The sequence below is a fragment of the Lethenteron reissneri genome, chromosome 26 (assembly GCF_015708825.2).
Source record: "Lethenteron reissneri isolate LAM-NWPU_2019-01 chromosome 26, ASM1570882v1, whole genome shotgun sequence".
NCBI lineage: Eukaryota > Metazoa > Chordata > Hyperoartia > Petromyzontiformes > Petromyzontidae > Lethenteron > Lethenteron reissneri.
In genome coordinates this window covers 4,620,952-4,900,490 of record NC_083804.1, presented here as the reverse complement: position 1 = coordinate 4,900,490, position 279,539 = coordinate 4,620,952, and the positions used below count along the sequence as shown (strand labels likewise).

Here is a 279,539-nt window from a genome sequence, read left to right as displayed (position 1 = left end):
AGACCTCGGAGGTCTGATGGGCTGAAGTCCGTGAGTTTCCCTGCCTTGGATTCCATCGTCTCCCGTCGTATTTAACCCAGGACTAACCACGCAAGGGATTGTTGTATAACGCAGTCGCCTTCCACACAGGCCGTCGATTCCTTGCTCAACTGCGCGTTGTGAAAGTGCTGACAGTCTGCTGCGGGTGTGTTAATTTGCATACACAATAAAAGTACACGCTATAGGACGTAGCGAGTTTTTGCAGCGCGGTGTGTGTACGTGTACGTGAGTGCGAGTGTGCAACCACGTGTTCGTGTGTGTGAGAGAGTGAGTGTGCGTGGTTTGAGATATCACTGGTTACGGATGTGAGCCGTGGGAACAGAACTTGCCCCAAAAGTATGTTATGGCAATACGGAGGACTTTTGTCTTTGTGCGAGAGTGTGCACCCACCTGAATGTGTGTGATTCTTGGAGTGGAGTGTGTGTACCCCCACACACGTGTGCGTGTGTGTGGGGAGAGGTAGTGTAGTGGTTAGCGTGCTGCGCTACGAACCCGGCGACCCCGGTTCGAAGTCCGCTCACGGCCAACGTCAGTGACGATTAATCTGAACCGGTCCTGGGCCTCCCGTAGGTCGACTCAACCTCAAATAACTACCTGGTGCGGTGCGTAAAAACATCGCCACTAGGGAGACAAAGGCGGTCGGGCGTGGTGCTGGTCACCCACCCCCTCGTGTGCCGTACCGGCCTTCATAGGCGCTACTCGCTAACAGCACTTGCCCCAACAGTCTGTTGATGCGATACGGGGATGTTTGTCTGTTTTGTGTCCGCGTGTGCGCGCCCACGTGCTTGCGCGCGTAAGTGCGCGTGCGTGTGAGTGTGTGTGAGTGGGTGCGTGAGTGTGCGTGAGTGTGTGCGTGAGTGTGCGTGAGTGCGTGCGAGTGTGCGTGCTCATCCACAGCTTGCGCACGTGTCTGTGTTCGAGTTTGCACCCAAGTGTGTGTGCTCCCACCAATGTGTATACGTGTGGAGAGCGGTATGGTAGTGGTTAAGAGAGCTGCGCTACGAACCTGGCGATCCGAGTTCGATTCCCGCTCACGGCCAACACCGGTGACGATTATCTCAACCGGTCCTGGGCTTCCCCTAGGTCGACTCAACCTCAAATGAGTACCTGGTGTGCTGTGTAAATCGTCACTGGGCGAGACAAAAGCGGCCGGGCGTGGTGCTGGCCACCCACCCCCTCGTGTGTCACAGTGCCGGCCTTCATAGGTGCTGCTCGCTAAAAGTACTTGCCCAAACAGTCTGTTAAGGCGACGCGGGGATTTTCGTCTTTTTTTGTGTGCGTGAGGGCGCACCCACGTGTCTGCGCGCGTGAGTGCGCGTGCGTGAGTGAGGGTGTGTGAGTGTGCGTGAGTGTGTGTGAGTGAGTGAGTGTGTGTGAGTGTGTGTGAGTGTGTGTGTGCGAGTGTGTGTGCGCGTGCGAGTGTGCGTGTGTGTGAGTGTGTGTGCGTGAGTGTGTGTGAGTGTGCGTGAGTGCGCGTGAGTGTGTGTGTGCGTGAGTGTGTGTGAGTGTGTGCGAGTGTGCGTGAGTGTGTGTGAGTGTGTGCGAGTGTGTGTGAGTGAGTGTGTGCGAGTGTGTGCGAGTGTGTGTGAGTGAGTGTGTGCGAGTGTGTGTGAGTGTGTGTGAGTGAGTGTTTGCGAGTGTGTGCGAGTGTGTGTGAGTGTGTGTGAGTGTGTGTGTGAGAGTGTGTGTGTGTGCGTGAGTGTGTGCGAGTGTGTGTGAGTGAGTGTGTGCGTGAGTGTGTGTGAGTGTGTGTGTGTGTGCGTGAGTGTGTGCGAGTGTGTGTGAGTGAGTGTGTGTGCGTGAGTGTGTGTGAGTGTGTGTGTGAGAGTGTGTGCGTGAGTGTGCGCGAGTGTGTGTGAGTGAGTGTGTGTGCGTGAGTGTGTGTGAGTGTGTGTGAGTGTGTGAGTGTGTGTGTGTGCGCGTGCGAGTGTGCGTGTGTGTGAGTGAGTGTGTGCGCGTGAGTGTGTGTGAGTGTGCGTGAGTGTGCGTGTGCGAGTGTGTGTGCGTGAGTGTGTGTGAGTGTGCGTGTGTGTGTGTGAGTGTGCGTGAGTGCGCGTGCTCATCTGCGGCTTGCTCATGTGTGTCTGTGTGTCTGTGTGCGCATGTGCGCGAGTTTGCACCCAAGTGTGTGTGTGTGCGTGAGTATGCGTGCGTGTGCACCCACCCAGGTGTGTGTGTGCGTGAGTTCGTTGAAACGAAAATGCAACACTTTAGCTTATAACCGTAGTAACAGGTGAAGGGAGAGTGAGAGAGTTTAAGCATTTACCCCGACGCCCATAATTAAGACTATTGCTCGCGATGATAGCGGGCCAATTCATAAGGTCGTAAAAGATAAGCAGACTGATAAAGCGCACTGCAATAAACAAATATATAACTTCCAACACGCTTTCAGGAAATTGTAGTTTGAACCTCGCCTGGAGTACGCCCATTCATAGTTTCGCCTAACTTGAAACGACCTTGCGCGAAACATAAAGTTGGCGTTGGAAAATATTTGGTGGGAGTGAATGGGCGTGCGAGTGATCGGGCGAATGAGGGAGTTGGTGGGTGGGTGATTTAGTGAGTGCGCGGGCCATTGTGCGGGCGTGTGGGTGGTGTGAGTGATTGCATGGGGTGATAGAGTGAGTGAGTATAGGCGGGTAAGGGATTTTGACGGTGGAGATACCGAGCGTACGTGCGAGTAAGCGAATGGTGAAGTTAGGGTTCGATCACGCGCGTGCGTGGATGAGTGCGGCGGTGTTCGGGTGAGCGAACGTGATGGTGGCTGTGGGGAATGACCGGGTGAGTCGGTGAGCGAGGGTTTGCGCGTGTGCACGTGGGCGAGCTGAATTCATGTTTCGGTGAGCGTGTGTGAGTGACTGAACGAATAAGGGAGCCGCTGGGTGGGAGAGTGATTTAGTGAAAGTACAAAAGTGCGCGTGAGGGTGAGAGAAAGTCGGGGTGCGTCACACTGCAAGGGGAAGAGGGGTGGCGCAGTGGTTAACACGCTGCACTGTGCACCAGGCGACTCGTGTTCGATTCCCACCCACGGCTAACATCAGTAATATCTGAACCGCTTCAGCCCCCCCCCCCACGCCCCACGCACCTCCTTTATCAACCCGCAATGACCGATGCACAGCAGAGGATTGGAAAAATAAATGCTCTTTTATATATATAAAAAAAAATCCCCCATATAGCAAGTGCTGTTAGCGGTACAAGAGGGGGTGGGTGGCCAGCACCACGCCCGATCGCCTTTGTCTCCCTAGTGGCGATGTTTATACACCGCACCAGGTACTCATTTAAGGCTGAGTCGAGCTAGGGGAGACCCAGGACCGGTTCAGATAATCGTCACTGGTGTTGGCCGTGAGCGGGAATCGAACCCGTGTCGCCGGGATCATAGCGCAGCGCGCTAACCGCTACAGGGTGTTTCAAGAAAATGTTAACAATAACATGGGACTATCGTTTTTAATAGAAAAAGAATGGATACTACACTGTAACATGATAACAAATGTAATGTTAATAGCTTCAAAAAGTGAAAGTCTCCACTTGTTTGCAATCATCGTCAACAACATGTCTGGAATCTTCTCCAGGTGGTCTCCAGAGCAAGGAGGCACATTTATTGCGGTATTGTTGCAAATTCACAGAAGTCATAAACATTTTTTTTAAAGCACCCTGCATTGAAAATAATGAACGAGCAACGATTTTTGTGGGGGGAAATCAACAGTGGTTTGCCACGGATGGACCGTGTAATCTACACCACTAACTCGGGGCCGCAAAGGCAGATGAGCATTGCTGCACGCTTGCAGCTTTCCCTGTTTGACCTTGAGATCGTTTGACAGCGGCGTATGCATGCCAGTGTACGTATGCATGCATCTATGCAAGGTGCTCGCTAACAGCACTTGCTCCAGCAGTTTGTTTAGGCTATACGGGCGGGGGGGAGGAGGTTGTCTTTCCAAGGCGCTCGCTAACAACGCTTGCCCCTTCAGTCTGTTAAGACTATACGGGGGATCTTTGCCTTTCTGTGCATGTGTCGGGAGCGGCGGTGTCGTGGTTAGCACGTTTCGCTGAAAATCCGGCGACCTGAGTTCGATTCGCTCACGGCCAACACAAGTGCCGATTTTCTGAACTGATCCTCGGCCTCCTTTAGGTAGACTCAGCCTCTACCTCGTGGACGCCACGTGTCTCCCTAGTGGGCGATGTTTGCTAGGGAGACACGTGCGGCTGGGTGTGGTTGTTGGTCACTCACCTCCGTGTACACCTTGCCGGCCTTCATTGGTCCTCGTTAAATAGCACTTGTCCCAACAATCTGCTAATGCTATCGGGAGGATGTTTGTGCTTCGTATGAGTGATGACGTTGAATTCGTTATCTTACTGCTGAATGGAACCCAGAGCCTTGCCTTGAATAATCAGGTGTAACGTATGTCCTGTACTTGAGTGGGATCATAAAAATAAAATCATCAGCCATGATCGATCCACTGCTGGATGAAAACCTTCCCAAGCTGTACCATCTCCCACGGGGCCGGTGGAACAATTCACCTGCACAGGAATACAGTTTAACATGTCTCATCAAGTTACTTCGCAAAATGCATTTTACCCTAACCCTCGCACGAGTAAAACATCGGAATTTTTTTAAATTGGACCCTCGGTGATTGAGTGAAAAAGTGAGTGAGTGAAAAAGGAAGTGAGCAAGTGAAATCGTGATTGAGTGAATTAAATCGTGACTTAGTGAGTGACAGGTTGAGTAAGCGAGTGAAAGACTGAAAGAGTGAGTGAAAGGGCGAGTGAGTGCAAAGAGTGAACCGAAAGATTGGGCGATTGAAAGAGTGAGTGCGTGCGTAAAAACAAGGGCGAGTGGATGAGCGAGCGAGTAAGAGAGAGTCAGTGGGCGAGTGAGTGAAAGTGCAAATGAGTGAGCGAGAAGAGCAACTGCTGCCCCGTGAGTTCGTCGATAATCGGTCATGGGAAAGGCAGTTTGACCGTAAAAAAAGGAGAGATAAACGAGCCATAACTGTAAACAGGAACAAAAATGCAAGCACAACAAAAGTTCGCTGTCAGAGTCAAACGGATAGGTCGCGAATAACCGGGAAGGCAGGTAACACGCACGCACGCACGCATACTCTCGGATACAGCCCGCCTATTCCTTTACGCAAACAATAGCAAAGTCTAACGGAGAGCTGGTATGAGGAAGTTCACCCTGGGAGGACTTTCACTGATAAATGGAGGAAATGCGACCGACCGGGTTGTTGTTGTAAACGCAGGCGGTGGAAATTCCACGTTCCCACGACGAGTGCCCTCGCATACGTTGCCCCCCCACCTCCTCCCCGTCTTCATAGAGCCAACGGCTGCCCCCCCCCCCCGGATCGTGATTTCCGGATGCAATTGCACCGCGTGCACACTCGATAGCGACACCATTGGATAATGATAATTTATATATGTGTGTGTTAAGGCAGGGGGAGCCTCACTAAGTTTATAGACTTAAACAAAAGAGCTATGAGGTTTAATCTTCGAATGTTTTTGCAAAACAGTTTCATATTCATGTGTTGTTGTTATTATTTGCTATTTCCCTAATCGTACAATAATTGTGACATTGGCAACATGCCATCATCGGGAGTCGAAGCTGAAATCGCAATTGGAAATCAGCAGAGTGTCACGCAACGAACATTTTTCCACGGAACAAGCCAGCTTTATATCAAAACTATAATTTGCACATGGTGCACAAGAAGGTGAACTTGCTGCTTGTGAAAGTTCGGGATGGGAATTTCTACGTCTCGTGACAATTGGAAGAGCTTTGCAGAAAATGGGGGAGAAAAAAATGTGTCGAAGAAATCTAACACAAAAAAATCCGGGATGATGAATCTAATAATCTGATTGATGTGTACATTCGCTATTAACTGGACAGCTGATCCGATAATAGTGACATGCTGGGTTCGAATGCAAGCATTTGCCTGTGATTAAACTGGATTATCAAATGCAGTGAGTGAGCTGACGGTCTTAAGCGACCCTCTCGTGACCGCAGAAATAAAACCATACTTTCGTTTTTATTCTGCCCTTAATATGAGTAAAATGTCACGGCCGAGAATGGAAAAGAAATCGGGTTAACTGTGCCACTTGTGAGGTGCCCAGAGGCAGCTCCGTAATTTCAGCCGTCCAGTCATCTCAGAAATCTCAAACGCAGTTCTGTGATATCCCCTTCCGCGAGGCCATTCTCCGGCATGAACAGCCGCATTGCTCTGCCATGACGCTGATAAAGGATGCGCAATTGGGATAAACATGGAGGAAATAGATTAAAAAAAAGATAACTCCACGGCTCCCATCAGAAGATGATTCCCCTGTCTTGACACGGGCTCCTCCCTGCTCGCTTTGTTGTCCGAGGTGGCAGCTCGCGTCAATCACACACCCACACACGGCACGGCGGTTGCACAAGAACGCGCCTTGATAACGGAGTTCAAGAGCGACAATTTACAGCTCCCTTCCCCCCGCAGCCACCACTCCTCCCCCCGTAGCCCCCACCCCATTGCCCCTACCGAAGAAACACATTATGCTAATGATGCCTCACCTCAACTCCACACTCACACTGCGCAAACAGCATGCATGGGGCCACACCTGGCACGTGTCACCTGCTCAAGTGGCACGCTGTGTCTTGCTTAGCTCACAAGTGACGACGTCACATTAATGCCATCTATTTAAGACCAAAACAGGATGATTTATCCACAACTCTGGATGTACGTCAAATGAGGCCTGTTGTAATTTCCGGCGAAACCTCGTACTCGATTGTAATTGTTGTGGATTTACTCTCCAACACACCAGTTTTGTGAACTTGACGAACCTTACTAACTGTTTGTGTTGGGTGGTGGCGGGTTTAACGACACATTTTAAATGTACGCGATCTAACCCAAAACAATTGAAGGCTCAATTATAGATTTTTTTTTATTTTTCATCCTGTTTTATTTTTTAACAGAAAAAATATATGCATTTAAAAAAATTCACATGCAGCCCTCCAAGTGTTGTATTTTAATCAATAATTTCCATGTATGTGCTAATCAAAACCTAATGTTTAATTGACTTGGGGATTATAAAATAATGTTCAGCTTTTGTGGGAATCCCACAGTCTGTGTGGCTATGGAGAAAATAAAATAAGCAATAAGGAGCTAACCTGCAAATAAGTGCAAATCAAATAATAACAAGCATGGCGAGGTTGTCTGCATTTGTTTCATACAGAGGCTGGACTGCATCATCATTAAGAATGTGGAGTTTCCACCAGTGTCTCAGGGTTGTTGGATGAGCACCACCCAACTTGCGTTTGACAGGAAGACACATCTATATTTATCTTCAACCAAGAGTCTTCAAAATACTCAGATGCTATTGTTGTCAGGAACGTGTTTCCTGTGGAAGGATGCTGTTGTTTTACGGTATTAAATACCACGTAGATTGGAAACTTTCGTGACTGCAGGAATTACTCTTTGGTTCTTTCGGTAAAGTCCCGTAGAAAGAAATTAACTGAAATAATGATAGAATATGACGTTTCGATTGCAACACAAGCAACCATCATCAGGTACAAATGAATGAGAAAACAAATATAGCAAACTTGGAAATATAATGAAATACAACACAGTCGGCCAACAAAACAGTCAACACCCCACCTGGTTGAATACGTTCTTCCAAAAATTGCTTAATTTGAGAGACAAAACATAGACACGGAGACATACAGACAGACACAAACAGAGAGAGACACACACATAGACAAACAGAGAGAGACACACAGAAAAACAACGTCTCTGTGTCGAGGCCTTAAATAGAGAGAGAGGGGGGTGGGGGGCAGAGGGGGAGTTGTGTGGAATTCCTGCCCAAAGCGGCCGGAGGAGAGAATAGACTTATAAACAAGCACGGTAGAAAGCAAATTTAGTCAAATTAGGAAGTGTAATATGTTTTTTTTGGAAGAACGTAATCAACCAGTTGGGGTGTTGACTGTTGTGTTGGCCGACTCTCTGTGTTGTGTTGCATTATATTTCCTAGTTTACTATGTTTTTTTCTCTCATTCATTTGTACCTGATAAAGGTTGCTTGTGTTGCAATCGAAACGTCGTGTTCTATTATTATTTAGTTTTATTTCTTTCTACGTGACTTAACCGAAAGAACCAAAGAGTAAAAACCACGTGTTTGATATTCTCACTTCATGTGCCTTTGACAAAAATCACCCTAAATGCACCCACACTATTTATCACCAGGACTTGCCAGGTGTGGTAGGCGTGGGGCTGAGGTGGTCAAATGCAAAGTGTCACCCCCCCTCGTATACCTCGTGGGGTTTCTCCTGGTTTACCGATGTTCTCCTGGGCAGATGTTTCAGATTCCTGCACAGTCCATTTGCACAACACTGGCTCTCACGAGTCTGGTGGATGTCCCCCAGGCTGTGTGCAAGAGTGGTGATGTCATTTTGACGTGCAAAGCATGCTGTGATTTCTGTAATGGTTTGCTGTCGAGAGGGATGATAAAGCGTCCGGCCATGCCTGGTTTCATCCCTGCTCTGTGTCTTACTCTGCACAAGATGGAAGCACCATCAAAATGTTGCTGTCGGCAACTCGAGTCGAGTTGACATGGAATGATGCGAAGGTGCGGTGTGTGAAAACTACGAGACATATGTGAACAAAGAGGATTCCTCCAGTCTAAATAAAGATTCTGATGAAGATTTTGATGTGCGGTTCGCCAAATTATTTCAAAATCCATACTTGGTTCTCAGTAAAGCATCCCACCCGAAAGGCGACATTCTCTCCCATGACCCAACCTACCCCGCGAAGGAGGCCATTCGTACTTCATAATAATAATAATAATTTAAATTTGTAATGGCCATTTCATCCAAGAAACCCAATGCGCCACATATGGAAAGCAGGAAATAAGACAGAGCCAGCGTAAACAACCAAAACTATGGGGAAAAGGCCACTTTAAAGCGGTGAGTTTTCAGGGCAGATTTAAATCGCTCTAAAGATGCCGATTGTCTTATTGTCAGGGGCAATGCGTTCCATAGTCTTGGAGCTGCACTGGCAAAAGCTCGATCACCCCAGGAATGGAGCCTTGACCTCGGAATACTACGAAGAAAGCGATCATAATATCTCAAGGACCTCATTGGTGCAAGTGGGAGAGAAGGATGATAGGAGGTGGAGGTTGGGGGTTGGGATGGGTGAGAGTATGCGAGGGTTTGGACAGGAGGCAGGGTCTTGTTGAAAAGAGGGAGCAAAGGTGGTCGAGGATGGAGCAGGATTGGGGGAAGGGGAGGGACCAACGTAGAGTTTCAGAGCAGGGTGTGTGGTGCGTGTGTCTCTATGGTGCGGTGTGTGGACATCTGTGAAAAAGAGCTCTATAGTTTATCGGATTCCTCCAGTATAAATATTCTGATTATTCTATATGGGGTGTATGTGGTGTGTGTATCGTGCTGTTTGCCAGTGGTGTGTTTGTGGTATGCGTGTGGTGTGTCTGTGATGTGTGTCAGTAGTGTGTATGTGGTATGTGTGCAGGGCTGGATTAAGGTTCTTGTAGGAACTTCTTTTCGTCGGCCTTCAGTGATAACTTTCTACATTTGGTAGTGCTGCCCCATGTTACTACCACCGCTGTCACTTGCTTATTTCACGCGTACTTCGTCCAGCCGCTGGGCAGATGTCGTTACTGATACGTTCATTATTTAGTCTGTGCCCTAATTCGATGGGGACGCGCTGTGTGCCGCAGATAAGCAGATTTAATATGAAATTATTGAGAGAAAAAAAGATAAACCTAACAATATCATCAACGAAAATGTCTTCAACAATTTTTTTACCATGATTATCATATCGGAAGACAGCTTTAAAATGATGCCGTTCATTTGCATCGGTAACATTCAGTGTTCTGACAGGACGATCGCATGGCGAGCACAATATTGCTTTACCTTCGTTCAGGTTTAAAGATTTGTTTGACAATTATTTTAGGTGCCATATGCCTCACGAGTCAACGACATTGTTACCACTGCAAAGAAATTGCAAAGAGCAGCCAACAAATTAATTGACAAAAATAATGGAAAAAAATGTGAATCCGTTTTTTTTCTAAAATACAAAAATGTCAAAATGACTGCATAGAAAAACAAGTCATATTCCCCCAGTTTACATTATATATTACAATTTCTGAAGTGGAAGGGACTAGGGCGACTTGGCTGCTATTTTAGGCTAAATTAGCAAAAACATGAGTGCCTTAGACCTTGGGTCTATACTTATTAGAAATCTAGTATCATTGCATTTTCCTTTCTTAGTGGTCTCTCTTTTATTCCTGTTTGGTCTAGCTGTTCAGAGATTGTTATTGGCTTCTTGCTTTGTGTATTTCTTATTTCAAATCATTTACTCATATGTAATATATTTATTCAAGAAGATATCTTGGTTACATTTTTGTTAATCATACAAACAAAATCGTAACATTTCGCAGGCCCTTTAGTTTTCATAGGCCACTGCGTATAATGTGCCTATTGGATAATAATAATGTGTAAGTGGTGCCATGTACTGTATGTGTGTTTTAAGAAAGTTAACAATCGTAATTGAATTCACAAATAGAAGTTTGCATAACGTTCAAAGCTCTGCTATGCAGAAAACTTAGCATAAAGGCAACACCCAAAGCTCCACACCATTGGATCCAATTATAATTTGTATGCACTTCCATCTCCTAGCCTCCTCAAAGCTTAGTGCCAGGTCGTTAAAAATCAATGCCATTGTGGGTGTCGTTTCCTATGTAACATCGTCCAAAAATGCGAATATTTAGACACTGCGCTCAACGTTAAGAACCACGCTCTCTGATTGGTAACGTGGTGGCCATAATAATGCAAAATAAATCAGTGGAATAACAACGAAATTTGGCGATCTAAAAAAAAGTCAATGTATCCTAATGAATGTAACGCACTCGAATTAGTTAGTTCACCGTGTACTTTCTCATTTGCACCTCAATTACATGTCTAAAGTTTGTGATTATTTTTTGAATGTATGGGCCGAAATGGCGCCTTTCTTCGCCTAGATTCCCTTGCTGGTTTCCCCGGGTAGGGCCGTCCAGGCAAAGGGGGAGAGCGGGGGTCGGGCCCCGCAGCCGCTGCTCGGTGAATGATTAAAGGACCTTTAGGGGGGGGGGGGGGTCATTGCATAAAAGAGCATAAGTACAACTTAGGTCCCATTTAAATCAGTGTCAATTAAGGGACATTTTCCACTAACGTGTTCCTTTTCATGCAACCGACCGGTCACTGGGCAGACGTGATTGACGACAGGCTCGGCAGTGTGCAAACTTTGGTTGCAAAACGAAGAGGCAGACCAAGTTGCTTTGTTTCCGATGGAAAAAAACCCATCGCAAATAATTTACCCAGGCGAGCCTCAACGATTCCTCAAGACCTTTAACTCGGGAGATTTCGCATCGGAGCGTTATGGCTTCGTGTTGGTGGGGGTTGGGGGGTACCGCGCATCCACGGATCTGCAAAAGCCCCAAATGGTGGCCCAACTCATCTGGCAGATTGCCCGATGATGCTGGATGTAATTACCAGCGAAACGTCGTACTAACAAAAATTGTACATGTTGTGAATTCACTCTTCAACACACCGGTGGGCTAAAGTAGTGAACTATTTGTCTTTTGTCAACGTGACACTTTTTTAATTAATTTGCCGTGTCGGGTGGTGGAGGGTTACGACACATTTTTTAATAACGCGATCTAACCCAAAAACTTTATTATCAACTCATCCGAGTTACTCGTCAAGCTCAACTCTGCCTCGCGTCGAATATTTTCGCCGCTTTTACGATCCTCCAACATCGGCAACCCGCGTCAACCAGCGCGTGTTGAACTCTGTGTGGGGTCATATGACCCTCACGACCCGCAGATTGGTGTGAGGGAGGGAGGGGGGAGGCTGCTATCCAGCAGTGGATTGACAAAAGGGCTGTTGCCATATACATGCCCTTTATCAGTGCCCTACTTTATTACAGTCCAACTCAGACTTTATTGGTCACCCCGTGCCCCTTATACATCTCAACGTTCATCCTACAAAGTCCCATCGTCACAAGGGAGAAACGCAAATAAACAAAAAAAATTTTGGCCGGATTGAAACGGCTGTACGTCGTATGGACCTGAAAACTCTATTTTCCTGTATAAGAATACGAGGTAACAAGTATGGGTTGACAGCTACGCATATATATATAAGCAGTGGAAGCGATCAACGGAATAGTTTTCTCCATTTCAGATACAAGAATACCAGGACACATGACGGGAAGAAGAAGAATATATTAAACACCAAATGGGGAATGCACTACGTGTGAATGCATTGCCTAGAGTGGTGCATGAGTACGCAACTGGCAAAACCGGGATTTTAAATGTCCTTGGAATACGGATTCCCCGGGACAGTAGCTATCTCAAATATAGGAAAAATCCTGGGGGAAAAAACTTGGACATGTGGCAACCCTGGTGAACTGGGGGAGTAGCCAACGAGGGAGGGAATTGTGTCGACGGGGAAGATGTATCCCGATCCTAGGAGCGGCTGCCCTCTCAGTAAATCATATGTATGCAGGAAGCTACTGCAGATGCACTTACATGGGTACGGGGTGGGGGGGCTCACACCCGCCGGCCCGCCCGCCCTGCCTGCATCACGGCACCCCCCGTGGAGGAGGAGGCCTCTCAGTCTCAATGACTTCATTCATAAACAACAGAGTGCTGAGATGGAGGACCGGGGGAAAGAGACAGTTTTCTAAGAACAGTTTGCAGGCTTCTTCGAAGAACCCTTCCAGAACCTCACCCCCCCCCCCTTTGTGAAACAAAAAATAATGCACCAAGATGCAAGGCGAAGAGGCGATTTCTTGAACGCCTCCCCTGTGGGCTGCTCTGAAGGCTTTTGTGCCCAATGGAATAATACCGAATTTAAAGCTAAAATAAAACAAGCCGGTACCAGAGTCCATCGAGTGAGCCTCGATATTATCAGGGGGTTCCAATCGTTTTAGGGCAACGTTTTCCGCAAAGAAGCACACGCGCGCACGTGTGCACGGCTTAACTGCCAATTTCGGCCAAAAATGGTGCAGATCTGGGTACTGGTGGTGAGTGGGGTGTGCGGTGAGTTTATACAAAACGGGGTTCGGGTTTTTTTTTTATAATTTTGTGAAAACACGTGTTGCCTTAGGACGAACAAATGGACAGACGTAAATTTTCCCAACTTGCCTATGATAATAATCGTATGAGTTCTAATCTCAAACTAGACCGATCTTCCATGAAGCTCATGATCGACCCTAAACCGCATCCGCACAAAGCATGGCAGATGCGCATAGTGCCTGATGCACAAGTGGAAACTTAACAACTCAACAGCAGTGTGCGACTGTGGTCATCCAGTACAGACCGTACGACATATAACCATGCAATGCCCGATCCATAAATACGAAGGAGAAATCACAGCGACACACCGTGCTACTCCTGACGCGGCTGTTGCCTGGCTTGACCAGCTGAATGTGAAATGGGAGTTGTTGCTCTTTATCTACATCAGCGGTCGGGAACCTATGGCTCGCGAGCCATATATGGCTCTTCCAGTGACGGCATGTGGCTCCCAGACAATTTTGAGTTGAAACAATAATTTAAAAAAATAAAAAATAAAAAATCAGTTTGGAACTAATTTTAAAATACTTGTGATATTACTTAATAATACTGTGTCATTTTAAAGTAAACAGAAATTAGTTTTGAAGATAAATTTCACGGGTCTCGCCTGCATGAAGCTCAACCTCACCACGTATGAACCAGACTACAAGGCCATCAGCAAAACCATGCAGCACCAGAAGTCGCATTAAAAGTAAGACATATTTAATTTATTATACGTTAAAAATACTATATGGCTCTCAATGAAATATATTTAGAAATATTTGGCTTTTATGGCTCTCCCAGTCAAAAAGGTTCCCGACCCCTGATCTACATCAACCGTACGAAAGAAGAATAAGACGAGACTGAGTTCTACTCCCATACTTAATCTGAGTTCCAATTCCATTTCGGTGTGAGTTCTAAATCCCATAATAATCGCAGTTCTAAAGTAATATTTGTAAGGTCAGATTATCAAAACAAATCGGAGCTCGACAACTGTGTCATAACCGTTTACGGATGTCAGATGTTTTTTTTGTCCTCTCAATCTTATATTCACCATTTGTCCCCATCTACTCAAAACTCACCATCACCCCCACCCCATCCCACCCCATTGACCCCCCCGCTCCACACGGCTTCCACCCACATTCCAGCGCCATTTTCACTCAAGCCTCATGAGTGGGGGGAAAAAACGCCGAAAAGTGCGCAAAGAAGCACGGATTGGATGCATGCTTGGAATTACGCCGCGACAGAGGGAGAGACACGCGACGATTAGAGACCATTCGTAAGTTAAAGACGTCCGTTCGCACTTAAGGAAATAAAAAGTTGACGTGGTCAAGGTAAACGTCGTCGCTAGAAGGGACGGTGACCGGTGATCGGGAGCTAACCACGATGTTGCAGCCGAGAAAAAGGAAAACATGCATGGGAGGACGCCCATCGCGCGGAGATGGAGCAACGAATGAGCTCGTGTGCTGCAGGGTGGCTAGGTCGATTGTCGGATCACGAGAGCGTGAGATGGCGACGACTTTATGGAGGGCCTTCGTCCAGCAGTGGAATGATCATGGCTGATGATGATGATGACGACTCACTGGCGCGCGATGCATAAACGCGCAACCTCCCCGAGCCCCTCCGCTATTCAGCTGCCGTCGCTGCCTCCCTCCCTTCCCTTCCTCCCCCGGCACCCACCACCCCCTCCCCCTCTGCCCCTCCCCCAACCCTGCACCGTGACCCCGACCGAGTTTTTGGAATCCCAGGGTTAGAATGAGGATGTTTATTTTGGCTCCGCCGACTCTTCCAGCGCCAATCAGCAAACCTCGCGACACTTCAAAGGGCGGAGGAGCGAACCGAGGCACCCCCCCCCTCCATCACCCCCCCCACTCCCCATCGCCTCCCCCCACCAACACCCACCACTAACCACCCCTTCTCTTTCCTGACTCAACCCCTCTCTCCACAAACCCTCCCTTATAGCTCCACCACTACCCCCCCCCCCATTACCCAGCCAACGTCTCCTTCTCCTCCTCCTCCATCAACGTCCCCCGCTCCTCTCGCTTGAGTTGCTCAGTGACATGTGTGACACATGCAAACACACACACGTTAAAGGCAACGGTGCAGTTCTGCAATTGCTTACATGTTCGCTCCACTGCTGCAATAAGGGCCTCAGCTACCCAAGTTTGTTTGCTGTAGTACAGAGTTAGATTGATACATTTAATCTAAATTGTCTTATGGTTGTTATTGTTTGACTTGCATCCCACTGGGATATTTGCACACAGCGTTGATATGCGGTACTTTTTCTGGAAGACTTTGCTGTTTTTTTCCTGGTTTTTCTGTTTGCGCGTAGTCACTTTAAGGTGTTTCTTGTTCATGTTTTGCTTGATGCGGTTGCACCCGATTCAAGAGCCGAATGGCTCACAGGGTTATACCAAATAAATGAAACTGAATAGCTCTAAAAAGCCCCTTTGGAGGGTATTTTGGCCTACAGTCGTACGATGGCCACAAGTCTTACACGTGTTAGAAACAAACATATACTGTACAGTAAATAAATATAAAATATAGCCCTTCTGGATGAAGGCTGTTTGACCATATTTCATCATTTTTGTGAGTGCAGGTTGGGAAATATGTGGATTTGCCACTGATTTAAGCCATCGCTGGGAATTGAACTTAGGTTGTCTGGTTGATCGCGCAGTGCACGCACCGCTGCGACACCGTTCCCTGGTCACGTGCACACGTGTGCATCAATTGTCAGCGATTATTTAAGCTCACAGGCATGTGCATTTATGCTTTTCGATTCGTGTGCGTTGTACGTAATGGGTCACCCTGGTCCTTGCAGCCATTAGAGCCCGCTATATTCACCAAAATTTTTAAAATATATATTTGTTTTCTTGGTTCTTTCGGTAAAGTCACGTAGAAGGGAAATAATAAAATAATATTAATATGAAACAATAACAATTGTCACGACGTTTCGACTGCAACACAAGCAATCATCATCAGGTGTGAAATCCACAGCAAGAAAATTAGAAAAATTAGAAAAAAATTCTTGCTGTGGATTTCACATCTGATGATATTGCTTGTGTTGCAGTCGAAACGTCGTGAGAATTTACGATGCGGTCGAACCGTCGACCGCATCGTGAATCCTCCGCCACTGCCGCTGCTGGTGTCTTCACTCCTCTAACGGAGGAACGGACGAGATTCACTCTGCGTCTGAACAGACAATTGAGGGCATGACAAATCTAAAATTGCATCTTTAATCTTCTGCTATTAATCCATACGAAAGAAAAAGACCCAGTCTACACAGCAACAACCATTAGCTGCCCCGCCAATGCCACTGACACTTGCGCTCCGCTCATTTTAAACCTTTATTAACAATTTGCCTTTAGAGGCTAACCCCCTTTTCCTGATGACGACCGCTCGTGTTACGATCGAAACGTCGTAGTTTTTTGTTGTTATTTTCTTTGAACCTATCTACGTGACTTTACCGAAAGACCCAAACAAATATGATTTCCTGCAGTCACGAAAGCTTTAAGTCAACATTTAACGCTGTGGTTGCTCTCCCTTACCCGGCTATGATTGGTTAACGACAACGGGAGCGGGGCACGGTACCCCACGTCCACCTTCACCCATTCCGCCGGGCGGCAGGGCGCCTAGCGACGCTCATGAATGGCGAACACGAGCCCCGTCGGGCACTTTTCTGGCAGCGAGTTGGGAAATGCGCCAGGTGCCATGAATCGTGGGGCCACATCCGACACCTCGGACAATCTTAATTCTAGCAGCGCTGTCTTGCCCAAAATTCTGGGCATTCACAGGCGTGTTGCAAGCACGGGAGAATGTTTATCTCCTAGCAACCTCGCTGGCTGGCATCGATGACCCTTCTGACAAAGTCACATTTGCACTGCACTGGCAAAGTTGTCAAGGTTGAAGAGATCCAGGATGCTACGCTAGTGGGTCTCTTCCTCAGTGCTATTTTCTCTCCCATGGACTCCGGAAATAGCTCGAGATGATTTGACGCCGTCATCCCAAACACCAATTGTCTACGTATGATAAGCGAGGAGTGAAGTATAACGCGTGCGTGCGTGCGTGACCTTGGTATATGTTGTGAAATTTAAAGGTGGAAAAAGCAAATCGAGTCTCCATCCCAGTGCCATTGTGTGGTTGGTTGACGTGGGTCCTGGTGCAAGCAATGCAATAGGATCCCCCCCTCCCCGTCCGTCCTTGTCCAATTCCCCTCTTCCTATACCCACGCCTCGAGAATCAGAATATTATTTTTTTACTTGACGAATCCGATGAGCAATGAAGCTCTATCAGCACCCCCCCCCCCCCCACACACACACTCGACGGCCGAACTGCTACACATTCACATGCTGCACTCGACTTTGGGATCCTAGGATACATTTGAATGATTGTCATAGTGCAGGGAGGGGACACAGCGTCGACATCGTATTCACTACAGTATTCAGTCATCTAAACTGCGAGCACTGCCCGCCCTGGATACACGGCTGATGTGGATCATGGGTGCGGGGGGGGGGGTTGTACGGGGGGGGGGGGGGGGGGATGCGTCACGTAAGCATGCACGCACACGGCCCAAGGCTGTGCGATGCGGCTGACGTCAGCACGCACATGTGCGCGGTGACGTCACCAACAAGCAATTGCCCGCCTGCGCGCCAGCCAGCAAAACTTAGGGGGGTTTCCCCCCCTCCCCTCCCAATACAGCATAGTACGTACATGTAATTCCAACACAATTTTAATTTGTATATAAAGTATGCGCCTTAGTGTGACTATTCATTTGCATACCTACATTACATTATTCCGGTAACTTGTGACATGAATGTATTTTGCCCATATCCGCTGTGGCCCCGTAGCTATGCCTGAACGTCACACAGCTTGGCCTGATCCCACGTGACTGATGCTACTGCCACTGAGACCAGACACACCACACAGTGATCATTAAGCGAACTATCATTGGTGGATTGATCATGGCTGATAATGATGATAACAATGATCTCGCCTGTCCATCCCTCACTTCGTGTCATCGGTTCTCGCTCAGTGTCTGTGCCATTCCGTGTGTGAATGGTTCACTCCGGGTTCTTGTTAATAAACACTTTGTAACAGCTCTGTCACACTGTGTTCTTCTTTCTCTCCTCTCTCTCTCTGCCCCATCTCCCCCCACCCCACCCAGCCACCCCACCCTCCACTCACTCACTCTCTCGCTGCTTCAACATTCCCAGCACTGCGGAATCCCATCACACGCGGCCATGGGAAAACCCGAACAAAGGCCAGAACCTTGGCAGATGTTTTTGGGCCGAAGCTCCGTGGGGGCCAGGGCTTGGCGCTTGGGGCCATTGGTGGGGAGAGATGCGATGGTGCCGTGTGCGTCTGTCTGTCTCGGTGTGTGTGTGTACGGTGGGGAGCGGTGGCGCAGCGGTTAGCGCGCTGCTCTACGAACCCGGCGACACGAGTTCGATCCCCGCTCACGGACAACACCGGTGACGATTATCTGAACCGGTCCTGGGCCTCTCCTAGGTTGACTCAGCCTCAAATGAGTACCTGGTGTGGTGTGTAAATATCACCATCTCGGGAGATAAAGGCGGTCGCGCGTGGTGCTGGCCACCCATCCCCTCGGTGTGCCGTTCCGGCCCTCATATGGTGCTCGCTAACAGCACTTCCCCCAGCAGTCCGTTTAGGTTATACGGGGGATATGTATCTTATGTGTGTCAATGTGTGCACAGAACTCCAGTAATCCGCGGTCCTAATACCCGCGATTCCTTTAATCCGCTGGCTGCTGCAGGGTCCTGGAAAGGGATCATCTGCGATTCTTTACCCCGCTGATATGAGGGGTAAAATCGCCGATAACCCCGCAATATTGCACCCCCCCCCCACATGTCACCACGGATAAGAGAAGTTCTGTCGTTATTGGCGATGCAGTGGTTCACGTGCTGCGCGGTCTGGTTCGATTCCAGGCCAGGCACAACATCATTGGCGAGTGATATCTGAACCTTTGTCCTGGGCCTCCGCTAGATTGACTCGGCCATAAATCTGCTTCCTGGGTGCCACGTGTGACAATAAGGAGCAGTGAAGAGAAAACGATGGCCGGCTGTTGCCCTGGCCACGCCACTCCCTCGCGCACAGTGCAGGCCCTAATAGGTGCTTGCTAACAGTACATTCCCACTTTGGATCTAGGACTTAACAGAGGATCATTGTCTTGTGTGTGCGAGGCTCATCCACGCAGGGCTAACTCAGCGTCGGTCATTAATCTTCAATTTCGTCAAAGGAAAAACGCACGAAAGCCTGCTGCTGATGGTGGTGGTGGTTCTACTGATGGTGGTGGTGATCATGGTGGTTGTAGCTGATCGTGATTAATAGCAAATTGTTCCACCGGGTGCGGTGATCGTAGTACTGGTATTGGTGATGATGATGGTGTTTCTGTTGGTGATGGTGTCTGATAATAGTGGACATGGCGCTCGTGATGGTGGCGGTGGTGGTTACGGCGGTGGTAGTGGCAATTGTGTTGGTGATGTTGGCGGTGATTGTCCTGATTTTAAAGAAGATAGATCTGGCACAAGTGGTTATAGTTGCGATTGTGGCGGCAGCAGCGGCGGTGGTGGCGGTGGTGATGGTGGTGTGAGTGAGAACTTAAGCGAGGTATTTGAGAGATGAACTCACGATGCTTTTTTCCTTCTCTCCAAGTGAGCAGGGGGAGGAGGAGAGATATTGGTGGGTGGAGGAGGAGGCACACATTTAAAATATATATATATCTTTTCTCTCTTGAAATCCGAAAGCCAGGAAGTTAGCCTGCCCCTCCGGGTTGTAAATCAGCTGCACTTATGGGGAGACGCGGAGCCAGAGCGAGAGAGCGAGAGGGGTGGAGAACGTGAGAATCAACGGGAGAGAAGCCTCGCCCGTATTGTTGTTGTTGTTGATTGATGAGCAACCGAAACGAGCGTGTAGCTACATTTAAAAAAAATACCGGTCACGTGGCTCAGCGGTGAGACGTGGGGCTCGCAGTTGGAAGGTTTCCGCGAGTTCTAATTCTGCTTGTGGGTTGACTTGGGGACGTCGAAAATCTATGTCGACTACCTCGCCGAGTATACAGGAGGTTGTGGTTTCGATCCCGACCCTGACGCCTGCATATTTGGAGTTTGCGTGCTCTCCACGTGGTCGCATGGACTTTTACTCCGGGTCCTCCGGTTGTTCCCCTACACCTTTAGAATCAACATGCGTTTGAGAGTATTTGGCCGCTATAATTTTCCACGTGATAAGCCATTTAGATGAGCTATCACCTGTGGTCACGTCGCTTTTGCAAAAGAGATATATAGGTCAGTGGGCCTTACCTGGTAAACAAAAATAATACATGGGATAGTTTTACTCACTGGTCACCACTGACGTGTCTTGCGGCCACGAATCGAACTCGGCTCGCCGGGTTCATAGCACAGCGTGCACCACAGCACCGCAGCTCCCCACACACTCAATCACACACACACACCAACACAACGCACAATGCAAATCCTATTCACAGGTTTAGCCCCGTGGTCTACATGTGCATCATCATTAGTACGCGAACCCCCCCCCCCCTGCCAGGAACGACAGCTTTATTGACGGAACGTATAAATGCCGGCCCAGTGACTCTCCGTGAATTATTAAAACAAAACTGCCACCTTCCACACCCGTCATCCACCTCCCACCGTTTGGTTTAGGAAGTTCCACAGACCGCACTTCTCCACTTATGTACATTTCGCCTACAGATGCTCTCAATTGAGGACCGGCATAAGGGGGCGGGAAGATGAGGGGGGGGGGGGGCATACAAAAAACTCAGGCGATGTTAAATAAACTTGAAACAAACATTTAAACGATGAACAGAATGAGTAACTATACGAAACTAAACTACTCTATTTATTTTTGTTTAACCGGGTAAAGCCCACTGAGCTATATAGCTATTTTTCAGAAGCGACCTGGCCACAAATGATAGCCCAACGAAGCGGCTTATCACGTGGACATGTACAGCAGGCAAATAACTCTAAACGCGCGATGTTGATTCTGAGTCGCGGTGTGAAAAACCCGGAGGACCCGGAGAGAAAAAGTCCACGCGACCGCGCGGAGAGAGAACATGCCAACTCCAAATATCCGTGCGTCAAAGGGTCGGGATCGAACCCACGTCTTCCTGCCAACCAGGCGAGGAAGTTCACCTCTGGCCGCCGTGACGCCTCGTGCGTGCCGCGTGACACTGTCGCTCGCCAAAGCGTCGAGTAGGAGAGGCTGCGATGCTCGCTGTTAGAACTTGACCCATTTTTATTTTCACCCGGTTCAGCCGGCACCAACTGTTGCATGCAACAGTTTGTTTTACTTGACTACCATCAAGGTCGACCTACCACCTCGCGGCTACCACCTATCACCATGGGCCACATAACACCATGCTCGACCTCCTCCTACCATCAAGGTCTACCTACCAACCACTACCACGTTCCACCTACCCACCAAGGCCGACTACCTACCACGTACCACCATGGTCCACCTACTTACCAAGACTGACCTGCCACCACGGTTTACCCATCACCACGATCTACCTACCACTGACCACTTATCCACAAACCACCATGAACATTCAACATGTGGGGGAGGGGGGCTCAGTCCCCCCCTTCCCCCCCACTAGGAGCCTGGCACAGAGCCCTGGCCAGCCGTGACTCTGGAAGTGCCTGCGAGCAGTTTTCTGAATGGAAATTGATGAAAGGGGCGCATCACGCATCCCAATTCCAAAACTGCTTCTCCCCCTCCTCCACCACCCCCCCCCCCCCACGTCTTTTCATCCGGCTACCACCACCAGTGCAGAGAAACGCGTGTTTTGTGTTTGGGTTATTACGGAAATGTGACCCAGTCCCCTGCGCTCTACTGCCGCGCTCAATGAGGGCATCATCAGCATCATCATCATCAGCAGCAGCAGCTGGCCGCTGCGGTTTAGTCACACGAAGCCCTCTGGTGTGGTCACGCACGGCGGGGTGCACGCGCTCGGACCGTGGCGGAGGACACGTGACCCACGGTGGCGCGCGGTCTGGCGGAGAATTCTGGCGATGTGGTAGATAGCCTCGCCATGGTGGTAGGCAGAGAGCACGGTGGGTAAAGCAACGCGGTAGGTGGCGGCTGGGTGTGCGGGTACGATCGGGGAGGATAGGATGGGGTGCGGGGCTGGTGGTCGCCAAATCCGCCTTATCGCCACAAGGCTGGATCAGCTCTCGCCGTATCCACCCCAACCTCGCCCCCTCCCCCGCACGACCACCCCCAACCCCCGTCTCTCTCTCCCGTGGCGGAATGCGGGGAATGTTTCCCACGGCCGGCCCGCGCCACATTAAAATCACATTAAGCGACACTCGCGGCTCGAGCGAGACCCTGCGTCCAGGGAGACCCAGCAGCCTCACATCAAACACGCGGCCGTCACCACCGCCACCACCACCGTCACCGAAGCCACCGCCACCACCACCACCGTCACCGCAGCCACAACCGTCGCCACCGCCACCACCACCAACGTCACCGCAGCCACAACCGCCACCACCACCACCGTCACTGCAGCCACAACCGCCACCACCACCACCGCCACCACCACCGTCACCGCAGCCACCACCGTCGCCACCGCCACCGTGAGCACCACGGCTCTGCCACTGTGACCCCGCGTCTCATTTCGTGAATTGCGTCACATGTTGATTTCGTGTAACCAGGTGAGACCTGTAGTCTTCTCATTTGCGAGGGTGACCTCGGTCCTGATGACAACCCGCCAAGCTACTGGAGAGCGCCACAATCACCACCACTCCCCACAGCGAATCTCAAAGCAAGGCTCGTCAACGCGTCGCGGAGCGCACGGCCCCCACTACGCGTCGTGCGAAACAACGGGCAGCACTTGCCGAAGCGGTGCATTGTGGTCCGCTTTGCTCTCGCGCCACCCTCGCGACGCGGCGTGAGCGAGTGATGGACACCTGTGGATGGACACGCTGGTGTCGTCCCAACTAGGACTGGAATGTATCAATATGTTCATCTTCAGGGCATGGCTATGGGGGGGGGGGGGTAAATACAGTAATGCACAATGACCGTATGCTTGCTACGCGATGTTCGTTTTGCACTTAGCAGTAGCAAGGATTTCGCAACCAATATCCATAATAGAGGCTTTTTGGGGTTAGATCGCGTGAAATATATATGTGTCGTTAATCCCGCCACCACCCGACACAGACAATTAGTAAGGCGTGTCACGTTAACGAAACATGCCAATGCGTTACTAGTTCAGCACAACACAAATGTGTGATGGAGAGTCAACGCACAACATTTACAATTCGAGTATGACGTTTTGCCAGTCATTACAAAAATGTTTTTTTACAACAATGTGTTTTGTTGTTGTTGTCTCGAGCCCACACTATTCTGCTATTATGATGTTTTCTCGTCGATTACAAATTCGATTCGGCACAATGTTTAAACCAAAGTAAACAGCTTTGCAGGCCTGGATTCGGCGTGTCACGCAGAAAGAGCGTACTTCCTCTAAAGAATGTTGCCGAGGCGCGTTCTTAAATACGTCGCTAAAGTCAGTGGCGCAACATCGCCCTTTGCATCGTGACTCGCTGAGCAAGGCACCACGAGAAAAGCAAACAGCCCTTCTCATCCCGTCGCTACAGTCGAACGTCGCATATCCGACCGCCGCATATCGGCTCTGACCAATTCAGATGCCCGCACGCAGTGCGGTGTGTCTGCTTGCGATTAACTGTCATTTTGTGTATAGATATTCACAAATAAATAACGCGATCTAACCCATAAACATTTCTTATGAATAATACTGGTCGTGAAAGCCTACGTGTTAAACAGATATTCACAAATCCGACCTTTTCACTTATCCACCAATATCTCTCCAACGAGTCAGATATGCGAAGTTCTTCTGTTCCTACTTTACGAATATTGTCGTCATCATCATCATCATACACAAGCATAGAATAGTGGATGGATCATGGTTGTTGATCATGACAACGATGGCTCGATATTACTGGACAAATCAACCCATGCATATACATTCCTCCCCAACTATCCGGCCACACAAAAGCCGCTTGACCGCGTGGTGGCTGGGCATGCGGCGGTTGGGCGTGCGGTTTCTTGGCATATGGTGGCTGTTGAGTGACTGAATGCGGTGGTTGGGCATGCGGTTGTTGGGCATGCGGTCGTTGTGTAGTGACTCTGAATGCGGAGGTTGGGCATGCGGTCGCTGGGAATGTGGTGGCTCTGTGGTGACTCTGAATGCGGTGGCTGGACACGCGGTGGCCGGGCATGCGGCGGTCGGACATGCGGTGGCTGGGCTGTCACACGCACAGACACACACACAATGAGGCAGCAGCGGCGCATGGAGCAGAGCCTTGAAGGTGCCGCGGGCGATTAGTGAGTGAATGGAGCGGCTCCGACGAGGCTGCTAACCGGGGCAGCCGCGCAGCGCACAAAAGCCACATTTCCATGCCAATGGGCGAGCGGGGAGATGGCTCTATTGTGGGCACGCCTCGTGCACTCCATCTCTCTCTCTCTCTCACACACACACACCCATACATAGATATGCATTCAAAGACAGAGATCACCCCTATAGCCTTGACAGACTGTTGGGGACAAGTGCCTGTTAGGAAACTCCTATGAATGCCAATACGGCACGCGAAGAGGGTGTTGTGGATAGCACTCCGCCTGGCCGCCTTTGTCTCCCCAGTGGCTATGTTAAAACTGAGTAGACTTGGGGTAGGGAGGCTCAGCACCGATTCAGATATTTGCCACTGATATTGGCCGTGTGCGGGAATTGAACTCGGGATGCCGGGTTCGGAGCGCAATACGCTAGCCACTGCGACACCACTCTCTCCACACCCCCCCCCCCCCCTCCACTATGAGACGAGTCCAGATACACTTGTAGGAACGACCTGGAGGCGCCTCGGCTGTTGTTCTGCGAACTGCCATCCACTCGACGATCTACTCAGTGGCAGAGTCAATGCGTCCCAGGCCTGGTCTGGTTTGGGGAGCTCTTACGCAAAACTGCTCGACTCGCAGTTAAGTGACGCAATTTCGCGTCATAACCAGAACACTGCAACCCCTCCCCCCCACCTCTTGGATTCCCTGTTCTAGCGAACATCCTGCCACCAAATATCCGCAGAGAAGTGCTAACTGCAATGGAATTGTCACGTTCCTCTCGCCAACGACAACCACCTACAACCATCAGCGAAGACCTCGACAATGTAACGGCCGATTCAAGTCCCGATCTCCGTTCTGGGGGTGGTCGCGCTGCTGTCACCACCATAGAACCTCGTGCAGATCCAGAAGAATGCTGGCGAACGGAGAGGAACAATGCGGACCGTCCAGAATAAACTCCTCCTCATTCGTCACCCGAACGTCACGATCCCCTGACTTTGGCATCCCGCTGGGATTTTTGCACACAGTGTTGGTGTACGGTGCTTTTTCTGCAATATTTTGCTGTCTTTTCTTGGATTTTCTGTTTGCACAAAGTCACTTTAAGATGTTTTCTTGTTCATGTTTTTGTTTTTTTGTTTGTTGCGGTTGTACCCGATTCAAGAGCCGAATGGCTCACAGGGCTATACCTAATAAATGAAACTTGAAACTTAACTTTGGCATCTCTCGAGGACATCGGCGGTGTCACCCAAAAACCGCATCAGAACATCAGCAGGCCGATGCGCACACCTCCTTCATGAATGAAAAACGAACGACACAAGCCGCAGCAGTGCGACTGTGGCCACGCAGCCCACGCTTTGGATCATCCAGTAAAGTAAACCGCTGTGGTCTGAGATCGTTCAATGGAGGAAGAGCAAATCAACACAAAGTCTCTCTCCCGAAGCACTCCGTGGTTAGCAGACCTCGACATTGGCATTTAGCTCATATGAACACATTGCCACAGGCAAGATTAGAATACCGTAGTCCATTACATCGGGTGTTATATAATCTCCATGGCTGCTGCTGCTGATGAAAGAAAGCATATGTGTTCATTTGAATAGCTCGATCCTTAAAGTAATCAAACGCAGTCCAGTAATTAGATTACGTTGCTGCGAAAAAGCCAAAATGGGAGGACGTCAGTTCACTTCACACGCCTCTTACTCCGCAATGAAAGGCCGAGCAATTTTTAAAGGTTACCCTCCCGACGCTACGTAACGGAGGGTACTTGCACATAAACATCTGGCAATTGACCAGCATTGGTTGAAGCGAGCCTGACTCTGCTGATAAGACGCTGAATGTCGCAACCGGTCCAGCCTGTGCTTGTGTTAGACTCATGTTGCTGAAATGATGCACTCCCAAAAAGCCGCGCAGCCGATGGGATGCGTTAAAAACACGTGTATGTCGTATGTCGAGGCGCAGCTATGTGAAGGAGGCGTATAGTTACTCATTGTCTAATTGGCCTTCCAAACGCTCAGTACTCTGTTTTGCATCTCGACGACTTTGTTCTGCTGGCACTTGCAGCATGGAAACGCGCCTCGCCCCGCAAATACAGAGACGCCCTTGCGTCCCAGTGTTCCGAATCCTATCCTCCATTCCCAGCGCCCACCCACCCCGACCTCCCCCCCCCCGCCCAGACACAGACCTCCCATGCCCTGCCCATTGCAGCAAGCAGGGCCAGGGGCCTCCTGCCCCGATCCACTGGCCCCTGATCTGACCTCGCTGCCCGGGTCACACTCTGACCCTTTGATGTTCCAGGGGAGGGAAGTAAGGCAGGGTTGTGCCCCCCCTCCCCTCCTTCCCCCGAGACTCTCTCTCTCCCTCCCTCCCTCCATCTACCCCCCACCCACCCACCCACCACCACCACCCACCATCTCGCTAAAGTCGGTTTCCTAGGCTGCTGAGAGAATTGTGCTCATTAATCTGAGCTCGCTTGTTAGGGCATCACGTGCTCTTCACCAGCGCGGCGACGAGCTCCCGGAACGTGACCCAACTTAGTAAACGCGTCTGCGCGGCCGTCATCACGCGGCCACCTCGACGACTCCGTACGCTGCCTCAACACGTGCTCGTTAACGCGAGCGAGCTCGTTGAACACGTGATAACGTTTCGGGCAATGACCCTTTTTTATATATAGCTCATTGATAAAGAAGGACCAATTATTATTATATATTTTGTTTCAAATTCAGGTCATGTGTTGAGTTTAGTTTTACGTGTTGAGTTTATTATTTATCGGTAAAGTCACGTAGAAGGGAAATAATAAAATAATACAAATAAAACAATAATATTATCATGACGTTTCGATTGCAACACATGAAATCATCATCAGGTGTGAAAACCACAGCAAAAGAAAATTTGAAAAAAGTGGCGGTTTTTCAAAATTTCTTGCTGTGGTTTTCACACCTGATGATGATTGCTTGTGTTGCAATCGAAACGTCGTGAGCATTTTATTGTTTTATTGTTATTATTTTATTATTTCACTTCTACGTGACTTTACCGAAATAACCAAGACTATGAATCCTTGCAGTCACGAAAGCTTTAAATCTGAAATGTATTATTATCATGAAAACTGTTCTGTTGATGGGGAACGTGGGTGACCACGCGGAGAGGCGGGAGCCAATGGGTAGCGAGGATTGGAGGAGCCTCGTTAGCGAAGCGCTCCTTGTCGCAATTCGCAATGTCCACGTGATGAGTTAAGTCGACACGTGAAAACACCCAACGACTAATGACTACTCCTACTAACTACCAAGACAACCAAGGCGCAATAACCAGCAGGGTCTGTTCGGGTCGGTGGTCCGGAAAATGTATCCACGCCCGGCATATCACATCCATCATATCAGAATATTCATTTATACAGGGGGAATCCGGTGAACTCTAAAGCTCTGTTTCACAGATGTCCAGTAGGAGCGGGTTCAGAACTTCACAACAACAAGCAATACAAAAATCACAACAGGAGTGTTTTTGTTTACTTCTCGTAATGGCTGTGGCCACGAGTCACTCGCCTGCCGGAGCCTACAAGCCAACCGGAACATATCACAGCAATTAAAATCATGACTGGGTGCTGTTGCATTGTACGTAATGGGATATCAGCAATTCCTGCAGCCACAATATGCCGCTGCATTCGCCATGATGCGCGCGCGGGCGCGCGTGTGTGTGTAAAAACGAAAGAAAATAAACGATATTTGAATTGAATCCGGAACCGGGATCGTGACAATTCCTCAATTCGCTGGGGGTGGTGGTGGTGGGGGTAGCGGGTGGGGAGATTCGTTACATCCCTGTAATGGATATCCCTCCCGGTAGCCCACCCGCGCGTAGCTGGCTGGCATCTAAATCATCGGAAGAGATCTTTAAGTATCTCCTTTAAAAAGGACCACTGAGAGGAGAGAACGCATTCCCCCGATTGTCACGACGGAAGGGATGCTGTAAAACGAGACGAGACCGGGGTTGTTTCGGGCTTGGGTCGGGTGGGGGGGGTGGGGAGTTGAGGGGGGAAGCAGGCGATGGTTAGGGGAGGTGATGGTGGCGGTGGTGGGGCGATTGCTCTGAGTGCTTATGTCTGTCTAGAGGGGACTATTGGGACTTCTGGTGGCTGAAAGAAGTGCAGGGGGATGAGACAAGGGCAGTAGGAGGTGGAGGAGCAGGGAGACACGGGGCAGAGGAGATGGACAATTGGTGAAGGAGGTGGACCTGGGGAGGAGGGGGACACGGGAAGTGAGGAAGACACATGGAGAACGAGGATGGCACGGGGAATACGAGGGAGACACGGTGAGGAGGAGATAGACACGAGGAGGGAGGCATGGGGAAGAGGGAGACATGGGGCGGGAGGGGAACACTGGGAGGAGGAGGAGGAAAGCCCAGACCGGCCTCATCCAATCCCAGAGCGTGTAGGGCGCGTGCAGAGACGTGGCGAGATGTACCGGGGCTGTGAGTGGAGCTGCAAGGCCCCTTTGACCCAAGAAACCCCCGCCCCCCCCGCCCCCCCAGGCACCGACCGCGTCTTAGCCACAACTCGTGACGCTATCCCCTAATTACCGGAGACCTTTCCACTGAACGAGTCATTAGGCGGCTGTGAAGTGGAGGCGTTTTGCGGTCAACGGAGGCCGGTCAGCGGCAAGTCGAAAGTTCGATAGCTGCTACGGAAGTGCTACACGAAGCTCTCGCGGGGTCGTTTGTGGGTAATGCTCTTGACGTTGATGTCACGGTCTCAAAAATGGTGCCACCTGCCGCCAATCGTGGCCTTGTACCAAACACGAAGACCTCGTCTTACCCCACGTGGCTGCAATTCCTCCACGTGCATCCCTCTCTCCCCTCCAATTATCCACGCCATCCAATTCCCTCCCTCGCCCTGCTTCCTCCAATCCCTGTCCCATCCCTTGTCTCCCCCCTCTCTCCACCACTCGTCCGGCTTCTTCCTTCGTCACCTCCTCCCCTCGATCCGCACCTCTCCTCCCTCTTGCCATTCCCTCCTATCAATTAAAACTATAAAAAAAATGTTGTTACATTTTTGCCAGGTAAGGCTCACTGAGCTATTTAGCTCTTTTTCAGAAGCGACCTGGTCACAAACAATTGATAGCTCAACGAAGTGGCTTACCATGTGGAAATTCATAGCGGCCAAATGCTCTAAACGCACGTTGATTATTAATGTGGGGGGGGGGGGGGAAACCGGGGGACCAGAAGAAAAATCCACGCGACCACGGGGAGAACCTGCAAGCTCCAAATATACAGCGGGCGTCAGGGTCGGGATCGAACCCACGACTTCCTACATACCAGGCGACGGAGTTCACTTCTCGCCACCGTGGCGCCCTTAACCCAACCCCCGCCCCCGCATCAGAGACCCCGAAACCTTCAGGGCCGTGAGACGCTGAGTGCGCGAGGCCTTCCATGCTTCGTCGTCTGACCACTGCACGTGGATCGCTCCGTCTCTCCACCGACCTCCTCTCACTTCACACCCAGACGGGTGGCGCTGTGATTCCGCGCGAGATCATCTCGGTTGTTGGTCGACAACGCCTGTCAGGGCACCACGGTGGTGAGATGTTAACTACCTCGCCCGGTATGCAGGAGGTCTTGGGTTCCATTCCGACCCTGACACTTGTGTTTTTGGAGTTTGCATGTTCTCCCCGTGGTCGCGTGGATTTTTGTCTAGGTCCTCTGGGTTTTCCCTCGACATTTAGAATCAACGTTTAGAGTATTTGGCTGCTATAAATGTCCACATGAATACAAGCCACTTTGTTGAGCTATCATGTGTGGCCAGATCGCTTCTAAAAAGAGATATACAGCTCGAGTGGGCCTTACCTGGTCAAATACATAATTGTTGAGCTTAGCTTGGCGCTCTCTTCAGTGGCCATGTCCACACATTTTGGTTGACGTGGGCTTATTCATTTTATTTTACACGGATTCATTCCTTCTCTAATGGTGGCTACTTAACTACCGTGATTCATGGCGCCACCCTAACCCAGTCCACTTGGATGATGAGCTGCTGAATGGGATTCATCAAGAAGATTGAAATGAGACCTTCCGCCAATTGCGAACGGTGGTGCCACTGGGATAATCTTCCGCCAACTAAAAAATGAGCGACCAACATTCCACCCAGAAACGAGACGGAATGACGCCATCCCACGCGCATTTACTCGGGGTCACGAGTTCGGGTAACAGTGTTTTATTTATAAAGGGAAATTTCCATTCATCCCGTGGTTTTGCTGATACGAGCGTGGAAGAGTAGGCCAAAACTCCCCCCCCTCCCCAAATGACAGTTCTCAAGATCCCTTACATCGGAGGTCCTCCCATCATTATTTGGCGCGAGCAAAAGTACTCCCAGCGCTGCACCTTTACCAATATCTCCGCAACGAGGTTGTCTCAAACGCGCGCAACTCACTCGCGCCGCAGTCGAGCCACCATTTCCTCTGCAATGCGTGGGATTTCACGGCCATTCCTGTAAAAACAGGGCCCCCCTCCGCGTGTCTCCCCCAGCCCCGCCACCACCCCCACCACCCCCACCACCCCGTGCGCGCTCTCTCTCTGAACTCTGGAATTCGCATTGAAATCCCACGGTGGCCCCCAACTCAGTCGAGACATGGGGGGGCTTCAAGGGGTGCAACAATGCAGTTTGGGGTTTACGTGGCGTCTAGGGTAAAAAAAGAAAAAACCGCCGTGGCCAAATATCACCCGGACTTAATGTTGTTGTTGTGATTTCGTTTGAATCCGACCAGGAATGACTTTCGCTCATGATGCTTTTTCAGAAGGGTCCTGGCAAGTTTTTTTTTTTGTAGTAGCGGGTGATGATTGTTATATATATGTATTCGAATTGCGTAATTTGTGATATTTTTTTCTTTCAAATTTGGAAAGTTTTAAACATGATGCCGCCGGACACACCGTGACCTACTCCTGCGAAAGACGTCACTGGATCTTTAACGTAACTGTGAAGCAGACGGCGCGTATTGTTATGGTTACTGCACCCGCAGTTATAAGCAGGGCCGCCTCTGGAATTCGAACCGTGACCATCTCCAACAAGCGGCCAATGTATGAACGCCAGGCCAGGTCACCGCTCCTGTGTCCGATCCCATCAGATCTCAGAAGCTAAGCAGATTTAAGTCTGGATAGTGCTCGGATGGGCGCTCCCCTCCCACTCACCCATGCAGGACATGTTGTTATAGTCTGCGGGTCCTCGTGGTGGACAGATGAGAACAACGGAGCAACCCCCATCGGTGCACTGTACTGAACTTCTATGCTCCCACGTCGTCTTCGCTCCCCCACATTTACCAACCAGCACCGGTCAGCGTCGCGGTGAAGTATGCTCAAGTAAACCTCGCAACCCGCACGACGTGGGGAGACCCTCATCGAGCAGTGGATGGAGCATGGCTATGGTGACGTGTCGGGGCCGCTGTGATCTGTATGCACTGGGCGTGTACGCACTAAGCGCTGTTGCCATGGACAGGGTAATCGAATGCTGGGTCCCTCCACCCCCCCTCCTGTTCCCTCGTGCCCCCACCCCTTCTGCCCCCCCCCCTCATGCTCCCACTCGCTCCGCTTGGTTTCCGGCAAAAAAGGGCGACCTGGAGAGAGGCATGCAGTGGTGTGTGATGGCCGTGCCATATTCCCCGTAATGGGTGTGTCTGTGTGTGTGTGCATTGTATCGGTGTCTGAGTGTTTGGTTCCATGGGTGTGTGAGTTGGTGTGCGTATAACTTTGTGTGTGAGTTCATGTGGGGAGCGGTGGTGTAGCGGTTAGCGCTACGCCGCGCTCCAAACCCGGCGGCACGAGTTCGATTCCCGCTCACGGCCAACATCAGTGACGATCATCTGAACCGGTCCTGGGCCTTCCCTAGGTCTACTCAGCCTGAAATGAGTACTTGGTGCGGTGCGTAAAAACATCGCCGCTGGGGAGACAAAGTCGGCCGGTCGTGGTGTTGGCCACCCACTACCTTGTTTGCCATGCCGGCCTTCATAAATGTGTGCTTACTCATTAACAAGCACTTGCCCCTAACAGTTTGTTCAGGCTATACGGGGGATCTTTTGAGTATGTGAGCGGGGTTGAGTAACTACAAATAAGAGCGACCCCACTGCGTTGGCAGTGGTGAATCCGAACACACTGAAAATACCCGATCACTCTCGTCACTGCTATTCAGCCTTAAAACAACACAGAAGAATAGGATGTGTTCTTCCGTCGCGAAAGGAGTAAATAGCCCAGTGACATTTCTCGTGAAAAAAGAAAATCCAAGTAATATTTGCATTTTGAATAGGTCACGGGGAGTTCATTTGTTTAACGAGGTGAGAGACAGGGAGAGTCTCGTTTGCAAGAATGACCAGGGATCGCCTAAATCAGCGGTTCCCAACCCCTGGTCCGTGGATCGGTACCGGTCCGTGGCCTGTTAGGAACCGGGCCGCACAGCAGCAGGAGGTGAGAGCGGTGAGTCCGCGCGTGGAACCCGCCCCCATTGTTTTATTATTTACCACTTCCGTCCGCGCCTCTTTCCCGCACTGCGCACTTGTCTCAGTCACAGTGTTGGTTCGCCCACAAGCTCTAACCCCTAGCCAACATGAGTTAAAAAACAAACGTCGCTGGAGAGCTTCTTTGAAAAGGGGGAAAGACCCAATGATGACCGCCCCCCCCTCCCCCCGGTCCGTGAAAAAATTGTCTTCCACGAAATCGGTCCCTGGTGCCAAAAAGTTTGGGGGCCGCTGGCCGAAGTGACAAAACTGAGTTGCGTTCAACTGTTTACACAGGGACACAACGACACCTCAACACATACACCATTAACACACTGTGTGATGCCTTAAAATAAAAACATTTGATAGGCGACGTTTCGGTCAACGGCTCTTCTGCATTGCAGGGCCATTGCCTGAAACGTCGCCTTTAATTTGTTTGAAGCCACAGTGCTATTGACGAATGTGTTGAAGTTTGAGCCAATGATGAGTATGGCTCGGACATCGGGGGGCGACAGGAGTGGGAGGGGGGGGAGGTTGTGGCGGTGGTTGAGTTGAAGCGGCATGGAAATTACACGATGGACAACTCTCCAACCTCATCCTGCCCTGAGCGGAGTGGCCAGGTGAGAGTCTGCAGCAGCCGGGCTAACACCACAAGCACACGCTGCCTGCCGATAGAGCAATCTATGTAGTGCTGTTCCGATGCATGTACTGAAGGGTGAGCACCTTTCATGGGACATTGAATCTCACCATCGCTGACGATACACAGACAAGCCAAGCTAGCAAAGCTAAGATATGTATTTTATTTAACCAGGTAACGTCCCTCTGAGTTTTTCGCTCTATACTCTTTGGTTCTTTCGGTAAAGTCACGTAGGTATAAATAAAATGTTATTTATTTTATTTTCTACCTACGTGACTTTACCGAAAAAAACAAAACGTATGGATTCCTGCAGTCACGAAAGCTTCAAATCTATTTTGCTCTGTTTAAGAAGCGACCTGGCGACAAATGATCGCTCAACCAAGTTGCTTATCACATGAAAATTGACAGCATGCCGTAAACAACGGAGGACCCTGGGGCAAGATCCACGCGACCACGGCGAGAGAGAAACGCAAACTCCAAATACACAGCAGGCGTGAGAGGGTCAGGATCGAACCCACGACCTTCCTGCATACCGGTTGTAACATATCGCCACCGTGGCATCCCCAATCGAGCTGGCACGGCTCGGCTCTTGATTCTGATCTCCGTGGAAACGTCGCGTCGGCGCGCCTTCTCACAGAGAGAGCGAGCGAGCGAGGGGTGGATGGATGCGTGTGTGGCGTGGCACGGCTCACCGAGCCGCAGACATTCCGGGAGCAGTGCACCCCCCTCTCCCCGCCCCCCTCCCCCAAACCTCCACGCGTTGTGGCCTCCCTGATTGCTGCCATTGTGGCCTCTTAATCTTGAGTTTCCGTTCAAAGAAGAAGTAAAAAAAAGTCTCTCTTGCTAGCCCCCCCTCTCTCTCTCTGTGTCCTACATCACTACCCCCACAATGCCCCCCCCAATTGCCCTCTCCCAAATACTACCCCCCTCCCATGCCACCCTCCTCTCGCCCCGCCACCCAACACTCACCATCCGACTCTTCATACCCAAAACTTCCAGCTGAACCGGCGTGCACCTTAAGTGCACGAAGAGAAAGATCCACCCTCCACCCACCCACCCACCCACCTTTATCTCCCAGATGGCGATGTTGAACCCACAACGCGCCAGGTACTCACTTGAGGCTGAGTCGACCCTAGGGGAGACCGGAGACCGAGGGGCTGGTTCAGATCATCATCAAATGGGTGGCCGGCAAAAACCACGCCCGACCGCCTTTGTCTCCCCAGGTACTCAAGTAAGGCCTAGTCGATCGAATCAATCTCGTATTGGCCCCGGGACCGGTTTTATTAGGTTTCTGTTATTGATCGTGAGCGGGAATTTAACTCTGGGTCGCCGCGTTCGTAGCGCGGTGTGCTAACCAGTGCGCCACCGCTCCCCTCATCGCGGGACTCTCACGAGCAAACTTTGGTGTGACCACCCCCATATCGAGTCAGTGGAGTCAGTGGAGGGGAGAGCGGTGCTAGAGGTGGTACGGGTGGTTAGGGGAAGGGAGGGGGGGGCTCACATATTTTCCACTTTGCTTTTTCAGCCGCGTGATTGATGGAAAACGAAACTCAGCGCCGCTGTTTGCGGTGACTTGTCGGATGTGCGAGTGTGCGCGTGAGAGAGAGAGAGAGACACGGGGTGTGTGTGTGTATACTAGGGTGTGTTTATGTAGTGGGGAGCGGTGGCGCCGTGGTTAGCGCTTTGTGCTAGGAACGCGGTGAGCCGAGTTCGATTTGCCGCTCGCGGCCAAAAAGCAGTGACGACTCTTTTTCCTGAACCGATCCTGAGCCTCCTCTCGGTCGAATCAGCCTCAATTGAGTACCTGGTGCGGTGTGTAAACATCGCCACTGGGGAGACAAAGGCGGCCGGGCGTGGTTTTTGGCCGCAACAATCCCCTCGTTGTACCGTGCATTGACCAAGGGTCTGGAGATGCACACAGCACGTGGTGGAACGTTTCGCCAAGACGTGATTGGCTGCTGAGAAGAATCATCCTTACAAAGACAAACATCCCCCGTATAGCCTGAGTAGGCTGTTGGGGCAAGAGCTGTGAGCGAGCACCCATGGAGGTCGGGACGGTACACGAAGGGGTTGGTGGGTGGCCAGCACCACGCCCGACCGCCTTTGTCTCCCTAAGTGGCGATGTGAACACACCGCTACCAGGTACTCGTTTAAGGCTGAGTCGACCTAGGGGAGAGGCCCAGGACGGGTTCAGATAATCGTCACTGGTGTTGGCCGTGAGCGGGAATCGAACCCGGATGACCAGGTTCATAGCGCAGCGCGCTGACCACTACACCACCGCTCCCCACACACACCCAGACACACACGGAGACTCACACACACACAGAGACTCACACACATACAGACACACACACAGAGACTCACACACACACATACAGACACACACACACACACGGGTTACGTGGCCCTGTCCAGCGTGCGCGTGGATTCGGGAATCGTTTGAGTCGTCAGTGCGGGAGTCTCGACGACGGCAAGACGGAATCGGAATTATTTATTTCCATTGGAGGAACCCGATGAGCTACAAAGCGCTTTGTTTTTTGTGTTACACACGACCTTATTCATAATTTAAAAGATTTTAGCCCTTTGGTATTACTTATACTTTGTAACGTTAGTATAGTTAGAGTGTATACCTTTTATATAAGTTAAGATTCCTACTTGTTCAATGTATGCACCGTCCCGCCATAGTGAATTCCTTGTTTGTGCAAACTTACATGGCGATTAAAACCGTTTCTGATTCTGATTTCTGATTCTGATTCTGACCCGACCGACTCGCAGACTCGACTACTGCGAGCTCTGTTTGCACACAGAGCCGCTGTCCCGTCGGCTCCGGTTCGCGTCGTAAGGTTTTTGGGGAGAGAGAGAGAGAAAAAAAAATCTTTGATCTATTTAGCCGCTTTCCAATCGGGTAAGTCCCTTTAACAGCAACACACCTTAATACTCAGCTTTTGTTCGGGCTGCATCAGCTTTACAATAGTTATAGTGACCCAGCCCTCCCCCGCCGTTACAGACAGATGGGCAGAGCTAATGTATAATCGCTTTCAACATTCGTTGGAAAGCGTTAAAATAACCTTAACACACAAAGGGGTCATGAGCTTCAATGCCTCTACCATGTGACCTGACAATGCCAGATCGGATTGCCCAGGGGCTTCCAGGGACTTTCCGAGCACCCAGCACCGCCACCCCCGCGGTCCCTCCACCTGTCTGTAGACACTTGGACCGCTCGCTTCTCCTCCACTCGTGCCGCTGCGGGCTCACATCACACTGCAGCGCGTGGAGGCTGCATTTGCATCCGGCAGAGTGTTTCAGCTGTTGAGGGGGAGGGAGGCGGAATCAAAGTTATTCCTTTGCTCAAACGAGTCATCGAGGTGCTGCTGCTCGTCTTCTGTTTATAGCTCGCTTAGCCGACGGTGGAATTTCAACATTCCTCTTGTTGGAGCGAGCCTATCCCTTGGACAACGGCCACGGCTGACTTCCCCGAGAAAGTGGCTGAACACATTATTTGGCGATATCGCGTTGGTAGCGATGCACAAGCACGAAAAAGCAAAACGTGTTTTTTTTTGTCAATAGCACTACTTTAAAAAAGTGAAACTTTAAGCAATGTCCCTTCTTCATAGAACATCGATGTGCTGTAAAGAATGACCATCACCCAAATAGTCGCCAGAAAGTGGTTACCCATTTTATCACCCCTTGATGGGAGACGAGCCGAGCAAAGCACTGATCAGGATTTGAATTCGCAGCCTTCCCATTGCGAGCCAAACGCTCTACCGCCGAGGCACCAGGCTGCTTTTTGGAATCGTCGGCATAGATGCAGTGGAGACGCAGATGCTGAGATACAGCCGACCCCCCAGTAGAAGGGTGGCATCACACGGCAGCGTCCGCGAGCGATGCCAGTCGGTCATCTTCTTCTTCTTCACCTGGGGGGCACGCACTCTCCGTGGGGGGGTGCGAGACTAGGCCAGATTTTTTTTTAGAAAGTAAATGATCGAAACACACATTAAGGAGGGGCACGTCAGCACAACTTACTTTGTTTCATCAAACCCTCTGTATTTATTAACGCTATACATTTGTTGACGATTGAGAATCAAAGGTTAGCAAGGCTGTAGTAAAGGTTACGAACCACTGCGCTCGATGTACAACATAGAAGGCATAGCTGGCTCTGCGCGTCGCACACACACACACACGGTACACATATCAGACCAGAAATGGAGCTGTACACGCAGGAGGTAAGGCGACAGGCTGTAGACGCACACACACACACACAGCAGACCGTACAGTCCACAGACTCTTCAAGGACACATTGTTTTTCTTACTATACACGAATTGATTCCACGTCACATGCCAATCGCATGCCATAGAGCAGCGCCGACTGTGTGAACACCAGCGGAGTTGTCGCTAGATCGGAGGGAATTCATGGAGGTTCGATGGCCGAGTTGCTTTCCTACTTTCGGTGTCAAACGTTTTACCTCCCCCCGCCCCGGACGGGTCGCTATGAAATGCGTCAACACGACTCACGTGTCCGCACACACTCGCCCCGTGGTCCCCCCCCCCCACCACGCGCATTCCTTCCTGGAGAATAATCCTCCTGTAATAGCAGAGGTGTGCCAAGTCGGTCACCCTCCCATCACACCTTGCTCTCTCTCTTTTATTTTTTTTTATTTTTTTTACTCTCTCTCCCCACACGCACCACCCAGCACGGCATGCCTCCTTACTCGATACCATACCGCTCACCAATACATTACCCGCCATTCGACGGTGATGTCGCCGCGGCGCCCGTGCCAGGCTAGGTGCACTTTGAGGTCGCGTGAAGTGTCGAAGGTTCGCTGCCTGCAGGAGGTCACGGGACAGACCCAGGTGCCATGGGTTGACTGACTGAGATGACTGGCAGATGCACCAGCTGTGCTCCCTACTGTGCCAACTTACTACAATTTTATCCGCCCGGCGCCCTGTTCGTGGTTGTGAGCGTTGCTCCTCTGTCCTTTCGTTGTTGTTGGAGGGCGACTGCCTCTAATTGTAGCCAGTAGACTCCTTAACGAGCCTCATTCATACCACTCACCATCCATCGTGCCAACCACGCTGCTCGCGCTACTCAGTTGGTGGCTCACACGCGCATCGTCACCTACACGAGACACCCGAACCGAGGAGTATGCTGCAGTACAGCAAGTAGGATTTTTGGACACAACCCGCGAGCACATGTTTGCGCGGTCATCCCATCGCGTGCACGTGGTTCTCTACAGCGTGCACGCTTCTCTCGCGCCCAACAAAACCGCTCGATGATGATGATGATGATGATGAACCGGAGCCAGAATTAAACAACAAGAAAAATACAAGCAAGAGCCTCCTAGAATTAGTCTTGAGACTCGGAGAGACTTTCCCGTGGCAGTAAATCATGGGTGGCGCGCATTTGATCCCGCCGTCAGTCAGGTGTTTTTTCACAGTGGAGAGGGGACACGGGAACTGGCGTGGGCCATGTTTCGCAGGTACATGGCCCACGCCTTGTTTCGGGTGGTAATGGCTCGTTGTGACGTTGTGTCCAATGGATAAATGCTTAGCGGCTGGCATGTCGGGGGGCCATCCAAGACCTGGGGGGCTCTTAGAGCGTGCGTCGGGATATCAAATGTGACGTGGGCGTCCGCTATGATCGCGAGATAATTGCACTTCGCCCGGGGACATTCCTCCCGCAATGTTCAGTTGCAGGATCTTTGTCTCCTGGGCCTCACTGGCGCGTCGTCGTTTTGCCCTGAACAAGGGCCCCTGAGCGTGGCTTCGTGTTGTCGTCGTCTCTCTGGAGACCGGCGGATCGACGATCGGATGTTCGGTCGCCGCATTGACGGCGTTCCTCGTGATTTCTCACAACGGAGTGGGGGCCGCGTGCCATCGTGCAACCGAGTCAACGCCGCCGCGTTGTGTGTGCAGTGTTTACACTGCGTCTTAACGCGGGCAAGGCGGCCTTACCTTTGAAATGTAACTCCGTGGCCTATATCGAAGTGCGCTCGGATGGGTCGCCCATATCCCTCTGTAGATCTTACGCCAGCTTCATTCAACCCTGGTCCCAACAAAGGGCGCGTTTCAGGTCTGCCAACCTGGTAGTGTCCCAACGAAGCGTAAACCTTCAGTTCTTTTGATATATATATGTTTTACTAGCTCTTTGCCAATGCACTGTTGTTGATTGAAGGCATCCTCTTATTCCCTCCCCACGCGCCGTGTCGGACATGGTGGTGGCGCGGGCGAGGTTGACCATACTTCACCCGGCGCTGTTAAGTGTGGGAGGGATTGATGAAGGTTCGGCGTAGGCATCAGGGCTGGTTCGCGACGCGCTCTCGCCGCCGATGTTGGGCCATGGGCAGGAATTGAATTCGGGCCGTCGGATTCACGTGCCGCACATTGGAGTCTCTCAATGTGTCTGTTGGTCTTCGAGGCGCCAATTTTAAACACGATGTCGCCCTAATGGGCCTCAGCAGCAGCGTTCGTCGTGGTGGCGACGAACGCTGCTGGTGTGCAAGAGGTCGTGGGTTCGATCCCGACCCTGACAATGTTTGTATATTTGTAGTTTGCGTGTTCTCCCTGTGGTCGAGATTATTTTTCTTCGGGTCCTCTGGAATTTCCCTCCACATTTATAAACATGCGTGTAGAGTATTTGGCTGCTATACATTTCCACGCGATAAGCCACGTCGTTGAACTATCATTTGTGACCAGGTCACTTCTGAAAAAAAGCTACGTAGCTCAGTGGGAATTACCTGGTAAAGTAAAAAAAAGTTTTATATTTTAATAGATTAGTAAAATAAATAATGTTGATATACCAACTCCAGCAATTTGGTGGCAGCTACCTGGAGTTGAGGAAATGATTAACTGACGCTAATGTGTTTTTATTTCTCTCTCACCTGTATGACCAGGTGACATCCTCACCTTTCCCCGGGCCTCGCCACTCCGTAAATGGTTTGTTGACACTGAATTGGCAGGGGTGCACAGCTGACACAACACAAAACAAGGCGCTCAACGCAGGCGATCATTTGCGCGCGTTGTGAAGAAGGCCCACTGCGTGAAACTGCGCCCATGATGTCTCGTTCCGTTCAAGGCAGTGTTCTTCACTCATCTTCAGAGAGAGAGAGGGGGGGCCGGCCCACTTTCGCCGATAAGACATCGTCGGTGTGAGGGCCCATCACACATTTGACACCGTTGGGGGGGGGGAGGTTTGGCAGCACGCTGGGGGTGAGTGTTGTCACGTGGCGTGTATTTGTTGGGGGGGAGGCGCACTAAAGGCCACCGAGGGGCCGCAAGGAGCACCCGCGGGGCCTTGCAGTGGAGCACTCCGGTTTTAAGGCCACACGCTGTTACTGAGGAGCGTGCCGAGTTTTTGAAAACCCCCACCGTATCCGCTCGGTATTTTCGGGGTGAGTGAGGGTCACCCTGTCGCGCAGATCCGCAGTGCAAACACGCGGGGGTGCCCCCCACCACCCCGCCCCCCACACTCCCTCCCCACACACTCCCCCCGCTCGCAAACAAAACCTCAAACGGCCGCCGCCGCCGAGGAAGCGACAGACAGCGCCCGGTGCATTTCGAGTGCGCAGGCGGTGCAACTGCACCGAGTCCCACCCGTGGGCGCACAGGTGGGTCGAGACGCCTCGTACGTGTGCACGGCCCCTTCCGTGCTCTATCCACTGCTGGATGAGGACCTAGAAAATCCCAGCCCCCGCACGCCCGCCCGTCTCCACCCACGCCGCGTGTGGGTTACTGGGTCACAGGTCGCCACGACGCTTGCGAGTGCGTGGTTAGTTGATCCGGGGGACATGGAAGTTATAATCACAACAGCCCGTGTCGCTGCAGTGCTGTCTGCTGCTCCGTAGCAGCCTGCACCACCGGCGGTGGTCGCACCCAAGGCAGTCGCTATCCAGGCTTCAAGCCTGCTTGGCTTGCGAGTCTCGGACGGGACCCGGCGCATTCCGGGTGATGCTTTTTTGTTGTTGCTGCTACTGCTGCTGATCTCGGCTCGTCACTCACACGGCAGTGACGGAGGGGGAATCGTCGCGTTCACACGGCTGCCTAATACAAGCGATGACAATAGCATTCCTCCCCGCAGCGACGGAACGTGATTCGAAAGGGCGGCTCACAATGGAGCGGTGCAGAAAAGGGAAGCATTAAAGGATGGGAGTAATATCGCATACGACTGCACTTGAGGAATCAAGGTACTGCATACAAACCGAAGCGGAGAGAGAATGGCACGCGCTGGTAAATGTCGTGTGCGGTGTACGTAGCAGCCCATGGACATCATCATCATCGGCCATAATCAATCCACTCAGTTTAACACGTTGTAGGCTTTCGCGACCAATAATATCCATAATAAAGTTTTTTTGGATTAGATCGCGTGAATATCAATGTGTCGTTAAACCCGCCACCACCCGACACAGCCAATTAGTAAGGTCATCCCCCCCCCCCCCTCTGACCTCCTTCCTGTCTTGCAGCAAGCCCTTGTCACTGCAAGTGGCATCAAATCGCACCGAGCCTGGCACAAGCGCCTTGGCTGTTGTGCGTAAGGCAGTGGCGTTGAGCATTTGAAGCCACGTGGCGAATTTGTGCGTACACGTGGTCGGGGGACTTCCCCTAAGTCAACTCAGCATTAAACAAGTGCCCTGATGCGCTGTGCAAGCGTCAACAACGGTGCTCAGGCGTGGGTGGTGCTGGCCACAGCCGTGCGTTATTTCGACCTTAATAGGTGCTCGCTAACCGCACCACGTGGGACTGTTCAGCGCGTGTATGTGCGTTGCGTATTTCAGAGTGGCGGCGCAGTCGTTCAGCGTGATTTCACCAGCGAAAGCGGGTTCGATTCCTCGCCATGCATGGGTAACACCAGTGCTCAGTGCTACATGAACCTGTCCTGGGCTTCGGCTAGGTCGACTCAGCCTTAAATGAGTGCCTAAAGCAATGTGTGAGCATCAGTGGTAATGGGCAGGCACAGAGGGCCAGGTCAGGCCTGAGTGACGCAGGCCACACCACCCGTGCTTGTTCCGTGGCAGTTTTAATAGGTGCTCGCTAATTCCATTTGCCCCGACAGCCTGCCTGTGTATGTGGTGGGGGGGGGAGGGGGGGTCAATGTGGGGGGGCTCCGTCATTGAACGTTACCAGAATCATTACCGTGCAATCAAAGACAAAGATCCCCCATGTAGCCCTACAAGACTGTTGAGGCAAGTGCTGTTAGCGAGCACCTATTAAGGCCGACACGGCACACGAGGGGTTGGGTGGCCAGCACCACGCACGAACGCCTTTGTCTCCCAAGTGGCGAGGTTTACTCACCGCACCAGGTACTCATTTGAGACTGAGTCGACCTAGGGGAGGCCCAGGACCGGTCTAGATAATCGTCACTGGTGTCGGCCGCGAGCAAGAATCGAACTCGGGTCGCCAGGTACCGTAGCGCAGCGTAGCGCTAACCGCTACACCACCGCTCCCCACCACTACCGTGCAATGCACACACCTTGCCACGTGTCAACTCCACCCCGAGATCTCCACCTCCCCGCTCCCTCCCTCCTCCCCCTCGTCCACCTCCTCCTCATCACCCCCCCCACCAACTCTGCCCAACCCCCGCCCCCGTCATCCCCACCCCTCCTTCCACCCCCCCCCCCCCCGGCGCCAGCTTAGCCAATCCCGCTCACCGCCTGTTGCTATCCAGAGTGACGGACCGAGCTGCATTGTCATCTCACATCGCCGCGAAATGACCCCGACATCAGCCGCATCAACAATGGCACGCGGGGTGTTTGTCGTTGGCTACGCACGGACAGCCGCCCGCCTTTGTATCCCCCGGCGGTGCTGATGGTCATTTTTCTGTTGCGCGCAGTCACTTTAAGATGTTCCTTGTTCAGGTTTTTGTTTGTTGCGGTTGCACCCCGATTCAAGAGCCGCACGGCTCACAGGGCTACACCTAATCAATGAAACTGAAAACTGAAAAATGCACCGCCACGCCCGGTGCTCTGTTTGGGCTGAGTCGACCTAGTGGAGGATGAGGAGGAGGCGCACGCCAGGTTTCCTCTACTTTATTTCTCTTATTGTTCTCACCTGCAATGAGCAAATGTTTTGAACAGGCGATGGACGAGTGTCCTCCGTTCAGCCTGCCCTCTGTTAGCACATTCACCTGGGAGGCACTTGTGAGCGTCAAGCGTTGAATCAGTGAGCAATTGTTCAAAGCCGCCACGCCAGCGGTGAGTGCTGCCGAGGGTGCAGGCGGTGCAACTGCACACGGGCCACGGGGACCGGGGGATGCCCACGAGCCGTGGCTACGAAGCGAGAAGAGAATTGGACGGAGCGAGCCCACCCCGTTTCATTCCTGGCACCAGGGCACGTGCCAGCCTTGCCACGCCACTTATTGGGGTGGTACGACCAGAACCACACACACACAGGTAGCCAAAGTCTGCCCAGTGTCGATGTTCGTAGGATGTAGCAAGCACTCGATTTCAATTTGCATCGATGTGAAGAAGGTCCTCCGTTGATGTCGCATCATGGCCAGGAGTCGAACCCGGGTCGCCAGGTTCGTGGGGGCAGTGCGGGAACCACTGCACCACTGCTCCACGCACGACAAAAAGCCACTCAGTGCTGGGTGACGTCAACGTGGTGCTTGTGCCAGGCTAGGTACGAGACGGACTCCAGTGCTATGGAATAATAATAGTGTTTTCCCCCTTTTTTCTGGCAACAAAACTGAAACCTTTTTACAAGGATTCATGTCTGCATTAACCACAATACTTGCAGATAAATGTAAACACACTATGATACTATATGCATTGTCCTTGAAACTGATTGGTCCACAACAAGAGACGGCTTTCTTTTGAGCCTCGACTCAATTGTTGCTCGACCAGAGGACGCCAAAAGGCTGTGGGATCCAGTGCTGTGGGTTTACTGCCTCAGATGACGGCACTCCCCATTGTGTCTGCACCTTGCTGTTTTTTAGCCGCCTGAAGCTCAGGTCATTGTCAGAGACTCCCCTCCGTACCTCCGTTGTTGATGGAGGGCAGCAGCTGCTGCCAGGCACCCAAATAGTATTCTTCAACATTCGCCTCCCCAGAGGTTCTCTCTTGTTCACGCTTACAGGTACCGAGTCTTTGGCAAGTCAGCGCATCTCCAGGTCTCCTTGTGCCGCATCATCATCCCAGGCCTTCTCAAAGGGCCTTGCGGGCAAGAGACGAGCTCCCTCTCCGTGGCCGCAGCGGCGACAACAAAACACGAATCTGGCGAGAGCCAAAGACAACACGCGAGTTGGCGGACACGGTCGCGCAATCGGAGACTCGTGCCGGCCACCGTGGTTGCAATGCCCACAGAGCCGGAACATCGATGGTCACTCCGACCGCCACCAGGGTTGTCTAATTCCACGACCCGGGGGGGGGGGGGGGGGTGGGGTGCGGGGAGGGGTCAGAGTTGCGAAAGTTGTCGGATTGTGCGGCGGTCTTCTCCGGCTTACTGGCCGGGTGCCTATCGAGATCGTGATTTGGTGAGCACGACTTTTTCTTTTTTTGAAAAGTCAGCAGTGATTGCGCTCCGGATGAACTGGCCCCTGTCGTCGAAGTGTGGAAGATCCCACGGGTGGCCCATAGGACCGCTGGCGGTGATGGCCAAGCACGTTGCGAGTGGAGTGACATCCTTGCCTCGGGTTCATTCATAACCCACAGACCGGGATTCTTCAACGGCATTTGCTGGCGGCCCACAAAATGCGATCGGCGTGTGCTGCCGAGCCATGTGATGCCTCAAATAAGTACCCGGTGTGTAGTAAACATCGCCACGAGGGGGACAAAGGCGGACGGGCGTTGTGCTGGCCACCCACCCCCTCGTGTGCCGTTCCGGCATTCATAGGTGCTATTCGCTAACAGAACTTTCCCCAACAGCCTGTTCAGGCTATACGGGTGATCCTTTGTATTTGTGTTGTGATGCTACGTATATGTCACGTGTACATGCGTTATGGCACAGCGTGATGTTGCGATGCAGGCAGCGACTGTTTATGACTCATATAGCTGCGGTATTAACCAGGGCGACCGCTGGGTGCGAACCGCGAACCTCTGCAACAAGCAGCAAATGCCCTACCGCTCAGCCGAGTCTGACACCTCTCATCTTTCCAGGTCACTCGTATCTCCCTTGCGTATCTCTCTTCACACGCTACAGTAATTTTACTGGAGCAGTTACACCTGATGACGGAGGCTTGTGTTGCTTCCGAAACGTCGTGATTTAATTTAGTTATTTTCATTCATTATTATATATTTTTTTTACCTACGTGACTTTACCGAAAAAAACTAAGAGTATGAATCTTTGCAGTCACGAAAGCTTCAAATCTAGAAGTATATCTCTTTATTCTCGCCCGCAGCTCTCCCATCTTCATCTCTTGGTCTACCTCTCGTTGTTCATCTCACCTCGTTATGTCGCGGTGACCCATGCTAAACTAAACTAATTTTACTTTTCCAGGTAAGGCCCACTGAGCTATGTATCTCTTTTTAGAAGCGACCTGGCCACAAATGATAGCTCAACGAAGTGGCTGATCGTCATGTGGACATTTATAGCAGCCAAACACTCTAAACGCACGTTTCGAAACGTGGAGGGAAACACCGGAATATCCCGAGACAAATCCACGCGACCACAGGAAGAAAATGCAAACTCAAAATATACAAGAGTCAGGGTCGCGATCGAACCCCCGCCCTCCTGTATACCGGGCGAGGTAGTTAACATCTCGCCATAGCGACACCCCGTCTACTGGTGGGCAATGGCACGGCCCGGCCACTCGAAACGAAGCCCTCGCGTTGCCAGATGCGGAACATGCGCCCTTCTCGGTCAATCATTGAAGCGGACTCCTCGTTTGCAGTGCAAAGTGGCAGAGAGATTGAGGTTCGAGCCAACACAGCCTCGCCGCCTCGCGGAGCGTGGGAACACTCATCCCGGGGGCCTTTGGTGATAATCCTGGGCCACGACCTACTGCGACTAGGGCCAATCCTGGACACTGCCAACCAAAATCGTCGATTGGCTTCGTGTGCTGCCTCTCGTGAACGAACTGAGCTCTCTGCAGTGACGGACCGGAACATAAAAATGGCCCCAGCCGTTTGTAAACACTCCGGCCCAAATTGGGGATATGACCAATTAATTTGTGTATGGGTTGTGCGCCAAACTGCGTACTTATCTGATGTAGATTTGCGATGCGATGTATCGGCGTCATTTTGCCGTGCGATCTAAATTAGTCCATTTGGGGCTGAGTCCAAAAAAACACAAATTGGCCGGTGAGAGGGAATCTTTGGGGCTGCCGAATATGGAGACTTCATGCCAACTGAGAGCGTGAATAAGCAATGAAGCGTACACGTTAAAGGTAATGCAATATTTTAACTATACGTTATATTTTTTACAGTCTGATCACTTTTGCAAGTTCCCATACACAGAACCGCCCACCGGGCCGTGGAATGGACCGGCCCACCGAGCATTTCCCCGATGGTGCATGGGAGATGCCCGGACTGCCCTATGGCCAGTCCAGGCCCTGGCTCTCTGTCTCCCTGTCTCCCTCGCTCTTCACGTCCCAAGTAATCCCCGGTGTAAAGGAGGAGGCTCACTCCCCTCTCCCTGCCAGGCCATTCCCTACCAGGAAACAGTTTCGCTTTATGACGCCAAGGAGGAGGAGGAGAAGTCGACCCCCACGACGCTTTGAAGACTGCTGCATTCCGCGTGGGAGTGGGGGGGGGTGCCACTGTTTGACTTCCCCACGTGGCCCTATCGTAGAGGGGATTGCTGTGGTCAGGATGTGAGAAATGTGTGTACGTATTGTGCCAGTGGGGAGGGAGAGTGGCGGCATCGCGGTTAGCGCGTTGCGCTACGAACCTGGCGACCCGGCGCTCGATTCCCGTTCACAGCCAAAACCAGTGACGATTATCTGAACCGGTCCTGGGCCTCCCCTAGGTCGACTCAACCTCAAATGATTACCTGGTGTGATGTGTAAATATCGCCAGGCGTTCAGGCGTTGTGCTGGCCACCCATCCCCTCGTGTATCGTGTTGGCCTTCATAGGTGCTCGCAAAGAGCACTGTATAATTCCTGGGGTCTGTGCTGTGACATCCGGCCTGTAAGCATTCGACCATTCACGGTGGCCTCAGAGTGCACCTAACTTGGCACCTTCTGATTTGCGGCTCCCAAATCGGAAGCTTGTGAGCTCAAATCCTGGCTTGGTTCTGACTCAGCCCATCATCCCTCTAGCTGAGGAAGTCATCATCGGTTGACGTATGGGGAGAGTTGCCTCCCGCCTTAGGAATGTGGAATTTCCCCCACCGACTCAGGGCTGTACAGAGGTGATGAGCATCGCCTCAATTCTCATTTTGAGCAGAACATCACTTTGACTTTGTTTGAGGTCGAGAAGTAAATATAATCTATCGCGATTACACGTAGCACTTATCGCCCCCTACTGGCAGATTAAAGCCCCCAGGTCACTCTTGCAAGTGAGACTCATTGTGGTCAAGTAAACTTGAGCCTGAACTTTACACAGGGAACAGGGAGTCGACAGGACGGTGGGCTGGGGGACGGGGTTTGCCAACGGCACTCGCCTCTCTCGTCTCTGCGGCTTGCGGGGAAATGTTATGTTGCAAGTGAATTCTCTATCCCCGTCGTCATCTTGCCATCAGGTTGGTCGTCGATAGAATGAGTATCACTTTGTGGGAGGCCCATGTTGGTTGTCCTGTCGAGCAATGCATCCTCAGGGGCAGTGCTTACGAACGCCTGCCCCCCCCCACCACTACTCACTCTTCTGAAAGTGAGACAGGTGAAGTCACGTAGGTAAAAAAAAGAATAAAATTAAATTTAAAGTAGAAATAACTAAATAATTTTTGTAAATTTTTATTTTAAATGTTATTTAAATTGTATTCTTATTTTTATTTATTTAATTGTTTTCTTTTATTATTTTTTCACCTACGTGACTTTACCGAAATCTTCAAATCTAGAATGAGACACGTGATTTCTGGCACCGGATCAGGACCTGCCAACAGAGATGTATGAATGTTAGACTTCTTTTTTAGCACCGCACGTAGGCAACCGTGCTAATCGGAGGTTGCGGGGGAAGGACAACAAACTAAACACAAAACGTAGTTCTAAAGAAATACGTTTTCAGTCCAGATTTAAAAGTGCACAGCTCCAGTGGCTTCCTAATATCGGAAGGAAGAGTGATCCGAAGCGCATCTGGAAGCACGTGACTGTCTTTGTCCGATGGTTAGCCAAGAGCCACCGCTGCGAGGATGACCGGAGGTACGCGCGATGGTTTACGCTCCTTGCTGAGATGATCAAGACCGAGAAGTCATCTTGGCCAAAGCCATTTGATGCCACCACCACCACCAAAGCCACAACCGAGATGCTGCCCTTGGCAGCTACGGGATCTGTCCACTGTCCAGCAGCTACGGGATCTGGTGTTGGTTGTGGCTGTGGTGGTGGTAGTGGTGGTCGTGGCAGCAATGACTTTGGCCAAGTTGGCTTCTCGGTCTTGATCATCTCAGCAATTCTCGCAGCGGCGGCTTTTGGCTGACCGTAGGTGAGATGCTACTCCCATGCACCATCTGCACCTGAAGGTCTTCCCCTCTGGGAGCGCCGGACACGCGGAGACGGCTCCGACCGACCGACTGGATGAAGGCGAGACGCTTTTTTCCCATGGCTCGTGTCAGCAGCACGAGGAGAGCGGCGCGCCAGCAACGAAAAAAAAAACTTTTCTCCAGCGCGGAGAGGGAAAGTAAAACACAACGGTGTTTCCAGCACTTTTAAATCATCTGCTTCAAACGAGACCTGCCTATATAGCAACAGCTGCCGGTGAAACTTAAAAAAGAAAAATTTTTTTTGCTGCAGCTGGGCTGTAAATGCCAGTGCCGCGGGGGGTCCGATGTTTGAAGAAATGTTTCTAGTCTCTGTGTGTGGGGGTGTTTTTTTTTCCTTCAACGGGGCTAAATGCGTACGTTCGGTTATGGATGGGAGCACCGCAACGCCGTCGTCGTAACTGCCTCACAACGGGCGAATGTTGAGGGTGATCGCAGTGCTGGGGAAGTGGGCGGGCAGAGAGGTGGTGCAGCCGTTCGCACACCGCGCTATCAAACCGGCGATGTGGGGTGCCGCGGTGGCGAGATGTTCGCTACCTCGCCTGATATACAGGAGGTCATGGATTCGATCCCAAACCCGAACGCCTATTGATATTTACAGTTTGCTCATCTCTCTCTTCCCGTGGTGACCTGTTTTCCCCTCCACATTGAGAATGAACATGCGTTTAGAGCGTGTGGCGGATGTCCACGTGATACGCTGCTTAATTGGGCTATCGTTTGTGGCCAGGTCGCTTCTGAACAAAGAGCTTCATGGCTCCATTGGCTTTACCTCGTAAAAACTAAAAAAAAACTAATCTGAGTTAAATTCCTGACCGCAGCTCGCATTAGCGGCGAGCGATATCATAACTGGTCCAGGGCCACGCACCCCCCCCCCCCCCCGTTCTCACCAACTCACCATAAACCAGCATCAGCGTGGTGTGAAGTATGGTCAAATAGCCACGCTTGTCAATCTATCGGCCGGTGAAGGGATCCTCTGCTGGTAGTTCAGTGATATCCACTTCCGCGGGCGAAGGCTTCGGCCGCTGGGCCCGGCAGACCTTGACTAGATTCTTGGTTCGTCGCGTGCCACGAAGCCGACAGAGAAAAAAATGCGATGAGACTGGGGCGGAGGTGCAAACCTTATTTTTCTTATTTAAACGCTTAGAGTCCTGAGTTTAATCTTCGGTCCGATGATGTGTTTGCCGCAGAACCATTTACGAGACAGCTGTGCGGGTTTACAGGTTTATACAAGCCTGGGAAGGAACAAATATTTGCCCCAAGGTAGAATATCGTCGGGCGAAAAATGTTTGAAATTTCAAAGCAGGCAGGTGCGTGATAGCGCAGATGCGATTTAAAAGACCTGAGTCTCTCCCCCTCTATTGTTTGGCGCGTTCCAGCGGTGGAAATTCCACAGTCATACATCGGGGACAAGTATATCCGTAATTATCACGACAAAAAAATACGTCCACTGTGAACTTCCTTAAGTTGTGGACTGGTGCAACGTCACAAATGTGGCACTAATCTTCCTGCCCCTGGCCAGAGTTAGGATGGTGTTGGTGGTGGTGGAAAAGGGGAGTGGTAGTGTAGCGGTGATGTATGTAATGTGTTCTTGACGTGGCCCCTTCAACCACTGGAGGCCGCTACATTCTCTGAAGTTTATACTTTTTTTGACAATACACTCGGATATAATCCGTTGCTCTGCAACTGGCAATAAGAGACGGCTGTCATTTGTATGCTCTTCAGACCACGCTATTGTACTCGGAACACTAGAAGTCATCTGCCTTTCTACGTAATAATAAGATTAAAATAATATCCTGGCCAAATAATTATACGAATAGGAGCACGCATTGAAAAGTTAGAGCCGTTCTAAATGAACTGTCCTCAGTCTTCCGTATTCGTTACGACCACCTCTTCCGTGTCGCTACCTACTAGCATTGTTGTTTAAATAAATTACGTCTTCCAAACTTCGTCCGCCGTTTTAAATCAACTCATTGTGCATTTGGTCCACGGACAAATACAAAATATCCCGCTTAGCCAGCTACCCGGTTAGTTCCGGTGGAAAGGACCCGCGGTCACAAACTAAACAACAGAGTTATACTGGTAGGAACCTCCTGGTTACACCAGCCCACAGGGGATTATTGTGTCCGTCCGTCCGTCTGTCGTGCATCCAACAATGGGAGGGGTGGGGCTGGGTGGAGAGGGGAGGGTGGGGCTGGGTGGGGGGTAGGAGGGGTGGGCTGGTGGGGAGTGGCTGGTCACCCCGTGGTGCCCTTATAAAACTAAACGTTTAACCTACTCACGCCGGCTTGTGGCCGCCCATATTTGCGGAATACACCACGCCGCCGTTGACCGTGGCCACTGACCGAGCAACCCAACGTTCCTACCAGCTCCTTCTGCAGGAATGTGTTTGTTGGGGTGGAAAGGAGCCCAGTCAGCACGCCAGTCAAGATCGATTATTTGTTAATTGTAGTATTCACTAATCGAATCGTCCCCCCCCCCACTATTCACACCCACCGCTTCGATCATCCAACCACCCCTCCGCCCACACCCACTGCACTCCCCCCCCAACACTCCACGCATTCCCAGACCTCACTTTATTACGCCGCTGTTACTCTCAACAAGAATCTCAAACATCTCCCCCATCCCCTCTCATCCCCCGCCCTACCCCCAACCTCGAGACCTCCCCCCCCCACCTCCTCAATAAAAGTCTTTAAGGAAGGCTAATAAAATTCACCGCGGTGTTTGTATCGTCAACAGGCGCAACTTTAACGTGTCATAACGGGACATAACGCCGACGTGCCGAGCAAGGAGCGAGAGAGAGACGTGTTTACCAGAATCAGCATCTTTATTTATATTGGAGGAGAGGAATCCGATAAGCAACAAAGCTCTTTGTTTCCCACAGACATCCAGCAAGAGGCGGGTCAGAGCGTTGCAAGAAACACTACGACAACACGATTTGAGTGCAAAGTACGGGACATAACAAAAACAAATTGGGTTAAAACTAAAACCCTTTTATTTTACCAGGTAAAGCCCCCGAAGCTATTAGCTTATTTTTACAGAAGCGACCTGGCCGCCACAAATGAAAGCTCAACGAAGCGGCTTCTCATGTGGAAATGTATAGCAGCCAAATCATCTAAATCATCTAAACGGCGTGATGTTTCTAAATGTGGAGCAAAAAAACCGGAGGAAAAAAATCCACGCCACCACCGGGGAAAGAGACACAGCAAACTCCAAATAGTAGAGTCGGCGTCAGGGTCGAGGATCGAACCCACGACCTCCTGCATACCAGGCGAGGTTGTTAACATCTCGCCACGGGGGGCGTACACAATTATTTTAAGAACCACCGGTCTAGCATTGTTAATGTGCTTTGCTATCTCCTGGTTTACAAACAAGCCTGGGCAGTCTGCACAACAACGACAACAGAAGCACCACCACGTGCCATCATCGGGTGTCCTGCAGCTACGTGGCACACGCCCTGGCGCTAGAGGGCGCTATGCCAGCCTTCAACAACGAGAACCTCGTGCGCCCGAGGCCCCATTGTCCCGATTGCCAGCCGTGTTCTACCCCCTGCTAGATTGCCGTGCTAAAGTAACGAGGACCTCCTTAAATTTCGATTTAAAGCTTTCGTGACTGCAGGGATTCATCTTCTTTGTTCTTTCGGTAAAGTCACGTAGAAGGGAAATAATAAAAGAATAAAATAAAAATAATAAAATAATTCTCACGACGTTTCGGCCACAACGCAAGCAGCTGTCTCCCCGACAGACGTGGTCTTCACCTGAGGACGGCTGCTCGCGTTGTGGCCGAAACGTCGTGAGAATTGTATTTTATGATGTTTTATTTTTATTATTTTATTATTTCCCTTCTACGTGACTTTACCGAAAGAACCAAGATGAAGGAGGACCTCCTTCTCAATCGTTAAAGGTGCTTTGCGAAGGGATGCCGGTGCGTACAGGACAAAAAATAAAACCCTGTTAAAACATATTTATATGGATACCGCTGTGGGGCCGTCCATAAATGACGTCACGTACCTGGGGGGGGGGGGGATCAGACATTTGTGACTATGTATGACGAGGGGGGGGGGGGTGTTGAGAAATGTGACGTCACATCAAAATGCCCAACTTTAAATAAATATAGAATTGTTATAACACTCCTACAACATCAGAGTGCAGCGCCACATTAAATACGCACTACAATGACAATCGTTTAAAGCGATTTGAAGCATGTTTTATTTTTAAAATAGAAATATGGTTTTGGGGGGGGGGCAAAGCTTTGTGACGTCATATTTGAGGGGGGGTCTGACTTTTTGTGACGCCGTGTGACGAGGGGGGGGGGGGGGTCAAAAATCGTCCAAAATCGCGTGACGTCATTTATGGACGGCCCCTAACTTCTAGAGCCCTCTCTTGGCGAGGCCCTCCCGACAGCAGCGGCGTGAGCGAGCAATTGCAGGGCTGCGCTTTTACCTCCTGTTAGCGAGCACTTATTAAGTCCGGAGCAGCACACGGGTGGCGAGCATCACGGCACCCACATAAGGCTGAGTCGACCTAGGGGAGGCACAGGACCGGTTCAGACGTACGCCGCTGAAATCGAACTCGTATCGTCGTATTCACCCTGCGAGCCACTCACTACGCCACCGCTCCACACACACACACATTGTTTTCAATGCGCACCTACACACCCACACAACCGACCCCACACCTCACGTTATACCCGCTCTCTCACGCCTTTCAAACTCACAAAGATAAAGCCAACAGTCATCATAGGAATGGACGCTATCTCCCTCCAAAACAATGCACACACACACACGAGAAGAGACATGTACACACACGCGCACATACACGTACAGAGACAAAGACAAACATTCCCCCGTATAACCTTAGCACACTTTAGGAGTAAATCAGAATCAGAATATGTGTTTATACTGTAGGAATCCGATGAGCTGTAAAGCTCTTATCGACAGATATCCAGCACTGCTGTTAGCGAGCACTCGTGAAGACAGCCACGGCCCCCGAGCGGGTGGGTGACCAGAATCCACGCCGGGGACCATTTGCCACCCGAGCGGCGATATTTGCACATCGCAAGAGGCACTCATTTTAGTCTAAACCGACCTAGGGGAACCCCCCCCCCCCCCACTACACACACACACACACGAAGCGCGTGGTGTGTGTTAGTCCACCGCGTGCAACGTTGCGGCAGGCGAGGCCCCTGCAAACCCGGACAGCAGTCGGTGGGAACCATCTCCCGTCACACTCCCATTGAGCGGTTCGGGTTAGGCGGCCCGGCCGAGCCTCTTGGAACGTGTCCACGTTGCTTGGTTGGTCTCAAACGAACCGCCTCGCGCTGCTTTTCATCGTCTGTTTACCTAGTGGGGTGGGGGGCATAGAGTCTCCCCTCCCTCCTCTGTGAGCCACGTCACGCCGCTTCACCTGCATGGCCCTCTCAAGACATGGCCGTTTGGCAACCCTTCCTATTCGGTCGTCTTGATCCCCTTGTCTCAGTGGCGTGACACGTGGGTGGCCATGGGCCCATTGGGTGCAACAAATGAAACGGGGACCCTCCCCCCCTCCGCCCCCCGCATGTCCAATCTCCCCCTCCCCTCCGTAGACCGACAACCTGGGCTCTGTCCTGCCCGTGTGCCCTGGCGCAGTTTCACCGCCTGCGCAATTCCATAACTGCGCCACCGCTCTTCGATTTGAAGCTTTCGTGACTGCAGGGATTCAGACAGAGTCTTATCGACTGACCTTTTCTTCACCTGAGGACGGCTGCTTGCGTTGTGGCCGAAACGTCGTGAGAATTATTTTATATTGTTTTAATTTTATTATTTTATTATTTCCATTCTACGTGACTTTACCGAAATAACCAAGAAGATTCACCACCGCTCTCTGCAGAAGGCACGCGCACTGGGCCATCCGCTGTGCCCGCTCGCTCCGCAGGTGGGACAAGGCGGTTAGCGCGGCCGTCTCCCGGCGGGCTGAGTGCGGTTTCGATCTCGGGACAAGGGGGTTGGGTGCTGACGTGAAGCGCGGTTGTCTTCGCACGGTGTGCGCAAGAAGTGCAATGCACATGCACACGTTCGAGGACTGGGTCTATGGCGGGGTGGGTCTACTGGCGCGCGGCACGCAGGGTGCCGATTGTGGCATCGCGGGGACATCGCGTCGGATGGTAACGGCATTGGGGGCATCCTCCAGCAGTGGATAGACCATGGCTGCTGCTGATGGCGATCTCACAAGCGCCCATAACTTCGCCAGAAGTTGGGGTGTAAGACGTGAGTGTGTTAGAAGTTGGGGTTAAGACGTGAGTGTGTTAGAAGTTAGAGTGTAAGAGGTGAGTGTGTAAGAGGTGAGTGTGTAAGGGGTGAGGGTGTAAGAGGTGAGTGTGTAAGGGGTGAGGTTGTAAGAGGTGAGTGTGTAAGGGGTGAGTGTGTAAGTGACTGCGAGCGTGCATAACGCGAAACACCCGAGTCGAGTCGCGTGATCCGACTCGGGTTGCTTCGAGCCCCAACACCGCCCCCCCCTTCAATAACCCCCCACCACCACCCACCCCTCCCCCTCCAATAACCCCCCACCACCACCCACCCCTCCAATAACCCCCCCACCACCACCCACCCCTCCCCCTCCAATAACCCCCCCACCACCCACCCCTCCCCCTCCAATAACCCCCCACCACCACCCACCCCTCCAATAACCCCCCCCACCACCACCCACCCCTCCCCCTCCAATAACCCCCCCACCACCACCACCCCTCCATAACCCCCCCACCACCACCCACCCCTCCCCCTCCAATAACCCCCCCACCACTCACCCCCCCCCCTCCAATACCCCCCCACCACCACCACCCCCCCCTTCAATAACCCCCCACCACCACCCACCCCTCCAATAACCACCCACCACCACCCACCCCCCCCTCCAATAACCCCCCCACCACCACCCACCCCTCCCCCTCCAATAACCCCCCACCACCACCCACCCCCCTCTTCAATAACCCCCCACCACCACCCACCCCTCCAATAACCCCCCCACCACCCACCCCCCCCCTCCAATAACCCCCCCACCACCACCCACCCCCCCCTTCAATAACCCCCCACCACCACCCACCCCTCCCCCTCCAATAACCCCCCCCACCACCACCCACCCCCCCCTTCAATAACCCCCCACCACCACCCACCCCTCCCCTCCAATAACCCCCCACCACCACCCACCCCTCCAATAACCCCCCCACCACCACCCACCCCTCCCCTCCAATAACCCCCCCACCACCCACCCCTCCCCCTCCAATAACCCCCCACCACCACCCACCCCTCCAATAACCCCCCCACCACCACCCACCCCTCCCCCTCCAATAACCCCCCCACCACCACCCACCCCTCCAATAACCCCCCCACCACCACCCACCCCTCCCCCTCCAATAACCCCCCCACCACCCACCCCCCCCCTCCAATAACCCCCCCACCACCACCCACCCCCCCCTTCAATAACCCCCCACCACCACCCACCCCTCCAATAACCCCCCCACCACCACCCACCCCCCCCTCCAATAACCCCCCCACCACCACCCACCCCTCCCCCTCCAATAACCCCCCCACCACCACCCACCCCCCCCTTCAATAACCCCCCACCACCACCCACCCCTCCAATAACCCCCCCACCACCCACCCCCCCCTCCAATAACCCCCCCACCACCACCCACCCCCCCCCTTCAATAACCCCCACCACCACCCACCCCTCCAATAACCCCCCCACCACCACCCACCCCCCCCTCCAATAACCCCCCCACCACCACCCACCCCCCCCTTCAATAACCCCCCCACCACCACCCACCCCTCCCCCTCCAATAACCCCCCCACCACCCACCCCCCCTCCAATAACCCCCCCACCACCACCCACCCCTCCCCCTCCAATAACCCCCCCCACCACCACCACCCACCCCTCCCCCAATAACTCCCCCACCACCACCCACCCCCCCCCTTCAATAACCCCCCACCACCACCCACCCCTCCAATAACCCCCCCACCACCACCCACCCCCCCCTCCAATAACCCCCCACCACCACCCACCCCTCCCTCCAATGCCCCCCCCCACCCTTCCTCCCATCGGCAGTCCCATAGCGTTAAGATAAAGCGACACGGAACATACGAGAGAGAGAGAGAGCCTTTTAAGTAAGGAGATACGGCAATTACCGAGCGCTCACGTTCACGCTTGTGAGTGCGTCTGTGTGAGAGCACGCGCGTGCATGCAGGGAGCGGTGGGGCAGTGGTTAGCGCCGCACCGCATGACGAAAGGCAGGCGAGCGCGAGTTCGATGGCCTCGCATCACGACGGCCAACATCGATGACGAATATCTAACTCGGTCCTGGGCCTCCCCTAGGTCGGCTCAGCCTAAAAATGAGTATCTGGTGCCGGTGTATGATTAACATCAACACTGGGAAAACAAAGACGGCCGGGCGTGGTGATGGCCGCCAACCACCTCGTTGTGCAGTGTCTGCCTTAATAGGTGTTCGCTAACAGCACTTGCCCCAACAGTATGTTAAGGCTATGGGGTCGGGGGGGAGGGTGGAGGCGTCTTTGTCTTTGTGTGTTCGATTCCCAGCCACGAGCCATCGCCATTGAGCGCGTGGCGTCGGCGCTTGTCCCGCCGGCTTATTCCCTGACGCCATGATATGATCAGACCTCGCGACGAGATTCACGACCGAAACTTCGCCACCACGACGCAAGCCGACCAAACCCAACACCCCTCTGAATGGCTTTGTGAAAAGATATCAATTTGCATTGTGTGCGGCCGACACATAATGCGACGACTGCGAGTGAGAGGGCGTTCAGTACGCGGAGCCTCGCTGGCGTATCGGAGGCGAGGCTCCCTTAACGAACCGGACTGTCGGCTTGTATTGTGTCCAGCGATCGGCGCTCCTGATCCAACCCATAGGGATGAGGGGTCGGCTTTGGGGAGGGAGATGATGGAGACGGGGGTCGTGGTGGGGGTTCGTGGGGGTCGTGGTTAGGGTTAGTGGTGGGTGATGGGGCGAAGGGGTTGGTTGGTTCACGCGCGTGTTCATTCAGTGGAGCGGTGGCACAATGGTGAGCACACTCGCGCTACGAACTCGTGGTGGTGGTGGTGGTGGTTGGTTCGTGAGTGGGTTCATTGGGTGGAGCGCTACGACCCGGGCGACCCTAGTTCGATTCCCGCTCACGGGAACACACCAGTGACGATGATCTGAACCGATCCTGTGCCTCCCCTAGGTCGACTCAGCCTTACAACGTTACTGCCTGCCGCTAAGTGTAAACATTGGGGATACAAAGGCAACCGGGCGTGCTGCTGCTGCTGCACCCCACCAGCCCCTCGTGCCGCCCTAAATTAATAGGAGTTCGCTAACAGCACTGGTCCCAACGCAGCCAGTCTGTTAAAAGCTATAGGGGCGATCTTGGGGTTGGGTGCTTTGTGAGTGAGCGGAATGTTGAGAGGGGGGATTTGGGGCCGGGTCACATCACCCCCCCCCCAACCTCGCCCCCCCCCTCCTCCTCTTCCCCCAGAGAAACCCGAGACGAGACCCATTCTGTCGCAAAAGCTTCCTTCCGGATTTCAAGCCCCCTCTGAGCCCTTCAAGAGAGTGGTGGTGGTGGGGGGGTGGGAGCTGGGAAGAGGGTTCAGCAAGGGGGGTGTGGGGGGGTCAAGATAGACCAGTGCTTTGTCAGTTTAAACAAAAAATTCGTAAAGATGATGAAGGCGCAGCCCCGGAAATTGCCTGCTCATGCCACGACTGGCGCACGGGGGCCTTCGACGAGAGGGAGCTCTCGAGATCCGCCGGGGAGGATACTCGGCCTACTCTTCCATGCTGGTCGTAAAGCCGCGTTGGAAGAGGTGCGACTGCCCACACTTTGACCTGCGCGGAGGTCAACAGAATCGCCACGGTGGAACCCGTTTGCGGGTGGACCGCTGGGCGGGACCTTTTAAGGAATTCGCCGCTTCCGAATTGCAACTCCGCTGTCAGAACTATCAAAGCCCACTGTGGAGGGCATGCGTGTGCGCTTCTCTACGTTGAACTTCTTTCGCGCCCTACCTTGCTTGGCCAACAGCGCAAATCGGTGGTTGCATTCCCTCCCTCGGTGAGGTGTGGGACGCACGCGCTCGATTCGCGGATTTGCGGAAGCTCACGCCGGCGGCGTCAGGCCTGGCGAGCGCTTTGCGTTTGTCCCGGGGCGTTGTGGGCCGCGTGGCCCGGAGGTGACGGCGCTGGGGGTCACCGCGTGGTGGATTCTGTGTGGACTCTCCGGTTCCTATGCCCAAGTGGAACTGGCCAAAACATTCCCAACGCAGCAGGGCAAACCCCATCGCTATCTCCCCCTACTCCTGACAACGTGTATTGAGATCGTGCGAGGCTTCTTCTGGATAGAAACATTTGCATCGTTTCGTTTTGTTTTAATATACAGGATGTTTCAAAACAATGTTAATACTAATATGGGACTATCGTTTTTAATGGCAAAAGAACGGATACAAATTATAATAGACTGTCACGTGGTAACAAAGGAATGTTAATAGTTTCAAAAAGTCAGTCGCCGCTTGTTTGCCATCATTGCCAACACGTGGCCTGGAATCTTCTCCAGGTGGTCTCCAGAACCCGGAGGGACATTTCTCGTGGTATTGTTGCAAATTACCCGAAGCACCTTGTGTGTGTGTATATAACAGTCGATCGATGCAATCGATTAGAGGCACGCAGACCTATGTTATTTTGCAATTTCAGAATCAAATAAGCGTATTTATTATATTGGGAGGAATCCGATGAGTTATAAAGAGCTCTTTTTCACAGATGCCCAGTAGGACAAATCACGTACTGCGCCGTATTCTGGAAGGTGACCTGGCCCAGCGGGAGCGAGTTCGACGCTATCGTTGCAGAGGCTCACGGTTCGAATTCCGCCGGCCACCCTGGTTAATACTGCGGGGTTCATGAACCACAGCGGACGTTACATGTTTCGTGGCTTCGTCGTACCGCACTGCGGAAACTTGGCATGACCATTCTGAAAAAAAAATTATCAAGAGACTCATTGAGGCTTTCACGGGTAAAACGAGCGTAATTATTATAATAATAAAACAATTATCAAGCACTGTAATCCTGGTGTTTTGAAGCGAAAGTGGAGAGCGCGTATTATAATGCGGTAGGTGTGTCTGCGTGTCTTTGACCAGATTTTAGTAACTTTATTGACGAGTTTGAGGGTGCGTCTTACTTTCCGGAGCGTTTTTTTTTTATATAATCCGGAGAACACAGACAGACAGACGGACGCACACACACACACAATCGGAAGAGAGAGAGAGACGGAGAGCCCTACTACACCCGTACATGTCAGCGGCAGGTGCTGTCGATCACGGGCCAAGATAATTACCGCGACGTCATGAAACTAAACACTCACACACAGCTACGCACACAAAGACAAAGATCCCCCATATAGCTTTAACAGACTGTTGGGGCAAGTACCACACAGCAACACAGCCACGGACACACGCACGCACACAGTCACACACACACACGCTGGAACGCATGTAGACTTACACCACGCCGCGCAGACGCACGCGCACGGGTGGCGATGTTATCTGCACGGATGTGCGCTCAGAGCCTCACCGCCATCCTGCCCAGACACCGGTGCCCTCATCGCCTCGCCCCCCTCCCTCCTCCCATAGTCACCCTCCCCTAGCCCCCCATCCCCTATCTCTCACCAAGTCACCCTCCCCTAGCCCCCCATTCCCTATCTCTCACCAAGTCACCCTCCCCTAGTCCCCCATTCCTATCTCTCACCAAGTCACCCTCCCCTAGCCCCTCAATCCCTATCTCTCACCTAGTCACTCTCACCTAGTAACCCTCACCTAGCCCTGACCTCTAACCTCCCGTCCCTTACTCACCATCCCAGCGTCACCCTCCCCTAGCCAACCCACCCTCTAGCCCCTCATTCCCTTAATCACCCTCTTCCAGTCACCCACCCAAAGCCTCCATCCCATAGTCACTCACCCCTAGCCCCCCTCATCTCGTCACCCTCCGCTAGCCCCTCCTAGGAAGAGTGAATGTGAGTCCACGTGCTTTTCACGAGGGCCTACCACGGAGCTGGCCTAGCTTCTGACCATTTGGCTTTGTTAATTTAGAGACATGCGCTCACGGCCGGGGGTTGGCGTTCATCGCGGATCCCATCCAAACCCACAGTAGTTAGGTCCCAACTGTTGAAAATTGCACGCAATAATTGAGTCATCATTCGCCACTCGCAGCTGGAGCTGGCATATTTATTACCCCCCGTCATGAATTTGCCAATTTTCGAATATAAACCCGCAAACGACTCAATTGGGACAATACACGCATGATGTATCGACATCCCCCCTCTCTACTGGCGGACTATTGTCCCACCCAGATCACTCTCGCAAACGGGACTCTTGATCATCATCTTTTGATTTCTCATTTGGCTGAACAAAATCAACGAAGGCGCATGCACGGGGCACTGGGTGATGGTTGAGGAATGTGGCTCACGCAGCTGATGCGTGCCTGCGATGGGTAGCCAAGTCCCCACTTCGCCAGATACCTCGGCCGACGAAGTAAGGTGTTCAGGGCAATTTCGCAACATCCGATGATGAGGGGAGGCTTAACGCAACCTTCATTTGTTAGTTCGGAACGCCCTTCGATGCCGCACGAGGGAGTTGATGCGGCGGCCTGTGGCCTCTCCAGCAGTCCGCGATCACAAATCACTGCCTTGAATCCACCACGAAAGTCACTCGTACTGCCACCCCAGCCACTCAAACGGTTGTTTGTGACCGCACGTGCTATCTGAACCCGTCTTGGCCTCCTTCAAAATGCAACACATCATTTGCTGACGCTGCAACAACAGCGAACACGGGACACATTCGTCAATAACGTTATGGTCTTAAACGCAGACAATACCATAGGTGACGTTTCAGGCAATGGCTCTTCTTCATGGCACTTGCAAAATATATATCCTGCTCTTCCTTCCAGGGCGGCTTCGCCTTCAACGAGTTGAAGAAGAATGGTAATCCCTTGAGAGAGAGAGGAAGAAAGACTTGACTTTTAAACAACTTTTATTGCCACCAGCAGCAAAAGCACTGGAAGCGATTTCGATATGAAATACACAAAGTCACCAGCAAACAAATGAAAATAAACGCTACAAATCCACCCGCTGTGGTGCTAAAAGCACCGCGCACAACACGAAAGAAAAGTCACGTGGTGGTGGTGGTCATCGCGCACGCCACGGTGACGAGCGAGCGCTTAGAAGGTGAACACGAGGGTGCCGTCCACGCTGGTACTAGAGGGCTTTTCCGGCTCCCCAGCGTTCGAAGAAGAAAGAAGAAAGAGAACGATGATGGAACGACAACAGTAGATTAATTAATTACAGGAGACACGTTGGGTGCTGTACGAGCAAAGGGGTCGGCAATCTTCGCCTCCGGAGGAGCTGCGGGCGGCTCTTTAACGGACTGGATCGGTGACGTCATGTACGCTCTGTGTATGTTGAAACGCAATGCAATGCGGCTCTTGAAAATACTATTGAGTGTTGTACCGAATTCGAACAAAAAAAATGACTCTTCTTCGAGCCGGTAGCTCTCGTCCGGATTCTGTCGAGGGTTTTTTTTTGTTGAAATATGAAGGGGACGGGGGGGAGGGACGAGGGGTGGGGGGAGGGTGCAGAAGACAAGTGAGGTTGGGGGGGGGGAAGCTGATGCTGGCAATTTACCTTAAACAATGCCAGCAGAAGGGGCGCGCACCTGAGCCCTACGCAACGTAAACAACGATCGGCGTGCGGCGGCTCGGAGGTGACGCTGCGCGCAGTGGCTCGGGGCAGGGGGCTGGGTGAGCCGCGGGTCGTGTGTAATCGCTGGCAGGTGGAGGCGACTCGGGGAGGACGAGGCGAAGGTGCTCACTGCAGTGGACAGGACAAACAAAAGCAAAAATCAACAAAAAGGTGACCCACGCACGCGGGTTCAAATCCCTGACTTCGACGCGCTAAATTCAAATTGAAACAATGGAAGTGAAATCGAGCCGAATAAAACTTTGCCCGGAGAATGCAAGTGACGAATCGTTTCTCAAAACACATCGCTTCACAATTGAACACATTTTAAAGGATCTGGTGGCGATGCGTCTGCCTGCTGCGTTGGCAGTGGTGCACAACGCACGAATGACAGAACGATAACTAACACGCGTTCGTCAAAAACATCGACGTATATAATAGGCGACGTTTCGGGCAATGGCCCTCCTTCACAGCACACATAGCGACCAGAGTCACTTGACCGCTACCGGTCTTAATAGGTGCTCGCTAACAGCTCTTGCCAACGACAGGGGAGTTTGGCCGTGAAGAGATGTCCATTAAATTTCGATTTGAAACTTTCGTGACTGCAGTGATTCATATTTTTGGTTTTTCGGTAAAGTCACGGAGAAGGGAAATAATAAAATAATACAAATTAAAGAAAAAAATTTATCACGAAGTTTCGGCCACAACGCAAGCAGCATTAGGACGCTGTCTTTCCGACATCTCTGTTCTTCACCTGAGGACGGCTGCTTGCGTTGTGGCCGAAACGTCGTGAGAATTTGTATTATGTTTTATTTTTATTATTTTATTATTTCCCTTCTACGTGACTTTACCGATAGAACCAAAAATAAGATGTCCATTGTTGAGGGCAAACGTTCGTTCGTTGTGGCATTTGAGATGATTAACGGATTGAAAAAAAAACGTCGTCGCGAATGCTAAGTTATTACGCACATCACTGACAATCTCGCCTGCCAGACACTGACCCCGGCATGGACCACACAGTGGTAGGCCACTGTGAACCCTGCGAGTGCCTCTGTGGGACCATCCGCGTGAGTCCATGAGCCTTCGATGCATGTGTGCGTCCGTTGAACTTCTTTCGCGCCGTACGTGGCCAGCCGTCCTAATCGGTGGCGCGTGCGTGGTGTGGTGTTAAGAGCACAGTGGGGAGACAAAGACGGTTCGGCATGGCCGTGTTGCCCCCCTCCCTCCTCCACTCCCCCACATCGCGTGCTTTGCTGGCTGTAATAGGTGCTCGTTAACAGCACTCGCCCTAATCGTGTGTCAAAGGCCACAGAACGGACCATTGTCTTGCATTTGTATTTATTTCTCCGTGTGCGCGTGTGTTGTGCGCGGTGTTTATTTGTGTTTGCGTGATAGGTGTCATTTATCTCGTGCCCCGAGGCCTTATTGTGTACGGCTTTGTGCTTCAGGTAGGGAGAGCGGTGGGTGGCACGGGTGGCTTTGTGTGGCTTGCCGGGAGTCGTAGTCGTAGCCCAGGCAGGGGGCAAATAAATATTTTACTTTAGCCCTGAGAGCAGTAATGTAGCAAGATTAAGTAAAACAAAAACGAATTTAATATGATAGCTTGGTGTGTACCTGTGTGTGTGTGTGCAGTCATGAGTGACATCTGAGAACCTGGTTTGATCGCTGGTGGGAACACGCTCAAGAGTTGAACCCAGCCTTCCAGCTCAGTGTCTGTGACCTCACTGAGTCTCAAGACACTTTGTGTGTGTATGCTGAACTTCTTTCGTACCGTACGTAACCACCCGTGCTAATCAGAGGTGAGTCTATGAGTGTCCATCGTGAGTCTATGGGTCTCCGTATAAAGCCACATAGTCGAGCACCACCGTGAACTCTGTCCGTGAGTTTGTGGGTCTCCGTGCGAGTCTACGGGTCTCCATATGAAGCCACACAGTAGTGCTAAGAGGTGTCAAGAGAATCCTGCTGAAATACATTTTTTTTGGCCACGTGGAAGGAAACTGGAGAAATCGAGAAAGGCCAACCACGCATATGATGGAGAACAAAGACCACGCTGAAAACTCCGCACGGATTCATTCAGGAAATATATCGCTGTGCCGCCAACTTCTGACCGCCTCACGCAGCACGAGCCGACAACGCCTGGCTACTCCCAGGCAGTCTCCCACTCGGGTACGAACCGGGCTCAACAACTGCTCAGCTTGCGAAATCTGACGAGATCGGTCATGGATGACTTGGCTATAGGCCGTTTTAGTTCTAATATTCTGTGCTGTATAAATATCTCACTACCAGATCCCATTCCGTACCCAGTTCGACTTGCTCTGCGCCTCCCACGGTGGTGTGGGTCACTCCAGTTGGACTGACTGAGCAAGCCACGGCGTTCACATTCAACACGGACGTACGGAACGTTCAGTAGAAATGCACAGAGTGAGTGAGACACGCGGGGTAGAGGGAGGGGTCCGGACAACGGGGGGGGGGGAGGGGGGGGGTCGTGGGCCGTGGGGTCGGGGTTCAGGTCCCGCGCTCGGGGCCACCGGGGGCCCGGGGTTTCCGCTGTGCATCTGGCGTCTCCAGCCGACAGCCGCCCCATCACCCCCATCACCCCACGCGCCAACTCGACCATTATCAATCCCCTATAAACACATTCCCCCCCCATCACCCCTATCACCCCACGCCCTAACTCACCCACCAATCACCACCATCACCCCCCCCCAATCACCCCACGCCCCAACTCACCCCCCCCATCACCACCATCACCAACCCCCCATCACCCCACGCCCCAACTCACCCCCCTCATCACCACCATCACCAACCCCCCATCACCCCACGCCCCAACTCACCCCCCCCATCACCACCATCACCAACCCCCCATCACCCCACGCCCCAACTCACCCCCCCCATCACCACCATCACCAACCCCTCATCACCCCACGCCCCAACTCACCCCCCCCCCATCACCACCATCACAAACCCCCCATCACCCCAAGCCCCAACTCACCCCCCCCATCACTACCATTACTAACTCCCCATCACCCCACGCCCCAACTCACCCCCCCCCCCATCACCACCATCACCAACCCCCATCACCCCACGCCCCAACTCACCCCCCCATCATCACCATCACAAACCCCCCATCACCCCACGCTCCAACTCACCCCCCCATCACCACCATCACCAACCCCCGCATCACCCCACGCCCCAACTCACCCCCCCCATCACCACCATCACCCCACGCTCCCCCCCCCCATCACCACCATCACCCCGCCCATCACCCCACGCCCCAACTCACACCCCCCCATCACCACCATCACCCCCCATCACCCCACGCTCCCCCCCATCACCACCATCACACACCCTCATTCATTCACCCAAATCTCACCCAGCAACAACCCGCATCACAGGGTGGCCCAGTGGCAACCCACGTAGTTCACAGCAAGAAGTTGCAAGGTTCGATCCCCGACTCGGGCGCCTTGCTGCGTGGTGTCTGCATGTGTGTTGGTACCTTGTACGCATGTCTTGGTTATGTTGGTAGGTTGTATGTAAAATGTGTGTGTGTGTGTGTAACTCTATTGGCAAGTTATACGCACGTATGCACACACGTGTGTGTGTGTGCGCGCGCTCTTTACACTATCTCACTCGATATGAATAATTGAGTGGAGATGTTTAAATCTCCTTACCGCTGCTCCACAGCTGTCCAAGTGATGCGGAGGGCAGTAAAGCGGTTCCAGAAGCAACACACGCGCCACGACACACCAGGTGCGTCTCAGCTGGCGCGTCACAACACACTTGTTACGTCACACCTAGGGCTTCACATCACATCCACAACACACCAGGGGCGTCACACCCATTACATCACGACGATACCTGGCACTTCGCACCCTTTACATCACCAAACACCTGGGGCGTCACACCCGGCAGCTCGAAACAAACTTGATATGTCGCACCTGGGGCATTCCACCCGTGATGTCACAACACACGTGGTGCGTCACACCTTGGCGCGACCCACAAGGACAATGACTTCCTCTCGCCCACCCAGCGGCTCTCTCGCCTCGCCAAATACGCAGGCGGTCTGGTGACGCTGCTGCTGCTGCTGCTGTGTTGGCAGTGGTGCAATAGTACAAACAACAACAAGAACAAAATCACGTTCGTCAATAACGCTGCCACTCTACGCGTTGCGAAGGGCCATCGCCTGAAACGTCGCCTATTATACACTTTTTTCTTCCTTTTTGACGGCCACAGTTATATTGACGAACGTGCTGTGTTGTTTTCCTTCTTTGTAAATATGCCAGGCCCATGAGGCTGTCGGGGTCAGCCGTAAATAGACGTTTTTGTTTTCCTCCTGCTAAATACAAACGCGCCCTCGGGTGGCAGCGTAGGGGTGCACGCGAACAAAGACAAAGATCCCCCGTATAGCCTTTACAGACTGTTGGGGCAAGTGCTGTTAGCGAGTAGCACCTATGAAGGCCGGCACGGCACACGAGGGGGTGGGTGGCCAACACCACGCCCGCCTGCCTTTGTCCCCCCAGTGACGATGTTTACACACCGCACTAGGTACTCATTTGAGGCTGAGTCGACCTAGGGGAGGCCCAGGACCGGTTCAGATAACCGTCACCGGTGTTGGCCGCGAGCGCGAATCGAGCCCGGGTCTTCAGGTTCGTAGCCCAGCGTATCGCTCACCGCTACAATACCGCACGCGAACGCGCGCGCGCACACACGTACATGCACGCGCGCCTCAGCCAGCCCGGCCCGGCCCGTTTGTCAGTCACTCCACTGCTGGATGAGGCCCCCCCCCCCCCACGCTGCACGTACGAATTTTTGGAGGAGGTTCAAAGGGGTCGTAGATTTGCATTCACGTGACCGTTCGGGAAAGTCCCCAGAAAACCGCCTCCGAACCTCTCCATGTTGCCAGCCTCAGTGCCTCCGTGTGCCTGCCTCTGCATATCTGCGTGTCTCTTGTCGTCTTCCTCTGCGTCTCTCAGCCAGCGCCTGGTGTAGTCTGTCTCTCTCTCTGCACGTTCGCTTTCAATGCCCATAAGCAGGCTGACACCCGGTCACTATTGACGTGGTTCTCTTCGCTTCTTGGACCGCTCCTCGTTGTAACCCTCTGACCCGGCCCTACTTGGACGTCTGTGAAATAAAGAGCTTCATAGCTCGTCGGATTCCTCAAGTCAGACAACACAAAGACTCCGCTTGCTCTGGTTGACAGCTCCCTCCGAGGCGGGCTAGGGCAAGAACGCACGCTGCCTGGCCGTCATCCGCTTGCGAGTGCTGCCCCCTGCATGCCGCCGCTCTGCGCAATAAACCTCCCCCACCCCCCAGCCCTCACTGGCACGGCGCTCGGCGTCCCAACAATCTCGCCTGCCAGACACCGAACTGACCCCGGCACCGACCACACAGTGGTGGGCCACGGTGAACCCTGTGCGTGACTCTGTGGGTCATCCGTGTGAGCCGCCTCTGTGTGTGTACGCAGTCATCGGTGACATCTGAGAACCTGGTTTGACGACTAGTGGAAAAACGCTCAAGTGTTGAACCCAGCCTTCCAGCTCAGTGTCTGTGACCTCACTGAGTCTCAAGACACTTTGTATGTATGCGTGTTGCAATTATTTCGCACCGTACGTACCCAACCGTGCTAATTGGAGGTGAGTCTATGAGTGTCCACCGTGAGTCTATGGGTCTCCGTATAAAGCCCCATAGTCGAGCACCACTGTGAACTCTGTCCGTGAGTTTGTGGGTCTCCGTGTGAGTCTACGAGTCTCGATGCGAGTCTATGGGGCTCCATACGAAGCCACACATTAGTGCCTTACTGTGAACCCTGTGCGCGTTTGTGGGTCTCCCATGTGCGTCGATGGGTCTCTGCGTGAGTTTGTGGGTCTCCGTGAGAGTGTCTGGGTGAGTTATGCGAAGCGACACAGTAGTGCCTTACTGTGAGTCACCGTGCGTGCGTTTGTGGGTCTCTGTGCGAGGCCACGCAGCGGTGACTCACGGCGACTGACGGCGAACTCCGTAAACTCAGCGGAGGCACTGAAACAATCCACCGCGCATCAACCTTCATGGCCAAACAATCTGGTGAGCGCGCGGGTGGGGGGGGGTAATCGTGAGAGAGGGTGGGGGGGGTGATCGGGGAGAGGGGTAATCAAGCTGTTGTGCCACACCGCCTTACGAGAATGAACCGAAGAGGTGGGAGTCAAATGGAATATTCCGCGGCGGTGCAGAGACCATCCCAGCGACACCCCTTTTGGCACCGGCTTCCGTTACCGCTCGCGCAAGCCCCACGCGCCAACAAAACGCTCATTCCGAAATGGGCAAGCAGCCCTCGAGCTTGTTTTCGTGGCTGGCAAGCGATTTCATTCATTGATTCAGTGGGGATGTGAACGGGTTCATTGGTTACGTTTCCTAGGCGACGGGTGTTGTTGCTAATTAAATACTTCCGAGGATAAACTCGCGTCGGAAAGCGGCACGGAATCATCTGTTCAATGACTTTCACCGCTCGTTTTTGATTGGCCAGCGTTTGTGTTGAACCACCTCAATCCTTCTGTCTTGTTCGGACAGGATGATTATTTTTTAAACTCCGTTAATAAAAATGTAACGTTGAGTATTACACACGCACACACATACAGAATGACGCACACCTTAAACACAGTTTAACACGAAGGCTTTCGCGACCGATCTCATCCATAATACAGGTTTTTTTGGGGTTAGATCGCGTAAAAATATAAATGTGTCTTGATAAAGCCGCCACCATCCAACACAGCCAATTAGTAAGGGTTGTCACGTAAACAGAACGTGCCAATCCGTTGCTAGTACAGCACACCGGTGTGTTGGAGAGTAAATCCACAACATTTACACTCCGAGTACGACGTTTTGCCAGTAATTACAACTAGCATCATCAGGTGACACATTTATATTTACTCGATCTAACCCAAAAATACCGGTATTACCTTAAACACACAGAAGACTACACACATACCACACACACACCACAGTGAGAGACTTACACATACCAACAACAACCGCCGTTCGTCACTAAGTGGCGGTGATGTCACGGCGGCGCTTGTGCCAGGCTAGGTTCACCTACAGGCCAGGTGAAGTGTCAAAGGAGATCACAGGAACAGTTCCAGGTGCCATGGGTTGACTGAAAGAGATGACAGGCAGATGCACCGACTGTGCTCCCCCCACCGCGCCATCTCGCTGCTGTTTTATCCACCCGTCTCTCCTCTCGCTGTTGTGAGCGTCGCTCCTCTGCCTTCCGTTGTTGCTGGAGGGCGACTGCCTCCAACTGCCCAGTAGTAGCAGCGTCCTTCACGAGTCCTCCTCCACTGAGGCCGATCTTGACACCGCTCGTACCGGTCATCGGCAAGTCCACTCAGCTCCACATCCTCCTGTACCACATCAGCTTCGTCTCTTCTCTGCGTCAGACTTACACGCGCCGAACACGCACGCACTCGCACCTTGCGTCGCGTGGAAGTGAGATGGATACACAATGAATTCTACCTTTCACAACATGCGTCATACGAATAAAATAGACACACCAAAGGGCTTTATTAAACAATGGCAGGACCATGCCATACCCTTCTCGTGGCAAGCTCTGTTAGCGAGCACCTATTTCGGTCACTCTGATTAACTGACATTCCCCCCCCCCCCAAAACACGACGATGCTCATTCATAAGATTATGACAAATTATTCCTGTATTCAGTTATGGAATATGTATATATATAATCGCCGTTACGATTATTTAACGAGTTATCTGACGAATGTTATGACTTTTGATTTAAAGCTTTCGTGACTGCAGGGATTTATATTCTTGGTTCTTTCGGTAAAGTCACGTAGAAGGGAAGTAATAAAATAATATAAACATAAAACAATAACAATTCTCACGACGTTTCGATTGCAACACAAGCAATCATCATAAAATTTTCTTGCTGTGGATGTCACACCTGATGATGATTGCTTGTGTTGCAGTCGAAACGTCGTGAGAATTTTTATTGTTTTATACTTATATTATTTTATTATTCCCCTTCTACGTGACTTTACCGAAAGAACCAATAATATGAATGTTCTGACCTGTCTTATTATGTTACTCAAGCGATAATCTGAGACAGGTTGAAGTCGACCCAGTGGCGAGACCCGGGACAGAACACCAACCGGACGTTTACATAGAGGTGGTTAATGAGCCAGATGATTGCGGAGTCAGGAGTAGCCGAGTGGTGCATCGTGGTGATGCTGCCTCCTCCTTAAGACGCGGTGGTGAGACGTTATCTCCGTCGCCTGGCATGCAGGAGGGCCTGGGTTCAATCCCGACCCTGACGGTGTCTGCTAAACATTTCGAGTTTTCGTGCTCTCCCCGTGGATTTTTCTCTGGGTCCTCTAGTTTTCATATTCTTAGGTTTTTTCAGTAAAGTCACGTAGGTAAAAAAAATAAATTACTTGATGCAGCAATCGTGCTGTGACGGTTCCACCTGAAGATGGAAGCTTGTGTTGCCTCCGAAACGTCTTGATTTTTATTTTATTTTTATTTTACTTTTATTCATTTTAATTAAAAAATTTTACCTACGTGACTTTACCGAAAAGACCTAAGAATATGAATCCTTGCAGTCACGAAAGCTTCAAATCTCGAATCCTCTAGTTTTGTTCCCTCCACATTTAGAATCAACATGCGTTCATAGTATTTGACCGCTGTAAATTTCCACGCGATAGACCACCTCGTTGAGCTCATCATTTGTGATAGCCAGGTCGCTTCTGAAAAAAAGAGCCACATAGCTCAGTGCGCCTTGCCGGGTGAACTAATTTTCATTTTATCTTCATGTAGATATGTTTGTGAATGGGCCATTGGCTCTGTATACGACCCGTGGCTCCATGGCTTTGCTCTGACCACAGTTACCGCACACTATAGAAGAATTTAACATTTTCAACCAGTGAATCATCATCATCAAGTATCCGCATCAGAGAAAGAGAGAGCTTTGGGGGTGTGTAGTGGGGGAGAGTGTAGGGAGAGAGTGGGGAGAGAGAGAGCTTGGGGGGGGGGGCGTGGAGTGGGGGAGGGTGTGGAGAGCCGGGGGGGGGGGGGAGAGACGACGCGAAATCCACGTTAGCGATCAGTCATCGCTCGCGGTGCCTTCAGCAAAATATAAAATCGACTCTCACCACGACCGCTGTCAATAGCCGCTTCCTTAATCAATTATTCAACAATAACGAGGCACGCGCGCATTACGTATTCATGCACTTCCGTTTGACTTTCAGCGCCCAGGTGTTAAGGGTAGGAGCGGTGGCGCAGTGGTTAGCGGGCCACCACTGTGAACGCGGATACACGAGGCTTCTGTTGGCAAGTGAGATTTGAGCCAAATGTTGGGCTCTCTTCACTCCCTCACCACAACCCTCGCTGGCCAGTGTGGTGAAGTATGGTCAAACAGGCCCCATGACCCATAGACATCAACACCACAAGTCTGTCAGCGATTACTTTGTAACACTGGATACTGGATTAATATTGCATTCGATCATAATATACGTATTGTTTCTATTGAAATTTAAAATATATCATACTCTTTGGTTCTTTCGGTAAAGTCACGTAGGTATAAAATAAAATAAATCACGACCTTTCGGGCGCAACACAAGCGTCCATCAACCAAAGAGTATGGATTCCTGCAGTCACGAAAGCTTCAAATCAAGATTCAAATATATCAATTACAGAACCCTGTTTCAATACACTGCAGGCTGAATAAAGGTCTATCCCCATGTCGCATCAGTCACGGTGATGGAATAACCATACTTCACCACGTCCATCAGCGCCGGTTGGTGTAGTGGTGGGGGGCGGGCGGACAGAGTTCAGATGGTACTCACTATTGGTGTGAGCCGTGGCTGGGAATCGAACTCAGCCACTGCCGCGTAACTTCGATGCCGACATCACCGATTTGAACTGATGGATCAATAATGGCACCGTTACACTGTCGCTGCTGTACCGTAGCGGCTGTAACCTCTTCTCTGTCAGCGTCGTCTGCATCATTATAAATCTTAATGACAATAATAATAATCCAAGGGTCCATATCGTGTCCCAGGATATCGGCTCAGTGTTTCCGAGAGCAACATTGGTTCCCCCGGGTCACCCCCCCGCCTCTCACCCCCCCCCCCCCGCCTCTCACCCCCGAAGGCTATCAATGATTCACGTTGCTTTTGCGATAGCGAGCGGGTGTTTCATGCAAGTTAATGAGCGGGGACTCCAATGCTACAGCTGCTTCCTATAAACACAGCCCCCTCCCCCCCACCCCCAGGTGCGCTGGACAGATTATGGCTCATGGCACCTGGGCGCACACTTTATTTATTATTATTATTATTACCACCACGCTTGTTTAATCCCACCGAGTTGCGTTATCATGCGGAGGGGGTGAACAGTGGGTGAATGATTTCCTGCTTGCGATTCCCCAATGGGTGAGTAAGCAGCGGAAGAATTGTTCACATTGGGACGCTGGCACACGATGGCTAACACCTTGCGGACGAGGTCACGGACTCCTTAACGTCCACCGTCAAGCAGACGGTGAGTAATATTTGTTTTGTCCACGGTTAACACCCGCGCAGCATTAATCAGGGCAGCCGCTGGAATTCTAACCGCGGACCTCTGAAACAAGCGGCTCGCGCGCTCCCGTGAGGCCGAGTCACCGCCCAAACTCTTGCAAGACGTACACCTGGCAAGGGCTGGCTGGGTGTCTCCAGAGGTCAGAGGTCGTGGGTTCTAATCCCGGTTTAATCGCAGCTGCCTGTGGCTCACAGCTGCCTCTGATTAAACTGGCTCCTCAGGTGGAGGGAGGTGACGGTCTCAGCCCGGTCACCAATGGCTGCAGAAACAACAACAAAAATCATCACATTTAATTGGTTCTCCACTAAATTTGACCGGATGCCAGCTCTGAGAATAATAATAATGTCAGGTTGAATGTCACGCTATAAAACATCACTCGCATATGCAGAGAGGCTGGAGAAGTGCTGCCCCCTACTATGTGAACCCAGAGGTCACGTGAAGAGATCTCCGCGGAAGCTCTGCAGTATCCACTTCCGTGCAAACTCTTCAACACGAAGGGTGGCGCGAGCCCTAAGAGGAGATGCGAATGGGCACTGTCTGACGTTTACACCGCACCAAGTTCTCATTTAAGGCTGAGTTGATCTAGGCGAGGCCCATGACCAATTTAGATATTCGCCACCGATGTTGGCCGTGAGCAGAAATCTAACCAGTTTTTTTCTCCAGCTTCGTAGTTTTGCCGGTGCGCTAATCACTATGCCACAGCTCCCCACAGGCGCTAACACACACACACACACACGTACACACGCACAGGTGTGTATACCTAGGACACCTGTATGTAAATGAGCACCTGCCAGTGTAATCTCTCTCTCCTAAACGTGTCTGTCTTTAGCTCACCCCAATCACTCTGCCCACAGATGAAGGCAAAGTTTCATAATGCCAGCGATCTCGAACCCCCCCTCCCCCCAAGGCACGACGTTCCGCGATTACCAACTATCAGGTGCGTACAGTGTGCAGTGGCTGTAATTTGCATGAATATAAAATATTGGTAACCGCGAAAAATGTGTAGTATGCAGGATAGGCCTTCGAGTTAAGTTTTAATTTTAGCAGGTAAGGCCCACTGACCTGCTATGTAACTCCTTTTCAGAAACGACCTGGCCACAAATGAAAGCTCAACGAATTGGCTTATCATGCGGAAATATATAGCAGCCAAATCATGTAAATAATCTAAAGGCACGTCTCTAAATGTAGAGGGGGAAAAAAACCGGAGGACCCGGAGGAAAAAAAATCCACTCGACCACGGGGAGAGAGGAGACACGCAAACTCCAAATATACAGCAGGCGTCAGGGTCGGTATCGAACCCACGACATCTCTGTGTACCAGGCGAGGTAGCTAACATCTCCTAGTCACCGTGGCGCACTGGGACCACAGGACAGGTTTCTGCTAACACCGTACTCATGCCTCGGTTGGATACCCCCCCCCCCAACCGTCATAAGGGGGTGGTGGGCACGGTGGCGAGATGTTAACTACCTCGCCTGGTATGCAGTAGGTCGTGGGCTCGATCCAGACCCTGACGCCTGCTGTATATTTGGAGTTTGCGTGTCTCTCCCTCTCTCTCCCCATGGTCGCGTGGATTTTTCTCCGGGTCCTCTGAATTTCCCGCAACATTTCGAATCAAAATTAAAAAAATGTCCACGTGAAAAGCCACTTCGTTGAGCTATCGTGTGTGGCCAGGTCGCTTCTGAAAAATGACTAAACAGCAACTCAGTGGGCCTTACCTGTTGAAATAAAAATGTGTTTAGTTGACTTTAACTTCCACATACTCTGGGTTATACTGGTAGGAAGCTCCTGGTTACACCAGCCCACAGGGGATTATTGTGCCCGTCCGTCCGTCGTGCAGGGAGGGGCTGGGTGTGGAGGGAGGGGCTGGGTGGGGAGGGGAGGGTGGGGAGGAGCTGGGTGGGGAGGGTGGGGCTGGGTGGGGAGGGTGGGGAGGGTGGGGAGGGGCTGGGTGGGGAGGGTGGGGCTGGGTGGGGGGTGGGAGGGGTGTGGCTGGGTGGGGAGGGGCTGGTCACCCCGTGGTGCCCTTATGAAACTCAACGTTTAACCTACTCACGCCGGCTTGTGCTCGCCTTCACAGTCGGACATATTTGCGGAATACACCACGCCGCCGTGGACCCTGGCCACTGATCGAGCAACCCAACGTTACTACCAGCAGGTCCCTCCGCAGGAATGTGTTCTTCATGAGCAGTGTGTATGTTTTTTTAGCAGCCGCTCGTACACAGCAAACAAAGAAAGCAAAGCTCCCCGTATAGCCTCTCGCAGATTGTGGGGAGGGGGGGGGGGCAAGTGCTGTTCGCGAGCACCTATTAAGGCTTGCACGGCACACGAGGGGGTGGGTGGCCAACACCACGCCCGGCCGCCTTTGTCTCCCCAGTGCTCATGTTTATACACCACCCCCCCCCTCCCCTCCGGTACTCATTTGAAGCCGAGTCAACCTAAGGGAGGCACCAACACACAAGTACAAGGATCAGGTGATACTCGGAGGCGTTTTGAAACGTGATTATGGCCCAGGTGTGAAGAGCAGGTGATAGCGTAATCTTGCGTCAGAGAGTGAGTGTGTGTGTGTTGCAACCTTGCCACGTGTGTTTGTGCACGGGGTGGTGTTAGATTATGGCGGTTGTGCTTCCAGTGCGGTACGCGCGCGCGTGTGTGTGTGCGTGTTTACTTACAGTGGGGAGTGAATGGTGGGTAACGGTGGTGTAGCGGTTAGCGCGCTGCGCTACGAACCCAGCCACCCGAGTTCGATTCCCGTCTCACGGCCAATATCGGTGACGATGGTGGTGCTGGCCACCCACCCCCTCGCGTGCCGTGTCGGCCTTCATAGGTGCTCGCTAACAGCACTTGCCCCAACAGTCTGTGCAGGCTATACGGGTGATCTTTGTTTTTGTCTTCGACTTACCGTGGGAAGTGAATGCGCAGTGGTTCGTGCACTGAGCCGTTAACCATAGCACCCGAGTTCGATTCCCAGCCACGGCTAACATCAGTGGCGAACATCTGAAACTCGCATGGTGGTGGTGGTGGCGGCTGTCTTCAATGTCCCAATGTGCTTCAACTAACGAGGTGCAAAAAAATGTACCGTTGTTTTGTTGTTGTTCTTGTTAGCTTGTACACATTCTTACCCTGCAAGTGTCCTCTAACTCCCGCCACTGCCGACGGTATTTGGGCCGCGGCCTTCCTTTTAGCAGAGCTGGTCGAGTTCAATTTGGGCCTCGTGAACCAGCCCTGGGCCAACCTCTGCGGGGGCAGTGGTTCTTAACCTGGGGTGCACGCATCCCCTAGGGGTGCGAGATGCCCTTTCTGGGGGGAGTTTGGGAGGGGGAGTTGGGGGGGGGGTGCGAGACGTGGGCAGATTTTTTTTAGAAGTTAAATCATCGAAACGCAAATTAAGCACGAGCAAGTAACTACAACTTACTTTGTTTCATCAAACCCTCTGTAATTTGTTAACATCATACATTGTTTTTTTCTACGATTGAGAACCAAAGGGGGTGCAAGTCTGCAGTAAAAGTGAAGAACCACCGCTCTATTTCGGCTACGCGTCAGACGAGTAGCCCACGCCGCACGTGAACCATCGACACCGATGAAACAGAGGCAAGGGGTGACGCCGCTTGCCGAACAGCACTTTGTCTCGCACGGTTAACGTAGTGAAGGTAAAGGCGCAGCCCTGCAACGGCTTGCACACGCCACTGCTGGCGGAAGGGCCGCTAATGGGGAGAAATGTAGAGAACAAGAGGCTCCAGACCAGGGGTTCCGCAACCAAACACAACGAGAAGATGACAATTATTTTTGGTCGAATTCGGTAAGGCAAAAAAATAAAGCACTCAACAAATTTCAAAGAGCCGCAATGCGCGCGCATACGAGACGGTGATGGGTCCTTAATAAACGACTGTCACGAAGCAGTCGTTAAGAGAGCCGCACGCGGCTCAGGAGCCTCGGGTTGCCGACCCCCGCTCCAGACTCGAGAGAAGCCCATCTCGAGAGGGCGTGTGGGAGCGCCCTTGTTTTGCACCAGCACACGCGATTTCACGAACGGATTGACCGTGTTGTTCCTCCATTGGAACCTCATTTGCCAGTAAAAAATATGATACTTGGTTTTTACCCTTCTATCTGGCAACAAAACTGACACCTTTTTTACAAGGAGTCTTGTTTTCATAGACCACAATACCTGCAGCCGTAATGCAAACAAAATACATAACTCTGATAATATATGCACTGTCCTTGAAGTTGATTGGTCCACACCCGAGACAGCTTTCCTTAGAGCCTAGTCTCACATGGGTTGGACCAGATGGCGCCAAAACTCAAAGACAATGCACCATCAGAGTATGAGAGCTCGGGGTAAGCATTTACACCATTGGAACCTCATTCCTATTTACGCCGCTGGCTGGGCCGAGGCAGCGGGCGGATTGGAGCAATTTGCCACGCGGGGAGAGATCGAACCTGCGTGGCAATGTCCATGACCGTGGCACCCCCTCGAACAGAACGGAGGGACCGCACCGCCGCTGCGGCTTATTGTGTCGCCTCGTCGCCGACTCACGCGGAGCTCTGCGACAGCGTCCGCCTCGGGGAATCTGCCACACGAGCCCGAGATGCGAGGGGATCGGTGTGCGCACACCTGCGTGGACGCGTTGTTCGACACGGCTGGTGGATGGGGAGGCTGTGCACGCGGCTTGCTCGGGCGCTGCCCCAAGGCACGGCTACGTGGTTGACTGTAGACCCACACTTGCAGTGCGTGTGTCATAAACAAGAAAAGACGATGACGACGACGATGATGATGACGATGACGTCATCTTAATGTGCAGGTCCCCTGTCTATGGATGGGACGCCTTCCCACGCCGTTTTGGTCACGGGGGTTGTTTTGAACCATACTTCACCACGCCGTTCTCTGCGGGTTGGTGACGATGACAGGGGTGGCGTGGGGGGGGGGCAAGACCAGTTCAGGCATCACTCGACACTGATGTTGATTGTGGCGGGTGGCGAGATGTTAACTACATCGCCCGGTATACAGGAGGTAATGGGTTCAATCCTGACCCTGACGCCTGCTGTATATTTGGAGTTTGCGTGTCTCTCTCCCAGTGGTCACGTGGATTTTTCTCCGCGTATTCGGGGTTTCCCCTCCACATTTATCAAACAACATGCATTTAGAGTATGTTGCTGCTATAACTGTCCACGTGATAAGCCACTGAGCTACCATTGTGTGACCAGGTCGCTTCTGAAAAAGAGAGATACACGACCTCCTGTAAACCGGGCGAGGTGGTTAACATCTCGCGACCGGCTATGCTGCATAGATTTTTTAAAATCGATTTTAAATCGATGCAGCACCTCAGTGGCTGGTAGACAATCGCAACTGTGTCCACAGAGGGCAGCGCACGATGGGGGTTTGGGGCACGAACCTCGGCACTTGCTCCGTCTCGCTGCGGCACCTCACGTTTATTGGCCATAAAAGACCCGGGGAGAGAGTTTCACATCCACTAATAGATTTTAAAAAACAAGCAAAAGACACAAGGGGCTTCTATAGAATTCAAATCTCAACCTTGTTTAAGATCATTGATTCACTGCCAGCCGCAGATAGCCGAGAGGGTGTGCACATTATAGATATGAGATACTTCTTCTTACACACGCATATATATGATGACTGGAGATTGTTAAAGTTTTAAGATTTTTTTGTTTTCCCAGGTGACAATTCAAGGGACCCATGCAAGGTGAGTCTCGTGTGCAAGAGTAATTTGAGTCACCAACAAAGCAAAACAAAAATACAAATCGGCACAAAAACAACAACAACTTTAACTATATCGCGTGTTCGTTCACTTCTAGCCTCCTTGGCAGGCCGCGAGATGGACTCTCGTGCCACGCCACAGTCCTCTGCGTCTTCGGCACTTCGAGTGAGTGGTCCCCACACCGAGCCCTGTGCAAGCATCGACACGCGGACACATCGCAGAGGCGAGGTTGTGCATCGCATGACGAGGATTTGAAAATGTTGCAAACACACCATTCCTCCGCAGCGCGGTGCGGCTCGGGCAGTTGACCTCCGGATGAGAATGACAGCACAAGTTACAGCACAAAGCATTAAACAGACACGGGGCGACTAATGTGCTGAGATATGTAAACGGTCAATTTGGGCATGCGAGTCGAACGCGGTGACAAGCGAGCGTTGTCATCGAGAGAATCGACAGCTTGGCATTGAACTGTGATCTCGATGGGAGAGTAACCCGAGGGGCATTTGTGAAGCGATGGGTTTCCAGGTGTTTTTGGGGGCCATTCGCAGAGAGATTGAGTGGCGAACGGGCGAGTTGTACTCGTCTAAGAGTGTGAGGATGTTGGTCCTGCATAAACACCTTGGACACATAGGTAAGGGGCAAGGTTTATAGGTGTGTGTGTGGGTGAGCGGCAGTGTAGTGGTTAGGCATTAAGGCAACAGCTATCAACCCACTGCTGGATTAAGGCCTCTCTCTCTCTCCACGCCGTGAGGTTTGCCGGCTGTTAATTGGCCATACTTGACCGCGTTGGCGAGTGGGGGGTTTGGTTAAGGTGGGGTACATAGAAGTGCAGTACCACAGTAAATTTAGCTGCACCGCGTAGCACCTTCCCACACCCCACAGCAGAAGCAACCTTTCTCGTGCGTGTGTGCACACTGAAAAAACAGGGAGTGAGTTCCCACTCGCTTCTCGGTTGGCATGACGCCACAGATATCCTGTGATTTGACATCTTGATTTGACAGTGATTTGACATCGTGATTTGACATCTTGATTTGACATCGTGATTTGACAGTGATTTGACATCGTGATTTGACAATGATTTGACATCGTGATTTGACATCTTGATTTGGCATCGTGATTTGACAGTGATTTGACATCGTGATTTGACAGTGATTTGACATCGTGATTTGACATCTTGATTTGGCATCGTGATTTGACAGTGATTTGACATCGTGATTTGACATCTTGATTTGACATCGTGATTTGACATCTTGATTTGACATAATGATTTGACATCGTGATTTGCCATCGTGATTTGACATCGTGATTGACATCGTGATTTGCCATCGCAGGATATATGCGCCGTGTCCTTGTTCATCGCGGTTTATCTTGAGGACGAGACATTTATATTTGAGTGTGGCCCTCAAGGACATCTGGTAACCTTGACCACGATTCACGTACGTTTGATGACGTCCAACTACAAACGCCACCGTACACAAGACAAATATCCACCGTCTAGCCTGAACAAACTATTGGGGCAAGTTTTATTAGCGAGTAACACTGGGTGGTCAGCACCACGCCCGGCCGCCTTTGTCTCCCCAGTGGCGATGTTTACTACACACCGCACCAGGCATTCATTTGAGGCTGAGTCGACCTAGGTGAGGCCCAGGACCGGTTCAGATAATCGTCACCGGTGTTGGCCGTGAACGGGAATCAAACTCGGGTCGCTAGATTCGTCGCACCGCGTGCTACCTGCTACGCTCTCGATCCCTACTGCGCACACACCGCCGCATTCCACTGGTGGTCACCCATCCAAGCGTGAGGACTGCACTGTATATGTGTGTATATATAAACAGTGTATATCCTGGCTAAACCTGACATTTGACGCATTTAAGGTGACATTGTCATAATAGGCGACTTCCCACAAAGCGGAACTGATTGTATCCACCTATGGTGGATGATTGGCTCGTGCACCCACCCCTAATCAGGTTCCAAACTCGTAACCGTACACCTGTACCACGTGTGTCGACACCGCGTGTGTGACACCCGGGAGCCTGAGAGTGTAGCCAAGAGGTCTTGCTTGATACGTTACTTTACAGCCGCTACGCAGGTGTTGCCATGTTTGCGTATGGTACACTTGGCATCGTTGACTTTACGATGTTTTGTTTGAATCATGAAATTATGATTTAGCGGCAGTGAAATAATTCGGAAAATATGATTTCACGGAAAATTGTTTGGCAGATGTCCCCAGGTCCCCGACCCCACCGCCCCTCCCTCGCCATCCGCCCCTAGTCCCACTTGAGCAGCCCTTCATCGATCCACTGCTGGATAAAGGCCTCCCCATGCCGCGTCAACAATGGCGAGGGGTGCTGTTTGACCATACTTCAGTGCGCGGGTTGGTGAAGGCGTCAGAAAACCAGGACACGATTTCTGGACATCGCTCCGCCACTGATGATCGCCGTGACCGGAAGTCCAGTTCTATGCCGCCGGGTTTAGAGCGCAGTGAGTGTGATAAGCACTCCACTTCGCCCAACTCGCACTGACCGGTGTGGTGAAGTATGGTCAAACAGCTCCTACAACTGGGACGACCTTCGTCCAGCGCATGGATTGACACACATTTCGCATTGGTGGTATTTGTGCTCTGTGTGTACTCTATTGCATTTCATTGGTTCATGAAGTTTCGATTTAAAGCTTTCGTGACTGCAGGGATTCATCTTCTTGGTTCTTTCGGTAAAGTCACGTAGAAGTAATAAAATAATAAAAATAAAACATAATAAAATAAGTAATAAAATATTTATTATGTTTTATTTTTATTATTTTATTACTTCCTTTCTACTTGACTTTACCGAAAGAACCAAGAAGATGGTTCATGAAGATCACATGTCCACTGCGTTATTCTACATGGTGCTCGATCATTAGAAGGTCGCACTCATTACGCACAAAGTGCTCGCTACAAATCAACCACAATCACCTCGCTGATCTCGTCAACGGAGTATAAACCATCACGAGAACTCCGGTAGTCACCCTCGAAGCGGCGGCTTTTGGCTGCTGAGCCATCGAGCAAAGGCGGCGGTCACCGGCATCGCTCGGCGCTTTCAGACGCGCTTCTGCGGCCGTCTGGAACGCTCTTCCTTCCGATATGAGGAGCCACTGGAGCTATGTGCTTTTAAATCTACATTGAAAACTAATTTATTAAGAACTACGTTTTGTGTTTAGTTTGTTTCCTTCCTCCGCACCTCCGATTAGCACGGTTGGGCCAACTACGTACGGTGCGAAAGAAGTTCAAGATACGGTACATACATGTTCCGTGACGAGCGTGGTGGTTTTGTGGGGTAACAGGGGTCATGTTGATTGCTTCCAATCCTATTGCACCGCAGCCTCACTCGAAGAGCCGTTTCTGCTCTATCCAGAAATGCTCCAAGGCCTCACTAACCCGAGGCGTCCACTTACAAGGACGTGACGCGCGCTACGAAAGATAAGATACAGGGACAATGGAGCTTGCATCTCTGACGTCCGCGGTTATAAGAGGCGATAGCCTCGCCACTTGCATCCTGGCACAAGGAATTCCGTATATGGCAGCGGTTATCACACTGCGCTATCAAAGCCGGTTACCAGAGTTCAAATTCACGCTCGCCCCTCACCACGAAGCCGCGCTGACCAGCGTACTGAATTTACACCATTCGAACCTCATTTGCCAGTAACAAAATATGATAATTGGGTTTTTACCCTTTTCTCTGGCACCAATTATCATATTTTGTTACTGGCAAATGAGGCTTCCAATGGTGTAAATGCTTACCCCGAGTTCTCATACTATGATGGTTCATTGTCCTTGAGTTGTGCGCCTTTTGGCGTCATCTGGTCCAACACCATGTAAGACTAGGCTCTAAAGAAAGCTGTCTCGGGTGTGGACCAATCAATTTAAAGGACAGTGCATGCATTATCAGAGTTATGTTTTTTGTTTGCATTCCAACCGCAGGTATTGTGGTCAATGCAAACATGACTCCTTGTAAAAAAAGGTGTCAGTTTTGTTGCCAGATAAAAGGGTAATAAAACTATTATCAGCGTACTGAAGTCTGGTCAAACAACCCCCGTGATTAGCGCGGGTAGGCCTTCGTCCAGCAGTGGATTGATGGGCTGCACACGATTCACTTTCCCTTCAACGACAACAACAACAACGGCTGCCCTTCGCCATTCAGCGGCGGTGGCATCACCACGGCGCTTGTGCCAGCCCAGGTGCACTTTGAGGCTTATCACGTGAAGTGTCGAAAGGTCGTTTGTTGACAAGAGGTCACGGGACAGACCCAGCAGGTGCCATGGGTTTTACTGGCCGAGATGACTGGCAGACGCACCAGCTGTGCCCCCCCCTACTCTGCCAACTTAGTGTACTTTAGCTACCCGACGTTGCGCTCGTTGTTGTGAGCGTCGCTCCTCTGCCCTCCGATGTTGTTGTTGGAAGGCGACTGCCTCCAACTGCCCAGGAGCGTCCTTCACGAGCCTCCTCCATAGAGGCCGGTCCTGACTTTCCCTTCCCATCCACCACCAGCGATTCAACGGATTGCCGTGGACTTGGCATCGACATTCCATTCAATCATCTATTCCAGAATTGTCGATGCTGTTGGTGCCCATTTCTATCCGTCTCGTTTGTATTTTTTAAATAAAATTTGTTCATACCTCGTCTAGTTTGTGCCCCTTCGTTCGCTCCATTTGCCTGAATGTAACGCATGCATGTATGTGTGTATGTTGAACTTTTTTCGCACCGTACGCAGCCAGCCACCCGTGCTATTCGGAGGTGCGGGGGAAGGACAACGAACTAACATAAAAAAAGCAATTCTAAAGAAATTCGTTTTCAATCTAGGTGTATTTCAAAGCCACATCGATCCAGTGGCTTCCTAATATCGGAAGGAAGAGCGTTCCAGACGGCCGCAGACGCGCAGCTGAAAGCGTGCGATGCGGTGACCGCCTTTGTTCGACCCTCTTTGTGACACGAGAATGTCATGTGCATATCAGTTGCATGAACACCGTTTAATTGGAATTGAATTGTCGAGGGTGGTAGGCAGGGCCGTCCATAGGGGGGTGGGGGGAGCGGGGCCCTGGACAAATCCCACAGTGTGGGAAGTCTGCCTCACAAACACACATGCTTGAGTCATATTTGGATCATGTCCCCCCACCCCCCTTAGTGGCAATGTTTACCGATCGCACCAGCTACTAATTTAAGGCTGAGTCGACCCAGGAGAGGCCCAGGACCCCTTCGATGAATCGTCACCGGTTGTTGGCCCGTGAGCGAGTGTCGAATTAGGGGCCGCCGTCGGGGTCGGGTTCGTAGCGCAGCAGTGGGCTTAACTAACCACCACGTGTTGTCTTGAAGAACAACAACAACAAAAACCCCGACTCACAGCTCATGAGTGGTTTCAAATAAACCCGGAGCTGGAGTTGTCTGCGCGCTCCCCGAGTTCTCACAAGGCAACGTGCCCGCAACGTGAGCGGTGTCTTGTTGTATTGGCAGCGTGTCTCGGCGTGTTACATTGCCGCATAACTACTTTGGTGGAAACCAACAAATACTTTGAAATGTGTGATTTTTTTCACTCTCTCTCTCTTTCTCTCTCTCGCTTTCTTCACGATGTCAATCGCTGCGAATCGTGAGTCAAAAAGAGCCGAAGTTGTTAGAGATACAAACATGTCCCCTGCATTTGCCATCAATATGCTTAATTCCGGTGTTGATATGTAAACTTCTTTGTCAAGGCGCTCTCCTCCCCCCGACCCAGCTTAAATATGCGCTGCCAAGCTTGGCGATGTTCATTGGGACGCTGTCTTTCCGACAGCTCTGTTTCTTCACCTAAGGACGGCTGCTTGTGTTGTGGCCGAAACGTCGTGAGAATTTTTATTTTATTATGCTTTATTTTTATTCTTTATAATTTCCCTTCTACGTGACTTTACCGAAAGAACCAAGAAGATGCCCCCGATAATTATCTGCCCACGGGCGCTCGACTTTGGCATTTTTTATCCCGAAGTTATTGCTGCCACTGCACGCAAGCAGACAGCAACAGCAACATGTTCTCCAATCCATCTAAATTAAAACACCGAGCTAAAACGAGCAAAATCATCGTGTCAGCAAAACGACGCGAGCGTGTTCTTTGGTTGGCAGTGTTACAGACAGCGTGAGCTCGTTCCGCCGATGGTGCGGAAGAGTGGGTCAACTATAACGAGGGACTCACTGCGAAATCACGATGTTTTTCTTTTAATATATCGAGCAGGATCTTCATTCGGACTGGAGGAATCCCGACGAGCCATTGACACGTTTGCACAGATGTCCAAGTCCCGTGTCAATGGCGAGATGTCAACCGTCACCCGCCAGGGGGCGGTGTCCGACCGGCAATTTTCACGTCGGCAGGCAATACGGTGACGCTTCCCCATCGTTCCATTCATTACGCGTGCCGCCACGATGATGAGTCGAGGGATCGATTTCCCGATTAATGTATCCAATTCACACATCGTGTCAACTCGTGCCCGAGCAATTCGGCGACACATTCAATGCGATTGACGTACGCGCTGTTGCTCTTTGGCTCTGCTTTTGTTTTCAGAGACAACTTTCGTTGCCGACATGCGCCCCGCAAGTCCCGAACCTCGACACAAAACATTGGCAATGTAACTTGGGCACCTAAACCCCTTGGTCTAACTTTGCTTTTACCAAAAACTCTACCCAAATTAAATGCTTACGAAGACAAACGCACGCTGCCAAGCTTTATACAGCGCATGCGTACACATAATTGCTCTACCGTATCCGTAGCAGTCAGACTTAACCTCAATGCATCATCATTCTTGAGAAAGTGTAGAGCTAATGGGCCGCACGGTGGCGCAGTGGTCACACAAGTCTCTGAAAGTAAGAAGAGTTTTGGATTGATCCCCCGATTTGGGCGCCTTTCTGCGTGGACTCAACGTTCTCAGATCTTTCTACTTCGGGATTTCTCCAGATCCTCCCTCCTGTTTCCTCCTCCCATAGCTAATTAAAATAAAAACCATCCAATGTTATTGAAATTGGCCAAAACATCCCAATGCTGAAACTATTCAAATTTCCTGCGAAATACTCAATTGGGATTGCACGCAGCACCAGCAGCTGCAGCACCACCCCCCCCCCCCAGCACGGCGAAAACCAGGCAGGACCCTCTTTAAAAAGAGTCAGCAAATCTAGATTATACGGGAGTCAGTCGTTTATGTTCGCAAATTAATGTCGGTACGGCGCTACAATGACCTCGCCACCTCGACCTCGTACAGCGTCACGCGCACGTGGCGCCATGCGCGCGCGACGGTGCTCGCGTGATCCACTAACCACCGCCTACCGGGGCCGTTCCATTAAAGAGCGGAACCTCATTTTGCTTGTCTCTGATGTGTCATTTTCATATCGGGCGATTTGTCGTGATGTTCTTCCTGTCACGGCGCCCTGAGTCAGCCCTCGACTCGCACAGCCAGCCCCCCGCCCCGCTCCGCCCCTCCGTTCGCGACCCCCCCCCCCCATCCAACAGAGCTACAATTTATACTGCACATCTGTGGAAAAAAGCTTTATAGCTCATCGGATTCCTCCGGTATAAATACGCATTCTGATAATTTGTGACGAGCTGCATCACCCGTGAAGACACACACGTGGTCCCGTAATTAGAGGAATGACACAGAATAAATAATAAAAGCGAGTCGGGTCATAGTTTTGTAATATGTATAGAACAGTCAATCCACTGCTGGATGAAGGTCTCCCCCATCACCACGCTGATCAGTGCGGGTTGGTGGAGGAAGGAGTCCAGATGGGGACCCCAGGGACCACTGATGTTAGCCGTGGTTGGGAGTCGAACTCATGCTGTGGCCGAGTTTCTCTCGAGAGCGGTGACCACAACAATGTACGCACTCACACTCTCTCTCAAAAGGCAGTCGGGGCAAGTGCTGTTGAGCGAGTAGCACCTATGAAGGCCGGCACGGCCCCATAACGGGTCACCCGCCTTTGTCTCCCAATAGACGATGCCTAACCACTGCACCAGGGACTCATTTAAGGCTGAGTCGACCTATAGGAGGCCTAGCACCGGTTTACATACTCGTCGCTTGTGTTGGTCGTGATCGGGAATCGAACTCGGGTCGCCGGCTGCGTCGCGCATACCGATAGCCGCTACACTACCGCTCCCCACACTCGCACGTACACACGCATACACAGTCGTACACACGTGCACAAAGGCAAATATCCCCTGCATAGCCTTAACAGATTGTTGGGGCAAGAGCCCCTTTGAAAGACCGGCACGGCAGACGAGGTGGTGGGTGGCCAGCACTACGCCCGGCCGCCTTTGTCTCCTCAGTGCTGATGTGTACCCATCGCACCAGGTACACACATACCCACACACATACACAGTGGTACAAAGACAAAGACCCCCCATATAGCCTTAACAGACTGTAGGGGCAAGTGCTGTTAGCGAGCACGCACACACGCACTCGCACACATTCCTGTGAAGGCGCGCAAACCGCCACGCCGTGGGGCCGCGGGACGCTGCGAGTCCAAACAGCGCCACCGCTTCCCAGCTGTGCCCTGCGCCGCTCATCGTCACCATCAGCCGTGCTCAATCCACCGCTGGAGGAAGGCCTCCGCCGCAAAGCCGCTGCCACGTTGCAATAATCCACGTGCGTCTGGGCCAACGTCGTGCCTCCACTCGCCCCCCGTTGGATGTTTTCTCGGACGCGTTCCACTCTTAACCGATGCGGAGGGAGCGATTATAATGGTGGGGGTACTTTTTAGTAGTAGGTTTTTACCCTTTAAACTGGTACAAAACTGACACCTTTATACAAGGCATCATGTTTGCAATAACCGCAACACAAGCAGTCAAAATGCAAACAAAAAGAAACAACTCTGATGATGATAATGATATGCACTGTCCTTGAAGTTGATTGGTCCACACCCGAGACAGCTTTCCTTAGAGCCCTTTATAATAGCCAAAAGGCGTCATCTGGTCCAACAGCAATGGAGACTAGGCTCTAAGGAAAGCTGTCTCGGGTGTGGACCAATCAACTTCAAGGACAGTGCATATCATTATAATCATCAGAGTTGTTTCTTTTTGTTTGCATTTTGACTGCTTGTGTTGCGGTTATTGCAAACATGATGCCTTGTATAAAGGTGTCAGTTTTGTACCAGTTTAAAGGGTAAAAACCGACTACTATATTTTGCCACTGGTACAGGAGATGTCTCATAGTGAAAAGGGGTACTTTTTGTTCATGTTTTAGTTTTTTGTTTGTTGCGGTTGCACCCGATTCAAGAGCCGAATGGCTCACAGGGCTATACCTAATAAATGAACTTGAACTTTCCGGGGCTCAGTCTCGGACAGCTCCTGATCAAATTAAACGACGCATATACGGCAACAACGTACTTCTAAAAGCATCGATCCATCCGCACTCGATTATCCCGATCTTCATTATTTTTGTGTCGTTTTTATCGGCTCCTCCGTCCTGTTTCTCGTTCTTTCCGTCTTGTTTGTAGAGTTTTGCCGAGCCCCGTTAGCCCAATTGTACAATTAGCAACTAATTTGCATATAGAGCGGTTGACATGTGGCCTTGCGGTGACGCGTTAGCCGCGTGTTACAGAGATTCGCCGTTCACGAAGACGAACGAACTCCTGGTAGGGCCTACAACGGGGATGTTGTGGAAAGTTCTGTTAGCGAGCGCCTATTATAAAGGGCCGACGCGTGGCGCACGAGGGGGTCGTGTGGCCAGGACCACGCCCGGCCGCCTTTGTCTTCCCAGTGTTGTTTGTTTATTTAATAAGCAAGGTTGGCAGAAACAACAAAAGACAAGATCCCCCGTACAGTCATTCACAGACTGTTGGGGGTATGCAGCTGTTAGCGAACACCTATTAAGGTGGGAACTGCACACGAGTGGGGCGGGTGGCAGGCACCACCCCCGGCCGCCTTTGTCTCTCCAGTGTTGATGTTCACGCGCTGCGCACCAGGTACTCATTTGAGGCTGAGTCGACCTAGTGGAGGTCCAGGACACACAAGACACGTTTTCTCCCCCCACCCCCCCGCCTTTAGATCGCCTACCGAACCCCTCGGCTCGCCTCCCGCACTCGGCTCGCAATGTTCCACTTGGCCCAGGGGCCAATTCGGGGCCAATTCCTACCCGGGCCTATTTGCTCGTTCTCTTCCACCCCCCCCCCCCCCCCGTCGCTACCGCCCCCTGCGCCCTCCCCCTCCCCCTGACCCCCGAGATCTCCGAGCAGTCGAGGAGCCGTCGCCAGTCTCTCGGCTGCTCGAAGCTGGACCAGGCGAGCGAGCGAGAGAGGCCCGCAAAGCTAAACGGTTTCAGTGCGCGGTCGTTTAAGTCTGCAAGTGGGGTTCGCAACCTTGTTGTTGTTCTTTTTAGATTTAAAGCTTTCGTGACTGCAGGGATTCATCTTCTTGGTTCTTTCGGTAAAGTCACGTAGAAGGGAAGTAATAAAATATTTTATTATGTTTTATTTTTATTATTTTATTACTTCCCTTCTACGTGACTTTACCGAAAGAACCAAGAAGTTGTTGTTGTTCGTTTAGTTGAACACGTAGGCTTTCGCCACCACTATTATCCATCATACAGGGGGGGGGGGGCGGTTAGATCGCTTAAATATTAATGTGTCGTTAATCCCGCCACCACCCGACACAGCCAAATAGTAAGGTTTGGCACGTAAACAAAACACGCCAATTCGTCACTAGTACAGCACATCGGTGTGTTGGAGAGCAAATCCACGAAATGTTGTTGTTGCATACTTACCACCCCCCCCCCCTTTAGTTGAACACGTGTGGGGCTTTCGCGACCAATGCTCTCCGTAATAGAGGTATTTTTTGTTGCTAGATCGCTCACAAGTGACAACGTGACATTTATCCCTTTCAAAAAAGACCGAAGCAGGAGGATGTCTCCACAAATCTGGCTGTGTCGCCTGACGATGCTCGTCACGGTACTCGAATTGTAAATGTTGTGGCGGGTTTACTCTCCAACACACAAGCGGCGTGTGTCTGAACTAGTAACGAGTTGGTGTGTTTTTGTTTACGTGATAAATCTTACTCATTCGTTGTGTCGGGTGGCGGCGGGTTTAACGACACATTTGTATTTAGGCGAGCTAACCCAAACACCTCTTACGGATAGAAATGTGTCGTGAAACCCGCCACCACCCGACACATTCCAATCGAGCCAAAGATATCCCACGACTAGCTGAGCACTCTCCAAAGAACACCGATTTCTCGCGGAAAGATTACTTCTATAAACAAAAGGAGCAGCAATGGGCTCTTCTTTATGCCCTGAGATTGCGAATTTGTACATGCTCACCTTTGAAGTTAAATGAAATCGCTTTAAGCACACTAAAACCCCTCTGTTTGGTTTAGATATGTGGAATGTACCCCCTTGCTGAATTTAGTTTCAACCGAGTACCCAAACCTAGCCTCACCCAACATGGCTGTGAGAAATAAATGTATGAATAGTGGACATCAATATTTTTTACCATTTTGTAAGGTTTCCCAACTAGCTGGTAACTGCAAATTCATAAAGAAACAAAGCAACGGACGCTTTGCATGCAGGACGCAATTTGTTCGTGCTCGCTGGCAATTTCTGGAATTCAGATTGTTTACAATCAATGAGTTTAGAAATATATTTTATAACGTTATATGTTACTACATTTAATGTTGGAAGATTGATACGTGATACATGACTATTCACAAATGACTCTCATGTATGATATAATTTCACACGTTTATGAATCACTTCACGTACCACCCTAGGACATTACCACGTGGTTACCCCCAGGGGCCCGCGTAACCCTCGGTTGAGAACCGCTCGTGTAAGGAACACGGGCCTCTCTCTCTCTATCTCACCCACCTTCTCGTACCCACCCCCCTCGTCTCCCCTCATCTATTCTCCCCTCCACTCTCCATCTCACCTCCTCTATTCCTCTCTCTCACGTTTTCATGACACATCCCCCGTCTCATTTCGCCCACCCCCCCTTCAATCTCCTCTTCACCCCCCTCCTCATCTCCTCCTACCTTCATCTTCCATCATTCTTCCCTCCACTCACTCTCCCTTTCGCCTCTCTCCTGCTCCGTCCCCCTTCCTCTCCCTCCTCCTCATCCTCCTCATCCTCTTCTTCATCACGCCTCCCCCCCCGCTATTCTCAACTACCCCCCCCCACCCATCCCCCTCCCTCCCACCCCCCCCCCGTCGTCTCGCACCTGTCGACTGTCAAAGCGGTCACCGCTCACAAGTTTTGTTTAGAAGAGCGGCGCGCACGAGCGAGGCGTGGCGCGCCCTTTGCACAGGTGGCGAGTGGAGGGAGGCGAGCGGGGTGGGTGGTTGGGGGTGAGACGGGGAGGAAGGCAGGGGGAGCGAGGGAGCGAGGAGCAGAGGAGTCGGTAGAAGTGAGCCCGGCTCCACTCACTCAACTCGGCCAGCTCGGAGCTCCACTGGCCTTAATAGGTGCTCGCCAACAACAAAAATAAACTCTTCTAATTTCACCGGGCAATGCTCACTTATGCTATGCAGCTCTTTTCCAGGTGGCGACCTAGCCACAGATGATAGCTCAACCAAGTTGCTCATCTTCGTGTAAATGTATAGCGTCCAAACAACACACGCCTCTCTCAGCTAAATATTTGGAAATCACAGCATATCAGGTTATCGCATGTCACTCTCTCTATAATTGACGTTGCATAACCGTCATATAATTAATAGTGATTACGAAGTATGATAATTACATGTGATGTCGCCTTGTAATAATAACAACACTAACGGCTCCTTTGTCAATTGCAGTGTTACGGAGTGGTGGGTGAATACCTCCCCAAACCGTGATTAAGCCATACTTCACCACGCTGGCCATTGCGGGTTGACGACATGGGGGGTGGGGGGATGTTCAGACGTTGGATGTGGGTGGGAATTCGGACTCGGGGCGCTAACCACTGCGCCACCGCTCCTCCCTTACGGCTACGGAGGTATTTTTTTAAATAATGACAGCGTGTTAAACATAGCTATTAGTTGAACAGAATGCAGATATAACAGGGTTGTGGGTGCCTTGTAGTGAAACGTTACGCCTGTATTGATGCACGTGATGCGTTGTGGGGAGTGGTGAGCGCAGTGGTTAGCGCTACGCTGCGCTACAAACCCGGCGGCCCGAGTTCCAGTCCCGCTCACGGCCAACACCGGTGGTGATTATCTGAACCGGTCATGGGCCTCCTCCCCTAGGTAGACTCAGCCTCAAATGAGTACATGATGCCGTGTGTAAACATCGCAACTTGGGACGACAAAGATGGTCGGGCGTGATGTTGGCCACCCACCCACTCGTGTGCCGTGCCAGCCTTCATAGGTGCTCGCGAACAGCACTTGCCCCAAAAGTCTGCTATAGGATATAGGGGGATCTTTGTCTTTGTTTGGTGGTCTGTATGTAGGTTGGACTTCCTTCGCACCGTACGTAGCCACCCGTGCTAATCGGAGGTGTGTGGGACGGACAACAAACCGTTCCACATCAACAACACAAACAGAAACACCAGCGTCAACGGCGAGCCCTGAATAAACACGTGCACGCTTGTGCTTGGTCGACGCGACGCAGTCGTGTTCGCCTCTCATTTCTCCTCGCTTCATTGCCCTACTACATTTTACTTTGGAGTGTTTTTTTCTTTCTTTCTCCCTCTTTCCTACCTTTTCTCAGTTTTTGGCGCCCAAGGTTCAGTCGCCCTCTTACAAACGAGGCTTTGCCAATGCGCGTCGCCTGAAAGCTCTCACGCGGTTCAACGCAATTAAACTCTGTGGTTTTGTTGTTGTTGTTGCCCACATTCAACACCGCGGCGCAATTCTCGGCAAGCCTTGAGCGGACGGACGCCTCTCGCAGTGCCGCATGAAGCGAGCGCGGGGCCTGCAGCATATTATGTTATAAAGTGGCCCTAAATAAAAAAACATGTAAATATTAAAACACAACATTTTTTTACTTGCATAGTAATGTAATTGTATTTTTTTATTTGCTATACGGACAGATAATACGACAAATCGCTAATCTTAAACACCCAGTCGTTCGTAAAAGTTGAAGGGCAGTATAGTGCTATAGTAATAGAGCAAGTGCAGAATCACTGAACCGGAATTGATAGCTTGAAAGCATTTAACGCGTGGCCCTTGAATGTGCGGGGCCCGTAGCTACTACACACGCGTGTAGTAGCTAGCTATTACACACATGTGTAGTAGCTACATGTGCAGTAGCTACATGTGTAGCGACGCGGATCCGCACGCATTGCGCTCTCTCGTTTGAGGCCGTGATCGGAACGCGTGTTTTGTACGAGCAAAAAACACCCGGCCACCTAAGTTCGATCCCCGGTCAAATGGTATCTTAACTGGTGCTGCTCCACCGCCGCTCCGGTCACCTTCCCGAAGCTTTACCGACCAGCGCGGTGAAGGGTGGTCAGAAATTACCCCCCCCCCTCCCCCATATAAGTGACCACGTGGTGTTAGAGGTCTTCAACCAAGAGTGGACTGAGAAGGACTGTGCGTGTACAACGACAAATTCAGTCTGAAAAAGACTGTTGAGGCAAGTGCTGTTAGCGAGCACCTATGAAGGCCGGTATATCACACGGGGGTGGGGGGGGGGGGTGGCCAGCCCCACGCCTGGCTGCCTTTGTCTCCCCAAGTGGCGATGTGTACACATTTGAGGCTGAGTCGACCTACGTACGTGTACACACGCACGCATTGTAGCGGTGTGGAGGGAGGAGGGGGGGGGGTAGCGGTGACATCTGGCAGCCAAAAGATTTCTTTAGCTCACTTTTTAGAAATAATTTCAAAGAAAATTAGCGGATAATCATAAATCGGTGGGGTATTTGTAAATTGATCACGTTATTTTATTCGTAATATTTAACCAAAAAAAAATAATCCCGTGTGTGTTTTTATTTATTTCATCTCACATGTTCAAAAGTGTTTTCATACATAGCATATTTATATTATAAAGCCCCTCGCAAAATGTGTGAAAATTTCGCTTGTGATGTGGCTACCGGAGAACACGCGGTGGATTTTCGAGAAAACTCAAATGGGGAAAAGTCAACAGAGACGCTGCCACAATCATGCGACGCGGCGGCGGGGTGCAGACACTCCCCCAGCTCTCCCCGAATGGAAGTTATACAAACAAAGACAATGATCTCCCATATAGCCTTCAACAGACCGTGAGGGCAAGTGCCATTAGTGAGTAGCACCTATAAAGGCCGGCACAGCACACGAGATGGGTGGCCAGCACCACGCCCGACCGCCTTTGTCTTCCTAGTGGCGATGTTTACACACCACACGAGCCGCTCATTTAAGGCTGAGTCGACCTTGGGTAGGCCCAAGACCGGTTCAGATAATCGTCACCGGTGTTGGCCGTGAGCTGGGCCCGAACTCGGTTGGCCGGGTTCGTAGCGCGATGCGCCAACCGCTTATTTACACACACTGCACCGGGTACGTGCATTTAAGGATTTGTCGACATAGGGGAAGCCCAGGTTCGGTTTGGATATGACGCACCAATGATGTTAGCCAAAGGGGGAATCAAACTCAGGTGGCCAGGTTGATTCATTGAGGACGTAGTGCGCTAACCCCTTGCACCTGTCGTACGGAGACAAAGATCCCCCGTACAGCGCTGTTAGCGAGCACCTATAAACAAGCCCGTCATACATACGGACAAACTAACAAATCTGACAGGGAAGCGTATGGTCCCCTTGATCCCCTTAGAATTGTTACTCACCACCCCACGCACACACATGGCCCCCATCCCCCCCTTCTAAAAAAATCAAAGGAATCAAACCTCCGCCCATCATTGAACCGCGGCTTTGTAACAACACTCACACATATGCACACAACTAATAAATAAATAACGATGCCGCACTTTAATAAATAATTACTAGCATTACAACGGCTCGCACACACGCCACACAAAGAAGAACAAAGGGGGAGGGGGGGCAAAGCGACACTACACACGAAATAATTAAAATAAATCCGGGCGCATAACAGCCAACACTCAATAATCCACCCCCCTTTTGATGTCGAATATTGAATGGCTCAAAGCGGGCGCGATTTGGGATCATTCCAAGGAGAGTGAGTGGGTAACAGAGCGCGACGACGGTGATGTCGGTGCTGGTGATGATGATGTGCGGACATCACGTCTGAGGCGGGTGCCACTCCCCCACCATACCCAGTATGAAAGTTGTTGTTGATGTTTTAAAGAAAGACCTTGCCTTGAAGCATTGGTCAGTTTGCCAAGCAAACCGATTTAAAGCAAGATTGATTTTGCTGATGAGCATTGAACCCAATGCTCCTGAAAGGATCCACTCCCATATCCTTTGGATGTGACCGCCCGTCTGTCCTTCTCTCCCTCCCTACAACCAGCCAGCAAACCTTGTTTAATAACGGAGTACTGTATGTATAATATAAAAGCACCGGTCAAACGACGGTCCTCCCCCACCCTCAACGTCCCCCATTTTCCTGGGTGCCCTCTTCCTACGGGGTCAGCCAATACACCGTCTCACGCATTGTAATTGAGGTTTCCCAAGTACTCAATTGGGCGTCCCAGCTACAATAGAAGAGTGGAGGGCGGTTGGGAGAATTTTTTTCAAACAAAATCTTGAATTTCCCACAGTGCTTGGAGCTTTGGATCGGAAGCGCATCGTCATTGGGCCCCTACCCAATACAAGTCAGTGATTTTGCTGGCACTTGTGGATGCCGAATTAAAATAAAAAGTCCGTATATCGACATTGCCACAAATGGCAGTGTAATTGATAGGTGAGCGTGGAGGACTAATTGTAGGCGAAATCACTGCTCTTTCCAAGGCTGAATATTCCATGTGCAAACCATCTACCTGGACGGGAAGCTAACCTTTCGCACGTGATTGTTTAAAATGAAAATGTATTCTTTCTTTCGTATGGCTGATGAAGATGCAGGGCAACACCTAGAGTAGGTGGTCAAGCCAGATAACTGCGTGAGAAGCAGGGGAGTGTATCATCGCTGTGATGTTGTGTGGTCTGTTCTGGATGATCACAGTCGCACACTGGAGAGTCTTTAATTTTCCATTTGTGCATCAGGTATCCGCTTCTGCCACGGCTTGCACGGATGCGATTTAGGGTGGGCCGTGAGCTAAATCGCATCTGCACAAAACATGCCAGATGCGGATACCTGATGCACAATGGAAATGATGAGATAATGACGATGACGACGCACCGAGATGGTCACAAGGTAGGTGCGTGCAAACAGTTTACATGTATAGGGTTAGTGGGGGTCAAGCACAAGTCCCAAATGAATGACTCACTGAGCAATTTGCTTATGAGAGAGCGGCTACACTGGGAGATCTCCTCTCAAGTGTAGCCATTACCCAATGAATTCCACCGCACAACAGTGGCACAGGGTACGGATTAGCGTGTGAGAAGACTTTGACATATGCGCTACAGTAGGGACTTAATGACATAATTAAAGGGCGCTGTACTCGGAGAGGCGTGACCTACCCACGCACATTTCCCCCTCACCTCACTTCCTGCATACGTGTGTAGTGATACACTCGGAGACACTAGGAATAGGAGGCATTCTTTTTATTATAGCCTTCACAGGGTATAAGGGGTAACTACACTTATACTGACAACGCCGAGAAGGTGAAGACGGTGATGAAGACTCCAGCAGCCCGACGGCATTCCACTCCTAACAACAGCCCCGAACCTTCGCTCGGGGTCCCCATTGAGCCTCCTGGCGTGGCCTCGCTCCGCCCCCGGCCACGCCCCCCTTCTGGAACCTACGAGTGAGTTCCCGGGCTGACCTCGCGTGCCCCCTTCTATCACCTTTGCCCTACATCCCCCTCTCTGCTTATCACGTGACCTGCTGACAGACAGGGCTGCTGCAACCGCAGATCCCTTTCCCTGCCAGCAACCCGCGCTATGCTCCATAGTGACACATTCCATGTCACTACACGTGGATGTGGCTTGGATGAGCCCTATGTCGACTCAGCCTGAAATTGATACCAGAGGTGCGGTGGTGGTGGTGGTGCTTATTTTCAGACAGGACAATCCAGAACATTTGCTGTTCCCTGGAATTATTTGGCACGCCACATCCATCTCAAATATGTGTTTTGTTTAAATAAAACGTTTCATATGGTAATTGGGATATCATATTGAATTATGGATAGATGTAACATGTCATTTATTCGTAGTGCATCACACCGATAATCCCTACTCCAAACCAGCCTAGTTAGAAATCAAGCCCTGATCATGAAACGTCCCAGAAAACATGGAACGTTGGCACAACTTTCCATATTTACTGGGATCATGGGGCTGACCCCACCATGCTCCAGTCACGTGGCGTGTTGACCTTCACAGATTCTCCATAATAACACAACAGCTTGTATGAGCGGTCTGTACGGAAAAAATAACTGCCTTTTATGGATTCCTTCTGCATGTATGTAGCCTATTATGTAATGCAGAATAAAATCCACAACATTTACACAATTCCACATTATAAACCACTTCGTTGACCTAACATGTGGCCCATGCCGCTTTTGAACAAACTAAAAGTGCCTTTTTTAGCAGCTCATTGTGGGCTTTGCTTGGCAAAAAAACTAAACATAGCTTTGGTATATGAGAATAGTTTTTACTCTGAGTTCGCAATGTCCTTATAGAGCATTGTTTTTGTGCTGTTCGCCTTTTGGCCTAACACTGTTTGAGACTAGGCTCCAAAGAAAGCTGTCTCTGGTGTGGACCAATCAGTTTCAAAGACAAATACATCACATACTACCAGACCACGTGTTTTTTGTTTGCATGTTCACCACAAGCACATGTGGCTAATGCGGGGCATGATTCCTTGAAAAAAGCTTTCAGTTTTTGTGCTTTAACGTTTTAACACCTCCTGTTTGATTGTCGAAATCGTTGGTAAATTTAATTGAGGCGTGTGTAATCGATGAAAATCGATTGGATGCCATGGGCAGAATCTCAGGTGTATTGGCTCCAAGTTGAATTGAGGCGTGTGTAATCGATCAAAATCGAATGGATGCCATGGGCGGAATTTCAGCCGTATTGGCTCCAAGTTGAATTGAGGCGTGTGTAATCGATCAAAATCGAATGGATGCCATGGGCGGAATTTCAGGCGTATAGGCTCCCAGTTGAATTGAGGCGTGTGTAATCGATCAAAATCGATTGGTTCCCAGGTGCGGAATCTCAGCCGTATTGGCTCCAAGTTGAATTGAGGCGTGTGTAATCGATAAAAATCGATTGGTTCCCAGGTGCGGAATCTCAGGCGTATTGGCTCCAAGTTGAATTGAGGCGTGTGTAATCGATCAAAATCGATTGGATGCCATGGGCGGAATCTCAGCCGTATTGGCTCCAAGTTAAATTGAGGCGTGTGTAATCGATAAAAATCGAATGGATGCCATGGACGGAATCTCAGCCGTATTGGCTCCAAGTTGAATTTAGGCGTGTGTAATCGATAAAAATCAATTGGATGCCATGGGCGGAATCTCAGCCGTATTGGCTCCAAGTTGAATTGAGGCGTGTGTAATCGATCAAAATCAATTGGATGCCATGGGCGGAATCTCAGCCGTATTGGCTCCAAGTTGAATTGAGGCGTGTGTAATCGATAAAAATCAATTGGATGCCATGGGCGGAATCTCAGCCGTATTGGCTCCAAGTTGAATTGAGGCGTGTGTAATCGATCAAAATCGATTGGATGCCATGGGCGGAATCTCAGCCGTATTGGCTCCAAGTTGAATTGAGGCGTGTGTAATCGATAAAAATCAATTGGATGCGATGGGCGGAATCTCAGCCGTATTGGCTCCAAGTTGAATTGAGGCGTGTGTAATCGATCAAAATCGATTGGTTCCCAGGTGCGGAATCTCAGGCGTATAGGCTCCAAGTTGAATTGAGGCGTGTGTAATCGATCAAAATCGAATGGATGCCATGGGCGGAATTTCAGGCGTATAGGCTCCCAGTTGAATTGAGGCGTGTGTAATCGATCAAAATCGATTGGTTCCCAGGTGCGGAATCTCAGCCGTATTGGCTCCAAGTTGAATTGAGGCGTGTGTAATCGATAAAAATCGATTGGTTCCCAGGTGCGGAATCTCAGGCGTATTGGCTCCAAGTTGAATTGAGGCGTGTGTAATCGATCAAAATCGATTGGATGCCATGGGCGGAATCTCAGGCGTATTGGCTCCATGCACGTTCCGGGGCCCTCCCTCCTCACGTCCGCCGCGTGCCCAGACCTGCCCGGGCAAGATCCTCCAGCTCGGTAAGTCAAGCGGCGTTCAAGCATCTTTCGCTCACCAACAACACCTAAACAAAAATAAACTCGCAACATTTGCTATTGCGTATAAATAATACTAAACCCAAGGCTATCCGTGTAACAAAATGTAAGGAATTGTGTTCTAAATACGGGAAGTCTGCCGAGTGGTTTTTTTTGTGTGAGTGCAGCGTCGCCTGAGTTGCTAGGCCGCACTCGAGCGCTTCGAGTTGTTGATTTCAATTGAGTTTAATTCGTATTGTTTGAGGCTATAACTTGAATGTATTGTTTTAGAAATGGTATGTTGGAATGGTTAGTTTATTGTTTAGCGAGCACGGTGGAGTTATTGAATAACAAACACCGCAGCCGCTTTGTTTACCTCGACCGCGCGTGAGCCTTTGTGTTCGAAAAGCCTGTTTAATTAGGCCTCATTTTCTAATTAAAACTATAACAACCCTGTTTAAAATGTTTATTATTTGCAAACGATTGCATGTCGGTGCTCTTTTAGAGTAGTTTTCATTACGTTCTAGTCGGTAATTGAATGCAACTTTTTATTTATTTAAACGAATAAAACAGCTGACCGCGACCGCCGCGGCCCGGTTTTGCTCGTAAGCCTCGGACTCGCCTGAATCTTGGCCGGAAATCGGGACACGCGGCCTCGCATCGGAGAGCTCTCGGGTTTGCGTAGACACACGTATGTTTTCATAACCGTGTAAAAATAAACACCATCTAACAATTGCATTCGTTTAAAGTATGGATGTTTGCTTAAAGTTGAATTACGTGTTAATAAATGACGGACAATGCTGTGAAGTTCCAACCCCGTTTCCTTGGGAAGTCACTGAGCGTCTCTGCATCGGGTTCGATACCGGATGCCGCCGTCAATAATAAAGCCGCGCTTCTCTCGAGCAATTGACAACATGCCTCATGGATACAGCAAACACACACACGTGCGTTATTTATAACACATGTTATCCAAGCCATTATATTCGCCACCTGTGCAATCGGCTTGTGCTGTTTTTTTAAAGGCAGCGCACAGTGTTTTACTCCAAATTTTAAGACGCGCGTGGTGATGCGGTGGTGTACGTTTGCGAATGGATTACTGAATGTGCTTATGCCAATCAAATGTGTTACGTGTTCGTTGCCCATTAATTCGCCTGTTATATCGTTATCTTTTAAGACTTATTGACGAATGAGCTTTTTTTCCATTGTACTTGTGCACCACTGCCAACGCAAAGTCATCAAATAATATTGTATGTGTTGTATGCAACTGCATTTTACTTATTGAATGTACCTCTATGTTAAATTTTTATGAAGCTGTTTATGTTATGCACTGTACGTTATTTAGTATGAATTGATGGAAAGTTTGTATTAGTGAGTGTTTGTGTTTATTAATGTAGCAAGTATTTAAGTGTATGTATGCTAGTGAAGTGTAATATTGATAACAATAAACATAACGTGCTCACGTTTGGCGAATCGTACGCCTTGTTAGATCGAAAACTCGGAGGCACGGAGCCAGAGGTCAAAAGTACCCTCCCTCGTATACCACCAGCCTGAACCGGAGAGCCATGAGCTCGTGCTTGAAGGTTGATGATGCTTGGATGCAGTGTATGTGCAGGGGGAGATGATGGGATTGGGTAAATATCAATGAGAACGTAAGGGACTATCATCAGCAGCAGACTCGTGGTGTCGACCGTTACTCTGACACAGATGCGTCGAAGGTAGTTTTTTCTGCGTATTTGTGCAGTAGTTGTGTTGGAGCAATTGTTTGTTGCCTGTCTTTGTGGCTGTTTTGTGTGAGCAGTTGTATTTGCATACGTAGTTGTTAGGGAACGTTTTGTGGTGTGTGATTGTGGTTGGTTGTGGTTTAAGTTGTGGCGGGTGTATGGCTTTAGTTGGAGCCGTTGTGGTGTACGGTTGTGGTTCTTTGAGCTCTTTTGGTATACAATTGTGGTTGTTTGAGCAGTTAACATTTCATCTACCACGTCATCAGCTTTAATAACATTACCAGCATAATCAACATTCCTATCAAAAAAAGCTGTCTCTGGTGTGGACCAATCGGTTTAAAAGACAATGCACGTACTGTCAGAGCATGCTTTTTTGTGTGCATTTTCACCACAAGTATATGTGTTTAATGCAGACATGATTACTTGCAAAGGTTTCAGTTTGGTGTTTTAACATCTTAACACCTGTTTTATTCCCAGAAAGGCAAAAACCCTATTATCATAATTAGATACTGGCAAAAGAGGTCTCATGATGTAGCGGCTCACCCCGAGCTCTCAATGTCCTGATAGTGCGTTGTCTTTGTGCTGTTCGCCTTTTAGCGTCCTCTGGTCTAACACTGTTTGAGACTAGGCTCTAAAGGAAGCTGTCTCTGGTGTGGACCAATCGGTTTAAAAGACAATGCACATACTGTCAGAGCATGTTTTTTTGTTTGCATTTTCACCACAAGTGTATGTGGTTAATGCAGACATGATTCCTTGCAAAGGTTTCAGTTTGGTGTTTTAACACCTGTTTTATTGTCAGAAAGGGGAAAACCTTATTATCATTCCTAGCATAGCTAACATGGCTATACTACAACGTCTTAAAGCTAGCAATATTGCCCTTCCACAGAGCGACATCAATACACACATTTCACTCTCGTGGCAATGTTCTGCTACGTGCATTCTTTTGTTGCAGGCTGATCGCTGTTGTCACTAAATGCTGAGTTAATTTTATGGAGGTGGACACCCACATCACAAACGAGGGTGTGTACCTCATCAGACACGGCTGTCCTACTTAAAAAGAGAAGCGTTAGCAGGAGCCGTAGTCAACATTGGGCGGATGTGCCATGAGGCCCTGACATAATCTTGATTTTGTAAATCGCCTTTGCTAACGAAATCTTAACAAAACCTATGTTTTAAACACAACAAAAAACCTATAGGCAACACTACATGAGTGTTAAGACTGTAATCTAATGTTCGCTGTAAAGAATTACAATGTCAAGCTGCAGCCAGAGAGGGAGGAACCAAGTGTGTGGGTGTGACCAGGTGTATGATTGACAGCTCTGTTTAATACACTTTTCCAAGGCCAAAAGCTTTTCAGCTTCTCACGCATTGAGACAGGAGCAACAAAACAGGAAGTGAATGTAATTTAAAAACAGGTCAAATAAACTCATTGTTGTATTAACTTTTGAGCTTTAATGGGTGGTTTACATTATATGATAGAGCTTTATTCACTGGATAATTTTATCAAAGGTGTTTTTTAAATGTGGTGTTTTCTCTGTATATATATTTGTTTAGTGATGGTTACATGCATTGTATGCGGGGTGAATTGTGCATATTGAACGTCTGCAAACGTGAAAGCGGTAGTGCTTACAGCTTTGAACTTGGGGGGACCATTACATTTCCACTTGACCTTTATAAGGAATTTCAATAAGCCTTTTTAACCTTTATAGGGTATTTAAATTTTAACCTTTCTGTAATGGATATTTTTGTTTCGTCCACCTTTTATAGGGGCGATGATGGTCTGGAAGCAATGTAAGAAAGCTGCATTTTTTATTTCATTATATGGCTATGTTAGCGTGTCATGTAAAAATCTACAAACTAAATATTTGTCATCTTGCGTATACAGAGCTTGGCTATGCACTGCTGTGGCAGTGTTTGGTAAATTTGAAGGTCGCAAATTCAAACACCAATCAATTCCGTCCGGATCCTAGGTCGAGGAAATGTATACCCCTTTACAGGAAGTTAGCAGTGGTTGCGCGATGGAATTACAAATTAACATGGAATTTGCACCTGTAGATCAGGACCTGCTCGTTTGAGCATAAGACAATTTTTGACTTTTTGAGATTGCAAAATAAGTTCAGAGCTTACACATTACAAACTACCATGGCTTGATGTGTGATAGGTGTTGTGCAAGGAAGTACTTTCCTGGTGCCCTGAGTACTCTTTCAAAAGTGGGTTTACAGATGCTGTGTTTTTGACGATACACACCGCTCCTGGTTTCTGTTTGCTCTGTGGACATTACGAAGAAAAAAAGTAATCACCAGCCGTGATTTATCCACTGCTGGATGAAACCCTCGCCCAGGCTGTTGCCATCTCTTGCGATGCAATAATCCGACTGGCTCCTGCACATGAGCTGATTTCATCCCTTTACCGCTGGTTAGACACAAAATTTGTATTGTTTAGAAAAGGGGGCTTGGGCCGGACATGTCCCGATAAAGGGAAGTTGGCTGGTGGTCGAGACTGAACTACGGAGTGGCAGCCAAAGTTATGGAAAAGTTACTGATCCCCATTTAAATGTGAAGTTGGCCACCTAAAATGTCTAAAACAATGGTGACAGCGCTTTACTTCAGCCGGAGTTGTCCTAGGCTGAGCTCTGGAAAATATTTCCTCTCCCTCTGCCATTCAGGGAGGAGGGGGGCAGGGTTGGAGGGGGGGCAGGGCATCTGGCGCGGGGGGGGGGGGTCCTAGAAAATAATGAATGCGAACTTGAGCCCTGGATGGGGTCTTTTTGGATATGTCTAAACGAGTTGCTATGGCTTTGTATTAATGTGGTTGTCATGAGTTTGTGAGAACGGGTGGACTTTGAGCAGAGTACCTACAACACAGTGCTTTTAAGCACATACAAGGCTTTAAACACGTACAAGGCTTTAAACACGTACAAGGCTTTAAGCACATACAAGGCTTTAAACACGTACAAGGCGTGAGAAGTCGGGCAGGTCCCCACACGCAGTGAGCTAGCCCGGGCAAGGCCCTGCCCTCACGACCCCACAGGCATGTGAACACCCTAATTAGTCACAGCCTGCTTTGTTAAAATAATTTTGCCAGCCTTGATGGCGCCTGCCATGCACAGCTTTGAGGGGGGGGGGGTCGTGATGATTATTGTGAGTGCTCATGACAATTCCAACCTCCTTGGGGAAGAGGCTGCTGCTTGTTTGAGGCACTTGTATGCAACATTTGAGTTGAGTGTTTCTTTGATTAATCGAGTTCCTCCCATATTTACGGATGCTCGGGGTAAGTCGGTGAATAAACATTCCAAGCTTACCATTAGAAAGCATAGGGAGACCCGGTGAGGCTTTCCTGGGTAAACAAATGACTGTTTTACATTCGTTATTTGAAAAGACCGTACCACTTTTGACATCGGTGCTGTTCTATAACGCGAAACGTAATAAGCTAACGTGTTTACAGATAAGCAATTGTCATATTTTCACCTTTGGCCCTCCAGAGCCTCTGCCTGAAACAGTCTTTATATGTTCATGTAAAAAATGCTGTGTTAATGATAATGGCAATGAGTTATTTTGATTTGTGCTCGATTTTACGTCAGGTTTTTTGGTTTTAAGCATAGAATCGACCTTGTGCCACATTTAATATTTATATATTCCTTATAAATCAGTAGAATGTAAATCAGTCATGATCTATATATGTATATCTTGATATGGTCTTCGTGTTTATATAGTTAGAAAAGCATCACAATGTTATCTTTACTCTGCCATCATTGAAGGTGATCATTATTTTGCACAAGCCAACATTTGTCATTGCACAGGCAGATCCTTGTAATAGGAATGTGGACTTTTCCCAACTAGCTCAAAGCTGTGGATATGAGCACGACACAACGCATGTAATCAGATACACTTTGATTGCAACTGTTTTAATTTCTCCAGCAATATTTGTCATTAGTCCCACACTTCTTTTTAATTGATGTCACAGTTCACATTTGCTCTGAGCAAAGGGGATCTCCGGGGTGGGGGCACTGGCTGGAGTGCTGGTGGGGGGGGGGTAAGATTTTTTTTGGTGGTGGTTGTGGTGGTTGTGGGGGTTGGGGTTGATGATGGATCATTAGCAGAAGGTGTTGATGGAAGATTTGCACTGGTTTGGGGGACATCAAATGAGAGGAGCTTCCGAGGATGTGGTGAATAGTTGTGAGGTTTGAAGCTAGCCGAGTGGGTGGTCAGCATTGCTGTGTACTCTTGATACGTTTGTTTTCGTTTCAATACGTTCTTTTAATTGCGTTTAGGGGCGACCGTTCATGCTGTGAATGGGTTGTAATTGAAATGTTAAGCTTTATTAATATTCTTTGGCATTATTGTGCCACAAGAGCTTACAGTTCACATCTATTCATCCCACATTTTTTAAAATATATGCATTTAGAATAAATAGTGGTACAGTACTTGGGTAATCTACGAACAAGAATCAATACATTAACTTATAAGAGGTTTGTTTAGTTATTGAAATTTAATCACATTGAATCCATTACCTAGTCTTTCAAATAAATGTATCCCGCTATATTTTTTAATAAAGAAAACAATGGATAATCACTGGAACGCAATATATTTTTGTTGGAATTGGAGGAGGAATTGTCTTACTTCTTTGCCATTTGTTGTATATTTAACAATTTAGCAAATACACCTAATAGAAGTAAGAGGCTATAATTTTGTTAGAATTGAGACTTGGGAACTTCTGTGGGGAATGGGGCCATTGGTTGTGGTGTTTGTCAGTATGCAGTGAAGTGGAGGCCATGTGATATAGTCTTTGCAGAAAGGTGTAAAGTTAGGACATCTGTGTGGGGAGTACTGGTGAAGTGATTGGTGCACTACTCTCCACCCATCGGACCTGAGTTCGATTCCCAGCCAAGGCTACCCCTCATGCTTGCAAACTTTGTCATCCTCTGTGTGTGATATGTCTTTGTGTTGGACGTGTGTATGTGAGCATGTATTGTGAATGTGCGGTAGTGTAGTGGTTCGCTACGAACCCAGAAACTTGAGTTCGATTCACACTCATGGCCAACGCCAGTGACTTATGTGAACTGGTCCTGGGCCTCCCCTTGGTCCACTCTGCCTAAAATGAGTACCTGTTATGATGTGTAAACATCGCCCCAAGGAAGACAATGGTGGCTGGGCGTGTGCTGGCCACACACCCCCTCCTATACAGTGCCGGCCTGCATCGGTGCTTGCCAACAGCATTTGCCCCAAAATTCTGCTCAGGCTATTTGGGCTATGTCTTTGTGTGCGGATGTGTGTGGGCAGGTGTGTGAACATGTGTGTGCGTGTCTCTGCGTGTGTGTGTGTGTGTGGACATGTCTGGGCACATGCCGGATAAGTCCAACGGACCAGCTGAAACCAGCCCACTTTCCTGCATGAGTCACTGGGGACTAGGGTCAAGCTGTTATAAGGGTGCACGCGTTTGAGATTTTTTTCTCTTCTGCCCACCGAGGCTCACGCCTCTTTGCGCCAACTCCGACCCCTTTTGGGGCGGCCAGTCTTTTGTCAGTGCAGCCAATTTACAGGTTGCAGCACGTAAGTACAGCTGACTCTGCCTAAGCACGGACCGCATCTCTGCAGATCCTGTTTAAGAGCGTATCGTTTTTTAGCTGTATTCTCCCACTTGCAGGGTTAGCAGTACTAAATGCCTTTTGTTTCTGTGCATATTTCACATAACTGCTTAACGCAATAGTGTGTTGCTTTATTTAGTGCGTTATACAGATGCAGCAATATAACGAGTTATTGCCAGGTTTGCACTTCTAGTAAGTGGTTAATAATGACATTGTGCCTTACAAAAGTGTGATTTGTTCTGAATTCCATGCCCAGGATTTAGGAATGCTGATTTGTACATTATTTTGATGTATATCTTGGAATTGTTGGCGTGTGTATTTTCCATTTCAGGAGGATATTTTATTTTCCGTAATTAAAATATTTCATCGGATTTGTTTGGGTCCACGAATATTTGAGGATGAGGTGACCACTAACCATTGTGCCACCACTCCATCATTACTCTGTTGAATTTTTGTTGAGATTATGCAATCTAACAAGTTGCGGTGAGTCACAAAGCAAGGGAGTGCTTTCAGACTTTGTCGAGTTTGATTTAAGATATATTGAGACCTTTCTAATATGTTGTAATCAGACTTTAAAGCTGAGAAAGGGAACATGCAGATTTTTTCATGATGATTAACATATCATCCACATATAAACTGAGTTCACCTCTTTCCCGAAGTTGGGCCTTCCTGAATGGAAATGGCAATACATTCATTTGACAGTGTGAAGAGAAGAGGAAATTATGGACAATTGTTTTTCATACATCCATTAGGAATGCATATAGAAACTGGCTCTTCTACACAGAGAAAGCCTTCTTTCCATCCAGGGTAATAGTGTATGTTTCCATCTTTGGGCTGGAGTTCATTCTATTTCTTACATTACGCGTCAAATTTTTGTTAAATAAATATAGTTTGGTGATTTATATTATGCGTGGGAGCACTATTTCTAAACTTAACACCCTAGCCTTAGCTAACATTTTTTTATTTGGTATTTAGCAGCTATATTTGGTGGCCGTTCTATTAATAACTGGGAGGCGTGTCAAGCTTGTGAAGGCGTGTTGTTATGGCGTCTTGCTTGCAGCGGGGTGGGGGTAGGTAGACAGCCAGCATTGATGGAGTTATTCTACAGAGGCTGCAAGTGTTTTGAGAAACGTGGACCCGAATGCACAACGCGGTAATCGGCGATCCATCTCGACCGGGTGTCCAGTGGGCATTCCTGAACTCACAGTGGGCGATCCTGTAACCGCTTCCGTGAGTCCTGGTAGAGCGATTGATGTGGCGAAGAGAGTCCTCTTCTGAATGTGAATGCACGTGGCATTGGGGATCTAGGAGTGGAATAATATTGCCTAAGAAGGATCCGGGTTTTCTGTGCAGCCATTTGAGTTTTGTTTAGGGTACAACCCTTTTTAATGTATGGTACATGTGATTGAGATTTTGCTCAAGTTTTTGTGTGCAGGTTGTCGAATTTGGTTTCTAGTTGTATAAGTTGTTGGAGTCCTGACTTTCTCATGAGTACATATAAATCTGAATATTCCTTAAAGGTGTACTGTTAATGACGTGGTGAATGATCTTAAGAGAGGTGGATGTCGATGCCTTGGCATCGACCTGGAGGAAGTGACTGTCTTCTTAGTCAGTTTAGCTAGCGGATGTCGGTCCTGGAGTAATTCTCTGTGGAGGTACCATAATTTATGTACTAGTGAGGTAAAAGCAGAGGTCATGTCCTAGAGTGTAAGGAGACAGAGAAGTCTGTTCTTGACAAGGTTTCATGAGCTCTTGCATATTACACAAAATAATTTTCCTTTTCATCCATGGTTGTCTAAGAGTTAAGTCCCTAGTGCAGTCCTAGTATTGGAGTATGGGGGAGCTTCTGGACATACATGAAATGTAGCCAAGTCGGAATTCATGCCCCTATCACCAGTATCCCCCAAACCCCCAGAGGGCCTGTTGCCCTTTAAGTGGTCTCCATCCCACTTCAAATATCTCGGCGTTACGGTCCCTTCCTCATTGCTCTTCCGGAATAATTTCCACTCCCCTGGCTTCAGGTGATTGGTGCCTCCCCGAGGTAATTTTTAGGGTGCCCCACTGTAAAATAAATTTCGTTGTTTATTTGGAATCACAAACTTGCATGCATCGATTACCCCCCTCTCTCACTCTACCGGTGAACAAGGGCGCGCTGACTCCTGGATTTATTGAAATACCATAGGGCGGCAGCCCTTCAGAACATGAAACGCTAGTTGGATCCTACGAAAATTAGGAAAATTAGTCTGTAAGGGCGTGCTCCCTCGCTGGGTTTTCCCTTGCCTTGCCCAGAGGTAGACCCCGGAGCATAGAAACTGGCGTGGATGCTCTCTTCGACGCTGGGGATTTGCAAAGGGATAGACGTTCCTCTTCCCAGTTCCTCTCCATAGAATATAGTTTTTATGGGGTAATCCGACTTTGAATGTCGGGGGGAAGGTGATGATGTGGGCTGGCTGGATGGAGTGAGTCCGGCATGGAAATTGTAGGTTATCTTTCGTCTAAGGAGGGCAGTGTGCTGTCCTTTAGTCAGGTGCAGGCTAAGGATAACATATGGCGCTCCCATTTAAAACAAATATTTATAGATCTGAGACGCGATTGTGAAAGCCCCCGCAAAGAACCTTAGCAATTTTTTTTACCCATTCATAGATTAGCACGAAATACCAAAAGGCTGAATATGGACTGGCAGAGGCCTATTGCCTGATGTATGGCGAGGGCTCCCGAACCAGACTGGTCTCTAGGAAACTTTGGAATAGGTGCCTGTCCTATGAGGTCCACCTGCAGAAATGGACACACATTTGGTGGGCCCCTTAATCTGGCCCAAGATCGTTGCTACTAAGGTTTATCCAGATTAAGTTCATACATGGCACCTAAATTACCTAGATGCTCTCTGGGCATGGTGCAGTCCTACCTTAATGCCTTCTGGTTATGCCTGGACATAGTAAAACTTTATTGGGATACCATGGACTTTTTAAACAGTATTTATGGCACTAATCTCACCTCTTCAGTTGAAACCACTCTGTGAGGCCTGAAGCCGGACGCTTTGTTGAAACACGGTGGTGAGATGTTAACTACCTCACTTGGTATGCAGGGGGTCGCGGTTCGATCCCAATTATGGCGTTTGTATATTTGGAGTTCGCATGTTCTCCCCGTGGTTGCGTGGATTTTTCTCTGAGTCCTCCGGCTGCTATAAATTTTCACGAAATCAATCACTTCGTTCAGCTATCATTTGTGGCCAGGTCGCTTCTGAAAAAGCTATGTAGCTCAGGGGGCCTTTCCTGGTAAAAAAGTTTAGTATTTATGGTCTTGGAAAACTAGAAAATTGTCAATTTGGAATAAATGTCGTTTAATCGATCAGAATATCTTGAACAATCCCCAATCCAAAATGCTTTAATTGATCCTAGACAACATACATATATGTAAAAAATTGTATATATATTTTTTTTTTTTATATCAATATTATTTTATTATTTTCCTTCTACGTGACTTTACCGAATGAACCAAGAATAACATACATATTTGTAATCTTTTCTACTGTCATAATTATCGTGTCTTCATTATGTGTTTAACGTTGCTACTTTAATAAATAAATTGCGTTGCGGTGGTTATTACACCGTGCTACAATCTCTAAAAGCCAAGTTCAGTTCCGGACCATGATGCCAAACAATACCACCCTTAATTGGTGGTCATTATCAGGCTCGATCATCACTGTGTCTAAGGCTAACCGACATGTCGCTGTCTCCGTGTGTCTCTGCAGTTGTAATCATAATGAGTGCCAGCCCCTCCGCCTCTTCTTCTTCAGGAGTTCGCAAGGAAGATCTGGTAAGTGTTTGGTATTGCTTTCATCTCGCCGTGTGTTTACAATGTGTTTTGAGAAAATTGCTTAAGGCTGAGTGTTGTTTCGGGTTTGAGTGGGTTATTAGGTAAGTCGCATGTTGTGAACACAGCCAGGTGGCACAAGTTATGGAATCTAGTTGAGGAACAACAGCCAGAGATGTTTCCACTGCAGTAAGTGGATTGTGCTGTCTCCATGTGTCAGGACTTAATAACCTAGACTTTCCAGTTTAGATTGTCTATATTAATAAAGACTTGATCCTTGTACATTGTATACAGTGTTTGCTTGCTGGTTCACCTGCAGTTTTCCCACGATTGAAATGTGCTTTTTGTGAGCTTTCAGCATTAAGGGTAAGCCTCATGCATGAGATAAATGTTTGTCATGAACAGTAAGACAATGATTACAAGCATTCTATGCTAGTGCTGCAAATAGATTTGTTGCGTGCGCTTCAAGGCTGGGTTGTTAAGTAACTGGGTCGTCTTTCGTCATTTGTTGTGTACATGTGACTTCTCTGTGTGTGTCTGCCTGCTGATGTATATTTATAGTAGATTATATCAGCTATGCCAAATTTACCAATGCATTCCAATTGCCTGGCTATTCTGGGACGAAAGGAGACACTGACAGGGGAAGGAAGGTTGTATCTGGTGTCATTGGGAAATCCTTGGTATTGATCAATAATAATGATAGTTCAACAGCACTTTGTCAATCGACTATTAGATAAAGGCCACCCCTTGCTTTCCGGGCGTGCAAGTAGATAATGGGTGGGGAAATCCAGAGCCAGTTCAGATGTCACTCGCCACTGATATTAGTATGGCCAGGCATTGAATTCACGGCGGCGAGTTCATATAGAATTATGCTAACCTCTACTCTACCGGTCTACCCAATAACTTGAGGTTTTTGTTGTTGAGAATATTTATTCAAAGACTATCTACCTTTTTTCTTTAACATGCTTTACAAACTCCATCAATACCGCCATTCCTATTTTGTTTAAACAATTTTCACGCGCTTCCTCTGAGCTGCGGTGTTACCGTCTCTAACACTGGCAGTTCCATGCTATGGACTACCAATAATGCCCCTGTCTCTGTTTATGGCTTGTCAGCTGACAGATTAAGTCGACTTGGCAAATTGAGTGAAAATGTTTTGCCATTTTCATGCAACCTTTACTCTGTATCTCGCATTTGCATGCAATATTATTGTATTTCCATGGTACGTACCATGCGTGTGTGTGGGTTTTCTCCCAGCACATCGCATATTAGAGAAACCACATTAAAAACATATCCTGCTCTGGCCACTTTTAATTATTTAGGTACAGGCAGAACCCCATTGTGATCAATCACTGTGGCATCATTCACTGGACTCTGGCTGGAATGTATCAATACCATAAGACCATTGCTTGATGATCACTGTCAAACCTCTGCGAGGGAGGCTTTAAAACGTCTTGTATCCAAAATTGGTGTGATGTTTGTTGGACTCTGTCCTTGCTGTTTCTATGTCCAATGTCCTTAGGTTTCCCACGACTCGAAGAGTCATGCGTTGGTAAAGGGGGAGAGGTTGGGATTATCACTCTTGTTGAGATGGTAGGGGTTGAGGGGTGGTGGATGTTGTTCAAAGTGGAAGATGAAAGTGGAAGTTTCCTTGACCGCAATATTTATTTTACGATGGAGTCCAGCGAGTTGATTGCGACTATAAATCCAGGCTTTTATCGATTGTAAAGTCGACACAAAGGGTTGGCATCGCTCAAGTGTTGTACCAATCAACGATCTTGCATCTCAACAACGTGTCGCGTAGGTTATTGTCGGCTCGGGCATGCGCACATGCAAAATGTCTTTGTGACCTTGCCTAGGTTAGTGCTCATTCCAATGGTGAGTCTCTGATCAGTTTCTGAGGACTTTACAAGACTTACACTATATTGCACGTTGTGTTTATCGTCTGAGAGAAAAAAGCGGCGCTTTGTTGCATGAAGGTTGCTTGATGCGGCTGACGCACCGAGGGGTGGGGGGGCGATGTAATTGGTTTAGTTAGGCTGTGTAATTAAAATCAAGATTTCAAGTGAATTTCGGTGTGATTGTCCCATTGTATTTGGTGGCCGCTTAATGGCCGGTCGGCCCAGGTAGTCGGTATTATCGTGGTTCTGGAATGTTTGTGATGTTATGGGCCTGCTTTGAATATTATGAGGTCTGAGCAGCACATTCTGGTTAAAATGTGTTCATTGTGGCGTGGAAATGAGGAATTTGTGCACCATTCGCATGTTGCTCGGCTAGCTTACAGAGCGCAGTGTAGATATGTGATGCTAGACAGCACGTGTTCTGTGTCTCTGGTAGGAGAGGAAGACTGGCTGCAGGCGGTGGAATTGGTCTTAGGGATAGAACAGCTGGCTCTGTCTATGAGAGCCCCGCCGGGCATGTTGAGGCTTGCATGTGACACTCCACTTGCAGACAACAGTAAAATAAACCTAAGCTTTGTACATCATGCGTGCATTGAGGGGGTTGCCAAATTGTAATGCCTCATGTCTGTGTGTTTGCTGTGTGTGTCCCTTTGCTTTGTATGTCTGCGCACGTGTGTATGTATGTTGAACTTTTTTCGCACCGTGCTCATCGGAGATGCGTGTTTTTAGTAATAAGTGTGTCTCTTTTGTAACAATCCAGCAAGCCAAAAAGTGTGCATAATTATGATTTGCGCATGATTGCTTTGAGGGTGATTTGAATACGAGCGTAACGTAATGATTGTGTCTTGTTTGTTCTGCAGGTAAGGCCTGTGCCTCTACTACTGCGTCTCTTGCAGTCTGTTGGTGCGAAAAGCGACACGTTCACGGTGCAGCAGGTGAAATGCGAACACTCGCGACGACGCCTGTCCCGAGGCATGCGCGGTTTGCCGCCGCTTGCCTGGCATTGCCGAAAATCTTGGCGATTCTGCTAAAACGAAAAAAAAATCACACGGTGACGAACACTGCGATGTTTGCCACTCGTTTGAGAACTCGCTGTCAAATTTCAATGCCCTAGTCGAGCCAAAAGTGTCTTCCCCGTTCAGACGAGTATTGAGGCCCAACTTATCTTCGTGGGCAGCGTTGCTGTTGTTGACTTCTCACGAAGGAATAGCTGTTTCATTGACCTCGCCTATTCACAGCGACACCGGCTTTTAACTGAGTGGAATAACAATGGGAAGTGCTGCTCCTCCCTCCCTTCCTCCATTAAAGGGGGGGTCATTAAGGAGTTGCCTAATTGTGCCTGCGGAGAAGGTGCAATCCATCACGAACAGCACCGCTTATTATCCAACACACTTTTTGGGAGGTACAAATGGCATCTATTTGGTGACCCCCAGAAGCCATGTACATGGTTTTACAAAATCAAGCGATGTCTAGCGTTTTGCAAATGGTATACAAAAGTATAACAAAAATTTGGTTAAAAAAAGTACGTTTTATTATTAAAAAAAGCTTGCATATCTTGCCATTTTGTTGGCCCCAAAATTTCAGATAGTTTTCATTACTCAAATCTACTCGTATTTCCGCTTTTTTTATTACATTTTCAAAGATATTTATGAGCATCCAATTATATGGCAAATTGGCGTTTTATTATAATACTTGTCAAACAAAAGTGCTAAGGCCTATATCGCAAAGTGGTGTTTATCAAAGAAACTAGGTTTAGACAAAGATCTTGAGTCAGCTTATATGAGGATGTGTGTTAGTACAGCGGTTTGTTGACTGTGCCCTGAACTCTGCAACCTCGGTTCGAGTCCTGGGCAATGGCTAACATCAATGGCCAATGACATGTCTTGGCTGGCCTTGCGCCCACCCCACTCCTCATCACCAACTCACACTTACCAGTGTGGCCAAGTATGGAATGGTGTGGTAGAGGCCTTAATCTAGTTAAGTTCTGTCATTGTAAAGGGCCGTAAATTAGACAGAAAATGAGGCTTGCAAGACAGATGTAGGGAGTTGTAAAGCCAAGCCGTGCAAGAAAATAAAGAGGAAGATGAATGTTCCATGTTTCAGCGGGACAGCTACATGTGTAGTTCTGATGATGGGAGTTAGCTAGTCGTGACGGAGGCCTGTCATGAGTCACAAAAAAACATTCATGAATTATCACAGCCCTGTGATGTCGGGCAACAGCCCTGGAAGATGATGATGCACAGTATTATTTCTGGAGTCACTTCAATGGAGCGTGTCTGTTTGACCCAACACTTGGCAAGGCACCTTCTTTCGTGCCCTGTAAAGTGGTTTGCCGCAAGTCAATCATAAAACACATTTACAAGTTTTAGTCTGCAGATATGGGTTAGGCTGAATTAAGTTTTAAAAAATGCTTTATGGTATTTTGAGAAGCCATTAACAAACTGTTTTAATCACGGGTGGCTGGAACTCAGATTGTAACCCATGGTTATAGACTGCATGCTCAGACATGGTCATTATAAGTCCCTTGAGAGTCAGAGACACACCCTGCCCACTGGCCTGAACCCAGATCTCAGCATTTGTGGCTCTGTTGTCATGACTCGGCCGTTGTGAGCTTGCTGAGAAGCTCGCCAGCCAGGCGCTCAGGGCCTCTTAGTACATCAGTGCCTCAGTGCTCCATCACAATCTATTACTTCGTGGGAAATCAAAGTCGTCGTTCTATATATATATATATAAAAAAACACTCCTGCCATATACATGGGGCATTCACACCACTGGCAATTCAGCAGAGTTGAGCATCACCCCATACCTGTTTGAGCGGGGAGGCACTTTTGACAATCGAAGAGCAGAGACAAGACACTTCAGAGCTCTAACCTAGACTGTCGTCAGCAATGCTCGCTTGGTGCACTGGCATGGTGACTATGGTCTACTATATTGAGAGAGTGAACCCATCTTGGAGGAAGCTTCTCAGTTGACGGAGGTATCCTGCGCAGGTCATCCATCACCTTGGCCAGTACATCAAGACGAAGCAACTCTACGACAAGCAGAGGCAGCACATCGTGCACTGCAAGGGTGACCCTCTGGGGGAGGTGTTCGGCGTGGAGAGCTTCTCCCTCAAAGAGCCGAGGTGAGAAAGACCGCCATGTCAAGGAGTTTGCAACCCAAGGGTTACATTAATATGTACAACAGATGAACTCTTAGACGGCAAAAGGCACTGTTGTGACCACTGGATCGGTCCTGTCCCATGATGTGCAAGGCGTGATGGGAGAACTGATCTAATGGTCACAACTTTTCCAATTTGCTGTATAAAATCTACCTTTGCATTGTAAATATTGTTTGTGCTACAGCTTGTGCTAATTTTAAATGTTAATTTCACACATATCCTGTAAAACAATTCCGTAACTTAATTGTAATTGTACTATGATGGGTTTCAAAATATGGCTGAGCCAACATACTACAAAGAGTGTATTATTGAACATTGATTTATATCTGCCATATTTTTTCCATTTCTCATGACACAGTTTTTTCTCTGATTTTTATTTGATTGCTCTATTTCACATTATTTGATTTGGTTTTGTCAGCTTGGTTACCCAGGTCACCCTTGCATATGAAACTATTCCCTGACTATTGAGTTCTCACCAGGTTAAACAAAATCAACTCTCATTGTTTACAGAAAGTTATAATCGGTTTAATATATAAACCAGCATGTGCGTGAAATGGTTGTTTAGTAGCTTGCATTCAATTATTGACTATCGGATGAACATGCACATTAACCCTCAGTTGGAGTTGCAAACGGTGAAGAATCAAATGTAACATGATGATTTTTGCTTGCGGTCATTGGTGACCAGGTTGAGACCATCCACTCGCTACACTTGAGAATCCCGTGTAAACACTGGACCAACCGGGAGCCTGGATTGCAACACCCCGGATCTGAGCGGTGGTGCTGACTCCATGGCTCTGACACGTCGTCCGTCATAAATGAGCCCCCTGCGCGACAAGCAGGAGCCCCCCGGCCGCCTCGTACGCTTGTGTTGTTGGGTCGTGCGCCTCTCAACTCCGGCGTTATATCAAAGATCTTTCCTCTTGTCTGCAGCTCTTCCAGCGGATCGGTGGGTGCACTCCTGGCAAAGGCACTCTCTATAGCCGCGACTGACAAACGCAAAGGTGGGCTCCTCACTCGTCACTGTTGCCCTGTGCCGGGCCTCACCATCTCACGCCCTTCCTGTTCCGCCTAAGGGGGGACGTGGCAGCGCGTGACGCTTGGTAGTACTGCGCCCGCCAAAGAGACAATGACACAATTCTAGCCGCCATTGATTGTTACGAGTCGGTGGGGGTCAGTGGTAATTGACGTGAGGACACGGGGGGGTTTATGTGCAAAAGAAGCATCCACAATTGCCACATTATATATTAACAAAGAGACATGATCACGGTTGATGCGTCTAGCGGAGGAAGTTTACGTTTTTTTCCGTAATCGCTCATTGGCAGCAAAGAACAGATGGATCTTTGGTTCCGGACTTAATAAAGTCTCGGGGTGCTGTCGGATGTACAGAGAGCAGAGAGGGGGGTGAGGTCATAACAAGATGGTAAGAGCAGCATAGGAGAAAAAATAAATCCACCCCCAATTATACCCATTTATTTCCCCATTACACAGATATTGATGAAGGATTAAGAGAGAAGGCATTGTTTTGGTGGACAGCGGATAAGACTACTGATGAAAGTTCGTAAGCCTTTTCTGTTTAAGTAGATGATTGCAAAATGGTTTGGGAAAAATGGAAAATTATCTTTTTTTTAACAATGGTTCATGTGATTGGAGTGTTTACACCCCATCATATCCTCTGTTTTTGACGTATGTACTGTGTATCTCAGTGTTTTGGGTGGAGTAATTGTATTTAAACTCATTTCTATTGTATGTTTTTTACGCTAGTTAGAGTTTTCATGACAGAGATGTATTAATGTTATATTAATAATTTTAACAGTTAGCCAGACACATCAGTTGGTTGGGCCAGGGCTACCCTTATAAGCGCATCTGAACCGAGGTTTTATTTTATCTGCATTTATCACAATAATAATAATACCTATTTCAGGAGGTAATGCCCTTGGGATATTATATTGCACGGAGGAGGAAATGTAAGTACCCAGAAAAAAAACACGCATTTACAAGGGAAGGAAATTTCGATTAAACCTTTCGTGACTGCAGGGATTCATATTCTTGGTTCTTTCGGTAAAGGCACGTAGATGGGAAATAATAAAATAATGGTTTTCACACCTGATGATGATTGCTTGTGTTGCAATCGAAACATCGTGATAATTTTATTATTTTATTATTTCCCTTCTGCGTGACTTTACCGAAACAACCAAGAATAAGGGAAGGAAACTCAAAGGTCTGTTCAGATGGGTCATCAACCCAGTTGGTTCCCTACCATCTGGCCCGCCTCATAGCCTAAGCAGGTTGGGAGTCTTGCAGAGCACGATTATCGTTTTGTGAACCACCAACTTCGCCTTCAAAGCGCTGCATTAAAGGCGTGTACCACCACACCTGTCCCCGTGGTCAGCAGCTGCTGTCTCGGTGGCAAACGGCTCAACTGAATGGGGTAGTGACAGCAGAATGAAGGCAAAGCTGCTTGCTTGTTTGGCGAAGCAGAGATGCTTATTAAATCACATGCTTGTTACACATCAAAGAGCAGCAACGGTCTTGATGGAGTCAGTTTGTAGTCTCTGTCAATATGCCTGCGTGTGGACTGGCCTTAGAGGTACACACATTACTTATTATACCTGGCGCTGCTATAGCAGCAAACAAACAGTCCAATTGACCGTCCCCATTGCTTTTTTTGTCAGATAAGATGCAGTGTTAATTCAGTTAGCGTTGATCATCGTTGTCTTCGTCTCGTTGACGAGAACCTGTGGAATTTTCATCTAGTCTTAGACTGGATTTCATTTAGCCATTCTCTTTGAGTTTAGTCGGCTGAAGCAATCAAAATGTAGTCCACTGAGTTGTTGAATGTCGTTTTTAGGTCACCAAATTCATGAACTCACTAAATTTTTTCATAGACATATACAGTAAAACCCTGGCTAGCTGGTCGTTTGCTAGCCAGGTTTTGCACTTAGCCTGATTAGGTCAGCTCGTTCAAATAACCTCGATTACGAATAAAATGGAAAAATCTATAAAAAAAAAATTACAATAATAATAATTTTATTTACAATGTTTTATACCTAAGAATATCCTATGTAATATATACTTGGTAACAAAATGCACTATAAAAGTTCACGTGTATTATATGCAAAGTGTGTTCTTTACTGATTGCAATACGTTTGTGATGGGGAGAAGGGGGCGATCACGGAGGGGGGGGGGCGATGAGGGGGAATGGGTGTTGGTGGGGTAGGGGGAGCTGAGTACCCGTGGATTAATGGGCACAAAAACTAGAGCACTGTACAGCGTGCCGAGACCGTAAGTACTTTCTTTTGTCTTCACTGACGCACACTTCAAACACTAATGTACGTAACTATTACGCACACACATGGTGTGTGGTAATATGCAACACATGGAATCTGCACATACACAAGCGTTTTGTCCTTTTACAAGGATTGAAACTGTGGCTAGCTGGGCTTGTCAGCTCTCCGGACCAGCCCTCGCCGCTATTAGTCTGGCTAGCCAGGGTTTTACTGAAAAGCAAATTACCATTTGTGTGGTCTTCCACAGTAGATTGCTGTCTTATTAACATTACAAAAATGGTCAGAGTCCGCATCTTCTTTCAGACTCGCTAATTTCATCGTAGTGCCTCTTCGGTCATGGTTGCACAGCAGTTGTCGTCATCGTCACGCTGGATGATTTTTCTCCCACTCACTGTTGGCCTGTAATTCAAATAATTCAATCATTTTTGGCATTGCTTTAATGAACCAAATGACCACCTGTCAGACAGCACAAGGCGCCCGGAGCGACGATGGCTAGCTGTCGCGGTGCTAATGTGTTGGTGTGTGTCGTTTTGCGGCATGCAGATCACACGGGAGTGGGCGACGGAGCCGTGAAGGAAAGCTCGTTAGCGGCAGCCGACGGGGACAACAAGCAGGTAAATTTAGGCGTGGCGTACGACCACATTGGAGCGTTTGTGTGCGTGCGCTCGTGCGTGCGGTTGGTGCGAGCGTGGGAATCGGTGGCCCACACGATGCAAAGAATTCACCCGCTTCTGTGTGTTGCTCCGTCGAGCTAATAGACATGCGTGTTCTCCAACACGTGTCGACTAGGCGAGGGGTGGGGAAACATTTGGCTCGCTACGACCTCGTATCGTACGGCCTGCAGCCACGTGAGGTCTCCCACTTGGAAGCCGCACTAATCGGGTGCGAGAGGGGAATGCTTTTCACTCGGCAAAGCTGGATTTAGAATGTCAGCCTGCTCAAGGCACTTCTTTCGCTACAAGAACCTCCTCTTGCAGTCACACAAGAGACTGAAATGCGTATTAATGTCTTGAGCGCTGCCAAAGGTATTTGAAAGTTTTTATTCGGTCCTCAATAAGGAAAAGGGTCGTCCCCACCCATGCCCTAAGGCAGCGCCACGTGTAGGCTGCGTGCGTGAGTGTGTGTGTGTGCTTGCGTGAGACGGCGGCGTGTGTCTGCGTGTTGTGTCCTGCACCGTAGTCGGCTTGCCCACAGAGAGGGAACAACAGGGCGCCCGTCAGCCTCCATCCTCTGAGGAGCTTGCCCGTAGTCTTAAAATGGGCTCTTGTCATTTTGTCAACGTTTCTGAGGGGGGAAAAAAATGCGTTTTCTCTTTTGTAAATCTGGGGACAATTGACTTCAATTTTGTCACAAAACAAACCACCAGACATCCGCCAGATTGTTTCGCTGACGGCCATTTTTGGTCTGTAAATTTCTAAAGAATTATTTTTGTTGAGGAAAAAAAAGTTTTTCATTCCGCTTAATTGGTGCAAAAGCTTCTGCCCAAACATGTGCAAGTTCATTCAATTGTGTTTGTGCGCATAGTTCTTGGACCCACGTTGGTGCCACACAATTAAGTTGAGTATGCATGGGAACATAGCTCAGTGTCACACCTTATGCGATGGCTTTGCCTAAAGTAACACCGCAATGTGCACAACTCTTTGCTGGTTCCATGCCTGCAGCTGTCTCTGCTAAGGCGCTCTATAATATAATTTAAGAAGTGTATACATGAGCAGGTCTAACTACAGCATAGTTTTTTCAATGATGCATTTTGAATGATAACCAACATTTGTAGTTAACTTCAAATGTACCTATGCTGTGAGTATCATTTAGTGGTGCCGCAGTGGTTAGTACACTGGACTATGAGCCAGACTACCAGTGTTTGATCCTGGCCACATCTAACGTCAATGGCGAGTGATATCCAAACCAGTCCAGAGCCCCCCCCCCCCATTTCACTAACCCGTACTGACCAGCATGGTGAAGTATGGTCAAACCATCGCAATGACTGACATGGTGGGGGGAAGGCCTTCATCCAGCACTGGATTGACAATGGACTCTAAATGTAGCATGGATCAACTGTACCCATTAGTCGTGGAGTAGATCAACTGAATACCACTGGGATGTAATTAAGGCACGGCTAACAGATGAACTATGGCAATGTCAAGTTTCTATCATGGGCCCAAGACCGCCAATGGAGATGAGCATAGCTTGACACTCATGTAAGCATGCAAATACTCAATGATTATATCTGCCACGTGGAGCATTTAATGTGTAGGAAGGCCTCACATTGTCACCATGTACTACTAGGCAGTGCCCATCTCGATTTGGTGACCCTTGACCAGGAATTACACATTGCTATAGCATTGACCAACCATTGTTGCCTTTCCACAAATGGTACTCATTTAATGAACCCCTGAAGGCCGATTGTGCGCATCAACCCCCTATCAGAATTTCAGCACAGACTTACCTTTGCGTTGGGTGCTCTAACCACAGCACCACCCATCATGACACGTGATATTGACTGTTAATAAGCGCAAATGGGCTCAGGCAGGACACGTCACTAGAAGGGGATCACGGCCGATGGACGAGGCTGGTGACAGAATGGCAGTCAAATGAGAAAACACACCCGAGAGGACGCGACCACCTTGGAGATGGAGCGTTGAGATCAGCTCATACGCAAGAAGCGACACGGGGATTGTGACATCGCAAGACCATCAGGAATGGTGATGGTATGTGGAGACGTTCATCCAACGTTCAATAGAAAGTGGCCGATGATGATGATGATGATGACGAAGGGAATGGTCGGAAGACAACTTCTTCAAAGTATTATACATTTTAACGGAACTATTTAAAAACTAAACAATTTTTTTATTACCAGGTAAGGCCCACAGCTATATAGCGCTCTTTCAGAAGTGACTTGACCACAAATGATAGCTCAACAAAGTGGCTTATGTGAAAATGTATTGCAGCCAAATACTCTAAAAGCATGGTTATATACATTGAGGGAAACACCGGAGCACCCGGAGAAAAATCCACACAACCATGAGGAGGACGTGCAAAGTCCAAATATACAACAGGCGTTAGGGTCGAGATTGAATCCACGACCTCCTGCACACCAGGCGAGGGAGTTAAAATCTCGCCACTTGTGAAATGCATGTCGGTTTGTGGTATGCACATAACTTGATTCGAACAGTCGTAAAATGTGTTTTTGTTTCTGTTTCTTGTCTCCAGGTGGCCCTGGTGGTGGACTCGGTAAGGCAGGGCGATCCTCCTCATGGAGGTTCCACCTCCACCCCCATGACAGGGGCTACAACTGTTGCAGCGAAGCGCAGGAGAGACTCGGAGTGTGGTATGGCACTCGCTCAGCGGCTCATGCTGCTCGGCTAGCCCGGGTGTGGCGGTGGCGGCAGTGTGCGCATGTGATCTCGCACTTTAAAAGCCAGGGTTGGTGGATATGTGACAAGAGGTTTGTGAGATGTTGTAGAGAATTTGGGTGGGGTGAAACTTTGTGCAGACTCTGAGTATTATGTATGATGGATTTTGTCTGGGTACAGCTGGCTTTCTCCCACATGTAAAACATAACTCATTTTAAACAAATCGGTTATCTTGCTCAATGCAAGCCCCTCCTGAAATATAGTCCTGGTACTCTGACACTATCCTGGAGTAAATAAATGTGTTATTTTTATGAGTCACTGTCTCCCTGATCGAGTGAGCAATGGTGTCGCACTCGTCTCCCTGCTTGGGAGCCCTGGTTGGCTGGTGTGGATTGCGCTTTTTCACGACATTGGAAGTCTTCCCATAGGAAGATCACTCTTTCTCGGATGACCACTGCGAGGTGGTGCTAGTTTTATCGTACCCGCAGGAATGATAGGTTGAACTGGATGTGTCTCGGCCCCTCTTACAGCAGACCGTGCGGTTATATCATGTGCACTTGGGTAGAGGGCAGAGTAATGTGCGGCGGCATAGCGATGAAGTGTGCAGGCGGTGCACCTGCACCGGGGCCCATAAGCCGAAAGGGCCGAGGCGGACAGAGGACCCTACTTAAATTCTTGCATCCATGCCCATGTCAACATTGCTGCGCCACTGGTCCAGTCTACGCATCGTCGCCTTTGACCCTGACGCATTGAGCGTGGGGTGAAGCTGCTGCTGTCGCTGTGCGGGTGGACGGGGGTTGCAGGCAGCGGAGTTGTGGCAGCGGGGTCCCCGGAGGAGGAGGACAGCGGAGCGAAGCGTCCGCGCGCGCCCAGCCCCGCGCCGCCGTGCTGGAACGATGATGACCAGGGCGTGCCCTGGTGGTTCCTGCGCTCCCTGCCGCACACGCTCGACCGTGTCAGCACCGCCTCATCCACCGACATCTGTAGCCGACGGGTACGCACTCGCACACGTGTGTGTGTGTGTGCGCGAGTGAGTTTAGTCGTATATGGGGAGTGGTAGTGTAGCAGTTAGCGCGCTGTGCTACGAACCTGGCGGCCCGAGTTCGATTCCCGCTCACGTCTAACACTAGTGATGATAATTAATCTGACCCGGTCCTGGGCCTCTCCTAGGTCGACTCAGCTTCAAATGAGTACCTGGTACGATATGTAAAAACTTCGCCACTAGGGAGACAAAGGCGGCCGGGCGTTGTGTTGTCCACCCACCCCCTCATGTGCCGTGCCGGCCTTTATAGGTGCTCGCTGACAGCACTTGTCCCTACAGTCTGCTAAGGCTATATGCGGGATTTTTGTCTTTGGGAAGTGGTAGTGTAGCGGTTAGCGCAAATTGATGCTCGCAATGAGTGGAACTGAGAGTCGTGGCCATTTAAAAGACTAGTTCACAGAGTTAGGAGAACAGGACAGATTATGGGTTAATCTAGTAGATAAACAAGTCAACTATATGCATTATTAAACAGCACTTTGAATTATCAAAAAAAAACACCTGCCTCTACATGGTTTTCATAACACTTAAAATGTGTTTTTACCCTCGGAAGTATATAATTAGCCAAGATAATGTTACATTCCGAGTTGCACGAGATAATGTCACACGGCGCATGACGTCACGGGGTAGAGAAACACGCACGTGGTGTGTGATGTCATCACCTTGGCGGAAAGTGCTTTTTTATTTCTGTTTGCGTTACAAAGTTTTGGGAATCACTTTGATTAATTTGTCTGTTTTTTTATATATATAAGGCAGCGTAAATATGAACAAAAATAAACTTATATTGGATCATCTTTAAGGTAATCATCGTGACCCCCTATGAGACAAGAGCCACAGGCCGATCTAATATCCTCGGTCTTGGTTGGGAAGCAGTACAAATGATCTCTTTTCTTACGGGAGTATCTTTACATTCGTTTGCGCAAGCAACATTGTCTACATATGGTTTCTGTTCCGTCATCTTCTGCTGTGCCCAGGGCTATGAGACGGCAGTTGTCACGGACTCGAGCGATGACCTGTGGTTCCTGGATGAGTCCAACTCAGACCAGTTCAGCGTGGAGTTCGAGGTGGAGTCCATCCACAGCGAGGACTACGACGGGGAGGGCGAGGACGGCGAGAGCGGGGAGCACTCGTCTGACGATGAGGTCTCGCGTCGATTCACAAACGTCCATAATAATATCACACGAAACCAAAAATGTGGGTCGGTGTTGAGGCTGTGGGTTAGTGTTCAGGCTGTGTGTTAGTGTTGAGGCTGTGTTAGTGTTGAGGCTGTGGGTTAGTGTTGATGCTGTGTGTTAGTGTTGAGGCTATGTTAGTGTTGAAGCCTTGAGTTTGTGTTGCGACTGTGGGTTAGTGTTGCGGCTGTGTGTTAGTGTTGAGGCTGTGTGTTAGTGTTGAGGCTGTGTGTTAGTGTTGAGGTTGTGTGTTAGTGTTGAGGCTGTGTGTTAGTGTTGAAGCCTTGAGTTTGTGTTGGGTCTGTATGATAAACTTGGTGGTCGCCGGGTGGCTCATAAATCTTGAGCGCTAAGCTGTCACCATTGAGAATCCTGGGTTTCAATCCAGGCAGTCGCTTGTAAATAAAACCAGGTACTCAAGTGAAGTGAGTTGATGGCCTTAACCTAGTCGTTAAACCGAAAAACCTAAGAGTATGAATCCTTGCAGTCACGAAAGCTTCAAATCTAGAGCCACTATCGGAGTTGACTTTTCTTTCATCTCTTTTGAGACGGGCAAACACCACTCTTCCCTTATTCCATGTCTCTTAATTTCTGATCCGATTCAATATGGTGATCTCTGAGATCCGTCTCATCATCCTCGTTTCTATGGAGCACGTAATCTTCTCCCTTGCTTTTTGTGCAGTGACAGAAGGCTCATACAGATCTGTACATTAATTCTGGCTTTGTTACTGCATTATTTACTTTACCCTTGAAGTCGAAATCTTCCCGTCACACACCATTGCACTGATGTTTCTTCGCAATGTGCTTACGGCATCAAATATGGGGTTATTTGTACTCCCCGTTTGAGTCTGTATCATCAGCTTCTTTCCTGAGGCCATGCAAATTATTGGAGTTGTCTGTTTTCCGTATAAAACAAAGTAGGGGATATGGGTTTCTGAATTTAATAAAGATACCGAATAAGTCAACACATTCGATTTTATTTTTACAGACTTTTTTTTGTTCCAGACTGTTGGAACTGGTTCAGCGAGAACACTTTTGATGGTTTCTTTTCAAACAATTGTGCCCTCACACCCACTCCTCCCCAAAGTATGGGCTTGGTGGTGACAGTGAGCAGAAAGGAGTCTCGGCTCATTTTGTAAACAGCTTTGCGGCAATCCTAGCAGCTCATGACACTTTTTTCACAAAAAACATGTCGTGAGCGCAAAACACGCCCGAATAAACCTGAATAATAATAATATTGCGAACTATGTTTTTTTTCAAAGATAATAACCAACCATAGGACTTGTGGCGTTTTTTCGCCATTGGCTTTGGCCACCACCTACGATGAGAATCTCCTCTTTGCTCTTTAATTTGAACTGCGTTTCCTTGTAATATAACAATATTTTGCAACCCTTGGTCTATCCACTACTTGAAGAGGGGGCTTCCCCACGTCATGTCCTACTTGGCGGTCCATTGACCATACCTCACGAAAATGTTTTTACTTCAGGGTCAAAATTTGGCAAGTTTTTAAATTACACGGCACTTTGCCGTGTTGGGATCACGCATAGCAGCAATCAACACACCCTACTGGCAGACGAATGTACCAGGTCACTCTTGCAAATGCGGGGTTATCCTCGTCTCTTTGAGTTGTCACTTGGTTAAACAAAATTAACTTTAAACTTCACCACACTAGTTGGTATCTGTGCTGCCAAAGTGAGGGGAGGGGGGGTTGCCCAGGATGGGTTTCCGATATCACTCGCCACAGCTGGTCCGCGAGATATTCTAAAAGTGACTTCATCTCTCATGATACCACACTGATGGGGCATTGGTATAATATTGTAAGGAAACTAAGTTGAAATTTAAATGAATGTTTTTCTAAGCAGTAGCTACTCCTATCCCAACGTTTGTGAATAGCACACACACAATACAATTTACATAAACCACCTTGAAAAAGTAGAGGGGCCCCGTTTTATTGAACATGTTTCTGGCAGGGCTGATGCCTGTGCGCGTGTATGGCTTTGAGAGCTGGACTTTAGAAAGCAAAATCAACTTTTGACCTTTGAATAAAGATATGTGTAGATAATGATAGGTGTTTCAATGCAATTGGTATTTTTTTTTACGAGAGTGGCAGGAAAACTCAGACTTAATCAGGAAGAGATTGTGCCTCTGGCAGACCATGTGTGGGAGTGCTGCAGCCACGCGCTGCAGGTTTCTTTGTGTTTGCGTACATGTGGTTTTGCTTTATTTTTTCCCCCTTTACAAAAGTCGGTTATTGTGTTTTACGTGTCCAAAGTGGGGGGGAGAAGGGCACAGTTGGGCAAGTCTCGGCATCGCCTGGGTACTGTTTTCACTTTTATTGTTTCCCTTTCTTTGTGCGCCCAAAGGTTTACGACGTGACCGTGATTTATTCTGACTCCCAGTCCTCATATAACGAGTCATCGGACGCAGAGTTTCCAGAAGAGGTAACAATATTTGTGTTGTTTTTAGTTTGTAACTGTTAGACTTGTGCTTTTCTGTGCATTTCGTATTGAACCCGTTGATCCGCGTTCGAATCCTCGCGGCAGCCAACATCGGTGATGAGTGATGTCTTGGCCTTCCTCCGTACCAACCCGCACTGACCAGCGTGGTGAAGGATGTCTTTGAATCCATCCATATATTGCATAGCTGCAGACTGTCTTAATTTCTTACTAAAATGACTATAAGCCACATTATTAAAAGTGTTCGTTACTGAAAACTACATATATTTATAGACACTTGATTTTAAACAGGTGGATGTCAATTTGATGGGACTGACCATGGCATTGGATTTTGGAATTTTCACCACTGGCTCAAACACATCACCCAGTGCTTACTTGAGCTTGGAGACACTTGGACATTGACTTTGTTTCCAGCATAAAATTACGTGCAGGAAAACCCCAATTTATGTCTTCACCCTTTTGTCGTCCATAATTACCAATCTCTTCTATTTGCTTTCAAATTAAGCCACTGTACACACTTCATTCGTGGACCCGACGGTTGGTGATCACTGAAAGCTGCACCCTAGGGGGCTGCGAGGACTGAACTTGGGGAAACACTCATATACAATGTCATATTGGTGATTAGTTTTAGAAGTAAGTTCAAAGATATCCCCACGAACATCTTTTCACACCGTTTAGAAACCTATATTCTTGGTTCTTTCGGTAAAGTCACGTAGAAGGGAAATAATAAAATAAGAATTTTTTATTTTATTTATTTTTTACCTTCTACGTGACTTTACCGAAAGAACCAAGAATATGAATCCTTGCAGTCACGAAAGCTTTAAATGAAAATTTAACCGTTTAGAAACCGTTGTGCCCACTGAAAAAAAAAGCATTTGTGGTGTAACATTTTCTTTGGCACTTGATAAATTTGCAGGTGAATGTCCTTGTCGTCGCTTGCGCAAGTAATGATTCAAAACATTGCCTGGGTGGTTTGGCCCATTGTTGAAGACGCAGCTGAAGGCACGTTCTCGCATATTTTTTCAAAAGAGAGGAACATTGACCAGCAAATGAATCCGACCAATAGAGTTTGCGTGCTCAATCGGGGCAGTGTTCATATCAACTGGTATTCAATGGGAGAAATTCCACATTCTGCAGGTACATTCAGTACAGCGAGCGCTGTTGGCTTTCAACAAAGTGGGTACGCATTTCATCTCGGCAGATGAGGAAGAAAATAGTCTCGACAGCAGGCATTGCCTTTCTGCCCCACAACTGAGGGTGTTTCAGGCTTACGGCCTCAAAATTACGACTAGCATAAAATACACAACTTCCCTTAAACCCGCACTAACCAGCGTGGTCAAGTAACCCTCACGATCTACACGGGCGTGAGAGGCCCGCATCCCGGAGTGGGTTGACAATAAGGGCTCTACATGCAACACGGTAGTCGGGACTAGACTCAAAATATTTAAATAACCGTAGACTCTGCTCAAAGTGCTCAGATGAGCATCGTGGTGGGGCTCATTTTTTCGTGGCCCAGAGCACGTGTGGTCAATTCCACATTCCCGTACGGGAGGCTCACACAGCCATAGGACAACCGCTGTTGACTGGCTGGAAATTTGCACTCGTTTCATCGACTTGGATTTGAGTTAACAATCTTATTGTGGGGCAGTTACTGTTAAAGGGTTCCAGATAGTCACTTTAAAATCAGCATTCTTGTAACACTTTTGATTTCTCGACTCTTAGGGAGGCTATAAATCTATATACAAGACAGACTGAAAAATTTTGCAAGAAATAATAAGTCGTTGGGAATATCTGTTTAAATTAAACAGGACAAAGCAGAATATAAATACTGCTATGGTTTTCACATAGATGTGCCTAGGCATATATCCCGAAGAACCTTTGGCGATATCACTGTGGTGAATAATTAAAAGGTATGGCAATCACGGTGGTGGAATGACTGAAAGTCAATTTAATGTCCTTCCCATTAATGAAGCTTCCACCTCTTGTCAAACAGCCCGCACGCAACCCTCGGCGCTTGGCTACAAAATAAAACTTTTGTAAGGAGTATAACTCTCTTAAAAAATGATCCAATATGAACCAAAATATATGATTAAGTTGTTATGCTGTTTGGGATTTGCCGCTTTGAATACTGGCAAACGTCGTCATGAGAATTTCCCAAAATTTTGAGACTCAAATCGGAGCAAAAATAACTTTGCGATTATGCAATCGCGTTTTGCGCTGAAAGCTACCCATCGGCTTCAGTCCTGTTAAAGACATACCATCTGAAAAATCTAATGCAAAATGTAATTACAAAAACACTCATTGTGGAATAAGAAATAACAGAACGTTGACGCGAATCGCTCGCCGCCCCTGCTTCTCGCACGCAGGATGGGTGGCGTTGCACCGAGTGCTCGGAGACCAACCACCCGATGCACGGCTATTGCCAGCGATGCTGGTGCCTCCGCAAGGACTGGCTTCCTGACGCTGCCAAGCAGCAGCAGCAACAGGAACAGCAGCAACAGCAGCAGCAGCACACGACCACGACGACGACATCAACGTTGCCGACAACGATGGGGTCGCCCGCTGCCCCGAGGGGCGTCTTCGCTATGCCGGGCATCACTACCGCCCTCTTGGAGGAAGCGCTCGCACGAAACATCGATTCGGACGACGGCCACGACGAGATTGACGGCAGGAGGAGCAAGAAAACGGCGAATGAGGATGACGAGGACGATGAGTATGAGAAGGCGTATGAGAAGGAGTATGAGAAGGTGTATGAGAAGGAGTATGAGAAGGAGTATGAGAAGGAGGAGGAACCAGGGGTGAAGCGGGGCCCATCGGGAGCGGCGACGCACACATTACGCTGCGGCTCGGAGGACGAACAGGAACCGGAAGAATACGAATACGAGGAGGACGTTGACGACGATGGCAAATTGAAGAAGTCGTCAAAATCGGAGGCGCTGCAGCCCGCCGACGCCGTTTCTGCCTGCTTCCTCAGCTGCCGCGAGCTCCGCCTACGAGAACGACAGCAGAAGCGGCGCGGGCGGCGCCAACAACGCGTGCCCGCTGCTGGACATGTGCATCATTTGCCAGCACGAACCCAGGAGCTGCACCATCGTGCACGGCAAGACGGGCCACCTGGTGACGTGCTACATGTGCGCCAAGAAGCTGAAGCGGCGCAATAAGCCTTGCCCCGTGTGCCGCAGCCCCATCCAGGCCGTCATCAAAACGTACCTGCTGTGAGAGACCCGGCACCGCCGTACCTCGCCATCGTGGGCTGGCACCAAATGCCCTGTTTGCCGAGACTGCATTTGTGATGCTCTGGGAATCGCGCCATGATGCCCGACAGCTTCTTTGTCCATCTGCTCCGTTTCAAAATACCCCCCCCCCCATACCCCTTGTTTATTTTTTATCTGGAAGTTGACACTGAAAATTTTATCAACTATTTAAAAGGTAGCAGAGTTTTGTTGTTGTACAGATTGGATGGCAAAATAGCCTCAGTCAATTTTGGTTGTTTTTTTGGAAACTAAAGGATTCTGAAATTGGTCTTAAATGAGAAAGCATGAGGATTACTCAGTGACTTTTCACCTTTAACCAACAAACGTTCAATTAAAGGTTAGGCCCTCTACAGAAATTTAAACGCAGATGTCTTTTACCTGTATAAGGGGTTCTCGGTGAGCCATAGCCAGCTATAAACTGCCAAGGAGAGACCAGAGCGCTTTTGATGGGTTTTTTACAAGGCTCAGCAAACCAAGCTATCGACGGCAGCTATGACCTCCCAAAGTGTTACAGGCCCAGGAGATCACAGCTGCTCTGTGACCTCCCAAAGTTAACAGTGGAGTCGTAGTAGATTATGTTAACCCTATTTCAGTGGTATGTTTACTGACAATCTGCTTAAACCTTTTTTGGCTGATGGGCCTTTAGAGATGGATTAAACAGTCCAATCGTATCACGTGTTTTGTTTATAAACTCACTGAAGCAAATTTAGCATAATCTATAAAAGGTTGTCGATCTTAAAAAACAAAAAAGTTGAATAGACGCATTCAAGTTTTGCGACAACGTTCCCACTGCAGAGCCACATCAGACTTGGCGTCCAAAGGTGAACAAACAACAATAGCCTCCATTCCCCTCTAAGTGGCGGTGACGTCACGGCGGCACTTGTGCCAGGTTGGGTGCACTCCGAGGAACACACACACACACACCCACGCGGTAAGTGCCACAGACAAACACATGTGCTCGTGCATGTGTGATCAGAGGGTGGGAATTGAGGGGAGAGGAGAAAGCAGTGATGCGTCCTGTATTTTGGTGACTCGATTTTGGATTCTCCACCGAAGCCTGAGAGCTGTCATTGAAATAGGGTGACTTTGTTGGAGCAAGTCTTTTTTTCTGGTGCTGCATTTGCCAGTGGTCCTTTGCGAACTCGACAAAACAATTCAAGTGAAGAAGAAAAAGAGAAGAAAATAAGAATTTTATTGCAAAAAAAATATAACCACCAGTGTTGCTGTTTTGTTGTTGAAAAATACTTCCAGCACAGTAACAATGAAGATGAAATCTCAAGTTGCGTTTGTTTTATATTTTGAATAATTTTTTTATATCACATAGAGTATATATATGATTCATCTAATCTAAATTGTTAATTCCCAACGACCCAGCAGTTAACGTGGAGTCAGTTTGTCGCTGCTCGAGTGTAGATTATGCTCGTGTCGGGAGCGATGATTATATCGCTTGTAAATTCTAGTCTGAGCGTTTTTTTTTAAAATCCCAAACGGGTGGCTCGTTCAATCCGGCTATTAACTCCGATCGCAACCGGAAGGATCTTGGCGAGCCTAGAGAAGCATGAGATAACGACGTGACGCGACGTGATGTCTCCTCCTTTGACACACCGTGATATCAATCTTGCTGAAATTAATGAATGAACATTTGGTGGTGGGATGTTGAGCCAAGATATGACCTTACAATCATCACTGACTCACCACATCGACAGAGCCCTTCCATCATTGCACGATCGCTCGAAATAGTCCGGTGTAACGTTGGCATCACATCTTTGTGCGATGGTCTCGGTGACAAATGCTTTGTCGCTGCTTTGTATAGTCTTAAGTTATTTGATTGATAACAGCAAGGCTTGTCATTGCTTTTGTTCAAGGGCCAGAGATTTGATTTGACGTTAAATTTGACTTGATGTCCCACCAGTGGCAAGTGTTATCATCTCACGTGTGCTCCTGTGTTATCAAATGTCTCTAAGACTCCCCAAAATTATTTGCTCGACAGTTAATAGTTCATTGCGGTTTAGAATGGGCGAGACTTTAGAAAAGAGAAAAAAAAATCCGGCGTCATTCTGTGAAAATCGCTGTCTATGAACTGGGCTTAATGCCATCTCACCTGTTTTTGCATTTGTATTTTTCCCCCCGTGTTATTGGCAATATGAGATGAGGAGCTTAGTTGCACTTTACAATCGCTTTGTCGCCCTTATGAATATCTTCGTTTCAACAAAGCAGCTGCATATGGCTTTGTGAGCAATGGTGTTGTCAGTGCTGCGGGAATTAGTTATGATGTCTTGTTACTTTGTTTATGGAAATTCTCAGATATGTCCTCACAATCGACAAGAGGTCGGAAGGCCACCATCCAGCAATGGATTAGGTGGGAGCTGAATATTAGTTATTTAAATCTTAATGAGGGGAAATAATCAGTCAAGTATCTAATTTCCTCAGAAAAAAAAGCCTCCTTAGTTTTCCTTACTAATCCCGAAACTTGCTTTTATTGTGATCGATCATTTTTTGTTGTTTTGTGTAACGCTAATTTAATCTTTGTGTCCATTTCAGTTTTTGCTTTGTCAGTCGGTGAAAAGCAAATCCTTAATCGTGAAGCAAAGTTTTACCTGTCAGCTTCACTCGGCGATATTTCCCTTGTCCGAATGACCTTTGCAAAGAAACAGCAGCTTCGCTTAATTGGCTTCACCGCAAATAAACTCAACTCACTCGGGTAGCTTTACAAGAAAGTTGTTCCATCTGCGGTCGAGTTGGAAGCAAGTTACTTTGGACTTGCCAAGGATTTTAACAACACTTGAATTGCGCCGAACATTTGCGACTACTTTGGTGTGCTTTATCACCAAAACCGAAACTTGATAAAAAGTCGATTCATTCCAACTGTTGAGACAACCTTGTGAGTAACGTGACTGATTTGTGACATCACGCATTGGCAACGATGAACGATTTGCTTCGTCTTTACATGTTCCATACTTGGGTTGTGATTTTCATTTATTACTCCCAACACAAGTGAGCATTTTTGTGGTTCGGATCCAACTGCCAAGTGTAATTATTGTGAAAATGTTTTCCCAGTTGGCAACATGTGGCTTTCCCATTCACCACATTTTGTAAACAATATGATATTGCGTTTCATGATCACTGCCAATGTTTGCAAGTGTTTGATAAAAGAAAATATATATATTAAAAAGTGCTTCATTTAAGATGGCTGGATTGCTCAAAAGGCTAATTGACTGTCAGGGTCCCAAGTCAGCAGCGCTGATATCCTGGTATAAAATTCCCTAGTTCCTGTCATTGGTGATTAAACTAGGTGTGTAAGGCATGTTGCAAATACATTGTCTAAGCCCAGTCACCAATAATGACTGCACTTTATTTTTTTTCACGTAATTTGTACTACTTACGCTGTGGAGGCTAAAGTTTAACATACTCGGTTGCATGATTTACATGCCAAAAACCATCCTATAAAGATACTTATTTTTTGCGCCGTCTAATGTTGGGTCCGTGGGGCGTTTTGAAGTGATATGCTGGTTACAATTTCTAGAGCCGTGCCTTGACATGCCTTGTAATCTATCACATGGCTTGCAATATTATCACATGGCTTCTTCTCATGGTGTGACAATGGGGATTAAACTAGTGGAAAACATGTAGACACTTATGTGCTTTCAAATTGAAAACTAATACCACCAGTGTTTATTAATTACATTGTATCAACGTTAAGTTCAAAGGGCACTCTTCACAGGATATATAATCGAATGAGTATCTCTTCGCTACATGGCGGCTACTGCAGACCCCTATCGCATATCCGGGCTCAAAATGCAACAACCAGGAGCATTTAGTTCCCTAACTCGCCAGCTATCACATCTAGAGGGTGGGCCGAACGCGCAAGGCAGTGTTATGATATTCATAGTACTAGGCTGCGGAGAGGTTGAGGCTGATGAGCTCGGTTTTTCCTACCAATGTCTTTTCAGTGCAAAGCAAAGTTGTCTGTGCTTTGCAGCCGACTGTTTCACAACCCACATCAAACCACCACCACCACTGGTGCCATCGCCTCCGCTCACGGTGGAGCAGGGCCTACTTCAGTCACATCACTGTGTTCATACGGTGATGAATATTAGGAGCAGCGTGAAGTGTGACTTTTGGCAAGCGGCACCGAGGCTGGGTTGTGCGTGTAGGGCGCATTCGTTGGCCAAGGGAGTCTGGACCACCCTCCCGTGTGGTGGCTACTCACTGCCTGGCACGGCTAACCACCATCTCGGAGCTGGAATGTCTAGTGGCCCTTGCGGATTTGGTATAAAAATTAAACGGCATGCCCCCCCCCACCCCCCCTCAGTTTGCCTCTTAAGTTTTAGTGGCCGTTGGCAACCGCTCGTTATTAATTTATTAGCAGCCCTGAATTGGAAAGTTCCGCTTGGTGGAAAATGATTGCACGCAGGTTGCAGACAATTCCCACCAAAATTGGCTTAAATGGTGTTTACTGCCGAAATGTGAATCTGACCTAGCATCAAGTGGTCTCCATTGCCTGGAAATTCTGCCTACAGGGACAGCCGCTGTTTTTTTGGCAGACCTAGGGTCGGTTATAATTACGATTACAACAACAATGTAAAATACTTAATTGCGTTGTCTTTGAAATGAATAACGAAATGCGCAATTACAATGGTATTCACCCCCCCTTCCCCCGGGTTTGCTTGAATAATAATGAGGCTGTCAACCCTGCCATGGATTTGAACTCGTGTTCAGACAGCTGAGCTCCGCTGTTCTCCAAAGGTGGCTGTAATCCATTATTTGATTACATTTATAATTATTATACTGGTGGCATTTACATATATGTATAATTTAATAACCAATGTAAGTAGGATTTGAGTATGATGAAAGGTAACGTGATTGTGATCTGAGGGGCACGTGTTGTAGAGGGTTTGCGGTGGCGCTTGTGCAGCTTTATGAAAATAAATCCAGATTTTGAAGTGGATAACAATGGTGTGGTTTCCTCATCGTGACCATGAGTAAGTGTTGTACCCGTGCATTGATTTATACTGGAGGAATCAGATGAGCTATAACGCTCGTCCTCACAGATGTCCAATGTACAAATTGTTCAAACAAATTGTGGTAAGCCAGCACTTTTGACTTGTGGATTGCACAATGAATTGTGGGCGCGAGACTCCAAACCTGCTGAGCTGAAAGTGGGGCATTAGTGGCCGTAAAACAAGAACGGTTTCTGACGTTTCGTGGTTGGATTTTGATTGTTATCTCCCTCTGTGCACTGCTGTTCTTCTAACATGCAGAGAGAGCTGTAGTCCGGTAGATTTCGGAAGATCGCACTCGAGTTTGATCCCCACTCGTAGGAGATCAGCCATCTAATGTGAAGGCGGTGAAATTGCAACGTGGCCTATAGGGGTCAGAGGTGCCCAGATGCTGCCCTGCGGTGACATTTGGGGGGTGGGGTGGGAGTGGCATTTCATTCCTTGCACCAAGGTCCATTCAAACAACCCTACATCACTGAGACGATCACGGCAAGAGATACGATGAAACAATGGTAGAATATCATGTTCGAGGCCTCGTAAGAAATGGGCTCACCGTGCACATGTTACACACGTGTGGAGACGGCAATCTCCACGTGCGAATCACACGTTAAGAAATTGGTCCGACCATTGAAGTTAAAATCCTAGCACAAGACACTCAAGATTGCTTGGGTGATTGTCAAAATTCTCACCCAACAATCTGAGCTGACCAGTTGTGCTCGATCAGTTTTACGACCCAATATCAATCACGCACGCACATAAGCAAAGACAAAGATCCCCCCCTATAGCCTAAACGGACTGCTTGGGGCAAGTGCTGTTCGCGAGGACCTATGAATGCCAGCATGGCACAAGGGGGCGGGGTGGCGAGCACCACGCCCGACAGCCTTTGTCTCCCCAGCGCTGATGTTGACACATTGCACCGGGTACTCGGTTAAGACTGAGTAGACCTATGGGAGGGCCGGGACCAGTTCACACATTTGCTCCTGTTATTGGCCGTGAGCGGCAATGAAGCTTGGGCTGCCCGGTTCATAGCGCAGTCTGCTAACCGCTGTGCCACTGCTCCTCATAACACAAATCTACAAATTTGCACTCACAAATGCGTCCATACACACAAAAACACGAACATGTGTACACTTTAAATGCACGCACGAGTTTATTTGCACCCTCCAGCTGCTCCAGTTTGGCCGTGTTTTTAAACAACACGCTACAATGCCAGTAAAAAATATAATAGTTTTTTTTACCCTTCTATCTGGCAACAAAACTGACACCTTTTTTACGAGGAGTCATGTTTGCATAGACCACAATACCTGCAGTCATAATGCAAACAAAAAACATAACTTTGATAATGCGCCTTTTGGCGTCATCTGGTCCACCCCATGTGAGACTCGGCTCTAAGGAAAGCTGTCTCGGGTGTGGACCAATCAACTTCAAGGACAGTGCATACATTATCAGAGTTATGTTTTTTTTTGCATTATGACTGCAGGTATTGTGGTCTATGCAAACATGACTCCTCGTAAAAAAGGTGTCAGTTTTGTTGCCAGATAGAAGGGTAAAAAAACCAATTAGGCACACAGCCGTTTGTGAATTGTGAGAAGAAAAAAAACCCCGCCCATCAGCATGTCCTGAAGAGAGCTGCTTGGCGGAGGATTCCAGTCGTCGTCGTGGTACAAAACAAAAAGCGGTCCACAGTTGTCCACTGCATCACTGCAGCTGTGGGTCGGTCGGTCACATTTGCTGACGTTTATTGTAGTGGTGGTCTAAGACAACAGGACCACAATGCACTTCCTTTGGGTTTCCAAGCTGCACCGTTCTGCCATGGGGGTTTCTCGTCATTCACAGATTTGATTCTCATGACCATGTATCTGATAGAGGTCTTACTTTGACAGGTCGCAAAAAAACTGATGCTCAACATCCTTTCGGCACATCGGCATCTTGCTCTTCACGATCATCACACGCTGTATAAATCCAAACGTCTATTGCATTGTCCAAGGCAGACCTTAAAAACCAGCGGCGTGAGATGGAGCCTGTAAAAGCATCCCTTGAAGGTCGAGTGTGACTCCAACAGCTGTTGGATACGGCAGAATGAACGAAATACCGGCAGAGCGTGGTGACATCAAGAGCATCTGACACAATGTTTTTCATTAAGATATATACGATCTATCAGTACTGTTTGTCATTTTGCCTAATTTATCACGTACTAAAGGTGTCACGACACGAGCGATACCTCCGGATTTCTCGAGCGTGCAACCCTTTCTGTTTCAGAGAACGACCCACAGAACTAGCAACTGCAGATATACCTCTGAGATACCTGCAAATGACCTCCGGTCGACACGATAGAGAAGTGTTCCTAGCATGCCAGTAAAACTGAGATTTTTCGATTCTCAGAGCTGGAATGTACAACTTTTGATGATTAAAGAAAACGTTGAATATTGTGCTTTTCTTTTATTTAGTTACCGGGCCCACACCCAGGATCTCACCGATGCGAAGCCAGGTCAGCGCTCTGACCTCTGAGCCATCTGGGCCACCTTATATTAACTTCATATATAAAAGTAAAACTCAACAAATTCGTCAATCCCAATGTGACCTTACAATAAAAACAATAGACGGCGTTTTGGGCTAATGGCACTTCTTCATAGCACATAAATATGAATTGCATCATCATCGTCATTCATTCCATCAGCCCTGATTAATTTGGGAATTGCATGACCGGATTTTGGTGTTTGCGAGAAGCTTCAAACTTAACGTCGGTGCCTGTGTATTGTAGGTGGGGCACCGTCTCCAGTTTAATACATTCCAGGAACTATTGGATTTGGCTCCGCGGTCTCTTAACTGCATGTAGCGGTACGAGATCAAACGGTGTGGTTTCTGGTAAATGTTATAGTCCAAAGAACATACTCCCCGATTTCTCAACCCCAATTATCGTTGTACTCTGGTTAAAATGTTGCGAAAAAATATATACCAAAAAAAATCTTTACGCTCATCTGGGAAATGTGCCCTGCAAACGAAAAGTTCCAATGAGTGCCTTTGCCCTGCTTTGATGCAATGATTGCAAAGAAACCATGGACTTTTTCAAATAACGTGTAACACACTGAAAGGTGCACCAACGAGGCGTGCGTGGTGAGATGCATGATTGGGTTTGCAATCAGAGGTCGACAGGGGGACCGTGTGGATTCGAGAATATATACCCGAGTTACAGGAATAACATTGACGTTAACGGGCAAGGACCCTCTTTTAAATGTGGGTCATAGTTCCAACGCAGAAATATACCAAAAACCTCACCCATCGCGGGTTTTCCTATTTTGGATTTAACCATTCTCGCCAAATGTATCGCTCACCTGTGACTCGACCATTCGCGGTTGACCGCGAGATTCATAAAAAAGTTCCCTACACTGCACTGCTCGCGACGACACTGCCACAGAAGAATACACACGCCGTCTTGTGTCTACACCCTGTCTCCCACGCGGACACAATTTCGACTCGAGAAAAGCGAACGGCGCTGGGCAGCAGGATGCGGTCGCTGGGAGGGACGATGTCTAAACTAAACCTTTGTTTACGTACCAGGTAAGGTCCATTGCGCTATGCCGCTCTCTTTCAGAAGCGACCTGGCCACAAATGATAGCTCAACCAAGTGGCTTATCGCGTGGGAATGTATAAGCAGCCAAATACTCTATCGAGACGCGTGATGTTGATTCTTAATGTGGAGGACTCGGATGAAAAATACACGCGACCACGGGGAGAGAGAGCGAGACATGCAAACTCCAAATATACAGCAGGCGTCAGGGCCGGCAACGAGCCCACGACCTCCTTTCTGTTTCCCATGTCACCAGGACATGTTTGCCATGTCACCAGGACATGTTTTCCATGTCACCAGGACATGTTTCCCATGTCACCAGTACATGTTTGCCATGTCACCAGGACATGTTTTCCATGTCACCAGGACATGTTTTCAATGTCACCAGGACATGTTTGCCATGTCACCAGGACATGTTTTCCATGTCACCAGGACATGTTTTCCATGTCACCAGGACATGTTTGCCATGTCACCAAGTTCAAGTTCAAGTTCATTTATTAGGTATAGCCCTGTGAGCCATTCAGCTCTTGAATCGGGTGCAACCGCAACAAACAAAAAACTAAAACATGAACAAAAAAACATCTTAAAGTGAATATGTGACTAAGTGCAAACAGAAAATCCAAGAAAAGACAGCAAAAATATTGCAGAAAAAACACCGTACACCAACGCTGTGTGCAAAAATCCCAGTGGGATGCAAGTCAAACAACAACAACAACCACAAGACAACTTAGATTAAGGCCATCAGTCTAACTCTGTACTACAACAACACAAACATGGCTAAACCAATACACTTTTCGAAATCACCAAAATAAAGCCATGAAGGCAATGAAAAAGCAATCATAGGAACTGACGGAATTTTCACAATAAATGGCATAAACAACATGTACTACCAAAACCCTGCAGCCATAGCTGGCTGCATGAGTCACTCCACAACAGCAGGAGCATCAATCGGAGTATTGTAATTTTTCAATGCACCTTTAAGATCAGCACACTAAATCAAAACACAGGTCATACTTTGTAGCGATCATCCGGAGCGAAACATTTTATTTTAGGTCACTGAATAGCACTGGCAGCTAGGGGTGTACAACTCCTCTAAAGCAGTTTTGAGTGAAGATCTCATAGGTAGTGACTCAAGTTTCAATTTATTTGCAACAGCATTCCAGACCCTGGGGGCATCAATAGCAAAGGCCCTTCCTCCAGTATATGTACGGCAATAGGGAATATTAAGCTGGTAAATGAGTGTAGACCTTAGGTCAAATTTGTTCTTTGAAACAGAGACGAGATCCAGCAGGTAATCTGCAGATTTTTTTGCAAGTACATCATGAATAAATAAGATCTGGTGCACAAGCCGTCGAACATTCAGAGATGTTAAGTTTGACCCAATGTAGAGATCACAGTGGTGAGTCCTATATGGGCAGTTCAATGCAAATCTTAAGGCCGAGTGATACATTGAGTCAAGCTTCTTCAGTACAGTACTTGGGGCTGATTTATACACAATGTCACAGTAATCAAGTAGAGGCAGTACGGTAGCTTTAATCAATTCCAAACGGAACATAGGAGGGAAGCAGTGCTTGTGTCGATATAGAAAACCAATTTTAATTTTTGTCTTTTTCCCAATATAATCAATGTGATCTTCAAAATTCAGTTTTGAATCCAGGATGACCCCAAGATACTTATAGATCTTGACTTGCTCTATTTGATCATTATTTAAGGTATGTAATTGGGGAAAAATAACTTCCCTGCTTTAGTCCTGGTGAGAAGCATAGCACCTTGGTTTTGGCAGGATTTAGGACTAGTTTAAGAGCAACTAGCTGATGTTGTAGTTTGTTGAAATCACTCTGGAGCTTAGCAATCACGTCATCCGGAGAGCGGCCAGCAGTAATTAGTACCGTGTCATCTGCAAAAAGATTTACCCTGGAATAATCCAGTTCAGTGCCCAAGTCATTTACATAAAGAGAGAACAAGAGGGGGCCGAGAATGGAACCCTGTGGAACCCCTTTTGTTATCTTAACACTGTTTGACCTCCAACCATCTGTGAATACAGTTTGGGTGCGAGAAAAGAGGTAATTTTTTAACCATTTTACTGTGTTTTCGGAAAAACCGAGGCAACTTATTTTACTAAGCAGGATGTTGTGGTCTACTGTATCAAAAGCTTTGGACAAGTCAAGAAAAAGACAGGCGCAGTACTGCTTATTATCAAGGCTACTGTAAATGTGATTCAGAGAGTCTAATGCAGCAGATGTGGTGCTGTATTTTTTTCGGAACCCAGATTGTTTTAGATGTAATAGATTGTTGGCGGACAGGAAACTGCTAATTTGGTAGGTCAATAATTTTTCAAAAATTTTCATCAACGGGGACAAAATTGAGATAGGTCGGTAGTTATTTGGATCATCTTTAGGGCCCCCTTTGTGAAGTGGACGAACATAGGAATGTTTCCATTCTAGAGGAACTGATGCTTCTTTGATGGACAGGTTGAAAATATGGGCTATAGGTTTGTATATTAGGTGACCAACAGTTAGTAGAGCAAAGACGGGAAAACTATCTGCTCCGGTAGAGGAGGACCCTTTGAGGTAGGACAGTTGTTTCAGAACATTACTTTCGTGGATTGGCTGAAAACTAAATTCGCTTAATGTTTGGACAGGAGTGTAGGAATTTGCATGAGCAGGGGTGACTCCCAATACATTATCAAATAGGGTACCAGCTTCAGAAAAATGAAGGTTAAAATTGTCAACTATTTTTTGGGGATCTGAAAAATATTCCCCATTTCGGTAAAGCTGAACGGGCAGATGATCTGTTTTGGATGCCTTTTCGATACATTTGATTGTTTTCCAGAAAATCCTGGCATTTCCATGAGATTCAAGGAGAGTGGAAGAGAAGTAGTTATTTTTTGCATGCCGTATTTTTTTGACGCATCTATTCCTTAAAATCCTGTATTCTAGCCAGTCATTGACCAAATTACTTTTCTGAGCACATGCCCAAGCCTTGTCCCTAGTTTTCATGAGCTTTGTAATCACAGGATCAAACCATGGTGGACGGTTGCCTTTAGTTTTAAATTTAACCAACGGAGCATGTTTGTTAAGAATTTGGAGAAACGTGTACCTGAAGGTCTCCCAAGCCGTAGTCAGGTTTGGAATATCACAGACCTTGTCAATATCCGAGTGAAGCACATCATTAGTAAATGCCTGAGTGCTGAAGTGTCTCATGGAGTGCTTCTCAACCAATTTAGGGGGGGCTTTGGGTCTGGCTGATGATCTCACCCCAAAAATGAAGGAGTGATCACTAAGGTTATTACCTAGAACACCAGTCAGTGCGAAATTGTGAGGGGCATTTGTCAATAGGACGTCAAGCAGAGATGACTGTCCCGGATTTTTTAGGTTGGGTCTTGTGGGGACATTTATTAATTGAAACAGGTTAAATTCATCTGCAAAATTTGTGGCCACGGCCGGCGGGTTTAGCCAATTCCAATTTAGATCACCCACTAAAACTATTTCACCTTTAGGGAGGCCCCCAAGAAGCTCTCTCAGTGCAGATGCAGCTTCAACATCCTTCCCACTAGGCGGTCTATAGCAGCACACTACCAATATGTGTTGATTATTAGGGAGAGTTATTCTGAGAGCCAGACCTTCAAAGCAACATTTTTTAAACAAGGAGTGAGCTGGTGAACATGCAATAGTATTACGAACATAGATGGCAATTCCACCTCCTTTAGATCCTCGGTCAAGCCGGAAAAGATTGTAGTTGTCAATCGTAATCTGCAAGTCATTGACGGCAGGAGTGAGAAATGTTTCTGTTAGGCAAAATATGTCCGGGTCAAGATTTGCTACTTCTAGTTTTAGTTGACTTAATTTAATCAAAAGCCCTCTGATGTTGACATGTAGAACACCAACACCTTTTCTGCCAGAAAAATCTACAGAATTATATGAGTTGTTTACATTTGGTCCAGGATGAAGCTCAATACCACCCAGAAATAAGAAAAGTAGAATTAATAGTTTGCACAGGTATTTTCTGTGAAAGGATGAAGAGCGACGAACCTTGGACGAATAGCAGCAGCTCGCAGATGGTGTTATTTTTAAGAGCAGAATGAAGTTTGGAAGGAGTGCTGGTGAAGTAATGGGACAAAGATAGGGTTTAAAAGGATATAATGATGGAGTGTAGAAGTGTCTATAAGTTGTTTCATTAGCAGGTGTAGTTGCAAATTTAGCAATAAGTATTGACGCGAAGTAACGCGGGTAGCCATTTGTAGAGTTGAGTGTGGCACTAGATATGGCCGGGAGGGACAGTAGTAAGATACACAGCAGGTGAATTGACATCTTTAAAACACTAAATTTAAACACACACACAGCTCACTCACACGCAGCTCACCCTCACCCACTCTCACGCACAGCCCACACCCATGCAGCACAACGCACACGTGGCCGCACACGCCGCCGCCATCTTGCTGCTGTTGTTGTTGCAGCTGCTGTTGTTGTTGCAGCTGCTGTTGTTGCTGCAGCTGCTGCTGCTGTTGTTGTTGCAGCTGCTGCTGTTGCTGCTGCAGCTGCTGCAGCTGCTGCTGTTGTTGCTGCAGCTGCTGTTGTTGCTGCAGCTGCTGCTGTTGTTGCTGCAGCTGCTGCTGTTGTTGCTGCTGCTGTTGCTGCAGCTGCTGCTGTTGTTGCTGCAGCTGCTGCTGTTGTTGCTGCAGCTGCTGTTGTTGTTGCTGCAGCTGCTGCTGTTGTTGCTGCAGCTGCTGTTGTTGCTGCAGCTGCTGCTGTTGTTGCTGCAGCTGCTGCTGTTGCTGCTGTTGTTGCTGCAGCTGCTGCTGTTGTTGCTGCAGCTGCTGCTGTTGCTGCAGCTGCTGCTGCTGCAGCTGCTGCTGCTGCTGCAGCTGCTGCAGCTGCTGCTGCTGTTGCTGCAGCTGCTGCTGTTGTTGCTGCAGCTGCTGCTGTTGCTGCAGCTGCTGTTGTTGCTGCAGCTGCTGCTGTTGTTGCTGCAGCTGCTGCTGCTGCAGCTGCTGCTGTTGTTACTGCTGCCGCTGCTGTTGTTGCTGCAGCTGCTGTTGTTGCTGCAGCTGCTGCTGTTGCTGCAGCTGCTGCTGTTGCTGCAGCTGCTGCTGCTGTTGCTGCTGCTGTTGTTGCTGCAGCTGCTGTTGTTTCTGCAGTTGCTGCTGTTGTTGCTGCTGCAGCTGCTGCTGTTGTTGCTGCAGCTGCTGCTGTTGTTGCTGCAGCTGCTGTTGTTGCTGCAGCTGCTGCTGCTGTTGTTGCAGCTGCTGTTGTTGTTGTTGTAGCTGCTGCTGTTGTTGCTGCTGCAGCAGCTGCTGTTGTTGCTGCAGCTGCTGCTGCTGTTGTTGCAGCTGCTGTTGTTGCTGCAGATGCTGCTGCTGTTGCTGCTGCAGCTGCTGTTGCTGCTGCAGCTGCTGCTGCTGCAGCTGCTGCTGCAGCTGCTGTTGCTGCTGCTGCTGCAGCTGCTGCTGCTGTTGCTGCTGCAGCTGCTGCAGCTGCTGCTGTTGCTGCTGCAGCTGCTGCTGTTGCTGCAGCTGCTGTTGTTGTTGCTGTAGCTGCTGTTGTTGTTGTTGTAGCTGCTGTTGTTGTAGCTGCTGTAGCAGCTGCAGCCGACCCAACTGCAGTTGCAGGAGTCATACACGAAGCAGCCGCAGCTGTGTGTACTACAGCAGAGCAGCAGCGGCCGTGCGGCCTGGAGGCGCCGAGGCTGAATAGTTGCGTGATGTGGACGTGGAGAGACGAGATGTTTGGCCCATCAGCTTCATTGTTCTGCTTCCATTTACGAGCGCCCTCCACGTAGGCCTCGACGTAGGCCCCCACGTGGGCCCCCACGTGGGCCCCGACGTAGGCCTCGAAGTAGGCCCCGACGTAGGCCCCGACGTAGGCCTCTATGTAGGCCCCCGTGGGCCCCGACGTAGGCCTCGACGTAGGCCTCTATGTAGGCCTCCACGTAGGCCTCGACGTAGGCCCCGACGTAGGCCTCGAAGTAGGCCTCGATGTAAGCCTCTATGTAGGCCTCGACGTAGGCCTCGACGTAGGCCTCTATGTAGGCCTCCACGTAGGCCTCGACGTAGGCCCCGACGTAGGCCTCGAAGTAGGCCTCGATGTGTGATAGTGTAGTGATGTACACTCGTGTGTGAAAAACTAACGTTGTAATTAGTTAGTGGAGGCGTTATACGATAGATCACAGTGTATTAAAAAAGTGTAACTGACGAATTGTTTTGGGTTAATTAAAAAAAAATGCAATGATTCGATCTCAAATCGAATAGTTTTTTTAACAATGGTGGATAAGATACACACTTACATATATAACAGTAATAATTACATCGTAACTACATATATAACAGTCAATATGCAATTAAAAGTTAAACATTCTGGCATCATTTATATACACTTATAATAATGCAAGAGGATATGGCCATTGTACGTTTACATATATTTACACTCTGTACATGATTTTCCGGATCGAAAGCCGTTGAGTGTTAAGGCTACACGGGGGATCTTTGTCTTTCTTATTTTTGACAATAACAAAGCCGCAACGTCCGAACTTAATTATGTTAAACGGGTCACATTCTGCCACATCATTATCAAAATTTATTAATTTAATTAATTTATGCGTTCGAGTTATTTAATAATTTTTGTTTGCCATGTCACCAGGACGTGGTAAACAGGAAGGAGGTCGTTCGCCATCTCCTGACGATCGAGACTGACGAGGGAGGGAATTTTGACTTTAAACTTTCGTGACTGCAGGAATTCATATTCTTTCGTTCTTTCGGTAAAGTTACGTAGATAGAAAAATAATAATAAAAATTAAATAAAAATAGTAAAAACAAAAAAAACACTAATGTAGACTGTAGCCTGGTTCTTAATCGGAGTGAGTGTACTGGCAATATATAATGTGGACTGTAGCCTGGTTATTAAGTTTGGTGAGTGTACTGGAAGTCTACAATGTAGACCGTAGCAATAGTTACTAAACTGAGTGAGCGTACTGGCAGTCTATAATGCAGACTGTAGCCTGGTTCTTTCATTAATCAAAAGTAAAATAAAAATAAGAATAAAAATACAAATAAAAACCACGTTTCGATCGCAACACAAGCGATCGTCATCAGGAAAAGGGGGGTTCGCCTCTAAAGGCAAACTGTTTATAAAGGTTTAGAGATGGGCGTAGCCCAAGTGTGTCAGCAGCATGGGCGGGGCAGCTGATGTTAATGTTGGAAAAAACCCAGACACCGGCAGTAGGTCTACCCCAATCAAAGCATTGCACCTCACTCCACACACCCACACTGCTGACGGTGGAGGTTGACAAGAAAACACAAATTAAGCCGTGACCCAAAGTGGTTGATGACATCTTTCCAATGATTACTGAGCTTATAACCATCCTCTCGGTTGAAATTGTATCTGTGTCTGTATATATGGATGGCTTCATGGGCGAATATTTGTAGATAGCCAGTGTAGAATGGCAGCCAAAACGAGGATGGACCCAACCATAGAGCCGCGAGGACGTCCATCGTGGAGATGGAGCGGTGATATCGGCGCTCAGTCAGGTCCTAAATGGAACGTTTCATCTGCCAAACCGTGGTCGATGGCGACGGCCAGCAGTAGACAGAGCCTGGCTTATAACGACGACGAATGGGAGCAAGCTAAAAGCGTACAAATAAGCCGGCATCGCTATTGGTGAGCTGCGCGCCGAGATTGAAATGCGATTGGTCAATCGAGAACTTTGTCGCGTTGGAGGAAATGCGAGCTGCGTCTTCAGATGGACAAAGACAAAATAAACATATTCTTAGGTTTTTTTTACCTACGTGACTTTACCGAAAAAACCTAAGAATATGAATCATTGCAGTCACGAAAACTTCAAATCTAGAACAAAATAAACAATCATCCCCCCGTATCGCCTGAACAGAATGTTGGAACGAGTGCTGTGAGCGAGCATCTATCAAGGCCGGAATGGGTGGCCAGCACCTCGCCCGACCGCCTTTGTCTCCCCAGTGGCGGTGTTTACGCACTCCTCATTTGAGGCTGAGTCGACCTAGGGGAGAGGGGGGCTTCACCGAGGTTTGTTGATGGCCGTGAGCGAGAATGGAACTCGGGTGCAGTGCAGCGCGGCACTAACCCGCGACACGCGATAACTTGATCGAATCATCCTCACCAGCCCCCCCCCCCACCCTTTTTACCGGGTGCAATTGCGAACAACATCCATGTCAGACATCTGAACATCTAATCGACACAATCATTGATTCACCGCAGGTCGAATGCTCACGCCAACAACTTCGCGTGGGATGTTGTGAAGTTAGCAGATGTCCACGTGCTCGGAATTTGAAGGCCTTGAAGACCGAAATCGGTGATCTCGCCGAAAGTGTGCTCAATATATCCGGACAGCAGAGTTAAGGGGGGGGGGGGGGTTTCTCTGTTCATCACCATTCATCATCGTCACGCGGGCATTCCTCGAGATTTGTTTTAGGTCTCCACTCACGCCGCCCGCCAGGGACGCGATAACGCTGCTGCGACGATGCGATGCGATATATCCCTTCCCACGTAATGGCTTTCCTCTTTCCGGCTGTTAAAGCCGAGGGGCCACAGCTGTCTCGCTGCCGAGACGAATTCCTATCCTCGCCGCCGTCAGCAAACCCCATCCGCGTTCGCCCCTTCGACGGCTGCACTCGAGCGGGGCTAATCGTGTGGTGAACGCGCGTCGCGAGATGAACGAGGGTGACGTGGGTGGTTCGTTTACCGGCGATACACCGCTGGGTTAGTGATGCTCGTCCCGTCTCCGTGTGCGCGCGTGTGTGCACGTAGTAGGGGGGTGCGCTCTTATGTCGACTGGACGGGGAGCGGTGGTGTAGTGGTTAGCGCGCGCCGCGCAACGAACCCGGCGACACAGCCTCAAATGAATACTCGGTGCGGTTGTGTAAACATCGCCCACACTGGGGAGACAAAGGCGGCCGGGCGTCGTGTTGCCGTGCCGGCCTTCATAGGTGCTACTCGCTAACAGCACTTGCCCCGACAGTCTGTGAAGGCTACACGGGGGATCTTTGTCTTTATTTGCCTCGCTGGTTACGTCAGCCCGAGGGGACCCCCCCCCCCACCCCCCCTTCATGTCACGTGTGAATTACGCGCGCGCACGATTTGCGGTGCGCGCGCTGATCGCGGCATCGATTTCAAAGTCGATGGTTCGATTGCTCCGGTCAGCAGAGGGCGACGTGAGCGCGTGGGCGGTTGTGAGTTGATGAGTGAAGGAGTTCACGAGCGAGAATAATAATTAGAAACCCACACAGCATTCCGTCAGCAGCACTGTGTGTGTGTGTGGCCTTGAAAGGAGAAAAACGAACGCGTATAATAGGTGACGTTTTGGTCAGTGGACCATCTGCATAGCGCGATGTTAACGGACCATTTAATTGAGGGATCACTTTAGTGGTTTTTCACCTGGCGAGTGCGAGACGTGGGCAGATATTTCGTTTTTTAGAAGGTAAATCATCGAAACGCGCATTAAGCACGTACAACATAAGTGCAGCTACTTTGTTGTCATCAAACCTCGGTAATTATGAACATTATTAATCGTTGACCGATTAAGAACGGAAGGGGGGTACAGGGCGGCATTAACGGTGATGAACCACTGGACTACGACTGGGTGATGTCGTTATCTTTGGTGTGGTCTGGGACTCTGTTGTTCTTGCTGCCTTGTCCAACCTTCATCAATTGGATTTATACAATAAAATAAAATTGTGTTTATTTAATATGTAGCGACTTTCTTAACGTTTCCTTTGTTTTGCATTCCCATCGGCTGTTGCTGTTGTTGTTGTGATGTTTGCAGGTGTAACTCGCTGTCCCGCCCATACTGGACATCTGTCTCATAGCTTATCGGATTCCTCCTGCAGGTTAAGGGGTCAGACATTTGTGATGATGTGTGATGAGGGGGGGGGGGGGGTGAGAAATGTGACGTCACATCAAAATGCGCAACTTTAAATAAATATAGACAACACGTACTACTTAATTAAATATACTTTTGAATCAATGTTTTCTCCTGCAACATCAGAGTGCAGCGCCACGTAAAATACGCACTACAATGACAATAGTTTAAAGCGATTTGAAACATGTGCATCGTCTGACAACGCAATAGCATCACCAGATATTTGAGTAAAAAATATATATATATAATCATGAGCGTTTCTGTGGAGAATATAAGTAGCAAAATAGATGCACCTCAAATTATGGTCGCCGCGATATGGCGATCCTACGGTATACGGTAGACGATAATCATATCGACGGTTTTGTTAAAGAATATATATCGTTACGTCGTTCCTCAGTGTCTCAAAAATTACTTCCTGAAAAGGCTTCACTGACGGACAGAAAGAGGAACGCGTGGATTAGAGGATATCGGCTCGTTAGAAACGTCAAATTTTATATATTTTGTTATTTTTACTGGAAGGAAAACTTAGAGTGGGTAATTGGCGACGATACGTCACGGTGAGCAGGGGATGATGCCCATCCCCCTGTAGTCGAGGCTAACTACGGAGTGGGAGCCAAATAAAGGGCACGCGTCCGTCCAGGACGTCCCCTACGCGGAGATGGAGCGACGAAATCGGCGCCTGTGCCGCTGCCGAGCGGATTTCCGCATCGCGGAACCCGTTGAAGGGGGACGACCTTAATCCAGCAGTGGATTGACATACCAATTTAAAGTTTCGAGTACGCCAAAAAATTTGACATTGCACGCAGAATGCGATGACCCCCGATGCATGTTGAAGTGAGACAATCCTATTGCGTGTTGTGGCGTCTGTACGTTCTTCTCGCACCCGTCAGCCTTGTGGGTTCTCTCGCGGCGTGCCTCTGATCCGCGTGAGCAAAGTAGCCGGCGAACCGAGTTTTGGCGAATATTTGAACCGGTCACGGGCCTCATCCAACGTCGACATGAGCCGCCTTGTCTGCACAGCGGTGCGATTTCTAACGGCGTTTAAATCTCCCATATTTTTAATTCGGTCGCATCAGTTAAACAAGTCCATCGTGCCAACATTGCACTTTGGTTATGTCGGTGAAGTTACGTAGATAGAAAATTCATAAATCACGACGTTTCGATCGCAACACAAGCAACCGTCATCGGGTGAAACAAACACAGCCGGAGAACCAATGAGTATGGATTCCTGCAGTTACGAAAGCTTCAAATCAAGATGAAAAGACCCATTGTTATTATTGCCAGAGTTTGCAATCGTCGTCATTCTAATTGTTAATACCGTGGTCATCCCGAGGCGATACCAGTGGCGCGTTATATCAACCGGCATTTGACTGACGTGGTGAAGTATGGTCAAACGAACTCCACGACCAGCGCGGGGTATCGAAGAGGACCTTCATCCAGCCAGCAGTGGATTGACAAAGCTGCCGCTGCTGCTGCTGCTCCACTGCTTCACACCCTCTCCGGCTGCGACATCCTATCTCGGGTCTCAATTGCGTGAGAGCGATAAGCCACACACAGCCACGCAATCATCACTCGCCACCTCTCTCTCTCTCTCCCCCGTGTGTGTGCGGATGTTGTCACATTTAATGGGTTTATCATTCAGTTTACCCTTTGTTAAAAGGCTTCCAAAACCACTCACTCGAGTGCTACCTGTCGCTGGGCCTCCCCCACGTGTGTGTGTGCGCGTGCGTCCGCACACACGCGCGTGCTTGCACGTCCGTGTGTAAAAGTATGTAGGTGTGGGAGTCGTCGTATGTGGGTTGTATACGTGTGTGTGTGTCAGTTTTGTTGTTGTTGTGGGGAGCGGAAGCGTAGCAGTTCGCGCGCTGCGCTACAAAAACCAGCCACCCGAGTTCGATTCCCGCTCACGGCCACCAACACCGGTGACGATGATCTGATCCGGTCCTGAGCCTCCCCCCTAGGTCGACGCAGCCACAAATGAGTACCGGGTGCACTGTGAAATCATCGTCACGAGGGAGATAGATGAAGGGGGGCCGGATGTGATGCTGCCCATCCCCTCCTCCTCGTGTGCCAAGGCGGCCTTCGGAGGCATTCGCTAACAGCACCTAGCCCCGCCGGGCAGTGACCGACTCGACGGGAGATCTTTGACTTTGAATGTTGGCCGTGACTAACGTGAACCATGGCGCTTCTGCCGGTGCGGTGTGTACCCATCAGCACTTGGGGGTGGGGGGAGACAAAGACGCGGTGCCGGCCTTCATAGGTCCTCGCTAACAGCACCTTGCCCCAACAGTCGCGCTATGTCGAACTTCTTTCGCACCGTACGTAGCCAACCGTGCTACGCGGAGGTGCCTACAGGGGCATTTCCTGTCGTCGTAAAGCGCAGTGCTGGATGCACCGCGCACGATCCCGGCGTGCCGAGTTCGAATCGCGCCCACGGCTCACGTCAGTGGCGACCGGAGGCCGGACGACCAAACCGCCGTGCGCCTGCCTTAATGGGTGCTCGCTAACAGTCTCTATGCGTCTTTGAGCGAGAGTGTTTTGCCGTCGCAGTAGTTCCACAACTCCCGGACGATACGTGTGGGCCCCCCTCCCCCCTCCCCCCTCCCCCAGTTGTGTAGATTTTGCAGCAGTGAACATTGGTGACTTGCGCCGTGCTGATGAGTCCTAATGAGGACGAAACCGGTTCCACCGCGGTTGTCTATTCTCTGCATCGCTGCTGCTGCTGCTGCTGCTACCGTTAGTCGGTCGTATTTGCTCAAATGATGCATTTATTCAGGAACTGCTGATGGCTTTTTGTGTCATAATGCAACACGGGCCGAGCGGTATTTAGGCGCGTGCGTGTGGTGCGTTACATTTACATAACTGCAGTTGTTACGTAACTATCGAACGCCACACACCCAGGAGGCATGTGTAACTAAGTTCCACTAAGTTCCACGTGCCCTTAAATGAAGACGAGACATTATAGACTGCCAATACACTCACTCCAATTAAGAACCAGGCTACAGTCTACATTAGTGTTTATTATCATTTTATTTGTATTATTTTTATTCACTTTATTTTTATTACTATTATTCTATCTACGTGACTTTACCGAAAGAACCAAAGAATATGTAGACAAGAGCGTTCAAAGTGACTGTTAGTGGGGGCGCCTAGTGACGTCACAGCCGTGACTGCCTCGCTGCACCAAGTCTACAGCACTCGGCAAGGCCTTGGTGGTCACCCAACCACACATCCACCCACCAACCCACACATCCATCCACCCACAAATCCACGCACCCATCCACGCACCTACCCACACATCCACCCACCCATCGACGCACCCATCCACCCACCCACCCATCCACGCACCCACCCACACATCCATCCACCCACCCACACATCCACCCATCCACCCACCCATCCACGCACCCACCCACACATCCACCCATCCACGCACCCACCCACCCATCCAGGCACCCACCCACCCACCCACACATCCACCCACCCATCCACCCACCCACCCACGCACCCACCCACCCACACATCCACCCACCCACCCATCCACGCACCCAGCCACACATCCACCCATCCACACATCCACCTACCCACCCATCCACGCACCCACCCATACACACATCCACCCAAAGTGTCTGAAATGTGCTTTGTAATCTGTGGGACTGCCCATACACACATAAACTATAGTGGGCACGAACAGAGGGAAGACACATTGCTTGTCACTTATTTTCGTGAAAGTTTTTATTTGCACAATTCAGGATATAATCCCTCGAGTTTAGTCTGAGAAAGTAAAAATGTATTAATGTCCCTACGAGACGGGTAACGACGTTTCGGCTACTTGGTCTTTCTCATGAAGATATACGCACAAGCGCAATACGTATCCTGGATGTATTGCGTATCGTGGAACGGTGGCTGCTCACGGCCAATGGCGCAGTGATTAACACACTATAAACAATTCTAGATTTGAAGCTTTCGTGACTGCAAGGATTCATACTCTTAGATTTTTTCGGTAAAGTCACGTAGGTAAAAAATAAAATTAAAATTAATAAAAGTAATAATAGAAATAAAATAAAATTAAAAATCACGACGTTTCGGAGGCAACACAAGCTTCCGTCTTCAGGTGGAACCGTCACAGCACGATTGCTGTATCAAGTTAAGAGGAATCTCGTGCGTATTTAATATGGCGCTGCACTCTGATGTTGTAGGAGAAAACATTCATTAAAAGTCTATTTAATTAAGTAGAATGTGTTGTCTATATTTATTTAAAGTTGCGCATTTTGATGTGACGTCACATTTCTCAAACACATCGTCACAAATGTCTGACCCCCCCCCCTCCCCCGGTGCGTGACGTCATTTATGGACGGTCCCCTAGGGACGCTTAGGATGCTGCTTCGCGCGTGCCTGGCGCCGGCGCTCCCGTTATCATCACGCAGTGGTCCTGAACCGTTTTACTGCAGCATTGCACCCCCCGTTTTGGTTGTCAGTCGTAAAAATCAAAACATGCATCTTGTTCATAAATACATAGGGTTTGGTGAAACGAAGTCGTTGTGCTTACGCGACCGTGCTAAATTTGTGTTTCGATTATTTGCCCTCGAACAAAAAATGTGGCCACGTCTCGCACCTCCCGGAAAGGGCATCTCGCGCCCCCCGGGTCTTCGTGCACCCCAGGGTTAAGAGGAAGACGAAGAACCACTGCACTAATGGAACGCTTCCGACGATACAGACGCGCGTTAGAGAGCGTTAGACAATTAGCGCGTACGCATTACTCTTCTTCCGTCCTTCCTGTGACGCATTGTTATCATTATGGATACAACTGTTATACTCCCCACTGGAATGTGGGGATACATTTTTTTCCATGGATGTACTGTACTCGCCATGGTAACGTGGGATTTCCATTTCGGCACAACGACGCGCGCGCGCGCGCCCCATTGCTCGTCCGAGCAGGAAGACGCGGCGTTTCCTGACGTGGTGGTGGCGGCACTTCGTAATGAGCACACCTCTCTCTCTCTCTCCATGCCACCACGACCACCACCAACAGGAAAGGGGGGTGGATGGGTGAGGTGTGTGTTGGGAGGTTGGCGGAGGGCGGGCGCGCCGTGGGTGCTGGGATGGGGGGTGGAGACGCGCGTGACGCATCCTCACAACACACGCGCAAGCCGCCCCCTTCCCCACCCCACCTAAATACAACCATCGCCGCTCACTCACAGAGACGTGGACTCGCACACGCAACCGGCACGAGCTCACACACACACGCGGTGACACGAGCTCCCACGCGCCGTGGCACGAGCTCACGCACACAGTGACAGGAGCTCAGACAGAGCGACACGGACTCATGCACAATGACACGAGCTCACACGCAGCGGCACGGGCTCACGCACACAGTAGTGGCACGGGCTCACACGCACAGTAGTGGACACGGCCTCACGCACACACATACGCAGTCACACAAAGTAGACGCACGGTAGACAGACAGTCGTACACCAGCACACACACACGCGCACGCGGACACAAGTACGGGCACGCGCAGACTGACACATTCACAGACAACAGCAACAACCGCCATTCGCGACTAAGTGGCGGTGAAGTCACCACGACGCTTGTGCCAGGCTATGTGCACGTTGAGGCCACGTGAAGTGTCGAACGCCCGCCGGCAGGAGGTCACGGGGCAGACCCAGCAGGTGCCACGGGTCGACTGACAGACACACACGCAGTCACCCTTACACGCGCACAGACGCACGCACACGCGCAGGTGGACGCAGTCACTCGCGCACCCGACACCGAGTCCGGGCGACTCGGTCAACTTCGACGAGGAGCGAGGCGGTGGCTCGTTGATTCAAAGCCGCTCAAGCGGCTCCTGCCTCGGCCGCCGCTACCGCCGCCACGAAGTCCTCTCTCCCCGAGGTGCCCACGTGCCCCGAGACCGCGGGGGTGGCGACGATGCCGAGGCGAGCGCGCAAGGGAGCTCGACTCTGCGAGGAACCGGGGGCGCGGTGATCGAGGCCGGGGGGGGCGGCGGGGGTTGGTCCCGGTTGCCTGGACCCCTCGATCAGGGTCCGGCTGGGGTCCGGCTGGGGTCTCTCGGTGGGTAAAGGGAGTTGAACCCTGGTGAGGAGGGGTCAAGACGCGGACCCCCGTGGCTGGCAGCGGCGGAGGTGGTCACGGACAGGGGGGGGCGGAGGGGTGCCCTGGGAGGCGTCGGAGGCCGGGCGGCGAGGGGAGCGACTCAGGCATGTCTCTGTCGGTGAGTACACGCGCGCGCACACACGTGCACACGCACACACGTGCACACGGGTACACGTGCACACGCACACACGTGCACACGGATACACGTACGTGTATACGTGGGTGCGAGAACGCGTGTGTGTACAGACACGGGGACGCGTGTGTGGACACACGTACAGCGGTGTGTCCATGAACAAAACATGCAGCGACGTTGTCGCCATAACAGAATGTTGGGGGCAAGTGATGTTAGCGAGCGCCTATTCAGGCCGCAATGGCGCACATGGTGGTGGTGATTTAAGAACTCGCGGCCGGCCGCCTTTGTCTTCCGCTTACCCATGTCGACACACACACACAAACACCGCACCGGGTACTTGATTAAGGCCGAGTTAATGGATGGTTCAGACCAAGTTCTGACTCCATCCGCCACTGCTGTGAGCCGAGGTCGGGAATGAATCTCGAGTTCAGTGCGCGAACTCACAGGTCGGGAGGAACACGCACACGCGACAACACGCGCTAGGCTACGAGACACGTCAAGGAACGAAGGCAAAGACAAAGATCCTCCGTATAGCCTTGACAGACTGTAGGAGCAAGTGCTGTTAGCGAGCACCTATGAAGGCCGGAACGGTACACGAGGGGGTGGGTGGCCAGCACCACGCCCGGACGCCTTTGTCTCCCCAGTGGCGATGTTTACACACCGCACCAGGTACTCATTTGAGAGCTCAGTCGACCTAGGGGAGGCCCAGGACCGGTTCAGATAATCGTCACCGGTGTTGGCCGTGAGCGGGAATCGAACCTGGGTCGCCGGGTTCGTAGCGCAGCGCGCTAACCGCTACACCACCGCTCCCCAGGAACGAAGGCACACACACAAAGGCAAAGGTCCCCCGTATAGCCTCACGAGACTGTTGCGGCAAGTGCTGTTTGCGAGCACCTATGAAGGTCAGTACGGCACAGGAGGGGGGTATGTGGTAAGCACCACGCCGGGCCGCCTTTGTCTCCCCAATGATGTTTACACACCGCCCCATGTACTATTTTTGTTACGGCTGAGTCGACCTAGGGGTAGACCCATGACCGATTCAGACATTCGTCACCTATGTTGGTCGTGATTGGGAATCGAACGTGTAAACACAAAGACAACGATCCCCCGTATAGCATTTAACATACTCTTGGGGAAAGTGCTGTTAACGAGCACACGCACAGATGCACAACGGATGAACGCTCACAAAGGCATACGCACATACGATAAGCACGGTTGGTTACGTACGGTGCGAAAGAAGTTCAACATACGTACATAGTGCGCGCATGGATAAACGCACGCACACACGCACACGTGAACACTTGCACGCAACATGCACGCATAGGCAAGGAAAAACACACACATGCACGCCCAGATTATTTTGTGATAACTTGCGTTGGCAGTAATGTACAAGCACAAATAACAACAAACTCAATACACTCGTCAATAACACTGCCTTTAAAAAAGAAAAAGAGTATATAATGGGCGACGTTTCGGGCAATGACACTTCTCCAAAGCACCCAGAGAGGCCAGACAAGATTGGAGGCCAGACTCTGACTGGCCTTCAACTGACCTCCACTCTACGTATGTATGATGTTGAACTTCTTTCGCACCGTACGTAGCCAACCGCGTTAATCGGAGGTGCAGGTTGTCGCCTTGATGGCGAAACCTAACTTGAGTTATATTCTTGGTTCTTTCGGTAAAGTCACGTAGAAGGTAAACAAACAAATAATAAAAAATATATTAATATAAAACGATCAAATCTGTTCTTGTCTGCCACTGTTCTTGTCTGCGACATCCTGTTCTTGTCTGCCACTTGAAATGCATCTAGTTTAAAGCTTTCGTGACTGCAGGGATTCATGTTCTTGGTTCTTTCGGTAAAGTCACGTAGAAGGTAAATAATAAAATAACAAAAAGAAAACAATAACATTCTCACGACGTTTCGATTGCAACACAAGCAATCATCATCAGGTGTGAAAACCACAGCAAGAACATTTTCTTGCTGTGGTAAGGCCCACTGAACTGCTATACAGCTCTTTTTCAGCAGCTACCTGGCCACAAATGACAGCTCAACGAAGTGGCTTATCACGTGTACATTTGTAGCAGCCAAATACTCTATCTAAACGCGTGTCCATTAACGATGTGGAGTGGAAAAAAATCTGGAGGACCCGGCGATAAAATCCACGAGACCACGTGGAGGACGCGCAAACTCTTAAATACACAGCAGGTGTCAGGGTCGGAATCGAACCGACGACCCGCCTGCTTTGTGGTAGCTGATGCCTTGTGTTCGTGTCGCAGTTTCAATGTCGCGAAATTCCTTTGATGTTATTTACACCGTTATCGTTGCACGCGCATCGTCAAGCGAACTCAGACATCATCCTGACTCTGCTGGGTGAGACACCGTGTGACGAAACCGATGGCCGAGTTTGCCTCTGCCGAAGCAAAATGCTGCTGAAATGTGTGCACTCCCAGAAGGCCTTGGGGCCGATGGGTTGTCATACTAGATGAGAAAAAGGTTTTGCTGGCTGACTGGACGTTGGACGCTTGACGGACACGTTCAAATGACGGTGCGGGCTGCTTGTGTAAAAAAAAAAAAAAATCATTATTATTTATATTCGGCTAGACAGGCAGATGCATGAAGCAGACACAATTGCCTGCTTCGCTGTACGATGCTTAAAACAGATCACAGGGTTCTGGTGTTTGGAATGGCATCACTGCGTGAGACCGATGCGACGATTTCACAAGTTCAGTGTCTCCAAACTGGAGCTTAAAATATTCACTTCTCATGATTGTTGGGTAAAAAAAGAAGAAACAACGTACGATTAAATCATTAATTGATTCGTAATTCCATTGCTGGACGAAGGCCTCTGCACGGCCCGACCATACTTCATCACGCTGGTCATTTGCGGGTCGGTCAAAAACAAAAAAAAATAGTGCACAGAACCTTGTCCGCTGATGTCAGAGCCATTGGCGGGGGAGTCGAACTCGGTTCGCTTGGATTTACTCCGCTGCACAACAACATAACATCAAGAGAGCAATGCCGGTGTGTGGGACCACTTGTACAATTAATGCCCGACGTCTTACTGCTCGGGTCAGATCGCTGGGCGATAACGTACGCGTGCAATCACGTTCGGACGCGTGCGCGCGATACGCGGACGATGCGAGGGAATTTCCATGCCTGAATCGCTTAAGGGGAGGTTGTTGTGATGGGTGGTGCACGTGTGCGGGATGGAAGAGGGCCAGGTTACCGACGCGGTTATTGAAGGGGCACCCCAAGAGGTCAGCGAGCAGAAGGGCAAGGACCCTAAATCCACGTCGTGGACGACTTTAGGAGCGGATATTTTTTATTTATCGCGAGCTCTAGCAGAGGGAATGAAGCGATGGCGAGATATCGTGGTGGGGGGGGGGGGGGGAAGGGTGTTCATCAGCGGAATTGAAGGCGACAATCGTTTGATGTTGCAATTGACGGTGTTTCATCTCTGCAGCGAGTGGCTAGAAGAGAGCATTCCACGTGGCTTTATTGAAACCAGGCGGCAGGTCGCTTGCCCGGCACCACGTGTGCGCGTGTCTTCCCGATACGCGAGCACTCGTGCTGCTGCTACTGCTCGTAATCTTATTAAATGGGGGGAAAAAGTCAACAAATTCTTCAATAACACCGTAAACCTTAATCGCAAGGAAAATTTTTTATTTTAAAAGTATATTAATCGGCAACGTTTCGGACGATGGCCCTTCTTCGTAGCACATCAATGTTGTTAAGTTGAAGTTACCACGTGCTTTGAAGAAGGCCACTCGACCTCTCTTGCCTCTCTATGTCCCGTGAAGAAGGGTCGCTGCTCGAAACGTCACTTAAGATATATTCTTTAAATTTAAGGCTGTTCTTTTGACGAATGTGTTTATTCTAAATTTGAAGCTTTCGTGACTGCAAGGATTCATATTCTTAGGTTTTTTCGGAATGTGTTGAGATTTTTTTTATTTTGCAATACTTGATGTGGTGTACCAGGCACAGAAATATTTTCCGGGGCAACGACCCGGACGGGCCCGGTTCAAATTAAGCTCTGGCTATGGCGATGTACATCAGATAGGTGACGACACTCATTGCTGTGACGCCTGTGTGTGTGTGTGTGTTTCTCTCTCTGGGTGTCGACTCAGTCTTAAACGAGTACCTGGTGCGGTGTGTAAACATCGCAACTGAGAAGACAAAGGCGGCCGGGCGTGGTTGCTGGTCACACACCACATCCTCGTGCGCCGTGTCGGCCTTCATTGGTGCTACTCGTTAACAGCACTTGCTCCAACAGTCTGTCAAATGCTACGCGGGGGATCTTTGTCTTTCTGTTTGTCGATGTGTGTACAACATCAGTGAGGTTGTGTGTGTGTGTGCGCCAGTGTTGCACGGGTGTGTGTGCGCGTGTGTACACGCGGGTGTTGGTGTGACTTGCTGGCTGGGTGTGCGTGCACATTTTGCCACAGTATGAAGCAGAGGTTGGAACATCTGCAAAACATTTTCGTTTGTGACCCCGCAATAACTTGTACCTGCCCCGTGACCCCTTGCCAGCGAGCATTCCGCGCTTCACGTGGCCTCAAAGTGCACATAGCTTGGCACAAGCGCCGTAAGGCGATGTCACCGCCAACTTAGTGGCGAATGGTCGACTGTTGTTGTCTGGAAGTGTGTGTGTCTTTGCGTATGTGGGGAGCGGTGGCGTCGTGGTTAGTACATTGCGCTACGATCCGAGTTCCAGTCCCGCTTACGGTCAACACCGTTGTGACGGTTATCTAAACCGGTCCTGGGCCTTCCCTAGGTCGACTCAGCCGCAAATGAGTACCTGGTGCGGGGTGCGTAAACATCATCACTGAGGAGACGAAGGCGGCTGGGCGTGTTTGCTGGCCACACCACCCCCTCGTGTGCTGTTTCGGGCTTTTGTAGATGCTTGCTCACAGCACTCGCCCCACCAGTCTGCGCTACATCGGGGATCATTGTATTTGTGCGTGTGAGGCCGTGTTTGTATGTGTAAGGGTGTGCGTGTGATCCATGCAAAACTGATACCATCACAATGCCCTCCCACGCAAGTATGCACGATGTCTGTATTATACCTGTTATCGACGCTCTTCACAAACGCATCTTAACAATTTCAATGCGATGCATTCCTCTCGCTCAACGAGAGAGATTAGACGTTTCGGACAGGTGACCTTTATCGGCCACGCTACCGCCACGTGCGTCCAACCCACCGCTGAGCGAGGGCCTTCACACACCGCGCGGGTCGTCGCAGGGAGGGTGGGGGGGGGGGGGTGTTTGACCATACTTCACCATCGCTGGTCAATGCCGGTTGGTGAAAGATCTACCCATGCATGCCTCCGCACGCATTCAATACGCGTATGCAAACCTCTTGCTGCTGTGGGTCTAGCGATGCGTCGATTGATGTCGATTAATATCGATTCTTAATTGAAGCTCGCGATGCATGAGATTGAACTGCGCGTGTGGTCACGTGACCCCTCCAGCCACTCGAGGCCGCAACATTCACCAACAATAAAACAACAAACCGCGACCCTGAATCGGTATATATTTATTTCTATATATCAGATATACATCAATAAATGATATATATATCATATCCATATATCATCGCCGGCAGTGTAATGCGCAAATCGTTACAACCCCATATTCCACGTCAACCGTAGTTTAATAATGGATTGACCGTACCCGTCAATGGAATGTGGAATTTCCTACTTCGGCTCAGGGCGGCCAACGAAGATAACAGGCGCTCCGATACTCGTTTGAGAGAAGTTGTGACACTTTTAAAAGACCACATTGCATCAAGACGTCGTGTGAACGAAGCAACCCAAGAACGTCACGGCCTATAAGCGGCAACGCGTTCGGCGTTTGTTGCAGAGAGTCACGGTTCGAATCCCAGCGGCCGCCCTGATTAATACTGCCGGTGTAATTAAAGTGTATACACATTTTATATACACGGAGGACGTTAAAGATCCCGTGACGTCATTCACAAGAGTAGGCCATTTGTGTGCCGACGTCATGGTCCATGTGTTTGCCAAACTTGAAGAAGAAGAAAAAAAAAGGCACCAACAATTACTAAATGTGAATGATTCATAGCAATCGCCTCCCACTCCTCTCCAACTGCAAAAACTCGGCATGACCCTACTGAAAAAGAGTCACGAGACTCAGCGAGGAGGTGAATGCGCCCGATCACATCAGACCTGGGAAATAAGCAGGGTTGGGCTTCAGGTGTCACAGGTGTCACAGGTGCTATAGGCCACGGGCTGTGTGCCCGCATGGTGGGCAGATCGTAGCAGTGCAGCTGCATTAATTGTTAAACGGTACTAGATGCCCCTCCCCCCCCACATCTATGCACTCCATATTCACCAGCCCAGCAGTGTATAGATCATGGCTGATGATAATGCCGAGCGAATTCATTCTGCGAATTCATTTCCAGGCGTTCCCAGGCCGAACCGAGCGACACCGTCCCGCCAGCAGCAGCGTGTCCTGGGCCGGCCCCGGGGGTCTTCGCCCAGTGTCGTCGTCGTCATTATTATAATTATTGTAATAATAACAATTATTAAGCTGAACGGAGTTCCAAAGCGGAGCCGCGTCTGAGCGGAGAAGCAGGAAGGGGGCGGTGGGGGGCCGGGGGGGGGGGGGGGCAGGAGGGGGGGGGGGGGGCAGGGGGCGGGGCGCGGTGGTCGATTCTCAGCGTGAATTGTGGTAACAAACGGCGCCTACGCCGATGACTTTGCTCTTTAACGTCGCTCGTCGAGACGGGCGTAGGTCGCCAGATGCTCGTTCTGTCTGGAGGACGCGCGGCAAACGAAGAACTTACCAGGCGGGTTCATCCCCCCCCCGCTCCCCCCCCCCCCAACAAACGAATAACGCGGATTAAAAACAAATAAATGAAGCAAAAATAATAACCCCGAGTCGCCGCAACAATTCACAGCCGAGGCCGCGTCGACGCCGACTCGTCAGTTACCGAGAGACCCCCTGCCGTATGCTAATGTACCGTATGTGGAACTTCTTTCGCACCGTACGTAGCCAACCGTGCCGATCTCGGCCACTAGCTGCTGTGAATAATGCTACAATCCAGCTCCGTCACGTGCGAGGATTCGTGCGTGAACGCACGCGGGGTGTATCTGTGGCACTGTTGCTGTTTTTTTTAATTCCCATTTAAGCACCGTTGCATTGTTTATTCGATTTTCAACGAGTGCCTGGCCTGGGTTTCCGTGCACGTAATCTGTCGTTGTGTTGTTGTTGCTGCTGCTCCGCCACTGCCGACGGCCTTGGGCTGAGCTTCATGCGTCTCTGTGCATCTCTGTGGAACTCTGTGCAACTCTGTGCAACTCTGTGCAACTCTGTGCAACTCTGTGCAACTCTGTGCAACTCTGTGCAACTCTGTGCAACTCTATGGATCTCTACGTGAACTCGAGGTAACTGCGATGTCCTGTAACGGCCGCCACTGCCTTGCGCTGTGGTCGTCCTTGTAGCACAGCTGTTTAGCGGGATGGAGCCTTACCAATTTCAAAAATTGAGCCTTATTTAAAGCTACCACATTTGATCAGGCAGCGTTATTGACGAATGTGTTGATTTTTGTTGTTGTTGATTTTGCTTTGTGCACCACTACCAGCGCAGCAGCAGCAGCATCATCACCACGATTCTATTTTTACCAGCTAAAGCCCACAAGCCCACTGAACTATTTGCTCTTTTTCAGAAGCAACTTGGTCACACGTGATAGCTTATAATCGAAGTGGCCTATATCATAATCATCATCACACGTGTAAATGTATAGTAGCAGCCAAATAATCTAAGCGTACGGGGAGAGAACTTGCGAACGACAAATATACAACAGGCGTCGTCAGGGTTTGGGATCAAACTCATAACTCATGTCCTCCTGCGTACCAAGCGAGGCAACTAACATCTCGCCACCGCGTGGCCCCAATAATTGGTTCACTTTCTTTACCAAATCACGCTGGCAGCTTCTGCACTTCTGACACATGCCAATCAAACCAAGTTTGTGAGTGCTAAATGCATGAATTATGTCCGTCCGTCTGCACCATATAGTATGATCATAGTCGACGCTAAACTTTCAGGCAATTGCCTTCCACCAGGGGTTAACAGCTGTTATAATATTGTAAGAATGGACGCACGCTGTGATACACATCCCGTTGTCAACCTACTGCTGGATGAAAACTACCCCGTGCCGTGTCCGGCATGGGAGTTGTTGGACGCTCGCAGCGCTGTTTTGGTGAATCAGGGGGAGCATAGAAGTACAGAACAACGACCGACGTTGTTGCAACACTTGCCAACAACAAACCACTTGGAGCCGTCGCAGCAGCAGCAGCAGCCTATAGCAACCCGCTGTGCATGCTGGCGACCCACTCAAACGGCAAGCAGGCTCAGCCCCAGCAGAGCTTCCGAGATCTGACGTGGGATGGATCATTCGGCCATCGAATGCGTGACGATGATTGCGACGACGATGGTTTGTCGCCGCGATGTGTAACATTGACGCTGACAATGACCACAGCAACAGCGCTGGTGATTAATAATAATACTAATAATAAAACAAAACGACACCGACCCAGAAATACACGAGAGCCTGTAGGTACACGCAGGAATGTGAATTCCCCCGCACACCTATGCGGCTACCTGGATCGTGTTGAACAAAAACATCCACTTCAGGCCTTGCCTACCTGCCTGCCGTTCTGTGCAGCTCTGGGAGGGAGGGATTGAGGCAAGTAGGGGGGGAGGGGCTAGGTGGGGGGGGGGGGGCAGGTGGGGGGGGGCTAGGTGGGGGGGGGCTAGGTGGGGGAGGGCAGGTGGGGGGGGGCTAGGTGGGGAGGCTAGGTGGGGGAGCTAGGTGGGGGGGCAGGTGGGGGGGCTAGGTGGGGGGGCTAGGTGGGGGGCTAGGTGGGGGGCTAGGTGGGGGGGGCTAGGTGGGGGAGGGCAGGTGAGGGGGGGGCTAGGTGGGGGAGGCTAGGTGGGGAGGCTTGTTGGGGGGGAGGGAGGGCATAAGTGGGAGGTAGGGAGGGATAGGTGGGGTGGAGGGGGTGCTAAGTGGGGGGGGGGCGGCTCGGTAGGTGGGAGATTCTAGTGTCTGCAGATGTCCCGGCTGTCCCTCGCGGCACGACGTAGCGAGCGGTGACATCTCACTCTGCATTCATCAATCAGCTATCGCCATTCGAGAGCCTCTCTCTCTCGCTCTCTCGCCGCCCTTCACACTCTGTCTCCGTCTCGAGATCACTACTCTCATTTTAGTCCTCTCGTGCACGCGATCACTCAAAGGTTCCAAACGATCGCACGCAAAAAAAACAACGCGTTATTATTTTATTTAACGTTAATATTTAAACAACGAGGTGTAAAAAACACGAGGTTATATGGGGTTTGCGTTGTTTAGATTGTTGTCCTTCCACACACCTCCGATTCCCACAGTTGGCTGCGTACGGTGCGAAAGAAGTTCAACGTCCCATACATTCGTTGCCAATTTTGCCCCCGAAATGTGGGCGTTTGGAGTTCGCGAGCCGTGTGCTTCGATTTTTCCAGCCACTGGTTCCGGGGTTGTGCACTTTTTGTGAACGCGTTGACGGACAGAGCCCAGCGCTCACCCCGATTAATACTGCGGTTGTATTAACCAAAATTAACAATGATTGGGTAAAACCATATACCGCCGGAGCAACATCGCCCCATCACATTGTGAAATGATTGTAGACTCAATCTGCGAATCATAACGCCTCGCGCTATGGATAATAGCGCGGCTACCATATGTGGCTATAATTATTTTAATTATGTTTGGCCAAAAACAGAACAACCACCGCCATCATTACTACAGTCACTAGCCCCATCAAAACTAAAATTAACACCACAACAACCACCATCGATACTATTATCACCACCACATCCATGAACACCACGAGTAGCACCAACAACTATCATCACCACCACCAGCATTACTACGACTATTATCACCATCAGCACCAAAGACAGCATTCCTCCTTAACACATTGTTGAGGGGCAAGTTCTGTTAGCGAGCACCTATGAAGGCCGGAATGGCAGACGAGGGAGTGGGGTGGCCAGCACCACGGCCGACCGTACAAGGTACTCAATTGAGGCTTAGTCGACCTAGTTGAGACCCAGTTCAGATAATCGCCACTGGTGTTACCCATGAGTGGGAATCGAAATCGGGACACCCGATTCGTAGCGCAGCGCGCCAACCGCTGCACCACCGCTCCCCCATACCAACACCACCATCAGCGCCAACACAATCACCACTAAAACCATTACCAGGACCAACCACCGCCCCATTTCCCACGCCCGCGTTCCGCGCGGTCCCTGGGTGGTGGTGGTGGTGGCTGTGGAGGGGTTTACGGTTCAAGATCCCCGCAAATCCTCTCACTCACGACGCGCGGCGCACTAATGGAGGCAGCAGCCGCCCAAAGACAAACAGCTGGACGCGAGACGCGAGCCATTCCACCCCTCCGCGCAGGTGTCCTCACCTGCTGCGCGCGCTCAAGCGTGAGCAGCAAGCCTCGAGGTGGTGGAATACTTTACCAAATCTCAAACAAAAGGCAAAGATCCCCCACCCCCCGTATAGCCTCACCAGACTTTTGGGGCAAGTGCTGTTAGCGAGCACCTATAAAGGCCGGCTCGGCACACGAGGGAGAGGAGGGGGGTGGCCAGCACCACGCATGCGATTTTACACACCGCACCGGGAACTCATTTGAGGCTGAGTCGACCTAGGAGAGGAGGCCCATGACCAGGTTCAGATACTCGTCACCGGTGTTGGCCGTGAGCGGGAATTCGAACCCGGCTCGCCTGGTTCGTAACGCAGCGCGCTAACCGCTGCACTACCGCTCCTCCCTGTGTGCGCGTCTCACACACACACAGATATCTCCACCACCTCCCCATCCATCCGTGCAGCCTTTGACAAGTCGCTGGCTGAGTGAGGCAGGTGCTGATAGCCAGAGCCTATTGAGTCAGGTGCATGCCATAGCATAACCATTAGCGTCGTTCTGCAGAATCTAAGTGTAACAGATAAGCGGACGATTGACGTCCAATTGGTATCGCTGCCTCGCCACGTGCAAAAACATCGAAAAGTGTTTTCGAACACAACCCATCGCCCCCCCCCCCGCGGCCTTCTGGGAGTGCGTAATTGTCAGCAGTATTGATTGAGTACTCGCAAAACTCGGGGCCGGTTTTGACACCGGGTGGCTCATCAGCAAGGTTTGCTTGAATCAGTGGCGATGAGTTGACATGTTATGGCCTATCAGGGTCCGGAGCTACGGTTCGATTCCGTCTCCCGGTGAAAATGTTCAAACATTGGTGCAGGTTTCTTAAATAAGCTCACCCCCCCCCCTCTCCCGCCCCGCCATCGCCAGGTCGCGTGCTGGTGGCAAGGCCGTAGCCATGGAGTCAACATTCGGGGGGACCAAATGTTCCAGGGGGTCTGAGGTCCCCCCCCCCCCCCCAGAAAAAAATATTTAAATTTGAAAACGAATTTCCTGCCTGAACTTTGTATTTATTTTTACAATAATGTCTAATAGTGTATTGTATTACATTGCTATGTTCTTTCTTTTTTTACAATTTATTGTTTCATTGTATGTAATGGCAGAGATTAGGGATGAATAAAGTACAACCATAACCACAATCATATAAACATAAATCTATTTAAAAGCAATATATTGGGGGGGGGGGGGGTGACATTTGAGCATATTTGAATATTGGGGGGGGGGGGGGGGGCTTTGTCTCCCCCAAATGATGATGTTTATACACCGCACCAGGAGCAATACGTATGTTTAAGGTTGAGTCTAACTAGTGGATACCCATGACCGGTACAGATCTTCAGCCGCCGCTGATATTAGTCGTGGTTGGGAATTAAACGAAGTTCGTCGCTGGGGTTGTCGTGCAGCGCGTTAACCACGACGCCACCGCTTCCCCTCCTCCCCACCCCACACAAAACAGGAGTACACACACACAGAGAGCTGCGTTGGTAGCCATTTACGCAGATACACAACACACACACAACGTGCACAACATCCACGTACATAACGTGACAACTTGGTCACGTGTCCCCGCCCCCTACTCCCCCATCATTGCCCCCCCCGCGCACCCCCCCTCCACTCCCCCCGACCTCCAGGGGTGCAGGGATCACGCATCGTGTCAGCGGTTTAGACGTCACACGTGACGTCAATTAGAGTCCTCTGCGCTCACCCAGGCGTGTCTTGTCTCCCCCTCCCCCCAGCCCACCTGGGCCCCTGGGGGGGTACGGGGGAGGGGGCGATTACCCAGAACCCCCCCTCCCCCCCATAGAGATGTGCTGCTGTCACGTGACGGTAATACCTGTATAAGGAGCCGCCCTTCATCGTGCACCCACATGAGTGCGTCTAAATATATAGAGAGCGCCAAATATTGCCTCGCGGCACTTTTGCCTTTACATGCAGAAATGCGTCGAGTCCGTTCCGTTCTGCGAAATACTGGGGCAGTCTTTCTAATAAGTCGCAAGCTACGAAACAAAGATCGCTCACATTGCTGTAACAGACTGTTGGGGCAGGTGCTGTTAGCGAGCACCTCCAAAGACACAGATCCCCCGTATAGCCTTAACAGACTGTAGGGGACAAGTGCTGTTAGCGACAACCTATAAAGGCCGGAACGGTACACGAGGGGGTGGCTGGCCAGCACCACGCCCGACCGACCGCCTTTGTCTCCCCAGTGGAAATGTTTACACACCGCTCCAGGTACTCACATGAGGCTGAGTCGACCTACGGGAGACCCAGAACCGGTTCAGATAATCGTCACCGATATTGTCGTGAGCGGGAATTGAACGAACCCGGGTTGCCGGGTTCATAGCGCAGCGCGCTAACCGCTAGTCTACCGCTCCCCACGGAAGCGCACACGTGCATGCACACATGGGCCTAATTCCTGCCCCTGGAGTTGTTGTGTTGTTGTTGCCCTGCTTGTTTTCAGTATAAATTACCGCGACCGGAATATCTGGAAAAACGAATCCCACAAACGAATGCGACGCTTATTTGGGCCAACTTTTCCCAGCTGAATGCACCCAGCAGCCAATCAGCACCCGGGTGGTGGGGGCTGGGCAAGACACATTATCCTGCCATCTTTCTGACGTCACGACGCTAGCCTCAGTCGACCAATCACACTTAGATACGTCTAGTGCCGCGTGCGGGCTACCTTCTAGATGTATTCTCGTCACAATGTTCCAAACCACCTCGGTCATTTCTCTTGGATCACGTCTGTGAGTGTCACCTCGTGTACCGGGTCGTTCTCTCATTGCCTCATTTCTTATTTTCTCTAAGAGCATTAATGTTGCACATTCATGAACCTCCAATATCTGTGCTCTGCCAACTCTCTGCCTCCAAATGTTATGGATCACAGGTGTGCACACAAACTGACGTGTTCACAACTCACCACCAGGTACCAATTTAAGGCTGCGTCGATCTAGGAGAGGCTCGGAACTGGCGGCACTTAATGTGAGCTGTGGTCGGGATTTTAACTCGGGATGACTGCGCTAATCATTATACCACTGCGGTCTGCTCAAAAGCCACTTGGAGCATAAACCTATGAAGTTATTTGGGGGAATCTTTGCTTTTGAATGTGTGTGGGTGTGCTTGCAAGTGTCGGTGCCGCAGCTGCATGTGGTGCCTATGACACACGCATGTACCCACCAATGACGTTTGTGTGTCGCCTCTATCACACGTGGGGTGGGGGGAATTGTGGGAGAAGCGGCCCGTGCATCTTCGCTGACAAGCCACACGGCCGGCCTGGGATTCGGATTGCTAGCCGCGGATAACATCGGTGACGGATTTTATCCGAGCCTGTCCTGTGCCTCCCCTAGGTTGACTCGACCTTAAACAAGTAGCTAAGGTGGCGTGCACACAACGGCACTTGGGAGGCAGAGACACCCCCCCTCCCCCACCCCACAAGCGTGCTGTGCCGGCCTTCGTAGGTGCTCGCTAAAAGCACTTGCCCCAACAGTCTGCGTAGGCTATATTTGAGATGCTTGTGTGATATATATATACACGCGTATATTATACTCTTTGGTTTTTTCGGTAAAGTCACGTAGGTAAAAAATAAAATAAATGAAAACAACTAAATTAAATCACGACGTTTCGGGCGCAACACAAGCGTCCTTCTTCAGGTGGGGACAACGTAGCGAAAGCACAACCGCTGAAGTGTGTCTTTTTTTGTTACCTACGTGACTTTACCGAAAAAACCAAAGAGTATGAATCCTTGCAGTCACGAAAGCTTCAAATCTACGCGTATATTACTTCTTACGTAGGCGTGCGGTCTGCATCACACACTCATCTAAAAGTATGGCCACATGTCAATCATCTCGTATACTCTACTGTAAGCAGGTATTCGCACGATATCGCTTGGAGCTGTGTTTGACCAAACTGAGTGAAAACAATGTTAGAGAAGTGGTTACTGCTCTGCGCAACAATGCCGTCCACCTGGGTTCAATCCCTACGCCATGATACATTTCACCATATTTTCAGCCGAAAGAAACGCCTGCGACAGTGACGGTGCGACGAAAAGCATCAGTAATGACGGGGAGATAAAGGTGGCCGTGCGTGCGCTGTTCTGGCTTTGCCAAACCTCCCACCGCTATGTGAGTAATGGGGTTGACATGATATGGCAAGACTGCAATACGGCACGAAATATAAGGGCAACATTGATGAAGTTGATTCTGTTGAGAATTCGAGAGACTAGGGTAGAGTCTCATTTGCAAGAAGGACATGGGTCACTTAAGTTACGAAAAAGCATCAAATAAGCAAATAGAAATCGGATCGCAGAACAATAAAATATAAACCAAAACAAAAACAATCTTGATTTGAAGCTTTCGTGACTGCAGGAATCCATGCTTTCGGTAAAGTCACGTAGGTAGAAAAAATAATAGATCACGACGTTTCGATCGCAACACAAGCAATCGTCATCAGGTGGGACAACCACAGCAAGAAAAAAACCACCACGTAACTGGAGAAATCGAACAGAGTGCACAAACATCAATCATTGTTGCGTCGAACAATTTTTCCCGTGACATCGGTTTTGCAAAATATCGTAATCTCGCGAATATAATTGCCGAATGATTACAGAATTGTGAATTACATTTTTACAAAATCCGTACTTAAAACTACAGCAAAGGACAAAAACAAGGCAATAGAATAGTGAAATAAGAATCAAAAATGATGGGAAATCGATATCACGAGAATCATGATTTTTTTTAAAGTTTATGCTGCATCGTAAACATATTGCGAGAACCTAAATCATCAATTGATATCATGAGCGTGGAGGAGTAGGCGTGACGTACCCCTACTAAAGAGGCCTTCTGGAGCTCCCCCGAGTGGAGGCTCTTCCGCCAGCGGTGCAGCGATGAATGCAATTTCAGGGCCGCACCTTCGACGAACGAACCCACCTTCATTTGCATGGCGTACTTGTCAAAATAGACTTCACGCGAATGTCTCAACGCATTTAATATATGCAGCACGAGACATTTAGCGTCAAATATCAACACAGCAAACGTGCCCGGGGCATCACAATAAATAAAATAAAACAAGTGCTTCTGTTATTAATATTATTATTACCAATAAAGAGCAGCAGCAAGTAGGACATAAACAGTGGTTGACATAAACCGCCGCAGGAATGTGGAATGTCCAACCACTACCGGGTGCAGGGGCTGCCAGTGGGAGATGAGCATTGTGTGTGTGTGGCTCCGCGTCGGCGTGCCTCGTTGCGAGATTTACGCGTGGCGGGTGGCACGGTGCATTGAATTACAAGAACTTCGCCTGCGATGAACGTCCCCTGCTAAGAACGCCGCCTGCAAACAAATGGGGATGGGGCGGGAGCTTTCCAGCACCCTCTTTTATAGTCATTGAGAAACGTCATTGAGAAACATCATTGAGAAACACCTCAAAGACTACAAAAGAGATTATGAAGCAGATGAAAGACTTCCACAAACAAGCCCCTCGTCTTCTCCGCAGGGCAATAAACGTCTCAATAGCTCCCTTTCTCCCGCTCGTAACTCTTGCCGTGACTAAGGGGGGCGGTGGATGAGGGGGGGGGGGGGCGGCCCGCCTTGTCGTGCCCCGTCAACTCTTCCTCTTCGCGACACCGAAGGGGGCAGTCGCGTTTGACGCGCCACGTGCTCACTCGTCAACCCAAAGCGCGCACCCCGAGCTGCCCCACCACCCTGCCATGACGTAGGCCACACACACACACAATGACGTCGGCCACACAACAACAACAACAACAACCGCCATTCGCCACTAAGTGGCGGTGACGTCACCACGATGCTTGTGCCAGGCCAAGTGCACCTTGAGGCCACGTGAAGTGTCGAAAGCCCGCTGGCAGGAGGTCACGGGGCAGACCCAGGTGCCACTGGTCGACTGACCGAGATGACCGAGATGACTGGCTGATGCACCACCTGTGCCCCCTACTGTGCCAACTTGCTGTGCTTTAGCCACCCGGCGCTCCGCTCGTTGTTGTGAGCGTCGCTCCTCCGCCCTCCGTTGTTGTTGGAGGGCGACTGCCTCCAACTGCCCGGTAGCGTCCTTCACGAGCCTCCTCCACTGAGGCCGATCTTGACACCGCTGGTACCAGTCATCGGCAAGTCCACTCAGCTCCACGTCCTCCTGTACCACATCACTCCATCTCTTCTCCAGCCCGTGCCGCGCCCGTCTAGCCCCCTCGATCCGGCCGAACAAAAGCTGTTTAGGCATGCGGTGGCTGGGCATGCGGGCTACATGACCCAGCCAACGCAGCCTTGCCTGCCGGAGGAGCTCACTGATGGGACTTTGCCCAGATCTTTCAAGGATTTGTGAGCTCCTCACACAATCCAGCCTGGTTAAACCCAGGATGGATCGTAGGCAGGCCAGCCTAAATGTTTCCAACCGGCGAAGATGCTCCACCAGGGGGGTCCACGTCTCGCAAGCGTAGAGAAAGGAGGGAATGACCGTGGCCGAGAAGACCTGAAGCTTCGTGCGGAGCGACAGACCAGGTAGCTTCCACACAGCGTTACGCAACCGATGAAAAGATATTGCCGCTCGACTGATTCGGAGTGAGACCTCTGCTGATAGACTGGAGCCGGTCATAAGCATACTGCCCAGGTATGGGAAACTCTCCACTCTCTCCACAACTGCCCCATCACCAATTGGGAGTTGTGGGGGTGGAGTGTCCGATGGTACAAAATACCCAGGCAGGTGCTTGGTTTTGGTGGGGCTGATGGTAAGGCCCCACCTCTTAGTGGCACGCTCCAGTCTCAGCAGCAGCGCCTCCAACTCCTCTTCTGAATGAGCAGCTATTACCAAATCATCGGCATACATAACGTGGTTGACCAATAGGGAGCCATCCCTTGATCGCACCCGGGCGTCGATCAGCCTCCCATTATATCTGTACCAAACGGAAATTCCCCCGGTACAGCTATTGAAGGCTTCACGAACTACGCGGTCAAAATAGATGTTAAATAATGTGGGAGCCAGAGGACATCCCTGTCGCACCCCAAGGTGTACAGGGAAAGGCTCCGACTCCCGGCCACGTAGTTTTACCCGGGCCCGCTCACCATCATGAAGGTCCTTAATGATCGTGAGCAGAGGGTCAGGGACTCCGAAAGCACGAAGAACAACCCAGAGTCCAGTCCTACTGATGGTATCATAGGCCTTGACCAGGTCAATAAAGCAGAGATGTAGGTCTTTTTGGAATTCCCTACACCTCTGCTGTAGCAGACGGACAGAAAATATGGCATCTGTGCAGGACCGCCCTTTCCTGAAACCGCATTGGGGCTCCGCAAGCCCCTCCTCAGCGTGCCTAGCAAGGCGATGTTGAATAATCCTTGCCAGGACCTTACCCGGCACACTGAGGAGTGAGATGCCCCTGTAGTTGTTACAGTCTGTGCGGTCCCCCTTTCTTAAAGAGGGGGACCACCAGGGCATCCTTCCAGTCCTGCGGAACCCGTCCAGTGGTCGGCCACACACACACAATGACACACACAATGACGTCGGCCACACACGCACACACAATAAGCAACTCTTGCGGATGGCGTCACGGAATCTTTAACGTCCACAGTCGTAGTAGGCAGTGCCGGACGATCCTAGTAGCACAAGTCGCTACATGTGTAGTAGCTACATGTGTCGGAGCTACATGTGTAGGAGCTACATGTGTAGTAGCTACATGTGTAGTAGCTACATGTGTAGGAGCTACATGTGTAGTAGCTACATGTGTAGGAGCTACATGTGTAGTAGCTACATGTGTAGGAGCTACATGTGTAGTAGCTACATGTGTAGGAGCTACATGTGTAGGAGCTACATGTGTAGTAAGTTACATGTGTATTCCGGTTCAGTGATTCTGCACTTGCTCTATTACTATAGTACTATACCGCCTTCAACTTTTATGAACGACTGGGTGTTTAAGGTTAGCGATTTGTCGTATTATCTGGCTGTAAAGCAAATGAAAAAATACAATTATTTTACTATGCAAGTTAAAAATTAGTGTTTGAATATTTATGTGTTTTTTTATTTTATTTAGGGCCCCTTTACAACATATGCTACAGGCCCCGCACTAGCTTAACCCGGCACTGGTAGTAGTAGTAGTATTTTTTGTTTGCTCTTACAGTTAATTACAACCGCGAAAAGAACCGTGAGCCTCTGCGACAAGCCGGGTGCTACGCGCAACCGCGACGTCACGTCACCGCCACAGGAATGTGGAATTTCCGCCACTGGCTCAGGGCCACCGATGCGGATGAGTGGTGCCGCGACGCTCTTGTTCAGCACGGATACATTTCATTTGACATTTGAAAGGAAGCTTGAAGGAGTTTTAGAATTATTCAGAAAACATATGCGATTCAAGCCAAGTGCTACGGACACACGCGCGCACATATATACACCGTCTGTTGGGGATGTGTTCCCAATTTTCGGATTCATATGGAAAATATTAAAAAAAACCTCTGAAGATCCAAATCTTGAATTCCAAAGCCATCGCTCCTCTCAATTTTCAGTGCACCAAGTAATCCGCCTCTTGTGGAGCAGGGCCAGAATCCGATAGAAAGTGAGCGAAGCAAAGCTGGTTACTGGAATACTTTGTATACAGAAGAGACAAAGATCCCCCGTATAGCCAGAATATAATGTTGGGGCAAGTGCTGTTAGCGAGGACGAGCGAGTGGTGTGGCCGTTAACCACGCTTGGCCTGACATTTATTTTTCCCCAGTGCTGTTCTACAGAGCGTACCAGGTACTACATTAAAACAATTAAGGCTGAGACGACCTAGTGAAGGCCCAGGACCGGTTCAGATATTACCCGCCGCCACCGACGCCAGCCCTTGGCCGGGAATCGAAGACCCAGGCGGTCGCTGTTAGCGCAAAAGTTTTATTGAGAGAGAGGAAGGTCGGGGAGGGAGGGAAGTGAGAGAGACAGAGAGAGAGAGGGGGGCGACCGAGAGCCATGAGAAAGAGAAATCAAGTCCGTGCTAGACTCCCAACAATTAAAACAAAACAAAAAAACGGTGATTTGAAAAAGAAATCGGGGCGGTGGGAGAGTGGGTAACCTCAGCTCATCCGTACATCTGGGGCCACGACAATAAATTGAATACCGCTTTGTGGGAGTCCAACGGTGATCCACAGTGGGTGTTTTATTTGGAGAGAAAGGGAGGGGAAGGGGGGAGGTAACGAGGTCTCGAGAGAAGCGGTGAAAGGGAGACGACGAGAGATGCGGGGAGAAAAGGGATGGCACAGGGAGAGAGAGAGAGAGCTGAAAGAGCGAGCAGGGGAGGTGGTGGGTGGCGCAGGAGGTTGTTGGAGCGATGAGGCAGCACGCCTGAGAAACCTGGGTTCGAATCACGATGTCGGCCACCTGCGATGATTGAATGCGTCGATTTCTCGCGATTGCCCAAAATAATAATAACAATTAGAATTCGGTGTTTCAATCAAATCATGTTCATTCTCTCTCTCTCGAGAATGCAACGCTTGAGTTTGATTGGCCACTCTTGGCAGGGCATGTCAAGTTGTGCCTCCTTCAGTTTGGAGAGTGAGTGACCTATTGCCGTCACGTCTGCAGTTGCGCTGTGATGTAATATTCTGGGGCCCTTTTATGGCACGGGGTGGTGCGCCGCTAGCTGCGAGGGTTCTGAATGCGAATGTTTACATCAAGTCACATCATGAAGTTCGACACGCATGTTGCCTCCAGAGTCTGGAACTCCGTAACCCTCCTAACAACACCTGTGCTGTCAGCTCCCTGCTCCTGTTCAAGCCCAGACTACAATACTTTCCTCTTTGTACGGGACGGACAGAGAGAGTGAGAGAGGCGGGGGGGTAGATAGCGGGAGATAACGAGAGAGATTTATACGGGCGAGGCAGGGACATTTCTATTCTTCCGTATGGTGGCAGCAGCAGCAGCAGCAGCAATGTGTTCAGGGGCTAAATACCAATGTCGAGGTTTGCCAGCCATGAGAGGGGTTCAGGAGATGTATGTACAGGGACTCCTCTACTTACGAACGAGTTAGGTTCCAGAGGTCTGTTCGTAAGTCGATTGTTCGTAAGTCAAATTTTACTCCTGTCGATTCCAAACACGTTGTACGGCGTGTACACTAAACACGGGGAATGGCTTTACAAGTCGTATAATCTCCTGTAGACGTAGATGCCACCGATTCTTCGCGTTCTGCAGATGTAGATGCCACCACCGCCATCTATTGCGCGGCGGTTAAACTTACGACTCTCGGTCCGAACAGGCAACTGGACATATGGACAGGTTTGTTCGTAATAATAGGGGGTTTCCCCTTTTTTCTGGCAACAAAACTGAAACCTTTTTACGAGGATTCATGTGTGCATTAACCACAATACTTGTGGTCAAAATGCAAAGAAAAAACACACTCTGATAATATATGCATTGTCCTTTGAGACGAGGCTCAATAGAAAGCGTCTCTGGTGTGGAACAATCAGTTTCAAGAACAATGCATTTCTTATCAGAGTGTGTTTTTGTTTGCATTTTGACCACAAGTATTGTGGTTAATGCAGACATGATTCATTGTAAAAAGGTTTCAGTTTTGTTGCCAGAATAAAAGGGAAAACCCCTATTATTATATTTTGGTACTGGCAAAGAAGGTCTAATGATGTAGGTTTATTCGTATCTCTGAAAGTTCGCAAGTCGAATATTCGTAAATAGAGGAGTCCCTTTAACACGTAGTCTTTCGCGATCAATATTATTCATAATCAACTTTTTGGGTTTAGATCGCGTTATTTATAAATGTGTCGTAACCCTCCACCACCCGACATGCCAATCAGAAAAAAAGTGTCACATTGACAAAAGACAAATAGTTCACTGCTTCTGCCCACCGGTGTGTTGAAGCGTGAAATTTCTTTTGCAAATGTTGTGGTTTCACGCTTCAACACACCGGTGGGCTAAAGCAGTGAACTATTTGTTTTTTGTCAACGTGACACTTTTTTCTGATTGGCCGTGTCGGGTGGTGGAGGGTTACGACACATTTATAAATAACGCGATCTAACCCAAAAACGTTGATTATGAAGGGGAGTCCCTTATGTTGGACTTCTTTCGCACCGTGCGTAGCCAGCCGTGCCAACTGGAGGTCGTGTAAGCGTTACTATACGGGAAAATGTCAAAACTGGGTGGTTTTTAACTTTTGCCGACAAAACTGGATCCCAAATGTCAAAACTGGGTGGTCTTGGAAAACGACAGGCAAAACAGGGTGGTGCTTTTTGATATGACAAAACTGGGTGATGTTCAATGTGGACAAATGTCAAAACTGGGTGAAGAAGGTGTACGATTTAATGTATCATTTTGTTCACGTTTAGGTCCTTGCGTTATTCATCCATATGTCGCCACAGATTTAGAGCGTTCCAAATGATGTTTCTCGTGGCTCATGTTCCATACCTTGCACCACAAACTTCCCGTTTGCATACTGGCACAGTGTGCCAGCTCGCTTACTTGCCGTTTGTATACTGGCACAGTGTGCCAGCTTGCAACTACAGTAACACTTTCAGCTCGCGAACATACACGAACTTGCCATTTGTATACTGGTACAGTGTGCCAGCTTGCATGCTACACCTACTACAGTAGAACAACGGTAGATAGTGTTTGCGTCGAGAAGGGGAAAATGTCAAAACTGGGTGGTTTTTAACTTTTGCCGACAAAACTGGATCCCAAATGTTTGACAAATGTCAAAACTGGGTGCACCCTGAGTGTCCAAAACTCAAGTTTTTGGCCACCCAGGGTGCACCCAGTTTTGACATTTGGGATCCAGTTTTGTCGGCAAAAGTTAAAAACCACCCAGTTTTGACATTTTCCCGTTACTATACCTCGTCCGTTGAAGGAACACAGACTACAAGTGGTCTGCGATATTGGTCCACAGATTCATTTGCGTGGCCACAGTCGCATTGCTGTGGCGTGTTTTTAATGTGTGTGTTGAACTTCTTTCGCATCGTACGTAGCCAACCGAGGCGCGGGGGGAAGGACACCAAACTAAACACAAAAAGCAGTCTGGGCTTGAACAAGTGCTCGAGATGGACAGGGAAGGAGAGAGGGAGAAAAAAAAGAGTTTAAAATATATAAAAGGGTTATAAAAGATCTGAGAAAGGTCAGCAGTGACAGCTACAGGTTGAGGAAGATACATGAAAGGGAGCAGGAGGTCGTGCGAGCCAGACAGAGGGCGCGTGTGTGTGTAGGACAGAAAGAGATTGTGCTACGGGGAGAGAGAGAGAGGGAGGGAGATAAGATGCAGCGTCTCTCCGAACCAAGAGAGACGCTGCCTCGCTCACTCTCTCGCCTCTCACGTGGCCTCGTCTCTCCCTCGTTTTCCTCGCCGCACTCTCTGTCCCCCCTCCCTCCACCCCCTGCTCACCCTCCTCCTCTGTGTAGCCGCTCGGTGCAGAGTTTCCAGCCCCTTGATGAGCCGCGAGCACCTGGGTGTTTACTCACAATCAGGGCTCAGGTTGCTCACGAGTCGGGAGTCACCTGCCGCGCTGCGCGGCGCGACAGTGGCAAAGACAAAGAGACCCCCACACCCACCCCCCCCCCCCCGTGTAGCCATTAACAGACACACGCGTGTACACGCACACACACAACACGTGTAACATTCGTAATAGGTTTTTACCCTTTCAACTGGTACAAAAACTGACACCTTTATACAAGGCATCATGTTTGCAATAACCACAACACAAGCAGTCAAAATGCAAACAAAAAGAAACAACTCTGATGATGTCCTTGAAGTTGATTGGTCCACACCCAAGACAGCTTTTCTTAGAGCCTAGTCTCCATTGGTGTTGGACCAGATGACGCCAAAAGGCGTACAACTCAAATACAGCGCACTATCAGAGTATTGAAAGCTCGGGGTAAGCATTTACACTATGAGACTTCCTTTACCAGTAGCAAAATATAGTAGTAGGTTTTTAACATTGGCACACGCAACCTCGCTGATGTGTACACACAGAGACACAAAGACAAAGATGCTCCGTGTGTAGCCTTTGACAGGCTGTCGGGGCAAGTGCTGTTAGCCAGCACCTATGAAGGCCGGCACAGCTCACGAACGAGGAGATGGGAGGTCAGCACCACGTGTGTCCGTTGTTTTGCGGCGATTCTTTACACATCGCACCAGACACTTATTTTACGACCTACGGGGGGGGGGGGGGCGGGCACAGTCAGGCCCTCCGCAGGATTGGCTCGTGCAGGTAATCGTCGCTGGCGTTCGCCTTGAGCGGGAGTCGAACTCGGCTGTTCGAGCTAACCGGCTCCACAGTCACGCGACGCGGACAACCCCAACTCGGGTGACTCCGCTGGGAGCCCGGGGCCAGCTTCCCCCACCCCCTCCTCCCGCCCCCGATGCGTGAACGAGGCTCACACAATCAGGGCCCACTTGGGTTCACGTGGCTCAATAGCCGTGAGTCATCTGCCGCATGTGTGTGTGTGTGTGCGAGCGTGGGCTCGGTGTGCATGCACGTGTGTGTATGTGGTGGGGAGCGGTCGTGTAGCGGGGAGCGCGCTGCGCTACGAACTCCGGCCACCCGGGGTTCGATTCCCGCTCGCTGGCCAACATCACTGACGAGTATCTGAACCCGCTTCTGGGCCTCCCCTAGGTCGACTCAGACTCAAATGAGTACCTGGTGCGGTATGTAAACGTCGCCACTGGGGAGACAAAGGCGGTCGGGCGTAGTGTTGGCCACCCAGCCCCTCGCGTACCGTTCCGGACTTCATAAGTGCTCGCTAGCAGCACTTGCCCCAACAGTCGGTTAAAGGCTATCCATGTGGGGGGGTCTTTGTCTTTGTCCTTTGGTGATGCTCGTGCCAGGCTGATCACTGTGTAACAAAACATTTTCTTTGTTCCTGAGTAGTAAGTGTTATTTCCTAATTGCTTATGCCTCAAAAGTACAGAGAAAGGCTATTATTCCCGAAAAACTTTGCTTTTGTGGCCAGGACATTGATATTTTGAAATGTACCTATTTTAAATGAGAAAACGTGTGCATTTGTGCCTTTCGTTCACAAGAAGTCGTGGTCACAAAAGCAAAGTTCATGGGTGAATAATAGTCATTTTCAATACTTTTTAGGCATACGCAATTAAAAAAGTAACACTTAGTACCCAGGAACAAAAATTGTGTTACGTAATTATGACCAGATTTAGATCTTCTTGTCCCCGGGACACCTGAGCAGAAAATGCCGCGCCCCACCCTCCCCTCCACTCCCACCCACCCCTCCACTCCCCTCCTGAAGGTCCTCGCGAGTTCAAATCCTGGTTGGAGTCGAGGTTTGACTCCAGGCTACCATCCCTCGGAGGGGCAGGAGGGTTCGATCCCACATTGTACGTAGCTCAACGGGAAGGGGGGTCTCTTTTATATACTCTTAGATAGACACCCCTCCGCCGAAGTAATGTGGAATATCCTCCACTGGCTCCGGGTAAAGCGGCGGTCAGGGAAACATGCCTAAGTCCTGCAAAGGTGATCATCGCTTGCTGTGGTCACTACTGGCAGGAGGGCTTTCACTCGACGACGCGCCAGAGAGCCCCTCAAGAGGGTATTTGTCCGACTCTAGATTTGAAGCTTTCGTAACTGCAAGGAATCATACTCTTAGGTTTTTTCAGTAAAGTCACGTGGGTAAAAAAGAAAAGAAAAATTAAATAAAGTAAAAAAAAATCACGACGTTTCGGAGGCAACACAAGCTTCCGTCTTCAGGTGGAACCGTCACAGCACGATTGCTGTATCAAGTACTTGATCAAGTACATGATACAGCAATCGTATTTGATACAGCAATCGTGCTGTGACGGTTCCACCTGAAGACGGAAGCTTGTGTTGCCTCCGAAACGTCGTGTTTTTTTCTTTTACTTTTATTAATTTTATTTTTTACCTACGTGACTTTACCGAAAAAATCTAAGAGTATTTGTCCTACTCTTAGCTCACCATGTTTAGTCTCATACAGTGTCGCGTCGTCGTTCATCGCGCAATCGCCGTGGGACCACGGGCACGAGCTGGAAGGCAGCAGTAGCGGCAGCAGCCAGGCGGTGGCGAGGATGTCAACTACCTCGCCTGGTATGCAGGAGGGCCGGGGGTTCGATCCCGACCCTGACGCCTGCTGCTGGATATTTGGAGTTTGCGTCTCTACATCCGCGTGGTCGCTTGGGTTTTTCTCCGGGTCCTCCGGTTGTTACCCGTCATGCGTTTGAAGTATTTGGCTGCTATAAATTTCCGCATGATGACAAGCCACTTTAGTTGAGCTTTCATTTGTGTCCAGGTCGCTTCTGAAAAGAGATATCTAACTCAGTTAGTCCTTACCCTGGTAAAATGAAAACATATTTTAAAATATCTAGAGCCGGCAGGAACAAGTGCCCAAGCTCTGCAGTTGCCGACACGTGAAGATGTTTTCAGCGAATGAATCAGTGTCTGAACATGCTCTTACACGCTAGAGCAGTGTTCCTTACCACATTTCAGAGGTGGGTCACTTTCGCCTATAAGACATCATCAAATGTGTGTGGGCCGCCACTGCAAGAGGTGGCTTTCACATTTCTGGATTGCCAGGGCACGCACTAAAGGCTACCAGGGCTCGCCAGCAGGCCGCGGGCCTTGCAATGAAGAACACTGCGCTACAGCATCGTCCATAACGTGCATATTAAAACGACAATACGATGAACGCTGCCACGCTTATTCCCAACACATAAAAACATGTTTGATCAACCCGACATGGGGCCCTCCTGGAGATTGTGGGCCGTGGACAAATGTCCGCATGTTGTGCCGCTCCACCTGGTCCCAGCGACAGACCCCACTGAGGTCTCGCGACCCCACGGCAGGTGTCTGTGAGACTCACCTCGGGTGCTGCCCGACCCGGCCCACGTCACGTGCCTTTGCTTCGCTCTTGATGACCACAAGCGCACGCGGTGGGGTTGGGGGGGTGTTGGTGAATGAAGGCCGGGCGCATAGATGTTGAATCACAGTAAAGTACAACATTCGATGTATCTGCAAAGCCGTCTGCTGCCCGTAACGTAGCCCCGCCGCAGCCTATAACACCTGTTTTGCACCGCGGTCACCCGTCGGAATCATTATCCAGGCTCATACCCGCTTAGCTTCCGAGATTCGATGATATCAGGCACATTCCAGGTGATTTAATCATCGGGCTGATGATGACATCTTCTGGAAATCCCTCCCACCCGCGATCATCCCCCCCCCTCTCCTCTACTCCCCCGCATCTGCTGTGCCCAGCTCTGCCGAGACAACGCGCGCTTGACTCGGCCCCATTTACGAGGTCGGAACAAGCGGGCGGCTGTCACGAGCCAACGTCGCTCACGGCCATCCAGCCGCACGTTTTAATGTCGTCCTCGTCCCTCCCACCCCCCCTCCGGTATAAGTCGCATATTTTAACCCGCCATGAATACCGCGAGTCATGTAGTGATTCCGAGACCGTTTGGAGGAACAGTGGGGCCCGTGATCGCGAGTTCAGGGTCGACTGAGCCCACTGGCAATTTCAAGAGACAGTCAAATACGGGGGGCACCAATGGGCGGGGGGGGGGGCAGAGGTCACTGCCCAATACGGGTTGGCTGGTGGGGAGCAACCGCTGATTCGGGTTGTTAAACCGTTCGGAATTATCGGTTACCGGTTTGCAAAAGTCAGGGCCCAGCAAACCGTTTCCTGGTGAATGTCGGGAACGAATGAATGAACGAACGAAAGTGAACGAATGCACTCATCGGCAGGCGCGGACGTCCAGACGGCACGGCGCTTGCGTCTCTCTCTCTCTCCCTCTGATTGGCCAGCGGCGGGCGCGTCCCACAGCGCCTCCGCCTGCGACGGGTCATAGGTGAGAGTCATCATTCATCCAGCAGTGGATTGACGGAGGCCCGAGCGTTGTGCAACTTTAATTATTTATGACGACGTTCAACGAGGCGCTCAACTATGTTGTATTTCCCTTCGTCTCGTAACAGGAAACATCAATTACGAAGCTGCCTGCCCAATATAGTCCTGAGCGTGCATTGAGTGGGCCCAGGCATGCCTGAGCGGTTTGTCAGAGTGTGGTCTCTCTGTTGAATAATGGCCTGTGCTTAAGGAGAACTGTCACTGCTTTAGTTGCAAAATGCCTCCATCCAGCAGTGGATTGACAAAGGGCTGCAATGTGCGCAATCTTCAAGAGTCATCATCGGATCTCAATCTCAATCGAGCAGGTGGTCGCCCCTGGGCAAGAACCTGTACTTACTGTAATCCTCAATTTCTGGGCCCGGATGTAGTTACATTTGGTAGAGCAGGGGAGGTTTTCAGTTGTACGTTTTTTCGTTCAAATTATCGCAATTGTTATCAGCAGCATCATCATCGTCATCCGTTTCCAGTCACACCCGGCTCATGGGGAACTTTCACAAGACATCTAAACTAAACTATTTTTTTTATTTTACTGAAGTAAGGCTCACTGAGCTATGTCGCTCTTTTTCAGAAGCGACGTGGCCACAAATGATAGCTGAATGGAGGGGCTCATCACGTGTAAATGTATAGCAGCCAAATACTATAACCGCACGTTGATTCTAAACGTGGAGGGAAAAACCGGAGAAAAATCCACGCGACCACGGAAAGAGAACATGCAAACTGCAAATATACAGGCATCGCCAGGGTCAGGATCGAATCCACGACCTTCTGCATACCAGGCGAGATAGTTAATCATTTCGCCACCGTCGCTGCTCACAATGAGCAGGAGGGCTCAGGGCCCATACACACGCATCGTGTGCACGCCATGCGACTAGCAAAGTGCTCGCAGCCTTGCCTAGACCACCAACTCCAATGATAACCGAAAGTGTGGCTTTTGCTGCTGTTTGTGAGCAGCGCACTCTCGCGTTGCTTTGAGTATTTAACTCTCGTTGCAGCCGGCACGCTGCGTCCTCATCACTCACGGTAAGTGTTGGATTTGAATGAGTCGTTTATGTCGCAATCATGACCCAACTCGGCCTCACCATAGGAATGTGGATTTTCCACGCAAAGTTCAGAATCCGTCAGAACGAGACGCTCACCACCGCCCAAACACCTTGTTAGAGAGTGAGATTTTTTTTGTGAGTGAGTGAGCCAGCGAGTGAGAGCAAGGGACAGGCTGAGAGATGTTCAGCAGCATTTTCAATTGTAATTGAAAATCCCTTAAGCCCTTCCTGTCCAAACCCTGTGATTCATCGCGAGCGTTCGTCAGCCGTGAACGTGCCCAGGTGTGAAACGTGAGCCGTTAAAATGTTTTGGGATCCCCCCCTGCGGGTTACACGATCGTGAAGCTATTCTTTCGGTCAAGCTCCGATAAAGCCAACTCGCAAGCAGATTGAATGAACCCTGCGCTCACGGAAGCCCAGGGCGCCGCAGCTCTGCTCGCACTACTCTGTTCGTGGCCCTGAGCGAGCTCGGATAGGAATTCCACATTCCTTCGGCAGAGACCGGCCCATCCGAAGGATAGCCTCTGTTGACCTTAAGCATAGTGGTACGTGTTTGTATTGGCCACCGGGCAAGTGATGATTGCGAATCGAGTGCTCTAACCGCAGCAGCCACATGGTTAGATAATTTAAACATTATAATAATGACTCACAGTAAATAATAACGATGGTATGACAGCACCACACTGAATGTGCGTGATGTGTCAATGTCTTTGACAAAGGTTGGGCCTGGCTTGTCGGTGTCGCTGGGAAGGTTGGACCTGGCTTGTTGGTGTTTCTGGGATGGTTGGGCCTGGCTTGTCGGTGTCTCTGGGAAGGTTGGGCCTGGCTTGTTGGTGTTTCTGGGAAGGTTGGGCCTGGCTTGTTGGTGTCTCTGGGAAGGTTGGACCTGGCTTGTTGGTGTTTCTGGGATGGTTGGGCCTGGCTTGTCGGTGTCTCTGGGAAGGTTGGACCTGGCTTGTTGGTGTTTCTGGGATGGTTGGGCCTGGCTTGTTGGTGTCTCTGGGAAGGTTGGGCCTGGCTTGTTGGTGTTTCTGGGAAGGTTGGGCCTGGCTTGTTGGTGTCTCTGGGAAGGTTGGGCCTGGCTTGTTGGTGTTTCTGGGAAGGTTGGGCCTGGCTTGTTGGTGTCTCTGAGATGGTTGGGCCTGCCTTGTTGGTGTTTCTGGGAAATCATCTTCTTGGTTCTTTCGGTAAAGTCACGTAGAAGGGAAGTAATAAAATAATAAAAATAAAACATAATAAAACAATTCTCACGACGTTTCGGCCACAACGCAAGCAGCCGTCCTCAGGTGAAAACCAGGTCCGTCGAGGCGACAGAGTCAGACTCTGTCGCCTCGACGGACCTGGTTTTCACCTGAGGACGGCTGCTTGCGTTGTGGCCGAAACGTCGTGAGAATTGTTTTATTATGTTTTATTTTTATTATTTTATTACTTCCCTTCTACGTGACTTTACCGAAAGAACCAAGAAGATGAATCCCTGCAGTCACGAAAGCTTTAAATCGAAGTTTCTGGGAAAGTTGGGCCTGGCTTGTCGGTGTCTCTGGGAAGGTTGGGCCTGGCTTGTCAGTGTCTCTGGGAAGGTTGGGCCTGGCTTGTCGGTGTCTCTGGGAAGGTTGGGCCTGGCTTGTCATTGTCTCTGGGAAGGTTGGGCCTGGCTTGTCAGTGTCTCTTGGAAGGTTGGGCCTGGCTTGTCAGTGTCTCTGGGAAGGTTGGGCCTGGCTTGTTGGTGTCTCTGGGAAGGTTGGGCCTGGCTTGTTGGTGTCTCTGGGAAGGTTGGGCCTGGCTTGTCGGTGTTTCTGGGAAGGTTGGGCCTGGCTTGTTGGTGTCTCTGGGATGGTTGGGCCTGGCTTGTCGGTGTCTCTGGGAAGGTTGGGCCTGGCTTGTTGGTGTCTCTGGGAAGGTTGGGCCTGGCTTGTTGGTGTCTCTGGGAAGGTTGGGCCTGGCTTGTTGGTGTCTCTGGGAAGGTTGGGCCTGGCTTGTCGGTGTCTCTGGGAAGGTTGGGCCTGGCTTGTTGGTGTCTCTGGGAAGGTTGGGCCTGGCTTGTCGGTGTCTCTGGGAAGGTTGGGCCTGGCTTGTTGGTGTCTCTGGGAAGGTTGGGCCTGGCTTGTCAGTGTCCCTGGGAAGGTTGGGCCTGGCTTGTCGGTGTCTCTGGGAAAGTTGGGCCTGGCTTGTCAGTGTCTCTGGGAAGGTTGGGCCTGGCTTGTCAGTGTCTCTGGGAAGGTTGGGCCTGGCTTGTCAGTGTCTCTGGGATGGTTGGGCCTGGCTTGTCAGTGTCTCTGGGAAGGTTGGGCCAGGCTTGTCAGTGTCCCTGGGAAGGTTGGGCCAGGATTGTCAGTGTCTCTGGAATGGTTGGGCCTGGCTTGTCGGTGTCCCTGGGAAGGTTGGGCCAGGCTTGTCAGTGTCTCTGGAATGGTTGGGCCTGGCTTGTCGGTGTCTCTGGGAAGGTTGGGCCTGGCTTGTCGCTGTCTCTGGGAAGGTTGGTCCTGGCTTGTCAGTGTCTCTGGAATGGTTGGGCCTGGCTTGTCAGTGTCTCTGGGAAGGTTGGGCCTGGCTTGTTGGTGTCTCTGGGAAGGTTGGGCCTGGCTTGTCGGTGTCTCTGGGAAGGTTGGGCCTGGCTTGTCAGTGTCTCTGGAATGGTTGGGCCTGGCTTGTCAGTGTCTCTGGAATGGTTGGGCCTGGCTTGTCAGTGTCTCTGGGAAGGTTGGGCCTGGCTTGTTGGTGTCTCTGGGAAGGTTGGGCCTGGCTTGTCGGCGTGTGGACGGGACAGCATGCTCCCCCCCCCCCCCCCCCGGCTCCTCACCCTACACTGAGCGAGTGAACATGCGTAGGCGGCAGATCGCTGTCCTGCTCACCGTGTGTAGAGTTACCCCGCATCATTGTTCAGCTTTCCCCCTCTCCTCTTTTGTTCGAGCAAATAGCTAAATGAATAGGCACAAGGGCTCAAAACACCTCATCATCCTCCTCCTCCATAAACCCGTGCTTCTGGAAAGCAAAGCGTAACATTTTAGAATCAAATTCGTACGTTGAAGTTGCAAAGCGTGTTATTGTTGTTTCTTTCCTGGTAGTTGAGCATGGACTCATCCCTGCCATATAATCGTGAAGTTTTTTTTTGCGGCTCCACCATTGGCTTGGCATCGTCAATCGAAATGGGAGTCACTGCCCTGCGTTCGTTTCCCCGTTGAATACCCATTGTGCCTCTTTTTTTAACCCCTTCTCATGCGGCCCATGTCCCTGTGCGCGTAACACGAACTCTGAAACGTTCATTCAGAGACAACCCTACCCCTGCCACTCACACCCCACCCCCGGCACCCCCCGCCTTTCCCATCCTTCTCTATCCTCAGACCCAGGGCTCTGGCCTTGACCCCGCACATTCGGTTTCAAGGGGTTGAGGTGGTGCGGTGCCGCACACGCTGAACGATTCTTCATATCGTCATCATTATCATCGTCGCCATCGTCATCCTTAATAGAAAGCAAGTGGAATCGCGCAGAGAGATTCCCACCAACGTGGATACAGGTCGGCTTGTACGAGCGAGCACGGCAAGTAGGGCGCAGACCCATATGTAGAGATTTTTGGAGTGGAAATTGCCCACGCGAGGTTGAGTCAGCAGTAGCTGTTTGGCCTCTCTCTCGGTGGCCTCTCTACGTGTGCTGCGAAGAAGGGCCAATGCCCGCAACGTCACGTTGTTGTATGCTTTTTTTTTGAGGCCACGCACGGTGTCGAACTTTCCAGTTTCTTCACAGTTGGCTACAAAAAAAATTCAGTTTCGACTCCCAAGATCTCAGTGGTGTCAGTTAAGCGCTCTGACCTCTGAGTCACTCCCGCCACCCCATTCTATAAATACAAGCCATTGTCGGACACAAACCAGTGATTATTGAACAAAAGTAGTCACCGTGTAACGATTTCAAAGGTTAACCACCACCGCAATGAAATGCGCATTGGGAGCCGCTGGAGACCTATCATCCTCTCTACCGGCAGTCCTGCATCAGTAGCGATAGTAATAATACAATGGCATCCGTGGTCTCCGAGCGTGCGCGCAACGCAGCTTCGCGTGCAATTTTAAAAGCGTGAAAAAGAAAAACAGTCAAATAACTCAACGTTGGCAGGTGTAGGTAACATGTGGCATTTCCATTTGGCCGTCCATTAAGCCGAAATGCGTTAGCAGAGCATATTTACGGAGGGGGCCCTTTTTGTATGCCACAGGGTCAATGACGCCTAAAATACCTGGTCTACAGGTGCCTGAGCGGTTCGGGGAGGGGGGGGGGCTCAGATCATGGGGTTCGAATCTGGGTTTCAGCTGCCCACGCGTAAACTGCGAGTATCAAATGTAGCTTCGTCGACAGTCGCTGACAAAACAATCAGATGTTGTCGTTTTCCCTTCTTAACGTAAAGGAATGTGCGTATCTGAGATGAACTTTATAGTCACTTTTTTAAACATATTATTACGGTGACTTGTGTGGGGGCAAACCATTACACAATTAAAATATAAGCACATAAAAAAGGATTATTACAATAGTATAATTGTTAAAACAATAGTTATCCTAATGAACAATTATTTTAAGTCATTATAATATATTATTATAATTGTAATAATTATAATATATTATTATGATTATTACAATTATTTATCCAGCGTCGTCGCGTGATTGGCCGACTCTTTTGAGACAACATAACAGGGATTGTCAGTGAAGCAAGAGGAAGCTTTAGCAACTCTTTGAGCTGCACCCAGCCCCCTCGTGCCCGCACGCAGAGGCCCTTGCATGATGTCAAGTGCGGGGCGCTGTGACCTTTGCCTCTTCTTCTTCTTTCCCACGGCACGCATCATGGAGGAGAACGAGGAGCTGCCGATAATAACAACAACAACAACAATAGCGCAGCCTTTTGGCGTCATCTGGTCCAACCCATATGAGACTAGGCTCTAAGGAAAGCTGTCTCGGGTGTGGACCAATCAACTTCAAGGACAGTGCACATTATCAGAGTTATGTTCTTTTGTTTGTATTATGACTGCAGGTATTGCGGTCTATGCAAACATGACTCCTTGCAAAAAGGTGTCAGTTTTGTTGCCAGATAGAAGGGTAAAGAACCAATTATCATATTTTTACTGGCAAATGAGGTTCCCATAGAGTAGAATAGCGCAGCCGTTACACAATCGGCGATTAGAGAGAGGGCAGCTGCCATGCGGCGCAGACGAGATCCCTCCGCCGTTCTCCGAGCTATTGCGCAACAAGTCTTAGGCGGGTGACAAAGCGCGTCCCGTGCATTGTCAGTGGGGGGGGGGGGGGGTATGGGGAGGGGGGGGGATCAGCCGTCACAATCTGTGGTGCACCTCCTACCACACGCCCCTCATTCAGTGCGCGCACACAATCCGCCGGCCATACACAGGCCCCCGGGGGGGGGGGGTGTGAGCCCCAGTAAATGAAATGAGCGCCTTGGTTGGTGCTCGCACGGGGCGCACGTGAGCAGCTCCAGCGGGGGGGGGGGGGGGGGGGGGTCGAGGGGGGGGAGGGTCGAGGGGGGGGGGTCGAGGGGGGTGTCGAGGGGGGGGGGGTGTCGAGAGGGGGGTGCGGATTCAGACAACACGCGCGGCTGCATGGTACCAGACAGCCTCACTCTCATCATCATCATCCTCATCATCATCGCCACCACGACCATCGTCGTCATCAGCTATGCTTGAGGGCCTCCCCCCGAGCCACCGCCACCTCTCACGATGCTGCGATGCAGAAAATCCCAGAGCCCCCGCGCACGAACCGATTTCACCGTTCCATCTCCTCCGTGCGCGTTCTCTCGCGCGATGCAGTGACCGTCTCTGTCCCATGGTTAGTAAAGATAACCGGAGTTCGCGTGATCGTTTCTACTCCTTGACGATTAAATAAACATGCACCTTGATGTGCGGGTCACATCTCGATGGTACATCCATTCAAATTGCATCGTATTGTATCCATCGGAGCTGTCAATGGACTACCAGACCGGTGCCTGATGGGGGTGTCTCTAGCCAGAAATGTTCCCTTTGTTTTAAAATAGAAACCTAGTGACGGAATCTTAGTCTAGAACAGCGTTTTCACACACTCGGTCGCTTTAAACAAAACAAAAAATGTGTTAGATGTGGTCTAACAACGATCCACGGCAGACACATTCTCTATCGGGCGGATTAAAACTACGCGGCTGTCAAACGGTTCACTGATTGAGAAGTTTGCTGTTTAGACGTTTGACTGAGCCGTACCTATGAGAGGAGGCATTTAGCCGTACACGCAGTCACGATGGTCGTTGTCGAACGAAGGACAATGGGATGACAGACGCAGCACCGCCTCGACACGAGCTGAGTGCTGGGGACGAGCGAGCGAGAGCCGCCACGCCGTCTTAAGCTCCGCTTTGGAACCGCTCGCGTCTCAAGCGTGTGACGAGCATTGATGTCCGTCCACATTACAAGCGAGCGACAGAGGGAGCGAGAGGGGTGAGAGGCGGGAGCGAGAGAGGGAGCGATGGGGAGCGAGAGAGGGAGCGATGGGGAGTGAGAGGGGTGAGAGGCGGGAGCGAGAGGGGGAGCGAGAGGGGGAGCGAGAGGGGGAGCTCCTCCGCCCTATGTGAACCTCAGCAGCGAAGTCAGGCTTCTTCACACACAATATTGGAGCAAGATGCGGCCCTACGACCTTCACGCCCACCCCCAGGTGTGGGTGGCCGTAGGCGCTGTGTTCCTCCTCCACTACAAAATCTCATTCGGAGGCAACAAAGCAGTGAAGAGCGGTAGCTCGGGTCACTAATGTAAATGTACCCCCGTGAAGACCGACCACATTGCTGCACATCTCCCTTCAATGGACCGTGCCTTGGTTTAGACTTTGTGCTAGATGCAACAGGAACATTGATCATTGAGACTGTCATTGTACCTATTGTATAACCTTATGCACGATCAAATGTGAAATCGAAATGTAAAAAAGAGAGAGGGGGAGCGAGAGAGGGAGCGATGGGAAGAGAGAGAGAGCGACATGGAGTAGGAAGAGGGGGTAGAGAGAGAGGGGGGGCAGAAAGGGGAGCGAGAGAGGAGTGAGAGCGACTAGGAGAGAGAGAGGGTGAGCGACGGGGAGAGAGAGGGGAGCGAGAGGGAGCGAGAGCCCTACGGATTAAGCCAGGTTGGTTGCGGTCCTCTCAGCCACCGCAACTTAAGCCACTGAAGGCCATCAAAGCGAGGAGGCTGGTGTGGGTGAGGGGCGCGGGTGAGGGGCGCAGGTGAGGGCAGGTAAACCACGATGAGCAGCGGGGCCAAGAGAAGTAATTCGCATTAGGGGCGGCACGGAGCGTGGTATGCAACGTTGGTATCTGTGGTACAGCTCGACTTTTGCCCAGCTGTAACACAGATGCACACTCCACTCCTTGATCTCTCCACCCCGTGCTGAGAACTCGGTCCACCACAGTAACCGCTTCGCCTAATCCACAATGTGTCCAACCACCGCACTGCAGGTCACAGCAACACTCACCCACAAACTCACCCCACTCACCGAGTCATTCACCCACTGACTCCTCACATCGCCCGCTGGATCCGCCTGTAAAGTGTGACGCTTCCTCGATAAACGAACAGATGAAGTTGTGTGAGTGTTGCTCCTCCGCCCTTCGTTGTTGTTGAGGGCCGGTTGCCTCCCGACTGCCCAGTCACGGCCTGCACGAGCCAACAACAACAACCGCCATTCGCCACTAAGTGGTGATGACGTCGCCACGACGCTTGTGCCAGGCTACGTGCACGTTGAGGCCACGTGAAGTGTCGAACGCCCGCTGGCACGAGGTCACGGGACAGACCCAGGTGCCGTGGGTCGACTGACTGAGATGAGTGGCTGATGCATCACCTGTGGCCTCTACTTGCTAACTTGCTGTGCTTTAGCCACCCGGCGCTCCGCTCGTTGTTGTGAGCGTCGCTCCTCCGCCCTCCATTGTTGTTGGAGGGCGACTACCTCCAACTGCCCAGTAGCGTCCTTCACGAGCCTCCTCCACAGAGGCCGATCTTGACACCGCTGGTACCAGTCATCGGCAAGTCCACTCAGCTCCACATCCTCCTGTACCACATCACTCCACCTCTTCTCTTGCCCGTGCCGCGCCCGTTTATACTCCTCGATCCGGCCAAACAAAAGCTGTTTATGCATGCGGTGGCTGGGCATGCGGGCTACATGACCCAGCCAACAGTGCCTTGCCTGTCGGAGGAGCTCACCGATGGGAATTTGTTAAGCTCTTTCAAGGATTTGTGAGCTCCTCACACAATCCAGCCTGGTTAAACCCAGGATGGATCGTCGGCAGGCCAGCCTAAATGTTTCTAACTGGCGAAGATGTTCCGTTAAGGGGGTCCACGTGTCGCAAGCGTAGAGAAGGGAGGGAATTACTGTGGCCGAGAAGACCTGAAGCTTCGTGCGGAGCGACAGACCAGGTAGCTTCCACACAGCGTTACGCAACGGATGAAAAGATAATGCCGCTCGACTGATTCGGAGTGAGACCACTGCTGTCAAACTGGAGCCGGTCATGAGCACACTGCCCAGGTATAGGAAACTCTCCACTCTCTCCAAAACTGCCTTATCACCAATTGGGAGTTGTGGGGGTGGAGTGTCCGATGGTACAAAATATCCAGGCAGGTGCTTAGTTTTGATGGTAAGGCCCCACCTCTTAGTAGCAAGTTCCAGGTTCAACAGCAGCGCCTCCAACTCCTCCTCTGAGTGAGCAGCAATTACCAGCTCATCGGCATACATAACATGGTTGAGCAATAGGGAGCCATCCCTTGACCGCACCCGGGCATTGATCAGCCTCCCATTGTATCTGTACCAGATGGAAATTCCTCCAGTACAGTTATTGAAGGCTTCACGAACCATGTGATCGAAATAGATGTTAAATAATGTGGGAGCTAGAGGACATCCCTGTCGCACTCCCGGCCACGTAGTGTTACCCGGGGCCCGCTCACCATCATGAAGGTCCTTAATGATCGTGAGCAGAGGGTCAGGGACTCCGAAAGTACGAAGAACAACCCAGAGCCCAGGCCTACTGATGGTATCATAGGCCTTGACCAGGTCAATAAAACAGAGATGTAGGTCTTGTTCGAATTTCCTACACCTCTGCTGTAGCAGATGGACAGAAAATATGGCATTTGTGCAGGACCGCCCTTTCCTGAAACCGCATTGGGGCTCCGCAAGCCTCTCCTCAGCGTACCTAGCAAGGCGATGTTGAATAATCCTTGCCAGGACCTTTCCGGGCACACTGCGGAGTGAGATGCCCCTGTAGTTGTTACAGTCTGTGCGGTCCCCCTTCTTAAAGAGGGGGACCACCAGGGCATCCTTCCAATCCTGCGGAACCCATCCAGTGGTCCAGACTGTTGTTATGATGTCATGTAGGGGAGTCTGTGCACACACGCCACCTTCCCTCAGCATTTCGCTTGGGAGATCATCTCTACCCGGTGCCTTTCCTGCTCTCAGACTCCGGATCGCCTTCAGTGTACATCCTCAACAGATGGCACCTCAACCAGCCACTCACAGGGGGTGACTTCTTCTTCCAATATTTGAGGCACCACAGCCTCAGCAGGGTCATCCCCATTTTGTCCCACGTTGTTTTCCAGGCTGAGGGTTTTCCCCTCCCCCAGGACCTCACAGAAATGCTCAGCAAATCTGCAAATCTGTTCCTGGGGTTCGGAGATTGGATCGTCATTCTTTCCCCAAATTATGAAAATTGGTATGGCGCTGCAGGTTATTTTTTTGATGGAGTTAAAGAGCGATTTGTGATCGCGGGCCACTTGAGGCAGACTCCATCTCCTCAGCAACCCGCGACCATCACCCATCCTTGCAGCGCCTCACGGCTCTCCGAACCTCCGAGCGAAGGCTGCGGTAGGCCTCCTCATTCTCCGACGTGGGATGCTGTAGCCGATGAGGTCTGGACCGTGTACCCAAAGCGGCCATTGCAGCTGCATGTGCCACAGTCCTAAATGTTTTTGCCGGACGCACGAGCCTCCTCCACACGCAACGCAGGCCAAGATGCCCGGTATAGCCTAAACAGACTATAGGGGCAAGTGCCGGTAGACTGCACCTATGAATATTCTTGGATCTTTCGGTAAAGTCACGTAGAAGGTAAATAATAAAATAATAATAAAAACATAATAATACAATTGCACCTATGAAGGTTGGCACGGCACACGAGGGGGTGGGTGGCCCACACCACGTCCAGTCGCCTTTGTCTCCCCAGTAGCGATAGTTACGTATCGCACCGGATACTCATTTGAGGCTGAGTCGACCTAGAGGAGGCCCAGGACCGGTTCAGATAACCGTAACGGCTGTCGGTGGCCGTGAGCGTGAATCGAACTCGGGTCAGCAGGTTCGTAACGCAGCGCGCTCATCACTGCACTACCGCTCCCCATACACACACACACACAAACAGACACACGCACGCACACATTGTTCACACACATGAAGAAAGAAACAAAGTCTTTGAGTTCAGACAGCCAGAGAGTCATGCCGAAGCGAAGGCCAGAGGACGCCCGAGAAAGCTCTGAAAGTAAAGTGAAAGTGCAGCTAATTGATCCATTGTTGATGAAATCCATTCACGGTCACTCCCCCACCCACCCCTCTCCCTCCCACCGGACATCCACTCACCATTGTCCTCTAAATTGCTGCTTCGCCCCCTCGCCCACCTCTCTCTCTCTCAGGCTGATTGTTGTCGACCTGTCACTCCTAACAGTGTGCGCCTGTCACTGACGGAGCAGTTTCTCGTATTGTTTGTGGTTCCCCCCCCCCGCGCCCCTTGCAAGCAACGCTTAATTACCTTGTGTGTAAGCCCCCCCCCCCGTTCAGTCGTGGGGAGCGGTGGTGAAGCGGTTAGCGCGCTGCGCTATGAACCCAGCGATCCGGGTTCGATCCCCGCTCACGGCCAACACCAGTGACGATTATCTGAACCGGTCCTGGGCCTCCCCTAGATCGACTCAGCCTCAAATGAGTACCTGGTGCGGTGTGTAAACGTCGCCACTGGGGAGACAAAGGCGGTCGAGCGTGGTGCTGGCCATGCCACCCCCTCGTGTATCGTGACGGTCTTCGTAGACGCTCGCTCACAGCACTTGCCCCAACATTCTGTTCAGGCTACACGGGGTAGGATGTTTGTCTTTGTCCATCGAAAGACACGGATCGCATTTGCTCAAACGCGACAAAGTTCACGATTGACCATTCCCATTTCAATCTCGGCGCTCAGCTCACCAATAGCGATGCCCCGAGTCGCGTGTCGTTTTTTGGGCAAGATTTAACAAACCAGATTCTTTCAAATGATTATTTTATTTAAAAAACTTATATCGCGAGTTGTGATGCCGTGTTCCGGGGGGTGGTTCTGCACGCGTGCATTGTGCCACACGCGTGCACGTGCCTTTGTGCCACACGTGCGCGCGTGTCTGCGTGAGCGCGCGTTGTGTTTGTCTGTTTGTGTGCGCCGAATGTCTTTGTGCCGTCAAACCTCCATTATTATGCTGGTTTGCGAGCTTGTGATTATCACACCCACGGTTAGCTCACACAACACACACACACATCTCACATCACCGACTGCATACAACACGTACACATGCACAGCACACACATCACACACGTATATTATAGACAGCACGCACACACACATCCCACATAGCACAGACACACATCTCACACACAGCACACACACACATATATATCATAGGCAAAAAAGATGCCCCGTGTAGCCTGAACAGACTGTTGGGGCAAGTGCTGTTAGCGAGCACTTATGAAGGCCGGAACGGTACACGAGTGTGTGGGTGGCGAGCATCACGCCCGATCGCCTTTGTCTCCCCAGTGGCGATGTTTACACACCGCACCAGGTACTCATTTGAGGCTGTGTCAACCTAGGGGAGGCCCATGACCGGTTCACATAATCGTCTCCGGTGCTGGCCGTGAGCGGGAATCGAACTCGGGTCGCCAGGTTCGTAGTGCAGCGTAGCGCTAACCGCTGCGCCACCGCTCCCCACGCACCTCACACGACTCATCCGCCCCAACTCGTGGCAAGGTCTATGCCATGGGCACCCGCAGCATGGAACAGCGCTCCACGAGGCCGAGAGGCTGGGGGGGGGGGCGGTGGGGGGTGGTGGTGGTGGGGGGTGGTGGTGGGGGTGGTGGGGGTGGTGGGGGTGGTGGTGGGGGGTGTTGGTGGGGGTGGTGGTGGGGTGGTGGTGGTGGTGGGTGGTGGTGGCGGTGGGGGGTGGTAGCTGTGGGGGGTGGTGGTGGGGGGGGATGGTGGTGGGGGGTGGTGATGGCGGGGGGGATGTCAGAGGAGGATGATTCGAGGGGAGGTCCGGGTGGGGGCGAGCGAGGTGCCTGTGTTTTGTTGTTGTTGTAAACAATATTTATTTTTAGTGTCCCTGCTAAATTTAGGAAGACCTCGAGGCTTCTTCTATCGATTTCTCACTTTGAAGGACTGACAAAGATTTCATAATCATGCATCCAGCCTTGTTGCGCCGTGCTTCTGAGTCGCGTATCGTTCCCCCCATCATGCCTCGCACGTCACGTGGCATCACCCGTACGTTGTGCGTGTATACTGCACACAGCCTTGCTTAAACCACTAACTCAACAGAGTCAAAACACGTGGCCGTGATGTCTCGTGACTTGCGAGGCGCCGTTCCCTACGGTCACAATAACACATTTTTGCCGTCTGTCACGCCGCGAGCATTTGACCATACTTCACCACGCCGGTCGGTTGCGGGTTAAGTCAAGGGCCGTGAACGCAGGACGTATGGCGCAATGGTTTTTGCTGCGCGTCTCTCTCTCTCTGTGTCTCTGTTGTCCACCACGTCGCCCCATCAGCCCGCCAATGACAACCCGGCATGCACGGTGGACGTCACCCGTGCGTGCAAGCGACGTTTCAGGCTGAACCCCTGCTGAGCTTGCGTGGTCTGGACAAGATCGGGCGATCGGGCGTATTCCGGCTGATTTGGTCCAACAATTCCAACCGCATTGAAGGTTGCACAACGCGTTTTTTTTGTTTTGCTGGGCGAGGCAGTTCGGCACACGTCCATCCTCCGGGATAAGCGGCCACCGCGTGCGTCTCTTCCGATCGCGGCAAACGCGGGGGGGGGGGGCACATGCAGGTCACTCGACGTGGTCGCATTCCAGGCGAATCCGATGTCTACTCGACCACTCCCGGTATGTTTGCCCCAGGAGCTTCTGCGATCTGCAGACTCGCTGCTCGGGAAACTCGCCGCGGGACACAAACTCGCCGCGGCCGCCGCCGCTGCCGCTGCGCGTCACGGCGCCCGTGGCCACTGCGCCGCCGTGGCCACGGCAATTTGGCCGCGATGTGCGAACGAAGCCATTTTCTCGTCACGATTATTTAATTTTCGTGTCAGGCCGCTAGCCCCCAGGGAGTGGGGTTTGTTGCGCGTGGGAGCGATCACCATGGAGGGGAGGAGGGGGGGGGTCTAATCCTCCATGCACTTCAACGCGCCCAACATCGCTACACGGATTTCAAAATTTCAAAATGTCCCCCCCCAGGTGCTCCGGTTTTCTCATTAATCGGCTGATGCCACTTTCATATGTAGAGGATCGCAGAGCGTGGGTGACCGTTGGCTGCTGCTGCTGCCTTCCAGTGTGTACTGTGATTCTTTCTCGCGCCTCTGAGTCGCTCACTCTTCGATAGCGAGTAAATACTCCGCACAGCACTACGAGTTGAAAGGAGGGTTACGGTGGGAGTGTCGTGGTTGCTGCTGCTGCTGCTGATGCGTCCCCACGACTACTAGGGCGCCACGGTGGAGAGATGTTAACAACCTGGCCTGGTATACAAGAGGTCGGGGGTTGGATCCCGAACCTGACGCACGCTGTATATTTGGAGTTTGCGTGTCTCTTTCCCGGCGGTCATGTCGATTTTTCTCCGGGTCCTCCCGTTTTTTCCCCTCCACACTTATTTGGCTGCTATGAATTTCCACGCGATAAACCACTTCGTTGAGCTATCGTTTGCGCACAGAGTCGCTTCTGAAAAAGGATCCGAGAGCTCAGTGGGTCTTAGCCGGTAAAATAGTAAAATAGTTGAATAGCGATACAGGCACGAGACCCAAGTCGCCCTTGGGCTGTACCTCGACACATGCTCGGCCCTTCTCCTCCACTCTCATTGTGTGAAGGGGAAAAAAACGAAATCCATTCGGGCAGTCGAAACAATTAGCCAAGCGTGACTGTTTATGTTGGCGATTTATTAAAAAAGCACTGCTAATATCGTGACAGCAAGTTGATGTTTTCTATCAAACCATTCTGCCAGAGTTTGGGAAAAAAAAACTATCAAAAATGTAAACATATATTCGTATACTCTTTGGTTCTTTCGGTAGTCACGTAGGAAGAAGAATAACAGATCACGACGTTTCGATCGCAACACAAGCAATCGTCATCAGGTGGGACAACCACAGCAAGAAAAACTGCCGAAGTAGGCAGCCAACGCGCCTGCTGAAGTCGGCAGCAGTTTTTTCTTGCTGTGGTTCTCCCACCTGATGACGATTGCTTGTGTTGCGATCAAAACGTCGTAGTTTTTTCGTTAATTTTATTATATTTTGAACCTACCTACGTGACTTTACCGAAAGACCCAAAGGAATATGAATTCCAGCAGTCACGAAAGCTTCAAGTCAAGATTCAAGTTAGACCAAGGATAAGAACCTCGTTTGCAGAAGTCACCTGCGCTTTAATGGCAACGTCATCAAAAGTAGCATCCCTTCGGAACCCTCCCGGAGCATTGCAACCCACCGGACGTGGACACCACAGAGCTAGCACTGAGAGCGAGCACTGAGATCCCTTCAAATGACCTCTGGTCGACACGGTGGGGGGGGGGGGGGGGAACACATTCCCACGCACTTTGCCGACAAAGAGTAATGTCAAGCCAGTGTTTCTCGTCAATGTCACTCATCTCGGCATTAGTCTTCAATGTCAGAGGTGGAATGCAGCCGCATTGGTCACAGAACCAAATTTAACCTGATGGACTTTGTGCAGGCATTGATGACATCATCATCGTCATTACCATTTAAGAACACACACATTGAGCTTTAGTTCATTGGAACAACACGATTTACCTATCAAAAGCGTTTCATTCCATCATCGATAACAGCGAACCCAACCTTTCCTCCACGGCCCTTGAAGGCAGATAAAGAGCCCCCCGGGGGGGGGCGGGGCGGGGCAGGGGGTGGGCAGCGTTGCTGGGTGCCCTCATCAAAGCGACAACAAAAAAAGCACGAGACAAGGAACAGCGGTCCCTTCAAAGGCGGCGGCGTCGTCACGCGAGATCGAACTGGGCGGTGCGCTCGCGCTCGCAAAGAAAAAGAGAAAGCGGCATCGCAGATCGATGGCCTTTCTCTTTCACACGAGCATCGATTCACAACACGGGCAGAGAGAGAGAGATGGAGAGAGAGAGACGGAGAGACAGAGAGAGACATAGAGACTTTTAATAAAATGTATTGCCGCCAGCAGCAACAGCACTGGAGGCGATTCTAATATGAAATACACAAAGTCACCAGCAAACAAATAAACGCTATAAATCCACGCTAAAAGCACCGCGCACAACACGAAAGAAAAGTCACGTGGTGGTGGTGGTGGTCATCGCGCACGCCACGGTGACGAGCGAGCGCTTCAGAAGGTGAACACGAGGGTGCCGTCCACGCTGGTACAGAGAGGGGCTTTTCCGGCTCCCCAGCGTTCGAAGATGACGTGCACATCACCGACGTGTGTGTGGTATGCGTGCTCCAGCCGGAGCCGCGCCTTAAGCAAGCCCCTGAACACTAGAAGCACAGAGAAAGACATAGAGAGAGAGAGAGTCACACACACAGAGACGGAGAGAGAGACAGAGAGAGGGAAAGACAGAGACACCGAGAGATAGAAAGAGAGAGACAGAGGGAGGGAGAGGGAGGGAGATGGGAGGGGGCTGGATGTGGGGTTCAGGTGCAGCCTGGCTCGGGATAGAGCTCATGGTATAATGTGTTTTATGGGTTTAGAGCGCGTCAATATATAAATGTGTCGTTCACCCATCGCCACCCGACGCAGAGAATTAGTAAGGCTTGTCACGTAAACAAAAGGTGCCAATTAGTTACTAGTTCGGCACACCGGTCTGTTGGTGAGTCACAAAAGCTTTAAGTTAAGATTTAAACCCACAATATTCACAATTTGAGTGCGACGTTTCGCTGGCGATTCGCTGGGGAGTGTTGAGCTGGTGGGACCCGCTGGTAGAGCCATACAAGTCAGTCACGAACATCATCATCAACATCATCATCACTATCATCAGACACAATCTGTCCACTGCTGGATGAAGGCCTCTCCAAGGCGTCGCCATCCTTCGCGGTCAAGCGATGCAGCAATTCGTGCAAACGAGCTGGGTGGCTGGCGAAACGGGACTTGCCGTGTCGCAAACAAAAAGTTGATTGTGACGGTTCGGCTTGAACATTAGAGGCAGCGTTCGGTCTGTGGGTCACTCCTCTGGTTTGAGTGAAGAGCTTCGGGCGAGTTCTCGAGGATGGATGTCAGTTGAGTTTATTTAATTAACGCGTACAGTAGACCCCCTCTTAACGACTACCCCAGTTAACGACTAATCGCTTAACGACGGGACTCCATGGAGGCCAATGTGTAGTGTATAGTAGTGTAGTGTATAGTAATGGTGTATAGTAGTGTACACTAGTGTAGTGTATAGTCGTGTAGAGTAGTGTATAGTAGCGTAGTGTATAGTAGTGTAGTGTATAGTAGTGTAGTGTATAGTAGTGTAGTGTATAGTGCAGTGTATAGTCGTGTATAGTAGTGTAGTGTATAGTAGTGTATAGTGTAGTGTAGTGTATAGTAGTGTATAGTAGTGTATAGTGTAGTGTATAGTAGTGTATAATGTAGTGTATAGTGTAGTGTATAGTGTAGTGTATAGTAGCGTATAGTGTAGTGTATAGTGTAGTGTATAGTGTAGTGTACAGTAGTATAGTGCCTCCATAGAGCCCAATGGGTTCGCTTACCGACCATTCCCCTGTTAACGACGTGCTGCTGTAGGTACAGTAAATATTAATTAAAGCATCGATTAACCATGTTTATTTTAAGTGCATGCGTTTATAATGTCGTTAGTATATTTACGCATTAATATCCATAGTTTTTAATATTGAAAAGTTCGTTTTTTGGGTGAGAGTGGGGTAACTTTCGATGCCATCGGAACGAATTCAGTCTTTACCGTGTAACTCCCTATACTCGCTTAGCGACCAACATCACTGAACGACCGCTTTCGTGGGAACCAATCACCGCGGTTGAGAGACAGCAGGAAAACAACGTGGGTCAGCAGGTGATGCAAGTGGAAGGAAAGAGATCTGGAGGAAGGGCAGAAGAAGAGGTGGGAGGTGGTGGTGGGCGATGTGGTGCTATCGGACCACGGTGGCACAAGGAACGGAGAGAGAGATGGCGCAGGACAGGGCAGCGTGCAGAGAAGTTTGGCAAGGGCAGCGGAACACCTCCACCACGTGGGTGTGGAAGAAGAAGAATGACCGTCGTCGAGAGGAGTTGGTGGGGGGGAGGGGTTCTAATGCACGCCGCTTGTCACCGCTGCAATGTGTCCCGCGGGATTTGTCCCTGCGGGGGAGTTGTAGGAGAGTGGTTGCACTCACACCGGCTCGCCACCCCCTCTCGTTCCAGCCCAACTCTGCCCCGGCCTCTCTAAAAGTGCGCCTTGACATTTCAGGGGGGCGACTCGCCGCACTTCAAGCGTCGGCATCGCAGCTGCGATGAAGCGACGAATGCGCCGTAGCCCCAAGTGCCAATGCCGTTAGCGCGACTCTCTCCCTCCCGCCCCCGCCCCCAACCATTAGCCACAACCCGAGCATTTGGAGTATTTCGGAGAAAGAGAGCAAACGATGAGACAACGAGAGTGCAAGAGGGATGGATAGTCTGGTACGTTTTTTTATGTGTGCCTGTGCGGCTTTTGTGTTGTTTTTGTCTTGCTACCCGCCCCACTTGATTCCGCAATCGGCGTCAACGCCCCGAGATGAGTGATCCGTTCGGGAAGACCTCACGGAGTGGCGGTGTCAGAGAGTGGCACGCACGACATCGTTTTTCCGAGGACTTTTGAGAAGAATAAGAAGGAAAATAACCCCTTCCAGTGAGCTTTATCATCCTGTACACATTAGAGGGGGGGGGGGGGGGGCTGTATCTGTCTTCTGTGTGTGTACTTTCCCATCAGCCATATCGATCCGACATCAGCACAAAGTCGCCAATGCTTTGCGCTGAATCCGTCACCTCTGGAGATGTCAGTGCTGCACACAGACAAATCTCCTCCCTGTATAGCCTTAACAGAATATTTGGGCAAGTGCTGTTAGCGAGCACCTATAAAGGCCGGCACGGCACACGAGGGGGTGGGTGGCCAGCACCACGCCCGGTCGCCTTTGTCCCCCCAGTAGCGATATTTACGCATCGCACCAGGTACTCTTTTGAGGCTGAGTCGACCTAGGGGAAGCCCAGGACCGGTTCAAATAATCGTCACTGGTGTTTACCCTAAGTGGGAACCAAACTCGTATGGGCAGGTTCATAACGCAGCGCATAACCGCTACACTCCCGCTCACACACAGGCACACGTGTTCACGTTGACATTGCGTGTGCATGTGCGGGAGAAGGCCCTACAGCCTGATTGGCCTGTTTGATCTGTGGGTGGGGCGAAGCATCATGATGTAACAACGCCCCATGGCATAATGCCCTTGCTCCTCCCCCAGCTGATGACTGCCTTGCTGGCTTTATTGCCGAACGGAGACGCACCTGCACCTCCTGGAGAAATGGCGCCAACATTACACGTGGTGACTGTCGAGGATACATGTCGGACGCGCGAACCATACATTTCTGAAAAATTTCAGAAAATGTAAGAACAATTTGTCTTCATTTTAAAATGTTACCCTTGGCTGCTTGCCATCATTGACAGTTCGGAGCTCGTGGTTCCCGCTGCTCCAACAAGTTGCTCTGTAGATTTCACACAAAGTTGTAGGAATCTTATTGACCCCGCTTGGATGATGATAATGATGAATCGATATGAGTTGACTGGCAAACCGCTCTCTGATTGGGTATTTTAGACTAAAAACTGACAGACTGGTCTCTAATGGTGTCTCTAGACCAGGGGTGGGGAACGTCCGGCCCGCGGGCTGTATAAGGCCCCGCGAAATCATTTGGTGTGGCCCTGCCAAGGCAACCGCAGGCGGGACTCGAAATTCAATCAATCTAGGAGCAAACCTGGAAAAGCAGTTGCGAGTAGCAACATCATCAATACCAGCTAACATCACACGCCTCGCCAAAGAGAAGCAGTTCCAGCCATCACATTAGGGGTGAGTTAATTAAATGTTTGACCAAATGTAACAGGCTAATTTTTAAGTTTATAATGTTTGTATGGCCCGCGAATGATGTTATAAATATCCAAATGGCCCTTGGCAGAAAAAAGGTTCCCCACCCCTTCTCTAGACAACAGACTGACAGACCAGTCTCTGATGGGGTCTTTAGACAATTGACGCACAGACCGCTCTCTGTTGGGGTCTCTAGACAATTGACTGACAGACCAGCCTCTGATGGGGTCGCTAGACAATGGACTAACAGAGACCGGTCTTTGCTGGAGGTCTCTAGACAATAGATTGACAGGTATCTGCTGGGGTCTCTAGAAAATGCATTGACAGGCCGGTCCCTGCTGGGGTCTCCAGACTAGGAAATGCAACTCGATCCGTAACCAAACCCATGCTTGATAATGCTGATCATGGTAACCCATACCTTGCGTAGGCAGCGTCGCGAAGAACCTCACTCAGAACCCACATGATCAATACAGCACGTTGGCGCCGAGACCCCAAGTGCACTGCAATGTGCACTCAGCGCACAGCGACGTGATGAATCGGCCCGGACCTTCCCGGAAACCCCCGGGCTCCCTGTGTCCCCGAGCGCGCGTAGCCTCAGACCGTGCTCTGACGTTTACATCTATTTTTTAACACCTTCCAACTCGGGTTGAAAATGTTTTTTTTTTTGCTGCATTGGCTATGTCCGTCTGGTCCATCCACCGCCATCCGTGTATGTTGAAATTTGTTTGCATCATACGCAGCAAACCGTGCTAATCGGAGCAAATCGGTATGTTTGTTTGTGATGGCTGGCAAGCGGGCGGGGTGTGCATGATCACTCTCGTAAAGACGATTGAATGTGAACGAAACTTTCGCGTGAATTTGCGTTCATGTTTGGAACTCGGCGCAGGCGATACCGGCACTCCCCCCCCCCCCCCCCCATTGATCGGAGCGTTGCCCACACCCTCCCGCCCCGGTGTCTCATCGCAGCCTTGCAGACGCCGCGCCTCCACTCGTCGCGTACTCACGAGGACGCACGCGTGTTGGAAATCGTCCGAGTGTCCATGCACGTGCGTGGCTTCTTTCTTCCTCGTTGTTTTTCTCCCCCCCCCACTTTCGATGGCACGACTCATACACAGCTACACAGCATTGGAGATGAGCAGCGTGGAAGCGGCCGCTTCGCCCACTCGAGCCTCAGGAGATTCTCGCCGTAACAGCACTCGCCCCAGCAGTAGACGTGGGGTACAAGCGTGGGTCATTGTCTTTGTGCTGGTTGTTGTTGTTGCTGCTGTTGTGTGCGCGCGCACGTGTCAGTGTGCGCGCGTGTCAGTGTGTGCGTTGTGGCACGCGCGTGTCAGTGTTTGCGCGTGTCCGTGTTGGCGCGTGTCAGTGTTTGCGCGTGTCAGTGTGCGCGTGCGCGTGTCAGTGTGTGCGTTGTGGCACGCGCGTGTCAGTGTTTGCACGTGTCAGTGTGCGCGCGTGTCAGTGTTTGCGCGTGTCAGTGTGCGCGTGCGCGTGTCGTCAGTGTGTGAATGTGTGCGCGCGTGTCGTCAGTGTGTGAATGTGTGCGCGCGTGTCGTCAGTGTGTGAATGTGTGCGTGTCGGTGTGAATCTGTGCGTGTCGGGTGTGAACGCGCGCGCGTGTCGGTATGAATGCGCGTGTCAGTGCGCGCGCGCGCGCGCGCGCGTGTCGCCGTGTTGGTGGGGCGAGACGCGAGGACGTCTCAAGTTTCCCGTGCGCGTCCGTCGCTTTACGCCGCTGTCAAAACAGCAAGTCGCATGCGCCAAATTCAACAATCGCGAGACGCTGTCACGTCCGCCCAATGGCCATGACGCGCGCGCGAGCGTCTTTTTCGTGGAACCGTCGATCTCGCCCCGTGGGGGGGGGGGGAGGGGGGGCTGTTGGCTCAACGCGGAGGGAGGGTTGGTGGCTCAGGCGGAGATGGGATGGGGGTTCATCGCGTGCGTAGGATGCCCACTTGCGGGATGCAGGATAGAAAATAGGATTCTGATACAGTGCATGGTGTGTTATACCCCCTCACACCACGCCCAGGACCCCCCCCCCCTCAGACCCCACCCCGTGTTTGTGTGCGTGACGCTTTGACTGAAACTGCGTCGAGCATCAGCAGGGACAAGATTCTGTCAAAGCGAGCGTGACGATGGGGGAGGACAGGATCAGTGCATGCGTCACGACCATCATCATTATAATGCATAAACACATAATACACAAACACATAATACACAAACACATAATACATAAACACATAATGCATACGCACATAACACACAATACACAGACACATAATACATACACACATACTGCATACACATATAATACATAACACAATACACAAACGCATAATACATAAACACATAATGCATAAACACAGAATACATAGACACACAATACATACACACATAATACATAACACATAATACATAAACACATAATGCATACACATAATACATAAACACATAATACATAAACACGCAAATATAAATTGTCCACACCACACGCACCCCTTGCACCCCACATGCACCGCAGTGTCTTTGCTCGAGCAGGACGGCAACTGTGTGCGTGCCTGCCTGCGGGACAACGTAAGAATGTGGCGTGACACAGTCATAAAAACTCGAGTCAAACTGTCTCCCGCGCACATATCACTCCGTGGTGGCCATTCAGCTCCCTTGGCAGTCCTGAGCCGCTGGTGGAAATTCCACATTCCTATGGTGGGGAGAAAAAAACAACATATATCTTCATAGGATTTGCCATGGTTGACCTCTTACAAAGTCGTGCTCATTTTAAATCAACCATACGATCATCATCATCATCATCGCCGTCATCATAATTATCTGTACCGCGCCTCCCGTGTCGTGCCTGTGGAGGTTACGGAAGCAAGAGCTGAGATCGCTGCTCAGCAGGGAAGTGATTTGCAGACCGAATGCGACGTCCAAGGAGCATGACCCATCCCGCGAACTCCGGGGGTCAACCTCGCGGCAGCAGCGGCGGCGGCGGTGGCGGCTGTGGCGGTTTTTGGCTGCTAAGCCGTCGAACAAAGACGGCGGTCAGCGCATCGTCGCGCGGCGCTTTCAGATGCGCTTCTGCGGCCGTCTGGAACCGCTCCTCCTCCTTCCGATATGAGGAAGGGCGCTGGAGCCGTGCACTTTAAAATAACCGAGATTTGAAAACTATTTTTTATTTTTTTTCGAACTGCTTTTTGTAGCTCCGTTTGTTGTCCATCCCCCGCTCCTCCGTTGAGCGCGGTTTTAGTCCGCACGGTGCGAAAGAAGCTCAACTGCATGCGAGAATAAGCAACTTTTAAAAAGTGTGTGTGGGGAGGAGGGGGGGGCGACGGGGGCCTTCAGTTTCTACTCTCTGCGGGTGGCGATGTCGACAAGGCGGCGAGTTGACCCCGAGCCGAACCAAGGATTTGAACCCGTCACTCGCCCCGGCTCTCGCTCTCTGGCCAGGGTGCCACCGGCTCGGATTGACGTGCTAATGGTTTAAAAGAATGCCGAGAGAAGCCGGTCTCTTGACGTGATGAACAAAGTGTGGGTGCGTTTACACCGACTTACAGTGCGATTATGATTCTCTAAATACCTGCACATCAGTCGCCGCGTGCATGTGCGTGTGTGTGTGTGTGCCCTGCGGTGGAGTGTTTCTTGCCGACTCCCCTCCCTCCCTCCCTGCCTCTCTCCCACACCGTCTCTTCACAGCCACATTCGTCAAACAACTCACCGAACCTCACGGCCAAAACGCCGCCCTTCTGCGTCCGCACCAACAGAACCACCACCACCACCAACAACAACCGCCATTCGCCACTAAGTGGCGGTGACGACACAACGACGCTTGTGCCAGGCGTTGTGCACGTTGAGGCCACGTGAAGTGTCGAACGCCCGCTGCCACGCGGTCACGGGGCAGACCCAGGTGCCAAGGGTCGACTGACTGAGATGACTGGCTGATGCACCACCTGTGCCCCCTACTGTGCCAACTTGCTGTGCTTTAGCCACCCGGCGCTCTGCTCGTTGTTGTGAGCGTAGCTCCTCTGCCCTCCGTTGTTGTTGGAGGGAGACTGCCTCCAACTGCCCAGTAGCAGCGTCCTTCACGAGCCTCCTCCACAGAGGCCGATCTTGACACCGCTGGTTCCAGTCATCGGCAAGTCCACTCAGCTCCACGTCCTCCTGTACCACATCACTCCATCTCTTCTTTAACCCGTGCCGCGCCCGTTTAGCCCCCTCGATCCGGCTGAACAAAATGCTGTTTAGGCATGCGGTGACTGGGCATGCGGGCTACATGACCCAGCCAACGCAGCCTTGCCTGCCGGAGGAGCTCACCAATGGGACTTTGCCCAGATCTTTCAAGGATGTGTGAGCTCTTCACGCAATCCAGCTTGGTTACACCCAGGATGGATCGTAGGCAGGCCATCCTAAATGTTTCTAACCGGCTAAGATGTTCCATTAGGGGGGTCCACGTATCGCAAGCGTAGAGAAGGGAGGGAATGATTGTGGCCGAGAAGACCTAAAGCTTCGTGCGGAGCGACAGACCAAGTAGCTTCCATACAGCGTTACGCAGCCGACGAAAAGATAATGCCGCTCGACTGATTCGGAGTGAGACCTCTGCTATCAAACCGGAGCCGGTCATGAGCACACTGCCCAGGTGTGGGAAACTCTCCATTCTCTCCACAACTGCCCCATCACCAATTGGGAGTTGTGGGGTGGAGTGCCCGATGGTACAAAATACCCAGGCAGGTGCTTAGTTTTGGTGGGGCTGATGGTAAGGCCCCACCTTTTAGTGGCAAGCTCCAGGTTCAGCAGCAGCGCCTCCAACTCCTCCTCTGAGTGAGCAGCAATTACCAGATCATTGGCATACATAACGTGGTTGGGCAACAGGGAGCCATCCCTTGACCGCACCGCAACCACCAGTACCATTACCAGCACTACCAGAACAACCACAATCACCAGCATCACCACCACCACCAGAACAACCAGCACCATCACCACCACGACCCCTTTCTCACCCCTTGCTCATCGCCCGACTCAACTCCTCACCCTCCCAAACCATCCCCGCTCACCATCACCTCCAGACTCGACACCCCTTCGAGTCCATGGCCTCAGGCAGACCACGTAGTTCACTCCTGAGGTGGCAAAGCTTCGTCGCGTGTGCGTGTGTGTTATCGATGCCTTGTGTAACGGCACCCAGCACACGACATCCATCATACTGCTTGCTATTGCTGTGACTACACGCCTGGCGACGTGCGGTGCGAAAGAAGTTCAACAACCTACCACGAACTGAATATACCAATGATCCGGCTCATATCCGGTGGGCTAGAAGTCACGCCCGGTCTCTAACCAGAGATGCGACTCGGCTTCGGTCGCCATGGTGAATATGATCACAAATCAATGCACGTTTAATAATTTACAGCCATTTGCCAATACACCGTTGCCTTTCGGGCCACAGTGGGTTGCTGATTGAGCATACGAAGGGTGTTTGACGTCGCGCGCGTGATGGCGTTGATTGTGGCCGCGAATCAAACTCGGGTTTGATGGCGTCCGCGGTTCACAGCGCGGCGCGCTAACCACTGCGCCACCGCTCGCCCCTCCCGTTGATGAACTAAAAAGTAACGAAATCGCGCGCCCGTTCCCACGAGCGGTTCCCGCACCCCGCCGACTCCACCCGGCACCAACGGGGTTTGCAATCCCACAGCGCGCTGCGCGTGAGCCCCGGGGACGTGGGGACTCAGTTGGGGGGGAGGGGGGGGGGCATGTTTACGTGTTCATGTGCATGCGCGCGCGCACACCCACACACACAAAGACAAAGATCACCCGCGTAGGCTCGACAGAATGCCGGGGAAAGCTTTCTGGGCGAGCGACCTCTTCAGGCTGGAACCGCGCGCGGTGGGGTTTTTGGGGGCTCAGCAAACAACGCCCGGCCGCCTTTGTCTCCCCAATGCTTTTGTTTTACGCATAATTTGAGGCCGAGTCAACCTAGGGGAGGCTCGGCACCGCCTCTGTGCGCCACCGCGACACACGACAAAGATCCCCCGTGTAGCATGAACAGACTGTTGGGGCAGGTGCTGTTAGCGAGTAGCACCTATGAAGGCCGGCACGGCACGCGAGGGTGTGGGTGGCCAGCAACACGCCCGACCGCCTTTGTCTCCCCAGTGGCGATGTTTAAACACCGCACCAGGTACTCATTTGAGGCTGAGTCGACCTAGGGGAGGCCCAGGACCGGCTCAGATAATCGTCACTGGTGTTGGCCGTGAGCGGGATTCGACGTCGGATTTCGCCGGATTCGTAGCGCAGCGCGCTCACCGCAACACCTCTGCTCCCCTACGACACACACACACGACACACAGCACACACGACACACACACACGACACACACACACACGACACACACACACACATGACATACAGCACACACACGACATACACACGACACACACACATGACACACAGCACACACACACGACACACACACACGACACACACACAGCACACACACACGACACACACACAGCACACACACACACGACATACACACGACACACACACATGACACACAGCACACACACGACATACACACGACACACACACATGACACACAGCACACACACGACATACACACGACACACACACATGACACACAGCACACACACGACATACACACGACACACACACATGACACACAGCACACACACGACACGCATGACACAGCACACACACACGACACACACACACGACACACACGACACACAGCACACACACGACACACAGCACACACACGACACGCATGACACAGCACACACACACGACACACACACACGACACACATGACACACAGCACACACGACACACACGACACACACGAGACGCACACGACACACACACACGTGCGCGCGTCAGTGACCCACGCCCATGTTGCCGTCTGGCGAGCGAGCGGGCGAGCGTGCGAGTTCGTGACTGAGGCTGCGTGAGTGTTTGACGTTACGCAGGCAGCAGTAGCAGCGGCAGGCAGCAGGCCGTGTCGGCGTGAGACGCGCATCCTCGTTGCACGCGGCTGGTGGCGAGCGGTGAGCGCCGCCTGCGCTACGAACCCGGCCGACCACCGAGTTCGAGGGCCAATATCGGTGATGAATAGAAATTTCGGAGGCGGTGCCGAGCCTCCCCAGAGGTTGACTCAGCCTCAAATGATGTGTAAACATAAGCATTGGGGAGACAAAGGCGGCCGGGCGTTGTTTGCTGGCCACCCAAACTCCCATCGTGTGCGGTTACAGACTTGAACAGGTTACTCGCCAAGAACGCTTTCCCCGGAATTTTGTTGAGGCTACACGGGTGATCTTTGTGTGTGGGTGTGTGCGCGCATGCACATTTACACGTAAACATGCTCCCCACAGGGCACGCGTCCCAGTGAGTCTCCTGGCCGTAACCCCCCCCTCCCCCTTCTAGGTCGACTCAGCCTCAAATGAGGACCTGGTGCGATGTGTAAACATCGCCACAGGGGATACAAAGGCGGTCGGGCGTGGGTTGCTGGCCACTCGCCCGCTCGTGTGACGTGCACACACTCACATGTGCGTGGATGTGTGCCTTACATGTCAAATGTGCGTGGATGTGTGCCTTACATGTCACATGTGCGTGGATGTGTGCCTTACATGACACACCGCGCATGGCACTGCCTCTCCATCGGTGAAGACGACGGCACGGTTCAGAGCGTTTGCAAAGTTGGGCAAATACGCATGCGATTGTAAGTCGATTGTTGCTCATTAGGATTGTTGTTGCTGTTGCGATCAGTGGCTCTTCATCTGCGCGTCTGCTGTGTACAATGTTGAAACTGCAAGTGCAGCCTGATTTGTGCCGAGTCAATCGGCGTTCCTGGATGGTGACGATGCTAATAAGGGGGTCCCGAGTGTGCGTGTGTTTGTGCGTGTGTGTGCGTGTGTTTGTGCATGTGTGTGCGTGTGTGTGTGCGTTCGGGTTAGGTGGCCTCAAAGTGCACCTGGCCTGGCACAGGCGCCGTGGTGATGTCACCGCAACTTAGCGGCGAATGGCGGGCGTTGTTTTCTTGTTGTTGTTGGTGGTGGCTGAGTGTTTTTCCATTCTCAGTGGGATCATAATGGCCGTGTCAGAGACACCGAGCTCCTGGGTTCAAATTCTGGGTTCGAATCCGGGCTCCAGCCGTCCGTGATCAAACCAGGTTCCGAGGTGTAGAGCGTTCGCGATCTCCACCTGCGTAAGGAATACCATCATAATTACGCACGCTTAGCATTAACGCCGATGGTATATATGTATATATATGTGTGTATTTAAAGCGACGGGGAAACCTTGCACGGCACTTGGTTTCCATCGCGTTATAAGGTCGCACGAAGTGATGCCCACAAACGAACCACAGTGACCTTCGCCGATCTGGTCAAGGAGCAGAAACCATCTCGAGAACTCCGGTCAATCCTCGCAGCGGCGGCGGCTTTTGGCTGCTGGCCATCGAACAAAAGCGGTCACCGCATCGCGCGCTTTCAGATGTGCTTTTGCGGCCGTCTGGAACGCTCTTCTTTCTAAAACTCGGAAGCCACTGCGAGCTAAGGCACTTTTACATCTGGATTGAAAACTCGCTTATTTTAGAACTGTTTTTGTGTTCAGCTTGTTGTCCTTCCACCGCACCTCCGCATAGCACGGCTGGCTACGTACGATGCGAAAGAACTTCAAGATGCGTGCATACGGATGGTCAGGTCGCCTCTGAAAAAAAGAGCCAATGGCTCAATGGGCTTTGCCTGGTTCAATGCAAATTGTAGTTTAGTCTGGGTGGGTGTCCTTTTGATGGTGGATTTTGCTGACTACTTTGCTCTCGGATAATGAGATGTGCAGGGCTTACAATTTGACGGTTTTTTTTACACATCTCAAGCCTGGGAGCATAGGTGTGTAGCTTCTTCAAAAGCCGTGGTCACTCCAGGAATGAGCGTATTTAAAAAAAACAAAAATAAAGATTACCGTATACTTCAAGAAGTTTTTTTTTTAACCAAAACATTTGGACCACTCCTATATTTGAGTGAGTTACGTTTTTATTTTGAGAGCGATAATTTTTAGTTTTTTTTATTTGTAATTTCTGGTAGGTCCCTCTCCCCCCCCCCCCCGCCCCAAAATGAAAATTATGTCAATTGTGCAGTTGACTTCACGTCAAGAGACGAGGGATCCGTGCGGACATCTCGCACAGCAGCTCGTTAGACGACAGCCCACGGAAGCGGATATCACAGAGCCACATCCGAGATCCGTTCACGTGACCTCTGGCCGGCTCGGTAGAGGGCAGCACTTTCCCACCCCGCTCTGCCATATGAGAGTGATATTCGTCACAGCGCGACAAAAGTTTAATCGATTTTTCATCATCTCATTTCCAACAGCTGAAATATATCCAAATTAAGTGCAAAACCAACTTTGACTCGGCATTATTTTGTGTGCGTGTGCGGTCAGCGGTGGCTGTGTTGAGACCACTATCAATCAATCATCAATCAATGTTTATTTGTTCCATGGAAAGTCCAATTTTAGCCAGTTACCCAGATAGTTTCCACGGTAGATCCGTGGTAGGTCAGCACAGAACAAGAGCAATCACTCGCTCCAGCTGACAATCCAGTAATGAACACTGCGTTAGAACGCCGGATCCCAGGAGTGGCAGCTCCCCACGGTGAACTCTCACGAGCCACCTGACCACCTCAATGTTAATTTTGTTTCATAGCTTATCATTCCCGAACACGAGTTTCCTATGTATGTCGGTATGTATGTGTGTTACGCTTCTTTCGCACCGTACGTAAGCCAGCCGCGCTATTCGGCGGTGCGATCACTACCACTTTCGTAGCGATTCGCGATGGCGTGATTGCAGTTTTCCTGGAAACCGCCGCATTGTATCTACGGATAGATGGGAAAGGCAATTTCCCAGACACAGCAATAAGCGGCAGCCTATGGGCACCGTTTAAGTAAAACAACAACAGCAGCAGAAGGGCCAAATGACTGCTATAGCTCAGCTCTCCGTCGCAAACTTTCCTCTGATCTTCATACTCCCTTTGCCTGTTACTCCCCCCAATCCCAAACCCCCCCCCCCCCCCCCTTTCATTTAAACAAAATTGAAGTGGTGAATGACACTTCCCCAGGCCACAGACTTAATTGTGGAGCTGTAACTCACTCTCCCGGGACCCGTATGAGCAGAGTCTTCACCGGTCCAAGTCAACAAACCGAGAGTCGAGGCTGTTATTATCAAGGACAACCGAAGCAGAAGCTGCGGGGGAGAGGTTGGGAGAAGCACAGACGATGCCATCCGCCAGCGAGAGATTACATTTGACGTTTGCTTCTTTGACTTGGGGATTACGATGCGTCGTGTGATATTCAAAGCGTTCGCTGTGAAGCGCAGATGGAACCTGTGTGAATGGGGTGTGTGTACGTGGACACGTGCGTATGTGTGTCCGTGTATGATGTGTACGTCTGAGTGTTGTTGTGGGGAGCGATAGTGTAGCGGTTAGCGCGCTGCGCTATGAACCCGGCGACACGTGTTCGATTCCAGCTCACGGCCAACACCAGTGACGATTATCTGAACCGGTCCCGGGCCTCCCCTAGGTCGACTCAGCCTCAAATGAGTACCTGGTGCGGTGTGTAAACATTGCCACTAGGGAGACAAAGGCGGTCGGGCGTGGTGCTGGCCACCCACCCCCTCGTGTACCGTTCTGGCCTTCATAGGTGCTCGCTAACAGCACTTGCCCCTACAATCTGTTAAGGCTGTATGGGGGATCTTTGTCTTTGTGTATGTCTGAGTGGGAGCGGGAGCGGGAGCGGTAGCGCGATACGATGCGAACAACCCAGGCGGCCCGAGTTCGACTCCTGCTCACGGCGACGATTATCTGAATCGGTCCCGGGTGCTCGCCTAGGTCGACTCAGCCTCAACGATCAGTGCTTGGTGCGGTGTGGTAAACATCAGCACTGGGGAGACAAAGGCGGCCGGGCGTGGTACTGTGTCACCAACCCCCGTGTGCAACGCCGTCCGTCATAGGTGTGTACTAACAGCACTTGCCCCAACAGTCTAAGTCAATGCGGGTGATCTTTGTCTTTGCAACCTGGCAGCAGTGACTCCGTGGCTCCAAAGTCGCGGTAAGCAACGAATTCCATCTCGGGGCCTTACGGCCTCGGGTGGTGACGCTCTCCAGATGGATTGATTGGTCGAGAAACGAAACTCGTCTCCGTCTCTCTCGCGCGCGACTCTTCTGCCATCTCAAGAGGAGTTTATCGAAAGAGGCCGGTAGGGGGGGGGTAGGGAACGTGGCGGTGGGGAGGGAGGGGGGTTCAATATGATGTCTCTTTTGGTGCCCCCCCTCCATCCCCCCCCCCACACCACAAACCCCCAATGGGACGGCACCATCACTTGCAGCCCCCTCTCGTAGTTGGTCTCTAATCGCCGCCGACGAGGTGATGATGTTATTCTTAGCGGCGGCCCAAGCGGAGTGGGGGGGGGGGGGCAGGGAGAAGATTGAGCAGCGATTGCCCACAGTCGCCCATTAAACATTCATGCGAGCGGCAATTACGAGCGAGCGAGGGAGAGAGAGAGAGAAAGGCAGACGGACCGCACCTCCGACGTAGCCACGGCCGGCGACGCACGGGTGCGAATGAGGTGCAAACACACCACGTACGCGCACATTGTGACCGACCCCGGAGTGACCACCATTCCCTTCTCCAACGAGGGACAGCTCCCACGGCACTGGACATCTGTGAACAAGGAGCCTTGTAGCTCATCGCATTCCTCCCGTCTAAATGCTTATTCTGATATTTATATTTGGATGTCGGAGTATAGTACCGTACAACAGTTGATTTCGCCGCATTGCCGGGCACCACGTGTCCCCGGCAGTAGCCTCCACAGCAAACCCTTGCTTTGTGCGTGGTGGCCACGCATCCGACGACGGCTAAACCGTCTCAAATTTCCGATTTCGTCCGAGTCGCAAAAAAAACCTCTCTCGCTCCCGTGTCGCTTCTCAGCAATGTTTGTTTTCGTTTCTTTCCTCCCATCGCTTCTGTTCTGAGACGCAACGTGTGACTCCGCCTTACGCGATGAGCAGCACCTGCTGGCAGTGTGTAAACATCAGCACTGGGGGGGAGTGGGTGGTGTGGGTGGGCGATGTTTTGTCTTTGCGTGTTCGTCGTGTCTGTGTGCCAAGTATGTGAGTTCCCCTGCAGAACCTTCGCGTGCGGTGCCTCGCCACGTGACGTGCCACATCGACATCTTGCGTTCGAGATGTCGCTCCGCACATCTCGAAGCGGGTTTTCCGGGTGGAATATAAACTGTGAAAAAACATTAAGCACGCTTAAAAATGCGTGCCCATTTTGGCTGCGACGATTACGACGCTTGAGTTTGCATATCTGTCTCTCGTCGTGTGTCTCACATCCCATTGTCTATGTCCACCCAGCAGTAAACATCGGTGCGACACGGTTCGTCGATCAGCAGTTCGCGTAGTGCTTGCGGGTAAAGTGATTTGCACTCTCGCCTCTGGAGTGGGGCACTCAGTCGTGAAGCGAGCAAGATATTGCAGGGCTGCACCTTTGCCTCTATTGTTTTGGTTTGCACCTCAAGAACCTGACTGGAAGCGCATGAACATCATGTACGCGTAGCAGACGCGCGGCTCCGCAGTGGCCGACATGCAATGGGCGATGCACGCGCATTCACCGCGCATCGATTGATCGCGGGCAATGTCGAGAAATTCAGAGCGCGTTTCCTCCTCCACCACCACCACCACCGCCGCCGCCTTCCCCGTTAAGTGCTCACGATGACATCACCCGCGGAGAACACGTTTTAGTGGCCGGTCGAGTAAAAGGTGAATTATTTCATCCTCGAGAAGGATACAAAAAAAAGAATTCACGTTTTCGTCCACCGGTCGAGAAGGATTTAAAGAACAAAAACGAAACTCACGCTACCGCCATCCTGTGCACAATCGGTGGCGGAGTGTCAGGGAGACCGGGTAAACAGCGCCTAAACCGACGCCTTCAAATCGCTAAGTCGCACACCATCATTATAAACGTCAGCGCACCCAATAAGAGGGCCCCGCGTTAGGTAACATTTTCGCGGACCGAAGGAACGTGACGGGGGGAGGGTCGCGAGCATTGGCGCAGCGCTGCCGCCGCTACCCTCAGTGGCGTGTTCACGACATTATCAGCTCAGGGGGGTGCGGCAATCGGTCAGGTGGAGGCCCAAATATTATGATTTGTCTCGCACGGTCGCACCCTCGAGGCTCATACGTATCGCGGGCTCCTCTTACCGTAGCCACATCGGCGTTACGCTCACGGTCTCGAACATTTAACGCTGTGGAGGTGGGGGGGGGGGGCGTCTCCGTCTTTGAAGAAAATGCAAGCCACTACAGCTACGTATTACTTTCTTTGCAATACTGCATTACTGCTCTAATTAAATTAAATCATTCTCATAAATTTTTTTACCGCGTTTTAAAGAAGTGTTTTGTCCTATTGCACTGTTGTTGAAACATCTCATGGTTGTTGTCAAGTGGCCTTAACGCGTAGCTTTGGCTACCAAGCCACCCCCTGCCCCCACGCCAGTTCCGCTGATGGCTGCTCCTGGTGGTTGTACCCGTGGCTATGCCCCAGGGCTTTCAGAGACGAGGCATCAGGACCAACTGCTTGTGATCTCGTGTGGGCCAATAAAGAGGCCACTATTCGAGATGCAGATTCCAAGTGATTTAGACATTCAGTTGCTTGGCTTGAAAGTTGGTGCGTTGCAAATACACCCACCCGATCACTCATGCACTCACCCACCCACCCACGAACTCATTGACTCACCCACGAATTCACGCACCCACTGCCTCCACATTTATATTAGGGCCAGTGTGAAGTTGCATGATTAATGGTTGCGTTGTTCCTAAGGTTGAGTCGCGCACAGGCGAGAGAGTATGTACGTGCACTTTCCACTTGTGCGCAGGGCATCTCTGCATCTTAGTCTCTGGTGTGTGTCTTAGTCTCTGGCGTGTGTCTTTGCAGTTCGCTGGCCTCTCACTCGTGCTCGCTGTGACTCTGGCGCTGGGAGTGACGCGTGGAGACGGGACGTGCGCCATCACCAACCCCATCGCCTCGGGGTTCGCCTCCACCATCGCCGAGCTGGTGGGTCGCGTCCGGACACCATCCTCCTCCTCATCCTCCTTAATTCTGCCACTCGCGTTATGACGTCATGATGCTGGCCTCGCCTACGGATGGAGCTGACCAATGGAGCTCTGCATATGAGTCTGTGTAATGTGTGGAAAGCGATATGGGGAGCGGTGGCGCAGTGTTTAGCGCGTTGCTCAAACCAATCCCGGCGACCCGACTTCGTCTGCGTCTGCCGCTCACGAGAAATTAAAGTGGCGACTATTTGAACCGATCCTGAGCCTCCCCTATGTCGACTCAGCCGATGGGTAAACATCAGCGTTTGTTTACGTTATTATATTTGATAGGTTAAATTTAATTAGCAATATTTGGAACCCAATAACGGGAGTTCGATTCTCAGCCACAGCTAAAATGTCAGTGGCGAGCGATGTCCAATCCCAACCGCCTCTTTCACCAAACTGCACTGACCGGCGTGGTGAAGTATGGCCAAGCAACAGGGCACAACCGACACGGCATGGAGAGGCCTTCATCCGACGGTGGATCATCAAAAGGGGGGAAAATAATTGTCATTCCGATGTACTAATTCATGGTCAACACTGCTGGGTGATTTTAACGTACATACAAACCTGTGCATCAGAGCTTATCGTGGTGTTGGCAAGTTTTAAAAGCGACGATTATGCACGAAGGCAAAACCGCACGCTCAGAATAAACACACGGCAAGCCAATTGCCGTGACTCAAAACTAAATTACAGCCTGCATGGGGAAAGAATGTGTCGACAGGAACAACCCTCGGTCACGTAGATGCAATGTCTCGTGCTACTACGACGCGTGACTTGGATGCGTGCGCACGTATGTGTGCGCGTGTGTGTATGTGCGTGTGTGTGTGCGTGTGTGCGCGTGTGTGTGCGTGTGTGTATGTGCGTGTGTGTGTGTGTGCGTGTGTGCGCGTGTGTGTGTGCGTGTGTGTGTATGTGCGTGTGTGTGTGCGTGTGTGCGCGTGTGTGTGTGTGCGTGTGTGTATGTGCGTGTGTGTGTGCGTGTGTGCGCGTGTGTGTGTGTATATGCGTGTGTGTGTGCGTGTGTGCGCGTGTGTGTGTGCGCGTGTGTGTATGTGCGTGTGTGTGTGCGTGTCTGTGCGCGTGTGCGTGTGTGTGCGTGTGTGTGCGCGCGTGTGTGTGTGCGTGTGTGTGTGCGCGTGTGTGTGTGCGTGTGTGTGTGTGCGTGTTTGTGTGTACGTGTGCGTGTGTGCATGTGTGTGTGTGTGCGTGTGTGTGTGCGCGTGTGTGTGTGCTTGTGTGTTTGCGTGTCTGTGCGCGTGTGAGTGCGTGTGTGTGTGTGCGTGTGTGTTTGTGTGTGTGCGTGTGTGTGTGCATTCGATTGTTCGCGCTCGCTACGAACCACTCGGCGAACCCGAGTTCGATTCTTGCTCACGGCCAACACCAGTGACGATTATCGGAACCGGTCCTGGGCCTTCGCTAGGTCGACTCAGCCTCAACTGAGTACCTGGTGCGGTGTGTAAACATCCCCACTGGGGCATACAAAGGCGGCCGGGCGTGGTGTTGGCCACCCACCCCCTCGTGTGCTTTACCGGTCTTTATAGGTGCTCGCTAACAGCACTTGCCCCAGCAGTCTGTTCAGGCTGTACGGGGGATCTTTGTCTTTGTATTTGATGGTGGATGGGGAGTGGTGGCGCGGCGGTTAGCGCGCTGCGCTACTAACCACCCGGCGAACCCGAGTTCGATTCCCGCTCACAGCTAACATCGGTGACGACAATTACCTGAGCCGATAACACGGATACCCGATGCCGCGTGTAAAGCATCGGCACTGGGGAGACGAGGGGCGGCTCCGGCGTGATTTTCTGGCCACACCGAGCCACCGCGAACATCACTCGCTCCTACAGACCTGGAGAACGTCTATACGGGGGCTGGGGTGGGGGAGGGTTCGTAAGAGAGAAACACGCATGTAGCATGCGTGCGTGTGTGCCGTGTGAATGGATGTGGATGCGAGGGGTTGACAGGAGTGTTTGCATAGCGAGAGCCTGTGTGTTTGTGAGTGTTAGTATACACGTGGTGAGAGTGTGTACATACACGAGCGAGTTTGGATGTGAAAGCTTTTGTGTTCTGAGCTGCTGTCCAACATCACCATCATGCGGGGCAAATGCATTCCGACGCGTGCGTGCGTGCGTTTGTTTAAATCTCTGAATGTTGTTTTAAAGATCCAAGTGGAGGCATTTTGGAGGGCCGCGTTTTGCACGTTGCTATTTCTAAAAGTCTCCAAAATGTGTCATTGGGCAACTTTTACGAGGCCAGTCCATCGCGTGCTGCACGCGGATCACTCGCTGTCGCCTCTCTCGAGGACAGCGATGCTCTAAGTCTGTCGTTGCAAGTCTGGCTCCGGCTCCAGGATGAATCCCACGCCCGACGCGGGGCCACCGGGTGGTGCTCTGCTAGCAGCACTTGCCCCAACGGCCTGTGAAGGCTACACCGGGGGGGGGATCTTTGTCTTTGGGGGAGCGAGCAGCTGAACCTGGCCATGCTGGCTGCACTCATTGGCACTTGAACCTGACTCGTGCCTCCCCTAGGTCACCTCAACCTGAAACATTCATCAGCGTCGTCGTGCATAGAATAAATCAGCGGACGTAAACACGCCTCCCCCACGTACCTGTACCTCCACGTAAAATAAAAACTGAAAAGCACTTTCTTTCAATATCCCATCCGCCACACTGCATTCTGGCAGTGAATCTATTTTTCAGCTGGATCAACGTTGTTGTCACGTCAGCACTGTGGGGGAAGACAAAGGCGGCCGCGGCGTCATGCGTCGTCTATTGCCGTACCCCAGTGAATGGATGCTCGCTCCCAGCGCTTGCCGCGACGGCTGAACAGTCCAGCCAATTTGCTTGTTGGACGTGCCGCATGCTGAACTTCTTTCGCGCCGTACGTAGCCAACCGTGCTCTCATGGGATCTCGCGTCATACACGTGTGGCGCCTTTCTGGCTCAAAGCTGCCACTCAAAGCGTCACCATCACAGTTGATGCTCAAACATCAAAATTGACAATTCTATAGAATGAATGGGACAAACCAAATATGATTTTCAGCCCTTTTGTTGATGCACTGCCGGACGAAGACGTCCCCATTCCGTGTCGGCTGTGCGTGTTGCCTGACCATACTTCACCACGCCGGTCAGCGCAGTTTGGGTGAAGCAGGCGGTGGGATTGGATGTCGCTCGCCACTGACATTTGAGCTGTGGCCGAGAATCCGACTCCGGTTTATGGGGTTCATGGCGCAGTCTGCGTTTTATTTTGCGTCGTTGAGGCCCAGAAGGGGTTCAAATATTCGCCACCGTTATTACTCGTCAGGTCACCGGATTCGTAGCGAAACGCGCTAACCGCTGCGCCACCGTTCCCGGTATCGCATTACCCACACCGGGGGGGGGGGTCTGTGTGTGCGTGCGTGAGTCGCCCTGCAGTGACGCCCCTGCCGTGTGTGTGTGTGGTGCCCGCGTGCGCAGAGCAACAACCTGCCTCGAGACTACGTGGTGACGGCGCTCTCCGTCCACCCCGGCGTCATGGAGAAGGTAGCGGAGATGGAGAGTGGAGTCGACCACGGCTCACCCGCACCGCCGCCCCCCCACCGCCCCCCCGCTCCAGCCCGACTCAACCTCGACACGGTCACATACCCACCGCCTGCCCAACTTCAATTCAATTCTTGCTGAACACACACCTCAACCCCCTCTATGTAACCACATCATTACCGCATCACCACCACATTATCACCACAGCATCGTCACCACATCACCACCACCTCATTACCAAATCATCACCGCATCACCACCACATCATCACCGCATCACCATCACATCATCACCGCATCACCATCACATCATCACCGCATCACCATCACATCATCACCGCATCACCACCGCATCACCACCACATCATCACCGCATCACCACCGCATCACCATCACATCATCACCGCATCATCACCGCATCACCATCACATCATCACCGCATCACCACCGCATCGCCACCACCTCATTACCACATCATCACCGCATCACCACCACATCATCACCTGCCCAACTTCGTTCCTCATCCCTACAGCCCTACTTAACCCCGACTCGCCACCCCTCAACCCCAACTCAAGTTCGTTACACGCCCCCCCCACCCATCCTCCCACCCCACCCCGCCCCCCGCCCCCCGCCCTCCCACCCCACTGAGCCGACCCCTCCCCCCCCTTGGAATCGCACGCTGATCTCCGCGTGATCCGCAAACCCCCATCCTGTAAGGCTGTGGATTATGGGTGGGCAACCGCCATGGCCGCCGCCCCAATTTCCCTGCCCTCGGCTCCTCAGCGCTCGGGAATTGAGGAGTTGATCTGATCAGAGAGCACCCATCCCCTTGCAGCTCTCCCCTTCCCCCAGCCCGCCCCACCACGGGGTTCCACCACGAACTAGAGGCCATCCACGTGGCCCATCGCGTGGGTCTCATCGTAGCAGCGATGACGGAGGGGCAGTGGCGGTGGCGGGGGTGGGGGTGGGGGTTGGGGTGGGGGTTGGGGTGGGGGTGGGGGTTGGGGTGGGGGTTGGGGTTGGGGTTCGCTGCCACCGCCGCTCTCCCGTCTACGCGGTGCCCCCTCGGTCGCCAGCCGCCCCAGGGGTGCTCGCGACCCGCCTCTGGGGTCACCGCGATCGCGCGCGACGCGCGCCGTCCACCCTTGATTCGTATGGATCGCCTGGGCCGATGTCCGGGCTTAGGGAACGGGGGATAATGCGGCGGAGAGCAGGCTATTAGCAGCTTACGGGATTGCTTCACGAAGTTCCGCAAAAGGGATTTCGCGGGGCTTGCCGTGCCGGGCTGCTTGGCCTCCCGCCCGCGTGCCGTGCGTCAAATATGTGTGTGTCTGTCCGTCCGTTGCCTCCGTGCGTCAAATGTCTGTGCGTCCGTCCGTTGCCTCCGTGCGTCAAATGTCTGTGTGTCTGTCCGTCCGTTGCCTCCGTGCGTCAAATATCTGTGTGTCTGTCTGTCCGTTGCCTCCATGCGTCAAATATCTGTGCGTCTGTCCGTCCGTTGCCTCCGTGCATCAAATATCTGTGTGTCTGTCTGTCCGTTGCCTCCGTGCGTCAAATATCTGTGTGTCTGTTTGTCCGTTGCCTCCGTGCGTCAAATGTCTGTGTGTCTGTCTGTCCGTTGCCTCCGTGCGTCAAGAGGATGTTGGTTGCTACTTAAGGCCGACCGTTTTTGTCACGTCTGCTCATTCGCTAATCTGGCCATCTGCCACATTATGAATGGGTCTGACCGTCTGTCCTCGTCTTGAATAATCTATCAGCCTATCCATCTGTCTGTCAGTACGTCCACCCGGCAGTATGACCAGTCGATTGTCCATCAAGCATGTTCATCCTTAACCGTATATGCCTCTTGGTGGGCCAGTCTGTTCATCCGTCCATCGAACTCTCTATCCGACACTGTCCACTCATCCAAATATCGGTCTGTCAAACTTTTCGATCCACGCCTCATCTGTCCTCGCGTGCATCCACTCATTCATCACTCCGTTTCACTTGTCAGTCTATCCAACTGTCCATCCATTTGTCCGTCCTGTCCATCATCTTCCAAAGGCTCAGTCCAACTGCTCTCCCTCCAGCGACCCAGCCATATGTCCCAGTGTCCCAGCACACTCCGCATCCGTGGACTGTGGCTAATAAATTCTCATGTTCATCATCCCCGCCATCTACCCCCCCCCCCCCCATATGCCACCCACTACCCCGTCCTCGGAACCTGCAGCCGAGCCCATGTCGATTTGTCTCCGGAGCTCTCCCAGAGCTCCCCTGGAGCTCATTGTCCCCGCTGGATTTATTATTGCCCCCAACGTACCGCGTGTGAACGCAATGCATGCGCAACAATTGTAACGTCACGTGGATTTACATGACGTCTGCAGGCGCCCACACCACAGGACGCTACACGGACATAGCCTCGTCACAAGCTCATGCCCAAGAACCACCAGTTGCCCACAAGACCCATGCAACAATATATACGACAACAACAACAAACAATCCTATAAGGGCCCCCCTTGAGAGTGCGTTTTTCAGCAGCAATTGGTTCGACACACGCAAACTCTCTGGGCTGGTTTCGACATGCAGTGTCTCATAAGTAGAGCCAGGCTTGCTTGGGCCAGCGCTGGTGCACGGCCAGATTGTTCCAGGCAAGTACGACACGAGACAAATGGGAGGATGGTAGAGCCATGCATTGATCTGCAGGATCAGCGAACCCGTGATTGGTCGAAATTCAGCGCTTCGATGTTATAAAAAATAATAGTCATGCATTCCCCATTTGTCTCCTTTTTTGATGTCTCGTTCATATCGGTTCTGGTTTCCTCTGTCTCATTTGTACAGTCGTGCTTTTTTTTCATTTGCCCATTCATGGTAATACGTATTCTTTTACTCGCTATGAAAACAATATAATGGTTTTCTTATTGGCCAATCATCCCAATGCTGAAAAATGACCAGCAAATTACTCAATTGGGATTACGCCCAGAAGCAACATCGCTCCCTCCTACTGCGAACAGTTGGCAGGACCCTCCTTAAAAAAGACGCAGTGAGGCTTTTCTGAGCAAACAAGCGACGTAATGATTATTTTTAAAAAAATGATATAATCAAGATGCAGCTAGGGTTGTCACAGTATACCAGAAAGCGAAGCGAAGAACCCCCGGGGAAATCCATGCAGCACTGGGGGGAGATCATACAAACTCGAGTTGGAAATCGAACCCAGGTATTCCTTGCTGTGAGGCACGAGTGTCAGTCACCACTGCGACGCCACCTTATTATAATCAGAATTTTAGATTTGAAGCTTTCGTGACTGCAAGGATTCAAATTCTTAGGTTTTTTTCAGTAAAGTCACGTAGGTAAAAAAATAAAATTAAAATTAATAAAAGTAAAATAAAATAAAAATCACGACGTTTCGGAGGCAACACAAGCTTCCGTCTTCAGGTGGAACCGTCACAGCACGATCACTTGATACAGCAATCGTGCTGTGACGGTTTCACCTGAAGACGGAAGCTTGTGTTGCCTCCGAAACGTCGTGATTTTTATTTTATTTTTATTTTATTTTACTTTTATAAAATTTTTACCTACGTGACTTTACCGAAAAAACCTATGAATATAATCAGAATCTTCATCCATCCTGGAGGAATCCGATGAGCTATGAAGCTCTTCTTCACAGATGTCCAGTAGAGGCGGGTCATCCCCGTCCTGTGTCACCACCCTTAGACCTTACTCCTCTCCACCCCCACCCCCCCCCCCACCTGTCTGTCTGGCTTGTGCAGGACGTGTGCAGGGCGCTGAGGGCCCTGCTGGTGCTGCGGCCCACCCTGCAGAGGCTGCAGGAGAATGTGGAGGAGCGCACGCTGATCTACAACAGCACGCGCACCCTGCTCAGCAGTCTCGCCTTCTACGGATACGTGCACTTCAGCGTACGCTCGGCGGTGCATCGCTGAACATGAATATCGTCGCCATCGTCATGAATGTTATCGTCGTGATCATCATCATCACGGAGTCACCATTGGAACCTCATTTGCCAGTATAAAAATATGATAATTGTTTTTTTACCCTTTTATCTGGCAACAAAACTGACACCTTTTTAACAAGGAGTCATGTTTGCATAGACCACAATACCTACAGTCATAATGCAAACAAAAAACATAACTCTGATAATGTATGCACTGTCCTTGAAGTTGATTGGTCCATACCCGAGACAGCTTTCCTTAAAGCCTAGTCTCACATGGTGTTGGACCAGATGACGCCAAAAGGCGCACAACTCAAAGACAATGCACCATCAGAGTATGAGAGCTCGGGGTAAGCATTTACACCATTGGAACCTCATTTGCCAGTAGCAAAATATGATAATTGTTTTTTTACCCTTTAAAAAAAGTGTCAGTTTTGTTGCCAGATAAAAGGGTAAAAACCCCAATTATCATCACGGAGTCGTCATCATCGTGATGCCTCCGATCGTCACCGCGACCAATGTCATAAATGTCACCATCATCATCATCATCGTCGATCCCATCATCAGAAATGTAGCTGTCATCAGCATGACACTGGTCACCATGTTTATCAATGAAATTCATTATAAATGGCATCGTCGTCATCATCATCGACAATCATTGAGATCTACCGATCATGCCCCCTGTACTCAGCGTGAACGCACTCCAAGCATCGAACGTGGAATTGACCACCGGGCAATTGTCCGCACGGTACCCAGGGCTCTTGAATTCCCTGTCCTCAGAGATGAGGAATTCGTGGTCAATGAGAGCCTTTTACATTCGCCTGAAGACCCCACCACGTGTTTTACACGGCCTCTCTCTCTCTCGTTCTCTATCTGTGTCTCTTTAGTCTCCCTCTCTCTCCCCGGTTACCTCTCACTCATGGCCCTCACTTACATGCACGGCGCTCTGACATCCGTTCAGGGTGCCTTAGAAATATAAATAATTATTATGGTATCATTATCGTCGTCGTCACTATCATCACTGTCGGATTACTGCTGACGTTACCGGTGATGATAATCATGTTGATGATGCTCAGGATGCAGACGTTGCTGCCGATTATCGATGATGATGATGAACGCTGCTGATGTGCTCACTCACATTGTGTATGCTGTTCCTGCTATTGCTGATGCCACTGCTGCTTGTGGATGATTATAATGATCAGATATCGCCGTCGCATCTGCTGATGCTTCTGCTATCGCTACTGCATCACTGGATATCCGCTTCTGATAATGATACTAACAATTGGTGTATGTATTGTGTATTGGACTTCTTTCGCACCGTGCGTAGCCCACCGTACTAATGGGTGGTGGTCTGGATGATCCTTTAACAGTTTAACTGGTCCTGACACCACGGTGGCTGGAGTTGACGTCAATGACGACGGCGATTGATGTTGTTGACGACGATGCTGACGATAAACAAACAAACCCCCCTTTGACAACGACGACGTCCGTCACACGCGTTGCCCGCCGCCCCTCCACCCCCAGGGCTTGCCGCTGGCGTGCACGACCTCCTCCTCCATGCCTCAGCGGAGCTTCTTCTCGCGCCTGCGCTCCGACATGGAGGCGGCGTCGCGCGCGCTCGACTCGAGCTGCCCGTTCGACGACCCCGGGCGGGACGTGGCGTGCGGGCCGCCCGCGTGCCCCCCCCGCCACGGCGAGGCGGGGCGCGCCGTCGACTCCGCGGCGACGGCGAGTGACTCGGGCACAGGTTCGAGTCCCGGTCAAACGGGGACCACGACGCATCCGGTGGAACGGACCGCGGGGCGGGCGGTGCCGTCACAGGCATCGCTGCCGCCGTCGTCGTCGTCATCACCGTCGTCGTCATCATCACCATCGTCGTCGTCGTTATCATCGTCATCATCACCATCGTCGTCGTCGTCATCATCGTCATCATCACCACCGTCGTCGTCATCATCATCATCGTCATCGTCGTCGTCATCATCACCATCGTCGTCGTCGTCATCATCACCATCGTCGTCGTCGTCGTCATCGTCGTCGTCGTCATCATCAACATCATCATCGTCACCATCATCATCATCGTCGTCATCATCGTCATCATCATCATCATCGTCGTCATCATCGTCATCATCATCGTCATCATCATCATCATCGTCGTCATCATCGTCACCATCATCATCATCGTCACCATCATCATCATCGTCACCATCATCATCATCGTCATCATCATCATCATCGTCGTCATCATCGTCATCATCATCGTCATCATCAACATCATCATCGTCATCATCATCATCATCGTCGTCATCATCGTCATCATCATCATCATCGTCGTCGTCATCATCATCGGGGCCATCAACGAGCGATCTTAGCGGCGGCGACGATGATGGAGATGGCGGTGGTGACGATGACGACGACGATGACGATAATCATGGTGGTGGTGACAGCAGCAGCAGTGGCCACGTCACGACAAACTCGACGGGTTCGACGAGGGGAGCCGGAAGGCCTCACACCATGGCAAACACCACCACCACCGCCAACATCACCATCAACCCCGCGAGCAACCGGACAGACAATCAGCTGCATTCACAAGCAGCCGATGGACAGCTCCTTCAGCCAGACTTCTCCCACGACAATGACCCAACCTTGAGCCACACCGCACCGACCAAAGGACCGCACGACGGCTCTAATCACGGCCACCGCCACCGCCCTGGCCATGGCAAGGAGGTGATAAGAACAACGCAGCCGAGCGATGCCACCGGCGGCGGGAGGCGAACGGTGGTGCAGGCGGGCGTTGGTGGCCTTGGTGGCGGTGACGGCATCTCGCCAATGCGGCCCAGCTCGGCGAGCAGAACTTCTCAGATGCCGCCGACCTCCGGATGGAGGCGGCGTGAAGGAGGTGGAGGAGGTGGAGGAGGAGGAGACGAAGGGACGCTGAAAAAGAAGACGACGAAGCCGGTGCCCACTGGGTGGCCTGCGGTGGCGCCTACCACACCGCCCGCCAGGGACCCCGAGTGTCCCACCGCGTGTGAGTAGAGCCCCGGGGGGCCCTGGAGGTTTCACCGGGAGATTTGGGGAAACGCGAAGAGTGCCCAGGAAGGCGACGACGCCAAACTTGCCTCCTCCTCGTCCTCCTGCTCCTCCTCCTCCTCTTCCGCCACCTGTACCTAATGGCCCAGAAGCTTTGATTCGCACGAATCCCCCTTGCAGATGCTGCTGCCACGGCGTCGCAATGGTTTGGCACACTGGGCTTACGATCCAGAGGGTCGTCGGTTCAATTCGATCTCCAGGTGCGCCAGCTGGATTCTAAACTGTCTTAAATCTATTAAAAAAAATAGATTTATATTGCTGGTTGGACAGAGGGCGCCAGGGAAGGGGCGTGTTTTAGAAACGTGCCTCATCAATCCACGGTGGCTAGGAGATGTTAACTACCTCGCCTGGTATGCAGGAGGTCGTGGGCTCGATCTCGACCTTGACACCTGCTGTATATTTGTTCTCTCTCTCCCGTGATTTTCTCCCGGTCCTCCGGTTTCTGCTTCCACGTTCAGAATAAGCACGCGTTTAGAGCATTTGGCTGCGATAAATGTCCACATGATGATAAGCCACTTCGTTGAGCTATCATTTGTGGCGAGGTCGCTTCTGAAAAAAAGAGCTATATAGGCTCAGTGGGCCTTACCTCGTGAAATAAAAATCAAGGTTTAGTTTAACTTAGATTGGGGGCCGAACTTCGCAGCGTTCTGAAGTTATTAATTACCGGCTAGTAATCGGATAACTGGAAAATGGAAGAAAAAGTGCCCAAAGGAACGTAGAGCGATGCATGCAACTGCAATTCAGGGAGTTCGCGTTGCGTGTGAAGGCAAAGTGAGCGTGGTGGGCACGAGCAGGGCACATCGGTAGACGGGAACGGCAGCCAAACGAGAAGGGAGCGTGGATGAGAGCCGCTGATGCGCAGCCGTCGAGATGGATTGTGGCATCGCAGGATGCTGCGAGCAATGCGGGGGTAGGGTGACAATGTTGGGAAGGCTTTTATCCAGCAGTGGATTGAACATGTCTGATGATGATGATGAAGATGACCTGCAGTGCACGCACAGAGCGCGTTCATATTCTGTCTTCACACTGACTAGCGGGCATTCATGCGTGTGGCTGTTGTGCCCTCTGCTGGAACAGCCGAGGGTAACGTTCATTCATCCACAACGACACCCCCCCCTCCCCACCGTATTTGGAATCCTACCCAACAACACCACCGATTGTGGTCTTCCTGAAAAAAAAAAAACGTAACATCGTTGTGTTCTCTGGCTTTCGTGCCGATAAACCCACCAAAAGGAGCGAGCGGTGACCGTCACGAGATGGAGAATCAATTCGGACTCGACCCACAGGCGTCGGGAGAAGGGCCGCAGTGCCTCTCCCCAAACACTCCGCGCGCTCCTCCCTCGCGCCGTCAAAACGGACACCGCCTCTTTTTTTAAATGTCCCCTCCTCGCAGCTGGGATTTGGCCAAATCACTCGAGCGGGATCACCGCCGGTAGCAGTCATCGCCGCCACGTGCACGCCGGTGCCGAGACCCCCATTGCCGCACAGGGAGAGCTGCCATCAGGGGGTTCCATCATCAGGGGCCATCATCAGGGGTCATTCATAAGAGGGATCATCACCAGGGGTCCATCATCAGGGGGTCCGTCGTCAAAGGGACCATCATCAGAGGCCATCATCAGGGTTCATCATCAGGGGTCCATCATCTTGGGGTCCGTCATCAGGGTCCAATATCAGGGGTCCGTAAACAGGGTCCATCATCAGGGCGTGCGCGCATAATTGCTGCGCCAAAGACGCCGCGCTGCCACTGTTGAGAGCCGGGGTATGGATCCAGGATGCGGACAGATGTGTGATTCGATCACGCTCTGAAATATAGTGAGTCGATTGGTACCACCCAGTGATAACAATGATCAAATTCCGTTGTCAATGAAGGCCTCGTCTAAGTCCAAATATAATTTTCAGAAGGGTCCTACATTTGGATGTTAGGCCAAATCCGTTTTTATGAAGGTTTTTTTTCACGTGTTAGCGGATAAAACTGACTGCTACTCGGAGGTGACTCTCACGTTGTGGGGAATAACGCATACAGGTCCACACAGACCGATTCACTATCCCAAATGCTCCTGACAATACAGCATACATACCTCGCCTGGTATACAGGAGGTCCTGGGTTCGATCTCAACCCTGACGCCTGCTGTATATTTGGAGTCTACATGTATCTCTCCCCGTGATCACGTGGATTTTCCTCCGGGTCCTCCGGTTTTTCCCCTCCACATTTAGAATCAACATCACGCGTTTAAAGTCTTTGGCTGCTGCTATACATTTCCACACGATGATAAGTGACTTCGTTGAGCTATCATTTGTGGCCAGGCCGCTTCTGAAAAAAGAGCTCTATCGCTCAGTGGGCGTTACCTAGTAAAATGAAAATAGTGGAATAAATAGAAATTAAAATTAATTTGATGCGTATATCACGACTGTAACAATCGATTTTCATCCCCCCCAACAATAATTGGCCGTGGACAGGGGTTCATTTGCGAACAATCGTCAATGTTGCAGCCCCAACAAAAGCTGCTTTTGAGACGATTGAAACTTCAAGTTAACAAAAATATAAAAAATACATTTCCCCTGGTCATGACCACATTTTCTCCACATTGTTCACAACCGCAGATGACAACACGCTTTCCTCTCGACTGCAGCTGTTGCTTTCATAAAATATGTTAATAAAAGTGAAGAGTAAATTACGATATTTGGTTTAACACCTCGTCACAAGCGGACAGTTGTGGTGAGACGCATCTTGACCCCGCAGAAATATTTATTCATATTGGAGGAATCTGAAGAGCTGTGAAGCTCTTTTTAGCACAGATGTGCAGTTCGGGGCGGGTCAAAAGATTGCAACAACAAACAATACAAAAGCACGATAGGAGGGCAAAGTACAGGAAAGATCAGATTGTAAATGTCGTGGCTTTACTCCCCAACACAACGGCGAGCTGTCCTAGTAACGAATTGACACGTTTCGTTTACGTGACAGACCTTAAATTTCGATTTAAAGCTTTCGTGACTGCAGGGATTCATCTTCTTGGTTCTTTCGGTAAAGTCATGTAGAAGGGAAATAATAAAATAATAAAAATAAAACATAATAAAATAATTCTCACGACGTTTCGGCCACAACGCAAGCAACCGTCGTGAGAATTATTTTATTATGTTTTATTTTTATTATTGTTTTATAATTTCCCTTCTACGTGACTTTACCGAAAGAGCCAAGAAGGTGACCAACCTTACTGATTGGCTTTGTCGGGTGGTGGCGAGTTTAACCGACACTTTTTATTTACACGATCTAACCCGAAACAAAAAAACAATATTATGGATACAGTAAAACCTTGGATTGCGAGTTACTTGGTCTGCGAGTGTTTTGCAAGACGAGCAAATTTTTTAAAGAAATATTAATTTGATAAACGAGCGAGGTCTTGCAATACGAGTAGTACGTGTATACGCTTTGTCTGCCGAGCGTCACGTGATCACAACTGATATACGAGTGCTTTGGATTACAAGCACGTTTCCGGAACGAATTATGCTCGCAATCCAAGGTTTTACTGTACAGAATAGGTAATCACTTAAATTTCAACTCAACAAATATTTATTGTTTTTAAATCGTACCACGTAAAGCCCACCGGCCTATTACAGCCTCATTTTATTTTTTTCCCAGAAGCGACCCGGCCACAAATGACGGCTCGTCGCGTGGAGATGTTCGGCCGCGGAACGCTCGAAGCGATCCTTGCCAATGGCTCGTCAGAAACTGCACGAGTTGCGACGATGGCATTCGCAACTTGTGTGAGAATTATGTTTTTCTTGGCGCAGCGCTGTGATGGGACGGAGTCTCGTTGAGCGACTCCGACATTAATAATAACATATTATTATATTATATTATTATATTATTTTATATTATATTATTTTATTATATTATTTTATGTTATATTATGTTTTATTTTTATTATTTTATTACTTCCCTTCTACGTGACTTTACCGAAAGAACCAAGAAGATTAAACCTCCCGGTAGATAGAAATTACGCAGTTCACCTAAATTGGCATTGAAATGCATTCGAGGTGATATTTGGTTTTCTGCAGAGGAGTGTTTTATTTTTTTGTCTTTTTTGGGGTGCTCCGATGGCTACTAATTGGATAGGACCGTGACGTTTTTTTTAGGTGAGATATCAAAATGTGGCTCAGCCCATCTCCCTGTCGTTTTTGTTGATCTGAAGGACTGTTGCCAGAATATGTATATATTTGGTCTATACCATAATGATAATTTACAGACCACTGGCAATCCACTGCTGGATGAAGGCCTCCTCACTCTGTGTCAACAACCATGGGCGGTGTGGTTCGACCATACTTCATTAGTTGAAGAACAATCCTCACGGCGTCCATTGGTCGTCAGCTGAGCGGTGAGCAGAAATAATGACAATTTGGCGCGTGAAACGCACACGAGCAGAATTAACAACAACAACCTCGACACATTCGTCGATAACACCGTGGCATTCGTATAAAAAATATTGACACGTGACATTTCAGACAATGGCTCATTCTTCACGTCACAGCACAGTCAGGTTTTTATTTCCCTTGTCGTTTGCACCTGAGGTGGAATAATATTACGGAGGTTCCAATTCCTTGGCCAATAAAACAGTGAATCACGCCATAACCATTTGCACTGAGTGGGGTCATAAAGATTTTAACTCTCATTTGCCCTATAAATAAATTGGCACTTCTCAAGCTTTGATACCTTGACACCACATTGTTGTGAGTCTTCAAAATGTATGAAAAATGTGCTCAACGTTTAAAAGGAATAGATAGTGGCCGATTGTGCATTTCCATTTTCATCAAAGTTGGATGAAATCCAATGCTGAGCTCATCTATGTGCGGCACGTGTCTGCGCGTGATCAACAGATGAAAGCACAGGAGTGTGATGAGTTACAGAGCTGTGGCGAGATGTTAACTACCTCGCCTGGTGTGCAGGAGGTCGTCGGTTCGATTCCGAGCCTGACGCCTGCTGCTATATGTGGAGTTTGCGTGTCTCTCATAATCATCATCACGGTGGCTAGGATATGTTAACTACCTCGCCTGGTGTACAGGAGTTCGTAGGTTCGATCCCGACCCGGACGCCTGCTGCTGTATGTGGAGTTTGCGTGTCTCTCATCATCATCATCACAGTGGCTAGGAGATGTTAACTACCTCGCCTGGTTTGCAAGGAGGTCGTGGGTTCGACCCCGACCCTGACGCCTGCTGCTGTACATTTGGAGTTTGCGGTGTCTCTCATCATCATCACGGTGGCTATGAGATGTTAACTACCTCGCCTGGTTTGCAAGGAGGTCGTTGGTTCCACCCCGACGCCTGCTGCTGTATATTTGGAGTTTTCGGTGTCTCTCTCTCCGTGGCCGCGTGGATGTTTCTCCGGGGTCCTCCGGTTTCCACCCCCCCCCCCCCCTCCACATTTAGAATCCCGAATCACGCGTTTAGAGCATTTGGCTGCTATGCGTGTCCACGTTCATGAGCCACTTCGTTGAGCTATAATTTGTGATAGCCAGGTAGCTTCTGACAAAGAGCTTACATGGCTCAGTGGGCCTTGCCTGGTAATATAATTTAAAAAAGGTGGCAGCCCCATAGCTTTAGGAAGACTGCAGAGGGGCGAGGGAGGGGGGGCTGCTCCCCCCTCCCCCATGCTGAAGACTCGACCCCCCCCCCCCACCTTCTCGAAGAATTAAGCAATTGTGAGCACAGCTTTTCCTAAGATTTCGCACTTCTTAATTGTAACACGCCGATTCAAGGAAACACGACTTCCCTTATCGTTAACACATTTTTATTTGCCGCCCCGAGGCTCTGAACGCACGCGGCACATGGTGCAATGCACGATTTTTATGAAAAGCGAAAGGCAGGCAAGGACTTCCTCCACGCTCCAACGCGATGGATGGACACACATTCGCGTTATCTGCCCGTGTTGGGGCAATGCACGCTTGGTAGACGGACGAGATTCCTCCCTATGTCAAAATGAATGGCCCGGTTTAAATGTGGCTCTCAGCCAGAATTGGCGATTTTCCTTTGCGTCGCTTTACCAAAACGTGGCTGTGAATTTCACCTGCGTCACGTTCAAGAGGAATACTGTAGTTCCTCGGGTTAACGTTTTTAATACGTTCCACGGACCACGACTGTGAGCCGAAATAGCTGGTCATCGAATTGCCTTACAAGTGGGACAACAATTAAACATCACCGAGTCTGCAAGAGAGCTGATTTTTCCACTGCCAAAAAAAACTAAAAACGTAAAATGTAAACAAATCCCAGTCGAGGTCGAAACCGCTCATAAATGGGCGTCGCTGATTGGCCGAGGGCATGGCTCAGTCCCCCACTTACGAGCGCTCGGGTTGGCCGAAATTGGCGTCCGCGTGCTTAGAACGTAACCACGTGACCGTTTCATCACAATGAACGCGTTCGTCGAAACCGTGCGGGGTCCTACGGGAGGCGATGCGTTAACCGGAAAAGCGTGAACCGATGTCAGCCGTTAATCGAGGCACTGCTGTATCGTCGTCATCGCCAGCAGGCAACAGCTGTCGCATCGCCACAATGTGATGGGTGCAGCGACACCGCTCAACAAGCCCCCGGCTTGTGTGTTTGTGTTGTCGTTTGTCGTATCGAGTGCGACGTTTAGATTTATTCACTTCGCTTTTATGGCGCCTTGACATGCTTATGGTATTTAGATTCTACGTTCAATTATTTACGTTATTGTTAATTTAATTGCAACAGTTTCAATGGAAAAAAACACTTACCATCGTTATCATCATCGTCATCCTCTCCGTCAGCAACGTCAGTAGAATCGGAAACAACCAGGGACATCAACACCATCAGCATATTACATGAACATCGTCATCTACGACATAATTATCTTCATTGCTAACAGCAGTCGCATACAATTGGAGTAGGTTATTGTTTAACGCGGTCGGTGCGTTCCTGAAGAGCGACGCGTTAAGCGAAAAAAAACGCAGAGCCATTGGGGGGGGCAACCCCTCCAGCAATGAAACATGATAGAGGAGTTGTTAGTAAGTAAGGAGTTGTTAGTAAGGAGTTGTTAGTAAGTGGGGAGTTGTTAGTAAGTGAGGACTTGCCCCTTGCTTTTTATTCGACGCGTGTGCGGCGATGGCGCAGCCATCTATCGAGGGTCGAATTCGAACCGCGTCGTGTGATCGGCATCGCGCTCGCTGAAGGTGTTGATGCCTTCAGGGAAGTCGTGTGCTGTGTACACAACTGCGCACAATTCTGAGTCACTTATAACTGCTTTGCCGTTACTTATTGTCAATTATGGACTCAGACTAATGTCCTATCATCTCATAGAGTCCCTGGAACGTAATAATATGCTACACAGTGGCAGTGGGGGTCACAATGCCGATGTATTACTAATAACCCCAATGATCCGATGGAAATTAAGGATTTTGATCGGATCATTGGGGTGGCACGTGCCTCCCCCCACTGGCTCCGTCAGTGAATGTGACGATAAAGTTTGCCGATATATTTTGGCCGGTTTACATTGTACTGCTACGCACACAGTGAGATGGCGGGACTAAGAAGTGAGGAATACGCTGTCGCGTTACCGTATCATTCCGCGTACTGTATCACCGTCCTGCTCAACAAAGTAGTTCGTCGTCGACCGCTCAGAAGCCGCGTTATAGCGGTGCACATTCTGCGTTATAACAGTGCGGGCGTTCCGCGTTGTGTTCAAACGCGTTCCCGAATGGAGGAACCCCGTCGTCGCGAAAGCGCGTTGTAGCGTGAACACGCGTTAAGCGAGGACTCGCCCCATGCGATGCAACTCCGGCCATCCGCGCGCCGTGGTGTCGCAACGCAGCCGCATCTCGTCAAGGGCACTTCCCGCAGTGTCAGCACGAGTGCCACAGCAGCGGCCCAGCTGGAAAGTGTGCCAAGCGCGGTGCCACCCGCACCAGGACCTGGCCTCCCAGTGGTCGCTGCCAGGCTAAGAGGAGAGGTCATGAATTGGCACCCGGGGGGTGGAGGGAGGTGGGCGGAGGGGGGCGGGGGTGCCCCCCCATCTACATGCCCCCCCCCCCATGTAAGTTCCTTACACGAGGGGCACATGCCCAACCACGCTACGCCAGCGGTCGGCAACCTTCCAAAGAAGAAGAGACATTTATTTTTCGTCTTTGACAAAAATAGTTCGAGAGCCGCATCGCACGCAGAGCCCCTTGTACACAAACACAGCAGCAGCAGCAGCAATACAGCAGACGACAAACACGTGATGACTTAAACAAGATAGGTAATGGAATAAACGTGGCTATTTTTCATAACAATACACACTATTCTACATTCTGTTGTTACCAAGCCATTCCATAATGACCCATTCCCTCTGCCATATTTAATCTATTTTGTTTACGTTAAATGATGTTTGAAGATTTAAGGTTTTATTTTTTAAACCGGCTTTTTAACCCAAGGGGGAAAGCCACTGATCCACCGCATGCGTTACGCTGGGTCTGTTGTTCGTGTGCGTCGGCGCAGTTTCAGGTCTCCAGTGGGGAGCGGTGGTGTAGCGGTTAGCGCTACGCTGCGCTACAAATCCCGCGACCCCCAAGTTCGTTTCCACCAACAGCACCAGCGACAATTATCTGAACCGGTTCTGGGCCTCCCCTAGGTCTACTCAGCCTCAAATTACTTACCTGGTGCGGTGTGCAAACATCGCCACTGGGGAGACAAAGGCGGCTGGGCGTGGTTGCTGGCCACCCACCCCCTCGTGTGCCACAATGCCGGCCTTCATAGGTGCTCGATTAAAGCACTTGCCCCAACAGCCTGCTAAGGTTATACGGGGGATTTTTGTATTTTTCTTTGGTGTAGGGTGTGGTGCTGGCCACACCACCCCCTCGTGTGTCGTTCCGGCCTTAATAGGTCCTCGCACAAAGCACTTGCCCCAACAGCCTGCTAAGGTTATACGGTGGATCTTTGTATTTGTTCTTTGGTGTGGGGTGTGGTGCTGGCCACACCACCCCCTCGTGTGCCACAGTGCCGGCCTTCATAGGTGCTACTCGCGAACACAGCTGCTTGCCCCCAACAGCCTGCTAAGGCGACGCGCGGATTTGGTGGTGGCGTTTGTCTCGCGTGGTGTGATGCCTCGCGTGGTGTGATGTCTCGCGTGGAGTGATGCCTCGCGTGGTGTGATGCCTCGCGTGGTGTGATGCCTCGCGTGGTGTGATGTCTCGCGTGGTGTGATGCCTCGCGTGGTGTGATGTCTCGCGTGGAGTGATGCCTCGCGTGGTGTGATGCCTCGCGTGGTGTGATGTCTCGCGTGGTGTGATGTCTCGCGTGGTGTGATGTCTCGCGTGGTGTGATGTCTCGCGTGGTGTGATGTCTCGCGTGGTGTGATGTCTCGCGTGGTGTGATGCCTCCCTGCAGACCACAGCCAGGCCGGGTCGGGAGGTGGTGGCGCGGGTGGCACGCTCGGCACCATGCTGCTGCTCGGCCTGATGAGCGCGCTCTCGTCGCTGCTGCTCGGCATGCTCCTGGGCTGGCTCATAGCCCGCAAGGTTTGTCCGCTCCCCGCCCCCAACACGACGACGACCACGGCCTCCCCTAGGTCGACTCAGCCTCAAACGAGTACCTGGTGCGGTGTGCAAATATCGCCACTCGGGGGACAAAGGCGGCCGCGCGTGGTGTTGGTCGACACATCCTCCTCGTGGGTCGTGTCGGCCTTCGTTGGGTGCTCGCTAACGGCACTCGCCCCAACAGTCTGTTAAGGCGATACGGGGGATCTTTTTTGTGAGTGTAGATCGCGAGTTGAAGCTCTACGTGCACCACACACACACGCGGATCAACTCGGCCCACTCATGATCATCTTTACCACTGCAATCGTCACCTACTCAATGTTCATCATTATCACCACCACACCTCTAAATATTACCATTACCGCAAAGATCGGTAGCATCACAGTCGTGGTTATCCCCAGAGGAACATTTTTCCTGCAGCCGTGCACAACATTTCCTATTGCCCCCCCCCGCGCACCCACCCCCGGACGATATCGGCAAAAATTTGGCCAATTTATCTCTTGACATCCTTCAAAAAAGCCGCAGCATGTTGTTGCCACTTCATGTCTGCCACTTTCGCAACATGGTAATCTTGGCCGTTGTTTTTTCAATGTAATTGTATTTTTTTCCAATAAGACGATATTTAAACATCAAAAATTGCCCTGCGGAGACTGAACACCACCATAGGAATGTGGAGTGCTCACCATTGGTGGGGGTGGAATTTGAGAAACTTTCCCCACAATGTCAAGTCCAGTGTGACAACCGCCACACCACGGCTTCAAAACATAGACGCGACATGTGTGGGAGTCTGTTGTCTGTGCGGGTGGGGAGCGGTAGTGGAGCGGTTAGGGCGCTGTGCTACGAACCCGGCGATGCAAGTTCGATTCCTGCTCACGGCCAACATCGGTGACGAATATCTGAACCAGTCCTGGGCCTCCCCTCGGTGGACTCGGCCTCAAATTAGGACTTGGTGTGGTGTGTAAACATTGGCACTAGGGAGACACAGACGACCGGGCGTGGTGCTGGCCACCCACCGCCTCGTGTGTCGTGCCGCCCTTGAACGGTGCTACTCGCTAACAGCGCTTGCCCCAACAGTCTGTTCAGGCTAAACAGGGGATCTTTGTCTTTTTTCTTGTCCGCCACAGCAAGCACGATCAAGAAAGCAAGCGCCACAGGCCCCAGAAGGAGACCCGCTGAGGGTACGTTCTTACGGTGCCCACGAGGAAGTGAGCACTTCCTCCCGCACGGCACACACACACACGTCGACACCCCCATCGGAGCCGAAGCAGAAAATGAAGCGGCATTGTGCATCCCCGCGGGCCGATGTATCAAGACGCCGTGGCTCCGTTTGTATAAAACCCAGCGCCGGCGACGCTCCTACCGGGCCGCGTCAGAGGCGCTCGGCCACCACTGCGGTGATCGTGGCTTCTGATCCAAGGCGATTTCTTAAACGAGGTTCTCCATCTTCTTGGTTCTCGAACAGGAATGGAGTGGGCAGCCAAGGGATGGAACACGTTTAAGAGAGAACGTCCAGGTTCTCCAATCGCGTCACGCAAGGTTGAGGCAATGGGTGGGTCGCGTTTGTCGGCTGGAGGGAGCAGGGTAGGTCACCGAGATGGGCATTGCAGTGGCACTCACCCAGAGGTCTGCGACCAATGAAAGACCTGGTGCCAGACCGTGGTGGTGGTGGTGGTGGTGGTGGTGATGAGGAATATCAGAGTGGCCTTTAGAAGTCAGGTCATGATTTTTAAATAGTTGTGAGATCCTTACAAAATAAAGTCCGTGAGCCCTGACCAGATATCTCACTTGTGTCGGTACGCACCTGCGGTGGCATCGAGTCGAGCTGTTCCAATTTCTTAAGTGGCCAATAGCATAAGGGAAAAATAACAATGGATTTCACACCTGATGACGATTGTTTGTGTTGCAGTCGAAACGTCGTGATAATTTTATTGTTTTATATTTTTGTTATTTTATTATTTCCCTTCTACGTGACTTTACCAAAAAAATCAAGAATATGAATCCCTGCAGTCACGAAAGCTTTAAATCAAAATTTGGCCAATAGCAGTGAATCATGTGATATCCACTTGAAATGAGTGGGCTCTCTTTCGTATCGCTGACATAGAAGCAGAACAACAACGACAATGTCGTGCCAGGAGCAGCGGAGTGTGTCGCTGTGATGTCTCCTTCGTGTGTGTGGATCGGGAACTGCGTCGTCATGTGTTGTACGGTCTGGTCTGGATGCCCACAGTCGCACGCTGGACAGTTTTTGTTATTTAAATTAGTGCATCGTGTTATCCGCATCTGCCATGGTTTGTGTGGAGGAGATTTAGAGTGGACCCATGAGCTTCGTAGAAGATCAAACCCAACGATCTGAGTGGGTTATTGCATGTTATTACATATGAATAAATCGCGTTTTGCTACCTTTGGTGGTAACGATGTCTGCTTTGGTCCTAGAGCCAAAGCAGGCACCGTCAACAGTATGGGCCACGATGACTTTAAAAAAATAAAATACGACAAAAGCCAAATTCACTATTTTGTGATGGCAACAGAGCGTGCAAGCAAAACGTGTCGCAAAGTTTCCACTGCGCCACAGTCTGCCTGCACGCGACAGGATTGTTTTTTTTTTATCGCGAAATGTAAGATTGTATGCACGTGCAGACGTTTCTGGTTGGCGATGGTGGTGGGTGTGGAAATTACCGGAACAAAACCGCCGATTTCTGTTCATTTCCAAATTGTGACCGCTGCAGAGTTTTAATTCCATATTCCTGGCCACAAAGCCAGCGCTGGTATCTAGATGAATTTCTATTCATCGTCACCGTCATCATCCATTTCAACTGTGGTCATGCTCTTCTACATCTAGGTTTGAATCTGGACTCAGATTCAATGAGACTTTTGTGTAAAGTATTTTCAGTTATTAATGCAGCTTACGAGAAGTGTACCCACGTGGGGATGAGCAGTTCAATTGAGCACCAGGATAGATACACACGAATGGTCCCACAATCATGAATGATAATATCACCGCAATCATAATCCTTGCCAATGTTATCAAACATTCGACAGTGTTTTCTGAGAATTGTATTGGGGGGGGGAAAAAGCAACGGAATTAATATTGACGGGCGAAAAACATTGATCATCTTCGAGTTGCGAACGACGGTCATGATCACATCCAATAGGAAGGAACTGCCGTGTATTGTGATATGGGCTGTGACAGAGAAGGCTGCAAAGTTCGTCTCAGGATAAATGCCAGCAAAAAACTAAAGGTCGCTTGCAACAAGTTCGTTACGCAATCTAAAACTAAACTTTTATTTTATTTTACCAGATAAGGCCCACTGAGCTATCTATATTCGCTCTTTTTCAGAAGCGACCAGGCCACAAATGACAGTTCAGCGAAGTGGCTCATCATGTGGAAATTCATAGCAGCCAAACACTCTAAACGCACCTTTTTTAATTGTGGAAGGGAAATACGGGAGGACCCGGAGAAATATCCACGCATCTGCCAGAGGGAGAATGACTCGGAAAACCCAGCGGAGCGCGTGTGTGTATGTAGAACCTCTTTCACACTATACGTAGCCAATCGTGCTAATGGTAGGGCGGTTTCTGAAGCTGTAATATGATCAAGAACATTTGAAAAGGAGGGGGAAGAAGAGTAGGTCGTCATGCTTTCGGAAAGCTGAAAGTGAAAAGTAAACTTGTGGAGAAGCGTTCAATCAGTGCGTACCACCCGCTAGAGGAGGGATGATGAACGGTGGCCTCGAACAGCAACGGAGTGGGCAGCCAAGGGATGGAACACGTTTAAGAGAGAACGTCCATCGAGGAGATGGAGTGATGAAATGAGTTAATGTGTAGTAGGTGCTGGGTGGATTGTCGTGTCGTAAGATCGTGAGAGTCTGAAGTGGCTTCAGGGGGAGGTCTTCATTCCGCAGGGCCGATGGTCGTAACGCATCCTTAGGGAGACAAGAATAACAAGTGAATACATAATTAAAGGTGGTGTCACAGTTGTTTTGTAACGTTATTTTGGGTCACTTCCGCACGTGGTTATTTCCATCCGAGGAAATATTGTCGCGCAAATAATGCCAGCTGGCCCAATGGTCACCGAGCGCTTGCTCCGCTGGAATTATTTTTCCGCCTCAGAAAGTTCACGGGGCGGAGTGACGAACGATGGCAATCAGCTGGCGTGCAGCGCCAGACGGCTCGTCGCACGCCGTGGCTGATCTGATGATGGGCCCTCTGCCACCAGAGGTTTCTGGTTGACCCGCGCATACTTGACAGATCCACCCATACTGGACATCTGTGAAAAAGAGCTTCATAGCTCATCGGATTCCTCATAGTCTCAATAAAGATTCTGATGCTGGTTCGAGGGAGACCTGGGTTTCTGTGAGGACGGCAAAAGGACAGATTGAGAAAAAAATTGGAATGGTGTTTCAAATCGGCAAGCATTTGGCGGTGTTGAGTTAAGCTCCGTGAACTCATTGTGAAATGCGGATAATTTAACTTCACAAATATGTGCCCGCGCATGCGCAACGCAATTGCGTCTCTGCCACACTTAGCATCTGTTCCATCTCGTTTGGAGTTCTGTATTCTCTTAATAATCACTTATTGTGGACATTATGAGTGAAAATCATATAGCACCCTCTCAGATCCTTGGGTTTGAACTACGGAAATTTAGCATACATTGTATGCTACATACGATGTAGCATACATTGTATGCTACACTGCCGTACTTAATATTTACGTACATTTTAATTCATCATTCATTCAGAGCCCTTTGTCAAAGGATTGCTTGACGGCGAGTATACTCTGGTTAGTGCACGGCATTCTAAACCTGGTGCCCTAATCAATTGGTATATTAGCCCACGTGACAAGCTGACTGGATTGTAATACGGTAGGTACTTGGTGAGGCTTTACTGGGTAAACGAGCGTAATTACGAACGTAATAATCATCATTAACTGGAGAGGAACTCAATGGGTCGGTGGGTAAGTGGCTGAGTGGATGAGAATGATTTAATTCGAACTCAGGGTTCCAGCAGCAGTGCTGGCTCCATGCCCCCTCCCCCCCCCCGTGGGCATCCGTTGCCTTTCCTTCTTGGCTGCCCCCCCCCCGCCAGCACCGGTACAGATCTTGCCTCTCTCTCTCTCTCACATCGAGCCAAACGCGCGGAATGACTCAGTGGCCAACGCCTCACTCGATTTCCCAGAAAGCCATGCTTTCCTTCTCTCCCAGTCACGATTGCATCGCGTGCACGCTTGTGCACGCCAACTGCGCAAATCTCGGCCGCAAGGTGGCCAGGGTTAATCGCCACCGAGATAAATCGTTTCAGGGTCCGCCGTGTTGAAAACAAAACGCGTTGAGAACGTGGAAGATTATTTACATTATGAGACCTCCTTTGCCAGTAGCAATATATAGTAATAGGTTTTTACCCTTTTAACTGGCAACAAATATATAGGTGTCAGTTTTGTTGCCAGTTAAAAGGGTAAAAATCTATTACTAACGTGTAAGAATCACAAATCCCCCCCCCTCCTCCCCTCTCCCAAACTCGAGGGCAGCATTCACGAGGCCCAATCTCAGCTGTAAGTTCAGATGCGAGGAAGAAGACTGCACACAAACATGGGGTCCATTCCTAATCTTAGACCAGTCTTAAATATCTTATTGGTTCTTTCGGTAAAGTCACGTAGAAGGGAAATAATATAATAACAAAAATAAAGCCTAATAACATTGTATTTGATTATGTTTTATTTTTATTAATTTACGTGAGAATTGTATTTGATCATGTTTTATTTATTTTATTATTTCCCTTCTACGTGACTTTACCGAAAGAACCAAGAAGATGAATCCCTGCAGTCACGAAAGCTTTAAATCGAAACTTCGACCAGTCCTAAATACCTGACCTCAGGAGGGAAATAACCTGGCGCACCCCCCCACCCCCCAAATGTCTTCCTCCCCTCCCCCCGGCCTGCTCTGATGAGTCCAGGGAGCCTGCTGATACCTCCAATGCCCCCTGCTACGACTGGCCCGGAACGTCAGGATGTTGCAATGTACCATGTGAGGAAGGATGTGGAGGCGAAATATATTTTATATTTATTAAATATAGATTTTTTTTATTCCACCGTAAACGTGGCGGCACAAGCGCGTGATGGATGCGCCTTGCGAGCCAGCGTGCGCGTCTCACGTACACGCATGTGTGCGTTGAACTTCTTTAGCGCCGCACGGAGCCGGACGGTGCTTACCGGAGGTGCGCCGGAAGCGAGGGCCGGTGATGGCTCTTGTAAACATGCAAAACCTTTAAATGCTCATTCGATTACGGTCTTCGTGCGTTTTTCCACGTTTATTTTGTTCCACGTTGAGGGAAACGCAGACGACATTGCCGAACCACGTGACACTCATTCCTCCTGTGTTTTTGTAGAAAGGTGGCTGGGTCTGGTGCTTTACCCCCCCCCACCACCCCTTGTGTACTGTGCTGGCCTTCATAGGTGCTCGCAAGCAATTATTGCCCCAACAGTCTGTTACGGCTATACGGGGCTTCTTTGTCTAGTATATTAATGTGGGGAGGTAGTGTGGTGGTAGCCTGCTATACAGGAGGTCGTGGATTTGATCACGACCCTGACGCCTGTATATTTGGAGTTTGCGTGTTTCTCTCCCCCGTGGCCGTGTGGATTTTTTTCTCTGTCCTCCGGTTCCGCCCCCCCCCCCCGCCGCCCCCGACATTCAGAATCAACGGGCGTTTCAAGTATTTGGCAGATTTAAATTGTCCACGCGATAAGCCATTTTGTTGAGCTATTATTTGTGGCCAGGTGGCTTCTGAAAAAAGAGCCACAGCGCTCAGCAGGGACTTACCTGGTAAAATAAAAAAAAAGTGTTTAATCATTGTTCCACGCGTGTCGTTCCCCGTGCCGATGCAGCAAGAAGACACTCGATGTTAGCGGCCAACGCGCAAGAGACGGAACCCGCCGAGCGCGTGACCGGGATCGTGGCGGCTCGCGGCCCGCTTCGGTGCTCAGGCCGCAGCGGCGTGAACGCGCTCACCCGAAGACTCGGCCTCTACCCCGCCACCCCTGAGCCCCCCGCCGGCGACCAAGCGACAGAGACAGGCGGACGAACGCGAAACGACGCGCCCGGAGACGCGTCGCCTGGAGACCTCCGAGAAGGGGCCGCCGGAGAAAGAAAAAAAAAACGGCCCCGTCGTCGGTAACCTCGTGGCGCGGCTCGGACCGACTCGCACGACGAGAGACCCGGGGGGCGGTCGTCGATGCAGCGTCCGCAAACTTCGAAGCGGCGGCCGCGGAGAAGCGGAGCGCTGGAGGAAGGGGACAAAGATGCCCGCCGTGTAGCCTGAACAGACTGTGGGGGCGAGTGCTGTTAGCGAGCACCTACGAAGGCCGGCACGGCACACCAGGGGATGGGTGGCCAACGCCCCGCCCGGCCGCCTTCACCTCCCCGGTGGCGATGTTTACACACCGCACCAGGTACTAATTTGAGGCCGAGTCGACCTAGGAGAGGCCCACGACCGGTTGAGATAATCGTCACCGGCGTTGGTGGCCGTGAGCGCGAGACGAACTCGGGGTTGCCGGGTTCGTAGCGCAGTGGCCGCTAACCACTGCTGCCACCGCTCCTGTCACGTCGCGTGAGCACGTCGCCTCGTCACGCGTTCCCCCCCCCTCTCCCTCACCTCCCACCCCCCCCCCCCCCCCCCGATGCGCAAGACCCCCTAAACCGCTGTTGCATTCGGGACGGAGCTCCCGGTACTCGACAACGGTTCGGCGTTTTATAGCCGCCCACCTGCCTGTTTCATGATCGACGAGTCAACGCTCTCACTGATTCACTCCTTCCTTGTCTCTCTGTTCTACATCCGCTATCACGGTTGCCGCTCTCAGGAATGCTGTAGTTTGATTCTGCCTCCCGACTTACAGACTGTGGACTTCACGCCCGGCCGGCCATTCTCACTGGCTCGCTGCGGGGGTGAAGCATTTGCACTTCCCCTTGCTCTGCCTTTGCAGAGGTCGCCACTGCAACTCTCCCTTCCTCGTTCTACGTTTCCAACTTCACACATCCCGACTCATTTCAAGACGCTTGCAAACTTCTCACCTTGCACGTTGAACTTATTTCGCGCCGTACGTAGCCAACCGCGCTAATCGGAGGTGCGGAGAAAGGACAACATTCTAAACACAAAAAACTGTTCTAAAGGAATGAGTTTTCAATCTAGATTTAAAAGTGTACAGCTCCAGTGGTTCCTAATTATCAGAAGGAAGAGCGTTCCAGACGGCCGCAGAAACGCATCTGAAAGCGCGCAATGCGGTGACCGTTCTGCCCTCTAACCCTTCAATCTACCTCGAACCTCTTTCCTTATTACCCTCTCAAGTGTAACAACTCACCCCGATCATTGACACTTGACCATGAGCACCGCCCGTGACTGTTACCGATGACCTGACCACCGCGAATGCGCCCCGATCTTGTCGAATTTTGAAAGCTAAGCAGGTAAAATTTTTACTTGAGCCTGTTAAGTATTTGGATAGGTGAACGGGTTACTGCCAGGTGTTGTGGACGTGGGGGGCTGAGAGTGGTGGCCAGGAGATGGCCACCCATCCCAGCCAATGCCATCTTCTGGGTGGCCAGGAGATGGGAGTGTGTGGTGGGTTTTCTCCGGGTTCTCCGACTTTTCCTCCCACACAAAGCCAGGACCCTTCTGAAAAAAAGAATAGTCGTCAGACTCGTTGAGTCCTTCCTGGTTTAATCATTGGCATCATTATTATCGCTGCACTTCATGCCGAATCTGACATGCATCCCCCTTAATTAAATTCCTCACCCTATTCCCTTCTTCCAAGCATAACCCTAACCCCAATGCCTCATCCATATTAACCCCCTTCCTTAAGCCTAATTATAATTAACCCCTATGCTAAACCCATTACCAGAATAAAGTTGCTCTATAAATGTAAAATTAGATTAGACCCCCGAACGCACCTGCGATGAGAATAGACCCCAAACGCACCTCAGATTAGCACGGTTGGCTACGTACGGTGCGAAAGAAGTTCAACGGACATCAACCTTAGCGATTCAATATTTTTTCTTGGGTCAGATCGCCACGTGAGCACAATGCCAACGTGTGTGTGTCATAACACCCTTCACCATCTGACGCCAGTGTTTTACTGTTTCAGCTGACCGGCACGCTACATCGAAATCCAGCACGTGTAACAAGTTGTTACGATGTCTCATTGGCAATTACAGCCAACATCATTAGCAGCATCCAGCAACTACCCCTGGTTGTAACCACCAGCGAAACGTCGTACCAGATTGTTAAATGCGTGTGTGGATCGCTCTCCAGCGCAACCGGTGTGCTTAAGCAATCATCAATCGGCGCGTTTTATTTTTTGACCACGTGACGACTACTTATTTGGTGGAGAGGGGTGTACGACGCACGCCAGCGTTGTTATCACCAAAACATCAATCACGAATCGTGCCATTGGTCGCCACAGCACCACGTGTTAAATGTGTCAACCTGAACACGTGGCTCGAATTCAAACCTCATTCGTAATTCCTCGAACCTAACGTCGGTGCAGTCCATTTAACCAGGCCCCTAAGCCCCCCGATAGCCCCTGTGACCCCGTCGTTACGGGAGTGCGCCTGAAATCTCCACGCGGCATTGCTATCGCGTCACGGCACTCCTGGCGAGGTGGCGCAATGGCAGATGCCGACCATGCAGCGACTTGTAAATGGGGATTGGTGGATCACAAGGGGATGACACCCCCCCTCCCCCCCCCCCCCCCCCCCGCCGCTGATGACAATGACAGCCAAACTGTGGTGGCAGCAAAGTGATGCCGCTATTGGAGGATGGAGCAGCAAGCGAACACTACTGAGTAGTCTTCGCTTGTTTGTACGTGTGCGCTGTGTCCCCCCCCCCGTCCCCCCCCCGGCACTCCGGTTTTACTCTCGAATAACGAACGTGGAGAGGAGCTGGTAGAATACCTCAAGCGGGACCCTCCTCAAAAAAACGGGGGGGGGGGGGAGGGGGTCTTCAGATTTGTGTGGGTCGAGTGTTTCGAGTCCAGCTGCTTGGCACGGCGGCTCGCGATCGAAAGCGGCTCGTGATCCCCCGCGGTTGATTCGGGTCAATCCACGATTATTTCGGGGGGGGGGGGGGTCAATTAAAATGGGCACCGCCTCGTGCGATGACAACAAAGGGTTCGTCCTCTGGGGTCAAACTGGTCCCTTGCCACGGGTTCGTGGCATTTCCTCGGGACTGCCAAAAGCGATGAGCACCACGCGACGTTCGTTTGAGTTGCGGCGCGCACTTTGAATGACTTTGGTTATTGATTAGCAGCGGGGTTCAATTGACTTCATTCGGGCTCTTTTCTGTTTCTCTGCGTGAGCAAAGCGAAAAATGATCGTAGTTAATTTGTTATTCTGCGGCTTTCATCGAAAGGTCACGGGGCGCTGTGCACGTGTTAATCTCGGCGATAAATCGGCGCAACCCAAGATATTTGAGAAGTAAAAAAAACCCTGCTATAGCAGACGATACCATTGGTGGAAAACATTTGCACCATAGGTCTCGTGCTCCAAGCAACTCAAACGTATATTTAAAAAGATGCGTTGTGCGTTGTCGTGGAGTGTTCATCATCATCAGCCTTGATCCATCCACTGCTAGATTGAAGGTCGACCAAGGCCACCGCCGTCTCTCGCGGTCTCGTAATACAACAATCCACCGAGCGCGTGCAAAACGAACGCAACATTTATGAAGCGCGCAGGAGGTACAAAGATTAACGCACGCAAAGGACAGCCTGCAGTTAGAAATCCTGCACGGCGCTCTATGGGGCTCGCAAAGTCGGTGGGAACGATGCGTCAGAATGTTCTCTTCGTGCAAATTACGAGCGGCAAAAAGAGCGGTGGCCTGAGCAAGCAACTTGCGGGGCTGCGCCTTAAGCCTTGGCAGGAGAAAATCGCCAAAATCTGGGCAATTAGCAGAAACATTTTTTTCTCTCTCACCAAATATCAGCACGGCCACATTTTCTCCAACGCTGTAATCGGTTTTTTAACGAGCGTCGCGGAACAAGGCTTATCGCCATCGGCTGCCCTGGGCCGGCGGTGGGCATTCCACGTTGCTCTGGTTGGAGCAGTCTCCCCCTCGGCTCGTGGTGACTTGCCGCTGCTGTGTGGTGCTTTCCTCTCCGTCCGAAGGCAGGGATCGAGCGGGGCATTTTCGTTTGACGAGGTTGGTGGCTCGTGCAAACGGAGCCGGCATAATCACGCGCCCACATATTGGGCCACAAAGAGGTGCCTACGGGGGGCAGTACAGCAACTAGGGTGTTGACCTTACCCATGCGAAGTGCTTGCTGTGAAAGCCAGTGGCGTGGTTGGCAAAAAATTGATATGCGGGGCCCGTTGTCAAATGCCCCCCCCCCCCACCTCCTGGTATCTTTGGTGCCTGGGCCCCACCGACACATCTGTCCTGGCGCAGTCGCAGAGACAGCTCCTCCACCAACGTCATCAGTAGATCTGGCTCGCGGCTCAGGCTCGAAAAAAAGTCACGTTTTCAATCAGGAAAACCTTCCAAAGGTCCCGCCCAACTCAAACTCCCGAAATAGAACCTTGAGACCCGGCATGGTTTGTCAAGGACGAAGGGTTTAAAAACGACGGCTATTGGAACGAACAAGTGTTAATTATATTCTTGGTTTTTACGGTAAAGTCTACGTGACTTTACCGAAAGAACCAAGAATATGAATCCCTGCAGTCACGACAGCTTTAAATCAAGTGCTAATTGTTACTTGTTAATGTTTCGTGACGATCGCGACCACGCACGCGCGCGCATTGCGATCGCGCGTACAAACGTTCGTCCCGTGAAACCATAACAAAAGAGCCTCCCCCCCTCCCCGTTTCACCGAAAACGAGACACGGGCGTCATGGAACGTTGTGCCAACGTTCGTCCAACGTTCGTCCGACGGTTCCAACCGCGTACCCACGTTGGCCCAACAGCTGCCATCAAGGCGCCCTTGCCCACGGATCAACGACTTGCACGCTCGTGTTTGCGCGCGTGGGAGCAATATAAGTTCAAACATTGATACGGTTATTGTAATAATTGCTAAATAAATCAAATGTGAGTCGTTGCCAAAGCTACCCCCGGGGTGTGGCGGTCACTCGCGTTGTCGAGATCGCCGAGATGTGAAACGAAACCGGGGCGGGTAACGCTAAAAGTGATATTTCACGAGGCCAGAAGTTGGGACAACTCCATTATATTTCCCCACCCCCGGTTATCGCGGGTGTCTACGTACGGTGCGAAAGAAGTTCAACACGCATACATACCAGATCCCCTTTTTACTGACAGACTATGGCCCCATGTGAGCCTTGCTTGTGAGGCTATCCTGGTCTCTTTAGTTCTCACCTGGTGAAAGAAATGAAGCATGAAGCTTGACGAGCCTTTAGAAAACCGGGACAGGTGGCAACCCGAAGTGACAAGCGCCTGCGATCCGGCACTCTGGAGTCAGAGTTGGTGGTTCACACAGAGATCGTTAACATCAGCGATGAGTGATCGTTTTTAAATCTGTCCTAGACAGAGCCCTTCGCCAGCCCACACTGAACGGCGTGGTGAAGAATGGTCACCATACCGTGGCATGGGAATTGATCAAATCAAAACCCCTCCCGCAAACAAAACGTGCGTGTGTTGAACTTCTTTCGCGCCGTACGGAGCCAACCTAAACAAACCAACACTCGGGGAAGGAATTGGCCGAACCCTCCCAAGTGCAGCGCAGAGGTCGCAAACGGGTACCCGTACCCGGCCGGGTACGGGTAGCCGGGTATCGGGTAGGGTACGGGTATCGTGTACCCGGTTGCGACCTTTGGTGCAGCTCCCCCCTGACGAAGCCGTCTCGTGACGCATCGAGGCGTCGTTCATCGATGGACACCGGAGGCAGTTTTCTCCCGTTGACGCCACGTGTCTGGACGCGGGCGGGTTGGCTCTGCATTATATTATTCAGCAACTCTTGTTACTGCTACTGTTGTCATTACGATGTTCGCTTTAATAATAATCATAAGATTTTACAAAAGAACAAAAAAAGAACACAAAGCTAGTAATTTATTCTCAGCTACTTTACGCTGTGTATATGAAATAATATATATTGTGTGCAACGGTTTTTTTTTACACTGCATTGATTTTAACTGTAAATAATGATGATCTTAGGTACATTAAACTGTATATTTAAGTCTCTCGAGTGTGTGCGTGTACGTGCCAGTGCTGTGGGACCTGCCCCCCCGTATGATTGACGTGTGCTGCAATGCCAATCACACGAAATTCTCCACGTGGGTTAAACATCTTCATGGAGCTGCAGCTGGGCTTCAAATTGTGAAGGTGCAGCGCTGCACTCCGTGCTTGCTCCACCCACTTCGCGAAAGGGCCTCCGCCAAACTGAGCTCGGGAGAGTTTCAGTTTCATTCATTAGGTGTAGCCCTGTGAGCCATTCGGCTCTTGAATCGGGTGCAACCGCAACAAACAAAAAACATGAACAAGGAACATCTTAAAGTGACTACGCACAAACAGAAAAATACAGGAAAAAACAGCAAAGTCTTCCAGAAAAAGCACCGCATATCAATGGTGTGTGCAAAAATCCCAGTGGGATGCAAGTCAAACAATAACAACCATAAGACAATTTAGATTAAAGTGATCAGTCTAACTGTACTACAACAAACAAATCTGGCTAAACCAAGAGAGAACTCCCCTCTTCCACGCTGGCCAGACGTCTTGTGAAGTGGTGGGAGCACCCACGCTTTACCCCACCATCGCGCGAACTGCCGATTGATCCAACTGTGTTGAACCCATTAGTACTGCTGGCTGGACGGAGGTGTGTGGGGGGGGGGGGCACAGTAGGGGGCACAGCTGGTGGATCTACGAGTCTTCTTAGTCAAGTCAACCCATGGTCACCTGGATCTGACCCGTGACCTCCTGTCAGCGAGCCTTTGACACTTCACGTGGCCTCAAAGTGCACCTAGCCTGGCACAGGCGTCGTGGTGACGTCAACGGGACTTAGTGGTCAGATATTGGTATTGGAGGGAGTGGATTTGAGGTCGAATCAGGGACCTCTGGATTGCAATTCCAGGGTGCTGATCCTTACACCGTGGCAGCATCACGTGGTGTAGCTGGGCCTAGGCAAGCTTTAGTGAAACTAAAGTGCATTGTCCCTTGGTGACTGGGCTGAGTCCTGGGAAAATCCCATTCCCCATACCTCTCAACCCCTTCTCAGTGCCCTACCTTATTACAGATCACTTTACACATTGTTGGTCAACCCCTTCCTTTTATAAGTCTCAACGTTCATCCTACAAAGTCCCATAACAAGGGATAAACACAAACAAATAGACACAAAAAAAATTGCCCGTATTGAAAAGGCTGTACGCCGTATGGACCTGAAAATAATTTCCCTGTACAAGAATACGGGTAAACCGTATGGGTTGACAGGTATGGTTTCATCTTCTTGGTTCTTTCGGTAAAGTCACGTAGAATGGAAATATTAAAATAATAAAAAATAAAACAATAAATAATTCTCACGACGTTTCGGGCCACAACGCAAGCAGCCGTCCTCAGGTGAAGAACAGGTCTGTCGAGAACACAGAGTCTGCCACAACTTAATTGAAAACCAAGCTAACATTGTGGGTGAGGGTTCCACAGCAATAGGGGGCACAACAACCATATAAATATTTGGCGCCGTGGCACGGTTCACTTTGTTTAGCCAGGTGAAAACTCAAGACACCAGCACAGTCTTATTCCAATGAGTGACCTCAGATCACCAAAAATAACGAAAGCAAAACACAAAGTACCACGCAATGAATACAAAAACAAATATGAATGCTGAGTGCATTTGTGCCGTGAACCTGGTGGACTCTGAAATAGATTCCTAGCCACGGCTAACATTCGTGGTGAGTGACAAATTAACAGTATCCTGGCCCTGACCCCATTCCCCCTCCAGCACCAACCTTCGCCAATCCACATAGAGCGGTGTGGTGGATATCTTCAAGCAACGCCAATAACTGCTATCGATATAATCTATCTAGTGTTAATGTTACCAGGTAAGGCCAACTGAGCTATATCACTCCTTTTCAGAAGCCACCTGGCCACACGCGATAGCTCAATGAAGTGGCGTGTCATCGTGTGGAAAATGTTTCTCAGCCAAGCACTCTAAACGCGTGTTGTTTCTAAATGTGAAATATCCACTGAGAGAACATGCAAACTTCAAGCATGCAGGCGCCAGGGTCGGGATGGAATCTACGACCTCCTGTATGCCAGGTGAGATCGTTAACATCTCGCAACCGTGGCGCCACCGTGGATAAAGGGCGTGGGAAGGCCTTCATCCAGCCGTCGATTTCTTGAAATAAAACTGGAATCTACATTCATGATCACGTGCTGTGAGTGCCTCTTACGGTTGTATTGCTAGTCTGGAAAGCAAACATTGGCGGAGGCATATCAGGAATTTACCCACCCATGGCTTGCAGGGAGCTGGACTCGAAGGGAGGCAAGACTTGACATGCATTGCGACACAAAAAATGTCCCACCCGGTGGGATTTTCCCCTTTTCTCAATCGCCAAACTGTTTTTGCTGATTTATACGTTCATTTCATTCCACCCTCATCGGGCTCGCACCACAACGACTTCTCGCGATGTTTTAGTATTTAATCAATTGCATTCATTGCCTTTGGGGCAGGGTACAGCAGCCGCAAAAGCGCTTTCGTACGCACTTCTTCGGCCGTCTGGAACGCTCTTCCGATAATAGGAAGCCACTGGAGCTATGTACTTTTGAATGATCTCGATTGAAAACTCACTCATTTAGAACTGCCTTTTGTATTCAGTCAGTTGCCTTTCTCCAGCACCTTTGATCGGCACGGTTGGCTACGTACGATGCGAAAGAAGTTCAACGTACATACACAGCGTCGCTGCGCGGGACCTTTTTCAGTGAGTGACAGCACTGACTAAGGGTGTGCGTAAATGCGCACTTAAGAGCCCAAAGGTATTTCACCCCTGGCGTGGGCCATTATTGGAGTCATCATGCTGGGCATGCGGCAGCCGCACTCGTGTTCGGGACGGCGCATGCCAATGGCGGAGTGGCAGCCAAATGTTTCATGTTTTCTGAGTGACGCGTCACAGGGGCTAAACACGTGCCCCAGGGGCGAGGAGGAGTATCAGTGCACACGAGTCTAACAAGACGGCGGCCACAGCTGGTTCAACGGCGACTGCACCAGCAGTGGCATCAAATCCTCCAGAACGCAACCCGAGTTCTGTTAGATCTCAGAAATGTAGCCAGACGAATTGGCAGGGAGAGCAAGCGAGCGAGCGAGTTGCCAAAAGTTCACGTCGCAGTTCTTGAGCCAGGCCAGTGACTTGTGGGGTGAGCTGGCGGTTGGCTTCTCTCCGCCTCCTCCGAATGAGAGCGGAGGGCGCGCCAATCGACGAGGTGCTCCATTGATTTGCGAGCACGGGGACCGTGCCCGCTACCGGCGGTGTCGTTCGCCCGCCGGCTTGCGGGGTCAACAAATGAACGCATTGGCGATGCAACAGACCGGTGGTGGTGCGCGGAATAAAAAAAATGTTTCAAACAAAAAATCGCAATAATTAATCATTTTTTTCCCCACGATTCGCAACCCCCCCGGTCAGAAAATCTTGCGGGGTGCGTCGAAATCAGTTCTCGAAGCGGTCAGAAGGCGAACGTTCTGAGCGGCTGAACACGAAGCTTCACACAGTCTGTGGTCGGAGAGCGGCACCCAGCCTGACGACGATTGTCTGGCTCCGTGTCCCAAAGGCGACAAGATTTGACTCCTCGTGCCCTAGACCTTGGTGAGATGGTTCCTCGATTCATTTCCGGAAAAAAATTTTCTTGGCGGACGGTGGCACCAAAGGATCACGACTCACGTCAACACGCTCGAGTGGTTAAGCGGCCGCTGAACCACGAGTCGCATTCTGACAGCGAGTCCTGCAAAGTTCACTCAAGGGACAACAGCGACGTCGTCGAGGTGCGGGGAGGGGAGGTAGGACAAGAAACATAAAAAAACTGTTCTAAAGAAATTCGTTTTTAATCGAGATTTCAAAGTGCATTGCTCCAATGGCTTCCTAATATCGAAAGGAAGAGCGTTCCAGACGGTCACACAAGTGCATCTTACAAAACTAAGTTGTTTAATGACATCAACACTGCACTGTACCCATAAATAATATCCACAAATGTGAGTTAGAAGGCCAGTGACAATGGACATGCGGCAGTCCAACAACGTCGCTTTAAAGTTTAAACGAAGGCGAGCTCATGAGACGCTGCATTTGGAAACCATCGCAGATTTCGCCGTCCATTGCTGCCAACAAAAGAATCGCTCCCAAAAGGCCGTGGGGGACCGGCGGAATGTGTACGTGAAAATGTCTTTTCATACTTATTTTATTTTCCCATCCGGAAGGCGCATGTATGGTGGGAAGGAGGCGGGTGGTCCGTCGTGAACACAAGGCTGGATAGAAGGAAACGCACGAACGCTTTCAACATTCGTCTGGAAATGCTCGAAACGGACGACGTCACGCAATTCGGTGCGAATGCCGCATTGGCAGGGGCGCGCAAGCACAATAAAGAAACACTACGACTCAATACGCTCGTCAATAGCACCGTGTGACCTTAAAATAAAAACAATATATAATAGGCGACGTTTCAGTCAATGGCCCTTCCTCATCGCACATCGTTTATGACAACGTTGATTGACATGGGGAGGAGGAGGGGGGGGTGTCTTGTTAACGAATGCTCATTATTTGATCGGCGGTGACTCGTGAAATGTTGTTTCCCAAAATCTGCTCTAAATGACAACATCCTCCTCCTGCCGCAAACGAGCAACTCACCCCCAGCGAGTGGCCGGTCTCGTCAGCTCGCGGACGCCAAGCAGGGGGTCAAACCTGCGCAGATTGTGCCCACCATCAATAACAACAACAACAACACACCCCCAGGTGCTATAGGCTGCTGCGAGGAAGCGCTGCTCGGCAGCGGCCAGAAGTGCAGCACGATCAATTGTTGTGCTGTACTCCTATGCTGCAACACGCGCGCGCTCCCCGCCACGCATGAGACCAGCTGCTGACTTTCTGTACCGCACAACAACAGAATCAGAATCTCGACGTGTCCGGGGGAAATCCGATGAACTACGAAGCTCGCTCTACTCTTAGGTTTTTTCGGTAAAGTCACGTGGGTAAAATAATAATAATAATAATAAAATAAAATAATAACTTGATACAGTAAATGTAGCTGTGACGGTCCCACCTGAAGACGGAGACTTGTGTTGCCTCCGAAACGTCGTGATTTAATTTAGTTATTTTTCATTTATTTTATTTTATTTTTATTATTATTTTTATTTTTTGTTACCTACTTGACTTTACCGAAAAAACCTAAGAGTATGAATCCTTGCAGTCACGAAAGCTTCAAATCTAGAAGCTCTCTCTTTCGCAGATGTCCAGTAAGTTACATTGCATCAAAAGTTGCTTCGAGAAGGGGGGGGTTGGGTTGCTACAGGTGACACGAGTTCATTAGATCATCATCGCTGCTGTCAGCCGGCTGAATTACTAAATAAATAAGCAGACAACATAGGTATCTGTTTTGTTGTTGCATTATATTCATAAGCAATGGCTTTTCTAACACAAGTAAAACTCTTTTGTCCTGCGTTGACCTCGATCGGGCATAAGTAAGGCTCGTCCTTAGAGACACGTTGCCGTCTTGTTTTCTTCCAGATGTATGTCGTTACGTCTATCCAACACGAGCAAACTTCCCCACAACCAGCGGGGGCCCCCCTCCCCGCCCCCCACTACCCCCCCCCCCCCCCCACCTCCTCCTCCACCGCGACCCCTCAAGATATTCACTTCACTTCTTGGGAATTACGTCACAAGGGCGGCGTCGGGCGAGAAATAGGCAGAGAGAGCGAGAGGGAGCGAGACGGGGAGGAAGAGACAGAGAAAGTGAAAGTGGACGCGTGACAACCGTTTCCAACGGTGTCCGTGCGGAAATTACAAAAAAATTAATTCCGCGCGGATCTGCAGGAAACGTCAAGGGGGGGAGCGACGTTCGCAATAAAATGACCGAGGCGGCCCCTCGTTCGGTGGCAGTCGCAGTGCCGTGGACTCGAGCGCGGCGCGCAGAGCGGACTCCGCGTGGCGATCGAGGATCGACCGCTGGTCGCTGACCCCCCGGGACGCGGAGGCGAGCCGAGAACTCGGGTGGGTGACGGATGATCTCGCCTTGCCCGTGTCTCGCTGTGTGTCTGGTGAGTGATGAGTGGTCGGTGTGTCTGGTGAGTGGTGAGTGTGTCTGGTGAGTGGTGAGTGGTAGGTGTGACTTGTGAGTGCCTGGTGAGTGGTAGGTGTGTCTGGTGAGTGGTGAGTGGTAGGTGTGTTTTGGGAGTGAGTGGTGAGTGGTTGGTGTGTCTGTGAGTGGTGAGTGGTAGGTGTGTCTTGGGAGTGTCTGGTGAGTGGTAGGTGTGTCTTGGGAGTGAGTGGTGAGTGGTGAGTGGTAGGTGTGTCTGAGAGTGAGTGGTGAGTGGTAGGTGTGTCTTGGGAGTGAGTGGTGAGTGGTAGGTGTGTCTGGTGTGAGTGTAGGTGTCTGGTGAGTGAGTGGTGAGTGGTGAGTGGTAGGTGTTCTTGGGAGTGTCTGGTGAGTGGTGAGTGGTCAGTGGTAGGTGTGTCTTGGGAGTGAGTGGTGAGTGGTGAGTGGTAGGTGTGTCTTGGGAGTGAGTGGTGAGTGGTAGGTGTGTCTGGTGAGTGAGTGGTGAGTGGTGAGTGGTAGGTGTGTCTTGGGAGTGTCTGGTGAGTGGTGAGTGGTCAGTGGTAGGTGTGTCTTGGGAGTGAGTGGTGAGTGGTAGGTGTGTCTTGGGAGTGAGTGGTGAGTGGTAGGTGTGTCTGGTGAGTGAGTGGTGAGTGGTGAGTGGTAGGTATGTCTGGTGAGTGAGTGGTGAGTGGTGAGTGGTAGGTGTGTCTGGTGAGTGAGTGGTGAGTGGTAGGTGTGTCTTGGGAGTGAGTGGTGAGTGGTGAGTGGTAGGTGTGTCTTGGGAGTGAGTGGTCAGTGGTAGGTGTGTCTTGGGAGTGAGTGGTGAGTGGTAGGTGTGTCTTGGGAGTGGTGAGTGGTGAGTGGTAGGTGTGTCTGGTGAGTGAGTGGTGAGTGGTGAGTGGTAGGTGTATCTGGTGAATGAGTGGTAAGTGGTGAGTGGTAGGTGTGTCTTGGGAGTGGTGAGTGGTAGGTGTGTCTGGTGAGTGAGTGGTGAGTGGTAGGTGTGTCTGGTGAGTGAGAGGTGAGTGGTAGGTGTGTCTTGGGAGTGGTGAGTGTGTCTGGTGAGTGGTGAGTGGTAGGTGTGTCTGGTGAGGGATGAGTGCGGTGAGTGGTGCACCTCTTTGTGAACTTGAGTGGTGTGTGCTGAGCGGTGAAGCTCAGTTTCAGGAACCTGGTGAGTATTTGTAACAAGTGCTGAATGTGATCAGTCTGATCAGATGATTAGGTTTTAAGAGACAACCCGTCTGTATGACAGCCTGCCCTCGGGTGTGTTAATATTCATGTGTAAAAAGGTAAGGGCGCAGCCCTACAATTGCCTGCTCACGCCACGTCTGGCGGATGGGCTTCCTCTCGAGGGAGCTCTAGAGCGCATTTGGACTGCTCCCACGTTGGCGAGACGTGATGGAAGAGTTGCGAGTTCCCACACTTTGCCCGGGCGTGAAATCGTTGGAGCTGTCGGACCCCGCGTCCACGCCAGGCCGTACGAAAGATGGAGAGGGCCACTGCCGACGGTGTTCGCCACCAAATAATTGTGCGTTAGTCTGCATCTTTGCCGAGCCAAGTTGCATGCAAATTAAGTGGAGGAGGGAGGGGAATTCCAGGGAAAGTTGAGGTGGGTGGGGGGTGTTGTTCGGAGTGACGAGGGGGTTGGGGCTATTTCGATTTATTTAAAGAAACACAACGGACAGCTCAGACACTCAAACCCACCCGATGGGGTTGAAGAGCCTTGAGCTGAGAGAAAATAGCAGGGAAGTGAAAGGCTGACCCCCCCGCCCCCACCCCACTCACCACACCTTTCGTCTGCTGCTGATGTCCTATGCAGCGCTGCGCCAGGCTGCGCAGACGGGGAGCGGCTGGAGACAACCTCGGGTGAGATGCCAGAGGGAAGATCGCTGCCTGCAGCCTGTACGCGGACTTCTGCATATGTACAGGTGCGTGCACGCGCGTGTGTGTGTGTGAGTCGACTCAGCATCAAATGAGTTCCCGGTGCGGTGTGCAAACGTCGCCACGAGGGAGACAAAGGCGTGCGGGAGTGGTTGCTGCCCCCCCCCCCCCACCTCCTGTGCCGTGCCGGCCTTCAGAGGTGATCGCTAACAGCACTTGGCCCAACAGTCTGTTAAGTCTACACGGGGGATCTTTGTCTTTGTTAGAGGGTGGCCGCGTGCGTTCTGATCATATGCGGCAGTGGAGGGGCAAGCGCGCTCTGCTACGAACCCGAGTAGGATCCCCGCTCACGACCAATAACAGTGGCCAAATATTTCCACTTCGCCAAGTACCTGCTGCGGTGTGTAAACATCAGTAGATTAACGCGTTGGGGCGTGGTGTTGGGCACCCACCCTTTCGTGTGCATGTGTCCGTACATGTCTGTACGCGTGTGTGCATGCATTTTGTATACGTGTGTGTGTGGGGGGGAGCGGTAGTGTAGCGGTTAGCGTGCTGCGAACCTGGTGAGCCGAGTTCGATTCCCACTCACGGCCAACATCGGTGAAGATGATCTAAAACCGGTCCTGGGCCTCCCCTAGGTCGACTCAGCAATTATACAGTAATGCAGAGAGCGATCTGCTGTGGTGTAACGGGGATGTCTCGAGTGCCTTGGCAGCGGGCCTGCTGATGTCACGCATCCCGCTCAAACCAAATCGATATACAGGGACTCCTCTACTTACGAACAATCGACTTTCGAACTTTCGGAGATACGAACAAACCCGGTCCGTACGTCCAGTCGCCCGTTCGGACCGAGAGTCGTAAGTTCAACCGCCGCGCAATAGACGACGGTGGTGGCATCTACATCTGCAGAACGTGAAGAGCCAGTGGCATCTACGTCTACAGAACGTGAAGAACCAGTGGCATCTACATCTGCAGAACGTGAAGAACCAGTGGCATCTACATCTGCAGAACGTTAAGAACCAGTGACATCTACGGCTACCGGAGATTATACGACTTGTAAAGACATTCCCCGTGTTTCGTGTACACGCCGTACAACGTGTTTGGAATCGACCGGAGTAAAGTTGGACTTACGAACAAATCGACTTACGAACAGACCTATGGAACCGAACTCGTTCGTTAGTAGAGGAGTCCCTGTATATAAAATGCGGTGGATGTCTGCAACAAATAAGTCGGCTTCTAATTATAACGTTGCTCTGTCAAGAGTCAGATCGTTTGATTCACTTTAAGTGGTGTCGGAAAAGAACCAAGAAATTGACTACTGTAACAAAAAAAATGCGCGAATGTTCAATTAAGATCTGCTATATCGGCGTATGTACAGCGAGTTGGAAGATTAACCTTACACGCGCAAAGTTATCAGAATCGGAATATGTATTGATACTGGAGGAATCCGATGAGCTCTAAGGCTCGTTTTCACAGATGTCCAGTCGGGGCGGGTCAGAACGTTACGACAACAAACAGCAGAAGAACACGATAGTGGTGCAAAGTACATGAAAGGTAAACGACACAAATAGATTTAGTACAAATAAAACTAAACCATTCCCATGCCTACCAGGCAGAGCCCACCGAGCGATTCACTTCTGTTTCAGAAGTGACCTGGCCACAAATGAAAGCCCGACAAAGCGGCCCATCATTTGGGCATTTTTCTCACGACAATAATCGAAATCATCTCAATGCACGTTTCTAAATGTGGAGAGAAAAAAACCGGAGGACTCAGAGGGAGAAAAAGAATCGCCGTCGCCGTGATGATGCGTCGATCAAAAGAATCAGCAATCTTTATTTAGACTGGAGGAGGAATCCGATGAACAGTGAAGCTCTCAGCCGTCCAGTCGCTTCACAAACGTCCTCTCTCGCCAGTGCCCCAGCCGTCACAATTCGACTACTTCTCTACTCCACACACACGTCCCATGTTTGAGATGAAAGCCAAGTTGCACGTGTCCGTACCGAACGCGAGTGTTGCTGCATGCCCTGCATCATGACTCGAGTACTGGTCCACACCATGGGAGAAATACCTTTTTGGGCTTTCAAATGCGCATTTACGCACAACCTTAGTCAGTGCTGCCACTCGCTGAAAAAGGGTCTCTCGCAGTGACACTGTGTATGTATGTTGAACTTCTTTCGCACCGTACGCTGCCAACCGTGCTGCTCGGAGCTGCGGGGGAAGGACAACACGTGACTCGGCGCACGCTCAAATCCCGAACAGCGTTTGGCAGTTTTAAATAACAGCCCTCTAGTGTCCGATCGGTGCGGCTCAGGCGCTTGCAGTGACGGGTCAAAGGAAAGCCGATTTGCGGATCTGTTCACAAGCGGTTCGGGCCCCTTTACGTGGCTGTGGGTTCGCATGAAGCTCAAGTCTCGGGTAGGGAGGGGGGGGGGTCCGTGTGAAGTGAAGGCGGCCACCCCTTACACGACACGCGCCGCTCCTCTCCGCGTGATGTCCTCCTTGCCCCGTGCCGCGTGTTGTGGCGCCACTTGATTTAACAACATACATCAATCATGAACAGCCCCTGCGTGCGTTTCACACGTGCTTGCTTGTTTGTTTGAAACTTGCGGGGTTTTATTTTATTTTTCCGGGGCTGCGTTAGTCCTACTACGGTAATGATGCGGTTATTTTAGTTAGTTTAACACGTAGTGGGATTTCGCGACCAATATCATCAATAATAGAGGGGGTTTTTCTTGGTTAGATCGCGTAAATATATAAATGTGTCGTTAAAATCCGCCACAACTCGACGTAAGGAACGAAACCGGTGGACTTCTCCACAATTCTGACCGTCGCCTGATGAAGCTAGTTGTAATTACTGGCGAAACGTCGTACTCAGATTGTAAATATTGTGGCTTGGCTCTCCAACACACCGGTGTGTTGTTCTAGTAACGAATTGGCCACGTTCTGTTTACGTGACAAACCTTACTAGTTGGCTGTGTCGGGTGGTGGCGGGTTTAACGACACATTTATATATTTACGCGATCTCAACCAAAAAAAAACCCCTCTATTATGGGTTACATTAGTTCTCGTAACTTACGGATTTGTATCATGCTACTCCCAGACAGCCGCTGTGGGCTGATGGGGGTATGGGGAAAAAAACCTTTTGCTATTCACGTGGCGAGACGGATGCAGTAGCTGGAGACGTAAACGTGTATTGCCCGATTGTCGATGTTGTTGCTGTCAACATGCGCGCGGCGCGTGTCACGCAACCCGGCGCGGAGCGATCAGAGGTGGAACTCGGAATCCAACACAGGCGCTGCTCGTGTTGGATTCTGGGTTGCCACACACGATCAGCATGACGCCCGCTTGCGTTGTGTTGCGATCGAAACGTCGTAGTTTTTTTTTGTTATTTTCTTTGAACCTATCTACGTGACTTTACCGAAAGACCCAAAGAATTTGAATTCCTGCAGTCACGAAAGCTTTAAGTCAAGATCAGCATGAATTTCCATAAAACACAGCACTGTTTTTTTGTTGTTGGGATAATTAATTACGAGCCTTTAAATGAACATTGTACAGTGTCCATTAATGACGGTTAGTCCACAGCATGGATTAGTCACACTTGGATAGAATTGAAACTGCTGTTGTTACTGAGTTTTAGTTTTTTCGACGAAGAAAACTATCTAATAGACGACGTTTCGGGCAATGGACCTACGGAGCACACATTTTATTATTTGTGCTTGTCCACCACAGCCAACACCAAATTCTTGATGTATATTTTTATAAAAATCACGTTTGCTGGGCAAGGCCAGATATGTGTGTGGGTGTAACTGATCACGAAGATAGCGATGCGACTTTTCCATCACCGATGGGAGTCAGAGTGGCGTAGCGAGCGTAGGGACAGGAGGTGCCTTGGTCCCCCCACAGTAGCGAGAGCCACGAGTTGTGGCGCCCGTGACATGATCCACGAGCGCCCCTACAGCGTCAGGTCTTCGAGACCGTGAGCGTAGCGGAGTGATGGGGCAAGAGGAGCCGCGGTATACAATTGCCTGGGTGCGTCCGCGCGAGTCAAATGACTTATTGGGGCACCACCTCACCCATTGCCGTACCCCCCTGAGCCTATAAAGTCGTTCACGTCGCCACAGCGTCGTCACCACTTAACCCTTCACGGCAAGGCCGTAACCGTGGAGTCAACATTGGGGGGGACCAAATATTCCAGGGGGTCTGGGAGTCCCTCCCCCCGAAAAAATTCTAAATTTGAAAACTCATTTCCTGCCATTTCGTGCCTAAAATATAAAAAAAATTCACTAATACATAGGATGGACTTTATATTTATGTTTTACAATAATGTCTAATAGTGCATTGTATTACATTGCTCTGTTTTTCTTTTTTACCTTTTCTTCATTGTATGTAATGGCAGAGATTAGGGATAAATAAAGTACAACCATGACCACAATCATATAAACAGAAATCTATTTTATAGCAATATATTGGGGGGGGGGGGGACATTTTGAGCATATTTGAATATTGGGGCGGGATGTGCCCCCCCCCCCCCCCCCCCCCACTATATATTATAATTACGGGCTTGCTTCAAGGTCAATTTGAGATGAATGCAGTTGTACAGCCTGCAACCAAATCACCCGGAACGCTCTCGCTCGATCTCGTGAAATCTCGGAATCCAAGCGGGAGTTTAAATCCCGGAATGCTGCTCGGAGCAGCGACCACTGAACAGGCTGCGTGAGAGGTCTATGAGGCGTTGTGGAGTGGGCAGCAGAGGGAACTGCAGTAATAAGCACAGCTGTGTAGTGCTTCTATCCTCTCGCGTCAATCCAATCCGCCTTCACAAACCCAGTATTGCCCAACGTGAAGTAGTGTACAGGTTCTCCTCTACTTACGAACACTCGACTTACAACCCTCCCGAGATACGAACAAACTCGTCCGTATGTTCAGTTGCCTGTTTGGACCGAGAGTCGTAAGTTCAACCGCCGGAGCAATAGATGGCGGTGGTGGCATCTACATCTGCAGAACGTGAAGAACCAGTGGCATCTACATCTGTAGAACGTGAACACCCAGTGGCATCTACATCTGCAGAACGTGAAGAACCAGCGGCATCTACATCTGCAGAACGTGAAGAACCAGTGGCATCTACATCTGCAAAACGTAAAGAACCAGTGGCATCTACATCTGTAGAACGTGAACACCCAGTGGCATCTACATCTGCAGAACGTGAAGAACCAGCGGCATCTACATCTGCAAAACGTAAAGAACCAGTGGCATCTACATCTGCAGAACGTGAAGAACCAGCGGCATCTACATCTACAGGAGATTATACCATTTTTACAGCCAATTCCCCTGTTAAGTGCACGTGCCGTACAACATGTTTTGAATCGACATGAGTAAAGTTGGACTTACGAACAAATCGACTTACGATCATACCTCCGGAATATCACTCGTTCGTAAGCAGAGGAGTCCCCTGTATGGTCAAACATAACCCTCACGACTCGCGTGACGTGACGAGGCCCTCGTCCGCACTTCCGATTATCACGGTCTGCTACGTACGGTGCGAAAGAAGTTCAACCTACAGTACGTACATCCAAAATTGATTTTTTTTTTTAAAACGAGGCTGTACTGGCCGTCACGCGCGTGCGTGGTTGCGCAATAGTGAGCTGTAAATTCAGCCGGTTAACTCAACCAGATACACACTTGGCATGCTGCCCAGGGCAGCCTGCGCACGTCGCAGTACTGTACGCACGTGCGTACCAACCCTCTAAAGACGCCGCCGGAGTGCAGCGGGTCATGAGCGCAACTGGAATTGCAATCCAATGGTCGAGGCTGGGTATGGTGCGAAGAAAGTTCATCATAGCACACGTGCACGTTCCATCTCCGTGCGCGGCCTTAAATTCACCCCTTCGCGCCGCCTCCCAATCTTGCTCTGCTGATCCAGCGATATAAATAAATGGGGTAGAGCACAGCCGAAAGGCAGGAAGGCACACGGGTTGTGTATCCGTATACGGTGCTTGGCAAGAAACGCCTGCAATATAAATCATTTCACAAGCAGCCCAAACATGGCACGGCTGAATAGGCACACGCTACGGAAGCATTATAGTCTTCTTTAAGCAGAACTATTTCCCTGTTATCGCCTGGACGTCTCATCCTGATTTTCTCAAACTTTTTGCGTCACTATTTTTATACGGACAAAAAAAAAGGACTAAGAAGCTTCGGTGGTAGAAGGGGCATCCCTGCAATTTCTCGCTCGCGCCTCGAATATAGACGGGCCATCCCGATGGGGTGTTTTGGCCTACTCTTCCACACTGGCCAGCTATTCTTGGGAAGAGGTGGGGGCTTTCCCACACTTCAACCCCACCGCACGCGTCCAACCGGTCCACCCCATTCCTGTACAGGGGCTCCTCTACTTACAAGAGGTCTGTTCGTAAGTCGAATTGTTCGTAAGTCCAACTTTACTCCTGTCAATTCCAAACACGTTGTACGGCACGCATACTGAACACGGGGAATGGCTCTAGAAGTTGTATAATCTCATGTAGACGTAGGTGCCACTGGTCCTTCGTGTTCTGCAGATGGAGATGCCACCGCCCCCATCTCTTGCGCGGCGGTTGCAATTACGACTCTGGGTCCGAACACGCAACTGGACAGACGGACAGGTTTGTTCGTGTCTCTGAAAATTTCGTGAGTCGAATATTGCCAAGTAGAGGAGTCCCTGTACACCGAGGCAGTGTCCACACAGCGTTATGTACACATGTATACACTGTGTGTGTATATATGCCTGACCAGCGTGCAAAGAGTAGACCAACATCACACTTTGCGTATCGTCACAGGTTAAGTTAATGTGGTACCGATGGATGTTACATGGATGGACACGTTAAATGGCACACACGCAACTAAAAAAAAACAGAATAAGGGATAAAAACAAATGTGCACGTACATCTTTGGGAGCAAGTTACCAATTATACCCAACAAAGTGTAATGATCACCACGACTATATTAAGAGCAACCCAATACTCTAAGCGCATTTTTCTAAGTTTGGAGGGAATAAAAAACGGAGCACCCCGAAGAAAAATCCACGCAACCACGGTGAGAGAGACATGCCAACTCCAAAGATATATACAGCAGGTGTCAGGTCGGGACCGAACCCACGGACCTCCTGCATAGCAGGCGAGGGAGTTAACATCTCGCCACCACGTCGCCAAAACTACTCAAATCTCCGCTCCATCTCAGCGGCACTACGCTGTTGATGAGCAACTTTTTTTTGCAGATTTTGCTTGGGGGCGGGGGGGGGGGGCCGGGGGGCGCGGGGGAGGTGGGGGGAGTAGAAGGCTAGGAGGGGGGGTGGCCTTTATGTGCCTCTCACCAGCGTGAGAGGTGACCCATCGACCCGTCTCTCGCCACCACGGCGCCCTTCAAATCATGGCGGCACGTCACGTGGTTGTGCCCCGTGGGTTTCTGTGTTTGCAGGTGATGCTCTGGGCCGTCGCCATCATCTGCGCCGCTCTGTGGAGCAGCGCGGCCGCGTGCGGCAATCTGAACATCAGCAGGCCCGCCGCCTACCTGAGTGCAATGGTAACTTGATTCGCAATCGACGGCGCAAAAAACGAAATGCGTCGTGAAACCCTCCTCCGAACCCGACACGTGGAGACTGATTCATACCGCCGTCACCACGTGCGGATCTAGGAGTCCTTCAGCACCACCGGTGTGTTGGAGAGTAATGTCGCGACGTTTGAATGGGTGCAACGCTCCGACTGTTCGTTGCAACCGGCATCATCAGGCAGCTGCCTGAAGTGTGAAAAAGTTCCTCTATTTTTATTTTCATTCAGACGCTGTCGCCTCGACAGACCTGGTTTTCACCTGAGGACGGCTGCTTGCGTTGTGGCCGAAACGTCGTGAGAATTGTTTTATTATGTTTTATTTTTATTATTTTATTACTTCCCTTCTACGTGACTTTACCGAAAGAACCAAGAAGATGAAAGTTCCTCTACTCTTGGGCCTTAAATATGTTGGGGGGCGGGGGGGGGTGTCATCATCCACGTGCGTCCAGCAGCGAGGAATGTCAGGAAGTGATACTTGGAGGTTAATGTATTCACAATAAGTTCAGTTAGTTTTAGCTTACAATAAATATTGTTATCTGTGGTACTGTGATATACATTTATATATGCTAACGTGATGAAACTGGTTAGTCGTAGTTGTACTAGATGGTTGTTAGATTATACAAATGTATCTTCTTGGTTCTTTCGGTAAAGTCACGTAGAAGGGAAGTAATAAAATAATAAAAATAATAAAAATAAAACATAATAAAATTATTCTCACGACGTTTCAGCCACAACGCAAGCAGCCGTCCTCAGGTGAAAACCAGGTCCATCGAGGCGACAGAGTCTGAATTTCAGACAGAGTCTGAATTTCAGACTGAAAGAACCAAGAAGATGAATCCCTGCAGTCACGAAAGCTTTAAATCAAAATACAAATGTATGTTAAAGATGTGAATATAAGGTCAACATCTACGTGGTGTTACTGGTTAGGTATATCTTCTTGGTTCTTTCGGTAAAGTCACGTAGAAGAGAAATAATAAAATAATAAAAAATAAAACATAATAAAATACAATTCTCACGACGTTTCGGCCACAACGCAAGCAGCCGGTCAAGAACAGGGCTGTCGGAAAAACAGCATCTGAATGGTTAGGTATATTTGACTAGTGATATTAAATGGTGAGTAATGTTGCAATACTGCGGTCTTAGTTTCGATACAGCAAATACCACTGCTGATGGCGACGCGTTGCAAAGATAGCGTTTACTCCCCAGCGCAATGCAATTGTTTTGATGAATCCTGTGCTTCGTAGATTACAAATTACCAAAATAAATAAAAATAAAGCACCAACTTAAAACGCGCCGCCGCGCAATATTCGCTCACTGTTCAAGAGAAGTCGAGCGTCGGCATCGGGATATTTATTTTCACTGCAGCAGAAATCCGATGGGCTGTGAAGCTCTTTTTGCACAGATGTCCGGTAGGGGCATTGGGTCAGAACGGAACAACAGCAAACAATACAGAAACACGATAGGTGTGCAAAACACATAGTCTTAGATTTGACAGGAGCCACAGACAAGCGGGAGCAGATGGCGAATACTGCCCCAGAGCTCTGCGGTCCTCTTTGTATGAAGGTTTTTACTCGTAGGAACCTCCTGGTTACACCAGTCCACAGGGATTATTGTGTTCGTCGTGCAGGGAGGGGCTGGGTGGGGAGGGAGGGGCTGGGTGGGGAGGGTGGGGCTGGGTGGGGAGGGGAGGGTGGGGATGGGCTGGGTGGGGAGGGTGGGGAGGGGCTGGGTGGGGAGGGTGGGGCTGGTTGGGGGGTGGGAGGGGTGGGCTGGGTGGGGTGGGGCTGGTCACCCCGTGGTGCCCTTATAAAACTCAATGTTTAACCTACTCATGCCAGCTTGTGCCCGCCCTCACAGTCGGCCATATTTGCGGAATACACCACGCCGCCGTTGACCCTGGACATTGACCGAGCGACCCAACGTTCCTACCAGCTCCCTCTGCAGGAATGTGTTCAGCCAATTAATGATTGTTTACATATGTGAGGAAAGTGGAGCACTCGGGGAAAACCCACTCGTGCCAGTGGGGGCAACACATTATCCCATACAGATGCAACAGATGAGAGTCCAAATTTGCTGTGCCACTTTCCCCTGATGGCCACGGGAAGGGAGTTTTACAATTATTAAACTAAAACTATATATTTTTTTATTTTTCCAGGTAAGACCCACTGAGCTATGTATAGTTATTTTTTTCTCAGAAGCAACCTGGCTATCACAAATGATAGCTCAACGAAGTGGCTTATCGTGTGGACATTCATCGCAGCAGCCAAATACCCTAAACAGCACGTGTGTGCGATTCACCAACCATCGCGCCTCCGCAGTGCTGGATTACAGGCATGGGCCACCACCGACCCGGGCGAAAGTCAACATCAAGTCTTCTTCTTTCGCGTGTGCTGATGTAGACGAAGAGAAAGAATTACGATTTCACGAACAGGGGGTCAAGCCCAGATCGCCGCGCCAGGAGCAGTAGCGGGAGTGGTATCGCCGTGATGTCTCCTTCGAAGGAAAACAACAAGTGATGATTAATCAATTGGCATTGAGCTTGAAAAGACGTGGCCTTGGATAGTCTCTGTGCAAGGGGAGACTTTGCCCACACCCTGCCTGACGGAGGGCATCACGTGGGACACTCCTTTCAACAGTTTTCTTTTTTTACGGGCGAAATTATTTTGAAAATAAATCCTACCGCTTTATACAAATGTGTACGTGTAAAAAAACCCCTAAATATTTGACGGCATCCTTTCGTTTGAAATTGGAATGCGGTGAAGGGGTTAGCAAACAAACAGGCAAAAATCCCGTCAGGTTAAAATCAATTGGGTTGGCATGGCATTGCAAGGCACTGCTTCGAGTTTGGGGCAGTTTGACTCGTCTGGTAACGATTCGAAACAGATGCCTTGGAGAATGTCCGTTGCTAAATACATCACTGATTATACACTTTTCAAGACAGTTTTATTGACCGTGTTGATTTTTTGCGAGTTATTTGCTCTTCCGCAACGCTGTCAGTCATTGCCCAAATAATGTGGTTATCTGTTGCGGTTGTATTAAGGATACGGGGCTGGGGGGTCGTTATCTATCGCGGTCAGGGCAGTGGCGTGGATCCAAAATGCTTTTCAGAGTGACCTCTAACCTCCGGATATGCCACCTAGGGCATTTATAAACGTAATCATCATCATCAGCCATGATCAATCAACTGCTGGTTGAAGGGCCTCCCCAAGTCATGACCATCTCGATCCTAGCTGTAAGTATGTTGAACTTCTTTCACACCGTACAGCAAACAGAATACAACAAGCGGTTCAGTTTGGGTGTTCTTCCTCTCTAAAACTAAAATCCAAGCAACCACGAAGAGAGAGAGAGAGAGACACGCAAACTCCAAATATACAACAGGCGTCAATGGTACGGGATCGAACCCACGACCTCCTGTATACCGGGCGAGGTAGTTAACATCTCGCCATGATCGCCTGGCTCCGGACTCGTTAGTGGCACGCTGTGGCAACTGGGTTTATCTGCACGCTCCACCTTGGCGTTTTGCAGTCTCCGATAACGCCTGTGGGTTGATTCTATACCAAAGGCAACGCGCGGTAATGCGCCTGTGCTGGGCTCCTGCCGGGATACACTTTCCCTGCAGAATGTCACCGATCCAAGCACCCGCCGTTGCTTGCCACATTCGCAATGAAATTCGCCCGCATCATGTGTCACCCGAGATGGTAAAATACAAAAAAAACCACAAGGGCAGAGTTTGCAGCCTCCCATGACTGAAGCCCACGAGCAACAAACCTTTGGGTCAGACTGCTTGGGTCTGCTTGGTCGGCGTGGTTTAGATCAGGAGGGGAGGCAGGGCCGGATTAAGATTCTGAAGGCCCCGGGGCTACATGTACTGTGAGGCCCCCAGTAATATTTTCAAAAGGAAAACAAAGTTTAAGAAAGATAAAATTAAATTTTTTGACAAGGCTAACAACAAATAAAATTCAGCATTCACAAACGAAATCACTTTTAACTTCATCTCTGGATGTTCCTCCAGCTGAGCGGTAGGGCGACGATCCGATCGCCTACCGCGGTGGTTCTCAATCTGTGGGTCGGCGGGAGTGCGGGGGCGGCAGGCTGCGGCATGGACACTGTGCAGGAGGAGTTGTCAATGTGCGCAGTGGTTGTCGGTGTCACGTCGCGCCGACAAAAACACACGAATGCACAACAACATTAAGGAAATTATGTTTGCGATAACGCGTTGCGAGTGGTGCACGAGCACAAACAACAATAAAGCTCGAGACAATGTGATTATATATACGTACTATGAAGGGCCATTGTTTAGTAACGTTACTTATTCGACACATCGTGGGTAGGCGGCATTCATCCGAAATTCGGTAGACAAATCGCCGTGAATTAATTAAAATCTTGCTTTCACTTGCCTCGTGCTTCAAACGAAAGTGGCCTCTTCCAAGCCAGCAATGACACCGTGCGTGCATCCTTGTGGCTGCTGTTCGAAAAGGCAGACTTCCCCCAGGACTACTGCATCGAGTCCGCGGGCCACCTCTCCCCAGGGGACAGCACGCTGGTGAGAGGCGCACGACGGCCACCCCATTCCAGCCCTCCACTCCTCCCACCTGCCTCCCCTCCCTCCCTCCCTCCCTCACTCCCTCCCTCCCTCCCTCCATCCCTCCCTCCCGCCCCTCCCGCCCCTCCCTCCCCTTCGTCCCTCCCTCCCCTCCTCTCCCCCTAACGATCAGACGAGAAAGATGCTCGGTCTTTCGGCACTTTACTTCGTTCATCATGTCGTTTTTTGTTTGTATTTTTTTTTGCTTATGTGCTCCCTTTTTTATCAAAGATATAACGCGGGTTTCCCGTGTAGCATTAGTCCCATTGTGTGTTACTGTGTTCATAGACACCAACAAGAAAACAAATCACCCTCAAAAACCCATCACCAGATCCCCTGCTGCTGCGCTACCAGCACCATAGCGGCGAAGGCACCTGCCTGACCTCCCTCCCCTTCCTCCCCTCCCCTCCATCCCTCCCTCGCCGCCCTTAGCAAAAGCTCTGGACACAAGTTGCTCATTGCCAGTGCAGTGCCGCTGAGAGGGAGTGGAGGGTCGGGCAGTTCGGTTGCCGCGGTGGTGGAGAGATGTTCACTCGGAAAAAAGTTCGTGGGTTCGATCCCAGATTCAGACCCTGACGTCTCTATATTTGGAGTTTGCGTGTGTCTCTCCCAGGCCTCCAAAAACCTTTTCGCAGCCCTGCTCATTGGGTGATAATCTAAAAAGAACTGAGTTTGCATTCGTAATCAGAGGGCTGAGTTTGCATTGCCGAGTTGATCATCTATGATTTTAAGCCAAGCAGCTGTCTGTGATTAAGCTGGGTTCTCAAGTTTAGTGAGTTGATGGCCTTATCCTGGACACCAATTACTATAAATAAAACAATCACATTCAATTATTTTGTGATTAGCGCAGCGGTTAGCGCGCCGCGCTACAAACCCAGTGACGATTATCTGAACCAGTCCTGGGCCTCCCATAGGTCGATTCAGCCTCAAATGAGCACCTGGTGCGGTGTAGAAACATCACCACGGGGGAGACAAACACAGGTGGCGTGGTACTGGACAACCTACCCACTCACGTGCCACCTTACACGAGCTGCTCGCTAGCAGCACTTGCTCCAACAGTTTGTATAAAGCTACACGGGGGGAGATCTTTGTCTTCGGCGTAGCTGAGGATGTGCGCCTGCGTGTGTGTCCCCCCCCCCCCGGGCCGGCCACGTGTGCAGGACGCTCGCTGCATCCTGCACGTGTGGTTCTCCATCATGGGTGACACGCTCAGCGAGCTGCTGCGCAAACTGGACCAGGGCGGCCGCCTGTACAGGGACGTGGAGAACCTCTTCAACTACGCGAACTCCGTACAGATCGATTGCGTGAGCGTGAACGTGAGCAACACACGCCACCCCCCCCCCCCCGCGGCTCTGTGTCGTTTGTTTGGCAACGCGTTGGTGAGATGTGAACTCCCTCGCCTGGCATGCAGGAGGTCTGACGTCTGTATATTTGGAGCGTGCGTGCGTCTCTTCCCGTGGTCGTGTGGTTTTTTTTTCTCTGCGTCCTCCTCTGGTTTTTTCCCCCCTGCTGTAATGATAAGCCAGTTCGTTGAGCTATCATTTGTGGGCGTTTACTGCTCATCTGCGAGTCGTGCAGCCAGTCACTCGGTACTGCCTGATGCTTCTCACTTCACTTCTAACCCCCCCCCCCGACTGCGCAGGAGAATACGTGCTCGCTCAGCGCGCTGGTGCACAAGGAGGCGATCACGCCCAGCTACTTCCGCGCGCTGATGCTCAAGTCCTTCCAGGCGGTTCGGTTCATGAACGGGCAACCCGGCGCGGTGCCAGCTACGGTGCTTGCTCGCTGGCTGCCCACCGAGTCGGCCGCACAGCTCGGCAAGGCTTGCGTCTGCTCCGAGGTGTGCCGGCCCGCGGCAGAGACGACGTCACCGCCGGTCTCGTCCCAGACGAACGCCGCCCGCGCCGCAGGTGTGCGACCCCGAACGTGGCGCGCGCCTCTCTCCCACAATCCTGACCCACCTGGGCCACGTCTCTCGCCATGGTGCTGGCATGTGGCCGACACTTGTCACCTTGAATCCACCTTGTCAACCCCCCCCCACTTCTCGTCCCATCCCATAACCATCACCAACTTCACCCCACCCCCGTCCCCGCTTTTGCCGACTTAATCACGTGGCACGTCGCGCCGGACACGATCCACCTCGCCAAACAACAACAACAACTGGCGCCATTCACCACTAAGTGGCGGTGATGACACCACGACGCTTGTGCCATGCTAGGTGCTCTTTGAGGCCACGTGAAGTGTCGACGGCCCACTGACAGGAGACCACGGAACGGACCCAGGTGCCGTGGGTTGACTGAATGAAATTATTGGCGGACGCACCAACTGTGCCCCCTACTGTGTCAACTTGCTGCGTTCTAGCTGCCCGGCACTCTGCTCATTGTTGTGAGCGTCGCTCCTCTGCCCTCCGTCCGTTGTTGCTGGAGGGCGACCGCCTCCACAGAGGCCGATCTTTACTACGCTCATACCGATCATCGGCAAAGTCTAATCAACTCCACATCCTTCGAAACCGCATCAGATTATATTTTATCCAGCCCATGCCATGCCCATAATAACGCTTTTTCCTGGGTTAGATCACGTAAATTTCCATGCGTCTTAAAACCCGCCAACACCCGACACTGCCAAGAAGTGTGGTTTATCACGTAAACAAAACGTGGCAATTAGTTACTACTTCAGTGTGTTGGAGAGTAAACCCACGACGTTTACAATTCGAGTCCCCTGACGTTTACGTACTCAAAATTGCCATGCCCGTTGGAGCCCCCCTCTCTCTGACCGAACAGAAGCTACTTGTCCATGTCACCCCCCCTCCCCCAATCCGTCCACCTGCCCGTAACGCCCCTACGCACCCCCGCCCACTAAGGGAAGGTTGGAGAGACGGAGGTGGCCTCGGAGCGACTGTGGGGGCTGCTCGTGGTGCCGCTGGGCGCGCTGTGCGTGACGCTCGCCGCCCTGTTGTGGAGGCGGCTGGGGCGTCCAGCCCCACGCCTGCCCCCCGCCACCACAGGCCGCACGGCCCCCCCACACCGGGTCCCCCCCAAGGTAAGCAGCACAGGCGGCGGCCGCGCTGCGTCACCGCACGTAAAATGTAACTTTTTTATTTTTATTTTACCAGGTAAGGTCTCACTGAGCCTTATAGAGCTCTTTTTCAGAAGCGACCTGGCGGTCACACATGATGGCTAAGTGACTTGTCACCGTGTGGGAATGTACAGCAGCCAAAAACTCTGCACGCACGTTGATTCTAAATGTTGGAGTGGAAAAACCGGAGGACCCGGAGAAAAATGACCACGCGACCACGGGCTGAGTGAACACGCAAGCTCCACAAGAGCAGGCATCTGGGCCGGGTTTGGGATCGAATACACGACCTCCTGCACACCAGGCGAGGGAGTTAACATCTCGCCAAATGCGGTGCCTCACGTCAAGGAAAGAAAATTGCATTGCCTGAAACGTCGCCTATAGTATATATTTATTTTCCCCATTCAAGACCACGTAGTGTTATTGACGGATGTGCTGAGTTTTATTATTATTATTATCTCTGCCTTCTTCTTGGTTCTTTCGGTAAAGTCACGTAGAATGGAAATAATTAAATAATAAAACATAATATTATTATTCTCACGACGTTTCGGCCACAACGCAAGCAGCCGTCCTCAGGTAAAGAACAGACAGAGTCTGTCTTATCGACAGACTTGTTCTTCACCTGAGGACGGCTGCTTGCGTTGTGGCCGAAACGTCGTGAGAATTATTTTATTGTTTTATTTTTATAATTTTATTATTTCCATTCTACGTGACTTTACCGAAAGAACCAAGAAGATGAATCCCTGCAGTCACGAAAGCTTTAAATCGAAATATCTCTGCCTTGTGCACCACTTCCGACGCACCAGCATCACGAAATAACGTTGTGTTGATATCGACTGTTCATACAAGTAAAGTTGGGCTTGAGAAGGCCAGATCGATGGCCAGTGGTGAAGACTAACAGCGGAGTGGCAGCCAATGGAAGGAAGCCCACCTAAAAAGGAGTGCGTTCGACTGCAGAGATGGAACGATGAAATCAGCTCACGTGCGGGAGCCAAACTTGGATTTTTGACTTCGCAAGACCGTGAGACAAATTTGGCAAGAACTTGGGAAGGCCTTCATCCAGCAGTGGATAGATCATAGCTGTTGTTAGTGATGGAGGATTATGACATATTCTATAGGCAGTTCTTTTGTCCAGCATTTGCTCGCTTATATGTGTTGCCCTGCCACCCGATTGTATATTTGTGGACTTTAAGCTGGAAAAACCATGGTTACTCGCAACATTACCTTCACTCAATGATTTATCTACCTCACCCACTTACCAGACCATGGGTCATAACAACACGCACACTCAATCACCCACTCACCCACTCACCACACTGCAGGTCACAACAACACATTCACACACTAGGGGGGGTCGAGGGTTCTCATCCGGCAGCGGACTGATACAATTGCACGACATCATGCTCCTCGTTATATTTAAGGCTGTCCCCGGGTTACGGAAGGGTTAGGTTCCCGAGAATGATCCGTAACCTGAATTTTCCGTATGTCGGAGACTGAACAATTTTTTTCCCCCAAAATCGAAATCAATTCCACGTAACCTAATAATAGTGAAGAGCGAGGAGGCGTAAGGCTGCCCGCCTCACGCCTCCTCGCTCCACGGTATTCATCCGCAACCCTCACCGCGGCTGCACTACTTGCACTTACGTAACTAACGCAAACATTTCCACGTGTTGATTAAAAAAAATGTGTTATGGGAGCATTTACGTAAGGTCGGATTACCAGGTGTTCCACAACCCAGGGAACTGTCTGTACATGCATATCTATGACATCTACCTGTGCTGGTGTGAGATAAAGAATGCAGGAAACTTTAGAGCTCCGATTCTTGTGCTGCTTTGTACAAGCTGCTGGGTTTGGTTTCAAGCAGGGAAAGCGTTTTAGTTTTTTTTTCATATGTTTCTAGATCCCTAATTCAGCCTCATGATCTTGAGGCCTCCAGTGCTGTGGAGGCGTATGGGTTGGTGTGTTTTTTTTGCGACAAATGTTTCATTTTCCCATGGGCGATGATGAGGTGCCAATACCCTTGAGTCGCCAGGAGAGGGCGGTTCACTCCGTCTCGTGTGAGCTGGAGAGAGATCGTGGCTTCGGGGCCGTCCATAAATGACGTCACGCACCTAGGGAGGGGGGGGGGGAGTCAGACATCTGTGACGATGTGTGACGAGGGGGGGTGAGAAATGTGACATCGCATCAAAATGCGCAACTTTAAATAAATACAGACAACACGTTCTACTTAATTAAATAGACTTTTTAATAAATGTTTTCTCCTGCAGCATCAGAGTGCAGCGCCACATTAAATACGCACTACAATGGCAATAGTTTAAAGAGATTTGAAGCATGTTTTATTTTTTAGGGGGGGGGGGGGGCAGAGCTTTGTGACGTCATATTTGACGGGAGGGAGTCTGACTTTTTTTGTGACGCCGTGTGACGAGGGGGGGGGGGGTTCAAAAATCGTCCAAAATCGCGTGACGTCATTTATGGATGGCCTCTTATCTCCGGGTGCTCCGGTTTCCTCCGACGCGCGTGTAAACCACTCGTCGTAAGAAATCAGTTGACATTACCTACCCTAATCACCCAGAAATGTCTGTCCGTCCCGCGCGTGACGTCACTCCACATGAGCCCCCCCCCCGCGTGACGTCACTCAACATAAGGCCTACCCCCCCTCATTAATATTCATGAGTTGGTGGATTTGTACACTAACGCAGAGAAAGGTCGAGATGAATGAAATCATTTGTTACGCAGAGTCGCTTCAAATATGACGTGTCCTTACAGAAAGTGGCGGTAAAAAATAAATCGACGCAGCACAGTGCTACATCCGTGCGTGACGTCACTGCAACCCCCCCCCCCCTTCATTAATATTCATGGGAGCGTGGAAATTTACACTGACGCACAAGACGGTCGCGCACTCCACATGCCGCACCCCTCCCCTCATTAATAATCATGAGCGGGTGACGTCACTCCACATGTCGCACCCCTCCCCAATAACCATTAGCGGGTGACATCACTCCACATGCTGCACCCCTCCACAATAACCATTAGCGGGTGACGTCACTCCACATGTCGCACCCCTCCCCAATAACCATTAGCAGGTGACGTCACTCCACATGTCGCACCCCTCCCCAATAACCAATAGCGGGCGACGTCACTCCACATGGGGCAACCCCCCTCCCCCCTCCTTATTAATCATGAGTTGAACAATATTTCTATTGAATATTTCAGATTTACTAATATACACCCGTCCTTCAACGGGCTAGTCTTAAAATTAAAACCCTTAATGACGCGGGGGGGGGGGGAGGGGGAACCCTCCTGAATAAGACTCCTTGGACACGGCTGTGGCTTTCCTGGATAGCTCCGAATCCGTGTGTTTATTTCCTTACTTGCTTCATGAACTGCTCACAAACGGTGTGACGTGAGATGCCTTCGCCGGGGTTTATTCGATGGGTCCACTCAACCGATCAATCTGTCAATGGATGCCTCAATGCTGACACGTGCTCAGATGGCGATTGGTTTACAGCCATTTGCCAAAGTGGTGCTCACCACTGCCCTGTGAATCCAGAGACATCAAAGTAAATTATCAATCATGGCCAACAATCATGGCTAACAATCATGGCCAACAATCATGGCCAACACCAGCGGCGAGTGATATATGAAACGGGTTTGGGCTGCCAGCCGCCCCCCCACCTTCCACCCCCCTCTTCACAAACCCATACTGAGCAGCGTGGTGAAGTATGGTCAAACGACCTCCATGCCTAACACGCAAGGCTGCCACCTTGTCCTGGTTCTCACAGGATCGCCCCGGACAGGCAGCTGTCCTGGGAAATCTATCAGTCTTCCTGGGACATAAAAATGCTCCAGTTTTTGACAGATAATAATACTAATGATCGCAATGCCCCACTCAAGATAATGCATTCAGTTGACGTTCTCCCAACGTCCGGTATTGTGAGATAGTTTTCCTCGCACCATTGACATGTCCAGATTATTGTTGTGCTTCAGAGGTGGCAACCCAACTGGCTGACAGAAGTCGATTGAGGCGTTGGATTGTCAAAGCCCTGCAAACGATTAGCAAATGTTACAAACTTTTGTAACCTAGTATTTGGATCAATCGTATCACGTTCACTAGTTCTGTTAAAGTTGTTCTGCACACTTACGGCATAGTCGCTATTCTCATGAATTGTCTGTGCCGGCCACTATAAGATGATTTTATCACCAATGGCGATAGCACCAAATAGCTCAAAAGTACTCCAATTGCAAATGTTGTGGGTTTACTCTCCAACGCACCGGTGTGCTGTACTCGTAACGAGTTGGCACGTTTTGTTTACGTGACAAACCTCACTAATTGGCTGTGTCGGACGATGGTGGCGGGTTGAACGACACATTTAAATTTACGCGATCTAACCCCCCCCCTCCCCCCCCCAAAAAAAAACTTTATTACGAATAGCTAAAGTTTGCATTTTCAATTCCATTCGTCGTGCCCGATTTTGTAACACACTCAACAGAAAATAAATCCCTATATATATCAGCACCCTTCGCTTGGTCTCGTCCCCAGCGCCTGCCGTTGCTCCAAACGCGCCTCGCGAGAGCACCTGACGGCCGTGCGGCTCGAGGAGCCGAGCCGCACGGCCCCGTCGGCGCAGCGGCGACCCCAGACGACGAGCAAGCGGCGAGCAGCAGCAGCGGCCGAGACGACACGTGAACGGGCGGCGAGCGCGCAGCCTTGCCTCCTCGACGTCGCGAAATACATCTTCGGCCGCTCTGCACGGCCTCCTCCCCCGCCGCTACCGCCGCCCCTCGCCGTAGTCTAGAGCCGAGATGGGCAGCTCCCCCCCCCGCCGGTGGCAGCAGCCGTCCGCTGTGGTGCGGCGCGATGGAAACGCGGTGCCGGGCCCCGAGAATTGCGCAGTAGCCTGCCTGTAGGGAAGGGGTTTGGCGGGTGTAGGGGGGGAGGTGGGGAGAGATAGGGGGGAAGGTAGGGGGGGGTAAGGGGGGAGGTGTGGGGGGATAGGGGGGAAAGGTGGGAGGTAGGGGGGAAGGTGGGGGGATAGGGGGGAAGGTGAGGGGGGGTAGGGGGAAGGTGGGGGGGTAGGGAGGGAGGTGGGGTGGGGTAGGGGGGAAGGTGGGGAGGGGTAGGTGGGGGGTTAGGGGGACAGTGGGAGGGGGTGCGCACGATGTCAGGGGTTTGGTTTGATGCGTTTTCCCCATTTAAGTGATCCGTCCAAATGTCCAAATTGACAACAAGCAGTTGGCGGAGGTGGCTGCGTGTGGATGGGCGCGAGCCACACGCCCCGGGCGACGAGAACCTCGCTGGGGCGAGAACGCGTCGTGCGGAAACGCGTTCGGCGGCAGCTTGCCGGACCGCCTTTCCCCCGCGTGGAACGGAGGTGAGGACTTTGGGCCGCGTCGTCGTCTGCTTCCATCGTCATTTGCTAAAGTGTTGCGGCTGCTCGCTCACTTCGCTCGCGGCCAACTGGGCGACAAGCGAATAACCCCATCACGATAGTTCAGGCCGTGTGAGCGCAGACAATTGTGCTTTTTGGAGAGATGGTTCATCCGCAAACCGGATTATCCACCGATGGATGTAATCGAGAGTTGGCCGTGGGTAATGAAGAATAAAAATTTACAAATACAACTGCAGCAGTCAGTCACCAGCGTATTAAAAACGAATTCAACATTTATTTATTTTTCAGAAGAGATCTGGCATCACCAACGAGAGCTCAAAGCGAGCTGTGCACTGTCACAACCGCGGCATAGCCCACGATAAGAGACTAAATATATACATATACATACAATTGTCAATAAATTTATTTGCACAACGAGTCTTCACACTCAGTGGGGCTCTCCTGAGCATACAAAGGGACGTGATTTATCCAGATTTTAAGTTTCCGTGACTGCAGGGATCCATACTCTTTGGTTCTTTCGGTAAAGTCACGTAGGTAGAAAATAAAATAAATTAAATCACGACGTTTCGGGCGCAACACAAGCGTCTGTCATCAGGTGGGACAACCACAGCGAGAAACAATTGCTGAAGTGGGCCCACTTTTGCTGAAGTGACTTTACCGAAAGAACCAAAGGGACGTGATTTATATTCCCCTTCATTCTGCCGGAACTTGTTGATGCTTTATTAATTTTAAACAAGTAAACCCGTAAAAACAAAGATTTTCACTATAAATCCTTTATATGCGTGGCATCGGGGCGGCTAGAGTCCTCCCGTCCTCTGGCTTGAGATGGCTGCCACCTATGGGTCAGATGATTGTCTGGCAGCATTAAACAATTGGTAATTAAATATTTTAAAAAAATTCCCTAAACAGTGTAAAATTTAGGAAATATTTTTTCACGAAAATGCATTGTCACGCACAACGAGTCTGTGTGCAAAATGTCAGCTCGATTGGATCACGGGAAGAGGGTTAAAAAACGACCGAAAGATTTGCACGGTCCTAAGCAAGCAAGCGAACTTAATATAAAGGATTTAAAAACTAATCAATAACGTGCCAATGAGCAAACATGCATTTCCCCGCAGCTAGTTTGCATGGAAGTTGTGTTTAACAGCGATACTAATAATACTAAAGTGTGAGATATTTGGCATTCGCGCCTTTCCTAGAG

General features: G+C 50.5%; 4 protein-coding genes across 8 annotated transcripts; 3 read left to right on the top strand and 1 right to left on the bottom strand.

The window, feature by feature from the left end:
* The first annotated feature begins 99,315 nt into the window (after positions 1-99,315).
* On the top strand, positions 99,316-135,036 carry LOC133347513 (E3 ubiquitin-protein ligase Mdm2-like). 2 transcript variants are annotated; one of them, XM_061559836.1, is made up of 11 exons: positions 99,316-99,359; positions 110,410-110,474; positions 113,233-113,307; positions 115,363-115,496; positions 116,463-116,533; positions 119,363-119,433; positions 122,030-122,147; positions 122,976-123,166; positions 124,186-124,353; positions 126,747-126,824; positions 129,206-135,036. In XM_061559836.1, the coding sequence occupies exons 2-11, from the start codon at positions 110,421-110,423 to the stop codon at positions 129,998-130,000; spliced, it is 1,755 nt and encodes a 584-aa protein (XP_061415820.1). In that variant the 5' UTR covers positions 99,316-99,359; positions 110,410-110,420; the 3' UTR covers positions 130,001-135,036. The 2 variants fall into 2 exon arrangements, with proteins under 2 accessions (XP_061415820.1, XP_061415821.1); XM_061559837.1 differs by lacking the exon at positions 99,316-99,359 and adding an exon at positions 106,542-106,623.
* A 5,410-nt stretch (positions 135,037-140,446) lies between these two features.
* Positions 140,447-144,107, bottom strand: LOC133347525 (putative uncharacterized protein DDB_G0271606; the record flags this gene model as incomplete). The annotated part of the gene is made up of 3 exons (XM_061559856.1): positions 140,447-143,498; positions 143,542-143,870; positions 143,978-144,107. Coding segments are annotated over 3 exons (984 nt in total), but the record flags the coding sequence as incomplete, so codon positions are not given.
* Positions 144,108-153,756: 9,649 nt separating this feature from the next.
* On the top strand, positions 153,757-243,926 carry LOC133347946 (uncharacterized). Its single transcript, XM_061560711.1, has 8 exons — positions 153,757-154,781; positions 216,421-216,540; positions 220,030-220,095; positions 223,838-223,984; positions 225,541-225,763; positions 236,473-236,603; positions 237,746-237,799; positions 243,675-243,926. Exons 1-8 carry the CDS (start codon positions 154,770-154,772, stop codon positions 243,924-243,926), a joined length of 1,005 nt encoding a protein of 334 aa, XP_061416695.1. The 5' UTR covers positions 153,757-154,769.
* An 11,598-nt stretch (positions 243,927-255,524) lies between these two features.
* LOC133347518 (uncharacterized) lies at positions 255,525-277,855 on the top strand. 4 transcript variants are annotated; one of them, XM_061559846.1, is made up of 9 exons: positions 255,525-255,786; positions 257,655-257,763; positions 264,269-264,352; positions 265,164-265,268; positions 269,772-269,837; positions 271,037-271,192; positions 271,519-271,786; positions 272,742-272,915; positions 277,489-277,855. In XM_061559846.1, the coding sequence occupies exons 2-9, from the start codon at positions 257,707-257,709 to the stop codon at positions 277,527-277,529; spliced, it is 951 nt and encodes a 316-aa protein (XP_061415830.1). In that variant the 5' UTR covers positions 255,525-255,786; positions 257,655-257,706; the 3' UTR covers positions 277,530-277,855. The 4 variants fall into 4 exon arrangements, with proteins under 4 accessions (XP_061415830.1, XP_061415827.1, XP_061415828.1 ...); XM_061559843.1 differs by having other exon boundaries at positions 272,737-272,915; XM_061559844.1 differs by having other exon boundaries at positions 255,525-255,833; positions 272,737-272,915.
* The last annotated feature ends 1,684 nt before the right edge of the window (positions 277,856-279,539 follow it).

Bases quoted from the DNA above. Each gene is read 5' to 3' on its own strand.
- LOC133347513 (XM_061559836.1), top strand. From the start codon at position 110,421: ATGAGTGCCAGCCCCTCCGCCTCTTCTTCTTCAGGAGTTCGCAAGGAA. The intron at 113,308-115,362 runs GTGAAATGCGAA...TATCCTGCGCAG, and splicing joins ACACGTTCACGGTGCAGCAG to GTCATCCATCACCTTGGCCA. The intron at 124,354-126,746 runs GTCTCGCGTCGA...GTGCGCCCAAAG, and splicing joins AGCACTCGTCTGACGATGAG to GTTTACGACGTGACCGTGAT.
- LOC133347946 (XM_061560711.1), top strand. The intron at 220,096-223,837 runs GTAGCGGAGATG...TGGCTTGTGCAG, and splicing joins ACCCCGGCGTCATGGAGAAG to GACGTGTGCAGGGCGCTGAG. The intron at 237,800-243,674 runs GTACGTTCTTAC...CCGGCGACCAAG, and splicing joins CAGAAGGAGACCCGCTGAGG to CGACAGAGACAGGCGGACGA.
- LOC133347518 (XM_061559843.1), top strand. From the start codon at position 257,707: ATGCCAGAGGGAAGATCGCTGCCTGCAGCCTGTACGCGGACTTCTGCA. The intron at 271,787-272,736 runs GTGTGCGACCCC...CCGCCCACTAAG, and splicing joins GAACGCCGCCCGCGCCGCAG to GGAAGGTTGGAGAGACGGAG. The intron at 272,916-277,488 runs GTAAGCAGCACA...TCTCGTCCCCAG, and splicing joins CACACCGGGTCCCCCCCAAG to CGCCTGCCGTTGCTCCAAAC.